The sequence below is a fragment of the Nyctibius grandis genome, chromosome 27 (genome assembly GCF_013368605.1).
Source record: "Nyctibius grandis isolate bNycGra1 chromosome 27, bNycGra1.pri, whole genome shotgun sequence".
Taxonomy (NCBI): Eukaryota; Metazoa; Chordata; class Aves; order Nyctibiiformes; family Nyctibiidae; genus Nyctibius; species Nyctibius grandis.
This window is the reverse complement of record NC_090684.1, coordinates 330,664-605,645: the sequence shown is the minus strand read 5'-3', so window position 1 is coordinate 605,645 and position 274,982 is coordinate 330,664. Positions and strand designations below refer to the sequence as shown.

Here is a 274,982-nt window from a genome sequence, read left to right as displayed (position 1 = left end):
AAGGGTATCATGGTGGGGGAGTGGGGCAAACCCCTCCCCAGGAGCCCCAGCCCGGCTCCGTGTCCCACACAGGGACGTGGCAGCTCAGGAGGGGCCGGGGCTGGAGCCGGCGCGGGGGCTGGAGCTCTGGCTGCCGCCAGCGGGACTCATTATTTAGGCGTTTTTGTAACGGGGTACGTAATACCTGCTCCAGGTGTGATGTAAATACCAGAGTGTGAAATAATAAATTCATTTTAATCTCTGCAAAGGGTCTTTTCATTCAGCGGTGAAGGGAGGGCTGGGAGCGCTCCTCTCACCGAGCTGCTCCCCTCCTGGCAGGGAGATGCTTGCCGGAGGAACATGCTGCAGCCCGCAGCACTGCTGGGTCTATCTCCTGTCCCTCGGGGGAGCCGGGGCAGGACGCTCCTGCTCTGTCTCCCAGTCCTCCTCCCTTGCACTCCCTTTCTGTATTTTCAACCCTTTCCCTTGGCAGGACCTTTCTAGCAGGAGCATTAAGCCAAGGAAGAGGGTGACGGAGATGGGGACATCCCTGCGCTGTGTCTGCCAGCCGCCTGCTCCCGTGGCCGGGGCTCTGTGCGATGCCCCGTGTCTTTGGTCCCTCGGCGGGACGGTGCCACCCCCGTGGCTGCCTCAGACACCCCATCCCCTTCTCTCCATGTGGGACCGCATGGGTGTGCCTGCGCAGCAGAGGTCTGCGAGGCGCCGAAGGGGCCATTAGTCAGAGGAAGCTGTCACAGTTAAGGTACTTTCAATATAATCTCCCTGGGTATTATAATTACACCCCATTCAATTAGTCTTCAGGAAAAAAAAGCCTTTTGTGTTAAGGTTTGGTAGAGGATTATTAGGGAGTGAATTAAAAGACAAGGATCCCATTTTACTTCACAATAGTAAAGGCATAATGTATAAAATACCCCAAAACTACAAGCTGACTAAATTTAGAGCTGTGCTAGGAGGTGAAATGAAAGGTAAAATGAAACCCTTTGAGCGGCTATGATGTGCAGTACAAGGGGGGTATTATCTGAGAAATAAGATAGAAACATAATTAACCACCCGGCATTATGCTGAAAGATGGCAAATTGAAATGGGAGACAAAAATTAGGTGAAATTGCAGAGCAGACTCATTTATTTCTGCTTTATAAATCGGTGCTACCTGTCAGCAGTAAGGCAAAGCCCTCCCGGAGCAGGAGCTTTCCGACTTAGTTGCCTCCCTTGCCCTGTAGCAGGGAGAGGCAGAGGTAACCTCTGCCACCTCCATCCCACTGCTGCCACCCAGCTCGCTCCTCTCTGGCCCTTTGGTTTATTGCTGCTTTTGCAAGGAATTGAAACAAGGACAAGAAAAAATCTTGTCTTTCCCAGAAGCAGCAGGATTTTTGCTAGAATCACCTCAGCTGCTGTCGAGTCCCGCTGCCAGGACGAGGGGCCGGGGGCTGCGGGCACCTTCCCCGTTGCCTCACGCGGTGGGGCTCCGTTAGAGTCACCAAGATGAAAACACGACTGCACAGTGTTTGCTCTGGTTAATAAGCTGTGATGGGGCTGTTTGAAGCATTAGACGCTCTTCCAAAAAACGCGTCCTCATGTTTTATTAAAGTGTGCGTTTGTGGAGATGTTCTTAAGGGAATGAATAAAATATTCATTCAATGTTGCTGTGCGATAAAAGCAGAGTCGGGCGCAAAGCAGGCTGCTGGGGTCCCCTGCAGCCCCGGCCCTGCTGCAGGCAGCCTGGCTCCTGCCGTGCCCCAGGAGGGTCCCTGGGGATGGTGGCCCTCGCTGCCACCTGCCCAGTGGCCCTGGCACAGCCCCCACTGCAGAAACCCCTCTCTCCATCCAGCCCGGAGCAGGCGGTGCTGGCCAGGGCTGCTGCCCCTTTCCCTGCGCCACCCCTGGGGCTGTAGCTGTGACCCGGTCACTCTCCCCCGGGAGCGACCGCCCGGTGCGGGGCTGCCGCAGCAACCAGAGGCGCACGGAAAAAGCAGCGAGGGAGATGTTGCCATTGGACGTGTGTGTTTCCCAGCTGCTTGTTAATCTCCCGATTTACTGCTGGTGTTTGATTTCTGTAGCATCACTTCATAGTAAAGGGATTAGCTGGGACTGTAGGTCTTCTCTTTGGTGCTCGTCTGCTGGGGATTACTGAGAAATTTTGTAGTTAGCTAATGGGTCAAAGATGTAATAATGAAAATATGTGTATGATTTTGTTGACGTTTGCAGGAACATTCAGTCTATGATCTGGCACTTGCTCTCCCGGCCCGTTCAGCATCCCCTGCCGCCCGTCTCACGGGGGTCCCAATCCTCTGCCCGCAGGGCACAGCCGTGGGCAGGCAGCAGCCTCGGGCCAGCAGCGTGCCGAGGTGGCCAGGAGACGCCTCGGGCAGCATGCCAAGTCACTGCGAAGTGTGGTTTGAGTTTTTCCTGCGCACATCAGTGGCGACAGAGGTTAAGATAATATTAGGAGGTTGACCTGAATATGAATAAGTCAGACATCCCTAATAAATGCCTGCTGGCTGAAAGCTTGGACAAATTAGCACATGCTCCATTGCCTTCTAATGATGCGCTGCTCTCTGGTCCCGGCTTCCCCACACGTGGTGGGACCCAGTTGTGCCGGGAGTCCCGGGCAGCAGGACTGGCCACCTCCCTCGCCGTCACCTCCACCTCCCCTCCCCGGCCCAGCCTGGTCCTCTGAGCCACCAAGAGAGAGATTCTGTGAGCAGAGAGATGTAGAATTGATTTATCGGGGGCCATGATCAAGTAACGATCTGATTAAATACTTGTGGATGCATTCCTATTAGTGAGCTCTAAGTCAATCAATGATTTAAATGCAGTGGGAATCATGTCCTGCGATTATTAAAGGGGCTGAAATCATGTTGCATTAATAACAATAATAAATATTGTGGATACTCAGTGCTTTAAGAAAATTAGTCGATGAGTTGTGAACTCTCTGCAGGAGCTGCGAGGCTGGGAGGATATGAATATGGATCAGCGGGATTATTACACACACCAGCACCAAGGGACGAAATTAAAGAGTGTTTAAAATTCTGTGCAAAGACAAAATGTAGAATACGAAAACTTTTGCAATCATTTATAATAATGAAATTTTGATTAGAAAGCCAGGATCATGCATAAGTTATTGCATCAGCCCTCCGGGCCAAACAGCGCGTGGGATCCGTGGGAACGTTTGTCCTGCTGAAGCACCCTCCGGCCGGCGCTCGCGGCGCTGGTGCCTCGGCCCCGGGGGTACCGTGCGGGGAATCTTCTGCGTTTTCTGCTCTTATGTAGTGGGGAAAACAGTATATAAATTATTTAAGCAGGTAGAAGATAATTAACTCTAATCAATCTGGATTCTGCCCAGGTTATAGCTCTGCAACAGCATTAATCTTACTAATTACTTAATATTACTAACACTGTTTTCAGTGAGTTCAACAATGCATTCAGTGAATCTGGCATTGAGTAATAGGTGTAAAGTGATTGATTCTGAGTTGAAAAACCCTTCGGTACTGCAAATCTGACCGTTTTGTTCATCAAATTATCACTCTGAGGGCATTCAGGAAGGAGCAGCTCAGTCTTGCAGGGAAATTTTTTCATTACACTGATGGGTTGTTCTTGGATTGCATTAGAGAGGGTGTTATTTCGAGAACATTGGGAAAGAAGAATTTAGACTAAATTAACAGTATCTCTGATAAACAGTTATTTAGATTACAGGGTGAGATTAAAAGCCTGGTGGAACTGGAATTAGAGCTCCATGGTGATCACACCACCGGGGGGTTTGGGCAGGATCTGTCCAGGCGTCCGCTCAGAGGCTTTGCACAGCTGAGCACGGGGGCACGAGCAGAGCAAACCTCCCACAAGGAAATGCTGTTAAAATCTTTTGGAAGAAATTGGAAGATTGCCCACCTGTGGATGCGGTGCCTGGCAGTCCTGCCTGCGGCGTCGGGCATCTCAGCTGCGTACCAGGCAGAACGAGCTCCAGCCATCAGTTTCCCTCGCCTCACTTCCAGAGGCAGCTCGGCTGCCAGGCTGCCGCGGAGCCGGGGCCTGGAGATGTGCCACCAGATGCTGGGAATGAAAGAGAACAAGCAAACCTGCCTCTTGAAAACTAAGCCACTGTTATTTGGGGTGGGGCCATGGGACTTGGCATCAAGTTCCCTCTTCTATTAATCAGTATTTGTGTTGGTTTTAATTAGTTTTGATTGCAGTTTACAAATGTAAATGTGTCTCCCATGACATCTCCCTCACCTCCTGGGAACAGGAGATGAGTGTTCAGTGTAACAGCCTCTGAGTTATGCGCAGGAAGGAAAGCAACCAGAAAAGCTCCGTACATCCACGGCGGCGGTGCGGGTCCTGGTGATCCCCATCTCAGCCTGTGGTAAGTGCTACCTAAACACACAGCGGAGAAGATCCTCGAAGGGAGAAGGGAAACCCATCCGGATGGTCCTTCAGAGGAGTGTCTGATGCTCTGAGGACAGGTCCAAGGACCATCCCTTTGCCAACGTGAAGTCTGCCGGAGTTACCTGTCCCGCCGAGCTCGGGAGGAGGAATCGTGGCCGCGCCACGCTGCGGGCTGGGGGGAAGGTGTCCCACTCCTGCCACCCACGGTGACACCAGGCTCAGCCCTTGCAGCCAGCTGGGAGATGCCTCGTCTCCGTCAGATGAAGGAAAGCTTCCTCCCTACGAGGTTAATGCTCTTGATTCACCACCCACAGGGATATCATCTTTCTTATTAGTGTTTGCCATTTTATAGTTTAATTAAGGTCACCCAGTGGGCCTGTAAATGACATCTTAATTAATAGCCTACAATATCTGTTAGTGCCAGGCAGGCTTGCTGGAGAGCCAGTACCCCAGGAAGAGGGAGTGAGGACAGAGGCGGGAGGCACGCGCGCCGTTAGTAACCTGCGAGGAGACTGGCTGTGCTTGCCCTGGACAATCAGCAGGGGCATTTCACACCTTCAAGGCTTGTCTCTGTCTCTGGCGGTTGTTTCCCCATTTGCCCTTCCCTGGCCAGCGCAGGGCTCCCAGCTCCCGCTGGCTCCTCGCCCCGACGGCAGCGTGGTCCCAGATTTACACCCCGGCCTTTAGTCACAAACCATGAGATAATGCAGACGCCACCTCACCGGCCCGTAAATCGGGGTGTGTGACCCACGACGCGCTTTCGACTCGCCGACGTACCCGGATCCATCTCTCGTGATTTATGACTCAGCCTTGTGACTTATTGCAGAGTCAGTCATAGTTCAGAGCCAGCCTATAACTCAGACCCATCACGCATTCATCAGCGGCACAGGACTTGGGTAGCTCGGGGATAACTTCAGAATTAATTGTGTTACTTATGAAGTTGCTGACATGACTTATAAATTGCCACATGGTCAATAAATCAGTGAGACACCTGAGAAATTCATCATATTTTTTTTCAGTCAGAAACCTCATATGCCTTATAAATCAGACAGCGGAACAGCTTGTTGTGCATCAAACCCACCCTTGGAAAACAGCTTTTTGGGGAGAAAATATATTTATGGAATAGCTGTCCCAAGCTGCTTAACAGAGTTAAAGAAAACGTAAGGGCAGATGAAAGTGAAATGTGTTATGGAAAAACACATGTCACCGTGCCACGCCGCAGCACCGAGCCGGCCGGGAGCCGCACACCGGGGCACGGTCCTGCGCGCCGTGCGGGGACCACCGCTAGCCCCAGCGTGCTGCCTGCTGCTGCTGTTTCCATCAGCCCCCTGCTCGGAACGTCTGACAAATACCCTCTTAATGATAACGATCAATACATTCGATGAAGAATCGGGTTTTATTTAATGTGCAATTCACTTAAAGCCTGACACATCTGTTCAGATTTATTAAAGCAATTCTTGTACATTGACTCGGTACTGATTGATTCCCTGAAATACATTTTAGTGGGGCTTTAAAATCCCAGCAAGATAGACATTTTCTGTATCCTGCATTTAAACTACTACAAATGCAGCATGTTCTTATCAGTAGGTGTCCCTTTGGAATACAGAATCACCCTATTTTTGTTCCATATAAAATGCATGGAAGAGATTATTCAGGACATATTTAAAAGATGGGGCTTTTAATGAATCTGTGGACAATTTACCATAAATTACACATGGAAATGTAAAATCTAATCAACTAGTTGCATAAGCATAGCCATATGTGCAGGAGTTTCACTCCTGCAAAAAAAAAAAAAAGCAAATTAAATTAATATATTGGAGATTGTTTGAATACATCAAGCAGATTTTTCAAGTATTTCCCCAAGAAACAAAGCCCTGTCACTAACAGAATGGGAATACCTGCTGGTAAATATTTACGTTAGCGGCTTTTGATGGAAAAACAAAACTCCAGGCAAAACATCTAAGGCTTCCCGTCAGATGCAGCTCTGAGACTCGCTTTTTCCTGGCTGCCCTCCCCAGCGGAGAGGGGTCCTGGGGCAGCTCTGCCTGGCTCCTCGCAGAGGGACCCACCAGCACCCCTTGGGACCCCTGTGTCCATGCCCCAGCCCGCGGCACCCGAGACAAGAGCTTTTCCAGAAGCATCTTCAAAACCGTTTGCTCCTAAGAGCTCCTGCCCATGACGTGCACCCAACCTGGGGGCCCCAAACTCCGTGTCCCTGCACACGGGGCTCGGCGGGGTGAGCTGCCTCCTCGCTCCAAGCCCTTTGAAACCTGCTGCTGCAGAGCACCGGGAGCTGCTGCGTCTGCTGCCGGTGACCGAGCCAGCCTGGCCCTCCTCGGGGTGCTCCCGGCAGCGGGGGGCGTGGGGGGGGTCACGGGCGGGCAGCAGAGACGCGGAGTCACCCCAAACTCTGCGCCGTGCCGGGAGCAGGAGCCCAGCCCGTGCCGTGGTGCTGGCACCCAGCCCGCACAGCGAGGGGACGTATGGGACAGGGCCGTGCACAGCGAGGGGACAGGGCCGTGCACAGCGAGGGGACATGGATGTGCACAGCAAGGGGACAGGGCCATGGACAGCGAGGGGACAGGGTCATGGACAGCGAGGGGACAGGGCCGTGCACAGCGAGGGGACAGGGCCACACACAGCGAGGGGACAAGGCCATGCCGCCGTGCACAGCCACAGCCCTTGTGCGATGCCCACAGCCACAGCTGGGCCTGGGGTTGCTCCGTGTTTCCACCGCCCCAGGGAGTTTCGGTGCCAGGAAAACTCCCCGTTTAGAAGCACACACCAACCAGAGGGAACGAGTGCTTGCGGGCAGCAGATGCAGAAGATGAAGCCGCAGCTGGAATAGATTAATGAGATGCAAATATTGACAGCAAACTCTGAGCAGCCACCCAGCTCTCCAGGTGCCGCGCGTGGGGCACTCACAGCTGAGCCTCATTTTCTCCGGCAGCCGAGGCGGAGCGGCCGTCCCCAGCTCCAGCGATCAGCGTGGGTTTCTTAGTGGTAGAATAAAGTCTGATGATAACTTAAAACACCCCAGAAGCCGTGACTCTGCAGTGATGTGCTGCTCGGTTTCTATGGGAACAGGCTGAGCTGGTTGATTAGAGAACCACGTGCAGCAGAGGCAGGAGCAGCAGCGAGTGGTGCTGCTGATGCAGAGATTAATTGGTGTGACTCAGGCTGGGCTTTTATGTAATTTGCAGCCATCCCGAAAGGTGCCTCAGCCCCCCGGGTTGGGATGTGATGAGGAGATGTTCACAAGAACAATCTCATCACTTGTTGAGCAATCGTAGCTCCTACTTAAAAACAAAAAAGTTGAGTGGGTGATTTATTTTTGTCGGTTGGTCTCTAAATCACCTGTAACATCACTTGCAAAGGTCACTGCTAAGGCACAGGGAGCATCAGCTGCTGGTGGGGAGGCGAGAGGCTGTTCTGATGAACTGTTTGCAGGTGAGGAGGCAGCCCCGTGATTTAAACGCCTCCGTTAGGCCGGGCTCAAGGGCAGGCTGAGTCTGTTGGTGTTGGTGCCTGCCTGCACGCCCGCACCCTTCGGTGGAGGCAAAGCTGCTGGGCTCTGTGTCGGTGCCTTTCCCGGCCTGTTCGGCACACAGGTACTGTGGGGCTGGGTGGGCTTTTCAGGGTGTGCGTGGGCTGGGAGGGCAGTGGGATATCTGTGTGTGGAATATGCTCCACTTGGGTCATTGAGAAATAATGAGTAGAGCTACAGCCTCATCTGAAAAGAAAACACATTTGGAAACCAAAATTAGACCCAAAGCTGAAAGATAAACTCTGTTGTAAGCACTTGTAAGAAACAGTTTAAGAAAAGGATTAAAAGGGATTTGTTGGGTCTCTGAGACAGAGGAGCTCCATCAGTAAATCTGATTACCAGCTCTGCGGAGTGCTCGGTGATTTAAGATGCCAAAAGGCTGATGCTGGAAATAAGGGGGATTTTGAGAGGCACGGCCCTTGTCCCCGCTGCACTGGTGGTCCCGGGGACTGGATGGGGTGATGGCCCCGGGCACCCTCCGTGGGCCCCTGGGGAGGGGGCACGTTCCCCCCCTCCTGCCCACGGGACATGTCGTGCCTCCAGGTCCTAGACAAGAAGCTGCAGCGATGGCTGTGTTTCCCTGTTAGCTGGTGGGCAGGTGAGGTGTTCATCCTTGGCCTAATGAGTGAAATGCAAATCAGGAGATATTCCTTATGTGTCAGTGGCTGTTGAATTATTCATCGGTGAAAAAAACACCAGGGACCAGCCGAAGGAATGCGCAACAAGCAATTAACGGCCGTCACTGGTGCTGCTCGCCTCTCATTAGTCTGTACTCAATTAGTCTGCAACCAATGCTCTTTCCAAGGGATGTACTTGGCTCAGAACGGGAGCTGGGTGCGTGAGCCTCGCAGGGCACGTGGCAGCTCCCGCTGGTGTTCCCTAGAGGTGGATGAAGGTTTCTGTATGTCTGTCTTTGACTGGTTTGGGGAGTTTTCTGGCTTTTTTTGTAGGTTTTGGTGGTTTTTTAGAATTTCGCTGTGGAAATCGGGTGTGGGGAGAGGATAAAAACGTTCTTGCAAAGAAAAGGACAGAAAATTCATAATCACACTTACAGAAATAATTTCCTTAAGTTTGTCACTTTGACTTCAATCCTGTACTTTTAATGTGTGCTTCACACCCCAAGGGTCTAGCTCCCTGGCTGAGTGATGCCACGTGTGCACACACTTGCAAGATAAAAGAGATCAGAGCTGCAGGAGCTGGTTTGAAGTCCCCTGTTCTGTCAGCTGTGTTTGCTCCCCTTTAACCCCCTGTTCCACCTCTCAGTGAGAAGTACCAGCGCTCACTGGAGCATCGAGACCTCTTGGAGAGCTGAAATACTCCTGGGCACTTAATTACAAGAAAATGGGGCGGTTCTTTTTATTTAAGATTAGGAAAGAAAAGGAAACAAAGTACTTGTGATTTTAACCTAAAGCACTTTTGTGTTCTTGGGGAGCACAACTTGTCCCAAACGAGGTCAGTTTTGACAGTGATGTTTTGCAGAGAAAGAAAACGAGCGTTGCTGGGCATCTCCAGGATCAGCACTGTCAGAGCACAGGCAGAGGGAGAAATGTTCAAAATTCTGTTTGATCTCTTTACAATTGGTCCTAATAAGGTGTGAAAGGAAGTAATCCAGGGCGGTGTAGTAAATGGGAAGAGAGGAGGTAGGAGAGCGTAAATCCCTGGATGTTTCCTGGTCTGTTGGCACAAGGGAGAGCCACGATCAGTTCCTTTACCAATTTATTAAAAACTGGCTTTGTCGTCTGCTATTAAGACTAGTAAAATTACACATTCTCTTCCATCTCTGCCTGTTCACACCCCCTGCTTCACCTTTCTGTATGAGACCTACAATTTGAGTTCATTTCCTACAGCGAGTGGCATTTCTTTGTAATTTGCTCAGTGGTCTTTGCTGGGGAGAGCTGCAGCTCAGCCTCGCTCAGCTGGGCTCAGCTCAGCCCCATGCCATCAGCAGTGGCTGCCCTGGGCAGAGCTGGGACCCTCGTGTCACCCCCTGTCCCTCGGCTGCGGCAGGAGCAGGCAGGTGCCTTTGCTCTCCCGCAGCATCCCCAGTCCCGGCTGCCTCACACGCTCCCCTCATCCAGCCTTGTTGAGCAGGAATATCACAGTCAATAGTAAATGAAGTGGATAACAATTACACTTATGCCTGTAACTTAATTTATTTGAAGTTATAAGCGCATCCACCCGGTGTCTGCCGCTGACACCAGCGAACACTCGCAGCCCCTCGCCAGCCCACGTCCCCCTGGGGTCTTCCCGCGGGAGGAGTGTGTAAAATCTGTGGGAAAAAGAGACCTGCCTGAAATTCCTCACGCGTTGGCTCCTGTGCCTGCTGCTGGCTGGGAGGCTGTGCCGTCTCCTGCTTTAGTTAGTAGAGGGAAGCTATTTACATAAAATCCAATAAAAATAACATTTAGGGAGGCAGTGCTGTCCGAGGGGCTGTGGGGGCACGGGGCTGCTCAGACCCTCCCCAGTTCAGCTGGGCTTGGTGGGCAGGGAGGGAGGGGGCTCACAGCTGAGGCTGGATCCGAGGGGTCCCCAGTATCTGCTGCCCTAATCCCCATCTCCGAGCAGCCCGGCTGCAGCTCGCAGCCTCCCGCACTCACCATGTGGCCTCAGTGCAGTGAAACTGTACTTAGAAGTTACATTTCATTCAGAACAACTGTAGCCTGAACAAAATTACTCTTAAAAAATGCAAATGAACTGCAGTTTCTTTTCATTTTTCCCCTTTAACTGCAGTTGTTCTGTCGCTGGTGGATTTATGTAGCTTGGCTGCAGGTTTTAATTGCTGTTTGCGTACGCAGCAGTGGCGTAGCCAAGCCCTAAAAGTGTATTTCCATTTACATCCAAATCCGAACCACTGCAGAAAAATTATCGGTATGTGTTTGATACCAGCTACATCCTAATCTGCCCTTAGAGCTGCTGAGCAGAAAGGACTGCGTATATTTCTTTTATCTTAAGCACTTTGTAAAATACCCCATGAAGCAGGAGGGAAACCAACACCAAGCTGGAGGCTGCGCAGGACACAGGGGCTCTGTTTGTCTTTGTGATTGGAAGAAAATGTAATAAACACTCGTGTGACGCTGTTGGGACGAGCTGACCGTCCCCAGCCCCTCCGCAGGGCACCGGGCTATGCTGTCTGTGGGCTCACCCCGTGCCCTGGGTTTGGGTGCTGGTGACACGGTGCCACCGAGCCCGGGGACCCCGGCGGGTGGCTCTGGGGCTCTCCTGTCCCCTGTCCGTGTGTCACTGACCCGGCCGGGGCTGCCCTGAATGTGAAACCCTGTGCTCCAGCTCCACACACACCCATGTGCCTTTCTTCCCTTCTTTCTGCCTTTTTTTTTTTCCCCTTTCTTACTCCCTGGTTGATCAATTATTTAATATATTCCCTCCCAGTTCAGAGCTCCCTGAAGTGAGTTGTTTTAAATTAAATACATTTCTCTTTGAATCAACTTGAGTCCTTGGGAAATTTTTAGCTCTGCAAATGAGCTCATTTGAATTTTTGAGGTGCACCTGAAGCTTGCCTGTGTGGTTTTTCTTTATTTTTGTTGTTTCAGATCTCATTCCACTTTGTTCCAGGTTCAGACTCTTCCCCGCAGCAGTGCCCTGAGCACTGACTTACCTGAATAATTTCAAAAAGAGCGTATTAAAGGGCCCAACGTGAAGTTTCCTTAGAGAATTGCTGTGGGTTAGCTGTCTGTGTCTTATTGTGCTCCCTGTTTGGAAGGCTTCTAGCAACCATCCATTACAGTTATAAGGCTGAATGATGGCTACAGTTACACTAGGAAAAAAAGCGGGGGGGGGGAAAAAAGAAAAACATTTTGTATGAGTAACTGCACTGGGGTATTTAAAGCACTCTTGGCTGCGCGCTTGTCAGGCAGCCTGTGCTGAAAAATACATTTCTCCCGTAATAACATTTATATCCCTTGTGTGCTGTGGGCTTTCTCTAATCCTCTAAATATGTTTAGAGGAGACAACAAAAATACGTAAATCACATGGCAGATTATGGCTCCCAGTATGGAAATTGCTGACGGGGGGGGCCGAGGGGTGCGCAGTGGCTGGGGACCCCGGGGCTGTGCTATGCTTCCCCCTGCCCACCCAGGTGCTGCTAGTGATGTCCTGCTGATGGTGACCCTGGGATGGTGACGGTGAGATTTCTTGGTCCCTCAAGCAGGCAAGGGCAGCGCAGGGCTCGGGCAGCCTGTGCAGGAAGGTGACAGCCGGGGAGGAGCGGAGTCTGAACCACGTCCCCAGTTCCTCCTGCTTTCTTTCTCCACTGCCAGAGCATCCATGGCAGAAAGAGCAGCTCGTGGGGTAGCAGTCCCGGAGGGAACCTCTCGCCGAGCTGAGCACGCACCAGAGCGGGCAGGATCAGAGCTGAAACCGCTCTGAAAACGCCGGGAGGTCTGGGGCGAGCTGCGAACCGACAGCACTGGGTTGGACCAGCAAGCCCGTGGGCCGAGCAGGAGCCCCTTTGTTTTAGCATCTGCATGTGTCTCACTTCAATGGGAATTTTTTCCAGGAATGGCTCCCGTCCCCGGTGTTTGCAGGACACTCAAACCCACGCCGTCCGCCCGCAGCTCTGCTGCTTCTCCCTTTCCCCCACAAAAAGCAAGAGAAGGGTTAACAAAAGCAAAGCCAGGCAGGTTTACACTGAAATCCCCCCTGCAGATCCTCAAACAAAAGCGGCAGAAATGCCATGAATAAATTCCTCCCTGTTTGGCTGCGTTTCCAGTGTTAAACGGGCTATTTATGTGCTTTTGTTATCCCAGCAGGGAGAGAGGTCTGGTGTGTTTGCTGAGTGAGGGGAGTTCAGGCTGCCTTCTGCTCTGGTGTTATTTCATTTTAATCATTACTAAGAGCCAACAATCACAGGTAAGCCTAAGCGGAGTCTTGTTAAAGCCACCGGGCAAATAACCAGCCCAGCCAGGGACCTGCCAGGGCTCGGGCATCGCTCCCTCCGTGCTGCTGCTCCCCACGCTCAAGGAAACGCATCTTTGGAGCCGCTGACAGTCAGACCTGAACTGTCCAATGGAAAATTTAGAACAGGCTCATTTCTTTCAAACAGAATAATTTGCAGTTCTTTCAGAGGTTTTAAGCCAAACTGTTTCCCTGCTTATTCTCTGAATTTGCTGTTTAGATCAAAGAAGTGCCTCCTTTGTTCACCAGCAGTTGTGGGCTTATGCTGCAGCGTATTCTGGACAGGAAGAAGGAGCAAAAACCAGAATATCCAGAGTAGGGTTCTGCCTCCGAAGGGCACGGCTCTGTCACGCCTGCACCCGTGGGTTTGGGTGGGTGTGCAACCTCCCCACGTGTACGAAGGAGAGGAGGAGTATGAAGCTATTGGGGTTAAAACAAAACACCCGGGGAAGTCTGGCCTCCACCCCACACGCTGTCAAAATTAGGAGGCGATGGGCAAGAGCCCCTCCTCAGCCACGCTGGTCACTTGGCTGATTTTGAGGCGTGACCAGGGTCTGCACGTTGGGAAGGACCATCCGCCGCCGGGGCTGCCCAGGCGGGCACAGCCCCGTGCTCCCACCCCACCTGGGGCTCCCGCGCCCTCGGGGACAGGGGATCAGTGTTTGGGAAGCAGCTGCGGGCCTGTGGTCCAGGATCAGCCCTTTGGGATAGGGATCGAAAGGGCTTTGCCATCGCTGTGGCGCATGCCAGGGTTTCTCGGCGCTCGCTGCCACATGGGTTTCTCCTGAATGGCAAAAACTCCATTTCCCAAAGGATGAAATCTGTGGCGCTTTCCCAAAATGCCTAGAAAACGGAGTGCAGCTCATGGATGGAAAAAAATTGCCTGATGTGTCATTATAAGAACATACTTTGGGAGAAAGAAAGAGGTTACTTTGATAACAGGGGCAGTTAATTAGCTCTGGGTGCCGCTGCTGGCAGATGTCAGCTGTAACAAGAGTGCGAAAACTCACACTTGTGGAAGGCTTTTAATAGCCCATTTAATATGACACCTGGGAGGAGGGTTTGTGCAAGGAGCCACAGGAGTCCCGGAGAGAATCGGCTCAAACCTGCAGCCTGAGGGAGGAGGGCGGCACGTGGGCTCCCGCAGCACAGAGCCACTGGCCCCCCCAGCCGGCGCGGGCAGCCCGGGGATGCTCTGGGCTGGGTTGTGCACCGAGAGCCGCTCCCCGGCACGGAGGCTCCTGGACTGTGCACGGGAGATGGATGTCGACTACAGCGAAGGCAGAACCTCGGGTGGTGTTTCCCACCGAGTGTTTACCCCTGCACCCGTTTTGGGATCACTGCGGTTCGTGGAGCAGCGATGGGAAGGCCGGGAGTGATCCCACGCGAGGAGACCCTCGAGCAGGGTTAGGAGCCAGCTCTCCTTCCCCCCTCCACATCCCCTCGCTGCCGAGCTCAGGACCAACTGCCTTATTTATTTACCAGTCAGTCAGGAGTGCAGAAGATGCCTTTGAAGCTCTCTTAGTTATCTCTGAGAGAGGCAAAGAAATACTGCACATCTTGGTGTTTTATTCCCTTTGATCTCCCCGCCGTGATTCTCCCTGCCCCGCCGAGCCACGTGCTCGGGCCCCCATCTTTGATGTAGGTTAACGACACCTTCCGCAGCCCTTTGATGCTCCCTGCAATATTGCTTTTACATTTTTCAGCAGCAGAGCGCAGCGGGGCTGAGCTACCCAGACCCCCCCTTGCAGATCCCCCATCGCTGGTGCCCGTGGGCAGACCCCAGTGCAGGAGTCCAGTCTGGGCCAGTTGATGCTGGGTGCACAGAGCAGGGGCACTGGTGAAGGGCACAAGAGGAGCTGCAGTACCTGCACGGGACTTGCTCCACCACCTTGGGTCCCGCATATTTTCGGGGCTCTGCTGCAGCTGATGCACTGAGAAAGACCAAAGCGGAGGAGTCTGGGGTACGATCCTGCACAGATAACTGCACAAAAATCCCTCCCTCCTGGTGGGGAAATAACACTGGAGGGGGAGAGCAGCTGAGGGGGCGGTGGGGGGAAGGTTATAAGTTATCAGAGAAAACTGCTTTGAAGCAGAGTGTGAGTTTCCCCTCCAGAGGACTAAGCAGCGTATTACAGTGTGACCTCATTAACATAGGCCTCGTCCTAATGCATCGGGAATGGCTTTGAACTTTGCGTGGAGCACGATCAGCATACGCTGCGCAGCGGCGAGGGATCACGGAGCTGGCTGGCGGGGGAGGACTCGGGCAGGGATTTAATTCCTCTGAAGGGAAGTTTAAGACATTTCTCTGAGACAAAGGTTTGTTATCCGGCCACTTTCCCGTGCTCTCCAGAGGTGGCTGGTGCTGCCGGGGCGTGGGAATGGTGTGCAGACCCTGGTACGAGTACCCACTAGGTACCCCTCTGTTCCCGGTAACCTGTGTTGTGACTCAAATGTGCCTCCAGAGCCCTCCCTCACCCGCTCTGCCCCGTTCCCTCCCTCACCAGCAGTGCAGTTCCCTTTGTTTTGAACATTTACCCCGTGAAAGCTGGAGGGAGAAACTCACATCATCACTCGACTGCAGGGGCTGGGACCTCGGAAAAAGGAAACAAAAAACCTGAGAACAGCACGTTAAGAGCTGTCAGCGCCGTGGTGAAGCCCCAAAAGGAGAACTCAGAGACTTTGCCTGTTCTCCCCTCGCCCTTCCCTGCTGCCGAGGAAGCCACGTGCAGATGCTGTGCAGGGGGAGCCCAGAAGCTGTTTGAGAAGGACGAGCTGGGCACCACGAAGCGTGCCGGGGGTGCCAGCCTGGGTGCAGGCAGGCGACACCAGCAGCTCCTCCGCCTCCTGCATCGCGTGGGCTTGGGCAGCCCCAGGGAAACAAACCCCTCGCAAGCGAGGTGCGAGGGGGCTGAGGGGTGAACCAGACCTTGCTTGTGCCTGACGGAACAGCTCAGGCAGAGCGGTGTCAGCACGGCACGGGCACTGCTGACCCTACGAGCAGGCAGTGAGCACGCTTGGGTTATTATTGCCTTTATTATTACTTTGCTTTCCTAGTGCTGCTCCTGTTTAAAACCCTGAATCAACATCAGACCGTTCATGGTATGCCAAGACACCCCGTGTGAGCCACGGGGCCCCTCCGGGCGCTCTGCTGGCTGCCCCGCACGCAGCCGTACCTGCGGCTGTGGCTTTCAAGCTCTCCCCTGTGAGCGACCCAGGCAGCCAGTAATTAGCTGCTGCTTAGAAAACTGTTGTGTTTGATTAGTGAAGTTAGGCTGGGACTTTGCATCGGTGCTGTTCTTGATCCAAAAAAGTCCTGGTTGCCTTCGGGCTGGAGGAGGCTGTCTGGGACTCAGTCGTGCAGGATGGAAAGTAAATGAGATGTGCGTTAGATAGAAACCTTTGATAAAGCCTGTGCTGCGCTGCTCAGGAAGGATGTGCAGCAGCACCGTCGCTTACATCTGCTGCCTCCTCCCACGCCTCCGAAGGTGAGAAGACGTTGGGGCTGTAGCTCATGTAAAATCAGTGGCGTGAGCCTCTGTCCGCCTGAACAGACAGAGTTAATCTGGCAGAAGTGACTGACTGTTGCCTTAACAACAGGTCAGATGGTGACTAAATCTCTGCAGGAGAGGGGCTCGCTCTGCTCTGTGCGGGGCCAGCGGCACCATCCGCCCCCCGAGCAGGAGGGAGAGCGATGGGAGCAGGAGCCCTGGGCCTCTCTGCTGCAAGGACAGGATCTTTGGGATGCTGATGGGGAGAAAACAGCCCTTGCTGCTTTTGTTTCAGCAGCTGTTTGTGAGCTGTGGGGCTCTGCAGCCCTGGCACGGGGCTGTTCTGCACAGCCAGGTTCCTCCAGGTATTTACGGTTTAACAAGGAAGCAGAAAGCAACCTGGAAGGGTTGGAAGCTGAAAGCGTCCGGAAAAGCCCACCTAGGCCAGGGCTGCTGTCCTGAGCAGCCGTCCCTGAGCTGCCCCACGGCCCCGCTGGTGTGGGGACAGGGTGTCTCACCCAGCCCTTTGACGGGCGCACATCGGGACGGGGTCTTGGCTCCCTGGAGAGGCACAGAGCTCCCATTTGTCATTTCAACCATTAAAAGTAGCGTTTTTCTTCAAATACAGTCTTACAAGTTATTCATTTTAATTTGCTACATTCTTGAAGGTGAATTTAATACCATTCATACATTTTCATTTATAAATTTGTCAGTAATAAGAGTGTTGGCACATGGGAGAAAGTAACTGCATAATTGCAACTTACACGCTTGTCTGACTGAAAAACTGCTGGCTCAGGCGCCAGCCGCGCCTGGGCGTCATGCATGAAATTGCAAATAGAATTTAATTTGCCCTTGTATCCTGTAGGATCAGCTTAAAATGACTAATGCAGGAGAGAATGTTGTCGCAATTTTATTCATTACAATCTCGGAGGGCTGCAGAGCAAAACTATCATGTATAACATGATAATGTGTAATACGCAGCTTTCTGAACTGCTTTCTCATGGCAAACAATCGTATTTCTGCTCTCTAATCCCAGTGCTGAGGCAAGCAGGATTCATCCCTCGTGTGTTGCCGTGATCTCCTGGACAGCTGGAGACGTCATTTGAATTTAGAAGGTTTAGGGCTGGTGGCTGGGGCAGCGCTGGAGCAGGTACCACCCCAGGGGCCGGCAGGGTGAGGGTGTAATTAGGGGGCTCGGTGGTACGTGGTGGGGGGAGCTGGTGGCACGGGGTGGGGAGACGGGACCAGACAAACCCCGTCTGTAATGCCACCAGGGCACCTCCGTCAGTGCATCTTCTGCTGCTCAGGGCTGATTTGTCCCAGCATGTTCATTATTTGAAAGACTGAACTTTTTTCGGAAAGGCCTCTGAAGAGGGATGTGTTCTTCTGCTGAAACTTCTCTTTCCACTGCTGACGAGTAGCCAGTAAGAAAAACACCTTTCTGCTTCGCTGCCACTGGGCTAATTGGCTTAACATGGTGAGAGTAATTATGGGATTGTTCTCTTTTAAAAATCATTTTAGTGATGGGTTTGTGAGAAGGTTATGGCTTAGAAACTGTTCTAATCAGAACAGTAATTGAGGAATGAAATATGGGTCATGATTATGTTATTGAAATGGATAGTCTGGTAATTATATTAATACAACAGAATGACTGTAGATCTCATGTAAACTGCAGTCGAGAGCATTCATGTCTCAGAGGAGTATTCCCTCCTGCCTCCAAGTTAATCACTGCATTATTAAAATGAGAAATGGCTCTCCCAGTCCTCTGAATGAGAGACAAATGTCCTTTCTCCTTGGCCAGAAATCCATTTTTACCTTTTGATTTCTCGTTGGCTGAGCCACCAGCAGACGTTGGAGCAAAAGCTCCAGCAAAGCGACCAGATGCTGGTTCCTTCCCTCTGCCCATGCCACCATGTGTGTGTCCCCAGGCCGGGCAGGTCTGTCCCGCTCCTGTGGGATGGACAATGTCCACCCCGATGCCACAGGTCAGGGGATGCTCCTGCAGCAGGTTTTGCCAGTGTGGTTACAGAAGCTGTTCAGCCAGGACGGAGAGTTGCCTCTAGACACACGTTTGTGGTGGCAGCACAGGCACCCGCAGCGTGTGCCTTGGGGAGCTCGAGTGGGGACAGCGAGGTGGCTGTGGTGGACACCAGTGTCCCCTCTCCTGGCGCCCCGGCCATGCCCCGGGGGCGAGGGCTCCACAAGCCTGCCCCGACCCAGCCGCGGTGGCCATGACAGCAGGCACAGCATGCCCGAGGCATCTGACCCGCGCCCAGCCCTCGGCCATCGACAGTGACGTCCCCACGCAGCCTCTGCCAGCAAGAGCACACATAAAATGCATCCCGGTTGGCAGGTTCTACTTTTGCATTGATTTAGAAAACTGCTGCAAGCGGTTGTTCTGCCTAATCCCCTTTGTGAGCCTTATGCCAGATTTTTGTAATTAATTATTAGCAAAGAGAAACACATTAGGCTTGAAGGAGCCGACCGGACCTCCCTGAAGGAGTGTGTGGACTAACACCTTATTGGTTTAGCTGCCAGTTAGAGTGAGATAAATCAATGTTAATTTCATTGTATTACAATAATATTGATTTCCTATTAAACAACAGACACAGCAGGTTATGGCTTTAGGAAAGCTATTAGGAGTTAAAGAATGTTTTTGAGTGAGAAATTAGTGTTTAATACTGCTGGGTCTGGAGAGCCCGAGGAGGAGGAAAGTATTGCATAAGGGGTTAAGGCGGGTAAGGGGGCAGAGTCAAGGCCAGCGGTGCCATGGACACAGTGAAGGACACCTGGACGGGGAAGAGGAAGGCAGGGGAGGACCCTGGCTGCGGGGGGACGGGGTGCCAGCACCCGGAGGGGGTTCAGGTGCTCAGGTCCCTCCCAGCCCTGCTGCCTCTGAGCAGGATCAGTGCTCACATCCTTCCCGCTCCCTTCCCAGAGAGGGGCTGCTTGCTCTGCCATTTATCTTGGCTTCCTATCGATCACCGGGCAGGGGAGCCTGGGCTGTCACAGCACAAAATCACTGAGGAATTTCATCAGAGAGAAAACCTCCCTGCAGCCTGGGAGCGGGCACCCGCCGGCCTCCATCACATGCCTTCTCCAAAGGGTTAACCTGGCAGCTGCCGGGGTCCGAGGGTTAAGATAAATAATTATTAACTGAATCAATACTGATAAAGCAACCAAAGTGAAGCTGTTTGCTTATTGACTGCAGGAGTCACTTCTAATAGCTCTTCCCAAAGTGAACGCCGTGTGCTCCCACCCCGTGGGCGTGCGGCACGGCCCAGCCGTGCCCTCACACCACAGAGATTGTTCTGCGCCAGAGGACAGTAAAACGAGGCATTAGGAGCAGTGATGTCTGCTGTTAATCACCAACGCCAAACTAGAAATCAACTCAAACTGCTAGAAAGGGGAATGGAAGGGAAAACGTGTTTCATTCCCCCAATCACATGTTTATGGCCTGTTTCCTATGGCGCACACCGGTGTTTAGGCACCGCGAGGCAGTGGCAGGCCGAGGCCTGGGCCCACCGCGCTCGGCCCCGCGACGGGCTTATCGTCAGCATGAGGAGGGGGTGCGAGCTGCTGCAGAACTGCAGGCAGACCCCGACCACGAACAACTCGAGTCAGGACGGGAGAATCCTGCTTAACCTGGTGGCATTTTCTTTGTAGGTAAGTTCAGAGTTTGGCTGAGCTCATGGCCTGGGCCCGGCCCAGCTTTGCGGCCCCGCAGGTGCTGAGGGGAGCTGCTGCCCTCGGCTTCCCTGCCACGTTGCTCTCGGGTAATTATTTGTCTGAGGATTGCATAATGCAGAGCTGTTACTCAGAGCTTAGCAAGGGATTTAAAAAGAAATACAAAAGAGGGATGAGGAGACACAGAAGCTGGAAAGAGAAAGACTATAAAAGTGCAGGGGATGAAATGGGAAGACAAAAGATCTAATTACAAACGACATTATTTGCATTCTCATCAACTTAATTCAATTTTATTTTGTTACTGCTTTAATCTTTGAGCTTAATTCAGTGGAACATAGTGCATGGAGGAGGCAATGAGATCCGCGCAGGGTTTGTTCAGGACATGCTGCGGTGGTGGGCGCAGGCAGCCCCAGCGTTGGTTTGCGGTGGGCTGGGAATGTCTGTTCTCAGGCCTGGAGGTTTCAATTCAAAAAAAGGTGATAAAAATTCAGCGTTCCTCCCCGTGCTTATGTGAAATGGGATCTGAAACGGCTCCAGCTTGGATCGGATACCCAGTGTGACCTGACATTTAATCGAGATGGGAAAGCACAGGTATCTTAAAGAACAGGAGGGAAATAATTCTGACATTGTGCTCGAGATGAGACGAGCATTTTTCACATTACATCGTGCGTTACATTACAAGTGCTGAGGGCTGCGCAAGTGATGCTCAGGGAGGAACACATCTGACTTCCAGAGGGAGCTTGTGGTGCTTTGGGGGTTCACGTAATTTTAGATTAAATTGTTAAGCAAAAATCTGTCCCAAAGCTCAAGGACTATGCTGCATATCAGATCTTTAAAATTCTTTGAAATTGTGCTCACAGTAGGCATGCTGCCATAATGAAGTAGTAATTAGTCTGAAACAAAAAAAAAGTGATCTAAATAGCTAAAGCAACAAAACATGGGTGATGTTGCTCACAGGAAATACTACACCTGACAACCAAACCAGCCCTTGTTCCTTCTCCGTGGAAGCAGGAACACTCACATTTTAAACTACAGATATTTCAGCCAAACAGCCTATTTGTGTCCAGCCTTTATTATCATCTTACACTGTTTTGCAATTGACTTAAAGCAGCCGCGTGTTTATTTGGGGATATGTATAATGCCAGGTACATGCAGGCAATGTATCTCCATGCATTGATTTCTGGGCCAGCTCTGAGAAAGGCAATTCAACAGACAATTAAATTAGCAGCTATATTTGTCATTTTTGGCCCAAATGAGATCCCAAGAAGAAATTGCCCCGCTATCAGCTCTGAGTTCATCATTCTACGAGGAACATTGCACATTAAAGCCTGAGCTGAACTGCGTCTTCATCAGGTTTGGAGTCTGCCTGTGAACTTTATTCTCTCTGCAGATGATCCTAGCAATGCCTTGGAACAGAGTTATTGACTATAACCAAAATAGGAACTTGGTCCAGTGTCTTTCAAGACAAAATTAGGCAAGACTTTTGATATGAACTTCAGTATTTTCCTCTTGGTTTGTGTTATGACTCTTTCTGCACCCAGTGTACGCCAGTGTTGGGGAGTTGAAGCAGAAATGGGGTCACATTTGCAGTTCTGTGTATGATAACAGCTGAGGGCTTTCTGCACGCCTCTGCTGACATGTTGTGCTGCACCAGGAAGGGCCAAATTTCAATCATAACATTAGCGTGTCAACAATATTCCTGAGTTTTATTGCCACATCCACTCTGTGGATGCAGTTTTTCACTGCCCCAAAGAGAATTTGCATGGTATCCCCTTGGATTTTTATCTGAACATACTCCATAAGCTTCTGAGATGGTAAGGCCTTTACAATACCACCAACATAGCCCAAATTCTCCAATAAACTGAAGTATTAGCATTACTAATGCCTCCGCAGCTTCAGCAAAGCCTTCTGAAGAGCCACCCACCCAGGCGGCCCTGCTCTGGGGGTAGCATTGGTCTGAAGGGGGTAAATGCAGCTGTGCTTGGCTAATTTGAGGCAGTGGCTGTGAGTTGCCTTAAGCAGCGCTAGGGAAGAGAGATGAATGGCCCTATTCAGGGTGTAACTGCCCACCTTAAGGGTGGGTGGAGCAGAGCCCTGCAATCAGGGGCAGGTGAAAGTGGGAACATCGTTACTGCAGGGTATAAATTCTGTGGGGAAAGGCTCTTTTGCCTCCTTGGCTGCGAGGTCTAGCATGGTGATGTTTCTCGAGATACCACTGGTCTTTATGTGCTGCTGGACTCAAATGGGGAATACTCCTAATCTACAGCACTAATGTAAGTGATTTATTTGTAAATGCTCGTGTGAGCTGTGAAGTTGCCTGTATTTCTTCTTGAGGATTCAAGGTCATGGTTTTGTTTCACAAAACCTTTATCTGATTAAGTTGTTTGCTCCTCTATTACAGTCTAGGGAAAAGAGGGATTCTTATTGTGCCTGCTGTCCAGATTAAATGCTTAATTGCCTGGTTAATACTGACCTGCTCACCTAAATTTGACATGAGCAACTTCTAGAGATGATCCAGATGCCAGGTATCTGTTTCTTTTTAAGGAAAGCCTTAAAAAATATTCATAGCTGTGCTAAAAGCTTGCTCTTTGGGTGTTCTTGTGAGTCCTGAACAAGAGAAGATTTCAGAGCAGCCCCTTTATTGCTCTGTTAGTGCTCAATCACTGAAAGAGAAATGCATGAGAGATAAATGAGATCTCATCGTCTTCTCATGCTTCTCAATTTATTTCTTGGGACATATTTCCTCACTCTTCTCTCCAGACAGCACTTTATCTCTGCTTTTCTTCCATTACATCTCTCCCATTTTTCTTTTTTTTTTTCTCTAGTCCTCTTTAGTTTTATCCAACAGCTTCTCAAGACCATCTGATTAGAAGCACAATAGACAAACTTCTTTTTCTGGAATACTTTCTGCTGAGATCTTAGGTTTTGGGCAACTGCTGCCGTGCCTAGGGACCCAACTCTAAATCATGAAACAATTACAAGTTTGACTGAAAGAATATTAGAACCAGAGATTAATTTTCCCAGCACCCCTGTACTGTGCAGTGCCTCCAGACTTGCTCACTCCGGCATTCTCCCCACGTGCCTTGGTGTGATACCCCCGGGACAGGGTGTCTCGGGAGAGCCCTGGGGTGTAGGATACCTGGTGGCTTCCTTGGCAGCTGGCTGGCTTCAGGTAGGGCCGGTTGAAAACTTGTTTTCTGGGAAAAGTGGTGTATGAAATGACTTAATGATACTTGAAACTTATGGTTAGATGATTTTGCAGTGGAGTCGGGCTAGTGCTGGTGCTGCAAAAGTGTATGTGGTTCTGGGAGAGCAATGGGTTTGGTTGTGGGACAGGATGGTGAAATGGGCAGTTAGTGCTAAGGACAGACTGGGGGTGTGTGCTGGAGGCTCGGTCTGTGGTTGCTGGTCTTGCTCCATCTCAATATTTCATCCCCTGCCGTGTCCCAATGAAGTGCCCTGGCCTGGCCATCCAGCTTTGTCCCAAACCCCCCCTGCCCAGGTGGGGGGCACGGCGGGCTCCCAGCGATCCCCTCTCGGCAGCACAGTGGTGCCAGCCCGAAGAGGACAAAGAAGCATTTTGCTGCTAAAGAAGAAAACAGAACCTCTGAAATTATCTCCCATTTCTCATCTTATTACAATGCAGTGGCACAAATAACTTCAGATTAAATAAACACATCTGCATACAAATAGCTCCAAATACCTTTTGATGATTCTCATGACCTGAAAAAGAGGTTCAGTTTGAAGCAAATTAATGGTTTCCAGTGAAGTTTATTTTGCTCAGGAGCTGGTGCTCAGATGGGCACTTCCCTGGGAACAGCAGGGTTGATTCGGAGGCGTCTGCTCTGAATGTTAAGCAGCCTCCTGTAAACACTCACTGGAGCAGCGGGAGCATGGAATCGATAGTAAATATTCCACACCACCTCGCTCCAGAGATAATTTCAATGCAAGCATTTGAAATAGCATGCTAGGAACTAGAATATTTCCAGACTTTTAATTCATTTTGGTTCTCTTTTCTTCCCTGCTATCACAGAACATATCACAGTGCAAGCTGTGAATATATTTTCCACTGAGACTCGGAATACTTGGTTTATAACTTTGCATTCTCAGGATATTGTTTACTCTTACTTCTTCCAGGTACTTGCTCCATGACCCTTTATTCCATATAGCATTCTTTTTGTCGCTAAATATCGGAGTTAGTTTCATGAGGACAGACTCATGGTGATATCATCTTGTACACGATCTATTTAAAATGGGGAAAAGTTTCAAAAATCACTGCAAAAGCACGTGATCCTGACTGTGGGGACACATGCTCGTGTGTGCCCACCTAGGAACGTGAAATGATGAGGAGTTTGAACTAGCAATGGGGTTGCAGGAGTCATATTCTAGTGATGTAGACAATAAACTCAAGAATAGGTTTTTAAATGTCATGAATTAACGAAGCTATATCAGAGCCCACTGCTAATGACTGTATTTATCTTCATGTGGAGCTGGTTTTGCCTTCACTTAATTTAAACCACCAAGAGGTGAGCCTGGGCTTGGGAGAAGCAGGGAGGGAGGAAAGCATCATTGCACAGATGGGTATTACCTGCTGGAAACTGTCCTGCATCTGTGAGAATGAGCTCTGTTTGTGTTCAGCCATGATTGTGGTCTTCCTAAATCCACCCTCTTTCCATAGAGATTAGTATTTTAACTATATGTGTTGTTGCAGAGTCATGGTTTATGACTTGGGGGTAGAGCTCAGCTGCTGTAAATTAAGCAGCTCCATTGACTTCAGTGCCCACTGCGTGCCAGTGCCTCTCTTTATTTGCTGTTTATCTCGTTATCTGTCAGCAAGAACCTCTTGCCATGAAATACTTGCATATCTTTAACACATATCCTCACCTGGGGAGGAAAAGCCCTACTGCTTTAGGACCAAAATTAACTGTGGTGGGGACGGTTCCCCTCACAGGAAAGGAAACGGCTCCAGGAGCAGCTGGCCCAGGTGGGGGCAATCCGCAGCCTTTGGGCTACCAGCCTTTGCAGGGTTCTTGTGATTGTTTGGGGCTTTTTTTGCTAAACAGAAAACTGTTTTGTAAATAAAGCCTTCTTTGACAGTAAATATTGTTGTTTTCCTAAGGAAAAGCAAACCCTTAGCTGGAGGAATAAGTAGCCAGGAAAGTTCAGCTCTCTGCTGGCCCTGGGACCCCAGGCTGGGCTGCCCATCACCTGGCATGGGACAGGAGTCCTGCCTAGGGAAAAGCTGCTTTGTTTTTTGAACCACGCTCCTCTGCTGTTTTAACACCTCGTGTTTATGTCCCATTTGTTTAATGTCTGCCTTTTATTTCCTCAGAAAGGCTGTGAATTGTGGCAGTTTTACAGCATTGATTACCCTGCCTGGCTGTGGGCAGTAATTGCAGCGTCTCTGCCCTTACAGCTGCCCAGCCTGGTGCCAGGCACATCGGGGCTGGCTTCACTTCTCTGCTTGTCTCCTGCAGCTGGTGCTGACCATGGCTGCACCCATCCCTGCACTGTGCTGGGGTCTCCTGGGGCCGTGCCCAAACCACCGGGCTCGAGGCTGGCACGTGCTTGGATCCAGCACAAAAATGTGGCTAATGAGTACCACATTTTGATGTTCCTGGAAAAAATAACTGCTCTCTCCCATGGTCCGAGGGTCTTTAATCACCTGGTTACGTGCTGGTCAGCAGACATGAGCAGGGTCCAACGGCATGCGAGGTGCAAAGGACGGGCTGAAGCTCGTGCTCTCTCCCATGGATGTGGGAGTGCAGCTCCAGCCACGCTTGATGCATCACTATTAATATAAGAAGAAATTCTGATCAGAGTAGATAATGATCTCTCACTAATCACAGGGAATGCTAGTCTGTGGATTCTTAAGATAATTATCTCTGTAATTAATGGCAGATCAGATACTGGTGTTACTCTCCTTGTCCAATCAATTAGAGGAGGGATGTTACTTTCATGTTGATAATGATGGGGACCCTTTATCCAAACTCCACGAAGAGGAGAAATAGGGGGGAAGCCTCTCCTAGAGAGAGCGAATGGATCTGCCAAGGGGCTCATGCAAAGCGCTAGACCCGGCCCTTGGCAAACCTCCTGCTGGGGCAAAGCATTTCTGGTTCCGTTTGCATCTTCTGTGATTTGTTACTGAATCCTTACACCCCCCCCAGCCTGCAGACAATCATTTTACATACGGTACATGGCCGTGTACGTGGGTACTGTAAATGAACACGGTGACATTCTGGTGTAGATTAAAGTGAAAAATGGAAGTTGCGTTCCTGGCTTCATTTCACTGCAGCACAATTCATTGGTGCCATCTGTCTTCGTCCTTTTTAAATGGCAGCTCTTCTGCATTGATTGGCAAGTGAATAGATTTCCTGCCACAAAGTTTTGAGGTCAATCAATCACTTTTGTGTATTAATTGCGAAGATCTTGAAGTTGCAGTGTGCAATTTTTTTACATCAATGAGCTACACGTACAGAGTTGCTCAGCCTTGTTTTAAACACCTTATTTTTCACTGTTGGTCAGAACTCTGGGCTGACAGACGCAGAAAGGGATCGGCATCTCCTGTGAGCAAAAGGTGGGATTTCAGCAGACTCAGGTTCAGTATAGGAGGGAGGGCACAGAAATATGGGTGCCTTTCTCCAGATGAGGAAAGGACCCAGGTACTTAGGCAATTAAAGGTTTTATAACCCTTTTTGCAAGAGGGGGGGTATACACTGTGGAAGCAATGAAGTCATTGTCAACCCCTGCCCCAATCCCACTGTTCACTGCAGAGCACCAGCCCTGCTGCAGGGTGCCCAGCTGGGTGCTGCCCAAAGTCCCCGGGAAATGGCAGTGTAATAAAGTTGCCTCATGTTCTATATGGATTTGTGGTGTTGCTATGCACAGTTAAACAGATAATGTTTTTCACCCAGAGAAACCTGAGTTTTTACAGTCAGAGCAATCATTCTTTATACACGCAATATTTTTCTATATAGAGCTGCTGACACGTGAAATAGAAAATACAGGATACAAGCTAGGCTGTGTGTACGTACACATACATAAATCTCAGTTTGTGTACCAGTTTAACTTTGTAAAGTGGTTTGAGCTTCTGTGCACCAAAAGGGGACAAGCAGGAATATGTTTGCAAGTACTTCCATGGATGTCAAATGCTTCCTGGATTTTGTACAGCAGAAGTTTGTCACAGTCACCTAAGCGTGTCCCGTGCAGTCTGTTCTTGCTCCCTGTAGTAGCAGCTGTTGGATCCATCCTGCCTTTTGCTGGGCTGTTTCTGGGTTTTCTGGGATCCTTCCCACTGAGGCTGTGACAAAAGATGCTTTCACAGTGTTTCTGACTAGTGCAAATCCAGGTGGCTGGAGGGAAGGAAGTTTTTTGTAAGAAGAGAGGTGAAAAGAAACTGTTTTTAAATTCTCTATTATATGAATTGAATCTAACTACAACCTGATGGTGAGAAAATGTCTGGCAACATCTTCAGTGCTATAACAAGCATCAGAAGAGAAAGGAGCTGGTTATTTTCGGAGATACAGCACTGGCTTAGCTAATTGCAACTGCTGCAAATGCTGGGCTGTGTGAAATTTTTAAGTGCATTTCAGGGACACTTAAAATGCTTTATATTCTCCAGGATGGGGTATTAATGCATTTGTAAATCCCCCCAGCTCCAGCTGCAGCAGGAAAGGCATCATAATGCCCACCTTGGCAATGAGCACAGTGTCATTAACACCTCTAGTCTCAGACGCAACAGAGCTTCCAAGATGAAGTGCCTGGTTAGGGTGGGTAGTGTGTTACTACCTGCTGAACCTCCCCAGCTCCTGCTCTGGTTCTCGCAGACCTAGAGGGAAAATCTCCCTCTCTGTAGGAGCTGTGAAACGCTGGGTGTGGCTTCCTACCACAAAGTATCTGTCTCAATCCACGTGCAAAGGGAAATCCTGCAGCTCGAGCCCCGCGCTGGCAGAGGGTGGGCAAGCTTTGCTGCACGAGAGGGTTTTGTAAATGATGCAATTGTAATAATTCGTATGTGAAACGGCTCTTCCTTCAGCTATAAATTTAGTCCGGCCAGTTGAAATTCCCAATGTCTTCTTAGGGGCATAGCTTGAAGGAAAACCCAAGGCTGCAGAGCTGCCTGTGCTTGTAGGTTTCTATTTATTGCAAAATAATTTCCCACTGCTGTTTTCTAAACTGCTTTGACAGAAACAAAGCGGCAGGTCGGAGTGCTGCTTTCGCTCGGCAGCAGCCGCGTGGAATTGCAGGTTTGACCTCATTTTATCCGCCGAGTATTTAGAGATTGCTTTCATGCCCAGGAACCATATGAGAAGAATATAGATTCCTTCCAGAGCACATTGAACTTGGAAACAATAAGTGACCTCTAAAGTTGAATTCTACAGCCACAAGAATAAAGAATTTCTTTCTTTGGGAATGAGAAAGACAGGTTTTATATCAACAGCAGAAGAACAGCTACTCAACTAAAAATAACCAATAAAGTGGAAATAGAAAAGCTGCTTCCAAATTAGATCCTTTTGAAGAAATCGTTATGCCATTTCTGTGATGCCCTTACGCTTTCCGTATCTACGTCGCTACATAACAGCAGAGGCTACGGAAGTTAAGGGATTTGATAGTCTGTCGTGTTCTTGCTTTGCAAATGCATGTGGGCAGAGGGAAGCTGTATCCGACCTGTTCCTAGATTCAGTACCAGAATCTGAGGAGGAACTGCTTTAAGATGAGCACATGTCGTTAAAGCTGTTCCTTTCTCTCAACTGCTTCTGCTTTTGACTTCAGGTTTTGCTCTCTGATGCTTTTTTCTTTCTTGGTGTTCCTCTTCCCCTTCCCCTTTGGCAGTAACACAAAATAAATGAGAGGAAGAAGGAGAGAAAGTCTAATACCAAAAAGAAAGAGAAAAACCATCAACTTTAAAAACTTTAAAGCTTTTTTTTTTTTTGGCTTTCTAAATAATACAGGCAAGAGACCCCAGAACAACCTGAGAGGCTCGCACCTGGGAAAAAATCTGTAGCTGCTTTGGGAACTTTGAAGGTAGAGTGGCTGGTGGCTTCCCGGGGCCTGTCCCGTGGGCAGCGGGGTCCTGGTCCTGCCCACGCTGGCTTCCCCCGCCCCGGCAGCTCGGCTCTGGTGACGGTGTGTGCTAAAGCATTCCCTGCACGGAGAGGGAATGGTGCTTTAGCTCCCTTACCCTGTCAGAAACTTTAATCAGGTGTCCCCAGACATCCTAATTAATTTGTTCTGAGTGGAAATAAATGTCTCCAGACTTCCTTTGTCATTTTCAATCTCTGTTTAACTCCCATCTGTTTCCTTCATGGTCTGTGAACTAAAAAAGAGAGGGTGGAAAAATGGGAAGGAGTTGATTTGAATTTTCCTTATCAAATGCAGTTGCCGTAGTCAGGCTCTGGGGATGGCAGGGAAAGGTTGCACGCGCCTCTGCTGAGCTGTGAACAGCTGTGGGAAATGCCCTTTACCTGTAGGTGTTGCGTGGGAGTCATTAATAATGAGGAGTTTCATCAGCTATTGCCAGATGTTAACTCCGGTGTTCTGGGAGAATTACCTGGAGGTCACCACGAGCTGTGTGACGGGCAGCGGCAGAGCCGGTGTTGGGGAGGGGAGCGCGTCGCTGTGCCCTGCTCCCCTTCCTCACGCAGAGAGGGGTCCGGGGGGACCGGGGCCCCCAACCCTGGCAAGCACAGCCCTTGCCCGGAGCGGTGCCCTGGCTGCTGCTCTGCCTTGGGCGAGGGCACGGCACAAACAGGGTGCCAGGAAAGGTCGGGGATGCTTTCCTCTTCCTCCTCCTCGCCCCGTGCTCTGGTGCCCAGCAGCTCTGGTGCCCCGTGTCGTGCAGGAGCAGACGCTGGCCCAAACCTCATCCCTGTGCATGGGAAGGGTCGGAGCAGGAGGAGGGGGGGTGGCAGAGAGACCCCCGCAATTTCTCGCTGCCAGTGGAATCTGCAGCAGGGTCCCCTCTGCTCTTGGGAAAGGCTGCGGGACAGTGATCGTTATTTGAAGACCTTGTTACAGAAAGATTAATTCCTGTTACCAGTCTCTGTTTAAAGCTGAGTGCTTAAATGCTCCGGCAGGAGCTGGGCAGTGATTAATTGTCTCGGAGCTTTGATTTGAAGAAAGCAAAAACTCACCAAAGCAAATTCTAAAGAGTGGAAATCCTTTTCTAGTGTGACAGGTGATTATTCAGCTACAACTGGGCACTTCAGACCCAGCCAGGAGGAGGTCTCAGGAGAAACCTTTCCTGGTGCCCAGAGCAAGGAGAGCTGCAAGGGAGGTCCTGGGTGTTGTGCCCAGCTCGTCCCCATCACAGTGCCACCCAGGACACCCCGCTTGGTGCTCCCTGTGCCCCTGCCAAGGAGAACTGTCCCCTGGCCAGGGGCTGTGTGAGAGAACTCACACCAGCGATGGTTTTTTATATGGTGCATTAGCAGAGTAACAAACCCTATTCTGGTTTAATAAACCTTACTTCAGACTGAACAGCCTTGTTTCAGGGCTGGCTCATGTTCAAACAAGTGGGACAGCCAGCTCAGCCGCCCGCTCAAGAAGCTGGGATGTGACCTGAAAGCAAAAAGAGAACCACAAATGGAGCAAAAGGCTCTTGCAAGGCAGGGCTGCCCGGGCTCGGGCTGTCACCACTCGGTGTTCGGGCGATACGGGCCGGCTGGGGGTGCGGGGGCGGCTCGGGACGGAGCTGCGGAGCGGGGCATCTCCCTCCTGCTCACAGTGACCTTCCGCGTCGCTTTTATTCCCGGCGAAATGAATTTACTCTCCATGTAATTATAGAAAGAATATAGTTTTGACCTCTGCTTCATACTTTTCAGCTTAATGTGTATAATTGCTTTGCCAGCCATTTATTACTGTCAGCATTTCCCGTCAGGGGCAGCGGGGAGCAGCAGAGGGGGCTGGAGGGGCTGGAGGTGTGCAATAATAAAAAGCTGTTTACAATTGCCTGGTAATAACAGATACGGACCTGGGCTGGAGACACCTCCCGCTGTCCTCAGGCACCAAGGGCTCACCGGGGGCGCAGGTCCAAGTGCTGTGGAGATAAACGCGGGCACGTGCAGGGCTTGGAGGGATTATTGTGGCCGAGCTCCCATAGCCCCTCGGTCCCTGGCTGCTGTCCCCAGAGCCCGGGGCTCCGAGAGGTGCTGACAGACTGGGCAAACCCGCGGGAAGGCCCCTGTGACTGGTGTGAAACCTCCCCAATTTAGCAACCAGCGCCCCTGCCCTGCCTCTGCCTGCTATATGTCCCCTCCGTACAGAGGGGCTGTGTCTGAGACTAATGAGTTATCGATCAGCAGATAATAGGAGTAGCTTTATTTCTAATGACTGGATTGCTTATTGATCACATTCACACGCGGGGGGTGGGAGCACTGAGCATGCACCGCTCGTTATTGTCAACGTACCCTTGTATAATTAGCACCATCCTGGGTATCGCCGTCTCCCACGTGTGCTGGAGGAGAGCGTGTGCCCAGGACAGAGACCTGGGAGTGCCTGTAAATCCGCCTGGGTTCCAGCATCATTAACAATGAAAGAAAACCCAACTGCTTGAGGTCATCCTGGTAGCTGGAGGGAAGGGGGAACTCTGCAGAGCCCCGGCAGCCCCAGTGCAGCGGCATGGGGCAGGGCTTGCCCACGGCCATGGGTGCCGGCAGGCTGTGCCCCACTCCCGGTCCGCGCTCTCCCACCCGAGCTGTCCCCGCACCTGGCAGCCCCCTCCGCCACTGGCACGCGGTTATTCTGGCACATGGCTCTGAGCCGCGCTCCTGCCACAAGCGCCGTGTGTGGGATGTGTCGTTTCCTTATCTGCGACACCCAAGAGGCTGCTGAGCCCTTCCTAACGGCAGCTGAATTCAGAAGAGGATATTCCCTGTTTGTCTGTGGATAAGCCTTGGAGCGTGGGGGGGAATGGCAAGTGGTGATTTGCTCAGGACTGTCGGGTCGGCTCTTCCTGCACCCTCGTGCTGCCTTATCGACAGCCCCTGGCTCTGGGCACAGCCCTTCCCATCCCTGTGCCTCGGGTGTGCACAGCTGCTCCTCCGGGGCCGTTTGTAGCCTCTTCCCCTTCTAAGCCTGGTCCTTGAAGCTGATGCCAGCCTGAGCACCCCAAAATGGTCCTGCCTGCTTGAGCCAGGAGGGCTCAGCAAGGGCTGCCGGTGTGCAACGGGCTGCAGCCCTCTGATACAGGGCAAGTGAAAACCACAGAGGGCAGTTTGCAGCCAAGTTACCCTTCACACGGGTGCCTTAGTGCGTGCCTCCACCTTGCCTTCTCCATCGCAGCAGTGCTGCGCATCAGTCTCTATCCATCCCTGCCTCCGATAAGGAGGGGCAGGAGCAGGGTCAGCTCCTGCGGGGAGGCATCGGGTCACCCCCACAGCCACCCTAAACCTCACTACAACCTTTTTTTTGTCCCTGTTAACAGTGCCATGCAGTGGCAGCATCATGCAATGGAGGTTTAGGGGAACAATGTCAAGGCAAACGAGCAGCACGACTTGTTATCAGGAAGATACCAACAAGACAAGAACATTCGGTTGTTTTACATTGTAAAACAGACAAAAAGACCTTTACCCTGTAAAGGCCCCTGAGCTGCTCCTGCCCTGCCTTTTCCAGCAGCGCCAGGGGAATAATGATATGGAAAAACTGCTGCTCCAGGTGATGTTCGATGTGTTTCCCAGGTCTCAGAAATGGTGGTATCAAACTTACACAAGCTTTGGGAAAATAACAGCTTGGGTGCAGAGTCACCAGCCCTTGGGTGCACCAGGAGGTGGGAATGTGCTGTCCCTGTCCTTAGGCTCTGCCCTGAGCAAGTGTCAGCGTGGCTGTGAACGCTCCCCGCGCCCTGCTGCCCTCCCCAGAGGCACAGGGCTGGGAAAGGGTAATTCTCTTCTGCGGGGTGGGCTGTGTGAGGATAAATGGGGACAAAACTGCTGCTTTGTCAGAATTCCCCCTGCCTCTACATCAAAAGCGTCTCACGTCCTCATTTTATGGATGAATACGGTCACATCAGTGCAAACCTTGAAATGTCAGTGATTTCTGACATCTTTGCCGTCCTCTGGTGAAAGAAAAGCACGAGCTATTGACCGGAAAGTACGCAGGAGAGGACCCAAGCTGCGTTTGGGCACAGAGGAAATTAATTGGCTTTAGGATGGGAAAATAAGTCTGCTAAAAGGGTATGGCACAAAGCGAGACTGTGGGGCACAAAGTGAGATTGTGGGGCACACAACCTTCGCTCAAGCAACAAGTCATTGTTCAGTAGGAAGAAGTTTCTTCCACCCATCAGATCTAATTAAAAGCAGGGTATTTTCTCCTTTCTGATTAGCACTAGCCAGCCGGCATGCAAATGCCACCAGCCCCACAGTTCATCATTTCCCAGTCTAATTACTGGTGAAGGAGGCTGGGGATGAGCAACACAATCGAGTGTGTTATTGACTGCTGCGCTCTTCGCCTGCTCCACGCACAGGACAAGGATCAGACATTAATCCTCCGGGCAGCGGAGGTCTCCTCCGCCTTGTCACCAAATCAAATGCCACTCATATAACTTATTTAACTTGGCATTTGGTTACAGCAGCAGCAGAAGAGCACCCAGCTAATGAAGGGGGTTTGTTTTGCTTGCAAACAGAGCTGGTCTCAGTGCAGTGAGCTTTCCCAAGGACAAATGAGTCGGGGAGCCAGGAGCCGGGGGAAGCAGGGCTCGGGAGGGTGGCAAAGAGGGAAGATACACGCCGAGCCACGGCACCTTGAGTCCCCACTGCTGGTGTGTCGGGGTGCAGCGGCAGCCCCTCCGGCACATGCAGCCGGGCTCGTGCCCCGCGCCCTGCCCTCGCCAGCCCTCGCTGGCTGCGGTGCTCGGCCTCGGCACTGCGGGTGCCTGAATCCCCTCTCCGAGGCGGGAGCTCTCGGTGCCCCGGTGCTCCCCGCGATGCCCCCCGCATCCCTCCCGCCTGCTCCTCCTGGGCTAAGCACGGATTAGCGGGGATCTTCCCTCCTGCTTGGCAGGATTAAGCGTGTTATCCCCCTGCGGTCGTTATGGATTCAGCTTACACTTTTCATTGTAAAAAGCAGCTTTCATTTTTGAAACGTCTCTTTTTCAGCTCTTCAGAGGGGGGTTTAGTGTGTGCCCTGGGGGAAGCCAAAACCTCTGGAAACCACCTTCTCTCTGCCCAATGCCAGCAAGGCTTTTGGGTCAGGATGGGCTGATCCTGCCGGTCAGGCGACCTTCTGCACAGCATCTCCCTGCTGCCATGCTGTGCCATGCCGTGCCGTGCTGTGCCGTGCTCTGGCCAGAGCCCCACATGTGGCTCGTGGGCACCAGCCAGGCTGAGGAGCAGCCGTAGCACCCCGTCCCCCCAGTACCACAAAAAGGAGCCTTTCCCTCCTTCGTGGAGCCGTTGTTAGGCGGCAGGGTGCAGAAGGCAGCCCCAAGGAGGTGGAACACTCTGTCTCCACGAGCTCCGTGTGCCGGGGGTACCCTGACAGCATCCCTGAGCACGTCCCAAAGGCGCTGATTTTCACTCCCCAGGAGCAGGCTGGGAGCAGCGCATGAGCTGCTGGTGAGCATCTATAAAGAGAGGGGAAGGGACGTTCCCTGTGGCTTCTGCTCTGCAGCCGTGGGGCCCAGCGGGGCTGTCCCTGCCTGCTCGGGGCAGGACGGGCTGTCGGGGCAGGAGCACCCCGGTGAGCAGGGGAGGAGGAGGGAGGCGGTGGTGGGGCTCGGCAGGCGTGTTCCTGACTGCACAATTGGCGATGAACAACTCCCTAATGATTGTTATAAAGTTTTAACCCAGCTAATGGGTCCTGGGAAGAAGTAGTTCATTGAAAGTGCGAAGCATAAAAGAGCAAACACGAGCTGTGACATTTTAAATGAGAAGGCAGGAACCAGTCTCTCTGCAAGCGATTATGGAGTTACAGCCCTGCCGCAGTTCCCCGTTAGCCGGGGATGTGCCGGGAATGCAAAGCCACAGCAGCGTGCGGGGCTTCCCAGCGCCGGGGCTGCCTCGTGCGGGGGCACAGCGCCCACGAGCAGGGCTGCCACGGGGCAGGATCCTGCCCGTCAGACCTGACTCCCCAAACCTCCCAGGGCTCAGCACGGTGCTGGCCCACGGGGACCCACGTGCTCCTGCGGTGTGGCCAGGACCAGAGCGGGGTCAGGACATCCCATGTGCGAGTGGCCATCCACCATCCCGGGCTCCAACAACAGGGAGAGGGGCTGGGCTGCAAGGGCAGGAGCAAATAAAGTCAGTTCGTGGCTTTGTGGATACAAAAAAGACGAAGCAGCGTTTTTCCACTTGGTTTTGATGCAGAGCATTTCTTCAATACAATTCAGAGGACAATATGGAATAACTCCGTTGGTATCTAATTATCTTTGCTATTGACCCAGCACTCCCAACAGCTGGGCACAGTATGGGATTTTTCCCTTAATAGGTTATTTCCAAGTAGCCATGAAATAGCACAGGATTGCAAACTTCCCTGCTTTGATGGAAACTCTTCCTGCTCAGAGGTTTCTGGGGAGAATAGAGACAAAATGCTTTAGAGTGTCAGTGAATTAGGAAGAATATTCCTTAGCCCAAAGGGTGAATTCATTTATTGCCTGCCTGGCAGGGTGTGGAAGAGGATGGTCTTTGCAAAGAGCACCAACAGCCCAGGAGTATGGCAGGAGATCAGGCTCTGAGGTGCCGGAAAAGAGATAAAGCAGCTCTATGGAGATAAAGCTAATTAAATGGAGATTCATGGCTACAGAGAAAGACTAAAGAAGGTGCCTTATCTGGTGATTAGGGCAGAGGAGAGGGGCTGAGGACACCTGCTTCTAATCTCAACCTCCCCTTAATGCGTTGTGTAGCCCAGGGCAAGTCTCTTAATTCCCATTTTTGCCATTTAACCCTGCAGAGATAAACCCGCCCAGCTATTTACATGCTGCAGCACTTCTGAAGCTTGGAAATGTTTGGAAATGTTTTGAGCTCCCAGGTCACTGTACAGGCACTGGGCAGCCACCACCACCAAGCCCAGCTGTAGGCATGTCCCGGCGGGTCCGAGCGCTCAGTCCCTCGTCCCCAGCACGGGCAGGGAACAGGAGCCCCCGGCTCCCGCCCCCCAGCTCCCTGCAGTGAGGAGGTTTGGCTGTGCCTGCTGAGACATCTCAGAACCATCACCAGCAGCTGCGACTGCATCGGGGATGGATGGGGAGGGAATGTCCTTTACAGCTGGGGCTGGGTGGTGAGGAGCAAACCCACCCATGCTCAGCGCAGGCTCATCAGCAGGATCTCAGGGAGAGATGCAATAATATTTATGACATTAAACACACCTGAGGCCCACAGCGAGCGGTAAAGGTAGCAAAAAGAAGATCAATATGATGGCTAATGGGTACAGAAGGGCAATTTAATTGGGTGTTGTGTTTGATAAATTGTTTGTAAAGTTAAACACACAATGCAAGTATTGCAGGCCTGCCTGCTCGGGAGGTAAACGAGGCAGCTGCACAAATTGAGCCCAGATTATTAATGGTTATAAGCACCATTGCTAAACTGACAAGTCACCAGGAGTAAAAACAAAGCTGGAATATTTTTAATTGGGTTTTATTTAGGCCTCCCTGTTTGGAACCGGTTTGGGAGCAGGTCTCTAATAGAGACGGGGAGTCAGCGCGCCGGGCTGCGACCACAGGCATCGTCCCTGCGGTGCCCGGTGCCCGCTCGCCCGGGGACGCGGCATCTCCCGCGGGGTGCGGCAGCGCGCGGGCAGCGTCCCACCAGCCCGCGGCATCCCCCCGCTCCGGCCTGGCCTCACAAGTCCTGCCCCAGCGCCACTGCAAGCTTTGTGCTCACACAGGTGGACTAGTGCAGAACGAACAACCATATGGATTTGCATTTCAAATTAACTTTGGAAAAAGAACAGTAGTCAGTTGATTGCCTAAAATTCGTAACAGTTCTTCGGTCTGACACTTAAGCCCATAAAAATGCTGCTGTTACTAAAAAACGGCTACTTTGGGATTTTGGGCCCTGCATAAGCCAATTAAATTTAAGTACTGACACCATTTCCTTACTACTTTTCCTATTATTTAAAAATTACTCCCATGCAATTCACCTGACTGGCACTCGAACAGTGGCCACAGACACGCCGGGGCTGGACCGTGAGCCCAGAGGCTCTAGAGCAAGCTGCGGTGCAGACAAGTACGGTTTCCAAGATGGAAACTGAAGATACAATCTATAAATCATTTCCTAAGGGTTATGATAATGGCTTATTGATTAATAGGAGAGGGTAGAGAAAACAGGGGAAGCACTGGAGGTCATAAATCCTGTGAATTAGGGAACCCTGCGCGTGCCGAGCGACGCGAGCTGTGCACTCAGGTCCTGGGGTGGCGGCGGCCGGATTTCCTGACTCGGTGGAGGTTTAATTCTCCCAGCACCAGGGCCAGGCTCCCGGCCATCCCCCTCCTGCGGCACGGGGCGCTCGCCCCAGGGCTCCGAGGAGAGGCTGTGGGGGCCCGTGGGTTTTCCCCTTGGCTCCACAGGTGAAGGTCACTTCATCGAAATGCTCAGAGGAGCCCTTGCTCTCAGCTCCGCTGCTTTCTATCCCAGTGAGGTTTAATTCCCCTCCCACGCTTTGCTTTCATTCCTCCTTTCTTGTCCCTCTTGAGTCACTGAAAGCAGCACTCCTTTATCTGGCCATGCTGTGCATTAATCCTACTTGTTCGACTCCCATGGAGACATGCTAAGAGTGCTGGTACTTATTTTTCCTGCTTTTTGTTGTGTTTTTTTTTAAATTTCATGGCTAAAGAAAAGCTGTCCATTACCTCTAACAACAACAAATTAGCCAGAGGACTGCCATGAGTAGTCTGCTCCAGCAGGCAAGTGTTTTACCTTAATAATAGAACAAACCCACCCTTTCCTAAGAGCTGGTGACTGTGACAGTACGTGACCAGGGACCACCCGGCACCGCTGGCCTCAGCCCTGGCTCTGGGGCTGTCCCAGCCCATCCCACACTCCCCCTCGCCAGGGACCCGCTGGGGCTGTCGCTCGGTGCCAGGCACTTGGTACCTGGGTCTGGGGCACCCGGGGCCGCCCGCCCCAGAGCCCCAGCCGGACCCTGCCTGCACCCACCTGAACAGAACTTTCCCTTTCCCCACCGAGCTCAACAGCAGGTGGCCAACACGGGGACTGTTCACTTTGCCATTGACGTGGCGATGTCACCAAGGAGCGGGAACTCCTGGGAGAAACGGTGCCCGGCCACGGGACAGCACGAGGGGCTGCAGCCGCCCGCGGCCACGGCCAGTGCCCTGTCCAGGAGACTGTAATGTGCATCCAGAAATCATTACAAATAATTAGTGAGCTGGTATTCCAGGGTGATATCCCATAATTAAACATAATGGCTTCACAGTGTTTGGCTGAGCAAGAACCAGACATTTCAAGATAATGGCTTGCTTCGCATTTCATTTGGCGTGTATTAGCTCCCCATATGGTCTCAAAAGCGGTTATTAGCACTAGTGTATTTTATAATTAGGTTTGTTCTGACCTGTATGCTGTTCGCGACACACTTAAAAGTCAAACCTGATAAGATCTCATTTTTAGGACAGGACTAAACTATAGCTTCAGCTAATGGGAGACCTCATTGGTTTTGACCCAAGACAACGTCACAGAGCCGTGACGGCTGCCCCGCTGCGAATGCGCCTGCACACCCCGGCTGGGTTCGGGGCTGGGGCTGCCCCAGCGCCTTCGCTGGGGACGGGGCTTTTCCCCCTCAGATTCACAGAGGGACAGAGGCAGCTCAGGAAGGCACATGGCACCAGGCTGGGGTTGGTGCCGGGACGCGGGGCCCTGGCAGCTTCTCAGCCATTTCCTAAGCTGGGGCTGACCCGATGTAGCAGCAGAACTTGTTCTGGGTGAGACCTGTTTTATTTTCAAACGTCACTAATGTATCAGTTCCTCACGGGTCCCGCAGGCGGGCAGAGCTGGGCCCCGCAGCTGGGATGGCTGCGATGCTCCCGCAGCACCCAGCTCTGCCCAGTAGCTTCCCCTCTCACCCCAGCGCGCTGGGGGGATCAAGGGATCACCCTCCGGGATGTCTCCGGGAAGGGGCCGATCACCAGCCCGTCCGCTGCAGTCCCGGCTGAAGGGCGGGTAAATCTGCTCCCTCCACGCAGATAAAAGCGATGAAGATCTCAGCGATGTGACACGTCGCAGTGTGGGACTTGACTCGTCATTACTGAGCCATCCGGCTGCAGAATCGATTCCATCTCCACACGGTTTAGTGCAGTTCAAAGCCCGCTCGGCTGTACGGGCTCATTGTCTGCGGGGTGTGGGCGCTCCCGAGACAGACATCAAAGGAAGGGCAGCGCAGGGGGGGGCAGCGGGGCTCGGGCTCAGCACCCGTGTGCGGGAGCAACTGGGGCTCAGCACCCACCGTGACACTGCTCTGGCCACCCCACGCCAGTGGCAGGGGCTGGGGTGGAGGGGAGGGGGGAGCCCAGCACCGCTGGAGGAGGGATGCGGCTCGCTGCCTGATGGGGAGGAGATGAAAAGGAGACGCTGATCTGTAATTGCAAACAATTAAATTCACAAAAACAGGCTCATTCTTATGCACAACATGAGGCCTCTAATTAAATTTTAAACATGTTTCATTTTCTGTCTTTTCCCCCCTAATTTTCCGTAGAAGGTAATTAGCTATCTTTATTTTCTGTGGGTACGTAATTAATTAATACTTTGTTAATCGTGGCCAGGCTCATACTGTTTTGATTTACTCGGTGTTCATCTTTTCCCAGTGCAATTTCTCCCAGCATTCACGCCGAGCCGCAGGTGGAGGCAGGCTGGGGTAACGCAGCACACCCTGGCCCGCAGCCCCTGGTCCCCCGGGTCCCATCCTGGCTCCTACCCGCACCCTCCCAACGCCCTGGCCTCCCCGTGCCCCCGCCGCTGGCACAAACCTCCCCGTCCGCCCGCTGTGGGAACAGGCTCCAGCTGGGACCTTCGAGCCACGGGCGCTGCCGGGGTGCAGCCCCCGGCCCCCCGGGATGCTCACGGCTGCGGGGTACGGTGGGGACGCGGGGCACGGTTGCCACGAGAGGGTGCTCACGCCGCTGGATCCGACACCGGACTGTCTGCGCAGGCTGCGCTTGGCGAGGCCAGGGCCAGCAGGCAGCCTCCTGCCTGCACCCGGATCCTGCCTGCACCCAGCTCCTGCCTGCACCCGCATCCTGCCCGCACGCCCCGCAGCAGCCTGCAGCCCCCAAAGGCCACCCCCCCCGCAGCGATCTGGGCGGCAGGTTTGCCCCTTCCTTGGGCTGGCTCCCACCTGCCCAGCAGCGCGGTGTGGGAGCCTGGCTGGCCCCTGCCCGCAGCACCGGCTGCCAGAGGGGCCCCCGGCACGGCCCTGCACCCCATCCCTCCGCTCCGATGGCCCCAGCACTGACACTGCTCCGGTTCTCACACACAAAGTGTTTCTCCCGGTCTCCAGGGCCGTGTCCCGAAATGGGCACATCTTGGCACCGTGCAACATCCATCACATGGGAAGCGAGGCTGGCGGCAGGCCTGGTGCAGAGCTCCCAGAGGAGCAGGGGTTCGTGCTGCACCGCGCTGGGACCAAGCCTTTGCCCTTCCCGTGGCAGACAGTGGTCCTGTGGCAGCCAAGCCCGGAGCCGTCCCCAGCGTGGGTCACCAATGCTCTGCCCCAGCCCTAATCTACCAGCAACCGGCTGCTCTGGCTGTAAATCTTGGTGTCTGGCTCTGCAAGCCATCAGCACAGCCCCTTCTCATGATTAATAGTAATAATTAAACTCATATCAAGCCACAGAGCAACATCACGGGGCAGCACGGCAATAAAAGCCACTGTCGAGATGCTGACAGCCCCAGAGGGACGAGCAGGCGATGCACCGTGGCCCCAGGAGGCTCTGCCGATTTGCACCGGGGTAAATCAGCTCGTTCCCGTGCGCCCGGGGAAGCCGGCCTCGCCGCTCCCTCCTGCTGGGTCCGGTGGCATCCAGGGTGGCCACGAGCATCTCCTCCTCCCCACGCCGCATGCCCGGGCACGGGATGGGCAGGGCAGCGGGCACGGCTCCGGGCATAGGTGGGCATTTGGCCGAGGCACCAGCCCCAGCAGCCACGGGCCCTCCTGGTTGCCAGCGCTGCCGTCAGCCTGGGGTGCTCAGGACGTGTCCAGGCCCATCGTGGGGCCGGTGCAGCCTCGTCCCACCACACACAGTCCCGGCGTGCAGCACAGGCAGGCCCAGCCTGCCCGCCCTGTGCCTCCAGCCAGCTTTTCTCACAAACACCCCCTTGCCCCGTTGGCCCGGAGGCCCCTTGAGCACCCCCCAGGCACCCGGCAGCACCGTGTGCCCCCGGACCTTGGGGCTGTTCTCCAAGGCTGCACCCCAGTAACACGAGGACGCCACAATTTGCATGGAGCAGAGCAAAGGTCCCGGGTCCACTGAGGGAAAAAGCCCGAGCAAAGTGCAGCAGGGCTCGTCCTTGGCCGTGTTTGCCGGGAACAGCCCCCGCGGGAGCCGCCCGGGGTGCGCCGAGCCCTGCAGGCACCTCGCGCTGCCAAGCATCGCTCACCTCCCGGTAACGGCTCCGTGACACCCGCAAAGGGCTCTCGTTAACAGAATATAATGTGCAGTGAAAATAATTGATGCTCATCCTGTAGCAATCGATTAGCTGTCTCCTGTAATGCTGCTTTGCTCGTACATTAAGGGGCTGTTGTGCTTCCCTGCGCAGCCCCGAGCAGGCAGCCAGGCTCAGCATCGCCCAGGCCAGCGCCTTCGCGGCGGCTGGGAACGGCAGCGGCTGTTTGCAGAGCAGCAGCCCCGAGCGCTCGGTCAGAGCTGCACACTCAGCAGAACCCAAATCTCACGAAAAACCTGAATAAACTCCCCGGGTGGAGCGGGAGCTGGGCAGGGACCCAGATCCCCTCCTCATGCTTGTCACATGAATGAGCTCCGGGGCTGGGCCCCCTTCTCACGGGCCAGGGGATTGTGCTGCATTGTGGGGAGGATTAGGTAGTTCAGGAGGCTGGGAGAGTCTGTGCGTGTGGGGGGCTGCCGTGGGGCTGCCCTGCCTGCCGTGGGCCCTCCCGGCACCGCGGGCACCATGGCAGGACATTCCTGCCCCAGAGAAAGGGGAAACGGGCCCCAGGCACCCGCGGGGCTGGGGTGCGCTTGGACAGCCCCCAGCGAGGCGGTGGGTACACCAGGGCAGAGGCGGCAGCAGCCCCCCAGCCCCTGCCACTGCACCCGCAGGGGTCACCCAGTGCCCCCCTGCCCACATCACCCAAATCCCCTAAAACAGGGAAGGAGGAAGGGCAGCCAGCAGCCGGGTCTGCCCAGCTCCCCCCCCACCAGCACCACCACACGGGCAGCCGCCCGCTCCCCCGGGAGCCCCCGAGCCCCCCCCGACCCACTGCCAGGCATTTCTGGCCGCCGACCTCAGATGTTTGGGAAAACAAACTGCACGGGAATTAGCTCCCAAGTATTTCCTCAATTCTGCCCGCTATGAAGAGAATTTTATTTTGCTACCCCAGGAGGAAGGAAGGGGCTGGCGGAGTGCGCGGAGGAAATCTGTGCAATAACTTATGGGGGCGGCCCTGCAGCACGGCACTCGGCAGGGACAGCTGGCAGTGCCAGCCCGTGCCAGCCCTGCTGCGGCACGCAGCGAGTGCCCCGTGCTCTGCCCTTACACGGCAGTCATACACCTTCCAGCCTGTGTCACTTTATAGCCCAATACAGCACAAGAGCAAGTTTCTCCTTCTGAACCCCCCCCACCCTGCACTTCCACGGCAGCGGATGCCCAGAGCCATCCCCCGGGAGATGCCTGAGGGCACGGGGCCAAGGGAGCGCGCTGTGGGGCCAGGCTGACACCCAGCACAGAGGCCACCCCTAGAAAACAACCGAGGATTTACTACTAAGTGTTCCCAGCCAGGCCAGTCCAAGCAGCAGGAAATTATTTAAACAGTTTTTCCTTAGAAGAAAGGGTTGGCGGCCTGCCCCGGCCCACGAGCCTGTCCCAGGCCGCGCTGGTTATGGCCGCTGCAGCGGCACCGCAGCCCCGGGCACCAGGCGATCCCGACCCGGGGGCCAGGGGAGGCCAGGCACAGACAGAGGATTTCTCGCTGCAGAGGACGGAGGCTCCTCACCGCAGGCACCTTCGGTGCTCAGGGGTCCCCACCACAGCCCCCTGCCCCGAGCAGGGCCCCACACGCGGAGGGGAGCGGAGCGGGGATGCAGCTTGTCCGTACCAACAAAACCAGGGGCGCTAGGGCAGCTCCTCGGGGCTGGTTTATGGCAACGTGAACCCATTATTGCAGCTACAACACACACGGCACCTACAAAAACAGTCACTTGGCTTTACAGTATCACAGCTCAGCACTGGACACCACAATCCTTCTGTAACAAAACACTCCGCTGGCTTTATAGAGTTACTCTGCAGGATGACAGCACCCAGGCTGCCTTCGGTGAGACAGGGACCAGCTCAGCAGGAGCCCTGGGGTGCTGGAGTGGCGGGCAGAGACCCAGGCTCTGCCCCAGCCCTAAGACTGACCCAAAATACATGTCATCTGGCACACAGAAGTGTGATTCTAAGAAAGAAGTTCAACGTTTGATGGGTAAATTGTAAAAAAAACAAGTTTATTTGAAAAAAAAAAAAAAGAAAATCTCAGCCTCTTACATTATTTCTGATCAACATTTACTAGAACTTGAGAGCCATTAACCTGCTCCACGTACGTTGATATATTTTCCAGCACTAAAAAATAAAAAATAAATACGTACAAATTCTTTCCTCCCCCCTTACATGTCCTAGATGTGAGTGGTTAGGCATCCACCGCCATAAGATCTCAGTTGAACAGAAGCAAGTAAAAGAGGTTTCTCTAAGAGACAAAAGAGCGAAAGCAGAAGGCCTGTCTCAGGGATGTACCACCTCCCCCTGCCCCACCGGCCCCTCTGCCCTGCCCAGGGCCAGGCACCCAAAACCCCCATCTGGGTGGAACTGATCGGCACAGGGATGCTCCGGTGGGACCCACCCTGTGCGGGGGGCTGAGGTCAGCACCGCCAGCCGAGCCCCCGCGGTTGCACCCACGTTCTCCCAGCGCTGGGCTGAGCGGAGGCACCGGCAGGGCAGAGCAGGGGGACCCCAGCCCTCCTCATGAGGGCTGGGCTGCAGGGGCTGGGCGCACAGGACGCTGGACGCTGCCCACCCTGAACCGCAGCCATCCTTCTCCAACCCGAATATCCCGTGAGAGCACAACTACAGAAGAGGGATTTAAAGAACTACAGTAGCTAAAAGTGTTTTCAAAACATACCTAAAGACCACCTACAGAGCCCAGAGGCACCCGGCACGGGAGCCAAAGCCCCCCCTGCCCTGCGCCCGGGCCTCCCCCTCCGCCGAGGGCCTGCGGTAAGAAGCATGTGAAGCAGGATTCATCCGGGGCCAGCCCTGCAGCCCATCGTGCTTCAACAAACCCAGTATCCTGCTTTTTATGGCTTTTTAACAACAAAACTCCACACAACACACGCGTACACACACACACCCCCCCGCCCCGAGCAGAATACAGAGCTAAAGCACAGTTTAGAGTTAAGGCTCCTCCAGATTCAGCTAGATATGAAGGCTGTAAGGCACATATTAGTACATTCGTGTTACTGTTAAAAAGCCCGACTATAAAAAGCCCCCCTGCCCCCCCGACACGCGAGGATACCGCGTGCGTAGCCCCGTTACCTTTGTTGAACACAGATGGACAGACAATTCAGAGCCTGGTTAAAAATGAACACCTGGTTTAAACACTTCTCACGGCCGCCCCGCCGCAGCGGAGCACTGTCCCTGCCGCCGCGCCAGGGCGGCGGCGCTTCCCGACACCCCGGGATTGACACCGGTCCCTCACATGTGGCTCTCCTCCTCTTTGACGCCCTCCTCCGCGCTCTTCTGAGGAGAGGGGGCCACGTCGTTGTTCGCCTCTTTCTGCTTCTCAGCCTCGTCGACGTTGGTCTCCTCCTCCTTCCCTTCGCTCTTCGCCTTCTCCTCCGCCTTCTTCTGCTCCTTGGCCACCAGGCGGTAGTTGATGCCCATCCCGATGAAGAGGTAGATCCCAGAGACGATGAGGATGATCCCGCAGGCCCAGTACGTGTACTTGTAGTCACCGTACATGTCGTTGAGCTTCCCTGAGGGACAGAGAGGGGACAGCTTAGTGAGACACCCCCAGAACCGCTCCAACTTGTGGAGACATTCCCAAGAGCAGCCCAAGCCCATCACCACCACCCTCAGGCCTTTATTCCTCCAGCCCCTGCTCCCCTGCCCAGTGCCAGGGGCTCAGCCCCCAACCTCCTCATCCACCCCCCAGCTGCTGGGGTAGCCCCAGGGCTGGTGCTCGCCCCCCTCTCCACCGCCCCAGTGCTGAGGGCTGCCCACGGCACGGGGGGACCCGCCACCGCTCAGGGAGGCTGGGCAGAGCACCCCGGGCACGGCACACCCTACCTAGCAGAGGGGGTCCCAGCAGCACGGGGCAGCACTCCACGATGGTCACGAGGCCGACGGCGCTGGAGAACCGCTGCGCTCCCACGAGGTCCATCAGGGTCTCAAACAGGACTGAGCTCAGCCAGCCGAAGGCGAAGCCAAAGAAGCCGGCATAAATGCAGAAGCCAGCATAGGTGGTGGACATGGGGGCCAAGAGGTGGCACACCCCGTTGTAAATCACAGAGATGGCAAAGAAATACTGGACTCTGGGTCTGATCCACTTGGTGTTTGCCACCAGCCCCATGGAAGGTCTGGCCACCATGTCTACGAAGGCCAGGATGGAGAGCAGGAAGGCTGCAGACTCGTTAGCGATTTTCTTGCTCTTCGCGTAATTGCTGAGGAAGACCAAGGGAGTGAAGAGCCCGAAGAACATGATCACGTTGCCCGACAGATAGAGCAGGAAGCCCCTGTGCGTGAACAGGGACAGGTCCAAGAACCTGTTGATCGTCTGGAAAAATGAGCTCTTCTCTTTCTTGGCCTTCCCGCCGATGAGGTCTGCGCCGGTGTCTCCGTCGTCCTTTTTCACCGCCTTCCCGGCCTCCTGCAGCACCTCCTTCGTGGGCTCTTTCTTCAGCTGATCTGGCTTGGGGCCTATGGGCCGCATCAGGGATCCGGCGACGCAGCAGTTGAGCAGGAGCCCGCCGAGGATGAGGAAGCTGCCGCGCCAGCCAAAGATGCCGAAGAAGAGCTGGTTGACGGGCGCCAGGGTGGAGAGGAACACGGGGCTGCCCGCCATCGCCAGCCCGTTGGCCAGCGGGCGCCGCTTGAAGAAGTACTTGCCAATCATGGTTAAGGCTGGGTTCAAGTTAAAGGCGAGTCCGAGGCCTGAAGGAGAGGAGAGACGAGGGGCTCAGAGCTGGACCCCTGCCCCAAGCCAGCAGCAGGGGCAGAAGGGCTGGTGGGACAAGCGGGCTGGTGCACACCAGCCACACCAGTGCAGTCACTGGTACGGGCTCCCCACGTTACGTCACCGGGGCCATCTCTTATCGCAGCATGGAACGGGAATCGGGATTTACGCAAATTCCTCACAGACATCCCCTAATAATTACTGGGGTTAAGTTGCTCCTTTTGCTGCCTCGGGAGAGGCCTTGCCCCGTCGCAGCCCCATAGGGCAGAGCCATCACTTACCCCCCACGACCCCGACGCAGAAGTAGAGCTCCTCCACAGTGTTGCAGAAGGAGGCGGCGATCAGCCCGCAGCCCGAGAGGCAGCCGCCCGCGATCATGATGGGCCGGCTGCCGTACTTGTTCACCAGGATGCTGCTGATGGGACCTGGAAGCCGAAGGAGAGATGCTCAGAGAGGAGTTATCTCTGCACGAGAGACAAGGCAGACGCATGCAGGAGGTTTATGGCTGCAGGCTCCCGCTTTCGCACAGTGACACTTCACCCAGCGAGGGAACTGGGGGAAGGGGGAAGGACAGGAGGGTCACAGGAGCTGGAGATAAGGGTGACGTTTGGTTAGAGCACACGCCAGCACGCCACAGCTTCTGTTTATGGAACCTGTGGCCCCTCCGAGCGAGCTGCCTTCTGCGGGCTGAGCCAGGAGCTGCCGTGGCACCGGCCACCCCCAGGGACGGGGCTCTGGGACAGGGGGAAGCCACCTGCCCCGCACAGCGCTCTGCTCGGGGCTGGGGGCTCTGCCCCATCCACAGCCACCTGCCTGCCCACCACAGGCGGGGGTCCCGGCAGCAAAGCAAGGGTATGGCAACTGCCCCTCTCCAGCGAGAGGTTTCTGATGGAAACCAGAGCTGTGAGGAACAGCTCCGACGGGCGCAGGCAGAGCTCCCCGCGGGCACGCAGGAGGAGGGGGGCTGCTGCTTTCACTGCTACCCCTACAGCAGGGAGGGCCCAACTGCGCTGCACACCCGCCTTAAGTGCTTCATTATCAGGAGCTCTAATCCAAAGCAAACAGTGATTAGATACTGCGAAGCGTGCTCTACAGATACTAAAATGTATTTAAATAAACTGAATGAACATCCATTGAATATTAACAGACCTCGTTTTGCCATTAACAGATAGCAAGGTTGTCAACATGTTATTCATGGGTCCTCAGACACTACTTGACCTTTCTGTCCAGTTTAAACAAAGCCTGGAGAAGGCCACAGAAGCCCTGCGGCTGCAGAGGCCACCCCAGCCCCGCAGCACCCCGCTCCATGCCCGTGTGCCACCCGGAGCCACCTGCGCCCGCAGCTCCCACCTGGTGCCACCAGCAGTGGGGAAGGGGCCGTGTCCCTGGCCCCATGGGAGGCAGCAGCAGGGCCCAGGGGCTCACATCACCCCAAGCCCCACAGAGCACTCGGCGCTTTGCAAAACCTGGACCTTGAACTCTGCAAACGTGATGCCCCTGGACAGAGTCTAAAGGCAGCCCCCTCCACGGGCAACCAGCAGGAGCTGGGCAGCACGTATACCCTGGGGGCAATTCCCCCCTCATTTTTTTTTAATTAAAAGAAAAAAAAAGAAGAATTCACACCCACTCCTATTTTATAGATTCCCATGAAGCATTTCTGACTAAGTGTTGGCTGATCTGTTTTCATTATTCATGCTGTGAAAAAAAGTGTAATTAATGGAACCAGAGTCCTCCCTAACCCCCCTGTGGAGCTGGGAACGGGGCATTCGAGACTGTAACACCCACAGACCCTGATGGTGACTGCACGGGGCAGCTGCAGGACGCTGCCCCACCGCCCTGGTCCTGCCCAGGGCTGGAGCTACCCCAGCTCTGCGCAACACCATCAGCCCAGGAGGTTTGTGCCTCCAAGCAAGCGCGCAGCTCCCGCAGGCAGGTGCCTGGGCACGGGGAGAACAGCCTGCACGCTGTGACCACTCCAGCACAACTGGGACCCTGCGCAGGGCCTGGGCTCGGGCACAGGTTGAGTGACCCCAGGCCTGGAGGAGGGGGCTCTCACCCCAGCTCCAGGCAGCTCTGCCCCAGGGCGGCCCGAGGAACCAGCTCAGAGCTGTGAGGAGAGGAGGAATGGCCCAGATTGAGGCTCATTAAGGCAGTTACATGGTTTATAAGCTTGTTATAACACCGGGGCAGGGAAATGTGCTGGTCGCTTCGCTGGCTGAGCGAGGACAAAGCGGAGCCTGTTCCCCCAAAGGAAAAGCCTTGTGCTCAGCCGGGCGCTGACGTCAGCTCCTTTCGACGCACACATGCGAGGAGGACGCAGGCGGCTCGCCAGCGGGGACGGCAGCGGGACGGGCTCCGATCACCTCTGAAGGGGACACAAGAGCGGGCTCCCAGGAAGAGCTGCTTTCAGCGCAAAGATGCGCTTGCAGGCGGGTACGAGACACGGGGGTCTGGAGCGCATCGCCCGCAGGGAGCACTCCGCTGCTCCTCGCCGGTTAAAGGCGAGCACAAAGCCCACAGCTTGGGGATCAAAGGACTCCAAGAAGCAGTTTCTGAAGGATGGGGGAGGGCAGCTGCTTCAGTTTAGTTTTGCTTTATTCCGTTCCCATCTCCACCTCACACAGCACATGCTGCTCGCAGCGCTGCTCGGCACCAGCGAGGAAGAATGGCAGCGCCAGGCTTCAGTGCTCTCCAGAGCACTGTGAGCCATCGGAGCTGACCCGAACTGGGGGCAGACCCCTACACACTGCTGCTGTTTGCTGCATTAGAAAAAAGTGTAAAAATCGGTATCTTATCTAAAAGAAAGGGACCCGTGAGCGGGGCTCCTACGCGTGGCACGGCGGCCCCCCGGCCTTCGGGCTGGCGCTGGAAGCGGACACGGCGTCCGCAGCACGCTGTAACAAGGACAAGGGCAGAATTACACAAGTCGTAATTCCCCAGAAAGATCTTACTTACAGCTTTGCAGAGGAGAACAGATTAACCCGGTTTTTTGCATTCTGGGCATTAAATAGAACTTTTCGAGCACCCTCCTTGAAGCAGGCTCGCTAAGGGAAGTTTTGCTCTCATGTAAGGAGAGAATTCCAACCTCTAGCAAAGTTCTGGCTCTCGTCACTACAGCAAGGTGCAAACCATCAGAGCCGGCAGGAGAGCCGTGTCCTGCACCGCGATGCACGAGCACACTAGTGCTGCCTCCAGCGCACTTACCTCCTCCGTACATAACCGCCAGCATGATGGAGGAGATCCAGGAGACTTTGCTGCTGGACGCGTTGAAGATGACCTCAATCTCTTTGAAGAACACAGTGATGGATTTGGGGAAGGCGTAGGAAAACCCAATGGAGATGAAGGCTCCGATGACCACGGCCCATCCCCACCCTCCTTCGGGAGGGGTGTATCCCACAGGGCCTCCGATGGCCGGTGGCATCTTGAACTGAGCTGGCGATGACTCAGTTGGGGTTCAAAGACCTGCAAAGGACAAAGTATTGTCTCAGCTGAAAGCAGGCAGCTGCATCCCCGCTCCCGGGCGTGTAACGGCACGGCTACGGCTCCGCTTGCAGGGCTGGCATGGTACCAGTGCCCCGGGCCACCTCTGGGAGAGAGGCGAGCGCTCGGGGCTCGCCAGCACGCTGGCATCAAGGCCGTCCCAAAACCCACGCTCGGCTCACGGCCGGCCCTTCAGAGCTCTGGCCAGCAGGTATGTGTAAACAACAAGTTTAAGACATGATACACCCTGTCCTAAGCTGAAAAGGGCAGGCAACGTCCTTGCCAGAGGCAGCCAGGACACAGCGGCGAGCGGGCAGGGGTACCGGCAGGGCACCCCTGACCCAGCTGCGGCCAACCCCTCCTTCCCCACCAAAAAGGCTACAGCGGGTTTCATGAAACCACCCAAGCGTAAAAACAATTCACCTTAAAAGCTCAAAACCAGAAGGGATTAGTGAACAAAATAAATGGGGAGATGTCACCCAGGCTGGCTGAAGTGTGGGATCCCCTCAGAGAGGCCAATTGGGAGCGACGGGGAGAGCGGCAGGGTCGGCTGCTCACGCCTTCCCTGCACTGCAGCTGCCACACAGCTGGATCCCACCCCAGCACTGAATCAGGCAGCTCCAGGCAGCAGAGAGCAGCACCAGCCGCCCCAGGGAGGAACCAAGAGGGCAGCTGCTCACAAACGTGGTTTACAACATGCAAAGCACCAGGAATCGCTGCAGTCCCCAGAACTCCCGTGTGCCCCCGCAGATTTCAGAAGACACTTTCTGATGCCCCGTAGCCCTCCCTGGCCTCGCAGCCCGAGACCCCCCTGCCCCATTAACTGCCATCAGCCAAGGGGGGGACACGGGGCTCCTTTGCCAGAGCCCACCCCTCACTCCGCAGTTCTCTGCTCTCAGGTTTCCCAGGCCGCCTTCGAGCGGGAGAGCTTTCTCCAGCGCTCTGGGGTCACCCCAGGCGCAGCACCAACTTCAAAGCCGCGCGCTGGCTCACAGAGGTGCAGTCTCCTATTTATAGCGCGCATCCGCTGGGGCTCGCAGCGATTACCATCTCACCGCGGCTGCCGACATGCCACCACCCACCTGGCACGTCCCCTCGCGCCCTCGCCACGCAGCTCCGCGGCGCCCGCCTTGTTTTCACACGCTCCGTGTCACTGCAGTGCCCGAGGCCAGATCTGGGGGTCCCAGCCGAGGCGCAGCCCGTGGCCCCGCGCCCACCCAGCACCGGAGGCACCGGCAGCAGGGTCACCCGATACAGCACCAGGTTCGCCGGATCCACCCAACACCTGGACACGCTCAGGTGACGCCTCGGAGCCACGAGGAAGCAGAGCCCGGGAGGCCGGTTCCCGTGAGCCGCTAAGGCCGGTTTAGCCCCACGCAGACGCCGATTTCCGCGCTGGCGGGGTGTTCTCCTGCGCCCCGGCCACGCGGCACGTGACCGTCACGAGCGGATCCGAGCCACCCTGCTCCAACAAAGGAATCATTTACAAGACGCTGCCCCGGGCACGTCCGCGGCTGAACTATGCCCAGAAGCCAGAGGAGCCCGTTTCCTCTCCCGGACCCCCGGGACCGCAGCCATGCCGCATGGCCCATTCGACACCGGCCGAGCCCGCACCGGTGGGTCCGGCTGCGGCAGCCCCCGCGGCACAGCCCAGGGCTGGCATGCACCCGCGGGCACCGGCCCGGCACCAGCAGTCAGGGAGGAACGTGCTGGGCTCCACAGAGGCTCGCTACGTACCTCTGGCCCCTCGATACGGGGAGCTCTTTCTGCAGAGCCGCTCTGAACACCGGGTTTGCTGAACATCCCCTCCCCATGCGCGCTGCACGCCGGAGTTTCCAGCCCCCTCTTGCTTTGAGTCATACTGAGCTTTCACAGTATTCAGTGAACTTTAAAGCATCATGTAACTACACTGATTTGTCTGAAACATTTTTAGAAGATGAAACTACCAGGTGTTGGCAATAAAAACCACCAGCAAGGAATACAATCTACGTGTTAGCACTAATTAAAACTACTGGCAATAAAAGCTACCCAAAGCAAAGCTGGGGGGGGCTGACGAGGTGTTGGGGATTTTTCCCTCGTGCTCCTGAGACACACACACAGCTTTAATTCTTCCACCACTCCCGAGGAGCTCGACTGCACCAAAATTACTGCGGCTTCGTTCGTCTATTTGTTCTCTCCCTGCGAGCAGCATTCCTCCTCCTGCGGGTGCTCAGGTGGCATCTCCCTATAAAACAAAAGACTTTTGGCGGGTTAGACATGACCTCTCTTGCCTTGCTGAGGCACAGTGAAAAAACCTTGAACTGCACAAGGTCTGAGACCATGAAGCAAGATTCCCAAAGCCTGACGCCAGAGGGTTTACATGAGGAGCTCTGCGTGCCACAGCATTTTTTCCCTGACTCATTGAAAATCCTTATTAAGAAAGACCAGTTTTAGAAAGCTCTTCCTTCAACTGCATCAAGGCTTCTTGCTGATTTCCTCCTTGCCCCCACACAGAAGTGGTTTCGAACAAGAGAGGAAAAAAAGGCGCACACGTAAGGCAGCAGTTCAACTGGAATGCTTCCCTCCCTTCGCAAAAAGGAGAAAAAAAAAACGACCCAGAACATAGTTATGACATTTACAGCTCTGTTTTGGAAGAGCTGCAACGTGTAAGACGTGTTTGGAAATCAAATTCACAGCTGCCAGGCAGCCAGCTACAGTTTGCCCTATTAGGAAATAAAATAACCATATTTGCAGTAATTAAGACTGATGAGACCAAGTAATGACTGCAAGTATCACATCTGCCCCCCGTGAGCATCCTGACTAACCCACAGGAATGGGCAGCCCACAGCAACCCTCTGCACAGTGAGGGCGGGCGCCGGGGCTGCTTCAGCACGAGGACGGCGTCGCCTCGGAACAGACCCCGCGCAGGGCCAAAACCCTTCCCACCTCCTAGGCCCTACGCACAAGCGCGGTTATCCCTGCTCCGGAGGGGCCCGGATCAGGAAGATTTCAAGACTTTTAGTTACATAATGCAGCAAATTGCTGCGTTTTTAAAAGCCCCGGATTGGCAGGACTCCAGAGCGGAAAGACAGAGGCTCACATTTATAAGGCGCTGCAAATGCCACCAAGTATTTCTGGGGCAAACCCTTTATGAAAGTGTCCTCACGCCGCTCTGTTCGGGGGTCAGAGGAAGGGGGCCGTGCCCGGGCACCACGCACGGGCTGCCCTCGCACATCCCGCCAGCTCGAGGCTTCCCTGCTTCGGACACACGCTCACCTCGCGTTTGCAAAGCCTCTCCCACGGAGTGAGGCACCAGGGGTGGCTGCAGAGCCGGGGCTGGAGGGGGGCAGGCAGCAGAGCCCCAGCATCCACTCCCCTGGGGCTCGCCGGCACCTTGGCACGCTCGATGTCCACGGCGGCTCGTCCCTGCACTGCTGCGGGCTGGCTGCCCTGCTCCTCCTGGCCATCCACAGCCAATGACGCTTCATAGCTTCAAATTTGGCCTTTTTCTGGCCAGAAGCAAGATGAAATCGGGATTGTTATGAGCTAACGAGACAGCACTTTCACCAGTTTTAAGCAGGTTTATAGCATTAAGCGTGGAGCCCACCGCAGGGTTTGGGTTTAACCAGCGGCACATGGCCTACGTGACTGCCCAGCGCTCGCAAGGGCTCTGCACCGGGACAATGGCCGATTGAGGCCCCGCTCAGCCGCAGCGGCCGCTCGCGGGGTGAGGCGAGGTCAGAGCAGGGTTTGCTCAAGGCCGGCAGCCTGCGTGGGTGAGCTCAAGGTTTTTGCCCGAAGCAGCCCTGCCCGCTCCGCACCTCTGCCCACGGGGACGGCCAGCGCACCCTCGGACGTGCCCCGGTCTGCAGCCCGGTGAGCTAACGCGGGCGCGCAGACAGGCAGACGCCACGGGGCACGGCAGAGCCAGCTGCCCTCCTCGGGCTCCGCCGGCGCAAGCCCCAGCCTGCAGAGGCGCGGGGCAGCACCGCTCCCCACGCGGAGCCACGGGCCCTCCCTGGGCGCCCACCACGGGTGTCTGCGGAGGACAGACCCCCCGGCCGCCCAAGGACGGCTCCCAGCGCAGCAGCCACGGTGCACAGGCTGCGAAAGGCTGCGAGCCACCCTGCGAAGCGGGACGTTGGGATGGTTTGTCAGGAGCTTTGCAGGAGAACAACCAACAAACAGGAGATAAGCAGCTATGTCTGCCTACCAGATACCAGACATACTCCCATCCTGGGCTGCCATGCCCAGTTCTTAGCTCCAGTGATGCTCAGCCTGTCTGAGCAAGGACCAAGCATCTTACTGGTACAAGAAAGTGTGAAGTCAAAGCTTAAGTAATCTATCAACAAGACCATGGCAGACAGACTGGCTTATTTCCATACCAGAGCCTGGCCATGGCTCTCCCAGAGCCCTCTGACCCAAAGCCCTAATGGCAGAGCCAGAGGGGTTTGCACACAGGTTAGAAGAACGTTACATGAAGCGGCTCTTATGGGCGTCCTCTGGGCTCACATTGGCTTCAACCCCAGGCGCAGCACCCGGTGCCCCCCCTCTAACCAGCCCCACAGGCTCATCCCCAGACCAAGGGTTGGCGGCAGCCACCTGCCCTGCGCCCAGGGCCCATCTCGCTGCCAACCCAGCACTGCCTGTGCCTCACCCCGGGGAGCTGCAGGGCTGCGGAGAGGCTCAGCCTCGCTGGGGAGCTCCACAGGCAGGTTTGAAGGGACTCACACAAAAGGCACAAGCTTAAAAAGCACAGCCCTCCCGGTCCAAGGTGCCATCCCTGAGCTCAGAGGTGCTGGGGCAGAGCAAGGGCTCTGCGGGTGACACAGCCCCAGACTCCGCTCGTGCCCCCATCCCTCAGGGAAGGGCTTCCCGCAGGGCTGGTCGTCACCCCCCCAGCCAGCCGAGCCCCCCAGTCTCCGGAGGGGACAGGGGGCTCTCAGCCCCTGCGCAGGGTTTCACAGTCCCACCCCGAGCACAAGCCGTGCTCTGCCAGGGAGCAGAACTGATCCTCCCCTCACCAGCCGTGCCCGGGAACGCTCCCGGGACACCCCGTGCCCGCCAGGAAATCCTCAGAATGAGAAAAATGTGGTACCAAATAGCATCGGCATTCTTTCATCAGACACCGCACCGCCAGCCAGGGCCGCGGCCACACCAGGTTTCACAGGGCAGCAGGAGGCTGCAAAGCCCCAGAAAGTCAAAACAGAACTGCCGCTCCCTGCCCCAAGAACAAGCGTCTGAGCTCTTCGCTCCCCGCCATGTCACCGCTTCGTTAAAGCCCTCAACCCAGGGCTGAGGCAGTCCAGGGAGGGAGGTGGGAGACTCTCACCCACAACCCAGCAGCGCTCGGGTCACTGCAGTTTCAGGAATTAACTACAGCCCCACAGGAGTTTTCTCTGGCTGCAGCACAACTACACTGCAGCAGCTTTAAGGGCACATTTAAAGTGAGTCATGCAGACACTGCGGGTGAGAGGCTCCCACTTTTACAGTCACTGTTATAGGCTGATTCCACAGAAGGAAATAGGAAAAGCCATAAAAGTGCAACAATGAGATTAGCACTGTAGTGCTTAACGGGATGCAACTCGCCTCCCTTAGCCTACGTGCAGCTTTTCAACTCGTCATAAAGGATATATAAAATAATAGCACTCAAGTCACTGGGTATTTTCCACCTTAGCTGCCAGATAAGCCAGGTCAATTGTGTGAGACAGGAGCCAACAGAGATCCCATGCAGCCATTCACACCTTCCTCAGGAACCACCTCCTGGAAGGGGACGATGCTTCACACCTTCCCCGGGGCCAGGACCGGGCACAGCGACTCCTGTGACTTTGGGGCAGGGAGGTTTGCGGTACACAATTACAAACAAGTGTTTTGCTCAAGAGATCCATCACCCCAGTGATTAATCTAAGACTGAGGAAGCCCTTTCTCACAAAGCCACCGGAACAGGAGCCCTGGGGGTTTCTCTATGCCTGGAGCCTGAGTCTGCCCCGCTCCCAGCACACACCAGCTATTCCTGCACTGGCCCATTTCTCAGCCCTCCTTTCCTTCCAGACACAGCCAAAAAGCCCTCAGAGCAAAGACATCCAGGAGAACAAGCCAGCACTAAATTACTTCACTTAGCATGAAAATAGGATGCTTGTGCACCACAAAAAGGCTTAAGGCTCACAGAAAAGCACAAAAACAGTATCATTAGATTCCACGTTTGTTGTGATGCAACTAAAAAATACCCATCCTTTTTTCCTCAGAAGAAACTAAAAGCCCAAGAACATGAGTAACCTGTGTGCAAAGTGCCCGACCCCACAGGGCAGGGCGGGACAGCAGAAGGGGCTGTGCAGCACTTTGCTGTTGCAGGGAAGGACACCGATCCCACCTCTCTGCTACATGTTATCCACCATTTCCTTCTGATCCTCCAGTTCGTGCTCAGCCCCTTTTCTCAGGTCAACTTCCACACGACAAGCATTGCTCAACCTTCTGTAACGCACACCCCTTGTCCGTGGGACCCCAGCCGAAGCCAGGACACCCATCCTGGGTGAAGCACCCTGGCAGCACGTCTGCTGGGGCCCACTCACCCTCCACAGGAGCCCAGCTGCCACCCGGCCCCGCTTGGCACCCCAAGCATCTCATCCTGGCGCTAGCAAACACCTGCCCCAGGCCACCAGGCTTCGCACAGAGTGGTCCCCAAGACCCCAGCACACACCTGAGGGCGGGTGGGCACCTCGGCACACCGCACCGCTGTCGGGGACCTCGGTGAGTGCCGCCTCCGCCCCAGCAATGCCAACCTGCCCGTTGAAAGGTGCCGCTCCTGGGGTTTGGGCCATGTCCGCGTGGTCCCGCGGGCTCCTCCAGGGCAGCCGCCCCCCTGCGAACCCCAGCAGCAGACCAGGTCGCTGGAAGGACGTCAGCAGCTCACCCACCCCAGGGACTTCGAGCAGCCGAGGGCCGGCTCCCGAGCACCTGCTGAGAGGAAACACCCGCGGGCCGGTGCGAGCGTCCCCTCGCTGCTGTCCCAGGCACTGGTGAGGGCTCCAGCAAGCTCCACACGAGCCCTACCGGGGGGAAGGCGAGAGCCCCCTCCCGCCCCCGGCACGGCGGGCCCACCGCGGTTCCCGGCCCACCCTCGCGGGACACGCGTCCCACGGGGCTCCCAGGGGCCTCGGCCGGAGCAGCCTCCCCGGGGCTCCCCTCCTCTTATCGGGCGGCAGAGGCTCGGGTTAATCGCCTCTTCCCCCTGCACCGCACCGCTATCGGGCACCCGCAGCGCGGCGGGGACGGGCCCTCCCGCGCGGTCCCGAACAACGAGCCGGCCGTGGCGAGCGGCCGAGGGCGCCGGGTCCCTCCAGCCGCGCCGGGGACAAGACTCGCCGGGCACCGGCCACGGCGGAGGGGCGAGGAGCCCAGCGGGCGTCTGCCTGCGGGACGGCCTGGGCACCCCCGGGGCAGGGCACCGCGCAGCCCCCCGGCCCTGAGGCCCCCCGGGGCCCCCGGCCGAGCGCCCCCCCCCCCCAGGGTAGGTCACCGGGACAAGGGCGCGGGGCGGGCGGCGGGACCGGCCCCGGGGCGCTGCTGCTGGCGGGGGGGACCCTGGGCGCAAACGGGGTCGCTCCGGGCAGGGCGCGTGTGGGACCCTCACCCACGCAGCCGCCTCAGAGCGGCAACAAAACACGGGCCCCCCCGCGCACCCCCGGGCTGGGGGCGCCGCAGGGCCCGGAGCGGCGGCCCCGGCACGGCCAGACCCGCCGCCCACCCCGCCAGCGGGGAGCCCCGCAACCCGCCGAGCCCCCGTGACCGGCCGCAGATGCGGACCCGCCACCCGCCGCCATCACGGCCCCGCCGCAGCCCCGCGAGCCCGGGACCCCCACGCCGGGCCGGGAGCGGCGGCCCCGGGCTGCGCGGAGCCGCGTGGCGCGGGGAGCCCCCCGAGCCGGGGGCCGCGGCCCGACCCCGCACCCCCGCATCGCATCCCGCCGCCCGCCACGTGGGCCGCCGCGGCGCCGGGCCCTACCTGCGCGTGCCGCCGCCGGCCGAGTGCCGCCGCCCCCGCCCCGCCGCTATAAGCGCGGAGGGGCCGCGCCGCGGGGGGCGGGCAGGGGGCGGGGGCTCCGCCGGGCACCGCCCCCCCCCCGCGCCACGTGCGCGCCGCCCCGCGCCGCCGCGGCGGCCCCCGCGGGCCCCGGGACCGGCCGAGCCGCGCCGTGCGCCCCGGCACGTATCGCCCCGGCACGTACCGCCCGGCGGTACGGGGGGAGCGCAGCCCGCCCCAGCCCCTCCGGGCCCCGCGGGTCCCGGTCCCCGGGGTGGCGGCGGCGGCGGGAGCGGGGCCGGGCCGGTGCCGCCGGGACCTCGCCCGGGGCAGCATCAGCTCGGGGACTGCGCGGATCGGGGACCAGGAGCGGGGCCGGGCGGGGGGCCGTGGGGGGCCGCGGGAAGGGAGCGGGGTGTCCCCCCGCGCTCTGCCCTCGGCCCGGCGGGTCGCCTCCGCACGGAGCCGGGCCCTGCCGGCCCTGCTCTCGCGGGCTCCTCGCCCAAGGTCTCTATGAGAACCCCCCGCTCCTCTGCTCCCTGACCGCGGTGTTTCACGTGCTCTCCACAGGCTCTGCCTGGAGCTGGCCTCAGCTGGCGCGCTGCTTTTCCACGAAGGCAGTGACGTGCGCTGCCCGTGGGGGATGTTTCTGCTGTACCTGCGACTGCTTCAGCCCAGCAAGCCCCATGCAGCCTCTGCTGCAGATGGCTGCTGCTCCGTGCCCCAAGCAGACGGGTGCCGAGGGCTGGGGACGAGCTGGATGTTGGCATCCCCATCACGGTTCACTCTTGCAGGAGAAAACAGGCCCGGGCTCGGCGTGCCCAGCACCTCGGTGTGCGGAAGAGGCCCTTCCTGGGAGCGCGTCCCCATCCCAAGCAGAGCTCCTCACCCTCCAGATGCAAAACTGCCCTGTGGCACCCATGCATGAGCGCTCTTCATTCCCTACTGTACCAAATCCTGCACAAAAGGACCATTACCTGTGAATGTTTTTCTTGAGCTGCTGCCTCCTGCAGCCTAATGACACTAATTGTCTTCTGGGTCGCATGTCTAATGCCCTAATTTGTTTTAGAGCCGAAAGAAGCGCGGTGTAGTTCAACCCGGAGCCAAGAGAGGGAAAGAAGGGAAAAAGCAGTGACACTCCGCAGATGGAGACGGGAGCAGCTGCAGAGGAGGCGCGAGCCCTTTCGTATCAAAGGGAACCACCGCTCCTCGCCGTCGCAGCGAGCGTGGTTACGGGTGTGCTCTGTGCATGTCAGGGCACTTAATGGACCAGGTGCGCTCGATAAAAGGAGACCAGGGACTACAACAAACTCATTCACCCACTTCTGAGGCGAGACACCATAAACCAAAGAGCGAGTGGGTGGGAGGTTTTCTTGGTAGGTCTGTTTCTGTGTGACTTAACAGGGAGAGGTCTGCACTCTATTTTGCTTAGACAACAAGATGAATAATAACTTAAAGGGGCAATTTTGGATCAAAGTGCCACTTAGCTTTGCCATTCTTTAGCATCCTAGCTGGGATGAAGGGCTCTGCACTGCCTGGGCCGAGTGCCGCCAGCCGTAGGTGGGAAGTGCTGCGGGGGGATCCCAGCGGGACACGGGCTTCCAGTTGCCTTTGAGGAGACCCAGTGCCGCTGGGATGAAGGAAGCCGTGTGAGAGCCGTCTGTCCTCTCTCTGGAGCTGCTGCACAATGTCCCAAGCACGGCTGTGTTCTAGGGAAATGCAGAAAACGAGAGGCCAGGGGTGGCAGAGCTCGGTTGAGCAGGGAGCTGCCGGAGCAGCGATGGGCTGGAGGGGCAGGCGAGGAGCCGTAGGACAGCTCTGCTGCTGCTGCTGCTGCTGCTGCTGCTGCGGCTGTTTCTCCATCTCGCAGAACGAGGAAAGGAGTCCTTCCTGTTCTGTGCCACTGCGTTTTTGTCTCCTTTAAAAGACGGATTTAATATTAATCCCATTAGGAATTTTTTTCTTATGAGGAAAACAGGATATTGTTTCAGGATATTGGGCAACAAAGCTGTCCTTGAAAAGCAACTCTAAGCAGCCTTGCAGTCCTGCTAGTGGCTGCATTTGCTGTGGGCACTAATCGAGTTCAAAGTCGGGTACAGCCAAACCATTTTACTTCCAGAGTGCAAGAGAGGCCACAGCAGAGCAATTCAAGTTCAGGCTTCTGTGTCCCGTTGTAAACACTAAGGACTTGTAGTAATCTTAAGATATAATCACTAGCTCTGGTTTCCCTTGGAACTAATGTCTCTAGCAGGTGTAAAGGGCTAGCCCCCTCATCTGTCATGAATACGCGTGTCCTGCTTGATAAGAGAGGTAACAACGTGAGTCCAAATCCAGGAATTACTGGGAATCTCTTGGGAAAGTCTGTTCTTTTGAGATATCCATCCTAGTTTCCTGACTAGGCTTTGGGAAAAGATTTTCTGAGCTTTTTGACTCACTTTTCACTTCAACGGAGCTTCCAGGCTTTGAGTTTACCCATCATAGCAACACCGTGACAATGGATGGGGAAGAGAAGGCGTCGGAGCGCCGTCCTCGGGGAACGTGCAGGTTCTGCCTCCGTCAGATGATTAAGGCACAACATTGTTCAGGCGTGTGTTGGTGTAACGGCCTCTGTCATTGTTTAGAAAATAATCTGTTTTAGGAAGAAAGTGTTTGCTGATAAGGTGTTCAAAACGGCCACTAATGAGCCATAGAAAACCTCTGCAGTTGTCATCATCTTTACGCTCATTCAGGTCAACGCTGCTTCTCCTTCGCTGCTCTGCCCTCCGCCTGCCGCCAGGCTTGCACACAGGTCCCCGCGGGGACGCAGACCACCCCTTAGCAAGGTCCTGTCTCCACAAAGTGGTCCCAAGTCCCCTGAATCCAGACACTAGTGATGGTGTCAGTCCTGCACCTGCCGGCGCGCCGGCACAAAGAGGGGTTGAGGTTTCTCTTACGCTCGCTCGGCGCACCCATTGCACCCAACACACGTTACCCAACGGCAGCGGAGATAATTCCTTATGAAAATCTGTTGTGGGGGCACAGTGTGACCGGTGAGTGGTGAGACAAACACAGTGATTTGCCAAGGAGCTTATCTGGCACAAGGAATAGTGTCTCTGCTCCTCCTCCCTTGCCGTCCCTGGAGCCAGAGGAAAGTGCTGCTGTTCCGTGTACTTTCCAATGCCGATCCGCCGCTCTGCAAGGACTCAGGAGGGTCTCCACTCCCTCTTCAGGGAGTGCGGGGGCTGCCGTCCTTCCCTGCAGATTGCCATCCCATATGTTCCCAGCGCAGTGACTCGTTCCTTCCCTGCTCTCCTCCCTCGTTTCCCGAGCGCTGGCCGCCTGACAAGCACATCCCGGCAGCGCCAGCCCTCCGCTCGAGCAGGCAGCCCCTCCTGGGGCGCCTACAGCTGGTGCCGTCAGTGCCCCCGCGCAGGCAGGGGAAGGGGCTGGCATCTCCCCTGGCACGAGGGGCTCAGTCCTCACCCCAGGGAGCGGCTGCGCCTTTGCGGGGTGCAGCCTGCCAGAATGGGCATCACCGTGTGCTGGAGGTGACACAGGGCCCCCGTCCTCAGGGGGATGCTGGTGGATGAACACCCAACAGCAGCCCAGCTGCACTGCTGTCCTCTCCAGGCTGGGGTCACCCAAACCAGTCTGACCAGCACGAGATCTTGTTCTGCTGCATACACCAGATGCTGGGATCACCTTCGTACCTGCGTTCACCGTCGGGGGTCAGGCCGTGGCGGTGGGCGTACTTCCCATCGTGTCCGGCTCTCCCGCGGGATCACCGCTGTCCCAGAACATGCTGTTTTCATGACTCTATTCCTGTTCTTGGGGTGGGGAGGAAAAGGTGGGGGCTCTGCAAATAATTTAACCATATCCTGCACCAAAAAACTTCATACATCGATAACACTGCCTCACCTGCGTTTTACCCTCCCTTGTACCCCTGCCCAGGGAGCCTGTTTCCACCCTGTTTCACAGCCTGCCTTGCGTGACCCCAGCTGTCAGAGGCTGGTGGCATCCGTGGCCGCGTCTCCTGGTCTTCAGACAGGCTGCAGTGACTCTCCCTCCCCGCATGACGCATCTCCAGGGTGGGTTTGCACTGCTGGCGGGTTTGGTGACCGGGCTGCTTTGGGGGGGACGGCACCTTCAGTGATCTCGGGGTAGCACCACCACGGGGACAAGCTGGTGCTTTGGCTCGTGAGTGTGCGGAGCCCGGGGAGCCGCAGGGCAGGGCGGCAGGGCCACCAGCCTCCAGGGCTCTGCTGGGCACCGCTGGCAGAGGAGGAGGCTGAAGGGGGGGGCGAGCGCGGGGCAGGGCGAGCACTGGACCTGGGCGTCAAACACCGCGCTCCCGAGCCCCGCGGACAGCCTCAGCCTCCGCCGGGGCACTCCTGGGGACCAGCGGGGCAAGCGGGGGGTGCCCTGCCTGGCGCGCTCCCCTCCGGGCCGCGGCGTGGCCGGGGCCTGTGCCAAGGCGTCACGGCTGCGCGAGTCCCCGGGGAGGCCGTGAGCGCTCATGAGCCAAGCGCCTGCCGAGAACAGACGAAACACAACCCCCAGTATTTGTTCTGAAACCTGCCCATAATTGCTTTGGCCTCCATGAGATGGGAGGATTATTTTCCTTAAGTATTTTTAAACCTGGAGCCTGGCGAGTACCAGAGGGCTGGGATTTCCTGGCTGGAGTGCGCAGGTCGTGGATGGCGAGGAGCCCTGGCTGCCAGCGCGCGACTCAACCAGGCACAGCCACGGCGCTGGGGCTGTGGGCCCGGGCCCGTGTGTCTGTCCCCTGGCAGCCCTGCCCAGGTCCCCCTGCCCAGCACCCCGCAGAGCCTCTCGCCCACAGCGGGGGCAGCAGCACGGGACCGTCCAGCCCTGCTCTCCCTCTCTGGGCTGGCTCAATAGCTGAAAGTTCCCCCAAAATAACCCCCCAGAGCCCGTTGGGTGGCGAAAAGGGAGAGGAAGGTGGCACCGGCAGCGGGCAGTGCCAGCGACGCCGCAGCTGGGGCAGCCGCCTGCAGTCCCTGCTTTCCTGGCACCGCCACCCCGAGGGGTGTCCCCGGGCGCGCTGGCACTGCTCTGCTCTGTGTCCCCGAGGTTACTGGGCACGGGGGACAGCAGAGCACAGCTCGGCGCAGCGGTGAGGCTGCTCTAATGCAGGTGCAGATTTTAAATCCCCTGCCTTCACCCACGGCCCCCCAGGCTGCACGAGGTGAGCGCGGGTGAAAGCAGAGCAAACGCAGAGCTCTGCGTGCTGGCAGTTTCTCCGTGGCTGAGGTTATCGGTGCTGCTGTCTCAGTCTTTCCCTGGCTGGCAGGACCGGCAGCAGGACGGCCGCGGTTCGCTCCCGTTCAGCACTGACGAGCACACGACCTATTGTGTGCGCGTGTAAATACACATTTGCGCTGCTTGTTCCAGACCCCACTTGTTCCTTTCCCAAAGAGCCAGCACTGACAATGTCAGGAAAGCCTCCGTCCCCCCGGCTTTGTTCGGCCGTGCTTGTTTGGAGGAAAGATCCCGGAGAGGAGCTCGCAGCCGCCGCGTGCCCCGACACAGGCTTGACGTCGACAAGGATCAGCCCCTGGTTGCAGGCAGAGGAGGGGAGCCCGCGGGCTCTGCTCCCTCCCAGGGCCCAGCTCAGCGTCGTTCCCAGCCCTGGGAAGGAGGGAGCAGGGAGCAGTGCCCGTGGCCAGGACACCTTCCCAGACCCCAGGCCTGGCCTTCCGAGTCCACGTTACCAGGGGTGAGGTTTGGGCAAGCACTGCAAAGCGTCTGTCCAAACCAGCTCTCGCCGGCAGGTTCAGTTCTGCTTTCTTGGTGTGCTTTTTGTGTTTGGTTTACGCAAAGGCTGGTGGCGGAGCTGTGCAGGCAGGAGAAGCTGCAAAAAGCAATTTTATGAGTCTGATGTGCAAGCCAGAACTGCTTCCTCACCCAGGCGGGTGCACCATGAAATGTCTTTTGACCTACCTACACGCCACGGCAGCCCAGGCACGGACGCCGGCGCGGGCACGGGCACGCTCTGCCTCCACAGAGCCGCAGAAGAAAACCCTCGCACCAGCCACAGTCACCATCTGAGCAAATCCCAGACCTTCCGTAAACAGACAACGGGGTTAAATGTGCCAAATGAGCTGCTCGTTCTGAATTATCATCCCTGCTCTAATAATAGCTGATAAGCCAGTCTTTTGTGGCACAACAAACATTTCTGTTATTCCTCAAGCCTGACTTCGGGATGAATAAAGCCAGCCCTTGTTTTTAAGCAGGAGGTCATGCTCCGTCTTAGGGAAAAGGGCTGCTACCCTTTCCCTGCTTTACAGGCTTAAAAGAAGTATCGAGTGATTCAAAAATGTATCAAGTGATTCAAAAATGTATCAAGTGATTCAAAAAGTCAGAGAAAATTAGAGTAGAAGCAGCTAAAGACGAGTCAAACCTGCTGGCACTGAGCTCCCCTCACGTGTGCGGAGCAGATAATTTGTTATCATCCCAGTCCAAAGTTAACCTGCTGGAAAGCTGCGGTGCAGAGTTGGCTGCGTCTGCCATGTTTCAGCTTTCAGCGTTTCAGCTGGCTGCAAACAAACAAAAAAACGCTGTAAAAGCTTGTTTTTGATTAAACCTGTTGCTGCCGGGTACAAATACTTATTTTCTGGGTGGAAGTTCATTGGGGCGCAAGCACCAAAGATCGTTAATCCCCGGTACAGCACAGGCTGTGTGTCCAGCGCCGCAGCTCGGCCGGCAGCAGCTCTCGATGGGCGCAGTTTCCACTTCCCCATCCCAAACAGAGGGATGAGGGAGGAGGAGGAGGAGGACGCCAGGGTTTCGTGCTGCCCTCCGTCAGCCCTGGGCTCGGCGGATCTGGGTCCTGGCACTCGCGGGCCGGGGTCTTGCACTGCCTGGCTGCCCCCCGCTCCGGCAGCACCCCGAGCCCCCCAGGTGCCCCCCGGGTGCCGCCGTCACCATCCCCGTGGGACCGCGGCAGGAAGCTGCGGTCACGGCTGTTTTTCTGCCCTCGCTCAGCTGCTATACTTACACCTCGGGGGGGTGAGCTGTGTTTTCACTGCCTCGGAGACAGGATTCGCCTCTGTCCCGCCTTGGAAAAGCAGCCGACGGTGTTGCAGAGAGCCACGGGAGCGGGGGGAGGCGCGTGGTCTGGGCTCATGGGGGACGTTTGCCACAGGGCCAGCAGCAACCGCAGACCCCGCTTCCAGGTGCCACCCAGCACCCTGGCCACCAGCCCCCGTGGCCTCTGCGGGGTGCCCTGACTGTTCCCCCGGGTACCTGGGGCTCGGCTCTCCCGGCCCCCGGGGGCTCTGCGCCCTGCTGCAAAGTCCGGGCACCGTGTCCCAGCCTCTTGTGCACCTCGGATAGCCCCAGGTCCCAAATGGCACCAGCCACCCTTGGCTAACCGACCCCTCCTCTGCCGTCGGGTCTCAGACCAGGCTTCAGCAAAGGGACGTCCCGGGCAGGTCCTCGTGTATCACCGGGGCTGCGCGTGCACGTGGCTGCCTAACGCCGTAACAAGATTACCCTGTGACATGATGGCTGTGAAATAATCCGCAGTATCATCCAGTAAATCCCGGGATCCAATTACCCTTCCACATGACACCCCTTCCCAGGCGCAGGGAGGCCGGGGGGCTGCAGCCCAGCGCTCTGCCCCTCCGGCAGCCGCCCGCTCACTCCCCTGCACCTCTCTGCCTCGGTGTCATTTAAGATTAGCAAAGTTTGCGTCACCCCGCGGGAGCCCCGACCCTCTGCCAGGCTCTGTTGTGTTTTCTCGCCCGACCGCACGCTCCCCAGCACCGCGCCGACCCCCCTGCCCAGCCGGCCTCGCGCCCCCTCGCCGCCCCTCGGGCAGCACCGACCCCGCTCGGGCCGGGGTTTGGCTGGCCCGGGTGGCTATGCCGGCCTCCCCGGGCTGGGGAGGGAGCCAGCCTGGCCGGCCAGAGGGTCTGCGGGACATGGGAGAGGTGTGCGGCACTGGGGAGCCCGGCATGCGCCCGGCCTCCCACGGCAGCACGGTTGTTTGCAAACTGTTTTCCAGGGCATTTTTCCTGTCCCAGCAGCTGCTCCCTGCAGCTGGCAGATCCCTTTCTATGGGAATAAAGCCGGGGGCGTGGGTACCCCGGCGCTGGCTGGCCCCGGCCGCGGTGCCAGGGCACGCAGGCTGCCCCGTGGCCGGTTCGGCGCGCTCGGCTGCCGGCGCTGCGGTCACTCCTGGCGCTGGCAGGTGCTCAGACACCGGCGCTGCTGCCAAACCGGGCAGGGAGCGTGGCCAGCTGCAAATTTCTGCTTCGTTTTTGGAGCCTTTGAATCGCTGGCCAGCTGCCAGGTTTGTTATTTGTTAGTCTAAGTATTTTTTTCCCAAGTGAATTTCAAGCTGGCGAGAGGAGACGGGCAGAGGGGCCTTGGCAGGGGGCCCTCGGCATCCTCAGCGCCGGGGGACCGGGGGCGAGGGCAGGAGGCTGCGGCGCGGTCCGCCCTGCCCGGGAGACCCCAGCGGCAGGGCAGCGGGCTGCGGCAGCGCCGGCAGAGCCCTCGTGCCAGGAAACCTTGAATTTCACCTCAGCTGTGGAGGGAACACAGCCAAAACTCCCGGAGTGCGTGGACCAGCCTGTCTGGAGCAGGGTCTGCACCTCTGCACACCCCTAACGCCGCACGGGCCTCGGTGGGTGTCAGAGGCTTGTGACCCAGGCGTGGAGCCCCAGGGTGAGCCCAACGGGACGCGTAACACCTGCTTCTGTCTCAAAAAGCCCAGGGTCCTGCCTGAGCCAGGGCTGAGGCCGTGCTGAGGCTGAGCTGTGTCCCAGCTGGGTCTGCTCAGCTGGATGCTGGAGCCCGGGAAGGCGCATCCCGGCCCTGCACACGCTGCCCGGCCGCCCTCTGGCACGGGGACGGCTCTGCGGCTGCAGCTTCGTGCTCGGCCCGTCTGTCCCTGTGAGCTCACGGTGCGAGCAGGGTCAGCGGGGACCAGGAAACAAAACAAACCGGGCAATTTGCAGGGGAAGAAATTGCTTTTCCACCTTGGAAACCTGAGCCTGTGATCGTTTCCCTCCAGAGAAGGGGAACAAAAGCTTCGGGAGGGCAGGGCCAGGCGGCTGCCTTGGTGGGCAGGGGAGGGGGCCAGGACAGAGGGTGGCAGGGAGCCGTGGGGCAGGGAGCCATGGGGCAGGGAGCCGTGGGGCAGGGACAGGACCGCGGCCAGGACACAGGTGCTGGCAGAAGGGAGCCTGCCGGGCACTGGCAGGACCTGGGGACTGGAGCGAGTCTCATCGTCCCCTCCGCGCTTCCCTGCTCCCCGCCGCCCGCCTTCCCTGCCATTGTTCGCAGCCCCGGGGGTGAGGCACGGCATGGGGCCTGGCTGCCTGTCCTCCCTGCTCCCGCCTGCCCCTCCGCCCCAGCTCGCTCCCTGCTGCCTGGCAGGCGATGCCCGTGCCCAGCTGCCACCGGCTGCCCAGGGGCGCAGGGCCGGGGCACCCCCTGTCCTGTCCCTACATCCCGCAGTGGAGAACAGCAGCTGGCTCACGCCAGGACTGGGTGGCAGTGACCGGCACCTTCCCAGGAGCCAGCCCACGGCCAGGAACGGGGCCAGGGTCCGGCCCCACACAGATGGGGATGCTCACGGCGGTCGGAGGCCAGGGGCTCTGCCGATCCCCCGGTGCCACGCTGGCCTCACTGTTTAGACGGACAAAGCCTCCATGATCCCCTCCGCAGGCAAAGCCATTTCTGTCACATTACTTCATTCCCCTGACATTAACATGGTGGATTTTGTGAGGAGGCCTTTCCACAAAGCTGTCTGAGTGTTGTTGCTGCGGCTCAGCAGCTGCCGCTCGCTGCCCACCGCAGCGTGCCAGCGGGTCTCTCAGAAAGGCAAAGCAGCCCCCTCTGATGACCTGCCCCGCCGGCTGCAGGGCTGCTCCTGCCCATGGAGCCGGACAGCCGTCGGTACCCCAGCGCACGGTGCAGTGGCCTGCAGGGCTCTTCTGGGGGGACACTCCACAGCCCAGGAGATTATTCCCTGTTCAGGGTCCCCACCAGCACTCCCAGCACAGAGCCTGCAGCGTGCGGGCTGGCCAGCCTCACACACAGCACGGGGACAGGGCAGAGGGGCACGCGGGAGCCCCCAGTGCCACGGCTCCAAGTGCCAGACAAGCCTGAAAGATTAATGACCTTTTTTCAGTGTTTGCTTTAGGCAGAGCCATCACTGCTCACGCTCCAGGGCTTCCTTCAGAGCACGGTCTGGTATGAGGACGAGCTCCCCTGGTGAGCGATTTGGAGAACTTGAATGGGGGGTCCAAAACTGGTTGCAAAGAAAGAGATTAAGATCAGTATTTGTCTTTTTTCTTCCTTTTTCCTTCCTACTGGAGCAAAAATATTCCTGTTTATTGCTCTAAACCCTCGGGGGCTGTATGGTAAACTCCCAGTGGGAATCACTGTCTCAAGAGATCAGAGATCCCGAGAGCATCCCCTTGCCAAATCTACACTTGCAGTTAGCTCTAATCAGCCGCCTTTATCTCTCCCTGCGGTGGTATTTGGGAAACTAGCACAGGTCAAACACGGGACAGTTCCCTCATTGTTACCAGACCTCTGAAATCTCCCTTCGGGCCACACCGAATCCCTCACGGCGTGGACACCTTCCCCTGGCGCCCGGCACGCCTGGGCCCAGCGAGCGAACGTGCTGCTCCTGCTCTGGAGCGCGGGGACGGCCGCAGCGCCTGCGCGCTCACACCCTCCCCACTGTATATTCTTCCTAAGAAAATAAAGCATCACTGTCCTATTAATTATGTGAGTTATGGAGCAATATTTTTCCCAGAGTCACCTACTGGTTCGCGTATTCGTTTTCCAGGCGGCTTAGCCAGTAGCCTGGCAACACGGTGACCTTGTGCTCTGCTCAGCTTTGAGCGTTTTATTAGCCACACTGGACTCTCTCCACCACTCCATATTGCTGAGCCCCTCATTAGTACAATTAATAAGCAGCTTCTGTCAATTCAATCAAATGCCGGGCTCGACAGCAGGAGAAAGCTTTGGCAGATCGAGCAGGGGAGATTCTGGGTAGTACTGGGAAATTGCAGGAAACCTTTCATCTCTCCCAAGGAGCCGAACAAGAATGGGATTGTGGGATTGGGATTCTCTCAGGTCATGTTTATTTATCGCCGGCTCGTTAGTATAATAAATCAGGTTCCCTGTCACTTTGAATGAAGTCATAGGTTTGCTGGAAGGAACTTGGCAGAACACCTTGATATTATTAGTGATGGTGCGGACAAAGCCTCATGAGAGGCGATGCCCTGGCCGGGGTGCGCAGGCACCCTCGCACGCACCCGCTCGTCCCTGCGCCCCACCGGCAGAAGGCCACGGCCAGCCCGGCCGGCGCGGTCACCCCAGGGCAGCGCCTGGGCACGGGGATGGGCTGGGGACACGCAGTGCAGCCGCGAGGCGCCGGCAGCACGGCTGCGGTGCCGTACAGCCCAGGTACCCGCGAGCCGTGGGAAGGGATGCTTCTCCCTGCTCCGCTGCCCGCTCCAGGAGACGTGGGAGACATCCCTGTCCTGGCCCCGCGCTCCTCCTGCCTGCGTGTGCTGCCGGGATGCGGCCGGGCCAGCGCAGGGCACCGGGCGGGCAGCGCAGGCGCTGGTCCTGCGCCGCAGTCACGTGTACTGGGCGCACGTGACGGCGCTTTGCCTTTCACACCTCTCTGCGTCCTGCCAGACTTTGCCCCGGCTCTGATGTCGGCGTGCTCTTTGGATCCCGCGCCGGTGCCGGGAGCGGCCGCGGTGCCCAGGGTGCTGGGCAGGGCATGGCTGCTGCGGCGGGGCAGCGGGCAGCAGGCGAAGGCCCGGTGCAGCCGTTGTTCCTGAACCTAATGGGTCTCTGCATCCCCTGAGCAGGACCTGCCAGCAGAGAGGGACCAGGAGGCGGCTTTGCAGAGCCTTCAGCGTGGCACCTCGCCCCGCACCGGGCGCCCCGGCCGGGGTGGTCTGCCGGAGATGCTGCGGAGGTCACAGTCTCCTTGCCTGGATCTGTCGCTTTTCCACACCGAGAGCAGATCTGCAGGGTGGTTCCTACCCCGTTGCTGGAAGCAACGCTGGGTTGAGACGAGGAAGAGCTGGGACTGGTCTGTCATAGCCTGAATGCCCCAAATAGAGCAACATCACAGGTGTATGTTGCAAAAACATTCCTAAAATAAACTTCTCCAGTAAATCACCTGCATCTTTCGCATCTTTTGCAAAGTCTGGCCTGAATAAACCGCCGCCTGAGCATCCTGTGGACCCCCAGTCGCTGCCCGCCATGTGCGTGGCAGCACGGCAGGCTGTTGGCGACACAAGGCTCTCGATCCCCTGCACCGCAGGGGACCCTGCTGCATCCGCCACCCCTGGAAAGCCAGTAAATGCCCCCTCCCTCCTTATCTTCCCTTTAGCAGCGGGGGTCTTGGCATCTCCTTAGCCCCCATTTCCTCTCCCAGCTCTTGTTGACACAGTGGCCTCGGGAGAACAATGGGGCCAAGGGCAGCAGAGTGACACCCTGCCCCTTCCTCTGGCCGCCCGCTCACCTTCCCGGGCACGGCGGGGGCACCCAGGCCCCGGGGACCCACAGCACGGCCGATGAGGTGGTGGCACCAAGGTGAAGCTGGGGCAGCTTGATGGCACAGGGGAGCCGCAGCCTGGGCGGTCTGGTGCTGCCCCATCCCAGCAGCGCGGCATCGGGCACCCCGCAGCACGGGGCCACCCCGCACCGCCCGGGCGCTGGTGGGAGCCGTCCCAGTGAGGGGGGGATGCAGAGGTACCTCTGTGCTGGCGAGGAGCCCCCGGAGCCGGGAGAACGGGGCTCAGAGGGGACGGGGCACATGTGGGAGAAGGGGCTGGTCAGGGAACCGGGGGAGAGAGGATTTATGGTGAGTTACCGGCCAGGCTGACCCCCGCCGCCTGCCGCCAGGGTCGTTGGCAAGAAGCACGGGGTTAACTCAAGAGCTCGTTCAGCCCGTGCTCGTCAAGGCTGGCGGGTTTAAAGACCTCACGATTTTCCAGCCTGCGAAGAACAGGGAGAGGAGCTCGCTCGTATCTGCAGGGAGCGCCGGTGGGGCAGAGCCTGGGCGCTGCCGGGGGCGGCGGGGAGAGCCCGGCCGGGGTGGGAGAGCGGACTGGGAGCCTGGCACCCCCCGGCACCCCCGGGCACCCCCGGGCACCCCCTGGCACCCTCGGCACCTCCCAGCACCCCCCGGCACCCCCCGGCAACCCCGGACACCCCGCAGCACCTCCCGGTACCCCCCGGCACCCCCGGGCACCCCCGGCACCCCCAGCCCGGGGCAGCCGGGGGCCTGCCCAGCACCCGGGCCCACCCGGGCCCCTCCGCCGGGGCTCGTGTGCCATCCAGCGGCGAAGGGCCGGCCGAGCGCCGCGAAGGAGGGAGCCGCGCTGGGCTGGAGCCTGCGGAGCATCTCCCCGGGGGGACCCTCCGCAGAGAGCAGCAGCGGAGCTGCGAGGAGCTCGGCGGGGAAGGCAGGGCCCCGGCAGCGGCAGTTGCAGCTCGGTAAAACGCAGCAGGCTCCTTTCTGCTCCGAGACATTAGGAGCAGCTCAACAATTAGGACTGGCTTCTATTAATATGCAAATTTCTGCTGCCATGGCAATACTCTTATAAATGCAAATTGCAGTGGGAGCCGTTGTTGGAGAGACCTGTGCTGGGCCCTGGACTTTGCCTGAGCAGATGCTCCCGACTGAGCTGCCCCGGAGCCTGCAGCCCTGGCCAGGACAGCAGTGCCAGCAGCCACCGTGCCACGGGCAGCAGTTCCCCCAGCTGGCAGCATCCCCGTGGTGCCCCTGCCCCTGCGCAGAGCTCGGGCCTGTTTGCACAGCTGCCGACGCGCCTGCCAGCGGCAACAGGCAGGGCGGCCCGGCCTCGCTCCTCCGTGGGAATCTCCTTCCACCCGCCACCGGCATCTGATCCAGCTTCCACAGCAGAAGCCGTGCCCTGAGCTGCTCTGAGAAGCAGGGATGTGTGCAGCTCCCTCGGCGGGGAGCTGGGGGGAGCACGCCTTCCCCACGCAGCCAGACTCGCCCGCAGCAGCACCTGGCTGCTGCCCAGCCTCGCTGCAGGCCGCCCGGGGAAGCTGGGGCTGGCCCAGGACCGCAGGCGCTGCGAGCGCCCGCACCGGCTTGCCCTGCTTGCGGGCACTGCTGAGCCGCAGATCCTGACCCGAGGGGAAGGGGGATGTTTTCTCCTGAGCCTGCTTGGGATGGAGCCTCTGGCAGCCCCACACCGACTGGGTGGGCTGGGTTTGCCACTGGCTACTAGCCCTGCCGCGGGCTGGGCCCCGCGCCGCAGCACCGAGGGCTGCGCGTGGCCGTGTGTGCAGGGCTGCGGCGGGGAGCGCGGTGCCCGCGCCGGGCCCACCCAAGGCCGGCCGTGGGAGCGCAGCGGTGGGCAGCCGGGGCTCCTCCCACGAGGGAACAGCTCCCCTCTCGCGGGGGCACTGCCCGGCACAGGCAGCGCGATGGGCCATGAACGCGGTGCCAGTAAGAGGTGAGGAGGCGCAGACACCCCACCGGGAACACTCGTGGGGGCACCACAGCCCTTCACGCGCCCTCCGTGAGCCCCGGGCCCCCCGAGCAGGCCCTGCCCCGAGCGATGCTCGCTGGGGCCGCCCAGGAGGCGGCTGACGGCCCTGCCCCGAGCGCAGCGCAGGCCCCGCGGCGGGGCGGGGGGCGGCGGGAGGCCCGAGGGGCCGAGGTGGGAACCGAACCCGCGGGCCGCGACCGGCCGGGGCCGGTCTGAGTCGGACACGGAGGGGGCGGGGCTCGTGTGCGCCCCGCCCTCGCCCCGCCCCTCTCCCCGGCCCCGCGCAGCCCCGCCCCGCGCAGCGCGGCCCCGCCCCTCTCCGCCTGCGCGCTGAGGTGGCGCGGCGGGGCGGGGCGGGGCGCGGCGGCCGGTCCGGGCGGGCGGCGCGGGGCCGGGCCAGGCCAGGCCGGGCCGGGGGATGCGGGGAGCGGGGCCGGGCGGGCGGGCCGCCCGCGGGGCGCTGCCGCGGACGCTGCTGGTGCTGCTGGCGGCGGCGGCGCTGCTGTGGGCGCGGGCGGCCGCCGCCGAGCCCTGCGCCGCGCCCTGCTCCTGCCGCCGCGGCCTGCTGGACTGCAGCCGGCACCGCCTGCCCGGCGGGCCGGGCCCGCGGAGGATCCCGCCGCTGCCCGCCGGCACCACGGGCCTGTGAGTGAGCGCGGCGGGCGGCGGCGGGGCGCGGCGAGGCCGCGGGGCCTAACGGGCGGCGGGCTGTGCGCAGGCCGCGGCCTGACGGGCGGCGGCGGGGGGTGTGTGCGGGGCCGGGGCCTAGCGGCGTCCCGGCGGGGGTGCGAGGCCCGGCGGCAGAGGGCTGTACGAGGCCCGGGCCCGAAGGGGCCTCCCGGCCGCCGCAGCGGCTCTCGGGCGGGCGCGGCCGCCGCGGGGGCCGGCGGTGCTGGTGCTCGGTGCCCGTGAGCTGCTCCCGCGGGGCCGGAGCGGTCGGGTGCGGCGGAGCCCGGGAGTGCCCGGGCGGGCTGCGGCGGCCGCCGGCTCTGGAGCCTGGCTCGCAGGAGCGGCGGCAGCGGCCGAGTCGGAGCCGCCGGCGCGGAGGCGTGGGGTGAGGGTCTGGCCCCGCCGCCGCCCCGAGGGAGGCTCCGTGCCCTGGGGTCGCCGGGACACACGTTTCGTGCTTGTCTGGTCCTGCCGTGTGACGGTGACACCCGAGAGGGGCGTGCAGCCGGAGCGGGTTGTGGCTACTCAGGCGTTAGGTCACGCCGGTCAAGCCAGGACTTAATGTTGTTTCAGGTCAGGCCGCAGGACACGGTCCCTTACGGTTGCGCTTAGAAATACTCCCTCCAGCCCCGACAGCTGTGTGCCGTCGCACTGCCGGCTGCTTCTGGTTTCCTCTGCACCCCTTTGCTGCTTGGCGACTCAGTGACTCCCTCCTTTTCCCTCAGGAAAACCATTGTGCGCTCCCCTTGACATTTGCTGCCATTGTTTTTCCAAAAAAACCCACAAAGCAATTAAGAGCCACTCTTAGTCTCTGCTCGCAAGAGTTTAATTAGACAATGTGCTGAAGGGTGTTCGCGCGGGGTCGAGTGCTGTAAGCCTTTATCCTTCCTTGGCCGTTACTGTCATAGTGACCTCGGCGTTTGTCACCTTTGGCTGCAGCGTACCGGGATGGAAGAGGTGCTGAAGTACGAGGGATATCAAAAACCACCTCTGTGTACAGAGGAGTTCTCAGGCCCTCTTGGAGTGATCATGTTTCCTGGTTGATAGAAATAACAGTATTCCAGACCAGGAAAAAAGCCTGTTTGGGAGATAGTGCAAACACCCAAACCAATGTTCAGTTAAGGCCAGGAATTCCGCCAGCAGGACTCAGGAGTCTGATCTGTATTAAAAACTGGGCATGTCTAAGGCAGCTTGTCACCTTCTTGCCCCTTCGTGATTCTGTAGTTCTTTTCTTTGCCTGCACAGTAAACAATTGGAAATTTTGAAGAGAAAATGTGTATTTCAGCATAGAAATACAACTAACCTGGCTGTGAAACCTTTCGTGTTTAGAAAGGTACGAGGATATCTTAACGTTGGCACTTGTCAGGGAGGCCGTCAGTGCCTGGAAAAGCGAGTTGGAAGTTCATCAGGTGGCTAATAAGCCGAACGATATCCATGCTGTTTGGAGAGCAAGTTTACAAGCTTCAACAAATACTTGTCTCTTTCTCCAAGCTGATGGAGGGTGTGTTTAAAACTGCTTGGCACCAAACGCGGTGGGAAGAAGCGGTGCTGGCGCTGTGCTACGTTATGCAATCTGACATATGCTGCAAACAATAATTAAGTGTATGTTCTCTGTTGTGGCTTTCAGGATTTTGGCACACGAAGTGTGTGTGGGGGTGACGTTGTTTCTTCACTAGGACTTCGCTAGCAGTTCTGACTCTAAATGAGCTATAATGTGCACAAGCTGTTTAAAATTAATCAAAACTTAATTTTTCTCGCATGAAAAAGTCCCTGACGTGCTTCTCCCTCTCAGTTCTGTGATATCATTTTGCCTGACTTTGAGGACTAAAAATTCTCCCCTCCAGCTTGTTTGGTAATTGTGTGTGTGTTGTTCTTTTAGAATAAGCCTGCCTTGACTAGTCAGCTCCTTTGAAAAGCTGGGCAGGCTGAGAAAGGGGATCACTGCTACAGAAAACAGTTCAATAACGGGCATTTTGTAAGAAATTATTTTCATGTCCCTGGAAAGTTTTTCTGATTGTAGATAGAGTTGTAATTTAAAGGAAAAATGCTCTGATGAGATAATGATCTTTCTTTCAAGAAGCCTTTTTAACAAAGTTATTCGATTCAGAGAAATAGAACTGTCTAGACTTTGATCGTGAGTGACCACTAGAACAAGCCAGAGCCTCCTCTTCCTTTGGTGAAGGAGGAATTGTATGTATCAAAAATAAGGTTTAAAACTTTTTAGGTTGCATAAAGTGTACGTGTTGGTTTTTATTCCAGGAGCTAGAATAACTTTTCTTTTTGTTCTCTAGGGATTTAAGTCATAATCATTTATTGTCATCCAACTGGAGCATTGATTTGTCTGTTCATACACTACAAGAAGTGTAAGTTGCTTTTCATGAGGGTAAACTCTAAAGATTTTGTACCTAATTCTAATGAGTACATTTCATTACACGTCTAGATATCTGGTCTGACACGTAGAAATATTCAGTGCCAGTTAATTAAAAACGGGCGCTCTGTGTTGGCAGCACATTTTATGTTTTGACTGTAGCTGATTCTAAGTTAAAGAGAAGTAATAGTATCCATGAGAATGGTAAACACTAGTGAGCTTCATTATGAAATTGTTCAAATTATCAGTATTTAAGCTTTTAGGGAATCTTTTTGTCAACTGCTAAGTATTACTGACATAACCAAGTAGTTAAGTGTGTTGTGTGATAGAGTTATTTCTGCTGCATGCAAAAGGGTTTCTCTTTGAAGTGACAGTAATTTTTTTTTTTTTTAATTTTAGGAAGATGAATTACAATGAGCTGAGCGAAATTCCATATTTTGGAGAAACAACTTCTAATATAACTCTTCTCTCATTGTAAGTAATAGCTTGTCTGCCTTTTTCTCATTTAACAAATGGGAGAATTGTATTAGAGTTCTGCTGTCAAGTTGTAGGAAAACTTAGCTGCTTTTGTCTTGGAATACTGCTCATCTAAAGTGCTTTAGGGAATATGTAAGCACTCTTTAAAGAAATACAAATCAGTTAGACAATCAAGTCACCCTAAATTACAAATAAAATGCAGTCAACCAAGGCAGGCAGCTTTGAAGGGGAGGGATTTAATCTGGGAATGACAGTTCCCACAGGAAACAGCCCAACTACAGGCCCCAGAATTTGAATCTATTCATATGTCGGGGTGGCAAATAGCTCTTGGATTTTCAGTGTTGCTTTAGGAAATAACACTGAAGTGTGTGCTATGTGTCCCATTTAAGAGGATTGCTGATAATGTTGATACGTGGAATCCTATAGCTGTTTGAGCTGCACAACTTGAAGGATGGCATGGTTTGATAATCATATTTGTTGCTGGTATTTTTCAGGGTGCACAATACCATTCCAGAAATAAATGCTGAGCAGCTCCAAGTTTACCTTTCACTGGAAAATCTAGATCTTAGTTCTAATCTTATCTCAGAAATTAAAGCTTCTTCTTTTCCACGGATGCAACTGAAGTACCTGTAAGTATGAGTGGTCTGTTACGTCTGGGATTCCTGGCTCTACAACAGTAATGTTGAAGGCCTCACCTACTCTAAGTTACTCTCTCAAAGTAGGCAGCCTTTTGTGACTTTGGACTGGTAACAGTGCTCAACGTAGCTACAAATGTGCTCAAAATAAAATACGTCTCATACCAATCTGTGTTGCATTTTCTCAAATAGTATGGAAAACAATAACTGCTGTTGTCACAGTGCAGCCAGCAGGGACCCGGAATGATTTCTGCCCGTTTTGAGTATATCACTGTTGACACTGTCTTGACCGTGTCTAACTGAAGCGTGGGCATGCAGTAAGAATCAGCTCCTAGCACTGTTTCCTTTGGGAAAAATTATTTCGTTTGGTGTACCAGAATTCACATTTCTGATGTGACTTCACAAAGAACTTGAGTTCTAATAAAAGTTGTTGCTCTGAAGTGCTTGTATAGTTGTGTTCATAAAATTCTCCATATTCTGAAAGGTTTCTTTTCCTCTTCCTTTCCTAGGAACCTGAGTAACAACAGAATAACTACTCTAGAAGCAGGCTGTCTTGATAACTTATCTAGCTCACTGATGGTGGTAAAGCTGAACAGAAATAGGATTAGTGTGATTCCGCCAAAGATCTTCAAATTGCCTCACGTGCAGTTTCTGTAAGTAACAGTCTTGGAAGCTTAAAAACGTAGCGTTTTCAGCTGTGTTGTTCATCTCAGTATGTGTTCTTGACTTTCACAAAGTGGTGCTTATCAAAAGATGTGTTAATATTTGAATCTTACCTTTATATAAGGGAACTGAAAAGAAACCGGATTAAAATAGTGGAAAGTCTTACCTTCCAAGGACTGGAATCCTTAAAATCCTTGAAAATGCAGCGCAATGGGATTAGCAGACTAATGGATGGAGCGTTCTTTGGCCTGGGTAATATAGAAGAATTGTGAGTATGCCTGGTCGTGGAATTTCTTTTGGGGACGCTAGCTGTGGCGGGTTGTGTCCTGTATGGCTTCCCTTACGTCAAGGCTGTGCTGGGATGTTGATGAGCATCGTAGGAAATGAGTTCACAGATCTGTATTTTCCCGTTATGTTGGTGTCGTGTCTGGTTACTTCAGAGGTGGAAACATATCGGCTCTCTCCCAGCTTTTTCCCACTCGGTGATCAAGCATGCTTTGACTCTGTAGGTTGCTTTTTGATGGTTTTCATTTGCACTCCCTGAATGCGGGATGGTTCCTTGTTGTGTGACTGTTTGACAGAGATAGCGCAGGGGTGTGCCATGCAGTGTTAGCAAAAGATTTTTGAAAAAAGAAATAATCTTTGAGAACAGAGATTACAATTTAGCGTTTGCCACTGGATCACTGCAGCCGTTGTTGAGTTACTCAGTTCTTCACACACTTTTTTCACTCTTTTGCTTTCAGTGGAATGAATATAATCGTGCGTTTTGGGTTGCCTAAGGCTTAGTGTTAGTAAATGATTTTGAGATCCACAAGGTGAAATTTTATAAATATGTGTTTCATTGATTATCTGTTTAGCAAATGTTTTTCCTTCTGATTCCTTAGAGAACTGGAACATAATAACTTAACAGAAGTAAACAAGGGCTGGCTGTATGGTCTGCGGACATTGCAACAACTCTATGTCAGCCAGAATGCCATTAACAGGATCAGTCCAGATGCATGGGAGTTCTGCCAAAGACTTGCTGAGCTGTAAGTCCTGGCCTGCTTTGCATTGGGGATTTTGTAATGTTGCAATAACAGATTGGATAGCACATCTGGAGCAAGAATGAATTACCAAAGGAAGTACTCAATTTCCTTGTTAGCCCCATGGTAATGATGTGTATATAAGTGTTCTGATGGAGAAATTAATCAAAACTCAATAGTTAATCAAGTTCAATAGTATCTTCATAATTAATCCCCCTCTACTTGCCTTTAAAACGCGTGTTCAATGTTCCTAGGGACTTGTCGTACAACCAGCTAACTCGCCTCAAGGAGTCTGCCTTTGTGGGACTTGGCTTATTGGAGAAACTAAACCTGGGTGACAATCGCATTAGTCACATTGCTGATGGCGTGTTCAGAGGTCTGACAAATCTTCGAACCTTGTAAGTACAGAAAACTTGTAGTTAAAATCTCAGTTTAATGCCGTGAAGCTTTTGGAAGTAAAGACAATGAATATTGCGCTGTGCAGTGTCATGTGCTGTCCTGCCTGGTGTGGTGGGACTTGATAGTCTTTTGGTCTCTGCAGAGATAACACGATTCTGGCCCAGCTAAAACAAACCAACCATTTAATTTTAGTGGTGATAAGAAACAGTGGCTTGTTGACCTTGAGAGGCCGGTGGCATGTCACACCGGTTCTGAGGTGTGGATAGTCAGCTTGGGGGTAAGTGCCAGTTGTGGAGCGAACGGTCAGCCTGGACTCCTCTTTGTTCCAGAGGGTTTTGTTAGGGTTGGAACCTCAGAAACCAGGCGGTGCATCCGTTTGGTTGTGAAGGTCCGGTTTAGCCCACCCTGCTTGTGTGCTGAAGCCACAGGCGAGCGTGTGGGAGGAGTGTAGGTTACTGCATGCTGTCTGAGGCACAGCTCTGCACTTGCCAGGACCTTTCGTAGCAGCTGCAGCTGTTTGATATTTCTGACAAGAAGAGACTCAGTCCTGGCTCTTAATGAAAAAAAAAGCAGCGTCCCAAGTAGATCTGAGGGGTTGTAATCATCCTAAACAATGGGAGTTGAGAAAGGAGTGAAAGTTTATAACCCATCTGTCAGTTCATTAAATAAACGCTTAAATAAGCAAACTCGCCAGAGAGATTTATGTAAGCAGTTGTATTCTGTTAACCTTAATGCAACCTTTTAATGAAATAATTAAAACTAATTTCTTAGATTTAGGGTAGCATGAAAAAGAACAAGAGCAGATTAATTAGTAGGTTTTCCTGGGCTCCTCAGGGGTGTCAACAGCTGAGGGGCTGGCCCTGTGCTTTGGGGCTGGAATGTGCAGCGGAGGGCAGTGGTGGTTAACAAGGCTCCGAGCGTTCGTGCCCAGCCAAGCGTGAGCAGCCACCTCCTCTGCTCACACAATGAGGGGCTTTTCTTTCGGGTTGCTCACTCATTTTCCTAAGTGGTCTGAGTAGTGGAGTGTAAAAATACTTCAAACAACAGGAGATACCGTGTTGCTGTCGGATTAGTTCCATTGTTGCTTGTATACTGGTTGTTTCAATGCAGTGGCTGACGTAGATATTTCTCTATGCTCAGCTCCTGACGCTGTTCTGCAATGTCACTTTAATTAACGATAATAAACTGTGAAACTGTATGTTAACTACAAGGTAGTAAGAGCAAGGTAGGTGTCTCTTCCTTTAAACACACTCCTGTGTGCAGGGACTTCTGGGCCCAGTGGTATCAAAACAGACAAAAACTGTGGCTTTGACAAACTCTTGGCTCAGTCTGTGCCGTTCAGGCTAAAAACGCAACTGAATTTATTTCACCTTCTTTCTGAAAAGCATTTAATCCTCTCTGAACCGTACTGCTATATTGCTTGTGCTGTTTAGGCTGCTCTTCTATGTGAGGGGCCGAAGGGCTGTGCAGAGGTCAAACAGAAATCCCATTAGCTGGTAACGAGATCTGTGAGCAGAACATCGACTTCATTCTGAAAATCTACTACTTTGTGCCTGGCAGCCTTAGACTGTAACCTGTGTGTAATCTCTTAATATGCTCATGCTATTATAAGCCTGTTACTCAGGAATATTAATGCTGCTGGTGTATTGGTTAATTCACTTACATGAACCAGCTTGCCCCAGGAGCCTCTCCCAGCTTCTGGTAATAGTCCATCACATGACAAGTGCTAGTCAGACTGGGTCTTTCCTTAGATGCCACATCAAGAAGTTGTGCTTCAGAATTTGTTTGTGGTTCTGTGTGCAGCGCTGATCTTGAACAAGTCTATTTTCCCTTGCTTCCCTGGAATGGAATATTAATCTTCTGACAAGCTTAGTTTTATAAAAGATTTGAGACCTTCCAGGTGACGCTGGGCCAGAACACCACATCAGGCCTGTATGACAGTAAGTTCTCTGCCCTAGCTCACCACTGGAGTGGTCATGATGATGTTACAAGGCTTCTGTATAAGAAAGCTCTTCTCCTGCAGGGACTTGCGGAACAATGAGATCTCCTGGGCCATAGAAGATGCAAATGAAGCATTTGTGGGACTCGGCAGGCTGGATAAGCTGTATGTATTACAAACCATTGAAATGACAGTACTTCCCAGGCATGCAGAGTAGAGGGAGAGTGCAAAATGTTAAGTAAATCAATGACACGAGACAGGAAGCCTTTCTAGCTGGCAGCTGTATTCAGTGTGGTTCCACTTGTGTGCTACAACCTCTTGATGCAGGCTTGGGTTCCATGTTCAGGAGCATTGTATCTGTGTAGCACTGGATCACCTTGCAGCACCAGTTTGAAGAAGTGAAGCATAAGTATTTGACTTCATTTATTATTGAATAGCCCAGTCCTGCTGTGTGATGAGTGACACTTTTTGTGCTGCTTTAGCTTGGGTAAAAGTTATCAATTATAAAAAGACACACATCGAAGTGTTTTTGAGCAAATATGAAACACTATTGAAATAACAGCTTTCAGTACTTAAGACTATGCACTTTTCATCCAGTGCCATGTGCTTTGTAGGAAGCCCCATCCTGTGGAGCTACAGACATTGCTTATACAAACAGCTTGGTATGAGGATGCAGTCTCAGGAACTAACGTGATTGTGGCAGATTGGTATTACGAAGTTACTGCTCCACTCCCAAGTTCTGCTTATCAGTGTTTCATTCTGCTGACTTAAATTGTCTTCTAACACATCTCTAATCCAAACCTCTAAGTTAAGAATGGAAAAGAAACGCTGTTCTTGGGAAAGTTAGTTGAGCCTTTAAGCTCAAAAAATAGTATTTGATCTTTTAGCTTAGCTAGAATTAGAAAAAACTTATTTAAGCATCATAGGGAGCTTCTTTTGGGTCTTATTTGTCAACTCATGCTGACATTCAGACTGGTTTCTGGGTTTGGGGGCTTTGTCTTTCAGAATCTTGCAAGGAAACCAGATTAAGTCAATTACCAAAAAAGCATTCTCTGGTCTTGAAGGACTTGAACATCTGTAAGTACTTTACTCTGTAGAACTTCTAATTATTTGTCCACTCCAGTCTTGTATTGTCTGTCAAATTTTCAAGAATTTAACTGAAGGTAGCATATGAAATCATACTTACCCATTATTGTTCTCTTTGCTTAACTTACAGAGATTTAAGCAACAATGCAGTAATGTCCATCCAAGAAAATGCATTTGCCCAGGCTCACCTGAAGGAGCTGTAAGTTCGTGACAATTATTTACAGATTCTTTACAAGTCCTACCTTGTAAAGAATACTTCAGCCATTGTAGGATTAAATGTATAATAAATACCCATAGGCATAAAAAAATACTGTAAATCTTGAAACTTCTGAAAGTATATGGTTTAAGTTGTTTTGCTGCATGAAATCACATGTAGGAATGTAAAATACATAAATTTGAATCACACTTCTGTTTTGCCTTGTTCCTGCAGAATTCTGAACACCAGCAGCTTGCTTTGTGACTGCCAGCTGAAGTGGCTGCCGCAGTGGCTCACGGACAGCCAGTTACAGCAGGCTGTAAACCTCAGCTGCGCTCACCCTGAATGGTTAGCAGGACAGAGCCTTCTCAGTGTGGACCCTGATGACTTTGTCTGTGGTTTGTATTTTTAATGACTTTTGATATAAAAACACGGTAACAGATCTGTGCGGGTACCTTTCTGAAATCAGGCTGTAGCACTGCTGGAGGTGCTTGGTCTTGGCCATGATGCACACGTGGGCCTGTGTACATCACTGGGTCTGCCTTGGAGTTCGAGATTTAATTCTGTTTCTCTTTGTTTTCTTGTATTTGAGCACTGAAGCTAACCCGAGGGAGTAATCCTGTGAGACTCCATTGTTTTTCATTTAGGTTACTGTTAAAAACTGATTATGCTTCCATTCTCCCTGCTTGTGAATGCCTTTAGCTTTGGAAGGGCTGTTGGTTCTTGTCCGTACCAGCAAGGCTAGAGTAGTTAATACTCTGGCACGTTTTCTGATGCTCCATATCTGTGATGTTTATCTGGTCTCTACCACCACAGTTTCAGACATAAGCCTGTTTATTTTTGTAACCGAACTGTGAGATGGAAAACTGAGAGACTCTTTGCCCAGGGTCATGCGTGAAGTGTGTGGCAGGCCTGGAAACAGTCTGGTGTTCTGTTTCCTGGGTGAGCGATCTGATAAGTGTTACCCGTGTGTACGCAGTTCTTTTATTCTTTGGGTGGTGAAGGCTACGATAATCGTCACGTAGGCGCAGGCGCCCACTGCTCCACTCTAATATCACCACCGTGGTGCCTGACAGTGAGCACTGTGTGTGCCTGTGAGAATGTCTTTGCTGAAATAATAGGTATTGAGGTAACTCTCATCGAGTGGGATGAGGTAGAGTGAACTGCCAGCTTGCTCTGCTTTGTGTTTGTAGAACTTAAAGGCTCTTCAAGGTATTTAAACTATCTGAAAGTAAGTCTCAGTCCTTTGTGAAATAGCCCAGCTCTTCAACTGAGCAGGACTTTTGCGTGTGATCTAAACATAGCAAGTCCCAGACAGCTGTACAAAATGCAGGGCGCTGCTCGAGACCACGCTTCTACGCTGATTGTTCTCAGTGCTCATTCTCTGTGCCTGCCTGTGGTTCTCATCCTCTTGCACAGCTTGATTTCCAACTGAAAACAGCTGAATATGTGCACCTCAAGCAGCACATCTGTTCCCAAAGTTTTCTTTCTGCTTACATTGTCTTTTGAGTCAGTTTTCTTGCAATATTAATTGCAAGTTGAAGAGGAAAGTAACTAATCTTGGTGCTTTTATTTTCAGATAATTTCCCTAAACCGCAGATAAGAGTGCACCCTGAGACCACAGACGCTCTGCGAGGCATGAACGTGACTCTGACTTGCACTGCTGTGAGCAGCAGTGATTCACCCATGTCCACTGCCTGGCGTAAAGACAGTGAAGTATTGTACGATGCAGAGGTTGAGAATTTTGCCAGATATCAGCAGCAAAGTGGTGAGGTGGTCGAGTACACCACTGTCCTGCACCTTTTCAATGTGAATTTCACTGATGAAGGAAAGTATCAGTGCATCGTGACCAATCACTTTGGCTCCAATTATTCCAACAAAGCCAAGCTGACTGTCAATGGTAAGCACTAATGGTGACAAAGGAGAAACACTTTTAACCTAAAGCTTTATTTAAGTAGCCACACGTCTATTTTTCACTAGAGCTGGCCCAAAATAGTCTTGAAAGACTGTCTCACTGCTATTCAGAAGTATCAAGTGTCTTTTTACAAAGCAGGAAAGAAGTGATTTTCTGTGGGTGAAAAGCCTTCTGTGCACTTTTCAAAGGGGGCAGGTATCTCCCGTGCTTTCATTATAACGCAATTAATTGTTCATCTAGTTAAATGGAAGTAGAAGTCTCTTAAGCTAAAAGCTCCCTCTGCTGTCTCTTCAGAACTAAGCACCTTGCCCATGTGTTTGTCAAGGTAGGGAAGATTCAACTAAAAACAACTGGTGGGACTGGAAACAGACTGAAACATCAATTATGAAGTCCTTTGGTGTTAGCCATCATGATTCTATTTATTTTGTTTTGAGGGAAGGGAGGTAAGAAGACAATGTTCACATCAGTCAGTAGACCACTGATCCCCGTTGTATCTGAGAGCAGAGGTGGCGTGTGTGGCTTTTGCTTGTCCAGAACAGATAATGCAGACCTGGACTGACGAGATGGATGTTCACCTTCCCTGTTACCAGGGAAGAGGTGGTGTGACAAAGGGCTTATGAAGAAAGCTAAACCTTTTCCCTGTCTTTTCCCCATGGGAAATGTTGTCCTTCAGGTCACCTCAAATGACCACTGTAGATACTGTGTTTAACTTTGGAGGATAGGCTCTTAGAAATGGCCACTGAAAACTTGTGCAGTTCTTCAGAAGAATCTGCACCTCTCTCCTAGGGAGAACTTACAGGTGTGTTTCAGATTTGTTTGTTTTCAGATGCTCTCTGTCTTGTGGAGCTTTTGCCACTTTTTCTGTGGTACTGAAACCTATGTCTCCTTTGATCCAGAGCTACCTTCCTTCCTGAAAACCCCCATGGATCTTACTATCCGCACTGGGGCCATGGCCCGGCTGGAGTGTGCTGCAGAGGGCCACCCTACTCCCCAGATCTCCTGGCAGAAAGATGGGGGCACAGACTTCCCTGCTGCCAGAGAGAGGAGGATGCACGTCATGCCTGAGGATGATGTGTTCTTTATTGCAAACGTAAAAATAGAAGACATGGGCATCTACAGCTGTATGGCACAGAACACTGCAGGGGGCTTGTCAGCAAATGCCACGCTGACTGTGTTGGGTAAGTGGCCTGCTGATCTGTGCGTGCGTGTGGATCCCTTCCCTTCTGCAGGGGTCATGTAGCTTATCTGTAAGCAGCGAGCTTAAGTCCTAAAGAATGAAGTGAAAATACAAAGAGCAGCGCTTGACATTGTTTTTGAACAGTGAAGCTTTAGAAGCTAAGCTACAGTGCTGACCAGTGAGGTTAGTGTGATCTTTGCAGGAGAGAGCTCGGGGGCGTATCAATCCAGCAGTGCAGACTGGATAGATTTGTCTTGGAACAAATTTAGTCACAGGTAACATGAACTATGCTGAGTAGTAATGGAAGGACAGTTCTTCTGGAGTGCACTGTTTTTTGAAGACGCTGACTTTTAACATTATGGTCATGTGCAAATTCAGAATTGGAATACATAAAGCAGACTGTGGCTGGCGTGATTTTGGGGGTGTTTGCTGTGCCTGCATTTGCTGCAGTGATCCACAGGAGAGCTGAACTCGCAGGATTTCCTGACTCCTGTGTTTCATTGCTCAAGTTTAGATTCAGGCTGTAAGATCAGATTTTTAACTATCGTGGAGTACACGCTGGTGTTGCACAATAAAGTTATCTTAGAATTTTTTTTTCCTCCACTGCCACAGAAACCCCATCCTTCGTGAGGCCCCTGGAAGACAGAACGGTAACGCGGGGTGAGACTGCTGTCTTGCAGTGCATAGCTGGTGGCAGTCCTGCCCCTCGCCTCAACTGGACTAAGGACGATGGCCCTCTGACCGTCACAGAACGGCACTTCTTTGCTGCGGCAAATCAGCTCCTGATCATTGTGGATGCTGGGCTAGAGGATGCTGGGAAGTACACGTGCATCATGTCCAACACGCTGGGCACCGAGCGTGGCCATATCTACCTCAATGTCCTGGCTTCCCCAAACTGTGATTCCTCCCAGAGCGGCATTGTCCACGAGGAGGATGGCTGGACCACAGTGGGCATTGTGATTATCGTGGTGGTGTGCTGTGTTGTGGGAACCTCCCTGGTATGGGTCATCGTGATCTACCACATGAGGAGGAAGAGTGAAGATTACAGCATCACTAACACAGGTAAAGGGCAAAAGCAACAGTCTTCAGCACTGTTTTTAGTCCAAAACACTTGTTAAGAGTGTGAAATTTCTGGATTCATCACAGATGGATAAGGTTTGAATATATATATTCAATATATATAGATAACAACTGAAGATTTCCTTCTAAAATATCTTCAGGGATTTGCTCAAATTCCTTCATTTAGAGGTTTTTTTTAAATATCAAAAGTGTGTGAATTTTATTCCTTATACACTAGATTTGTTCTGCACTGAGGGAAAACAGTGAAGTTTGGAAATAAATATTTGAACAAACTTTCAAATGTTTTCAGGATCTGGAATAATGTGTGTAAATTTCCGTTCTGGCCCTGTTAGTTTTGAACTATGGATTTTTAATCACTGAGGTAGAAGAAAGATAACTCTATGTGAGTTGAAATTCTGGATGACCTCTTTGTTCATGTGGATAATAGTGTTGGTCCTGCCTTGGAATCTTCACACGTAGCTGTTGGTGTAATCAATGTTCATTCTGCCTTGCAGAGGAGATGAACCTGCCTGCAGACATCCCCAGCTACCTGTCCTCCCAGGGGACTCTGTCAGAGCCTCAGGAAGGCTACAGTAACTCCGAGGCAGGAAGCCACCAGCAGCTCATGCCTCCAGCCAGTAGCTACGTGCATAAAGGCACAGATGGTAAGCGGAGCCCTCACGTGTGTTGCTTGTTTCAGCAGGGTGCCAGGGCACAGTCTAGCCCTCGTAGCTGGCAGCAGTGTTGCACGGTGCGGGGCAGTACGGCACGTTAACATCAAAGGTGACTTCCTAGAGGAGAATGCAGGTTGATCCAAACATTTCCATTGATAGTTCTGAGTTTGAGGCATCTCCTGTTTTTCTTCTAGTGTTTGTTTATATTTTAGTACCAAGGCTTCTGCATTCCCTGTGCATCGTTTGATCTTTGGTCCAGCAAGGTCTGGGCTCACATCTGCTGTGAGTGCCTGTGCATGTAGATGTTGTGACTGCTGTCCTTCAGGTGCCAGAGTAGTACGGTTCCCTCCAGAGGCTCTTTATGCCGCTGTAAAACGTGATCATCCTAAGACATGAAAGAGTCTGTGGGAATCAAGCATCCTTATCCTCTCTGAGAGTGTTTTGTTTTTCCATCGTGTCTGTCAGGTGGCGCAGCGCCGTTGGTGATCTGCTCAGACTGTTACGACAATGCAAACATCTACTCCAGGACACGAGAGTACTGTCCCTATGCCTACATCACAGAAGAGGACCCCCTGGATCAAACTCTCCCCAGTCTCATGGTGCAGATGCCTAAGGAAACGTACGCAGCACGCACCCAGCACGAAACCAGTGCTCTTGATAGTCTCTTAGCAGACAGAGACATGTCTGTCTTCCTTACCAACCACGACAAAATAAGTGAAAAGAAAATCTCCTCCCAGCAGATTAATGGTGAGTGTCCCCTTTTCCCACTTGCTGCTTTGTATTCCCTGGTAACTCTGGCCTGCCTTGTGCTGCCCTTCACTGCTGATACACAGATGATTCTTCAAGTGACCCTAGTTTGTGGAGTAGCTCATCTGTTTATTAACCACCTGTTCTCGGAACTAGCCCTCAGTTTGCATCCAGTACCCAAGAGCTGACGAGGGTGATCTCTTTTAAAAGATAGTATTTCTTAATCTGCAGTTCATCTCTTAAAGCTTGTGGAACGGGATCCCTTGCATGTTCTTCAAGGACATCTATTAGCCAAGAGTTAAAGCTTCACATAGGAAGTTCAAGTAGCCCTTCTGTTTGAGCTGGCCTGAGTTTCAGAGAACTCCAGTTTCTCCTAAATTGATTGTTGACTTTCTTCCTGGTAGCCTTTTTAAAATTCATACTGAAGCTGTGTGTGTTGTTTCTGGTTAGTGTAACAGATTGCTGAAATGGGAGAGCATCCAGTCAAGTGTGCTCTCAAAAACAGGGAAAATAACCTCAGAAGGACTGTTACTGCTGAGTCGCACAACTCGAATCTGTCTAAAATTTGAGTGTGTTTATCATGAACTCACTCCTGTTCATCTTCTAATTTTCTTCCTCAGAACCCTTTCCGATTCCTATATGGGGAGTAAACAAAGACCTGGCGTGCTCTCACTCACACTTTCTGCATCAGCAGTCGGCCCGTGAGACCCCACGACCCCTCCGGAGCGAGGGCGTTATCGACAGTGACCGGGAACAAGCTTGCCACAGGTTACGTGAACATAAATTTGATTTTAATAGGACACGGAACATTCATGACTATAGTGAAACCACATAAGACACTAAAATGAAGTCTTGAAAGCAAATCCCTATCAACTGACTTTTTGTATTTACTACCTCAGGAGTAACCCCAAGGCCAAAGATGCGTGTGTACGTGTGTCTACAATTACAGGCTGACTAAACAGAGTCGGACTCCCCAGGAGGAGGTGGCACATGCCCTTTTTCCTTGGATTTCTGTGCATGGGAAAATGGGAATGTGCAACAGAACACGTGGATGAATAGCACTATCCACAGGAATAGCATTAAAACATGGATTTTCTGATGTTGGAAGCAGCCTTTGTGCTGCTCCATGCTTTGAAAATCTCTCAAGAATGCAGAGCCATTTCAGACTGCATTGTCTGCTTGAAAACAAATGTTCAGGGCCTCCTCGTGGAATTCCCCAGTAATTGTAAGCATAAAACTCTTGGCCAGCTTTTTGTTCCTTAGACTTTTGGCAGGCGCCTGTTACCAGTCTAACTTTGGGGCTTGTTTTCTCCTATGAATAGTGGACTCCAGTTGTAAATAAATCTGCATTTATAAATATTTTGTATACACTAAGCATATAAATGTGTTGGCTGTAATGTAAATATATTTTTTATTATGCCAAAGTATGTATCATACGGTTAGTCTTGACAGCTGCATATCAAGCCATACGGGGTTTTTTTGGTGGGACTGAGAGCTTGTTTCTGAGGGGACAGAGCTGTCCTTTGGGGAAGAAGTGAATTTACTGTAGGTACGTGGTGAAACTGTGATTGATGAATGTCATTGTTACATACAACTCTGTGTGCGTTAAGCCTGGCTGGCCTGACTGCAAGCTGATCCGTTCCGTGATGTTCGCAGAATTCCACGTTTGACCCGTTTAAGTGTTGAGAGTCCTTAGAACTCTGTGTTAGGCACCCGTCTTGTCCAGTGGAGCGTGGAGCCCAGCAGAGCCCGTGTTATCCCCTAGTCCAGGCTGAAGTATCCAGCTTCCCAGATGTTCTTGTAAATAGGAAACTCAAAGAACAGTACACAAAATGTTTCCTTCTGGTCACCTGGTGAAATAGCTCTGAGATGGGAGGTTTGAGTGGTTTGTTTCAGAAGTTTATCTAAGCTTTTATCTTTAAAAAAAGCCTTTGTATTGTGTATGTTGCAGAGAAGGCTCCATGTATTTTTCCTGGCTGACAGATAAGTGAACTTTTAACAAGAATGTTGTGATGAAAAGCATGGAAGAAACTGGGAGAGCATTTGATAAATACTCAGTGAACTACACTGTGGATTTTTTCCTCTGTGCAGCCAAGAGGCATGTGTAGTTTAAAGCACTTGTGTCCTTTTCTGTCCTAAAATATCCGGCAAAATTATTGCCCTGTTGAACTCTCTAATAGTTCCCTAGAGCTCAGCAGGGCCAAAACGTTTACATATTTGACAGGTGAGAAATGAAACAATATGCAGGGAACAGCACAATATTGAAAATCCAGTACTTGTTGAGACAGAGAAAGCGCAAACTTCATTAGTGGAATGTGCTGACAAAATTAGGAGGAAGAACATTATAAAGACTTCCTGAAAAGTTCTTTCTTCTGGGAAAATGCATCTTTGTGTAGCAGGGGTTAAAGACTCGTCAGTGATGGGTTTCCAGCGAGCATGTTGTGCTCTGCGCTAGAGTGCTTCGACTTTATGCTGTATACTCCTGCCTAGAGCAGGGGGCTTTCTTCCTAGGCGTTGTTGCATTTTTTTGAGCTGTAGGATATGTGCTAAAACAAAAACAGCTGCGTGGTGTATTTTTATCAAGACAGAAAAACCTTTTTGGATGAGCCCAAGAGAGGTGTGTGAGGCTTCCCATTGATCCCTTCCTAGCAGAAGGGTGTGTGGCTGAGGTGTCAGATGCAGTCACGCAGGATCACAGCTGAAACTTTTGAGACTGTGGATTATTGGAGTAAATGAGTGAGGAAATGCTGGGAATGATGATGATTCTCCTGCAGCTCTTTGGGCATGAGTAACAGTCAGATCTATGGAAATGAGCAAATATTATCAAGGGCTCTTACCCTGCTCTCAAAGCAACTTGCTTTGATAGCCAGCAGCTTTAGTAGGAAGAGGATCCAATTGTCCTTGACCTTTGGATAAAGTAGAGAGAAACACAGGTGTGTTAAACTGTTTTGGGCTCTAACATCTGAAATGTTTGAATAACATACATGCTACAAGAAAATTCTTAAGTTCATTCCTTTCTGGTTTTATTTCCTCCAGGCTTTTCCTTTCCAGACAGCGTTTAAGACATGGTGCTTATTTTCAATCCAAAGTTGTCTCTTGCAGGAACCCAGTGCTGTTGGTTTAAATCCAGATGAGAAAGGTCAGGTCAGGAAACTACAGCAGCAGCAAAGCCTCGTCCTTTCGGGCTGCAGCAGCAAAGCCTCATCCTTCTGGGCTGCTCGCTGCTTTCTCCAGGCACACGCACAGGCTGCTGTGGCAGTGCTGCTTGGCACGTGCAGAGCCACGATTTCCCGCTAGCGCGAAGGCAGCACCCCTGCTCTGCTCTGTCTCCCGTCGCCATTTGGCAAATCCTTGTTACTTTTTCTCTCATCCCTCTCTGCTGTGGGGCTGAGCTCATACAGCTGTGTCACGGTACTGCTGTTGGTGTCCAGACCTTAGGCGCACTTGGGCACAACTCCGTAGGGTGGTTGAACTCCCTTTAGGTAGGTCAGATGTGCTTGGCCAAGACCAAGGCTTTAAAATCAGTGCTGTCTGCACCAGAACAAACTGAAGTGCTGGCTCTGGAAGCTGCGCTGATTTCTGTGAGATGTTGGCCTATAAAAGCTGCCGTTATGAATTAGGACATTTGCATCCTTCCACGAGCAGTGGTATCTCTTTGAAGTCTATAAGCTGGTTGTAAATAGCTGGAGCTTGTAAGTAGGTGAACACCTTGCTGTGCTTAGCATTGTGGAAAAACTTCCTAGGCAGAGTGGCAGAAAAAATCGTGTCTCTCTTCCTTCCCCTTTCCTCCCGGAGGAGCAGGTGGGACAGAGTGGCCGTGCTGTTTGCAGCAAACAGGAACAGCTTCTTCGATCAATGCCAAAGCACTAACAGAACAGGAGCTGGGGGTTCGTAAGACAGCATGAGCAAAGCTGCTCTTTTCCCTGTTGCTATTTCCTAGTGTCTATTTATATTTTTTTCACATAAGAATGTATATTTTGTATAGCATGTGTAATATATGTTTGTTTATTGTAATATACCTTCATTCAATAAAATGCTATATACATAGAGCATCCAGTGTGACTTTGTTAGTTTGCAGATTAAATAATTGATTTTTCTTCTGTGATATTTAATTTTCATAGGGAAAAAAATACAGTGAACTTTGCCATCGGGACGTGTTCCTGGGCAGCTGGCTCCCTGCTTGGTGGAGGGTCAGACAAGGTGCCCTCCAGAGCTCCATTCCAGCCTCACCCCTTCTCTCATTCTATGACTCTTATTTCAGTTTTCCAGTAGGAAACACCCCGTACCCGTTTCTGAAAACGCGTGGGTAATTCCCCAGCGGTGCTGCTGGCTCCGGGCCAGGAGACCCGCGATCACTGTGCTCCCAGCGCTGTCCTGCTGGTCACATCCTTTGAAGTACCAAAGAGATTTTCTTTCCAGCAACAGACTGTCAGCATGAATGAGTTGGTGAGAGCGTGGCCCTGCGTAGCTGCTGCAGGAGGGGAGAGGTGCCTCCTGCCCCACCAGCTGCCATCCATCCTAAAAGCCAGCGTAAGTTTCTTATCGCTTTGAGGAACTTACTCTGTTTCTGTCGCTGGGTTCTTGTGCTGGTTCATGCTCTGATAATCAATCACCTTTGCACTCCTGCGCTCCGTTTTGTGTGCTTCACTGTTTTACCTGTTCACAGCTCTCAGCACATGTAGCTTTTCCCAAGTCAACCCGAGCTCCTGTAGCTGCCTCATCCTCTGTTCTTGCTGGCACCCGAGGAAATCGTGGTTCACGAGAGCTGGGTGCACACGCAGCCTGGCCGTTGAGCACGCTGCTGCTGGAGCACAGCACACGCCAGCCCCCGGCGCAGGGCGTTCCTCTCCCGGCCGTAGCAGCCTGGGTTTGGCAGGGAGCGTCCCCGGCGCAGCTCCCGGGAGCACCCACCAGCCCAGGCAGGGCCCCGGGCAGCTGCAGGAGCCGGCTCTGCGGCAGAGGCCGGGCAGGCGCTGGCAGCCCCGCCGCGGGTCCCTGCCCGGTGCTCGGTGGCAGCGTGCGACGCGTTGGGCAGCGCTGCCGGATTCCCCGTGGCCTGTGTCAGCTCCCCCGCGCAGGGCAGCGTGTCGTGTCCGTAGGACCTACAACAGCCGAAACGCAAAGCCGGGCTGTAAGCGAAGGTCAGTGCTTCTGTTGTCTCCTTTTATAGCAAGAGTTAAAGGGCTGCCCTTTCTCTGTGCACAAGCTCTTGTATTTATCAGCTCACACGCCTGATAACCAGGATTGCTCCAGCGCCGACCCGGCCTCGGGCCGTGCCTGGCTTACAGCTGCCTTGGGGTTTCCTGAGGGACCGGAGCTGAAGCATTCACAGTGTCCGCAGCATCCCCACATCCCAGATGGCCTCAACGACACGAGCCTGCCCCACAAGCCTTGATCTGTCCAGGAGCACGAGTGTTGCAGAACCCCACCCCATCCTGTGATCGTTCCAACAAGATGCTCGGGAAAAACCAGCTCTTGCCTTCCCTGGTAAGTTCAGCTCTCCCTGGTTCATTATGTACATCTCAACCCTGGCACGGTGTCAGAGAGCCAGGAGCTATTGAAGATAAGATCATGAATAGTTAATGTTCTCAGTTACCCGAGCATATTTAAAAATTAACACTGAAGGCTGGTGCTGATGAGATTAAAAAAAACGGGTCATCAAAGAGAGGAAAAAACAGAAAACAATTGCATCTACCCTCGGGCTTCGCTAATGACTGAGTTTTTGTGGAAGATCCCATCCCTTCCTTGCTTTAATCCTTCGGTGGTTTAAAATACTGGATACCTCATTAAACCACCTTCCTTCCCACTTGCCAGATTCTCCTCTGCTCCTCCCCTCCCGCGGGAGCTTGTGGCCCCTTCAGGTGTGTTTCCAGGCCTGGGAGCGATGCTGCTGGTCGATGCCGTGAGCGCCTGCCCCATGCCCAGCCGGTGCGGTGCCGGAGCCGATGGGCACGTCGGTGTGACGGCTTCGGTGACCCGGCATGGGGAGAAGGGGTGCGTGTCCCGGGAGGTTGGCAGAGCCCTCCGAGCTGCTGCAGCCCTGGGGACGCGCTCCCCCTCCGGGAGCAGCCCCCGCTGTCCCTGGGTCCCTCCAGGCTCCCGCTTGGGAAGGTCCTGTCCTCTCCTCGTGGGGCAACAGCTTTGCCTTCTGCAAATGGAGCCCAGCCTTTCGAGTCCTTGGGGTTGGTGCTTAACAAGGGAACGAGCAAATAACCGAGATGGAAAGAGAAGCCAATCCTTTGGTGTGTGGGAACCCCGGCAGGGCTGTGGCAGGGCCGGCTCCGGTGCCAAGGCAGCCGCAGCTCTCGCCTGTGCCAGGAGCCCTCCCCGGGCTCGGGGCTGCTGCTCCCCACGCGTAGGAAGCTGGAAGAGACACAGGATCCTTTTTCAGGATGAAACCAGGCATTTGTAGGCAGGCAAGTACAGGGAAAAAATAAACTCTAAATGCTAATTTTTATGGCTTTTGCCCTGAAGCAGCTACCTGGGAGAACCAGCGGCAGGGAGCGGGGTTACCTCCCCCCGGGATGGGCGGCCGCCTGCAGCGTCGTGGGAGCACCAGGGCCCGGCAGCACGGACCGGGCGCGGGTGTCTGCGGGGCGGGCGGCACCGGGCGCGCGAACACGCCGTGACTGCTTGTGGATCCCGTCGTCAGGTGAGCGAGGGGCTGTCGGCTCCTGTCGTGTGTCCGCCTGCTGCTGGGGATGAGACTTCCAACAGGCTTCAGGAGGGCGGGTGGGCTCGGACCCGCCGGGTCGGGGATGGGGAGGGAGGAGGAGAGCTCTTGTGGAATGGGAAATGGGCTGAAGCGCGGCACAGCGGAGAGCGGGGCGACCTCGGAGCCGGGCCTCCAGCCACGGGCCTCTCCCTGCCCTGGGAGGCAGGCCCGGACTGGGCTCCTATTTGCAGGGAAATGGAGCGCTATTAAGGCTGCTGCTTATCTCATTTTCTCCCAATGAGATGCTATCGATCTGCGCTGGGGAGGGACCTACGCTGATTAAACCGTGAGCGTTTATCGACGGCCCTGACGGCTGCTGCGTTCGGCCGCGCGCCCGGGGGGAGCCGCCGCTGCCGCGGGGTCACTCCTGCTTGGCTGCCGCCTTCTGCTGGGGATGTTTCGTGTCGGGGTTTGTCTCACAGCTGCTGCGTCCTGCGGAGGGGAGCGCGCCGCAGCCCATCACGGGGAGCAGGGGTGGCAGAGCTGTCCCACCCCCTGGGCCGTGTGACAAGCCCAGGTGGCCGAGCCGTGCGGGTTCAGCAGCTCTTCGCAGCCGGCAGGACCCCGCTCCGTGCCCGGGCTGGGGGTCCGTGTGCGGCGGGCAGCAGCGGCACGAGGTGAGCTGGGCCAAGGGAAGGGTTAAAGCTCCGTCCCCAGTCTCGGAGGGCGCGGATCACAGATCACGGCTCCATTCCAGCCCATCTCTCCTGGCAGAGGCAGATTTCCTCTAAATGAGATCCTCTCGCACATAACTCGCCTGTAACACGGGGGATAACTGCTCCGCTCATCGCTGTGAAGGTTCAATTTCACATTAGGTTTAATGTCTCTTCCGAAGACTTATACGTGTAATTCATCCCAGCATTTAGAAAAATCTCCCGTGTCCTTGCTCAGATTTATCGTTGATGCCGTTCTGCCTGACGCGGATGTTGCAGGCGCATCTATCGAGCAGTGGGCTGTGATTTGTGGCTCGCCAAAGGGGATTTCAGGATGCAGAAATAAATGTGCCTGACTCGATTAATAGCTAATAGCCTGCTGAGAGCGTCCCTGGCAGCGTGCTTGGCCTAGGAAAGGACTGGCTGAAGAGAGTGAGGAGCTGTTCTGCAGAGCAGGACGGATCCCCTTCTGAAAAATTTTAATTAACTTAAAACAAATGCACAGGAAAGGGCCAGCCATTAGCTGCCTCTGCTTCCTGAGCCTCATCCCTGCTAATTAAGCAGTGTGTCAGTGCAAGTGACCTCCAGATAACACAGCACCCAATTTGCATTTAAATTAAAAAACATATTTTTAAAATAAAGGTTTCATTAAGCCCTGTTTGTTTGTCTTTCCAGGCACACACGTTACCAAACCCTTCACGGATTTTTATCGACTGGCTTTTGGACTGAGCTGGGCAGGTGCAGACCCTCCCTGCCCTCCGAGTAGGAGCCCCGAGAGCCAGGCAGGGAGATGAGGCGGGGGCTGCTGTGAGCCCTGGGGGCCGTGCTCCTGCCCCACGCCATCCCCTTGGGTCCCGGCAGGGTGTCTGGGGGAAAGAAATCCAGGTCAGCGCAAAAACTCTCTCTCTGAACATTAAATATTTATCCGTGTTTACAGCGTGTTCCAGCCCCGGCCGCAGAGGAGGGCAGCGATGCCAGGAGCCACGCGCACGCGTGTCCCTGAGCCAGGCTGTGGGTGTGACGGGGGGCCACGGGCCCCGCAGCCCCACGGCTGGCCCTGGCCCACGTGCCCGTGGCTCTGCTGCTGCCTTGGGAGGGCCCTGGCCGTGCTGAGGTTTGCAGCACTGGTTAATGCTGGTTAATGGCGAGGGGCAGCTGGTCCCTGGAGCTGGCGGCGGAGGAGCGGGTTGTGGGGCGCTGGCCGGGAAGGGAACACGCGGAGGGAGGACACCGCTCCTCCGAGAGCCGATATCCCAGTGCCAGGGAGGGGTTTGGTCTGCCCGAGAGCTCCGGTTACGCTCCGCTCTGGGAACAGTCGCACCTTTGCAAAGCGACTGACACTTCCCACGGCTCGCTAGAAATCCCTTGGCAGCGGCGCGGTTCCTCCGGCTTTGTCCAGCTGGAGGGAGCTGTTCCTACCCCAAAGCACCGTACACAGCGGCCGAGGGGTGCCGAGCCCGGGGGCTGTGGGGCCGGGGCTCTGCCGCCAGCGCCTGCGGTGATGGATCCCGCAGGATCCGCAGGTGCAGCATGAGCCCAGCGAAACGCTCGGCTGTGCTTGTTGGAAGCCACCAGGGCCAGCACTGCTTTTTTGCTGATAACTCTTGTTTTTAAATTAGCTGCATGTCATAGTGGTAACTAATGCACCTTGTAAATGAAGAGCGTTCAAAGCCCGGCTGGAGCGAACAGCCTGTGCTGCAGGTACAGCGAGTCCTGTGCCACAGGGAGAGCAGGCAGCAGCGGTGCCTGGGAGCAGGTTCCCTCCTGGACCGCTGCTCCATTTGCCTTTTAAGCTTTAGTTCCCACAACATATTCCACGAGCTTTTCCCATAAGCATAAATCCGGGAGTAGCTTTGATGGGAACATGAAGGTTTCGGCCCGTCCGCAGAGCTGCTGCCCAGCTCCGGGCTGGCTGCACCGAGGAGGGTTTGTCGCAATGAATTACGTGCCGTTATCGGAAGCGGTGACTGATCAGCACAGGGCCGTGCGGCAGCGCTGGGGAGCCTGCGGGATGGATGTGAAAATAGCAGGATCGATTCCTTGAACGCTGCTAAATGGGTAGGGAATAGTTAAGGGCTAATTAAAAACCTGGACGGTTTCCAGGGATAAACAAAATGGGGTAGTCAAGGTGCTCGGGAACTGCTGTTAGAAGGCAAGTTCTTCACGTCGGGGGTCGAGATGCTGCAGCTGCAGCTGCACAGCGTCCTCCCGCCTGGCAGAGTGGGTGGGATGTGGACCCCGGTGGGACGCGGGTGGGATGCGGACCCCGCTGTGGTACCCAGGGCCCTGCTGGGCCATGGTGGGGCTCGGGGCTGGCCCGGAGGCGCTGACCCTCGCGGTGCCCACCCAGCCACCGCCGCTGGTTCGGTGTAAACTCTGAAGCCGATTTCCCACAAAGGTAATTTTCTGCTTCTCTGACTCAAGTCTATTCATCTTTTAGAGGGTAATTAGTATCACTTCAGTGTTCTTTTATGCCCAACTAATTGCACCTTGTTTCAGGAGTGAAAGTTAATGCCTCTCCACTTGGGTTAGCACAGCAGTGTGTGTATAGGGATGAGGCCAGGCAGAAACGTGTGCCGGGGTACGGCCGCCTGCCTGGCCCGACACTGGCTGCCGGCACCGCGGGGAAGATTCCCCGAGTTACGTCTGAGCTGCTCCCGGGTGCAGTGAGCCCGCGGTGCCAGCGCAGCGCAGCGGGGTCCCCCCCTGGGACGGCTCACTGCGCGGCGACGTGTGCTGGTCCTGTCTCCTGCTCTGGCAGCGTTGATCCGACGTACGGCGAATGGTTCTTTACTGTTGGACAGCGTGACAGCCCGGCTCTGGCCGTGGGCAGGGCCGTCGTCGGCCGGGCCTCAGCCTGCCACGGCCCCGGCAGGTGCCACCCAGCCCACGTGCTCGGAGGCCTCGTTTGAGGGGCTGCTCATCAGGCACCAGCGACTGAGAGCGCCAAGGACTCGAAAGTAAGTGCTTCCACTATAAATCTTGTCTGCTTTAAAGTAGGTTATGTTTTCAAAGCACTTTAGTTCTTAGGAATTTAATATTGCGACGTCAATTGTAAGACAAGTAATTGGATGGGGAGAGGGTTGTTACTGGAACCTGAGATTAAAGGCAGGGTTTGAAGGGCTGTGTTGCGTGCGGGTGGGTGGTTTTGTTCACCGCAAACGTGACTCTGGAGGTTTCGTGGGCAGCGGTTGTGTTTGAAGCCGGCTCTGCGGCTCGGCGGGGTTCGCTGGGAGAGACCTGGGCTGCTCCCAGGGAAGCCTCTGCCCACCCCGCCACCCTCCATCTCCTGCTCCTGCCTGGGGATGGAGCTTCTGAGGGCCCGTGCGTGATGTTCTCCCGGTCTGTCCCGTTCCAAATCACGAGCTGCACAAGTGTGAGCCGGCACCAGGTTTTCAAGGTGAGCAGGAGCTGGCTGGACCCCAGCTCTCCCCGCCCAGCGCCCGCCAGACCGAGCTGGTGCCCCCCAGAGCCCCCGGCCATGGAGCGTGGCTGCGGCCCCCAGCCACGGGCGATCTCAAGGGGGTGAAGCAGCAGCAGTGCAAGTCCTGGGGCGTCGTTCTCCCCCCCCGAGGGTGCACAGGAGCGGCCGGATCCTGCAGCCCCGTAATCCCCCGGTGCCCCTTTGCCCAGCCCAGCTGAGCCAGGAGAAAATGTGCTTGGCTTAATGACCAGACTTTGATATTCCCAGTCCTAACCTTCCTGTGAAGCAGCAGCTCCCAGACAGGTGAGCTGGTCGGCCGTGCCTAATGTAGATTGATAGCGGATCAGCTTTTCTGTCTTAATTTGCTTATGACCTAGAGAATTAGCGGAGAGGAGCTGTTAGCCTGCCAGCGCGCTGACGACTCCTGCAAGAGAAGGGCTCCCCGGGGAAGGGGTGGTATTTGCTAACCTTTCCCTGGCTCGCTTTACATAATAGCACACTCCTCCAAATGTCCTCAGCGTGACGGGCTATTCCCCTTCTCCTGCGTTCTGCTTCATATTTTACTTTTTAAATTTCAAGACCATTGCACAGTAGAAAAGGTGCTGAATTCCTCCTGTCACTCGTCTTGCATCTCCCTTCAGAGGCTATTCTTAGACGCGCCATCGGTTTGCAATGCAAAGGGAGGCGCTTTTCTTCTTCAAGGTCTCCAAAGATTTCCTGTATCCATATGTCCAGATAGAACAGAAAAACACCCTGAAATCTATCTGCCAGTCTGCTCTTACAATACACGGCTTTTCTTCAAAGCCCTTCAAAGCCCTTTGCCGGGCCAGAGCTCCCTGCCCCGGCGTGCCCCCGTCCTGCCCCGCGTGCCCCCGTCCCGCTGCTCGGGGTGTGCAGAGCAGGCGGCTCCGCACGACCGGCCTTGCCACACTCCTCCTCTGCACCCAGAAGCTGCCCTTTTCCCCAGCGCTGCCTTTGGGAAGGTTTCTGCAGTGACTTTGTCCCGTGAAGGTCGGTGTCACCCCAGCAGCGGGTGTGCGGAGCCGCCTGCCCGGGTGGTGCCTGCGGCCGGGGCAGGGAGGGATGGCGTCACCCATGTCCCCGTGCCGGTTGCTGGGTACCGCGTGTCCGCTCCTGTTCACCTGACAGCGATGTGTAACACACCGCACGGACCCTCCAGGGCTCTCTGCAGCTAGCAGCCCTTCATTTCCCGGGTTTAAAAATAGTTACAGGCATTATAAACAACCTTGCACGGAACATGACTTAAAACTTGTTTTTCATCCTGTCTGTTCCTCGTGGGAATGAACGCTCCTCTCTCCTCTCTCTGTGCCTGGTTCACTGCTCTGTGCAGGAGAGGAACACGAGCAACGCGGCACATCCAGCACTCGGCCTCGCCTAAAGAAAAGGATCTATTTATTTATTTCTGCTTCTACGATGCTCCAAGTTCTTCAGCAACCACCAGAGAAGCGCTTGGAGCCTGTTACCTACCAGGCAGTAGCTTTCAAAAAAAGAAATCTGCTTACAGAGGACAGACTTTGGCTCTTTCTCAAGAGCTCCTTCCAAATCCACGGTCTGTCTGGCAGCCTCCACGTTAATAAACACTCGCACATGAGCAGTTGTGAAGTTTTTATCTTCTGCTAAAAAGGTATGAATTATGCAGCAGGGAGGTACGTGAGTTGGTGGTGTATAAATCGCTCAGCGGCACCAGCGCCAGCTCGCCCGTGGGTTGGCTGGGCAGAGCTGCTGCCTGCGGGTCGGCGCACGGGCTCCCACTCCAGTGTGGTGCCTTTCCCTGATGAGAGGTAAGTGATGAAATCCAGAGTCGCACCATTTTGCTGTAATAAGGCATTTTCTGCAATGCTCCAAGCACCTTCGCCCCATCACTGCACAGGATCGCTCGCCAGCGATGGCTTCCAGCCTGGAAGTAGGGTTTGTGTTTGGGGACTCGCCCGTGCGCTGCCGCTGGCTCCTGCCTGCGCTCACCCACGTGCTGCGGCAGCGCTGCTGCCCGACCTTAGCTCTTCAACCCGCTGCTGGTTAGGCTTCGGTTAAAGCTCTCTGCCATACCCTGAGTGTTGCAGCATAAAAGCTTGTTAGTTATGATTTGGCAGACAGTAGGAGTCTGTTAAAAGTCCAGTTCAAACACGGTGTGGGAAGATTAGGCCCTCGGCAGAACCCTTCCCGCTGGGCAGGGAGAGGAGCCCTGCGCCCCACGGCACAGCCCGGGGATGGGGGACGGACAATTAACCAAATTAACTCCAGTACATACAGGGCTGTGCCGCAGCTCCCAAGTCCTGTTACGCTGCTCACACCCACGCCACACTCCTGCTTTGTGCACCTACTCAATCCTGAATGATTTGCTTTCTTTTTTTTCTTTCCTCTTTTCACACGCAGCTCCCAAGCAGGCACCTGCCTGGCTGCTGCTCTGGGGAGGGTTCTCACTTGTGTGATGTATATTTTTGAGTTTTCCACTCTTATTATTGGAAGAAATCTTACCGTGAAATTGTTCACGAGTGGAAGAGATGGTGAGGAAACTGCTTCTCCAGCACAGCCCTGGCCGCTGTCTCGGGGCTCCTGGGAGCCGAAGGAGAGTTACAGAGGAGCGAACAGGGAACGATAAACAGCACCAGGAGCTGCCCGTTGCGGGCGGCCGCGCTGGGACGGCTCAGGCCCCTCGCTGTGGGCTCGTCCTTGTCCCGAGCGCTCTGTCCAGAGGAGGGCTCCATGACAGACTGGTTTGGGCTCTGCTGGGCGAACAGCAGGACGCGGGCTGCAGCCACAGCCCTGTGCCGGGCACGCTCTGCCGCCTGCCCCGGCTGCCAACAGCTGCCGGCTGCTGCCAAAGCGCTGCTGGTGCCCCAGCGGCACGGGGAGGGGGTTCCCTGGGCAGCCAGGGAACAGGGTACGAAACCAGAAATGAACCCAGAGAGGATTCGTGTGTAATCCCATTGACTTCAGTGAGAGTTACGAGCAGATGGTGCTGTTCTTTATTAATTGTGATGACTGAACAGGACCAGAACCCTACCTGTGCTCCTTGGAGGGGAAAGAAGCTTCAGCAACAGTTACCAAAATGATGCCCTGCTCCCATAATGGCTCTTTATGAAACACTACTTATTGTCATTATTTTTCATGTTTGCTACCAAAATGCAAGCTACAGCTCCCCTACAAAGCTCTGCATGTTCGTTAACCTCATTAAATCCTAAAGGATTAGTCAGCTGTTCCTGAACCACAGAACTGTTAGGAAACATCTAAAGCTCAGAGTTATGTGGCTTGGAAAGTGATTTTCTAATACATGAACTTCAAAGGAGTTTTGAAATCCTGCAGCGTAAGGAAGACAGACTAACGTTAATCCACTGGAGTGCTGCTTAATGGCCTGTTTAATTTTTGTCTTGATAGGTCTTTGTAAGCGGCTGCGCGTGAAGGCTGCCCTGCGACAAGGGTTCGGCTTCACCTCCCGGCGCCGCGTCCCCTCACACCACCGAGTGCTGCCGGTGCCGGTGAGTGCCCGGGGAGCACGGGGAGCCGTGCCGCGGCGTTCCCCACCCGACAGCGCTGGGGAGCCCTGGCCTTGTCCCCCAGCTGCAGCTGGACGCGCTGGGGAGCCGCCTGCACCCCCCGAGCCCACCCCGACCCCCTGCACCGGGGCTGCTGCTCCCACTACCCGTGCACCGTACGGCGTCGGGAACCCGCCGGTGGGCAGGCTTTGGGGGGACCGCCCTAACTCAAATAAATAATGCTATTAACTGTGAAGTAATGAAGGAATTGAACACACTGCATATTGAGAGCACAAAGCACCGAAACCCACAAATTAATTAAGCTTCACAGCCCCCCTGTGAGACGCAAAGGTAATTGCTATGTTCATGGTCCGTGTGGGAAAAGAGAGGAAGGGATTTGTTGTGGCGGCGGAGCCTCTGTACCGTACCAGCAGGAGCACAAGTGATGCTTCAGCCCCAAGAAGCCCCTCCTGCCTCACCTACATCTCCCGGGGCTGACAGGGAGCTGGAGGAGCGGGGCTTGCCATGCTCCCGTGCCATGCTGAGCCGGGACAGGGATCCCTGGCTCTGGCCCACGCTCTGCTGGGCCACTCGGACACGGCAGGGTGAATCCCGGGTTCCCGGCTCGTAAGCGTTGGAGGATGTCGATGTAACGGACACAGCCAGCGAGACAGACTGAATAATGTATTTGCTGGTGTGTATCAGTGGAGAAACCTGTTAGTAATGAAAATACACGAGATGAAGCAAGAGGACATGAATGTTTAACTGGATGAGGGCACTCTCTAGGATACCCACATTTTTTGCCAAGTTCTTCATCTATAGTAGCAAGACCTGGACGACCCCTCCCTTGAGGTGAAGTCTGTTCTGTCAGAGTGCATTATTCAATTTCTTGTACTAAAATTATCTTAAATTCACTGTAAGAGGCTTATTTCATATGAGCTGTAATTACTACTGGGGCTGTAAAAAAAGCTTTCTTTAAAACTTTTATCAAAGTTATTTTGTGCTATTACTGCTTTCTGTGATGTGTCTGTATTTTCCAAACAGCAAATAATTCAGCACTTATCTTGGTTCCTTTGATAATATTTTTTATGACAGATCTACTGGGACTCTAACTACATTATTAACATTAAAAAAGAAAGAACGGGGACAGTCTTTTCTAAATAAGTCTGTAAAAACCCTTGCATGCCATTGCTGCTGCTTAAATACTGATCATGGGAAGACAAGAAATGTATTAATCATACAGCTTTGTACAGAGTAATGTAACCAGGTGTGAATTATCATGCTGCTAGGAATAACCAGTGCAGCCATCCTTCTCAGCTAGGCAAGGTTTATTTGCTCCAGCGAGGCTTTCTGAAACGTTAGCACAGTTGGAAGAGATCCTCAAGGTGACAAAGCCAGCTCTGTGTGCGACAGCGGCAGAACAAAAGCCTGGTTGTGTCAGTCCGAAATCGCACCTCGGACAGCGGGGACCGAGCCCCAGAGAGGGCTGACGCGCACGCTGCAGCTCGCAGAGGCAGGCAACCCGTTCTTCCAAGTGCAGGAGGGGCAGCAGACGTGTCTCTCTGCTCCCAACACTCCATTGCTCCTCCTTCGTCCTGTTTTCTAGAAACAAAGCAAACTGTCGGTGCGTTGTTGCAGCTCAAAGCCCCTCTCCTCCCTGAGGGCTCCTTTTTCAACAGGATTGCTGTAACTGGAGAGGGCAGGATGGTGTCTCACCCCTCTGCCACTGCTTCGAACCCACCTTCGTTGCTGTGATAGAAATAGTTTGTCTCTGAAAGACAAGAGCAGACTGTAGTACGGCCTGCAAATAACTGTAGGGCTCTCGGGGTCCCAGAAGGCAACGACTCACAGGAGTGGGCATCTGCTCTCAAGAAACTGGATTTTCCTTCTGCATTCTCCAGGGCAGTCTGACTGTGTTCAGACACAGCACGCTTGTAGGGCTGCTCCACCGCCTGGGTCTGCTCCCCCTTGTTTTCCTGGGGGCACCCAGCGAGGAGAGGGAAAGCGACTGGTGCAAAGGAGCAGGAATCAGAGAGGAGCTGGGGATTACATTTATCAGGCAGAGATGGGGATAGGCTTTTGGACCATGTCAGCTACCCCAAATCCCTGTGAACAGGGCTATAAAACTTGACAAGGTTGCTACAGATATTTCAGATCCTATTAAAGATGTAAAACCACTGACAGAGCTGAACCGCTTAGAGATGGTAACTCGGCTGCTGGTGAAGTAGGCTGACACCAGGGAGAAGGTTCAAGCAAGGGATTTTAGTGGGTGATGATCAGAAGCACACCCAAACGGAGAGAAATGGCTGAACCGATGAACACGGTAAAACATCATCAAACCAACAGCTTTGGCTGGTTCTGATAAATGGTCTAAATAATGTACCAGAAGTAGTAGTTCAAACTGTGGTTGAATCTGATTTGTTTTAGGTAAGCTCTTAAGAGGAAACACGTGCAACAGGTAATTCTGTTCCTATGAATGGTTATGGATTCACAGATAAAAAGCCCTCCCTCCAGTACGCAAGCAGACAAACAAGCCTCGCTTGAAGGACCAAGAAACCGATTCTTTTTCTCAATTCCTGAGCTGTCTGGTTCAAGTCCTGAGCTGGCAGTAACCTAAACAACACAGCATAGAGAAGTGCTGTGAGGAGCAAAGGTTTGCCTCAATAAACCCAGCACGCAGCAGACTTTGAAGTGTTCGGATCTGAGGGCACACACTGCAAATCGCCTGGTCTTTGCCAGCAAGTCCCGTCTGCAGAGGGGAGCTGGCCTGTGACCCCCCCTGGCCGGGGCTGCGTCCCGTGGTGAGCACAGCGGCTGCCAGTTAACGGGCTCAGTAGCAGCAATCTGTGCTCTGCACTGACGCACAGGAAGGAGGAGAGGACTTCTGCTGCAGCAGAGTGAGGGCCTACGGTAAAAGCCTTGTGGCTACTTGTGAAACGGACCCAGTGCCTCAGCACGGCAAAGGGGGGACATCTTCTCTCGGTGACGCAGATGGGAGAGCACCAGACGATGGGACCAGCGGAGATCAGGCCTGTTCCCACCAAGAGCTGGGTGCGCATTAATTACCTGAATGTGCCCTGACCACAAGTACCCCGATGGCTTTATCAGCATCTACCACCACAGCCCCTGCAAACGCTCCCTCCTTCCTGCCCGAACCCCCAGCCCCGCTTGCCTCCCTGGGCCATGTCACAGCGTCCCACTGGTTTTCTCCAGCCTTGATCTTTCTGCAAAGCACTAAGCTCTAGACCTAGACTTAAACGCTCCACTGCTACTTTCAGGCTCTAAATCCGATATGTAGACTTCAACCCCGTGCTTAGCTGTGGATCTGTATGAGTGTGTGACTCTCTCAGTTCCCTCTTTGCCTGCGCCTTTATCCCCACTTTGCATCTGCAGTGCCTGATCACCTCGCATCGCAGGCCTTCCGTGTGCGTCCCAGAGCGAGCGGCTGAGGGGCATTTGCATAGGCTGCTTCTTCATTCACTTTGACAAGTCCTCTTAGTTCAGCTTATTATTTCTTATACCGAAAGCTACGGCAGCAACCAACCGCACTTGCGTCAGGCGTATGCGGAGCAATCTCTGTAGTTACTTTCATTTTATTCTGAGGATAACTAAACACCGCTGCCATTGTGCACAGCAAGGACAATGCAGGTCGGGAGCAGGCTCATCAGTTGTCCGAGCTTTTAACCTGTTGGCCGACGCTTGCATCAAGCAAACAAACCAACCTTTTGGTGTCAGTTTTTTCCTGTTCTCCATTGCAGGGATCTGCCTATACACAGCCTCCTTCCATGGAGGTTTCTTTCATTTTACGAGCATTAGTTTAAAGGAATTTGTGGTGTTTCAGGTATGAAATATTGTTGAATGTGCAGCTGGGAAGTTGAGGCACACAGAGGATCTGACTTGCATTAATTTACTGTAAAGTCTTGGTCAAAACATAGTAAATTCCCAGACCAACACTCCTGTTGTTTGAAAACTTTACATGATTATTTATGAGACATTCAATGCCTACAGTATGTAATGGTCACTAGTTAATATCTGCATTGCTTGAGGGTGTTTTTTCTTTGTGGAAGGGGGACAGAGAGAGGAGTGAAGGACACGATGCTGCATGAATGCTGTTCTTGCTGGTGTGGCTTCTCGATTGCATGCTGTGGCGATGTGTGTATTAAACACAGACAGATTTATGGAGTGGCTTTGTATCGGTGAAGCATTCATCGATACTGATCTACAGCCTGCTGGGGCTGATATATTTTCTGCTCCCAGGCGAGGAGTCCAGACGAGGGCTTAGCCAGCCCAGGCTGACACAGATCTCTATTAAGACTTGGGTTTATTCTCTCAGCTGTTTTTGGAGCTTGACAAAATTCCCTGGTAAGATCTGCTTGCATGGCAGCTTTTGCACCTGTACAAGTTAATTTATGACGTGTTTAAAAGTTTGCTTTCAGATAACTCTATCTTAGGGTCACATGATTTTCAAATAGACAGTCCTGGATATGTCTGTCCACAGAACAGCAAGTGCCTGGCTTTGAACCACTCTGATCCAGCCGTGATTTGTTTATGCTTCCTTAGAGGCACGTAGCTTACTGAATAATTTGTTACCCCGTGTTTGAGATGAGTGCTTCTGTCAGGGAGGAATGCTGTGCCTACTGCTCCTCCCGGGCAACTATTTTTGTTTTCAGTTAACGCAGTGCAGTCAGCCATCACCGCGGGTTCTCCCAAACGCTTTAACAGCATCGGGGTCAGGTAGCATCGGTGTGAGGCAGCCGGAGCTCCTGTGTGCCCGCTCCCTGGGCAGACAGAAAATAACACACTTCTGCACACACAAATGTCTGCACATTGCTCCGTGCTGGTGTAACTTGCTTTCATTTCGTCCTTGCTGAGGATGGAATTGTTCTTATTTTGTACGTGTACATGTTGCGTGAGTGTTTTGCCTCTGCCTGGGTCTCTGCCCGTTAAGCGCGGGGCTGATGAACTGCAGGTAGCGCACACAGCTGCATTGCAAGTGTTGGGCCGTAGGAGAAGGACTTCGGAGCAGTCCAAATGTAACGCCACAACCCCCTTTCTGTCCTCTCCGAGGAAGTGTGTCTTCACGCTCTAATTAAACAGCAGTCTGACATGGCTTTGCTGTTTTGATTGCCTTTGAACTTTGACAGTGTGATAAACAAACTTTGCTTCCCTGCCTACCAAGCAGTCGCACTGCCGGGAAGCAGTTTATTGCCCTAGTTCTGATGTGGCAGAGCCCAGCACCCCGTTTTCGTGGCATCTGTATGTGCTGATGCCAATAGCAGAGAGGGATGGCAGCTGCCATGGCGTGACAGGTGATGCTGAGAAAATAAAGACGTTCAACAACACTATTCACTCTCTCAGAACACAATGAGACTGGAAGGTAAACGTGCAGCTCCAGAAGAGGATTCTCGCTCATACGAGGTACAACCACCCTGCGCACCTTCCTGACACTGCGGAGGTGGGGAGCTTCATAAAATTTACAGAAGATTAGGCAGCTTTTTTGCTTTCAAGTTTATATTGAAGCATACTGTTAAAGACAACAGGACTTTCACCGAGGGAACAGCAGCTTCATGACTCGCTTTTGTTATGAGTGTTATTAGCGAGCACGTCAAGCTCAGCATTTCAGGTGTGTAAACACAGTGGGAATCTCACTCTGAGGTTTGAAAGTCTCAGTCAGTGAAAAGACTGAGTTGCATTTTCGTGAGATAAAGGGCAGATAAGACTTCTGTTGAGGGGGGTGGATAAACTGCTAACCCTGGAGCCAAAAGGACACTCATCTCCTTGAGATGTCCGTGCTGTCTGCGTATGATTGCGCGTATTCTCTGGAACATCTGGCACAGGCCACTGTTAGTGGCTCATAAATTACGGATCATGCCTGGTGTCACAATTCCTGTGTGAAATATTGAAGGTTGGTTTTAAATAATGTGACAGTGTCCCTTTTAATGTCCAGATCGCGAACGCCACAACGCTTTCAGCCTTCTTGCTTCCATCCTGCAAGTGTGAAGGAAAATTTATCTCTGGCGTTTTTTTCCGTGCCTGTTGGCAGGCAGCCCAACGTACCTCAAATAGCACCGAACACAATGAGCTAAACCTGCGCTTGTTGCAACTCCATTAATGCCGGAGGCATTGTACCTCAGATGTATTGGGAGCATTTGGTTAATGGCCCCAAAAAGTTTAGATTACATTGTTTTACCCCCGCAAGCAGGGCTTTATTATAAGATTGGCGTCCTTCTAACCTCTTTGGAAGCGTTCTTGCTTTTTTTTGTAATAGCTACTATATGTCACAGGCTAACAGGCCTTAAAGGTGGAGGAATCTGTAAGAACTGGAAAGTATCTACTAGCAGAAGTTACTGGTGTTTGTTACAAGCAGGTTTCTCAGTGGTTTCTGTACTATGCAGAGATTAACCACTTGCTGCTATTTACCATTGCAAAACATTTCGTGTTGAAATGTGATGCTTTTAACGCACTGTTGTGCAAACCGAGGTGAACACAGGGACAACGGGGCAAGGGAAACAAAAATCTGCTGTTTTACAACTCAGCAAACATTCTTTGGACTCTGCAGATACCGGCTTCTTCATTTCCTCCTCTGCAAAGGAAAGAGGTATTTGAGTTATGCAAAGTCACACCTCTTTATTTGCAAACAATGGCAATGCTACACCTTCTCCGGACTCAGGTTTTAATGCAGCCCCACTGCTCAGCAAGGACTTCAGCCCACAGGGCACAGCTGGAGCCTTCAAGACACACCTAAAACATTGCAGAAGTCAAAAAAGATTTGCAGTGGAAATTCAGCCTCCGATTAAGTGAAAAACAATTTAAGAGGACTGGGCAGAGAAATTTGCAATTTGAACCATAAGGCTTTCAAAGGATTAATTTTCAGCTTTTACAGTGGTGACATTGATTTTGAAGGAACTTCCCTGCAATTAGTAGTTTTTAGTGTGTCACTCGTTAAGCAGCTGCGCTATGCTCCCAAACGCCGTGACTTTCATAGCGTGTACCTGGCCCGTAATCTGTACTGGGCAGGAGCTAACTGCTACACTGAAATCTTTGATACATTTCTAAATAAAATGCTCATGTGGAGAGAAACAGACTGGGTTTGCATTTTCTAGTTGAAAAAATGTCTTCACAGGTATATCTAAATTGTAGCCGTCGTTTTGACCTCTGCTTTGTCCCAACGTGCTCGAGCCACCTTTGAGCCCACTGGCTCCAGGGACGGTGGCCATGCGGAGAAGGGCATTCTGCGCCCGTTTAGTTGTGCTGGCAGTAAACGTAAGCACGAAAGGTAGCTGGGAGAGGTGCACGAACAGCCCACCTCAGCACGGATGAAGCACCGGGGCTGACGCGGGGAGGTACGGGCAGAGCGGCAGAGGGAGGATGGCCCTCCCTGCAGCCGAGGGGCTCCAACTGCCGCCTCACAGGCCAGGCCGAGGGGCGCCCCGACTGAGGCGAGATCCTGCCCGAGGGGAGATCCTCGCTGAGGGGGCTCCTGGCTGAGGGGAGATCCCTACTCAAGGGGCTCCTGAATGAGGGGGCTCCTGGCCGAGGCGGGCCCTGACTGAGGTGAGATCCCAACTGAAGGGGCTCCTCGCTGAGGGGAGATCCTGGCCGAGGCTACTCCCGGCCGGGGGGGCCAAGCCCTGCCGCGGCGCGGCCCCAGCGGGGCACAGTCCCGGCGCCCCCCAGGCCCGAGGCCCGGGCGGGCCGCAGCGCGGGCCCTCGGGGGCGGCCGCCGCGCTGCCCGTCACGGCACAGGCCCCGCCCCGGGGGCCGGCGGCGCGGCAGGCGGGGGGGCGTGGCCAGCGCGGCCGTGGGCAGCGCGGCCGCCGGGGCGCGGCGGGGGCGCGCGGCGGGGGCGTGGCCGGGGGCGCGCGCGGCGGGGCGGGGCGGGGCGGGGCGGGGCCGGGCGGGCGGGGCGCCGCCGCGGCGGGGCGGCAGTCGGGCGGCAGCCGCGGCCGGAGCGGGAGCGGCGGCGGCGCGGGGCGGGCAGCGTCGCCCCGTGCAGCGGCATGTCCAAGACGCTGCGGAAGAAGCGGCACTGGCTGAGCAAGGTGCAGGAGTGCGTGGTGTCCTGGGGCGGCCCGGCGGGCCCCGACCCCGACCTCCTGCGCGGCGGCGCCGAGCGCGGCGAGTTCCCGTACCTGGCGGGCCGCCTGCCGCCGGGCGGCGAGGGCGCGCCGGGCCCCGCGCTGCTCTCGGGCAAGGCGCCGGCGCCGGGCGACGTGCTGCTGGAGGTGAACGGCACCCCCGTCAGCGGCCTCACGCACCGCGACACGCTGGCCGTCGTGCGGCACTTCAGGGAGCCCGTGCGCCTCAAGACCGTGCGCCCAGGTGAGCCGGCCGCCGCAGGCCGCGCCGCGCCCGCCGGACCCGCGGCCCGCCCCGCCGCTGCCCGCGCCGCCGCCGAGCCGGCCGCGGGTAGGCCCGGCCGCGCCGGCGCCCTGCGGGGCGGCGGGAGGGCCGCGGCGGGGTGCGGGAGCGCCTGCCCGGTGGCGGCGGCGGGGCCCGGGGGGCGGGTGCCGGGCTGGGAAAGTTTCCTCGGCTCCGGGAGGGCGCCTCTGCCGAACGGGACGGGCGGCCGCGTGGGGCGGCGGGCGGCGCGGGGCCCCGGGGCGGCGCTGGCGGGCGGCGCTCGCTCCCCCGGCCCGTCGGGGACCGCCGGCCTCGGCAGCGGGCTGGGCTCGGCAGCGGGCTGGGCGCCGCGGGCCGCCGGCTCGGCCCCGCCGCCGGTGCCACGGCCCGAGCCCGGGGGCGACGGCCCGCTCCGGTGGCCTGGCCCGGGGGCGTCGCTGGGCGCGCCTGTCCCGCGGGGCGGGGGCCCGTGCCCGGTCAGCCCGCGGTGAGGGGCTGCGGGTTTCGCGCCGCTGCGGTGCGGGTGTGACGCCCCGGCGGGCCCGGCGGGGCGGGCAGCGGTCGCCGGTCGGGGCTGAGCGGGGCTTCGGGTGACGCCGGCGCCGGGGTCTGTGTGCGGGGGCGGCTCGCCGGGCACCGGCTGCCCGAGTGCGGGGCCGCGACTTGCAGGAACGGTGTTTCATGGCTTTTCTTGGTATTTCCGTGAACGGCCGCTCAGAGCCGGGCGAGGGGCAGGCGTGAACCGGTCAGGGCGGAGGGGGGTGGGTTGCGGGAATGCCATCGCTGTGCCCGGTTGGTGCCTGGTTTGCCAAAGACAAACGGAGAACAAACCCTGGGTGTCTTTTTCTATAGATATGGATTAATTTTGAGCACACTTTAATTAACTAATGATACCGGATCATTGTGGTAAAATCTGCTTTATCAACATGCCTGTCAAACAGGGTGATGCTGATCAGTGGTACCTGCAGCCACGCGGGCTGATGAGTCAGTGTAAGGAGCTTCAGATGTGCCGCTGTCCTGGTCACACAGTCCGGGTGTGAGCGATGCGTTACAAAGAAACTGTCTTGGGTAAAACCACTTTTCTCTGAATCCCAAGGGATAATCAGGATTTCCGTGACTGAAGTCTATACTATTTCTTACACAGCTTCTTTATTTAATGCCTGTCTTCTACTTCTTTCATAACTGCTGGATGGCTATTTGACTTTAGGTAATACATATTTTAAATCAGATTTTCCTCATTTGACCACTAATGAAAAGTCATCTTCTGTACAGAGACTGAGCAGTTGGTCCTGATGCATATCACCTGTTAAACAAATCAAAAAAAGAAAACAACAAACCAAAACCAAACAACAAATCCACACCTTAAAAGCACCTACAGAAGCCTGTTAGGCTTTGAAAGATACATTTATTTACAAAACTGGAAATACTGTCTGAATGAAGAAAATGGGAAGAAACAAAGTGCTGCAAGTTAAATATAAAATAAGAGGATTAAAAAAAATTGAGGAACAAATTGTTTAAGATAGAAAACAACAATAAATCTCTCTTAAAAAGTGAAAGCTCAGGGAAGATGAAACTGTAGTTAGAAGATCAAAGGAATTTCTTGTGTTTACTATGGAGGGAAATAGGGGTATTCCTGTCCTGGGACTTTCCGTAACAGAGACACGTCTCAAACTGTCAAGTTAAAACTGGCAGAAAAGATTTTAGAAAAAGTTGATACAACGAACAGTAGGAAGTTGCCAGAGCAGGTGATGTCTGTTAGGAGTTGGAGATACGAAGTACTGAACCGCAGCGTGTCACTGGTGGTGTGGAAGGGGTGGGAGATGGGGAGGAGGGTCCAGGAGGGCAGCAGGACTGACTGCTGGCTGCAGCGAGTTGGTTAGAACTGTAGTGGAGAATGAAACTATTGGGCATGTGAGTGAATACCGTCTAATGAGGAGGGTGTGGTGCTCTTCAGAAGGGAAGTCTGTTAGTTTTTGAAGGTTCACCGGTGGGTTTAATCAAATCTGAGTAATTTGGGGTGGCGGGGTTTTCAAATAGGCTGTCAGCAAGGTATCGATAGGCTGTGAATAGGGCTCTCGCGGGTGCGCCCTGTGCGGCAGAGCCGAGAGGCAAGAGCAGAATTCTCCTGGGGGTTAGTAACTGCATAAACTACAGGAACGATTTCCCCAACAGCAGACTGCTGCTGCTGGAGTCTTGCAGAGGCCTGTGCCGTTTAGCATAGTCATCCAGAGCTTGCAAACTGAACAGTGGGTTGAGTTGAAAAAGAGAACTAGTATTTTTATGCTGATTTTATGTAACTTCTGGAACAAATCAAATTGAAGCTTTAGATCCAGCAATTTTTCCCGTACTGGAACACCGCAGGCTTATTTACCACATCAGATGATTTTTGCAGTGATTTTCTGTGTTAGACTTTGTGTCCTTAAAACAGTATTTTAAAGCATGCTGTTTTTCTTGGGGTTTTGTGTTGGTTGTTTTGTGCAAGATTGCCACAGCAGTGCTCAGTGGCAGTATTCCAGTTAGGGTATATGCAATTAGGAAAGCTGTTGACAAGGCATTCTCTCTGTGAAGACCTGCGACTTTGAATTTGGCTTCCCTTGTAGCCCTTGTGATCCAGAGCAGTCCTGGCTCGCTGACCTTTGGGAGGTGCGTGGGGTTGTGGTGGTGAAGGGGGCGAGGGCTGGGGAGCTGGCCGTCCGTTCTCAGAGACCCGTGGTTGCATTGCTGGTTTCAAGATCCCGTGTTTCATGTTTTTCTCCAGTCAAACCTGCTCTCTCTCAAACGAACCATCACATTGAAAGGCACGGGGTGCCTCTGCCAGCAGGCCTTCCTGTGCCCGGCGGCTCTTCAGATCTGAGTGCTCTTGGGACAGAAGTCCGAGGGGATCCAACTTCAGGGGTCTTCACCATGACAAAGAGGAATTTGTTGCCTTGTCTCTGAATTTTGGGGTGCGTATAAGGCCTTGATGCTCATGGTCTGCCTCTGCATTTTAGAAGGACAACTTTGGTGTTTAAGAGCTGGCTCCATCTTCCAGGTGAAGTCTGTGCAGTGTCCCAGTGGCCTCGAGCAGCGTGTCGGGGGACTGGACTGCTTTATTTCGAGTAGTGATGTAGTCCTTCATTAAAGGCAGCAACAGCTTTAGTTGGCAGCACTAAAATCTGTCTGTGATACTTCTAGCAAGCTCATAGAAAATTTAAAATGGAAATTTCAACATGCTGTTTAGTCTTGTTTGATAAGACACTTGAAAGATATGAATGTTAATTTGAACACCATCTGTTAACTGCACATCACAAATGGTGGACCATTTTGTGGATGAAGAAATCTGTCCTTCCCTTTCTTGCTCTGTCCTGACTTGCTGAGGAGGGAGAACAAGACCGGTGTGCCACGGCTGGGGATGAGTGTCGTCGGTGTCGCTGCCATGCCCCAGATGAGGGCTGGCTCCGGTGCGTGCGGGCTGGCTGGAAACGCTGCGGTTCTGGTATCGGTAGGGGCTGACAGAGAAGAGTCTGCAGGAGGCCAGTGTCAAGCTCTCTGCCAGATACCTGGACTGATGCTGGGATCTGAGCTGTCTCAATAAAAGTTAGCTATCCCTTCATTCTAGCTGATGTTTGAGATTATAACCATACCTCTATTTTAGTATAATTCATCATCATCTTTATCAGATGAGCAAATGGCAGTACAGAGAAGTCAGGCTCTTTGTGCAATGGGGTGTTTGTATGTATGTGCACGCGTCTAGGCTCATCGTAATGAGCGCTTTTGTATTTTAGCCACGCTTGATAAGTGCTGGTTTCAAGCTGATCGCCTGCTCACGTGCATCCAGACGGTGGCTGCCATGTGGACCTTCCCTGTCCGGTGTTGCTCGCGTTGGCACGTTAGCCTTGTAGCTAGCTGGCACTGCTGCAGGTTCTTTTATTTCCATTAAGGAAAAACCAAAGCATTTTGCTTTAGTCAAATGCATTGTCTTTAAATGCTAAGTTCATCCTCTAAAGGTACCTACTGGTTCCATGTGGCATTCAGGTTTAGCCAGAATGATAGTATGTGCAGGCGAGCCTGCTTGCTAAAATACTCATCAATATAACTTTGAATGCTGCCTTTATTCATAGCAGCATGGTAGCCAAAATACATCAAAACTAGGTTGCAGACTTAAAGTAACAAAAATTACTGATTGTCTGCAAGTTCCTCTTTCTGCAGCCTGAGTTGCCAGATACTACGTAGGAAGGAATGTGTTCTCCTTCCAAACTAAGGAGCTTTGATGAATACAGCTACTCTGTGGCAATTATTATGGTTTCATGGCCGCTATAACTAGCATCTGGGATGAAATGGCAGAGTCTTGTAGTTCTTCCACTTGAGAAACGCTTCCAGAGCACATAGTTTTGTCCCTTGGTTATTGAGAGAATGTGTGTTGGCTCCATTGCATTAAAACTGATCTTTAATAAAAAAACGCCTCAAGATTTAAAATGATTAAAAGTGCCCTTCCGACTAAATTTTTTTAATAGCCTTGGTGCTCCTGAAACTATTAAACCTTAGCTACAGCATGTCCCAGGCCAAAGCTGATGCGTGTTGCTGCTTTGTGTGCCCTCAACCGCAGTCTGCAGCCTTTGGACGTGACACCTCTACTGCAGATCTGTTGCTTTATTTGAATTGCGATGCGTTAGTACAGAGAATGAGGTGACTGGCAGGTGGAGGTAGTACTCGGAAGTTCTCAGTACCAAACTAGGTTTTTTCAAGTCACTGGCATTACATGGTTTAGTGAAAGATCTTGGGACTTGAGGATCCTGAAGCTAGCAAGGCCTTATCTTACCAAAATGCTCTCCTGATCAAGATCCAGTACAGGCTTGCAAAAAAACAACTTATTGCTGGATACATTTTCTCCTGTGACTGTAAAATTGCATGGTGATCGATCCCTAATGCCTCCGTTACCGACAGGAGTTAATGGAAATGTTTGGAAGGCGGCTTGTGCACGGGGGTCCCTTCTCTGGAGCAGAATGAATGAAAACGGTGGTGACAAACGCAGTGACTCAGATCAGGCTTCGGCACTTGAGACATAATACTCCAAGCTGAGTATATAAGATTCATTTACATTTTCTCTTGTGCTTGAAGTAGGTACAAAGCCTCCGTGTGGGGGTAAACATTTGCATGTTTGGCAATTAAGGCAGAGAGGGGGGCACGCCGCACTCGGAGGCTGTTTTCACAAAATGAGGTGAGTTCTAAACGTGCCGTGGTGAAGCAGAGATCAGAGCACGCACTAGGATAATTTTGCCTCTCGGAGGAAAGGCATTACCCTAATTCTGTGTTTCTCTGGCAGCTGGCAGTGGGCCAGCTCGGTGATTAAGCAGACTAATGTGTTACTCTGCCAGTCTGAGGAGCTGGGGCAGGCGGCTCAGGTCCTTCAGTCCTTGATGTGTGTTAGGTGGGGGCTGCTGGGGGCTGGCGTGGAAAGCTGCTCTCCTTGGCAGCACACGGGGAACTGATCCATTTTTATACAGAAGAAGGAAAGGCTGATTCGTTTCACCGCACCAAGAAAAGCCCAAAGCACACAGGCTGCTGTAATGAATGTGCAGGGTATCCCAGTTCCATGAAACAGGGCGGAAGACAGATGTGCAGGCTTGAAAAAGAAAACTGGATGAGAAATGCTTTCTGCTGGAGGCTGTCATTTCTCCAGAGCGCTGGCAGCAGCAGCGGTGTGTCCTGTAGCAGTGTGAGAGCCACCTTGCGCAGACAGCTGTTAGCCTGCCTCTCAGACGTGTGGTGCAGAGGACTATCGGGCACTTGCCAAGGGATGGGAATTAGTATGTACATGTAACTTACAATCTTGTTTCTCATGTTCATCTTTATAGAAACGTGTTATTCTTGGCATAGAACATACTGCCTTTCCCTTGCACATACTCCTTTGTTTAAATTCTACTGCGATGAGTACTGTGTTAATGATTTCACCATAAATGTGCTCTAATTATTCTATTCTTTCTTGGCGTGTTAGTTTCAAATGATAACGAGGCCTCATGTGGCTTTTGCTACTGTGCTGCTTAACACCGTGGGTTTAATTTGTAGTTTTTTGTTCCCTTCAGGAGAGCCATTCTCTCCCCTGTACTGTTCGTTGATGTCTCTCAGGAGAGACCAGTAGAATAGCGCAGAGCGAGGCCAGCGCTTACCTGGGGCTGGTGGCAGAGCGGGTGGTGCAGTCGGTGTTCTCCTCCAAACCCACCTCCTCTGTGGCCGTGGCCCCTGCTTTAGGGGAGGGAGATTTTCTCTAGGACTGAGCGATCAAGCACTTGTATTCCAGTTATTCCTGGAAGGAAATTTTCTCGTTCAGGTAGAGTTTTGATTGAAATTCTTGCATATGTTTATGTTGCTTTTCTGTTAAAAAAAAAAGCTTAGGTTTACGTGCCAGCATAGAACTTGTTTAAAATCCTTGAAACTGTGATTTTGCCACTATTCTGCAGTGGCAGGAGGCTTTCTCTTCTATATGAATGAAGCCAAGAATGAAATAATCATGAACCTTTATTAGAAGCCATGATTTCAACAGCAGCTTTCATCTTCGTAATTTTTTTGTGTAGGTATTGCTCTTTAATTTCTTGGCTGGCTTTAATGAAATGCTAGTCAGTTGTAGAAAATGGCTAGTTTTTATCACTCTAAGAAGATACCACTTCCTTAATTTTTTAAAATGAATTTTAATTTTGCTTTTATAAAACAAAGACACTTTAAAACTAAACTGTCTTCTTAGAAAATTCCTGAAGTAAACAAGCTGTGCTTGTATAACTTGCTGTGCACCGTGCTGCTTTGCTACTGAAACATCTGCTTCAAGATATTTTTCAGCTGATAATTCTTTAAAAAATCTTAAAGTGTAACAAGGATTGTGCGTTCAAATTGGCAGCTGAAAAATTACTTTGGTTTTGATGGTTGCTCTGTTTTTTAAGGTCTTTGAATTAATTCTTCTGGTTCTTGTTTTTAATTCATGATGCTTCCTTTTAAGAAATATCTTGTTGCATTCACGGGCTGTTAGTTAAATCACATCTTGTTCCCTGAATGGGAACAATTTTCTTCTTCAAAGCAATAGTATTCCTGAGAGTACTAGATTTGGATTAAGAAAAATATGAGCTCTTTGTATTTGAGAGTAAATTCTTTATTTAGTTGTGCTGAACAGAAGGTGAGGGGAGAATGCAGTAGGAAGATTGCAGACTTGTATTGATCTGTTGCACCATCATCGAAACTAGAATCCTAAGTAATTCGTCTTCTCAGTTGTTAATTGGCATTTGAATCTCTGTTAAATTAATCTTTTTCAGGCCCTCAGCGGGTCACAGTGGGAACGGGAGCTGCTCCCAGGTGACACACCAGCAGTAGCTGAATACGATGGGCTGGCTTCCAGGCTATTCTGATTTAAAAGCAAGAGCGTGTGCTTTTGGTGAGAAGGGAGTATCCCGGGAAGGGTGTTTGTCGGTGCGGTATCAGGGAGGCTGTACAGGCACTAATGGAGAAAAGGGGATTGCCACTACGGGTGCAGCAAGTCGAGGGACGCTGGGGTCTGTGTTAATTTTTCCACACTGGCTGTTAAAACCTGTGTGCACGCTGTCCCCCGGTGCTGCTGTTACAGGTGCAGACACGGGTGCTCGCACATAGCCGTGTTCTCCGATGAGTTTAGGTGTAGCTTTCAACACTAAATACAACCACAGCAATCTTTTGTTGGAGCTGATGTCGCTGTGCTTTTTTGGTCATATGCAAATACAAGGTATTAAAGTAATGATCTTATGTGGAAGTGTGATTTCACTTGCAAAGCCCACCAAGGCTGTTGGACGTAACTCTGGGCTTTCTCTGACAGTGAGCTTTTAAAGCGTGTTTTCATAGCTACCTTCAAAAATGCTTGCTTAAAGCTACTTGTCAATATCTATGTTTCTCAAGCCTGTAATTTTTCATGAATTGTTAGTTGCTCTCGGTTGAATGTAACTTCTTCAAATTGAAAATCACTGGTGTGTTTACTGTCCATCCTGTGTCACTCTTCACTTGCTGAATAGTAGTCCAGTTTGTATGGCTTGAGCCATTCTAAATTATGTTCCTGACATATGAGTAAAAAGTTAATTCCTGTAAGCTCTGGATTGCCATCTCTCTTCAGTTACTGTATAAAAAATGTAAAGCTTGAATTCCAGCTCTATCAGATCATGGTGCACTCGAATATTGATTCTTATTGTGTTCTACCTCAGTGCCGTTTCATTACTGACTTTTGGTAATAAATACAATCAGACTAACAGCTGGTGCCTTATGAATATGGATTGTGGGTGCTGTACAAACATCAGAAGTATTCTGTTTTTTGGTCTCTGAAATGCATTATTTCCATCTGCATGATAATGAAGTGTTGTTTCAAAAAGGTGGCAAAGGCAATCAACAAGGTTAATGCGATTGTGTGAATTATCTGTTACTAAAGTTGTCTCTTCTTAAATCCCCTGCATTTGGAAATAGAGAACATGCATTCTTACAAATCCAGACTAGTATTGCCCTAACGTGAGAACCTGACCCAAAATCTGAGTACAACAATAGTTGCGTTGCACTTGCATGAGCACAGGTTGGTTTGAGGCTGCGACCATCCCGGACCGTCTCTGGCACTGGGTGTTCGGAAGGAGCAGGTAGCATCGCCTTGTCCCCGCTGTGGCACGGGTGCCGGAGCCGACACGTGCGGGGCAGGTCGGGTCCGGGGGAACGTGGGAGCTGCAGGTCACGAGCTGGTGTTGGCAACTTCTGCAGATAATAGTAGGGAGCACTTTGAGGATGACTGCTTGTCTTACAAAGAGACAGGAGTAGAGGAGATGCAAAGAAAGAGATCACCAGCCTGGAAACACTCTTGTGCAACGAGACAGAGCGAGGTGGAATTACAGCACAAAGGAAATAAGGGCGAGGAATGGGAATATCGAAATTTCCGTCAAAGTTACCCAGAAACCCCGACAACCCAAGAGCTGCTGCAAACACTGTGACAGAGAGGGTGACTGCAGATGTGAGAGACAACCTGGGTGTTTCCAGGGGTGATTGATGAAGCTTATTAATAGGAAATGAGGAATTGGAAATTGGATTTTTTTTTTTTTTTTTAAAGAAACCACTTTTCTTGAAAACAATCATTCAGATTTCTGGGACATGTGAATCAGGGTGATCTTTACTCTGTCTTGGATTCTTGGCTTGCAGGTTTACAACATTCAGTAGCTGTCCACAGACCATTACAAATTTACATAAAAACACTTTCAGAAATTTTAAACTCAAGTTACATCATGAAGTAAACATTTTAGTCATTGAAAAGAAAAAAACCAAGCTCCGTTCCTCGCCCACCCTGCTAAAAACCCACACACATTTTTAGGCCTGGCCGTTAGACATTTCACTTCTTTGTAGTGCAAATATGAATAAAGATCTTGTGTCTTAGAAATAAAAATGAATGGTTGGTGTGTTCCCGTGTTGTTTACCTCCTGGTAATCAAATGCAGTTAGAGGTGTGCATCATGGCCCGGTTTCCCTGAGCTATGAAGAACACCGAAGGCCGTTCTGAATATTAGCAATACACGTCGGGAGATCTGCTCAGTCATCTGCCAGAAATCCCTCTGAAGAACAGCCCTTGGTACTCGGTGGTTTAGCCTGTGTGTCAGGCTTTGCGCATAGAGAATATAAAGGAATGTGTTTAGTGCTGAGTTTCTGCTGAAAGGCCCCTGCTGCCTTTGCCAGGGTTTTTTTGATAAAACATTTAGGGAGAGATTAATTTCCCTTGGACTAGGCTGGTTTCGCAGTTGTATTTTGAGAGCAATTCAATGTTCGCTATTATGTTTTGGGATTCAAATTGTGCCTCTCCGATTAAGGACTGGTTTAGCATGCAGGCGAGGACGGGGCATGCGATTCGGGACCCATTTTGCCAGGACTCGTCTCTTGGCCCTTTGAAAGGGTTCGTCAGCCCTTGCGTGCTCCGAGGGCAGAATGGGGCGTGCTGGCGTGGGGGACTGGCCTCAGGCTTTGCCTCTGGGAGCCCGTGGCTGCTGGTTTCTTCGGGGGTCCTCTCCAGCCGTGGCAGCAGGCCACCCTCTTGCCTCCTCCTTCCCCTCGGCGGGGAGCAGCTGCAGGTCTCCCACCGAGCTCTCCCGCAGCGTGCGGCTGGGCGGGCAGGAGAATCGCTGCGTTACCATCGCGGTGGGGTAGAATCGGCTCTGCGAGCCCCAGGGCGTCTGGGAGCCGGTGGGAGCCGTGCCAGCACGTGCCCCTGACCAGGGTGGGAGTGGTGCACAGCGGCGTATGCACCAGTTTTGTGCTTAGCTGGAAGAAACGTTTAAAAAAGAATCTCCTTTCATGTTGATGAAAGAACGGATGAGAGAAAAAATTCCATCTGAAGTGGCAGCTTAATTACTGTTTGATACAGTGATGTAGTTTATCAAATTAAGTTGTTAGTGGAAGTAATGTTAGGGTGGAAAGTGTTTTGTTGCTCTAGAACAGTAACTTCCAGCTTGCTTGTCTGAGTTTTCCAGTGTCATCAAGTCTCCCGTGGCAAAGTTAAGCCCATTTTCAATCCGTCTGTGTTTCTTAAATGTTTCATGAACACCGTGGGAGTCATTCAGGGCGTCTCAGTCTCCAGTGGCCGCAAGCTGAGCCCCGCCGCTGCGGGGGGTCTGTAACAGGGCGCTGCGGCATCTGGTGACTGAGCAAAGAGGTTCCCGGAAAGACATTTAAAATATGGCCTAAGGTATTGGATCTGCAATTGAGTAGGTCTTAGAGTATCTGCAAATATCTCTTAACTCATGAAATCAGGGGGCTGGGTGAATCCAAATAATTAAAGCAGTTTTAATTCTCGATATCCTAAGAAAAAAATTATCTGATTTGGTGTTAAGCATAAAGAAATAATTGTTGTAAGTCGTTGAAAATGAAATTCGTGTGGTGGTGAACACTGGTGGTGAAAGTTATAAAGAAATAGACAAAGCAACTGATAAGCAACTTTGTGCTTCTGTTTAGTGTGATGTTTTTAACAAAGTTAACTTAAAGGTAACGAAATGAAGTGTATATAATCTTAGATGACTGGGTGGTTCGCTGTCTAATTTAGTAAAGAAAGCCCCTTTAAAAAGTATTGTATCTCTTCAGTAGTTGCTGTAGTTGTAGCCAGTCTTTAGGAAGAAGCCATGCACCCAGTGCATTGGACGTGCATTTTGGATTCTGCAAAAAGCAGCACATGGCAGGGGAGCGGTGTCCAGCGTAACAGTGAGTCTGGGTCAGAAAAGCACTCTCTCTCAAAAAAAAAAATTGAAACAAAAAGCAGAAGTGCCTGTCTTGATGTAAGTTTTCCTTTTCCCTGCAAGACTCTCTGGAGGATCACAACAACAGTATAACTGAAGTAGAAATGAGGGCTGTTTTATTCTGTTTGGCACATTTCTTATGTTTGCACAGCTGGTGGCCTCCCAGCTTTGTCCTGCAGCTGAACACGGAGATGCATGTGTGTAAGTTATTTCTTCTTTTCCTGACGTTATTAAAAAAGAGAACATCAAACCATTGACAAATAATTTGAACTCAGTATAAGTCAACACGCCGATTAAGTATTTCCCTCCTGCGCTAGGTGATTTGTATGAAAAAGCTGAGGACATAGGTGGATTTTTAGATCATTTTGACACAGTTTTTGCTTAAATAGACAGCAGCAAGAACACCCAAACCCCGAATGGCTTAAGCCTTCCCCCCCTCTTTAAGGTTTCATTGCCAGTATGTGCAACTTTGCTTTGGTTGTACGCCAAGTTTACCGTGACCTTCTTGCAGATGGAAGCAGAGTTTGCTGGTACTACTCATTAAATGCAAGAGGATTAACATCCAGTTTATTTCCTCTAAAACCACAGAACTATCAGGAAATAACTAAGCCCTAAAGTTTTAGGTTTGTAGAAATCATTTCCTCCTAATGCATGTACTTGGGGGGAATTTCAGAATCCCGTTATGTAAGAGGGAGGCGGAGCCCTATATTAATCCTGGGAAATGATGTTTAATGGCTTGTTTTGTCCTTTATTGGTCTAAAGAATTCCTCAGAAATCAGCTGGCCAAAAGTGCCAGGGAAGTATTTTTACCTCTGTTGCTGAAACTGTCATCGCTCAGTAATTTCACTAATCTTCTTTGCAGTCAGATTAGATTGTAAATGCTTTGGTGCAGGGAGAACTTGTTTGTGAAAACTGCTTAGTGCTGTGGGTACCGTGGAGTGGGAGTGCCAATAAGGAATCAAATACGGTGTTCCATTGCTGAGCAATATTTTGAAATATTTATTGCCTTGGCTTTGCCTCAAGTTGATGGTGTTCCCTTGGAAGGTAGTGTTTGTAATGTGAACTTTAATGCATTGTGTTTGGTGTGTGACAAAACATGCTGATGACGTAAGCTCTGAAGACAAAATTCCTGTGGTTTTATTTGATAGAGAGTTGGTCCCTATTGTATAAAACAGTTTTGTATGAATAAATAAAAATCGTTGTCCATTATTCTAGATCTCTGACATCTCCAGATGCCACTCAAGCACATACTTTTAAAATGGCTTATTATAGAAGCATTAATATGCCATATTTATGAATAAAAATGTTTCTAAAATGTATTCACTGATAGCTAAGGCATGAAATGTCAATGGGTCTATGCAGCTGGTGGTTAAACTATACAGAATAGCTGAGGTAACAGCTAACTGGCGTATGCTGTGTCCTCGTAGGAATTTTGAAAAAGACAAATAGTTACCTCCCTGACAGACCTATGTACTATTTTTAAACCCTATTTTGTGGCTTATTTACAGGCAGCAGGGAAACAGTTTTACTCAATGCAAGGCCTGAAGTATCGCTCGTGTCATGGAATTATGAACTACAGCAACTTGCCTCTAAATTACCGACTTCCCTATCTGCCCTACTTATTCAATATAAAAAAAAACCCTAATCCTGTGGATTTTATTTCCCTCTCTGTAGGGCAGCAGTGAGTAATTACTTTTCTCTGGTGAAGGTAGAAATACTGGAAAAGTTTAAATAATGCCCATTAGGAGATACTGCTGGTACTTAAATGAGTTCATTAAGGCAGGGCACTTAATGTTCATCAAAATAGCAAATAGTTGCAGTGGACTGAATGTTGTTTACGCTCTACTGCGAATTACATCTTTTTGTTCTGTTCTGCAAAATCTTTCAGGTTATTGGGTCTTCCTTAGCCAGGGCCGTCTGTTCAAGCCCCTGTGTAAAGTGTACGGGTTCAAAATGAGGTTTGGGTTTGGAGCAAACACCTCAGTCTGCTGCCGCTGTGTCGCTGCGGGATCGAGTAACGTGAGGGAAAAGGCACCTCTGTCTGCTGGGCCGCGAGGCGCTGGCTGGAGGTGCTCCACTGCCGCTCGGTCTGCCAGCCCAATAGCCTTATCAATAGGGCTCTTCCGTATTAATCCTTCTACCGTGGTAAATAGCCCGCAGAAGGCAGTGAGAGCGCGCTGACCGCGGGTCTCCTGCCCCAGGGCCCTCCGTGTGCGAGCAGGAGCGCAGGCAGCCCGGGCACGTGGAGGGTGGCGTCGCACGCGGTGAGCTCCCGTGCGGGTGTCGTTCAGACTGACCTGTCTCAGGTGCAGAGAGAAGCTGAAGGGTATTTCTGAGGCAGATCCGAGAGCGGGTGAGATGCAGGGGTGGCCCCGAGGACGGGGATCCCGGGGTCTTCCTTAACCTTTTTATCAGCCTGTATCAGTACACAAGCGTGTAGTATTTCCACAGGGAAGTTTTAAAGTATTTGGAAACTACCAACTGTTCTCTGCTTTTTCTCTCCGTTAAAAGCCTACTAAAAATAGGATATTCTTCCATTCAGTCATCAAACCCTGATACGTAATGTGAAGTGTCATGCTGTAGGAATAGTGAAAGGGTTTTTACCTGACCAAGTTCTTTCTGTGGCCAGTTTTTTATTATACCGGCTGAAATGCAGCAAAGAGAAAAAGGACTTAAATCAGTTTCTGCTTTGTTGAACCACCTTCAGGGGGCATAAAATCTGTTGTTTGAAATCCTTATTTGTTGCCTCTTGGCAGTTACATCTGATTTTTTTTTTCTAATTGAACTGTGTTCTTAAGAGGTCCATTGCTCTTCCTGCTTTGTGTGGTTGCAGAGATGTTGAGTGTTAAGGAAATGGCAAAGAAAAACAATACCTCTCATGTTTGGTTTTTGCTTTTTTAAAACAAGTTCTTTGACAGAACTTTCTATGTTATCTGAGGAATTGGTAATCAGGACATGCGAACTGGGCCCTTTCTTCAGGCTGCTTGCAGTGATCTGGGAAGATTTAGTATTCTTTGTTACCTGGAAGTACAGGTTTTAAATGCAAAGTGTGAGGCTTGTCTTACATTTAACAGATTCGTGGAGATAAAAATAAAATCTGCTGTTCAAAGTAACAGCATGTATCTTATTCAAATGCAGGAAATTCGAGTGATGCCTGGAGACTTGGCTGGACCTCAGTGCTACTGCAAACGCTGCAAAATAAATTTAGAAGTACAGGATATTTGAAATTTTTATCTTCAGAATTTATTCTTAGCCTCCATGTTGGACATGCATTGTTTTTTTACGGTAACAAATCACGCAGCCGCCCCTTCCCCATAATGCTCCTCCCGCTGCACACAGCGCACGGGGGCTGAGCTTTCCGAGCAGATAGCGATGTGCTTCGTACCGAACACGCACAGCTTGGGTTTCACCTGATCGCCCTGACGGTGCCTTCAGGAAAGCCCCGTTAGTCTCTTAGTTTAAACCAACAGATAAAGACAAGCTGATCTCCGTTTCATCACATTATTTATTTGAACAGCAAGATGTCTGGTTTCTTTTCTTTGCTGTTTCTGTGTAGCTGCCAGTGAGACTGAACGGTGAATTTGGGGATTTAAATGGTTTTGTTTAGTAACAAGCAAGTGCTAACTGGGTAACTGCTGCCTGACTCTGACTCGATATAATGAGTGAAATTAGAAAGGGTCTTCACTGTGATCCAGTCAGTTTTGTGAGATGATCATGGTTAGGGCAGGTACCTGCTGTCGGAATTGCTTGATGTAATTCTTACGATCATCGGTGCGGGGTAGTTTCTAGTCATCTAGCTGTGTGTTTTATTATATTGGTAAGCTGAGATAGATAGATAGATATGTGTATAAAAATAAAATCAACTTAAATGGAAGTTCTGTTTGAACGAGTCACTGAGACTGGCTGTGTATATGATATTATATGTCACCTACTTGTATTCAAATGACAAAGGTAACCTTTCCAAAACTCTTACCTTCGGGTTCATGTGTGTGTCTTGGAAGCAAGGGGAAAGGAAGCGTGTTAATAAGAAGTATCTACTGTGGGTAGCAGAAATATCTGCTCTGGGAAATGCTGTGCTCTGGCGATGGTAAAGCACTTCAGAGAGATTACTGCAGAACCTACATGGTCAGACAAGGATGACAGGGAAGGGCATGATGCAATAAATACAGGGAAAAACTACCGGGCTGTCGGTTTGGGTTTTGCTGTTGGGGTGTACATCCATCGCTGCCTTCTGCTTGATTGCGAGTGGAGAACAGGAATTAGATTTGGCTTTGCCTTCAAAGCTGTCTCTTTATTTGAAGTGCTTTCTTATGAGAATTCCATTTCTGTGTCAGTCTCGAATTTAGTGAGCTCTTTAAGCAGATATAAATGAGTCCAGCCTTTGGAGACAGCTGCATGAAGATGATGACTGGCAGGCTTCCCGCGCCGAACGCACCGCATCCAACAGCTAAACGCTCTGAACGTGAAACTTTTATTATTGCAATTGGATGACCCTTTCTGTCTCATAGTCTATACAAACATTATTATTTTGCTTACGACATCTACCTTGTGCCGAACTTTCGGGGGCAAAAATTAAACTGAAAGCAGCTGGTGAGAGTTAATCACTGAATCTAATAGATTATCATCCACACAGTTGTTGTAGACATCTGCCAGAGAACAGTTATTTTCTGCTCTGTTCTCTAGCCTTTGGTTCTTGTTCACTGCCAATATGTCTGTTTTGTGGCCATTTATTGTACACGGAGAAGGGAGGGCAGGTGGCTTGGAAGCTGACCACGGGAGAAGTGATAAGTGCCATTTGTATCTGAGTGCAGCCATGGCCCATGAGGACCTTCTAAATCAGGTTGTTTAGGTTTTTAAGTGTGGTTGTACGTGACTGACTTAGACTCGTTTTTATGACGGAAAGCACAAAGTAAAAATGAAACCAGCAGTTATCTCACTGTGAAGTTACTGTCCTTGCTTTTCTTCTCTGCTTCAACTAATTCTAGTTTATAGCATGTTTTAAAGTACTGGAAGAAGTTTGTTCTGTTCATGTGCTCTAGGTGGGCTTTTCATTCTGTACGAGACATGGGTTCATTAGGAATCTGAAGGTTTATGTATTAATAGCTGGTAGTTAATGAACTCATGTACCAGCTTCCTTTTGCATGTGCTGCCGTACTCCGCTGAGACTGTTTTCTTACAAACTACTGATAGATGGAAATGCTGAGAAGCAGATGTTGCATGACCGAGTACCCAGCTGTGTACTAACAAAATGAATCTCATGGTGATTAGTTAACAATTCCTTGGCAGTCAGAGGCATATGTAAAACAGTAAACACAGCATGGGGAAATAATAATAATAACTTAAAAAAAAAAAAAGGCAGCGTTTTCTGAGCTTAAAACATTGGCAACATCAGTTCAACCATCTGTGTTGCTGAAGAGCTGACTGTGTTATGGGTAAGTCATACCAAGGTCAGTTGAACTGACTTAGAAGTCCTTAACCCTTTATTGGTAAAATATAACATTTCTGTTTTCTAAGCATGAGGTGCATCGTAATTTGAATGACATGAGAGCCACAGCAGGGATATCTGAGCTTAAACTGTCAATAAAGGAAAGCGATCATCAGTGCTGTGGACCTCTTACCTGCTGTGACGTGAAGGTGTTCAGGCAGCAGCAGCAAAGCACAGGAGCTGGCCAAAACCAGCCAGCCACTGAAAGTTAACTTTTAAAGTTTAAGGTTAACTCTGTTACTGGAATGGAGTTGCTATTGTTGTATCTATGGGTGAGTGCGTGTAAAGGAGGAGGATAAGGATCGCTATGACCTTCTGGCTATATAATTTAGAGCTGCGGCTGCAGTTACAACAGTCTGCCCTCTGCAATAATTATCTTCTGCAATGTCTTTTTTTTTTTCCCTCATGAGAGAAATAAATGAGAGGGCTAGTCTGTGAATGCCGTTATCTCTCCCTGTTTACCCCCTTCAATGCCCTTCTTGCCCCTGCTGTCCGACAAGACGGCACAACTGTGTTTTTCGGACCAGTTACTCATCACAGGTAATAACAGTTTGAAGAGTAAATTTGGAGAGAGCATGTAAGTTGTGAACGCTGCTTTTTAGCACGTGGATATAAGGAGACTTATTAAATCAAAGTTGTATTTACAAAATACAGAGCTAACATTTAGATTCCGCAGTACCTGCTCTGGCGATACACCTGGTTGTAGACGTGTTTTCCTGCAGCCAGGTGGTGGGAGGGGGCATGGGTTGTCAAGTTAAAGGCTGCAGGTGGTCCCTGTGTTCACGGGGTGGCTTCGTGAGCTGGGCATGGCTGCAGTGCTCTGCACGGCCCCGCGGGGAGTTCCCCTGGGTGCGGATCTAAACTGGAGCAGACTGGGCGCACAGGGATGTGAGGAATTCCTGAGAGGGGAGAGCTGTTGACTGGGGGTGGTGCGTTGGTTTGGTTTTGGTTTGCTCACTGGCTGCTGTTTCTGAAAAAAGCTTCTGCCATGGTTGAACTGGTTCAGTCCTTGTTTACACACGCTGGATACCATTAGGACAGTGCAGGAACTCTGACATAAAGAATAAAATCATTGTATTTTCCACATTTTTTGAGCTCGTGAATTGGCACCTTTGATGTGGTTGAGCCAGGTTAACTGCTCCGATCCACCCTGGTTTGGAGCTGGGTTCTGCAGGGAGGAGTCGTGAAGGGATGCGCTGGGACCGCCTGGGCAATGCCAGTTCTCGCTTCTACTTTGCTAGGAAGCGACTGAATCCCAAAGGCTGAGCAGTTCCTCTGTGCTGGCATCTAGTGCTCCTCAGAGAAAGCACTCTTTCAGATTGAATTGAATAACCTGGGTGTCATAACTGAAAATAAATCTTATTAAATGAATAGCGATGAAATAATAGGATGTGCTGTGCAAGGGAAGAGATAAATTCCTTTCATTTTTAATATTACACAATGATTAACTTAACACGTAGGGAAATATTCTTTCCTGATGTGATTGCTTCAACAACAACATGCTGTTAAGATCATAAACACAAGCTTCCCTGCAAAATTAAATTATAACAAAATTGTAGTTCATTGAGTGAAACCAGTGAGAGTCATGGGTGTGACAGACAAATATGTGCTCGGTCTGTGTGGACGAGGCAGGAGCGTGCTCGTGTCTCCTGACGTGCTTTGCTGGTAGCTGCCCCTGGTCTGTAGGTGGCTGGGACGGGTCTCCGGGCTCTTTTTTTTTGTCCTTTTCACATGTAGATGTAATGCCAAATAAATGATGGAAGAGAGGCTTGACTGACATCATCATACAGGTGAAAGAGAGAATTACCTTATTTTCTGAATTGGAAGATAAAAAATGTTTTGAACAATGTCAGTAGATCTTCAATTATTTTTTCTTACTTTCTGCTTTACTGTGTAGTAATGCTGTGAGTTGGGTACATTTACTGTAAAAGTGCACAGTGGATGTTCAGTATGTTCTCAGCAGCGTCCTGGGGAAAATTTTAAAACTTGGAAGATTCCTTAAGGGTGTAAGTTAACCACAACTGATACTAAATGCTGGTTTGTAGGTTGTGTTTTGAGAGAAAGTCTTTTTCCTATTTTATTTTTATGAAAATGGTGTGACTTGGTCGAGCTAAAAGTTGCAGTGCTGTTTATATCAGCACTTTGAAATGTCAGCACATTGATACTTTGCTGTAATGAGTTTGTTTTTGCTGAGAAACATGTTGAGAAATCTGAGGAACATAAACCTGTTTCCTTCCAGCCGTGCTCGTGCAAAGAGGGTGTCTGAGAGAGACGCTGCAGCCTGGGCACTCGCCGCAGCCCGTGCTGGCCCCTGCTCCCGCGGGCGCTGGCCGGGGCCCTCGGCAGGGACTTCTCTGGTGCACGCTGGCGTGCCCCGATCCTCAGCTGTTGCAGCGGGCTGGATAAAGCGTCTCTCGATGCAGAATTGCCGTGTGAACCCTGTGCGAGTCGGGCGTTAGCATTAGTCATGGCCAGCACACATCTGGAGTTACGGGGGTTTTGCTGACTGTCCACATTGCACAGAGAGCGGTGGGGGTGTGTGGTTTTCCAATTAAGCTTTGAGGTGGCTCTGATCAATACCACTGTGACACGGCACATCTGTTAGTTTGATCGCAGGGGTGCTGAGCGGGCACTTGGACGTCGGTGTGTTGCAGCTCCCGGGCGCGCGGCGAGGCACAGCTGTGTGCTCTGCAGCTGGCGCTCGCTGCGGGGCTGCCGCTGGCGGAGCACAGGCCGTCCGTCGGGAACGCCGCGGCCCGCCCTTGGGAGCGTTGGGATTTCCCGAGCTCCTTGAAAAGATGGTTTGAGAAGCTCTAATTCCTTCATAAAAACTGCAATGACTGCGTTCCTCGGAGCAGGAGTTGCTCCTTTACCTGTGTGTGGGGTGCTCAGCGGGGTCCCGTCCTGGCTGGAGCTCAGGGGGTCCCACAGTGGGGGCTGAGGAGCCCAACGGAGCTGGGTGCCCAGAAGCCCATCGAGGACGTTTCCGTGTGGACCAGCACGTGGGAATGAACCGCTCTGTTAGGAGAGCTGTGGTACCCAAAAGCGATGCGAAGCAGGGACGTTTGGGGTGGGTCCGGTGTTTGAGAGCCCAGTTCGCTGTTGTGTAAACTTGGCTTGTGGGTCTGGCTACAACAGAGCTTGCGCTGCCGCTCACGGGCGCAGCTGAAGGATGCCTTCGCTGTGAACACTTTCTGTTGCCTGTGTTGGTTGGTCACCCAAGAGGTTTGTTCTGTTCCAGGAGAACAGGCATACAGCATCCTTGGGAATATAGTATCTTTGTCAGGCTCCTGCTCTGCCAAACTCCAGACTGAAATAGGTTAGTGGGCCTAGAAATTATGCAGAGTGTAATTGCATGCCTTGCTTCCTATGGAAAGCAGGCTAAAAATAAACCTGTCTATGATTTGCATAAGTTCTATTCTAATGAGAACATGCAAAAAAAGAAAAAAAAGGGTCTTGGCATGTGCACATGTACCCTTATGCTGGGAAAGCAGTGCCAAGTCCCAAGCAGATTAAATCGCTTGTGTAACACAGAGCAGCTGCATGGACGTTTTTCTTAGGGAATGTGACTGAAATGTGTCATTCTGTAGAAGTGCACGGTGCTTAAGCGGTAGGATATGGTATGTTATACGTACGTCAGAGGCTGAAATGTGATGCTGTGTTAGGACGAACACAAGGGCAGACAATTTTTGCCAAGCACTGCAATAGGTTAACCTGCACAAGTACCCTGTGTGGAGTCCCTTGGGGTGGGATATTGAAAGAGTACTTTTCAAATGGCGGTAAGTTTGGATTTGCACATTAGCTGCAGATTATCGAAGGGATGCATTAGGACAGTTGTGGGACTCAAGTAACATTTTGTTCAGTTGTGTATGTTAATTGTGCTTTCTAGACCAAACTGGTTTGTTTGCTGTCTCAGTAAATCACTTTCTCTAGTGTGAATAAACATTGTAAATGTACGGGAATGAATGGAACATTGTTTATAAATCGGGGAAAAACAGGAAGATCACCTTTATTGTTTGAGCTACTTATCTTTGTTTTGGAGTGTTCCACTTCTGTCTCTTCTCAATTAAGAGCAGACTAAATGATTTATGTTTTATTACAACCTATGACAGCTACAGAGGACTCTGATTTCATGGCTCCAATGTCCGTGTTTGACTTGACGAGTGTTGCAGTGAGAGATACTACTCATGCCAGACAGCCTCTGTAGGTGTAGTGAGTTGCACAGTGATTAAAACTCAACAAGGGATTGAGTGCATAATTAGGAAGCCTTAATAAAGTGCTGTGGTAGAGAATTAAAATACCCGTTGAAAATATAGCAAATCTTTATAAATAGGCAAAAGACTGTTGATCAGTGCTTTTTTCACTTCTCGAGAAAATACCCAGTCAAAGAGAGGAGAGGAGAGTCTCCACATGTGATACAAAAGGTCAGACTGTTCTCTTGTGGAAAGTTCTTTTGCATTTTTCTTCCCCACTGTTAAGTTGAAGGAGATGGTCATGTTTGCATTTTATTTTAAACCCTTTCATTATTTTAAATCTTTTGAGTTCTACTCGTATCTCCTTCAGTGTCTGATCTTATATCAGAAACATCTGTACAGTTCTCTGTGCCTTGCCGTTCTCCTATTTAATAATGGTACATTAAAATACTTGGCATTATCAGAGAAAACCCTACCCGTTGGTAATTCTCCTGACTGTGCTCCCATGGTTAATGGATTTTTGTGTGCGTGCAGTGTATTACTGTAATCATATCTGATACTAGTATGCTCGAAGCTGGCATCTGAAAGTTTGAACTTCTCTACTCAAAGGATTTTAAGTTTAAAAATCCTTAAGGTTTTAGGCAGAAAATGTATTAGGCTGTGCAAGCTTTTTTGCTACCAATGCATCGTATAAAACCAACTTAAAATGACATCTGCTGTCATTCCACGGAAATCATGCATATGCTGAGAAGGTCTATAGATGTAACGAGATACAGGAAAGAAAAAGTAGCATTCAGTGGAAAATAACAAACTGTGTGGTCCACTGGTAATTGCCAACATTTGTCATCATCTCTCAGTGTACTAATCTTTTTGGTTTTTGATACGTATGTTTCATCTCATGTTAACTCCACTAAATGTATACACTTTATTTTCATGAAAAGGTACATACCTCTTCACAGAATTGTGCTAGGCTGTAATGGAGAGTCTTGTAAACGAAATAGTATTGCTGCAAAATGGTACTTGTTTTTGAGTCCATAGAGCCTTTATCCGTTGTTGTCCTACATACGGGTTTCCAGATGCAGCTGACCTTCCCTACAGCTCTTCCTGCCGTTCCGCAGCGGTCCGTGCCACCGTCCTGCCGCGTGTTGGCCGGCCGTGGGCACCCGGTGGAGATGGGGCAGTGTCCGGGGAGCCGGTCGGTGCAACGGGGCAGCCCGTCAGCTGGGAGCTCTGTGCTCGGGCTTCTCGAGCCCCGGCAGCCCAGGGCTTTGCACTTCAGCTTTGCTGACGCTCTCCTTGTTCAGGACGTGTTCTGGCACGTGAGCTAAAGGCTTTTGCTTTGTGGTCGTTTAAAGAAAAGCCGTGTTTGTAGTTGTTTGTGGTTAGATGGGAGCTGCCCTCCATGGGCGCAGGGGAGTGTTGGGGTAGGTGGTAGAAGGTGCTTCTTTCCTCTGTTAAAAACCTCTTGATTTTGCAGTGCTGGATCCTTATTCTTTGCTTCCAAGATTCAGCCAACTATGATGCATCTATTTGCAAACCGAGGCAATTGTTAGTTGGGTGACAAGTGTTATTTTCATATACCAACCAAACGGCACTGCAAGACTCCAGCTAAATGACATCTATGTTCTGCCAATATTTTCTTTCTTCTTCCTTCTGCACTAAACAATAGACTTTTTTTCGTGGTAGCTGAGGAACACAGCCATGGATATTCACAATCTAGAGGCTTCTGCTACAGTTGACTTTGCTGTTTCTATACTGCCAAAAATAAAAACCTGGGGGATTGCATACAGGCTGCCACTGTTTACATTTCATGTCTTGTCCTTCTCAGCTCCGAGTGTTTTTCAGAATAAACAACACGTTATTTGCCAATGCTTTTTGTGTTTCTTAAAGATTGTTTGGGGATATGCTTTCCAAAGCATATTTTGGTTATCTTCAGAACTTGAAGTGCTTTAATGAAGTTCATAAGCAAACACAAAGCCAAATTATTTTTGCATAGGTTTACCAACAGTGGGGTGGTTTGTTGGTAGAACGTTTCCAACCCTGTAAGATTTCAAGGGAACGGCACAACACTGTTCAAGAATGAGGACTGAGAAACTTTGTCTCCCTGAATCAGTCACCACCTTGACTGAAGACCTTAGGGCATTATCCTGTAAAGACTTGTGTTGGTCACCCCTTTGATCATTTTTAGTAATGAGCGATCTCCTAAATCTGTAGGCTTAAAAAGTCAAAACTCAGTTATTGGTGTTTTCTGAGTGTATTTTGTATTACTAACAAAAAAAGCAGCTGGTCATCGCCGGATGGTGAGTAGGTGCTTATCCGAGCCCTGTGGACTGAACATGGTGGTTTTCTTACTCCTTGTCTCTTGGAAAGTAATGCATCACCTGATGGTGAGCTTGATGGCTCTTTGCAAAAGCAGCAGTTACCTAGTGAATAAGCAGGAGTTACCTTGAGTGGAGATCAGCCCATAACAGGACCAGGATCGCTGTTCCCAGAGGGATCGGTGGCCCGGATGTGGTCATCATCTCAGCTTCCTTACTGGCCTGAGTTTTCCTGGGGAGCTCCTCTGTAACGGGCAGAGTCCAAACGTAGGTTCTTGCATCCACTACCTGGAAGAGGGACAGGGAGGTGTTGAGCGGGTCCACGGAGCCCTTGGTGGGCCGTGGCACCGGGGCACGAGCTGCCCAGCAGTGCTGTCAGTCTCAGCCTTCCTCCTCGGCAGTCCCAGCGCCACTGGCCCCTCTTCTTCCGTGAAGGAAAAGCAGACTTTTGCACCAAAATCCATTGATGTTTCTGCCCCACAAGCTGAGGAAAACTGCACCTGCTGAGTGGGTCAGACATCCTCAAAGTGCTGCTGTCTCTTTCTAATTTAGTTGAAATAGTTTGAACCTCCCACATGTTTCTTGTACAGGGAATGTAGGAGTGTGTTTGCTGGGTAGGCAGCATTGCAGGGCCAGCGCTGAAGGCTCTGCTGCTGCCTGGCTTTGCCATCTTTCCCGTATTCTGTGAATACGGTGATTCTCTCGCATGCTTTTAGAAATAATTTATCGTGTTCAGTGAATGCATGTGTTCAGATCTGTAACTTGTGTTAAATTACCGTGTGTGAGTAGTCGCTGAGGAGTATCATAAAGTTAATGTGTTGCACACTAATTATAACTTTGGCTTTCTAATGCAACAATCTACTTTTGTAGCCAAATGTTTCTTTAAATGGCTTTTGCTTAGTCACGTCAAAGATCCCTTAATCTTACTTTATGTATCGATAGCCTAGTTTTAATTAACCAGTAACTGTTTTCCACTTGATCAACCCTGATAATTCCTATTTTAGTTAGCCGCTTTTGAGCAAAGCCGTTTAGCTGTTTTATTAGCCCTTAATGCGTGTTTCACGTGGAATTCTCAAGTTCTGGGTTGCCTTTTGCAATCACAGCTTATGTAACGCATCGCGCAGCCAGCGTGACCTCTGAGGCTACGGAATTGCATTTGCGTTTATGAAATTCTGAATTTACGTTATGAAATTCTGTTTACATTTCTCCTCTGCTTTGTTCCCATTGAGAAAAGAACAAAATTGTGTAGCAGTATCTAATCTGCACTTTTTTCCTTCTTTAATGCTTGAAAAGCCCCCTGGGCGGTCGTGACTGGGCAGCCGGGGGAGGGAGGGCTGAGGGGAGCGGGGGTAGAAATTCCGAGTCCCCGAGCAGGCCTGCAGCGCTGCGGCCTGGCCCCGGCGCTCGCTCGGCCCCGGCCCGCGGCCGCCCCCGGCAGCCCCGCTCACGGCAGCCGCGCTCGGCTCGGCCCAGCGGGGCGGCCCGGCCCGGGCCCGCCGGGAGGGGGCGGCAGGCTGCCGCGGGAGCGGCTCCTCGCCGCGGCCCAGCCCCGCCGCTGACGGGCCTGGGGCCGGCGGGGCCCGTCCGCCCCGAGCCCCCCAGCCTTGCCCCGGGCGAAGGCCCAGCGGCCGCCCTCCTGCCGGGCGCTGCGGGGCCTTTGTACCCCGTAACTCGCCGGCGGGACGCAGCGCCAGGCTTCTTGTGTATATTCTTATCTGTTCGCTTAAATACATTTCTGTGCTAAAGGCTACAGCGAAAGTGTGAGCTCTAGTAATGATTTAGATAGTGTAATAGGAAAGGGGCATGCTTCTAATAAACCGCTACTTTGAAAAATTGCTTTTATAATTAACAGTATTTTTCAAAAAGTTTGAAACGAAGACACCACGTACTCATACCTCTGGGAAGCTGTCACCTGTGTGTCTGCATGACACGTGCATCAACACGAAAACAGAGAATTTCATGTGGTCTTCAGAGTGATTTGTGGGGATGTCACAGATATCCCATATACTAGCAGCGTTATAATGCCAGATGTACTTGTGACATTATTTTACTGTGACTTATTGGGCAACAGCATCAAATCTTTACAGATTGAATTCTTAGAATTTATTTGCATAGTTAAACTTTGAGCTTTGCTTTTTCACCAACGTAATTGGACATCTTTGTGTTGAGTTCTAGTAGCACCATGGCAATACTCACCTCTTGGCAATTGCAATATGTATACTTTAGCATTTCCGTGACAGGTTGGATGTATAAATAGCTATCTTTGTCCTGCTTAGGGACAGCAGCAAAGGCAACTTTACTGTTGTGGCTTGTGGTGTGACAAGAAATGAAAGCCACTACCCCCGTTTTTTGCAACGGCTCTGTCACTCGTACTTGCTTCTGTCCTTCACAGCGCTGTATTTTGCTGCAGTGGTACTCAGGCCTTTTTTTCTTCTGCAGTCACTTTGTTTTCCTTACCGAACTGCAGCGTGCATATCCTCATTTAAACAGTTCCTTTGTGATTAATTTAAATTAAAACTGAAAAGAAGAGGCTTGTGCCTGTTCATCTTGCAGAACCTGAATGGTATAAAGTACATTATTCCTCTTGACTGGTCCCTGTGTTGCGTGTGTCATCCTTCAGAGACAGCTCAGCAGCACAACCAACACCAACCCGACATTTATTAGGTCGTTTCGGAGAGTCTGATACATGAGATTCTCCTAAAAGCCTGTGTGAAACAATGTAAAGGAGCATGTTCAGCTCCTGAAGGGGAAATATCTGGCTTTTGCGTAAGAGCAAGCTCTGGAGGTTGCCTAAAGCACCCTTACTATTACTTTATTTTTCTGCTTTCTAATGCACTCCATTCTCTGGGTGATTTTCTGTCATTTCCTCTCTGCCTACTATTCTGTTTGACTTTCTTCTGTTTTCCCCAGGCAATCCTTTCAATCTTCAGTTTAGTCATCTTGGTCTCAGAGTATAATCAGTCCAACCTCTAAGGTTTTAATGTTAAGATTAACCCCTCCATGTCAGCGTATCCTTAGTAGCAGCTTTACTTTTACTTTTTTTTTGACTGAGTTGATATTTATTGAAAAGGGTTTATGAGCTTTTAAATTTTAAAACATGAAGAGGGTAAGATCAGTGAATAAATAAAGTCTCTGTAATTCTACATCCAGTACAGATTTTCACTTCTTGCCAAGTTTTTCTGACATGCAGTGCTCCGAACGTAGCTAACACCCAGATTCATCTGCCTGAGTGAAGTATGTGTGTATTGATCTGCCTAAGTGAAATATGTTTGTATTGTTGAAGTGCAGTGCTATAGGTCTGGCTTTGACAGCGAGACGGATGGACCATTTTAGTGGCAAAACATTTTTTAATGTTGAGAAACCATCTTGTCTACAAACAATAAAGTGATTTGTAGCAACAAATGGAAAATATTTTTCTTGCTGGAGATTACACCATTTGTTTTCATTTTCCATGACATGTTTTGCTCATTATGCTGCAGGAAGGGAATCCAAAGTTCTATAAAGAACAGCTCATGATGGCAAAGCAGGGAATTGAGCTGGGGGCTCGCTGTCCTGACAACGGAGAGCGTCGGCTCCGGGGAGCTCCGCAGAGCTGCTGCGAGTTTCGTGTTTGGGAAGGAGCCAGGCGGCCGCGGGATGCTGCTCACCCCACCCACCTTAGTGGGAATTACTGTACGGCTTGTGTAGCTCCTGGAGAGCCGCAGGGACTGCGCTGGGGTGTCCCCTCAGCGCTGTAGAATGCTTTTTGTGTTTCTGGACAGAGTTTTTAAACAAAGGACAGTGAGAAATGAGCTTCATTTGAAGCCCAGGGCTCGCGTTAAGCCGTGGGTGTGCTGCCTGTGTGGTGGACTCTTTCTTTGCTTGAGGGCTTAGGGTGGTTTTGGTTGGGTTTTTGTTGACTTACGGACAGCACAGACCTCTGCGAAGGGAGGGCTGATAGGTAATCTTGGTTTCACCTTTAAATACTTTCCAGCATGCCATTGTTTTGCTTGGAGGGAAAAGGGTGCAAACTGAAATACGGATTGCTGATAATGAATGGCGGTAGCCGAGGTAATGTTTGAGAGACCTGTATAAGGTGTGTCTCTGCCCTTAACTTGGCAAAAAGGGAAGCTATACATTTGCCAAAACCAAAATGTGCAACCGACTTTGCAGCAGTGACACGTGGTTGGGAAAACTTGGTTAGTGGTGGACGGGTTTTTGGGGTTTTGGTGGTTTTGGTTTCTTGGGCTTTTTCCAAATTTGCCATTTTTTGTAAGTACAGTAATCTCAGTTCAAGGTGCAGGTGAGCTTTGTATTAAGACCGATGTGGGTCTGTGCCCCATTTCATTCTTGGGCCTTCTCTCAGCAGCTGGTCTCAGCAGGCTTCAGCGGCTCCTGTCAGAATCACTCCTACAGCAGGTTTGTACACTCGTAACCTGTTGCTGACGTAACTTAAGAGCAGCAGTTGTCTGTTCCAGCTTTTGTTCCCGCTGCTGTGATCCACCGGCATACGCCTGCTACTGGCCATCTCCTTGGCTGGGTTTTGAAGACAAAGACTAAGAGGCTTTTTCCCTACAGCCCCGAGTGTTCTGCCGTAGTATGTAACTCAGATTTATCAAGGTCACTGAACCCTATTTAATGTGCTTTCTGGGAAGATGACAGGGTACAAAAGCTTGTTTTGTACCCTTCTGTCAGAAGGATGAAGCAGTAATATAAGAGCTCAGTTATTTGTGTGCGAAGGGGCCATGGTTCTCTAGTGATATGACAGATTAGCTAATGATACCTGACAGAAGTATTGCAAAGGAATAATGTAAAAAAACCCTCTTCTGTCATGCAGTGTTTTTTAAAAGAAAATATTTTCTTTTTATAGTATCAAGAATGCAGATTCCCATGTGACAAAATATTGAGTTCAGGTGCCTAGCCGGTAGGTGTAAATGGAATAGAAAGTATTGTCACTGTGCTTTGGACCAGCTTCCTGTCTGTAGAGACTTTTAATTTTGGTAATAGATTTTGTATTTTAATACTTTTTATTCATTTCCAAACAGTTGCAGAATATTGTCACTGTCTTGCTTGGGAGGTACTGAGGTTGGATGGTTGTTGCTCAGCTATGCTTAAAATCACTGTGCCGATTTACACCAGCAGAGAGTCAGGCTTTGGTAACATAGAGTGGCTTTTCTGTTCAGGTGGTTGCATTTAAAACAATCCAACTCTTTCTGCTGCTTGCTTTTTTTTGAAATGTTTATAGCAGTGAAATGCCGTTCTTGTTGTGAGATCCTGCTTAATTTTCCAAGTTATTCTTGTTTGTTGTTTTTTAAGGAAAAGTCATCAACAAAGACTTGCGCCACTACCTGAGCCTCCAGTTCCAGAAGGGCTCGATAGACCATAAACTCCAGCAAGTGATCAGAGACAATCTCTACTTGAGAACCATCCCTTGTAAGTATGTAAAGATCATCCTCATTTGATCTGTTCCTGCTAACCATCACATAATTCAAGAGCTTTAAATGCCTTCTCTCCTAATCTGGTTTATAGTTTTACCTTGCAGCAGGAACTTCTGTAAATGCCTTTGTTAGCGTAGTTTCAGATCTTAAGTTGCAATGAAAAGGTACAGCCAGTATGGACTGACAAAACAGCGAAAACTGCAGCATTCAAAGCTCAGAGTATTTCAGGAATATCTGTGTTTTACCCATCGGAAGTTTGTCAGTTGTTGGTGTTAGAATAACCACAGCCACCATGGGAACTAAACCTTCCTCAGCGCGATCAAACAGTGCAAACACATCCGGAGTTTTGTCGATGTATTGTTTTCTGCACAAAGAGGAAACTGAGGCCTCAGAGGGTCACGTGCGTGAGGCAGAGCAGCGCAGCTGGAAGGAGGGCTGCAGGAGGGGCTGTATGCGGAAAGGGTTGCAATGACAGAAGATACAGGGCAACTGTTCGCTCATCCTGAGAAGACTGTACAAGGAGGTGGCAGCAAGAGGGAGGGCGAATCCGTGGCCCAAGAAGAGGAAGAAACAGCACACGGACAAACTTCAGTGGTGCAGCAAGAATTAATTAGTCAGAGAATCTGGATGGACCTGTCTCATCAGTTATGCCAGCACTTCTGCTCGGAGCATCTGTGAGCATCTCTCAGTGCAGCCAACACAGGTGTTAGCTTGCCTTTAGCGAGGTACCTAGAGGTTACTGCTCCCACGAATGGAGGGTTATAGAAAGCACTGTTCAAGGAACAGGACACTGACAGCTGCCAAATATCCTGTCATTGCATCTCACTTCTCTGTACCATTTCATTTCTTAATTATCACAAGATCATCCTTTACCTTCTCTCAAAGGTTCACCGATTAAAAATGCTCATCACCAGTTGTATTTAAATATTCGTTGCACTAAAAGCTTAAATTTGTCAACTAACTTTTTTGTAACTGCAGGAATTCCATTCTCAATTTAGCATCATTATCATATTGAGCACGCCCAAGAGTTTGTGACTTTCTTAAAAGATCGTAATAGTGGCAGGCAGTTTGTTTAGTAGCAGCTCTTGTTCGTGCTGCTGCCCGAAAAAATTGACATCTGCCTTTAAAATGCTGTTAGGGTATAGGCAGTAATGAATCAGTGGAGTCCTTTCCAGGAGAGCTTTAATTAAGCTATTATAACTGAAAGGCCTGTATTTATAGACATAACACTTTGAGAACTTCTGCATTAACACAGCAATTTACTGATTACTTTGAAAAAGCTTACCTATAGCTAGGGTTTGGAGTAGAGATGAATTACACTCTGAATTGTACGGTTAAAAAATAGGTTTTGTACCCAGTTATGGATTTGGTGGCCCAAAAATCAAATGTGCTTAGTCACGCTGACCTCATCGCAAATTAGTGAGTTGGTACTGGTGGGAACAGTGGAGAGAAGCAGCACCCTTACAGCTGTGTTAAAATACCACAGCACTCAAACAGCTCCCCAGAATCCCAGACTGCCGTTGCCTGGCCCAGGCGGCGTCATCTTCCAGAGTAAGTTTTTGGTTCACTGAGCATAAGAAAGAATTCTCTCTAATTACCACCTCACCCAGCTTCTTTTCTGCTTCTTCAACACCAGAACTGTCATTCCTATGTAATTTATTGGCCTAGTTTTTACACATTATTGTTCACTTGCTCGCCACTGTTCTAACTCTTACCTTACTGGAGTAAGTCATCATTGTATACAGATTCAAGCATGTATCGTTTTTACTGAGCTGTACAGCAGGCAGCGCTTCAGTATCTTACAAGAGTGTTTTCTCTGTCTTTTCAGGCACTACAAGGGCTCCCAGAGATGGGGAGGTCCCTGGGGTAGACTATAATTTCATTCCTGTTGAGCAGTTTAAAGCACTGGAAGAAAGCGGAGCCTTGCTAGAAAGCGGAACGTATGATGGTACGTCGGTGACGTTTAACGGAGTGTCCGCAGTACAGAACGCTGTGAAGGGCTCCGAACCTCCTGGGGCTGCGTGTGTCATGCTGTGTGTTAGCCTTGTCCTGTCTGTGGAGATCGCCTTAGCAAATGTAGACTAAACTAGCGCTTTTTTTTTCCTTAGCTCCCCTGTATCTGGCTGTCACCACTTTGAGCCTCGCCCTCACTGATGTTTTCAGAAATGTTCCTTATTTATTTTTTTTACATGGTCAAAACCATATCCAGCTACCAAATGTTACCCAGCAGGAATTCTGGGAAGCTCTCTTGCTGTGTGCTCAATTCCCTAATAAAAATCATATGAGCAGTCAGGAGAGAGGTCAATTGCCAAAATTCTTTTCCAGAAAACAACAGATGATTCCTAGTCTTTGTGTTTTAGATTAAAATATTGAAGTAAAAATCTTCATTTTTCTCAAGTGCAAGTCATTTTTAGATGAAGCTATATTAACAGCTTTGTTTAGCCAAGTGTATTGTCAGTAGAAAATTAGTTTTTAAATCAATTATTTGTAACTGTTTTTATGTAAGTAGATACTTTATGATTCTGCGCAAAATTAATTTGCTTTTTGACTTCAGTGTGTTTCTCTTGCTGTGTATTACTCTGTTAATCAGTTAAACACTATATAGAGTAAGAACAATCGATTTTCACTCTTCTGCTTCTCTCTGACTGTTCCCCAAATCTCTTTATGGAGCATTAGCGAATTCCAGGCAAAGTAACAAATCATCTTTTTCTTTGAAAACATGTGGCAGGATAGAAATTTTGAATTAAACCTGCTGTTTTCTGATGTCCAATAGCATCATTGGCAAAAAACACAACGTGGGAATAAACAGGTTTTGACTGTTGGTTGGTTTTTGGTAGTGCTGATGTCTTCTTTAAGAAGTTAAGTTACAGTTCAGGTCTTTCACCAAAAACACATTATCTGGGCAATAAAATGTTCACTGCCAGTACTTTCAGCAGGTATCGGTGCTTTAGTGATCTGGATTTCTGTCTCATTGTCAGGTAATTTTTATGGTACTCCAAAGCCTCCAGCAGAGCCCAGCCCCTTTCAGCCTGATCCAGTGGATCAAGTTCTTTTTGACAATGATTTTGATACCGAATCACAGAGGAAAAGAACCACATCTGTCAGCAAAATGCAACGGATGGACAGTTCTCTCCCTGAAGAGGAGGAAGAGGAGGAAAAGGAAGCAGTGAATGGCAGCGGAGGGATAGGTTGGTTGACAAGGGGAGAAATTCCCTGAGTATTGTGTGAATGGATAAGTGTACAGATAACATTCATGCTTGCTTGAACCGCTTCCTTAGTTTTGGTGAAGTTTGAAGGTGGTTTTCTATTCAACTGGTGTTTTTACTCAAATTTGAAATTATCTTTTAAAAAGAAACAGCTGTTCTCCCAGCCAGATGTGCAGTTACATCATAAAATGCACTGCTCAGTAGAGAACATGTAGTGCTGGGTATCGGCCAGTTACATGAGGAGGAAGGAAAAATTTATCCACTCTTCAAATAATGGAATCCTTTGCAGAGTATAATTCATACCCTGTAAATGTTATTGTTTAATTTTGAGGAGATTACTGAATTTGTATGCAGGATATTTATCGAAGCAATTGGTTTAAGGGGTAACAGTAGCTCGTACTGCAAAATTTTCAGATTATTTTGGTTCAGGGAACTATCACACAACCTGAAACTGCCTAAAGGGGAGATTGTGGAGAGAAATCAAGCAGAGTGCGTTGAGACTGGACCAGTGTCCAGTCGGACGTTTCAGGGATTGGCAGGATGCCCTTTTCCTTTTGCTGTCATGGTTACTCATCTCGAGGGGGAAGAACTGATGGCGGAGAGAAACCGTCACATTGCATTTGCAGATGATCCTGTGTGTGAGTGTTTAAGACAGACTTACATTGACCAGACCTGATCTAATCTTGCAAGCTTCGGGGCTGGCAACACCACGGCGCAGAGCGGCCCGGTGGCGGGGCTGGTGGTTAGGTGAGGGTCACGGACAGCGTCGGGGGACGGAGCACACCGAGCGTAGCCTCAGCACTGGAGGGTGGAGGCTTGAATTTAAAGTTTTCTGCAGGGATTTTTCGGGATCTTTTTCTTGTGGCCTGCAGGAGGGTGGTGGTTGTTTTATTGGCAGTTTGGGTCTTCACTGCATTTCATTCTGGTGCTTTGAGGAATATTAGTAGGATTTTGTTTTTTTTTTTGTGGCATTACAAATGCTGTTCTCTCTGCAGGAACGGCAACAAAGTGTAGTCAGCTTGGATTTCTGCCAGCGTTGATTTTTCAGCGTAGGCTCAGACACATAATACAAGGTTAATTCTGTTTGGCAGGGGAAGAGCAGAGTTCAGTGTTTTCATGTCAGCTTTTCAAAGTTAACAGCTGAAAAAAAAAAAGTGGAAAAACGCACATCACATACGGGGACGTGTTTGACATCTAGTCGTAGCCAGATTGAGAGGGTGGTTCTTTGTGAGAAACAACATAAACATCTGACAAATAGTAACACTTTCCCTGAACAACTGCAGAAAACAAAGAAAAACATTCAGATTCTCCTGACTGGATGAAACCTGTTCCCAGCTACAACCAGACAAGCAGCTCCATGGACTTCAGAAACTACTTGTCGAGGGATGAAACCCTGGAACCGCTGCCCAAGAACTGGGAGATGGCCTACACCGACACTGGCATGATCTACTTCATCGAGTGAGTAGACCGACACCGTGGAGGGGTTGCTGTGCCCTTCAGAGGAGAGGAGTGCTGATGAGATGCAGCCTAGGAAGCTGCCTGCTTACACCTCTCTTCTTCTGCTCTTACTGCTTCTATTTCTGTATGAAATTTAATATATTTCTACTGTTTCATTCCTTACTGTTAGTCATCTACGCTGCATACTTGGTATCGTTGCCGCCACACAGAAAAACCTCATGGTTCCACATGCAAAGTCAGTTTGTTTGTAATGTGAGTTTTGTATGTCACGAAATACAAACCTGGGTGGGTATTGCTAGGTGAGGTGTAACATCATATAAACCTTCATTATGTCAAGTTTCTCTGAAATACGAGAGCTTGTTTATTCTTTCTTCGCTGCTTGTGTGTCTTGGCTGGGAATGCGCGCTTAAAAATACGGATAGCACAGATTAAAGCCCAGAACAGGAAAGCAGCTCATATGTGCACATGTGAAACAGCCTCATTTATTAATTTCTAAAGGAAACAAAAACCTCACTGAGAGTTAAGCATAAGAAGAGGCTAAAAATGTTTTCTCCTTTCGGATACAAACAGCCGATATTCTCACATGAGCTCTTTAGGGCAGGGGAGAGTGTTTGTGCCCTAACATTTCACATCTGCCCTGGAGAGTCTTCAGTGTGCTCGTACCTCTGAGCATCATTGTAGCCTTTTTTTTAGCATTTTATGATGTGACTGAGGCACAAATAAAGGTTACATTATCTAAAGGCTACAGTTTGCGCATGGTAGTAAGTATTTAAAAGTTAAAGCAAGTTTCTTCAATCTGAGGCAGTTCTCTTCTAACGGGGTGTATTCTGCTTCACAGTCATAACACCAAGACAACCACGTGGCTTGATCCACGGCTCTGTAAGAAAGCCAAAGCTCCTGAAGATTGTGAAGATGGAGGTGAGATGTTCAGAGTTCATTTGTCACCTGTGACACATAAATGTCCGAGTTTATCACAGCTGGATACGATCTATTACTGCTGTGGTAGAAGCTTCTTCCTGGTACCCGTCGCTGGAGCAGGCAGCGTAGTGCTGAGCGTCCCTAGTTTGGTGGCAATAGGAGTTTACATAAGACTGGGAAAGTTCATAGTGTATTTTCCCTGGAGTAGTAGAATCTGACCGAATTGTGGGTCTATCTGCATTCCTGAGGCTAGAATGAGGTATTTTGTTCCAGTAACGATCATTGCTCGGGAGAAAGCTGCATACATTAGTGACCATCTCACTCGAAAATGTTGTGCGGGTGGAATATGACAGGAGGAAAAGGTCCTTAAGTCTTAGAATATAGGATTAATGAAGAAGCATAATATGTGTTGCTAATGATACCTGTTGCATGTGACATGATACAATATTTGAATGCATAAGTAGAGGGAACAGTCTTAACTCCCTTCAACTCTTCACACTGTGGCTTCAAGACTTACAGGTCAGGTTCATGATTGGCCTACAGACAATTCCTGCAACCGCTTTCTACATAGTCATGCCTTTTAGTCAGCTAGAAAAGAGTACCAAATAGCTCTGTCTTCGGCAAATGCCCGACACGTTACAACAGCTGAGGCAGACTCACAATAGCCTGTCGTCTTCCTAAATTGCACAGCCTAACGATCATGAATTCATAATGAAGCCAGCTGGAGCAGTGGACACATACTGCTGTTTATTAAACATGTGTGCAGCTCACCACAGGATAAAAAGAGCACTTCAAACAGAGAGGTGCAGGATATCCAAATGAGCAACATTCAAATGAATAGACCCACTGGGTCTTTTGTCAAACCCTGTGGAGTGATGCTGGTATTAGTAATTGGTAACACGCTGTCACGTGCTAGGAAAATTCCTGTTGCCATCAAACTTAGGGCAACCTCAAGCAAGATTACATAGCAATTTTATCCTTCAAATGTGTAGCTACCTGACTGTAGCCATTACTCTAATATTTAAATTTCCGTGGTCAGGATAACTAGAACAGTAAAGATAGAATAATTGGACCTCTGTGCTAACTGCTCATCAGCATCAGTCAGTAATGATCTGCTGCTGGGCACCAGCTTACCGGATTCTGAGTTTGGCATAAAAAGGAGCTTTTCAAATGTAATTTCAGTACCTATATAAAACCGGTAATTTTTTATTTTAGACCCCTAATGTAGGGATATTTCTCAGTGCAACCTTATTCATATTATATAGCTTAAAAAGTCAACAACTATCAAATCACATTCTTAATATATAATTAGATTATTTTTAAATAATGTATTTTTCTTCCCCTTTATAGGTTCTTCCTCTCTAAATAGGTTAGTTTGTATCTTGTCTTGAAGTTTATTACGTGTTTAAAGTGGTGTGATTTTGTTGAATACAAGTCTTCTCATCTAGTGCAACAGAGAGTGAGAGTTAAGGGCTTCAGATTCCCTGGAACAGGCCCCTTTGTCAGAAGGACCAGCCCCAAATGAATGAAGGGAAGGAAAAAGGACCTGTATTTTTCACGAGTCTGTAATCTGTCCTCTCGTTCCTTCATAAGAACTCTGATATTTGGTGATAGTTTTCCACTGTAATGGAGAATTTTATTCTCTTTGATTGCAGAACTTCCTTATGGGTGGGAAAAAATAGAAGATCCTCAATACGGAACGTATTATGTTGAGTAAGTGCTAATTGTTAATTTGACATGGTTACAAATTGAGCGGAAAATGAAGCTCTTGATCTGCAGTATGTATAGGTTGTAATGCAATGTGAGTATTAAACATATCCAGTAGAAACAGTTCTAGAGGCAATGAACACATGGTGCACCCTTCTGAAGCACTGGCATGTGGGAAGATCCATGGTGTGACCTTACTGACTTACTGGAGTGTATTCCTTTTGGGGTGAGAAAGCAAACAGCAACCAAAGTCATTTATTAATGGGAATGAGCTGATGTCATTTTTCTTAGTTTTAACAAAGATGGGGTCACTTGATTTAAGAATGGCACCTGATAACTGTAAAAGAACAAGAGTAACTTTTATCTCATTGCTGTCTCCAAAGAGCCAAGTAAATAACTACTAAATTACTGCAAGAGCTCTTCTGAATCTCCTCAGGTCAGAGTAAACGAAATCTCTCTCTAACCATGGAGAAGAAAATTAGTAGAGTTGAAAATGTTAGCTTCAGAGAAGAACCTAACGTTTTTTGACTTTGCAAAGCCAACACAGGTATTTCAATTCTGTTCAAACGTGCTGGTTTTTTCCACTGTGCTGCTGTACTACTATAGCTGCTGCTAGTAAAAAGGTGATGTCCAAGTTCATAAACATTAGAGGTAGATGGAAGCAACACATAATGTCAAGAGAAAAAGCAGGTTTTCTCAGTTCTAATCTGTTACAACCTTTTGAAAATTTGCAGAGTGGAATGAAGGTATAGTCTCCCTATAATTAAAGGAAGTAAAATTGTATTGGCTCTTAAAGTAAATCAAGTTGTTGAAAGAACAAAAATGCTTTCATTGTTGATTATGGTGGTTTATCGTTCATTCCTCCAGAGCATTAATATGAGATAATAAAAAATAGTGTTTGTAGTTGTATCTTTTGTGGTTGTCTTTTCTGTGAAACAGGCAGAGTGCTTTCTGCTGAAATCCTGATCTACCTTTTGTATGTCTACAGTCATATTAACCAGAAAACTCAGTTTGAGAACCCCGTACTGGAAGCCAAAAGAAAAAAACAGCTAGGACAGACTGATGTTGGCCCTTCAAAATCAGGTATCACTGAATATTGTGTTCTTTGTCACTATCTTTATCTACAAGTATGCATCATAAGTAACCAATTCTGGCATTCACCAAGGCATTAGCCTTGTCTTTTTAATGGCCATTGTGGTGTTGCCTTCCCAAATCCATAGCAGTTTTTGAATTATTTTTTTAATGTCAAAATTTACCTGAGACCCTAAGACTACTTTAAAATAACTTTGATCGTTCTGAAGCTGGTTGTCATAAGCAGCTTTCGAATATATGGAGGGTTAGAAGTGCCAGCTGGAAGATGCAGGTAAAACCACACCTTGAATTTTTATGCTTTTGATCTACTCTAAGCTTGGTATTCAAGGGTTAGAGCGCAAAACTGGGAATTATAGGCGGGAGCTTTAGTTCCAGCTCTCTTGTAATCTGTACCACCGTCTTGAAAAAACTCTTAACTTCCCACTCACTCTACTCAGCTGTGAAACGAGTGTAACAGTATCTTGTTTGCTTTACTCCGTAACAGTGCTGCAGAGGTTAACCGATGTTAACCAAACAAATCATTAACCTTTGCAACACCTTAAAAAACAGACAAACAAACAAAAACCTTATCAAAACTGACCCTGGTTGCCTGCCTTCTTGTCTCTGATACATGATTCAAAAGGACCAGAGAAGTCTGTCTTCACTAGAGATCCATCCCAGCTGACAGGAGCGCTTATACGGACGTCACTGAAAAAAAGTACAATGGGATTTGGCTTCACAATCATTGGAGGGGACAGACCTGATGAGTTTCTCCAGGTGAAGAATGTGTTAAAAGATGGACCCGCTGCACAAGATGGGAGAATTGCACCAGGTAAAGTGTTATTTCTCTAAACTTCCATTTCCTGTGGTGCTTTTAGAGAATGCAGCTTCTGAGACACAGGAGGTTGGATGACTCCGTCCACTGGCTCTGAACGTGAACACCTCACTAAATGAAATAGTTTTCGGATTTGTGAAAGATCTGTGCAGAGCAGTAGCTCAAAGGAAAAGCAGCAATGTTCTCGGTACAAACCCGCTTTGAGGACACTTCTGAAGATTTTGGTAGTCCTGCTTTAGCCAAGGGTTTTGGCTTTATGCTTGTTACAGAAGGGTTTTTTGTTCCCTCTCTATACGTAAAGTGAAAATAGTGTGTTTGAGTCCTGGTCTGTGTTTTGCCATGTTGCTGCCAAAAACCGTGACATCGAATATTAAAATTGCAAAAGACCTGCAGCAGGAATAAGCAAGCAAAGCTATATGAACTGGGCAAGCGAGGAGACAAGAGGGATGAGAGCACCTGCAATCCACGAAGAATTGCACACTTTTTCATCGTTATTACACATTTAATTAAGTTACCTATAAGCTTACTGTAACATAGAGTTTACATACTAGAAAAGGCAAAATGCTTCTTCACATATCACAAACTCTCTTACTCTTCAGGGAAGACGAGTAAGAAGAGTCCATGCTTTCGAAGATTTAATACTATTTACCTATGAAATGAAACAATTTCCTGTGTTGTTGCTGACCTGTTGTTTGCACTCATTTGTGTGCGGTTCATTTTCCTCCTCTGTAAAAACGAAGGTGGTCCTGCAACATTGTATTGTGGTGCACACACGTGTTTGAATGAAAAGATGTTTATCTATTCCTGTTGTAGTTCCTGTAATAGGGGAGTTACTGTTTTACTGATGCCCAGGCATTTAAGTGATAAGACAGTTTGCTTGCTGGGATTACTGTATTGCATATGCAAAGTTTTGCGATCAAAATGATGCAAATTATGAAACAGGGTTTCAGGATCTGAAGCCTACTTCCACTTCATTTTGAAAATACATGCTTAGCCATGTGTGGCAACAGTGTAAGAGTACAGAACATGTGTGGGCGCAATCCTAGCTTAAGTTCAGCCAGTCCTAAAATAAACGTAGGACTCTCCCCCCCAAAAAAATCCGATTTATTCTGGATTGAGTTTAGGATGCTGTACAATATGAATTAAAGTAGAAGACATCTGCTTGCAGTAGTGTGCGTGCACTGCTTCATCTCCTGTGGCTGTACAGTATCATTTTTTAAATCTGCTGCAGATTAAACTTTATATATTTAGCACACTGTGTTCTGAGATGGAATAGAATAAATGCAGAGAGGAAATCCTTTGTGCTTCTTGGCAACAGATAGCCAAGAGGTAACAGCGCAGCCGCCACTCATTATTGATTTTGAAGACCACGTAGTGATTTCCTCCAGTTGGGCTTTTGTTCTGAGCCCCAGAACACAGGACGGGTGTGGGTGGTTTGGTTTCTGGTTTTGACGCTGATGAACTTTCTTTTGTAACAGGTGATGTCATTGTAGACATAAATGGAAGCTGTGTCCTTGGCCATACCCATGCAGATGTTGTCCAGATGTTTCAGCTAGTTCCTGTCAATCAGTATGTGAACATGACTTTGTGTCGTGGTTATCCTCTTCCTGATGACAATGAAGACCCTGTGGTAGACATAGTGACAGCTACACCTATTATCAACGGACCGCCTGTGACCAAAGGAGATGCTTGTGTGATCAGCCAAGATGTAATAGCAGGAGCAGTTGTGTTGGACCAGAATGGAAAAATGGGCCCTCTGTTGGTCAATGGTCGTCTGAATGGCCCTTCCATGGATACAGCTGAGCAGAGGATCTCTCTTGCATCTTCAGGAGGCTCTCAGCCAGAGCTGGTCACCATTCCTCTAGTCAAAGGTCCGAAAGGCTTTGGGTTTGCCATTGCAGACAGTCCTACAGGACAGAAGGTGAAAATGATTTTAGACAGCCAGTGGTGCCAAGGCCTTCAGAAAGGGGATGTAATCAAGGAGATTTGCCATCAGAACGTACAGAGCTTGACACATCTGCAGGTGGTGGAGGTACTGAAGCAGTTCCCAGTAGGAGCAGAGGTGCCGCTGCTTATCTTAAGAGGAGGTACATACGTGAATTTACGGCTGTCATATATGGTTATATGCTTTTTAGATATCACACTTAAAAGGGTCTTTTAAATCGTATCCAGTCTTGACAGTTAAGTAGCAGCTTATTATGTCTCTGAGCCGTTATGCTCTAAGTTTAATTTATGCCCCTGAGTATTTGGAGTGAGAGCATGTTGCTAGGGGTTTTTTTCAAAAATGTGATGATATGTTTATGCACTGTCTCTTCCAAGTGTCTGGGGAGTGCTAAAGCAAAAATGCGGTCTCTAGCATAATACAAAGTGTACGATGGGCAGAGTTTTCTGAGGCTCTCCAAGTGCATTTCAGTAACTGTAGCTGTACTGGACGGGTGATTTCAGGAGACGGGAAGAAGCATCAGCAGCGAGGTGGAGCTGATCACTGGAAATACCAGAAAAATCCTCATTTTCACGTTTGCATATTTATACCTCTTCACTGACTGTCAGTCACAGACCAGAACGGGTCTTCTCCCCAGACGCTGACTCGTAGTGTGCATTTGCCAGAAGGAGCTGAATGCCTTGTGAAGCAACACCTGGCTGCGTGGTGTCCCTTTAAGCTTTTCTTGTAGCCCTGAGAGCGTCACTTCAAAGTCATCGCCATTTTCAGAAATCTCCAGGTCTTTTTCTGTATAAATGCTACTATTCCTTAATCACCTAAGGAAATAGTTAGATTTCTTTGGTAGCAAGTGGAATTCCTCTAGACAAATTCCCAAAGTGTCCGTGTCCAATGAGCTGATGTGTGATTTGGTTGACTGGTGTCTAGCAAAAAGAGAAATAGATGGTTTTCGTTGTTGTACAGCGGGCAGTTCTGATTTGAGACTTCTCTGAAGTGATGTCTTTGGTCAACTGAACATTCTCATTGCATTTAAAAGAAGAGTGAATAAGCGGTTATTATTTTCAACCCAGGAGGAACTGATTATATTGCCTTAATGCTGTTTCAACTTTTGGTGACCTAGTACTGAAATTGCTTTCTACGTTGTATTTTCTTCAGGTCCACCCTCACCTACTAAAACTGCCAAAGGGGTGAGTATTAGTGATGTATTTAAATTTGTTTCTGATGGGGAATATTCGAGGGATTTTGGATGCAAAACAGACTCATAAACATGGTCTACTTAGCACAAAAGATTCCTTTGAGTTTTTTGAATTGTTTAATGGAGGTGATGGATGTCTCTCTTCTTACTACTGAAGAATCAAGAATGCAGCAAAGATCTTGTGTGACAATGGGTGTAGTGTTGTTGATTCGTCATGATTTTAAATATGACATTGCTACTTAAGTTCTATCATTATTTCCTTTTTTTGCACTATACTTGAAATTGCTGTCTGTGTGCACACTGTGACCTGCTTTTGTAATCTCATCTCCCCAGGGTTTTAGTCCCTGTGATAATCTGCAAGATGATTTAGCAAAACCACATCTACTTAGCTGGCACAAATTCATTGTCTTAAGTAACTGCTGTCAGAATACCCATTAAAAGGGAAACAAAATACAGTATCTGTTTTTTTTCATCGATGATTACATGTATTAAAGTGAAATGGGATTTCTAAAGGAAGTTTATGATACTTTGCTATTTCTCAATCCTTGCATAGAATTAATGGACTTGGTTAGTACTCACTTCTTGCTTGTCTTTGAATCCATATTTTCAGGAAGTCTCTATGTCGTGGTACATTTCTAGTTTGATACTCATTATTCTTGGAAGTTTGATCTGTTTGGGTATCTTTACATTAGCTCAGTAAAAAGTCCTTGGGCTTAGTAAAATACCCTCTGATTTGCTAATGCTGATAGTAATGCATATTTTTGTCATGAGCACTTTTATGAATTAGGCTAGCCAGTGAACAGAGCTGTTTCTTTAAAAGTGTTTTTGTACAGAACAAATTATTTCATTTAGGAAAACCCCATTACCAGGATGTGGATGTAGCTTCTTTTTCTGTCTTTGTCCTGCTGTTTGAGTATTGCAGTCGTGTCCCAGCAGTGGGGTAATGCGAGCACACAAGTTCAGTGCCCTTGAAGCAGATTGCACTCACTAAGATTTGCAGATTCGGTTCCTAGCAGTCGCACAGCTGCCCGCACTGCATAAATCAGTGCATAAATCTCTGCAGTGTGAGGACACACGCCTTGTCAGCGCGGCTCCCGTGTCAGCGCTAAAAATACCGCAGCCCCGGGGACTGGCGTTCTGGCACACGTGCAGTAGCAGCTTCCCACGGAGCACTCGATGCTCAGTGGCATTAAGCAGGGGCAAAATAATTCAGTTTAAAAGGGCAAGTTCTTGTGTTTAGAAACATGCAAGAAGTGTCAAACTGCTAAATCGCTTGGGGGGGGTTTCTTCCACTCTTGGTAAAAGGGCATATCTAAGTCTGTTGTGCTTGTGCTGCTGTTTAACATGCACAGACACATGCGGGCTGCCATGTTCCAGTTTTCCACGTTGGGTTTCAGCCCAGAATAAGTATTTAGAGTTACTTTAGTGCATAATCGATTGGAAATTAGGGTGGGAGACCACAAGGGTGTTTGGTGTCTTTTCTTCATGAAATACTAATAGGAGTGTTGCAGCTATCAGATCATAAAAGAAAATGCAGATACTGAATTACTAATGCCTCACGCTGCCCAGTGTATGCCTCCTGTTCCGTATTTATAATGTCGTTGGGACACTTGCAGCAAACAACCTGGTGTTGGGCACACCTCAGGTGCTCTGGTTCGGACAGGGTTTGGCCGTGGGCAGGAGGCAGTGCCCACGGAGCAGCTCGTGCCCGCAGCGAAGGACCATGGCCCGGAGCCCGGCAGGCGCCTGCCGAGGAATCCGTCTCTTCTCCAAACACAACCGGTCCTGTACGCCCTGCTCCATCCCAGGTGCAGGTAACCACAGGAGCTGGCTGCTTTACTTGTCTCTGAGCATCAGTCACTTCAAACCCCCTTTCGAAGCCCAGTTTTCAGCAGAAATCTGTGGCCTGTGAGGAAGACTTCAGTAGTCTGGCCAGACCCATAGATTGGAAAAGCTATGCTGAATTGTAATATTATTGCCCTATTCCCTTGTCTTGCCCTGCATTTCACCTCTGCGTGATGTTGATTGTCATTGTGCGCACACGGACACAAATTCAGTTATGCTTTTGACCTAATGTGGGGTTTGTGGGGTGGGGTCTGTTTCAGAAGGACAAGCAGGACAGTTCAGGTAGTTTGGAAGCTGTCGGCGATCCCATCCCGCAGCCGATGCCGTTTCCACCCACTGCTGTACGACCAGGCTCTCCTAAACTAGACCCTTCGGAAGTCTACCTGAAGTCTAAGTCTATATATGAGGACAAACGTGAGTATATCAACTTCAACTTGGAAATAAACAATTATGAAGAAATTTTTTCCTTGTCATATGGGTGGTAAAACTACTATGACTTTCGTATTGAGTTTGTTAACCTCCTGTACATAAAAAGTTTCAAGAAATGTGTAATTGATACAGAAATTAGGAAACTGGAACTTCTTTGTAAAAAAAAGAAGATACAATATGCTTCAACCATATTTACAATAAAACAGTTAATCATAGAAATGGTCTCAGGGATGATCTAGTTCTGAAGTAAACTGAAGTAGACGTGACCATTTCAGAGTTTATATAAGGTAGCTCTGAGTTGTGTTATAGACTGGATTTTATCCTGGCCCACCATACAAATGCAGCTGTGATTTCTCCTTTGGCATCCGTCAGTCTGTCCTTCCCATTATTTTTCCATTTTGGAAAGGGAACGTCACTGAAGATTTGACTGTTTGAATTCTTCTCTGTATTTCTGGTTACTGTGATCTGTTGGTAAGAATCTTGAGTCAGAATGCACCACAAAAGCATAATCTTTCAATAATCAAAGATAGCTCCTTACATGTTTTGAAATATTGCTTTGTCCTAGCTCCAAACATGTTTTGAAATATTGCTTTGTCCTAGCTCCAAACACAAGAGATTTGGATGTTTTCCTGCGAAAACAAGAGTCAGGCTTTGGTTTCCGGGTGCTTGGAGGGGATGGACCAGATCAGCCTGTAAGTGAAACGATTTACAGTTGCCTACGTGTTATCTTACAGTATTACTGTTAGAATGACTCCTGCTCTGTCATCCTCATTTCCCTCTCATTCTAAACAGTTCAGTGATGGCAAAATTGATCAATTCAGTAACTGCCTTTTAAAGATCAAGAATTGATTCAGGTTACCTTTCTTCTTCCCCTCTTTGTGGCTGACTTTAATCTGCAAGGCTCCCATGCCCTTTCCACTGTTTAGGGTCTGTCTGTGGCAGCAGTTTTCTCTGTCGGGCTGGTAACACTGATGGTGTTTCTGTAGTTGCTGCTGTGTCTGGGGTGCACTCGAAAGGGCAGCGCTGGTGCTCAGCCTTTGCCCGTTTCCACCTGATCCCAGTGATGGTCTTGGCACAGAACGTGCCCTGGTAATGCTCAGCGTGCCGTGCACGTCGGCGCGTCCGGGGAGCAGGTGAGTGGAAGGAAGCTGCTGCTTACCCTGCAAAACTGCGTCAGGCCGTTCTTTGGAGTGCAGCCCAGTGAAACGAGGCAAGATTGGGGATTGTGTCTCACCCCCTTTCCCCCACCTCTCCTGCCAAATTTTCGAAAATGCCTTTTGTCCTGTCAGTCAGTGTGGTTTCTGGTGGATTCAGGGAGACAAGCACAGCCTTTCCAGGGCACTCTTTCAAGCTTTTATTTGCCTTGTGATTTTCCCTCTCATCTCAGAAAATACCAAATGTGGTACTTCAGGATTTTCGTGAAAGCCTGGAAGCAGAACCTGTTAAGACTGGCTTCCTTCTGCAAATGGATGTTGGTGGTGTTTTGCATTGTAACTGGCATCAAAATGTAGCTCTGATGTTTGCACAGGAGGAAAAATACTAGTTAGAGCCTGGTTTGCTTTAACCTGGTCAGTGACTAGAGTTCAGTTATGTTTCTATGTCGTCAGCATAGTCGTGTTTCCTGGCCTTAGTGTGCAGAGCTGTTGCAGTTGGACTTGGATGACTCTCTGCTTGAGAGGTAATTGCCAAGGAATGGTGGAGGGGGAGGCAGAGGGGCAAATGCCAGCGTGGAATCGCCTGGGTAGTCTGTTCCTCTGATGGCAGTCTTTAGGAGACTCCCCTCTGTTTCCAAAAAGGCAAAAATTTTTCTCTGGGAAGTCTGCTAAGCCTTGTACCATGTGTCAGGGGCTATTCCTTCAGCTGCCAAATTAAGAGGAAAAGCTTTTGGAGTAGGTGCTCATAGATAGCTTTTTGATCACAGTTAAGGAATACATTTTTTTCCATTCACAGCTGTGATCCAGTGCTTGCCCTTTTTCCCCCCCCTGCCTAACATGCATTTAAAGAAAAGGAAGAGCAAACCAGAGCAGTCCTATTTCTGTTGCACTTCAGAGCATTTGTGGTGTTTTGTTTCCATAACAGCCAGAGCTGTTGGTAAGCATCAAGCTAATGTCATGAATGCTGTGTGCAGATGAACTGCCCCCCATTGCTTAACCTCCAACAGCTACTGGCCCTAATTATTCTTAATCTTTCGTTTAACCTGAATGTGATTCTAGCATATGAATAGCGTGTGGTGTTCTTATCTGTGTTATGTTTGGTAGCACTTATGAGGTGGGGGTAGACAAAACTGATAAGGGGAGTGCAGCTGTGTGAATTCATTATCTAATCACCAAACGCTGTGTGCTGAAAAACCTTCAAGCATGGAACTGTCTACTTGCCAGCAGTAAATCTGAGTTCTTTCGAAAGCTTTTACTTCTTCTCCAGTCACTCTGGCCCAGTCTTGGTAAAAAAAATAAGTGGAATAAATGACAGAGGCTTTTGTTTCAATAATGTCTGAGAAATCATATATATGTAATAAGAACACAGTGTATACTTATGTCAAAAGTTGGGCTTTTTAACAAACTGACAAATAAGCTCAGGAGAATAGTGCTGCTTCCAGAATTCATGGAAATAAGAATTAAAAATCCCTTCAAACTTTGTGTATTGACTAAATGCTTTGAGCCCCCAGATTGTATCCACTGAGTCAGCTTGTGCAAAGTACACTGGCTGGCTGTGTTTCTGCTAGACTTGGACAGTCAGATAATCTTTACAAATACCTTCCCAAAAGCCCTCATCTGTCTGGATTCACCTGGATTCCAACCGTTACGTGTTCTGATGAGTTCGTGTTCTGCCGTTCAAACCCCCTGACTCTGCTCTGCTGACAGATCTATATTGGAGCCATAATCCCCTTGGGAGCAGCAGAAAAAGACGGCAGGCTTCGAGCCGCGGATGAGCTGATGTGTATTGATGGAGTCCCTGTTAAAGGGAAGTCGCACAAGCAAGTTTTGGACTTAATGACTAGTGCTGCACGGAACGGTCAGGTGCTGCTCACGGTCCGGAGGAAGATCTTCTTTGGTGGTACGTGTCTGTCGGTCCGGAGCGGGTGCTGCAGGACACCGATCTGGCTAAGGGAACACTTCACGTTTTGTAATCAAATCGACTAAAGCTGCTCTGAAACTTACCAATTATTGTGCTAGAGCTGAGCAGCCTCAGATTCAGGAGGGTCAGCTATAATTCTGAGGGAGTGGAGAAAAGCAGAATTTAATAAGCTGATGCTTTGGTGCCTTCTAGTTCCCACTGCTCGTACAGGTAAGGCTCTGAAGGTTATGGTGGCAGTGGTGTTTTCTTCAAACCTTCTTGCAGATATTAGAACAGCCACTAATGCTATGCAAATTAAGTAATAACAATCTCTCTTCTGTACAACGTGCTGTATTCTCTAGTCTTTTGGCATCTATGTGTGGCAAAAATAAGTGCATTCAGAGACGTACAGTTTTGCTGTAGTTGCTTGTTAAAACAGCAGTATTGTTTTTTCCTTATTTGTTGTTTGTCTGTTACCTGCAAGGGGAAAAGCAACCAGAGGAGCAGGAGTCGCAGCCGCAAAACTGCTCTCCCCGACTGAATCGGGTGGAGTTTGCAAACCAGCAGTCCCCAGAGGTCTACGATGTCCGTCTGCAGCGGAAGGAGAATGAAGGATTTGGCTTTGTCATCCTCACCTCAAAGAACAAACCTCCTCCTGGTGGTAAGTGCTGTATTCTGGCGGCATCGTCACTGCCCGGCCTCCCTGCGTGGTGCCTGTACGAAGCTGCTGCTGGCCTTAGCGGGCGAGAGCAGAGCGGTGGCTTCTCTGGGGATTTCTCTTTCTTTGATGTGCTGGCGTTACCTGTGCAGCACTCTGCGTAGAGACAGTCATCATCTTTCACTGACGCTATTTCACAGCCCAACCCAAGACAGCTTGGTCTGTCTTGCTTCGTGTTTATGCCCTTTTTCACCCAACTGTGTCATAAGTGGGGAGCAGGGGGAAAGTATATCGCGTGCGACCAGCCCGTACCCAGGAGTGTGCACTTGTCACAGGACAGTCTTCAGGACGTGGATAGTTGTCAGGCTGTGGTGCTGATGTAGATTCTCACGCTGCATTAATTCATAGGCATTTTAATGGAAGTATAGTTTCAACCTTGGCTTTATATTACCTAATCAGGTAGACTTTCTTATTTTGGGGATCTGAGAAAGTAGAGACTGCGGTACTTGGAAGAAAGCAATGAAGCTGTTACTGTCAGACAGAGAGGGTGTTTGTCTGGAGAGATCATCAAAATGAAACAGTAGCATGCTCTGGTTTTGCAGTTCTGATATATGGACATGGCTTCAGGCATAGTTGTAAAGATAAACAGCAAAATCACCAAGGTTAAAAGCAAAAATAAAAAGAAACACTCTGAGCAGAAGTGAATGAGAGAAGCTGCTTGCAGGAAGCCTTGGAGTCCAGCTCAGTTAATGGAAAGATCCGTGACCCCTTGCACAGGGGTCTGCTCAGTGTAATAGAGTATTTGTATTCCTCGTGCTGATGGCTACTACTTGCCTAGCGGGGCCAGGTAGAGGCTATTGAATATTTTTTGCATGAGCTGGTGAGCAGGATCATCGTTCTGAGATTGATTCCCTTTGGCCATCAGATCTGGTTTATCTGTATCAGCCCCTGCGATACAAGCCAGCTCAGTGTGTTCACCCACAAACGAACCCAATTCACTGACATTAAGGTACAGATAACTCCTGAAATCTTCACTCGGTTCCTTTAGTTCCTTAGTGTAAATCACCCTCTGAAACTTTCTCAGCTGCTTCCAGACTGACATAAGGATGGCTTGAAAGTGTCTCTCTTTTATTGAGCCTCAGACACTTTCTTCCGTCTTTCCGCTTCATTTTACTGCACAATAAAAAACCAGCAGGAGCACAGAAAAAAACTGTTTCTAAATAACATTGTGCTGAATTCATGTGACATATATTTAGAGTGTGATGCACTCTTGGCTCTGACGATACCTTTCCAAGAACGCTGAAGCCAGCTGCTCTGGAGGCGCCCGGCGCGGTGGGTCGGCGCGGCGGCAGCGGTCGGGGCGCGGAGCTGCCCGGGGCTGTCGGGTTCCCGTGGCGTGGCCGGGCGAGCTGTCACCCTCCGGTGCGTGACGCCGTGCAGGTGATTGTGTCCCACGTCAGAGTGGCCGTGGGTTGACAGTGTGTTGTCTGGTCAGTTGGATACTAAGAAAAAATATTATAAACAGAATTATTCTATACTATATTGGTATTCTGTTCTAACTGTACAGCAGAGATTTTTGTCTGAGGATCTGCTGCAAATCCCTGTTTATTTGATATTAGAACTGAAAGTAGAAGACAACTGAAACCAATTCCAGTGCTGGAAACAAGCCCTGTGGTCTGGGCTGCTTCTAACATACAGGAAAAAGGAGATGCCGGTGCATCCCCAGACTGCTGTGCAGAACTTCCCTGTGCCACAGTTCAACACAAAGCTACCATGTTCTTCTAAAGCCAGGGTATTTTAAAACAAGTAATCAGCAATTGAGTCTGCAACCCTGCAGTGCTTTGCTCTTCACAGTTGGCTCTTAGGTTTATATAATACTTAAAAACCCAGTCTATTAAGGGAAGTGTAATTAAAATTTAAATTCATGGCAAATGCTAGAAGGCATCAATGTCTGTTCCTTTGCAGTAACTTCTGCGTGTGCTAGCTCATTAAAACAATCCTTCATGGCTTTTTGATCTGGGGTGGCTGATGACGCTGTGGAAGTGTTTCAGATTTGCTGTCAGGGTTTTGAAAAGCCAGCTGATAATCCCGACAGGCGCATAGTGTTCCTCACCTCTCCGATCCCTCGGGGAAAAGCATGTTTGGGAGAGCAGCAACTACAGAAAACAGGTATCCCTCAAACCTGCTTCAGGCTTTGGAGATGCAAACAGGGTTTTACGTGAAGTACCAGGAAGAGCATTTATGCAACGTGTGGAGGTCACTCTGGAGAGGTGTTTGGAAATGAGGTACAGCGGAGCGGTGCAGCGGTTCCTGTGCAGAAGAGCCCTGATGAGGGATTTGGGCAGGACAGGAGCCAATTTTGCCATGTTTTCAGGCATCCAGATGCATGAAAGGCTGTTTTAGGTGCATGGGAAAGCATGCTGACCGATGTGCTTTGGTGTGCTGTGAATCTGCTCTGTCAGGGCCGCGTCAGCACGCAGGCAGCTCAGCGAGCTGCGCTTTTGCCCCAGGTTTTGAGAGGCTTCTCCCGTCACAACGGCATCTCGCTGGCTGCCGAGTGCCATCTGCAGTGCTGACGTTCGGGTCAGAAATCCGTGAGCAGGATCTGTCCCCGAGCACAGCACGGCTCTCGGCGGGCAGCGCGCGGGAGCCATGGCACGGCTCTCCCGCGGGAGAGGTGCCGGAGGAGGTGCCCCTCCCTCCTCGTGCCTTTTTGGTTCTGCTCATTCCTACATCTGTGATCACCTCTGGGAAAGTAACTCAAAACTGTCTTTTTTCCTTCTGCTTCTTGTAAAATTCCCTCTTTTCCCTGTTCTGTCTTTTCTGGCCCCATTGCTTTGGCCTCTAGAGGAGTCTGTATACAGAGCAGAGTGTCCCTATGGGATGAATTGAGGAAACCGAGCCAGGAGAGCTAGCTAAAAATCAAGACGATTATTAGAGGTGCAAGTTCATCCCAGAGAGCAGGACTAGTGAGCAGGTCTGTGCAGAGCTGAGGTAGCACGCCCTGCTGCGCTGCCTGGGTGCGCTGGGGATCGCTGCGGAGCTGCTCACCAGGTTACTAAGTCAGTCTCTGGCAGGAGAAGTTTGATTTCCTTTTGAAGTGTATTTAAGGCTTAATTTTCGGTTGCAAGAAGAGTTAATGCATGCATCCAGATTTCTAATGACTCTGTTAAATGGGATGTCCATAACCATCTCTGAGTCCACACAGTGCCCCAGGGTCTATGCGTGCAATGGAAAACAATACACTGAGTGGCAAAACAAGCTGCTTCAGCGCGCTCCTGGGACGCACGGTCTTACTCATCCCTTTGCAGATGTGACCTATTTCCTTCCTGTGTTCTCCTGTAGGCACAACACCTGTACGTGGCCAGGCCGTGCTGTCAGGGGTTGGCGTATCCGTTCGCTCTACCGAGCGAAGCATCCTTCACTATTTGCAGGATTTCATTGTACTGGCAGTGCTGCCCTTTAGAGCAGGAGCGGTCTCGGGGGTGACTCTGGCAATTCTGCTCTGTGTGATGCTTATCTGACATCAGTGTTAATCGTGTTGCTGTGCCTGCTGTTAATTTCCTAGTGATTCCTCACAAGATCGGGCGAGTTATAGATGGGAGCCCAGCTGACCAGTGCGGGAAGCTGAAAGTGGGAGACCGCATCTCGGCGGTGAACGGTCAGTCCATCGTGGAGCTCTCGCATGACAGCATAGTGCAGCTGATCAAGGACGCGGGCAACGCCGTGACTCTGACCGTCGTGGCCGAGGAAGGTAAGGAGGGTGGATGGGTCCTACCACACCGCCGAAGTGATGTTTGTGACTTCTGAAGTTAATTCACTTAAAGTGCTCTTCAGCATCACAAAGCACAAACACTGATAGAGCTGCTGTTCCCCAGCACATCATCTTCAGTGCTGTCCTCCGAGCCTGGCAACGAAAATACTGCCTTGTGCCCTTCCCTCTCCCTCCTGGCTTTCACCGATGTGTGATCTTTGCATTTCATACGAATAAGTGAACTCCGCTTCATGCGCCAGAAGACATTCTCTAATGTTTTTCACAAAAGCAGGAGCCTGTCAGCTTTTGTCACGTATTAGCTGGGAACACAAGAGAGCAGGCTGGAAAGAGGACTGGAGAATTTGTACAAACAGATGGCATTTTTCTTGCCTGTGATTCTAAATTAAAACTCTGAGTGTAAACCAGGAGTAACAGTTGACATTTTGTCTCTAGAGAAAAACCTCTTTGAGGCATGTCGTAGTAATAGCACCGAGCAGCCCTGTGAAGAGCCTGGGAGGTCTCTCGTACCTGAGAAATTCAGTCTAATATTATGCATTATGTTTTCCTTCCCTTAAAACGCTTGAGCGCTTTGAATATTTTATTGGGGTTGGTTTGTTCTTAACTGAGAGATGCAGTAATGTGATGCACAGAGGACTGGAACATCTCTAGTTTGGGTGTTTGGGCTTTTTTTTTAACCTTTATAAGGAAAAGGAGTTTGTAAGTTTATAATTCAGGACATAAGTTCATCTTGGGCCACTACTTGCCATTTCAGGTTCTAGCCAAGAGGCAGCTTTTTGCACAGAATATGGTTCATTACTCTTAAGTGATGGAGACATTTTGTATCCTGAAACATGTTTTTTTTTTCATTAATGCACTGGATTTACTGTAAAGTGCGCATTCAGTGTATTTTGTGTGGAAGGGAAAATAATCTTGAGCTATTTTAAAATGTTTTTTAAATGTCACAGTAGTTTTTAATTAGCCTTTGGGAGAAAGTGAAACACTTTCAAATTCTCGTTGGTGACCTGGTCCCTCCAGTGTGGTTGTGGGACCAGTTCATAACCTTTCCTGTAGCTGGCCAGTAGCTAACTCTCCGGTGTGCCTTAGATGAGTTGACAGTTTCCCTCCGTCACTGGGGTCTTCGCCTCAGAATTCTCATGCCCCTGCAGATCCTCATTCTCCTCTTACCTTTGGAAAGGGATACGTTCTCAAACGGACATTGTTCTTCTAGCTCTGTATTTGGGGAGTTCTCTCTGACTGTTGACTTTGTTTGAATTTATCAGAACACCGCGGGCCTCCGTCAGGAACAAACTCGGCCAGGCAGAGCCCAGCTCCGCAGCACCGGCCGCTGGGATCAGCACAGACCAACCCTTCCGGCACAGACAGGTACAGAGCGCTTGGGTTTGGGAACAGGAATTGGGAACAGCTAGAAAAGACCAGAGGGATTGTTAATGCAAAGGTAACATCCGCGTCCTTTCACCTCTGTGTAGGGGAGCTACGGAAGGTGAAGCTGGAAAGGAAGTTTCAAATAGTTACAGGTTTTCCTGGCCCGAGCACAAGCACCTGACACAGTCCGATGCTGGCGTGGCTGCAGTCGCTGGTAGCCGTCATTCCCAGGTGACCATCCGGGGGGGTGGAGACGTGCCAAGTACTCGTTCGTCAGGGCACTGCAGTGGCATTGCCACGGAGTACTCAAAAGCAGAACAATAAAACATTTCGCTGTCAGACGTGGGCAGAAAAGTGGTGTATAAAAATGCACTAAAGTGTTTCACAGAATGTTTTTGCTAATGTTTTAAATTTTATTATCTCCTTAGTACAGTTGAGTACTCATTGTAATTATAAAAGAAACAGAAAATGCTTGCAACAGGGCTACTACAGACCCTTTGGCAAAGTTTCTTAAAGAAATTTCATGCCTATCTAAAACTTAGAAATAAAAATGTTCTGTGTGTTTACACTTGGAATGAAACCATTACACCTAGCGATACATGAGTTGTGATGGATTCAGTTTACATCGTGGATTGCACGTGTCTCAACAGAAATGTGTGAAGCATTTTTCCGGAAAAACAAACGTTCAAATCTGCCTACAGGGCCTCATTTTTTTCTCTGACTTCCCGCACAGAATCCTGGCTGTTTCCCAGTAGAGTTGGAAAGGGGCCCTCGAGGGTTTGGATTCAGCCTTCGAGGGGGAAAGGAATACAACATGGGCTTATTCATCCTTCGGCTTGCTGAAGATGGCCCAGCTGTCAAAGACGGGAGAGTACATGTGAGTTTGTCTTCTCTGATCAATTTGTTGGCCTTTTGACACATTAATTCACCCACAGTGGTGAATTAGGCCCCTACTCGCTGGGGCTACTGTGGGGCTTAGTTGGATGTGAAATTCTGAGTATTGTTAACTTCTGTTATCCTAACTCTTTACAGTAATTAGCGTTGTTGCGCTCATGCTTGAGAGACTACGTGAGTGTCGTGTTTAGTACTAATATTTTCTCTTGTATGGCAGCTCGGAGCACGGAGGGGCTGCAGCTTTCATCTCATCCAGTTTCTCCCTCCTCAGCTGGAAAATGGTGTCATTTTCTGTCTGTACTTTAAAACAGTGCAGAGGAATTTCTCACCCAGTTGGCGGTGACTGAGCATGACGGGAGGCACGTCGTGCAGTGTGGAGCATGGTCCTGTCCGCTGAGTAACCAGCCAGTGACCTCCTTGGGCAGAGGCACTTGACTTAACAAAGCCCTGTCAGTCTCTTTAAACTGCTAATTTTATGCACTAGTGACATCCATTGGCTGATCCATGTATTGTGAAATAGGTTCATGACCCTTTTCGCGGGGGTGCCATTCCAACCCCTCTCCAGCAGCCTGCAGAGTTAATGCGAACTGTAATTACCTGCCCGACACCTCTGTAAGTCGCTAATTGGCCTCAGAGACCTTAGTACTGATAACTGCATAGTGGTGATCTCTCCTACCTGGAACAAAAACCCCTTTCCTTACATAAAACCTGTTCTGCCGTGGTAGCATTCAGCTCTGCCTGCAGTGTAGAGCAGTTCTGTGTTACCTGCCTGGTTCGTGTGACTTCAAACACGGTGCCAGGTTTGGCGTGGTTCGTCCGTAAGCTCCCTCCATACAATGATCCAGAATGAAAATACATTCAAGCACGTGGCCTCATCACTTGTGAGTAAATGGAAGACGTGTTCAAGGAACCCGAGAAGTCTATTTTATTTCTTTCTAAATTAAAAATCAGTTTATGGTGTCAGAGATTCACCAAAGGCTAACCCAGTTGCTCTTTTCTCATCAGGTTGGTGACCAAATTGTTGAAATTAATGGAGAACCCACCCAAGGAATCACTCACACACGAGCCATTGAGCTGATTCAGGCTGGAGGGAATAAAGTTTTGCTGCTGCTGAGACCAGGGACTGGCTTGATACCAGATCACAGTACGTCATCTCGAGTGCTGTTTTGTTTTGAGGGTCCCAGTCTGAGAAGGAAAGGGAAACCGAAATAGTTGGCAGTTCCCTTTTTGACAGCTGTGCAGGTGTTCATATTTATTTTAAAATATAAGGAATATTTTTGGTAAAATTAACACATGACAAGTACCTAGGGATATCACACAGTGTGAAATTATTGCATATTTGTAATTGTAATAAGTTTCTCAGCTCTGTCCAAGCTAATCAAGCTTTCCTATACAAATGTGATAATCAACACTGATTGCCTTTTAATCTAATTAAAATTCTGTGCGATACAGTACTCAGTTCCAAATGCCTATATTGTTAAGAATATTATTTCTGTTCAGTTTTACTTCGTTGTGTTTAGACTTCTAAATTACAGGATGCTTTGTTTTTCAAAGCCAAAACTTTAGAAAGCAGGGAGAGAGACAGCTTTGCTCTCAGGTGGATCCTGTTTGTTGAAAGGTGACTTCTGCATCCACAACAGGAAAGCACACCTCTGTAGGCAAAAACAGAGGAAGGGCAGGAAAGCAGATGCTTGCAGGAGCTCTGAGTTCAGCTCCAGAGCACAGAACTGATGGTTTTGCGTCTGACTTGGGAAATGCTCTGAAACCACACATCAAAAAGCCTTGTGGCTGTGGCAGCGTTTTAGAGCAAAGAACACTTCATCTCCGAGTACACGCTTTAGTCTTGTAACCCCTGATGCCGACACCAAGACTCTGACAGTAACATTCTTAAATTGTAGGGTCACTTTTTCTGATGAAGAGCTTTTCAGTAATAGTGACCAGCCATGAGTTCATCCTTTGAAAATTTTAAAACACAAGTTTGAACTCCCAAAGAGTTTGTTGTGTTCAGTCAGTTACAGGCAGCAACTGACATCCACTCCAGGGATAAAATCTGCTCAGAACTTTCTCCATTTCTTTCCTCCAGAGAGCTAGAAGTCAGCCCTTAACTTCTTGTTGTTCCAACCTGCATGGCCCAGAGAAATCCGTGAATTAGCACGTGGCACGGCAGCAGCCCGTCTGTGAGCTGCGAGGTCTGTCCTGTGCCATCTCGCTAGATTCCTGCCTGGCTGGGTCTGGCTCTCACACTGAACTACCTTGTCATTAAGGGTGAAAGTCAAATGTAGTCCTCGTGTTCTGAGGAGCTTCTGTTGAGGTCTTCTTTAAATCAGCATTTACAAGCTAGAAGAGAGGGAGGCAGTGCGAGGGCCCCTCCAGCTCTCTCCTTACTCACAGCTGTTTAGGCTTGGTATAATTTCAGCAATGATAAACGGGGTTTATCTGCCCCACGAGGGCTGCACGGTAGGTCCCTGGAATCACTCCTGGCCCTCTTGTTCATGGAAATCTCCTGGGTCTGAGGTAGGAAACACAGAATCATAGAAAAGTCTGAAGGAACCTCTGGAAACCATCTGGTCTGTCCCTCTGTCCAAAGCGGGGCCTGAGATGAGGTCAAGGAACTTAGGTCAGCAATGGCGGAGAGGGGGAGGGTTTTGTTGCCTCTTGTCTTGCTGTTAGTCGTACATTTCTGATTGGAATCTTGCTTGCTGTACTCTGTGATTTTGGTATGTAGTTCTGGGCTTTTTCTCTTCCTCCTTCAGGTTTGGCTCCTTCCAGTCTGTGTCCCTACGTGAAACCTGAGCAACATTAAGGGCTTTCAGTGCTTTTCTTGGTTTTTCCTTAAAGACTTGGTAAATCTGCATGTCTTGTGTTTCATCTCTTCCTATTATTAAAGTGCAAAGCTACGGATAACCTCAGCTTTTCACTGTTTTCAGTTTTCTTTTAGCATAACGGTTTCAGTTCATTTGGTTTTCTTATATTAAACAATGTAGGTCAGGGACTTTCTATTTTGCAATTTTGCTGTGTAGGCTCTAAAGTTGTGCTGATACAAGACGGTGTCAGTCCCGCAGAGATCGTGCCCGCATTCTAAGCACAAGTTTTTTTCCAAAATCGCATCCTTATGGTTGTTGTAGGTTGTAGAACAATGCAGTATAGAAAACTGACCAAATAAGACTTTGAGAGTCCTCCACTACATAATCTTTTGTAAATTGAAGATTTTATGTAACATCCTGGAACCTCAGTAGTCTGCACGTTTCTAAAATATTTAGTGATTGGGGTTTTTTTTGTAGTCATTTAGTCAAATCTCTCTCTCTTCACTTCCAGGTGATTGGGATAGTTATAATCTATCTTCGTCAAATGTAATATATGAAGAACAGTCACCATTATCTTCATCTTCACATTCTGCTTCCCCATCTGAAGTGTGTTATTTACCAGTACCAGGAGAAGCTTTAACGAGAGTTCAGCTGTCTGAGAAACTGGAACGAGCAAAGAACACTGTGCCTGAAAAGATAAGCACTTTAACTGAAAACCAGTTTGAGATGAAGCCTCAGTCTTCTCCCCAGAGCACAAGGAACGGATGGGAATGTCCCTCCAGTCCTGGGCTTGAAATCACAAAAAGTAGTTTGGAAGTAGGGACCAGAAGAGACAGATCTGCAAGTCCAGAAAAGTTAGGGTCTGCTGAGGGACACCCTCACACAGGATCCCACAGCCCCAGAAAAGGGGATCCTGAAAAGTCCTACAGCAATCTCTCACATAAATCTGACAGTTCCAGAAAGAGCGAGAGTAAAACCACGGAAACAGGGATGAACAATAGTAACAAAAAAGAGTATTGCAGTGGACATCGAGGAAGGTCTGCCAGTCCCCAAAAGCATCTCAGTAAGCAAGGAGGTGTAGCAACGGCAGGCAGGTTACAGGAATACCAAGAGAGAACAACTGGTGGTGATAAGATGACTGTTGAGCAATTGAAAGGTGGAAATGGTAAAACAGGAGTGACCAGGAAAGACACGAAGCAGAAAACTTCTGGAAAGATGGAAGGGTGGTCTCCAGAGCAACAATATGCAGCATTTGATGAGAATAATCTTCTATTCAGTGACTCTAGGAGAAACACACCTGGAGACGAAAAAATAAAGAAGTTGAACTCTGGAGAGCCAAGTTCCAGCAGATTCAAAACTTCCAGCCTTTCCAACATTCCCCTGCTTTCCTTGGAGAGACACAGAAGGCTGGAACCACAGGAGGCTGCGACGCTGAACAGACAACACGGAGAGAGACACGTGGAGCTGCCCGATGAAACCAAAGATGATGGAATTTCCAAATCTGAGAACAGTTCTCCAGTCAAGAAAACAGCGATAACTCCTGGACCTTGGCGGGTACCAAGCGCATGTAAAGTCACCCAAACAGCAGGTGTGGCTGAAAAACGGGTCTGAGTGACACTTTTTTTAGAACATGTTTTAATCAAGTTTCTAATAATGGTCATTTAAAAGCATTGTTTCTTTTCACAAAGTTGTCATTTTTTTCAGAAACTGGTTAGAGGGTGGAAAGTATTTGATTCGTTCTTAAATTATCTAAGCTGCATGAAGGACCTTTTGGATTGCTTAAATGAAACTCTTCCGTAAGCTGCTGTCCCCCTGCCCTCTCGGAGGCGGTGTTCTGCTGCTCTCGACGTTGCACTGCTACGGCTTTCTCAGATAGTGTTGTGAGTTTCTGAACAAAATTATTTAATGCCTATTTGCCGATGTGATCATGACTCTCTTCTTGTTCTTGTGCCAAGTTATCTACTGTATCCAGTCAATCTAATCCTTCTCGTATGCGTTCCAGTCACTGAAAAGGCAAGGTTTTGTCTGAAATGGGTATTTTCTCAAGAGCATGTTGCATGTTTACATAAGGAAATACACACGTTCTTGCTGGTTCAGTAAGAAGATGGGTGAGTTGGTTCTATCAATTCTAGGGCAGCAAATGAGCCACTGATGCTGTTCAATTGATGTTTTTTTTCTTAAATTTTTATACCTGATGCAAAATCATGTAGATAAAAATTATATTTGACATAATCAATGTTTTGTAATTTTGCTTTTTATGAACACAGCAAAATTACATTATTTTCTTGACGCTTGTAACAACTGTTTGCAAACATCTGTCTGGAAAGAGACAAGTCTGGGTTCTGTTAAATAACATAATTCCTGTGGTTTCACTTGTGGCACTTTGTCATCCCGAGCACTCGTTGTACCCATCAGCAATGAGTGCACGTGTATTCTCAGCCTCGTTGTGCTGCTGTGTACTGAAGTCCCATCTTTAATTATTTAATGCTGGTAAGGAATCGGATTTTTTCCCTCTGTAGAGATGACAACTGACCCTTAGGACAGAACCAACTGCCGTAGTAGCTTCTTAAATGAAGTTCTTGCCTGTGTATATTAGAAGTCTCCCATGTGTTACTTTGAATGTGTGATCCGTTCGCAGAGCGCTAAACAGGGCGAGGTACAGGGTACATGAGACACAATATCTATGGTTTGGGCTAGAATGCACGTTTTAAAAGAGGAGCGTTACCACCAGAATCTACTGACACGTCAGTCCTACAGCTCTAAGAACAGCAGACTGCATAAATTGAAGAGTTTGATTTTATTCAGAGTTTTAGTGACTATTTCCTGAGGTATTAGGTTTTTAATGACTGCAAAAAAGTGGCAAAAGGAGCCATTGGTCCCGTTTGCAGAAGGAGAAAGAAGTGTGAAAGGTCAAGCTTTACTTATGTTAAAATTCAGCAACTCGTACTAGTTTATTTGAAACATTTAATGTTTTAAAAGCTTAATGAAGCACAGTGAATCAGTTCTGAGTTGAATTCTTTAGCAGTACAGATGACTACTCAAACAGCTTTTTAAACAAAGACTTTGACAATTAAATAGGCTTTAAAGCCGACCTGAACTGTGCTCTGCTGCTTGACATTGGATGATCCACTGAGATTTGCTGTGTAGCGTAACAAATACGTACAAATACTCCATGTTGTGGAGTATGACTGTGAAAATATTTAATACTTTGAAGTAGCCTATGTAGATATTAACCATGTGTTCTTAACGAGAGATGCATTTGATGTGGAGTTGTACGCACTTGCCCTGACCACTGAGTACAGTAACAAATTCAGATGAATACAAAGATGAATTAGCACCACTGAAATTGCCTCCCTGTCATCGACTACCCCTGTATTTTTTCTATATGTTGATGTGACCTGATTTAGTGTCTTACCTGTGTGTGATTTCTCCTTCCATAGAATTTGTATCTGTACGTACTGTAGCAGATGACTTAGCAATGTGGCCTTGGAATGCTAAGCAATGTATGGATGTACTGGGTGTAAATGTTTATATATTGTACAGCACCTTTATACATACTTCTGACGTTCTGACTAGAGAGAGACCTGTAAATCGCTCATTATTTTTTATATAGATATTAAAAAGAAACTCCAGTTCATGGCCTGTTGGTTCTGCACTGTATAAAATAGATTCTTTGTTGACTTTCAGTGGTGTGATACTTTAAACAGCTGAATCTATGACCCAGGTTTTACCCACAAACATAACAAATGCAATTTATTCTTGGAAGTTTCCTTGACTCCCTGTTCAAAGAACAGATGTTCAACAAAGGTATTATAAAAATCATCAAGTCATGTAGAACCAGTTGTTAGTGATGAAATACTTGTACTGTAGGTTTATTTGTACATTTTTAAATATAAAATCGTCATCTCCTTTTACAACTTACAACTTTTCCTTGTACAGAAAATAGCTGTAAACAATTTACTACCAAAACTTCTTCTGCCATCTTACCCCTCACGTGAAAGAGTGAAGTTAGGGAAAGTCCCTCAGTTTTTGCTTTTTCCGTTACTAATAAATAGAAGGTAGCAGAGTCAGGTAAGGAGGATGTGAGTTTAACAGAGGTGTTACAGGGAGCGAACACAGAACATCCTATAGTTGATAAACACGTTACTTGTAGTGTGTGGTGTCAGGTTGTTCTCATGTAACAGATTTTTTTCAAAAAGTGGTCATCGTTTATTTGCAGAAGACCCAAGCAGCATGAATGTTACACTGCTGAACTGCCACCATGGAGGCAGAGTTCATCTTGTGCAGACCGAATTTCACTGCATCCTGCAGCAGTCTGGGCTAAGGAGGCAAAGCCTCAGCACACCGAGCTTTTAAGAAAATAAATACTCTTCAGCACGGTCAGAGAAATGCACCTAAGGAGCATGAGCCTGAGCAGAGCTCTGAGGATGCACCAATGGAAAAAAAATCCCAGTGTAGCTCCAGAGCCCTCGGGGAAGGGACGATGCTGCCTGGAACGGGAGGGCTGACTCTTCACGTGCACAGCGTGCAGATGCCACAGAAACGGCTCCTGTGGCAACCACGGGTGTCCCTCGAGTGAGGGCTCCCGCATGGCTTTTAGTGTTGATGCCCCACACCGCGCTGTTCTTGCTATTTTCCATGCCAGCAACTACTATTTGGCCCCATTAATTCTCTTTTGCTGTGCGTGACCAGTTTATTCTGTATGCTGTAGAACAGTAAAGCAGAGGGAGAACTTTGGATACTTACACTGAGAAGCTGTTTTAAAAAAATCTTAATTACAGATTTCCGTGGTTTGAGAGCATCTCTGCTTTTTGCCCAAGCTATGGGTTATCTTCTCTGGTCTGTCTTCCTGGCGGAGAGGGCTGAGTGCTGAGGTTTGGTCAGGTCACGGTTTAATTTTCCATAACTGAAAAAAAAAGAGAGAGAGTGAGTCTGGGTCTGGCAGCTGTAGGTCTGAACGCTTTTCACCTGCCTGTTCTGCATTGAAGGCTGTGCCCAGCGAGCTCCAGTTTAAGTGTGAGCCACAGGAGAACCCTGTCTCCATTCCAAGGGGACAGAACCCAGAATTGTGACTAACAGCTTCAAGTGGGCATCAAAGACCTGGACAGGGCTGAAATCTAAGTCAGCCCCGTCCTTCCACCCCCGAAACTGGCTCAGGGAGATGGAGATTCACTCAGCGTGGTCCGTTCTCCAAATTACTGTGTAGCAGGAGCCTAATTCACACCCACAACCCTTCTGCTGGGGGTGGGAGGAATTTGGCAACGGTACAAAAGTGACCCCTACAAGATGTTCCCTGCTAGTTTGTGTGGGAGTTGTACTTACTCTGATATTGAATCCTAGAAGATCACTTATAACACCTGAGACAGCAGAGAGTATTACAACACGTGTTATATTGTAGATTAATGGATTCATGGTCAGTCCATACAGCCTAAATGGAGTATCTAATTCCTGCAGGGAAAGGGAAAAAGAAAGTCCATTAGCGTTTGTCTGTACCAGAAGCAATTACTCCTCTGATTTTAGCTTAATACAGGCTCTCTGGCAGACTTTGCATCTGTATCCGTTCTTAAGTCTACGTACAGAAATTCCCACTCTCTATTTCAGGCCTCCCAGCTCCAAGATGGTTTCTAACAGCCACGCTGAATCTGAAGTCTCCTTTGTAGCAACAAGAGCTTGACATGACAGGCTGTAGAGTTTCTCTAGACTAATTTATGTGACTCAGACTATGGTCTTTCTTTTTCCCAATATCTACTCTGCTACTGCCAACAAGCTTCAACATGGAAGCTGCTGAAGGAAAATGAGATCCAAGCAGTAAGGAGACATGCTGTGTTCCTGCTACCCTCTCCTCTCACTTACCTACATCATAGGAATCTGCTACTAATCAAATGCTGCAGCACTAATTAACCACACTGGTCTTGTATTGCTTGATCTTATGCCACAGCTACAGAAACACAGAAAAACCTCCCTCTGCAAGAACTGACTTACCTCATGAAGAGACAAGAGAAATGGGAAGAGCAAAACCCCACAGACATTGCTTCCATAAAATGCAGCAACTGTTCGTTTTCAGGGCGAGCAGCTTACCTTCAGTAGCTTTGTAGATAGTTTCAAAACATTGTTTACTAGAGACAGCTGTTCTTTCTTGTTTGGCTTCTTCTCCATCTTTAGGTATAAGTTTATCTGACAGACAGTACAGAGCAGATGTTAATATTCCAGCACTAGCCCCCAACTAATTTCTAATTAAGGGAAATTAAAGCTATTTTTTGTAGTCTCCTGTCACTCCTAAAGAAGTGATGCATCCACAGACAGCAATTTAGCAGTGATAATATCATTCTTTTTCCAGTTGACGTGGCTTAACACCCAGAGATAAAAATAATACAGAATTTGAGTCTGTCCAAGTATTTAAAAGCTTGTCCCTCCCGAGCTGTACAGTGTTTCATTGGCTTCTGTCCAGCACAAGGGTTGATTTCTAAATTTTAAAATTCGATTCCAGTATTTTTTAAGCTGGTTTGAAATGCAGTAATTCCATACAAACAAGCTACAAAGCCAAAGGGAGAATAAGCTAAATGGAGATACCTGCTCCGTGAGCAAGATTGAAATATTACTGTATTTCTTGTTGGTTTCAGAGCCCAAAGATGCCAGACGCAGTAAAAAGAGAAGTAGTGCTGCCTCCCAGATTAGGAACTCCCAGTTATAAGCTGCATTCAGAAATGTTTTGTGACCCTTAAGAACCTGTATTGAAAAAAAAAAAAACCACCAACGTCAGTAACGAGGAACACGCCCGTTCGTGGGAAAAGCGCAGAAGCGTTGCCCTTGCTCCTGTCTGAACTGACACCTTTGCTCTGTAGCTGCTGACAGGTTTTTCCCTCAAGTGTAATTAATTCATGTAACTAGGTTAAACTAAAAGGTCTTGTTTCTAACCTGCCTTTAGCTTGGAATTTGATTTTTTTCCTTGCTTTCTGCTTAGAAAAGGACACTTGTCCTTTCTCTTTCCTCCCCCTTTCCAATTAACGGGCAATAAAACACCTTTCCTTTCCTGGGTGTTTGTCCCACTGGCAGCCTCAGCCCGCCCCAGCCAGGCTAAGCTGAGTCTGCTACAACTGCATCTGCATGGTATCTAGAACTTGCCTAAACACTGTAATGAATCTCTTGCCAAAAACAAAGAAACCAGACGAACAGCTCCAGCATTAACACTGCTTACTATAACAGAAGGTTTAGTGAAGGATTAAAAGGTGTAAGAGTTAGTGACCTGCTTTTCAGCAACAGTGGGTAAAGAGGGTGCTGCAATCAGCCCTCTTAATAAAATGTCCTGTGAACACTTGATGCACGTGGGCGGGCAGTCCTTTCCTTTGTGCACAAAAGCCTATGTATGTCCTGAAATTGTCCTAATGATTATAAAAACCCAGACTGTCCTCTGCAAATGTAAGAGGATGAATATCTATTACCAACTAAACATTACAAAGGTTTTAAAAAAAATGCAAACCACTCTGTATTACTTTGGAGACAAACAGCTACAGTTCAAGCACTTCGTAGGCTGGCAAAAGACAAGCCTTCAGTAGGGTTTTCCCCCTGCTTTAAAAAAGTTTAAATCTCACCTGGGCGCAGCATATAAAAGCAATTGAAAGAGCCAGTAAGAAGATTGATGATACAACAACATCCACAGAGCGCTGGGGGCCTCGCCTCTGCAGACACAAAGACACGGGGTCGGGTGTAAGGTTGGATGAGAGCTCAGCACAGCTGTGCTCCTGTAACAAGTCCAGCTGTGCAGAGTGCCAGGCAGCAATGAGGTAAAGCACATGTACCTGGAGACTTGGGTACACCCTCTGCAATAATCAACTCTTGGACCAGAACTCACCTTTAGGTAGGAACGAAGGGATAACCAGATCTTAATGTTTTCTATCTTCTTGAGTCTAAAGTGAGGAATTTCATACTTCCTGGCTTTCCGAGCTGATGTAACGTGACTAAAAAGCTTGGCAAACAAGAACCTCTGCAAATTAAAAACACAAATTAGTCTAAAACAAAGCCAGTGGCTTGGGATGGCTTAGTGGTAACTGGCAGAAAAGGTGAGCCTTGTGGCACGCTGGGGAAGCCGAACGGGGGAACCTCAGTGCGTGACTTCTCAAGTAAGAGCAGTCACCCTGTGCATGGCAGAGGTGAACTGCTGCTGCTCTGCAAGATCAGCCACGGAGCTCTCGCTGGACCAGCAGATAAACCCAGCCTGCCCAGCACGCAGCATGTACAGCTGCTTGACAAAGCTACTGCCCACTGTTGTGAGGGAGCTGAACGTGATGCAGCTCCATCTTAGAACAGGCCAGCTAAGCAGGCTGCTGCTGCTTCCCAAACAGCTCCATGTTGACGCGCTCCCTTCCATGCAGAATGCCATTTCAGGCTGTTAAAAGGTTATTTTTCCCTTGGGGGCAGGGTGAGAGGGGGAACGCGGGGGTCAGGAAGGGTACTGACAGGTTTAAGTGTGTGACTGGTGAACAGGACCCTTACCAGCCTCCCCTACCTAAACTCCTTGGACATCTTACCAGCTGTGACACTTCAGCTTGGGTTTGGTAGAACACCTGCCCCAGGGTTCATGAAAGGCAACAGGATGTTGAAACCTACCTGTTTGTAAGTTCTCTCAGCAACACACATCATGAAGAAAAACATCCAGGTTAAGCAAAGTCTTTCCAGGAAGCTGATTGCAGACAACACAACGACAGGGGTGCTAGCAGGGGCTCCACAAAAGATGTACAGAAGCTCCTGTAGAGAAATGGAGCACAGCTGCTCCAGGTTATCTGTGCGGAAGAGTCTGTAGAGGAATGGCAGGAACGCTAATCCAACGGTGATGGCGTTTCCCAGCATTTGATACCCAACTCCTTGCTGGTAGGCATTAACCTGGCAAGCAGGAACAAAACCAGGAAGATTATCTGGGGTTTTGCACCAAGGAAAAGGCATGCTGTTGTGGCAGCCTTAGTTCAATCAAGCATTCAGTTCCCCTTCCCTTCAAAGGACACAGCCTAATATAATTCCACCCATTTCAGTCCAAAACCAACAACAATCCATCAGTCAGTAAAAATAAAACCACCACCTTCAGCACACTGCAGAGACGCAGACAGCAATAATCACACTCATTAGTCTTCAACAGGACCTCCTAAATTTTAGGTTATGCAATTTTTAAGTAAGAACATTCGGGACAACTGTATTTGCAGTTGAGGAGGGACCAGTTCTTACACTGCACTTCATACAGCACATGTAGCTATTTTCAGGTGGTGTGTTTTTTTTTTTGTTTGGGGTTTGTTTTTTTTTTTTTGGTGGTGTTTTTTTTAAAGTGTGAGGGAGAGTAGTTGCAATGCCTTACAGCCCTCTTACCCTGCTCATGATAATCCCACTGATCTCCAGCACAGACATGTCCACCTTCTTACAGTCATTCCCTTCCCAGATCAGTGCACTCACTTTTGCAGATGCTGGACTTGTGTTCTGCAGCCAAAACAAATGGTTCTGTAGAAGAGAAAAGAATGCAAAAGGCGTATCATCTATTTCTGTCCCACTATTCAATAATGCTTTTTCCTAGAAAGTATTTAGAGTGAGAGGAGGATTCCAAATTTGTCTTGGGGTGAAATGCTTTGTTTTGGGATTAGCAGAGGTCCAGATAATACAGGGGGAGGGGGGAGCTGATCGTTGATAACTGTTTAGCTCATTCCAGACTTGCATGTGATTAGCACAGTTAGAATGGGCTCACCCAGCCTTCGGTTGCTCACACTGTACCAAGGGCAGTCAGATGTGTCTGTCGTATTATTTGGGCAGATGGGGGGAAAAGGGGTGGAATCTTTCATGGTATTCTCAGCTCCTGGATACAAATCAACGAACCTGCTGGAAAACATCTTCCTTGGCGTCCTGCCTGGTGCCTCTCGTGGTCGTTTCCTCGCTGTCGCTGGTGCAGGACGAGCGGCACTCGGGCCCGTGCAGCAGATCGTCCCACAGCATGTCTTCTGTCTCGGAGTCGTGCCGAGTGCTTTCCGAGTCTCTCCGGGTCACGCTACAGCTCCGGGACCCCACGCTAATGCAGGACCTCGAGTCCTTTGAAGAGGAGCAGAACTTACCCAGCGCAGCCGCACACCCAGCTGGCAGCACCACCTCCTCCCCCAGCAATCGGCTACAGCAGCTCCCCGGGCAGCTGAGAACCCCCCGTCACACCCACCACACACACACCCTTACAGACAGGATTACAGGGACAGGTTTTGCAGCCACCATTCCTACACGGGAAGTCACACAGACAGTCTTAGTTCCTCACCTCTATTCCCAACTTTACAAAATCAAAATTGACTTATTTTAAGATTTCACTTAGATTTTTACATTTATTTATAGATTTTTTTAGTCTGTTCTGACAGAGAGGATGTCCCTGCACTGGCCAGGCTCGGTAAAGCTCTGTCCCTTGAATTTATGACCATACCTGACTATATAATGTGGATTCTAGTTCAGATTCCACGACACTGTCGGAGTCTCTGGCGCCTTTCAGGGCTTGCTTGACCTGCCAAAACCAAAGGAAAACCAGCTCATCATCCACAGCAAAAAATTGTGTGGAAAAAGGCATAAAGTCAACATGAGTACCTGTAAGACAGCCTGGTTCAGAGAAACAAGAGGCCTCTTCTCCTCATAGCTGTTGTCACTGGAAGCCCCTTCCACACTCTGGCGTAACAAGATCCTTTGTGCCATTGCTTCAGCATCCTCCTCACTCGAAAGCTCATCAGAAATGCCGCCTCTGTTGGTGCAGTCATCCTAGACACACAGCAGTCAAAATCAGACGAAGGCACCAACAAAGGACCAGCCTGAATTGCACCAAACTGAATGTTCAGAGCCCGTGCTGCTGCTACACCTCACGCACAGTCATCGCTAATTACCTGCAAAAGCCAGAAGGGGATCTCCACAGAACATGCGAAACAGAATCCAACTTGGCACCACAGAGACATCACAGATTTTAACTCGTTAACCCCCCCCTTGCCTTGCCACAGAGGTAATGAGAGAATCTTGGGTCGGTGGAGATGGATTCGGGGCAAGGGCGGGAAGAGGAAGAGGCAGCAGCAGCTCTTGTCTTACCAGCAACCTCAAGCCCAGGAGAACAGCAGGCTGGTGGCTAGCAGACCCAAAATCATGGCATGTGTCTCCCTACACCTAGCTCTGCTCCTCTCCAAATGCCTAGAAATAGAGGGTTGGGATGGCACAGTACTACAGTGCTCCGCACAGCTTCTGATCCAAGTTCTTCATGTGGGAGTTAACACCTCACCGACCCCGAGGAGCCTCAGACGTAACTCCACGAAGCTTTATGTTTTAGAGATTGCAACAGAGCTCACAACGCTTTAACTGTCTCTCTCTCTCCCCCAGGGATGTTTCAGTCTTTACTTTCCTGCCTCCCCCCTGAGAGGATATTGTGGGGAACTGTTGGCAAGGCAAATTATTTTACAGAACTGGTTTTGGAAATTGCTAATTTATTTAATCATTATCAGCAGTCTTCCTTAACTGAGCACCTTGTGACCAGACCTCTCTACAACTAAACGAGCACTTTAGTAAACAGACATTTTCCAGGATTGTCTGTGTTTGACATACTTGACTATTGGGACAGAGGAAAAGGTGCTGGCAGTAAAGTATCAGCACCATGTCAGCTGTTTATTCGAGAAGCAGAAAGGGTTTTTAGGTCTCCTATATGCAAGCAAAGATTAGTAAAAGGAGGGAGTATCTTGTATTAGATCAAACCACACAGTTAAGTATCAACAAACTTTCGGGCACATACATAGAGAATACACTGAAATGTGCAACTTCAAATGGATCTTTCCTGCCAGTACCTGATGGCTCTTTTCCCCGTCGGAAAGTTTATTTTTCTCTTTGAAGTGCAACAGCCTGTGTTCAGATCTGGCCTGTCTGTGTTTAACGCCATTATTCACAGCACTCACACCATTTTCTGTCTCGGTCCCTTTCTCAGCTACCAACTTTACTCTTCTAATCCTATGAGAGAAAATACAATTAAATGCTTTTACATCACAGAAAAACTCTTTGAGGAAAACATCATGGTCTCTTTCACTTGCCACACAGGTACAATATTAAACAACATAGCTAAGGGAATACATAATTGTCTTCTGCTGACAGGCTCTTTGTGTCCTGATTCTGTTGAAGAGACATATCTGCTTTGCTCTCACTGGACAGTTCTTTTGCAACTCTAACAGCATCCTAAAATTTCTAAACCAAGAGGTTTATATGTAATTATTATTATTATTTTTATTATTTTGAAAAAAATAAATAAGAGCAATTCAGAAGACAAAAAGTCCTCATCAAGAAAAAGGACCTGTCAGTTGAAAACTCATCAAGAAACTCACCTGAGAACACAGTAGAAGACAATGAAATATTATCCCAAACAATCTATCCTCCTTTTCCTCGAGTTACGTTTACAAAAAGTAAGGTGGTAAAGTGGGGTGACTATCCAAGCAACTTAAACTAGAAGGCACAATTGCTTCTGGAAATCAGGTAAAACAGTAATATAATTTGAGCATACACATTCAAAAAGGTCGATTATCTGATAAATAAAAATAAGCTCCACCACTTTCTGCAGCTCATCTAACAGTCAGTTCAGCTACACTGTGAGACATGGAACGATCTCCTAATAAGGCCACACTGAAAATTCAGGAGGAATCAGCCTCCTACAATACCAAGAGTGCTTTTAGTTCAACAGAATCTGACTGGCAGCCCTTACAGTACACATTGTCTTCTTTTTCCAGATATCAAATTGTCCACAGTGTCATTACAAACACAACAAACCCAGTGCAGACCACATACCTCCTTCGGAAAAGCATACTAAATAAATTGTTAATAATGGATGCAGATTCAGACTGCTCTTCTTTACTGTTTTTGTCAGGAGAAGACCAACTGTTCCCATCAACACCCACAGATCTGCGTAACTTCCTGTTTTTTAAAAAAAGGAGAATTAAATTTGCATAGCAAGTTAATTTTAGGTCTTTCTTAAAAGATGTGAATCAGATTTGAACAGCTTTTTAGATGCCATTTTTCTTAAGTCATGCAGACAGAAGGCTTATTTCCAAATAACATACCTTTTATTTGCATTAACAGATGTTATGCATATACCCACAGGACATCAGTATATCATTAGTAAAAGATGCAACAGACAAAATCTGGACAAAATGTTTGCTGCAGAAATCTAATGGAGGCAAAACTCTATCCACATCCATAATCCTGTGTTCAAATATATTATATCAGTGTTTAAACTGAGTCAAACACCTAACAGTTAAATTTTTAGTAGATGGACTGTAACATGTCCCACATGCACAAACAAATTGCCAGCAGTGAATCCACCACAGTCATCATCTCTGTCATCCTTTCCCTGCTCTCAGCCCACACCAGCCATTCCCTGCAGTTAATGCCGAAGCAGGACACCAGGCTGGCGTGCAAAACCTTGGCGATGCCTTTCTGTGCCGAATGCCCTCTCTGGCCACAAAGAGCAGCTGTACTAAAACGCTACGCCCGAAAGAGAAGGCCGAACTGACAACTAGACCAGGGCTATAGAAGCCTGGTAAATCTGCAGCATCTGTCGGGGTTATGCAAAGGTTACAAGCAAGACAAAAAACACTCATTTTCACATTTACGGTTAAATAATGTATTTGCATAAAAATAGAAGAGAAGATATTTACCCATTAACTTCTACCATGAGCAATCCATCATATGCTCTGATGCCAACAAATGAACCCGTTACCCCGCTCACCTCCTCCGCCTGCTGAGGCTGCTGTTTCCCGAATGTTTGTTGATCTGGGTGGACACTATCTGACAGTGAACAGTTCCCATCAGTAACATAAGGCACAGTGGTCCCATGACTTCACTTGCATTCACAACAGGCATCATGAAATACAACACAACTGCTATGACTGAAAAGGAGAAGATTGCATCAAATGCAAAAATTAAGAGCATGGCGCAGTTTTTCTGTCTTAACTATTTATTTTTACTCTGCTTTGTAATTTCTGCAAATGCTAGTGCCTCACACCTTGACATCTACATTAAGTAGGTTTCAGATAGGATCCTTATGCTTTAGATTATGGACTGAAAAATGATGCCACATTCCTTGCAGAAAAAGGACCGTGGCACAGTCTGCTACCACCCCTTACCTTGCATAACGTAGAGCACCAGGAGCCACATGAAAATGCGCTGGGAAGTAACCTGTATCCACCACTGGCTGAACAATGGAAAAAACACAACTCTCACAATTCCCTTCCGAGTTAGCGATGTCCAGGGGATGTCGGGCTTGGCTTTGGCAAATGTAGAGCCTTGGAATTAAAGGAAAAACAAACAAGTCATTAACTGTGAATTACAAGAATTTCCTCACTTATGACTTCCTCCCTGGCCAAGACCAAGCCCTGCCAGAGCTCTGCAGTTCAGACGGGTGACAGCAGCCCGACTTGTCCAATCTACACAGCTCAAACAGGAGCATCTAGAAGCAGCCCCTCGCCTTACCGCAACACTGGCTGCGACCCTTCCCTCCCTACCCTGCTCTCACCAACCACGCAGCACTGCTTTTGCCAAACCACCCCGGATTCCTCCTGTCTCTGCTTTCAATGCTCCTTTTGCACCCATGCTAGCAAGTGCGGGCACCCAGCCCCAGCGGTCAGGCCTGGGGCTTCAGTGACGCTCTGCTGCTGCTGCTGCCGAACGACTCGGGCTCCGGCAGCTGCTGCACGGCTCAAGAGAAAACACCTGCAGGGAGCAAGGGCGGCCTTTCCCCCGCCCTGCGCAAAGCAGCGGTGCGTTAACGGCTGCGCGGGGCCGCTGGACACCAGCATCTCGCTCACGGACCGCTCACCTCTGATCAAATCCACGTCGATCAGATCAGGCTGGATGTGAGCCGCCTTCTTAGGCTTGTTTTTGAAGCCCTGCGAAGCCGAAAACAAAGGCCTGTTAGCTGCCTACCAGGGGGCCGGGCCCGGGCTGCGCGGGCGGCGGGAGCGCCCGGCCGCCGCCGTTACCTTCATCTCGGTCTGCTCGATGGACTTCTCCCATATCTGCTGGTCGTAGGCCCCGATCTGGAAGGAGAGGAGGCTGAGGGCACGGCCGGGCCCGCGCCCGCCCGCGCCGCGCCGAACTCACCTTCTTCTGGTACCAGGAAATGGCATCCCTGTCGCGAGAGGCCATGGGGCGCCGCGGGGCGCAGGCGACTGGGGGCGGCCCGGCCCCGGTACCGACCCCGGGCCCCGGTACCGGCCCCGGGCCCCGGCCGGGCCGCTGTTACCCTGGAGACCGCCGCAAAGCCCGGTGCTCGACTGCCTCCGCCTGCCCCGCCCCGCCCCCGGCCAGGCAGCACTAGGAGAGCGCCGAGCGCGGCCCCGCCCCGGCGCAGGAAGAAGCAGCCAGGCGGGTAAAGGACAAAATCAGACTTTGTTTATTAAAAAAATACTTTACAGGAAAAAATTCTATGCATTCCGTTGGACTATTTTACAAAGAAATAGCTTAACAGTTTGACACTCGTGTACAGTCAGCTACTGACAGGAACGCGCCGCCGCACGCCCGCTCGGTCAATAAATACACTAAGGCCGCGCAGAGCCAACAGGCTGCCAGGCGGTCGGACGCGTCCTCTGCAGGCAGAGACCTCAGATAAATTAAAACCACAGAAAAAGTCGTAGCTGCCACTCAAAACCAAACCAAATCACAACAGCAGCAGTACAGAAGGCTCTTTACACGTTGTACAAAGAAACCAGGAGCATCGTGTGTGTGTGAGCGCCCGAGCGGCCCCTGCGCAGCCCCCGCGGGACTCCGCGCCGGGAGCACACGGACACACGGGGCGAGCTGTCGGGGGAGAGGGGCCGCTCTCCGGGGAGCAGACCCCAGCCCACCCCTCTCCTCGCACCCAGGCAAGCACAGAGCTGCCAAGGCTCCGCGCTCCTCAGGAACGACAGTTCCAGCGTTTGTACTGGGCTGGTTCAGACCTGAAGGACCAGACCAAGGACTTGAGCTCTTGTCCGCGGGGAAAGCTCTGACAATTCACCCTGACTGGGGAAACTGACTGGTAACGTGCAGGAAAACTGACCCAGCACAGCAGAGACCTGTTCCTGTATGGCAAGATCTATACCTGTGAAAAATGCTGACTATGAATCCCCTGAGAACACTCCACTGAGCGTCCCACCTTCCTGGAAGAGAACTGTCAAGTATCTGCACAAAATGACTTGCAGCCTGTCTGAAGGAGAGAGGAAGCCAAAGCTAACTGATATTTCATCTTTAAATTGCATTTTGCTAGTCTGCTTCTAGCACAACTGAGCCACTGACCTTTATCCCCAAGTGACATTTTTAATTGACAGCACTTTATTTAAAACAGAAGCCCGAGTTCCATACCCAAAGTTGATCACTCTTTACAGACCAAGCACTTGGTCTATCAGCAGGTGTCTCCAGCATAAAGCAGGAGTGTTTTTAGTTATCAGCTGACACACGTATCACAGGGCAGAGCCTCATAATGGAGAGCAGAGGATTTCCAGTAACTGACCAGTGCCTTCGTATTTATGAACTGTTCTCTATCTGTCTGGGTACTGCTGAGAACTATTAGAACAACCCATGAAATTTGCCAAGGTTTGATTATCTCATTATGTAGGCTGTTCTATGAAACCTTACAGAGAAATTCAAACAGCCAGCAACTTAACACAAGAGAGACTCAAAAATATTTACTTGGACCTACCCAAAGATTTGTTCTGCTCAGCAAACACTATGTCACTTGAACTCATTACTTCATTTCTAAACAGCTACAGCTTATAAAAATCAGTATTCTATATGTCTTGTTCTGGAAAATATTTGCATCTTTCACATCAAGGCATTGTTCTAATTCTGCTCTGTTGTTTTCAGTGCAATTGAAGATCTTGAGACAATAGCTAGACAGTTTAGCGATCAGCTTCATAAGCAATCCCTCTCATCCTTTACATACAGAACTGAGGTGGAGTTTGAAAGTAGTACGTCATTTGGGTTAAAGCATACCAAAGCTGATCACGTATTTAGCTAACAGATTTTTTATAAAGTTTGCTCCTCTCTTCCTCCGTCTTCCAAGTATGCCAGAATGGCATCAGCAACATTCAAGTCATTGGAAGATACATTTCTGTATTTAAATCTGACATTAGACATTAAGTTAGTAATTGAACAGAACATAAAGAGAGCATGATGCTATTGGTCATGTCCCTCCATCCAAAGAGATAAGTCAGAGTATTTTCCTGGTATTTCAGGCTGTAGTCACAGAGTTCACTAAAGCTACGGTTTGGAAAGCAACATGAGCCACTCCGGTCTTCTCCTATATCCATTTGAAAACATGCTATTAGAATTTACAGAGGGCTTCCAAACTGTAAATTTCCCTCTTCATTCTATTTCACCTTTCACTATAAAACAGATGAGTTGGTGTATGGGGGCTCTTAATCTGTTTATTCTGCCTTTAAAGGTATGTTTGCAGACTCACTGTAGCATCTGCAGATTTGTCAGTTCCTGAGTGATTGTACGCAGTGCTGGCTGTCAAAGGACGGCCACCGTATTGATGTACCTCTACTGACACGACCAAAGAATAGCACATGTGAGAAGTGAAATGGGCACTTGGAAGACTAGCAGACTTCGTAAAAAGGAAAGAACACCCTTGGGTAATACGATCTTTGACTGTGAAGGATGAACTGAAACCACTATTGCCTGTGAGGAATTTTACTTTGCACAACCCTTAAAGCTATGAAATTCCTCTCAACATAAAAAGTGGAAAAAACCCACCAGAGAACAGACGGCTCATTTACGAACCAGCCTGGGTCATCTAGAATTTCTGCTAAGATTAAATTACACCCCTGCATGAATCACATTACTTTTCATCATAAAAGCTTTCCATTCTAACACCTTATTTACACAGATTACTAAACAAGTCACTACCACTTCAATCTGTAAATTAGTTTTAAATTGAAATATTTCCTAGTCCTCATTTTTGTACCGAAGACAATACATACATACACATAAGGAGTAATACAGGTTCTAACTAATCACTGCAGTATCTTCTGATGATTATTTCTCTATCAGTTTAAAATAGTGACCTCTACACTGAGGTGCTAATATGTATATAAAAGCCTACACAAACAATATTGCACAAAGTAAGATTTATAATAGAGTAACATATTTCAGAGACCCTTATAAAGAGAAGAGTAATAATTGATATTAAAAAGATGCATCCAGAACTAACACAGCATCTTTGCTTTTGTCTAGTCTAACATAGTGTTTCAAATCTTTCCTACCCCAGTGAGGATTAGAACAAATAAAGTTATCTGGAGACAGCTTAAGTTGCACCAAAATCCAACTTGTACTCTAAACGTGGGGAAGGGGAAGGGAGAGGGAGAAAGGGACAGGACTGTTCCTCTTGGTGACTGGAAAGGGCAGTAATAAATAGGGTGTGTGAAAGTCAAATACAGATTACACATCAACATCCAGAAATATTGAAAGACTGCTTAAAAACTGTTGATAGCTGACACTCTACACATTTAGCATGTGCCACTGATTTTTCCACAGTACCTGGGCACCCAGAAGCTACACATGGAAACAGCAGTCCAATGCCATAATACTTTTTATTGTGAAATAGTAATACAGAACTTCCTAGAATAAGGACAGCCTTACTGTGCGAGTGAGTTACCAACTCAATGCTATTACATTAAGTGCATCAGTACAAGGGAAAGTGTGGTTCCGTTGGACACGCTGCGACCTGATCAAAACAAGCTGCCAAGTTGGTTAGTATTTTAAAGCCTTAAAGTGCTCAAAGATAGCAGTTTCCTCCACAAGACTACCAATAGGTTCTCTAATTTTGACACTAGTATTAATCGTGTTCAGGGAAGATGTATTTTGGAAGCAAAACCCTCACACCCAACAACATAAGCGGTGCTACGAAAAGTGTTAGGTCAGTAAGTCATTGCATTTCAACAGGATCAGACACTTTCTTCAGGTAATTTTACAGATCACCTTTGTAGGAACTGTAAGAAATAGAGATCAATTTCTATAGCTCGTATATAAACCCAGCTTGTATATAAACCAACATGTCAAGAACAGACATACCAAAAATTTCACAAATCATCAAAAGTGCTGTGCTTTTTTCTTTTTTTTTTTTTTTGTAAGCAATTAAAATGAGATGGGAAAGTCACCTTGCAAGTCTTCTACAAAAGCGTCACTTTCTGGTGAAGATTAGAGAGAAAGTAAAAGTAGGGAAATAACACTGACCAATATAGTTCAATCATTTTATGTTCCTGGAGGAATTTCATTCTGACTTTGAGGAGATATTCAATATCTCTTTACTTAAACAGAAAGAAGTGGTAGACCACTGTTACAGGTTGTACTAAGGGGTTAAAATACAACTTGAATTTTGCATAATCTGTGTAAAAAAGATATGCTTGACATTTTGGAATGTCACCTTTCTTTATAGAATTATAGGCAAGATTTCTCCAATAAAACATAAGCCAGTTATAAAACTATAACTTCACATCAAAATTTTAAAAAGTTGTTAAAAAAAGGTTTGATTATATACATATCACACAGAAGAGCCTGCATGATCCTGTGGATTGTGTTGCTGATCAGACTCTATTTTAAAACCTGGAAGGGGCTGGGCCACCTGATCTGGTTGCACAAGTCCTGATATTGAAGAACCAGAGGAGGAGAGCACCCCTGTTGTAAGCTGCATTTCTATACCTGGTTCTTCAGACTCTACTTTTACACTCACACACTGGGGTCCACCTTCTGGCTCTGTCTTTCCAGGATCACTACTGTTGAAGCTTGAATTGCTTTCTGCATTTTGAGAAGTCTCCCCCACAGGGTGATATTGTTTAAGTCTTATGTGCCAGGCTAAGCTGCAGACTGCTGACACCGTTTTGAACTGATGAATGACATTTCTAGGGATGAAGTAGATGTCATTGTCACACAACTGAATTCTAGCATAGCGAATGCCTTCCCGTCTCATTTGGTTTAGTTTGGCTTCATCCACCCACTGAACACACTGAGAGAAGGAAAGATGGCAAAGTTAGTGGTATACTCTGTTTAAGCAATTCAGCATCCACCTATTTTCAACGAACTTCGTGTCTAAATCAGAATGTTTCTGTTTAACAGGTAAAACGTCAAATTTAAATGAGAATTGGACTTTTAAAATATAATTTATCTAATATGCACATCTGAGGAGAGGACAATGAAGAGTTAAGAGCATTCTACAGTTATAGTTGAAAACAGTAGGTTCGACGTGAGGCTGCATTGTTCTGGCTGGCAGGACTGAGTTTAGATGCCTTCGCATCCTAAGACAACAGCAGTATAGTAGAAAAAGCAGAAACAGGCATACGTGACTTCTTAATCAACTTCTAATTGTTTCCACAGCACGTGTCGTGACTCACAGCCTAAATCCCAGCTTGGTGGAAAGCAAAAGCAGTTGGACTAGATGATCGCAGTAGGTCCCTTCCAACTGAACTATTCTATTCTGAGACATGAGAAGGGAAATTGCCCAAGAGAGCAGTGAACTGAGGGCCACCGAGGATACAAAAGGGCTGGCCATACAGAGAACCTGAAAACTGTCAGAAGCTACTTCCAAAATACTAAGAATGAGCTGTCACCAGGGAAGGTTCAATACCTGTGACACTGGAGGTTCATGCAGGTCCAGCTGAAGCCTCTGCACAACATCAGTGAAATCTTCAGCATGAAAACAAACCACATCTTTGGTTATACGAGGCTGGTCACTCCTAGGAAAAGATGAGAATTCCAGGAATTTTTAAAGAATTTGAGTTATAGAGAATTATAGCTCTTTCCAGCAGAAAGTTTCATTGAACCAACAACCTACTTCACTGCACACGAAGTCTCATCACTTCTCAATACACGTATTATTTTGAAAAGGAGGTATTATCCATAGATTTATCTTATTTTAATTTTACTTCTTTCTTGATGCATGCACAACAGAAGTGATGTTTTCGTGGACAAATACTACACTGCAAAGTCCGAGAACTACAAACTGCCACTATCAAAGTTCTCTGTATGTTCTAGAAACCACAAATTACCTCAATTCTTCCATTCTATAATTAGGAAGAATAATTCTGCATTAAAGGAAAAACAAAGTAACAAAGTAACTCTGAAGCCGAAGCAACGAGGAGCTGGATTTTATTCAAGGTCTGTGAATCAGAGTAAAGGAAGTTCTTTTAGCCATATGAAAATCTAATGATATTGCTAATGATGCTATCCAATTTCTACTGTAATTGCTAGAAATAACAATGATGCAAGTCTAGTTTTTGTGTGAGGTCAACAGCAACGTCCCAGGTACATGAAATGAGAAAGCACTGTAGCTGTGAAATTAATTACATTCGGTTCTTAGATTACTGTTACAGACGTTAGCGTTAATATAGCTATTCAGGAAAAGAACAATCACAGGTGATGGTCCAGGCATGGTATCCTAAGGCTTATTTTGTATGTCACTAAAATTTTCTGCAAACTGCTATTACAACTTCTCTACTGCCTCAGGAAGAGGGAAAAGCAACAGGGATATAGCTTGTGTTTTTCAAGCTCTAGACAGCATTTATCTCATTACAGGGCTTAAACTATTTCTTTGATTAGGCTTGTTTTCCAAGGAATTTTCCCTTTTTAAGAGAGGAAGCATTCAGAATTACCCCCTCCTAGCAGGACAGTTGCAGTTCAGCGGCACTTACCATTCCCCGAACTGCACAGCCTTCAGAACACCTACGGCAGCTGTGCTCTGCCAGTCAAACCCTTGACCCACATGATCAGCGTGAGCTCTTGTTCTGTCTTCAAACAGAACCTCACGGGGCTCACTGGTCCGAGGTAGGTACTGGAGATTCTTTATTTCGTTCATTGACCTACAACATGATAAGACAACATACTAAAAAATGTTTCAGACTACTCAAAAATAAATACTTGTATTAAAATAATCTTAAAGTCTTGTGTGCTGCAGGCTTCAAAATCGAAGACCAAAGCACTCTCCTCCAATTTCTTCTAGGTGTTTATTGACAGTAAAAGATCGAAACAAATGCAGCAAAGTACAATTCAGGTTATTCCACTAAAAAGGATATTAAATTCAATCTTAAGAAAGCATTGATCTAGGACATACCACTATGGAAAGTGGTGAAATAAAATAATCATCACAAATAACATACTTGTCTTATCCACTGAGTCAACTTGAAACAGAAATGAAAATTAAAAACTTATACCTGTGAATTAGCCTTCTGAAGAACTACTTACACAAAGTATTTACGTTTCGTTCTCAAATCTAATGCAGACATAACTGCAATGTTTTACCTTTAATACAGAAAGGAAAACAAAACATTACCGGCGCCGTTTGAATGGTGATTTTGGCATATCAGCTGTTGGGATCATCTGCTCTCCGGGTCTCACCCACATGATGGGACCATCATCACTTTGTGACCTGCACTGAAGTCTGAGACTAGAAAGAGTACCCCAGGGCAAAGTCATCTAAAAGAAAACAAAAACAAAACGACCCACAAAACACACACAATACAAAACACTGGGTGAGATGAAAAAATTAAAGGATGCCTTTGGTAAAACTGGTTCAAATTTGCTGTCAAATGAATTGCATGGAAACTAAAATAAGTTCAAGAGGTAAAATATATTCCAAGCTAACTTTATCAAGCTTAGTTTTTAGGGAAGTAGATGATTACGTAGTGTATATATATGATAAACTATATTTAATTTTGTAATTCTTTACACAATAGTAGCTACCTAATTCGGTACCTTTTGTTTGGACACAAGAAAGAATGTACTTTGTAGCCCAAATGATAAGCATATCAATACAGAAAATACGTTATGATTTCTAATTACTTGGAAATATATGCAACTTAGTAATTGTTTCAATATCTATAGCACTCTAAACAAAACACAAGTTACTGCTTACTCTGAGAAATGGAGATTCTTCTAACATATCTAGAAATTCTGGGAAGTAGTCCCCAACTTCTTCATCCACCGCTCCCACAAGACTGATCTGTCGCATCGGTCCTGCTCTGTAGGTGCCACAGCAGTACGTTCGATTGACCTGAGTGGCCAGAAGGGAAAAGACAATACCACCAGAGGTTTAGTTCTGTTACAAGAGATTAAAATTGATTAATATAATACACTAGGCCACAGCTGAGACGAATCTTGGACTCATCTACGTGACTCATCTACATTTATTTCATTAGAGATGCCTTTGGGAATATGCACGGAGACTGTTTAGAACAGATGCCCATAGGATCTCATCCCAAGAGAAAACTCCTGTCTGTATTACTGACAGGAAATACTTCTCAAGTTTGAATAACAGCAAGTTAGTATTTGACTAATTCAGGAACAGTTCAGCACTTCCAGGCTGACTTGAGAAATCCACCACGCAAAGTTTCATTGTGACTCAGCCTTTCACCAGCAAGCTTACGCTCTACTAAGTTGTGCAGCCGACTTGCTTCCAGATTTCGAACTGTATGCTATAGAAATATGTGCATTCTTCATGTCAGTCATGTCCTATAGGTCTTTTCCCTATGACTGTAGGTGCCCTTCATGCAGTGGTTCTGATAATATTGCTATACTGTGCACACTAAACTGGACAAAAATTGAGGAAATGAGAGGTCTAGCTAGAAATCCGGTGTTCATGCACAATTTTAGGATTACCATTTGCAATATAACCTGCTGTTACTGCTGTGGCCAGAAACACTTCCATCTCACAGCTTTTGGCCATCCTCTGGAGCACAGACTGTCCCACTTTCCCAGGTCATCTGGAAGCTTTTCTTGCCAATTTCCTGTTCCCGGAGGACAAGCACTGGCAAGGCTCCAGCGTTCCCTAATCTCATGCTATGGACTGCAGCTATAACATGCCATATGGCCACAGAGTAGGTTGTATGTAGATCCAGCAGCTATTCAATCTTAAAAGCTCAGAAATTCTGCCATAATTCGTCTGGTTTGTACACTCAGTTTCCATCACTCTTCAAAGCCTGTCGACATTCACCAAGTGCTTCCAGTGGTGAAAAACTACAGCCAGTCTCCATCGCTAAGCGGTGGGACAGGTACAAAGCACAGAGGGTTACTGGTAAATTCGCAATTTTATAGTCATGTTCAGAAAGTGTGATACATATATCTATAAATGGAGTTATAAAAGGTATGAAGCAGCTTGGGTTTACATTTTTTAGTTTTAAGTTTTGCAGTTCAGCTAACAAACCAGATGTAGTTAAACTACTCCATGAAGTTGTTAAAGGTAAATTAGGAGAGACTAATAAAGCAAGAGTTACAGTTACTGCTTCAATTTTATCCTCTAGCAGCAACCATAGATATTTAGCTTCTTAATTATAGGAGTTCAGCTCACTCCTATTTCCAGAGTCCTCCTTTCTTTAGCTTTGTATACATACAGTTAGCAGTTCTGCATTGATTGCACACACTTACATTTTAATTGAAAGCTACGTAGGAGCCAAAGATGACTTCACATATCGCCTTATTGCTCAGCCCTAAGCCAGTTGCTGCACGGCATCACCTCTACCTGCACGTGTGGAAGTTTACACCCTAAGTCACTCTCAGCAGTTCACTGCACAGCTCAAGCACTCTGCCTTCAAGCCCATCGAGACCAGCAGCAGCAGCTGAATGAGCACATACTAACTTTCTGCTTTTGGCCGTACAGATTTCATGAACCAGGCACTGTCTTCAGAGGCTGTTAATTCTTTTTGGCTCTTGCCCTAAGAGAAAGTTAAGTCTCCAAATCCTATTAGAACATTACTGGTAAAGGTTCGTATCGAACGTCAGTAAAGCGGAACGATTTCACCAGCTAGCCAGAATGCAATTCAGAGCTGTAGCAGGAAAACCACAGCATTAGTCTAGTTCTGTGCACCTACCGGAGAACTAAGGACTGAAATGCTCTGGTCCTTCAGCCAGTTCAGTTTAACTGCCTGGTACTATTAAAGGAAGTGGAGACAGACTAGTTCCAGATGAGATTTGTTCTATTGAAACCACCTGTTGAGATTCACTAGTGTTTCACAGGTGTTTGTCACGAGGTAAAATGAATTATAACACCATATGCAGTTTTTCTTTGCAATATTTTCAAAGGGAATGAAAAACTAGAAGCTCTAACTTTTTTTTTTTAATGCACTGGAATGCAATCAAAAAACACAAAAGAATTCAAGAGCTGTAAAGGAGACACTAGAAATACTTTAAGGAAATCTTGGATTTCAATGTTTTGCTAGTTTTTAATAGAACTTAAAGAAATATATACATTTGAGAATTAAAACCAGGACGTGTTTACACTGAAAATATGTACCAACTCACAGCAACGCCCAGCAGGCTGTAGTATTCATCTCAAGCACCTCAGTCACAGGGGAAGCAGTCTACTAGTTTAATATGCTGTAAAAGATTCCTTCACATACAGTTTGTCTCATCCTTAATTCCTCCAGAGCAGCACAAATACTTATATATCACTGGTTAGGTTTGTGGTCTCAAGAATATGGAGCGTGCCAAGACCTTGTGTGTAATAACAAGCATGTCCACGACCATCCTAAGAACAGGCATTTTACTCATGGGACACCAAACCACCCAACCATAAATGAAGGCCAAGTAACCTGCTTGCTGCACCTTCTTGCAGACTACTCTGGCCTTTCATTTGCCAAGCACTCTAGATGCACTCTTTTAACAGCTATATTCATTTCACAGCCATGTTCATGCATCCCTCTTTTCAGGGAAGAAAGATGAGACTATGAAATATCTGAAGTCACTTTGTCATATCCACTAGGACCTTTCTCAAAGTTTCTTATTTTTCTTTAAAGTTCAGTCCTTGTTTAGGAACTTAGCCTGGGCCACTCCAGTTTACACGGCTGTCAGAAGTTAGTAACTTATTACCACAGCACCTTCATTGCTATCATTTGTTCACTGTGCTGCTTTAAAACATTAGTGCATCACATGAGCACTAACTGCCACGATCTACAGATCAGATCACACACTATCTTTACTCTTGTAAAAGGACCATGGGGCTAGTAAGACCACTCAGCTGTCCTGTGCCCTTTCAAAATGCCAAACAGCTATCGCTGCCCTATGGATCCTCCTACTCCATACAGGATCACACGGAAAGTGAAGTTATAGGCATATTTAAAGTTAGATCTTTAGTGTTCATTGACACATTTTATAGCAGCTGAATGATGTGCCTATCAGTGTTTCCCACACTCGAGTGAGAACAGAAGTAGACAGCATCAGCGCGTCCTGTAGAAGTTACAGATCCGGTATTTGCACGTTCCTGAGGTAATTCAGCCCCCTGCCTCGTGAAGGGTTAAGCAAGCAGTATACCTGTCCAGGGCAAGAAGAGGACATACAGATGAGGCCTAAGCTTGAGATAAATTAGGTTAAGTCTCAGAAGTTTCTCTCTAGTTTCAAGAAAAGCATGAATCAGTTGACAGTGACAATATTTTAGTATGTCAAGTCAGCTACAAAACCAACCACGCAAACACTTTGCTACAAGGAAGAAAGCAAGAACATAAGGCGGCTTACTGTGTACAACAGAAGGAAGAAAGGAGGACGGTGTGACATGCCATTACAGCAAGGGTTATGTGTCTGACTAAAACCTGTCAGATAGTTCAGTAAGGCCAGCAGGCATTATTTATATGGCTTAAGTGATAAACCAAATTAAGCTTGCAGTACAGATGCACAATTTCTCTATTTCATACTCTGATAGCTTCTGTTAAAAAAAGAAATTGCCCTTCCAGAATTAGTGTCATTTTTCCAGAAGTAAGAAAAGTCCAGATGGGGCAGATAACCAAACTGTTATGTGGTTCATTAACCAAAGGTGTCAGGCATAGAGTAACCTTTTCTGATACTATGTTGCAGGAGTAGGAAAACTTATCCTATCATCAGCTGTTGGCTGCTTCTCCCACCTCCTTCCCAGAAGCAATAGCAGCTTATGCAAAACCTACTTCCCCCAACTCCTTCCTGGCCTGTTCCCAGAACCCCCACTCCTTTGTGGCAGTTTAACTGGTCTTTGGACCACACAGAGAACTGATCGGGCAGTTGATCAGCTTCTTCATGGAAAAAAAAAAAGCAGAAGTGTTTTTTCAAGCCTAGATATATTCCAATTCACTGAGTAGACTTAAAAGCAGTTGTACTGAAACAACTGGTGTGGAAAATAAGAGTTCATTCTAGCTGCACTGCTAAGAACTTCCAAATTGAAGTATGACCTTATGTGAAAGAAGCTTACAAATAACTGTTCAGTGATTTGAGTGCTGAAAGCTCTTAGTCCAAGTGAATACCTCCAAACTAAAGCTTAGCTTCAGCACTAAAGTATTAGAACAATTGAGCCAGAGCCAATACAAACAAAAATCCAGAGAACACTGAAGCTTAATTATTTTAATATACAGAAACCAAAGAGTTATACTACAAATACATATTGGAGTGCTTTTTATAAACATTCAGTTTACATTGTCCTCACTGCCCTGAGAACAAAGGCATTCATTTTGCAAGGGAGTTAATTATCACTAGATTTTTATGAAGTCTTACAGATTAAAGTCCTTATTTTGAATTGAAGACACTTCCTACTAAAATTCAGTTTGTCTGGAAAGGTACACAGAACAGCTGAGTGTTGTACAAGCCAAAGGTCACCTTAACTTTCAGTTAACTTGCAGTTTACAGATCAAAGTTTGATTTCTTGACACCAAGTCTCCAGGGCTCAAGACTACCTAATGCTCAAAATCCCCTTTCCACAGTATGGTTCAGTATTAGCAAACAACTTCATGCATACAGAAGGTTCAACCTAGAATGGAGGTGACTTTTAACTGAGTATCTGCAATTAAAAATGATATCAGTATGACAGCATACAATACTGTAACATGCTTAATCTGCAAACACATAACTATAAAGAGCTTTTGTGTTGTACAATTCCTCATACAGGAAGGTCCAAAAGTGAAACTTAGCCAGTCTGTTCATTCCTCAACAGTGCTGCCAAGGAATAACAGTAAAATAGCCAGACTTAATCCTCCCTGTGCTCTCTTAAGCCAGGCATTTTAGCCTTCTCTATTTAAAGATAAGCTAGCTTGCAAAACTTGAGTTTTAGCAGCATGCAGCCACCACAGCTGGATCCTGCATCAATTTTAAACTAGATACTTCAGCATCACCAATATTCTCCAAGTCCTGTTTCAGATGTCTTAAGAGTTGTGAAAACTATAGTTCTTTGTGTGCTCAGTGTGAACCACATTAACATACTTCCGCCAGAGAGGATTAACCAGGTCATGCTGAAGCTGGGTTTAGAGAGGTGTTTTAGTCCAACTGAACCTTATGTCATGACTCAATCAAGTTTAGACAGTACTTAAAATAGAATTAATTGAAATACCAGCACAGACTATAACCCAGTGAAGCCTCTTATTTATTGCCATACATTGCTCACGTGTATTTATAGTATGTTATTCATGTTCACAAGATTGAAACATTCACCAAGAAAAAGCGTTACTGTTAAATATGCAGTTGGCACTGTTTAGCCATTTCAGGGGGTCATCACAGGTACCCAAAGCAAGTTAGAATGTAACCATGATGTCAAAGAACAGAGTAACTGACCATGCAGTAACTTTTTGTAAAGTAGTAACTGTTCTCACAATGCAAATCTTTGCTTCTAAGCATTCGGTAAACTCTAGAGAGATCCGTTGCTAAAGAAGGTCTGTTCCAATAGCACTGAAGTGCACTCCACTACAGTGTTTCAGGTCTTTCCTTCCCACAGGTGAACCACCAGAAGTAGTTAAGGTCTAAAAGTGAGCAACAGTCTGAATCAGACTAGACTAAGCAGGAAGAGGTTTCATTCCATCTGAAACAAGCTTATCTAAACTGAAATGTTGCTGTAGGTTCATAGATACTTCTAAGCTTGATCACAAGAGTCAGATGCAAGGGTTTTTCATAAGGGAATCTTTAAATGAGCTTAGTTATTACTGTTGCAACCACTGAAGTTACATGGGAGATACAGTTTGAGAATTTAAGATACTTTAAGCCTGCTATGGAAATCAAGGTAGTATATAAAACGAAAACCTTTTTCAAAGGCAATTAAAAAGATAGTCTAACCACCTCTCTGAAGTGGGAATGTTTAAACACCCAGCATCAGCTACTGATAGAATTAAGACATTAAAAAAAAAAAACAAACACTTATTTGTTGTGAAGGATATAGTGAAACCTGAGAAGTAGTGTCATTGCAAAAAAAAAAACCCAAAACAAAACAACCTAGATCTATTGAATAGAAAAAGCCATGTTAGTATTTGCAACCTATACAATTCTTGATACAGACTTGCCTATTGTTTTGAACAGTGTCAGTGTTCTCCCAGGTTTAGAAGATCAGCTGAAAGTCTGCAAGGAGATCGGTGCAGATCTTTCTACAGGTCACAGTCAGCAGTGTCTGAAACACGATTCATCAACTACCAGTGGGCACAGAAGAGCTTTAAGCAGAAACAGGAATAAACAGCACAGTGGTAGTCCCAACATCATCTTTTTTCATCTGCTTAGGAAAAAAAAACGTGCCTCACCTATTTTAGTCCATCCCTGCTCTGGATTAATAAGATTAATCAAATCTAGGTGTTGTGCAACTTTTATGCCTTTAAACAGTTCTTACCTGAGAGTGAAAATTTGAAATTGTTGTTGTTTCAATGTCCTTCTTGCCCAAAATTTCCATTTTCACTGGAGTGTTTGGAAAGTTAAAAGCAAAGTAATCCAGAAAGTCTGGTAAATAAGCAGCTGCTCCATGTACTATGGCTAACGCATAGTAAGCTGCATTTTTATCATTTTCACTGAATGACAACGCAAGAAACTCTTCTGCAAACCTCTCCATCTCCACTGGAGACAAAAATGAGAGTTCATCCATGTAAGCATGAAGGACCAGAGCACCACCATTGGACTGATGTTCTTCATGAATGAAGTTACTAAATTTAGTGCCAGTTTTCAAGAAGCTGCTGCGAACAGAATGCTCCTGGTGTGTCACAAATGGTGTTTGTACTCCCTGGGGTATTCGATACTCCTGCATACCCAAATTCAGTCTGCAGAGCTGCTCATCCTTCAGATACCTGAAGGATTCCTTGTTCATTTCTAAGTTATCACACTGTCCTTGAGACAGAGTCTCTTTGTCAATGCGGGTGAGTCCAGCACACACTGTCTGCACTTCTTTGTTGTACATCTTCAGGCGTTTTCCCCTCATATCTTCCCGGTGTTTCTTTTTCTTTTTTTTCTTTATCTTCTTCAGAATAAGACTGTCAGCTCGCTGGGTTTTGCCATTTTCATCTGGAGTTTCTGGCGGCAACAATAAATAGAAGATTAGCGTTCTGCAGTTGCAGCATATTCACCCAAAAAGAATTAAGACCTCTCATTAGCTAAAGCTATCTATTCCCAGGAAGACTGACCAACAGTAATACCTTGAGTTTTGACTTACAAGACTTCATTACACAACAAAAAATGCAGTGCATCTAGTTATTACGCAAAGAAAGCCTTGAATTAAGGAAAACTTCCAAAACTCAAGCTTAATATTTTAGTAATATTTCAATTTTTAATAGATTTATTAGAATACCTTTAAAAGAAGTCCATATTTCAGAACATCTATAATTAAGTACATTAATAACTTATGACATTTAAGGCAGTGCCATGCAGGGGAAGAGGATAAACAAGTATGCGTAATATTTAGACGTTAAGACTTTCACTACAGAACACTTCCCTGATTGTGGGTGCAATACAGAAGCAAAACAGAGTACAACTGAAGAGGTACAAGCATTATTGACATTTAGAGGTAAAAATACTTAAAGCAGTTAGCTTTCTGGCCAAAAAAAAAAAAATAATCTTAAGACTGCTGATCTTTCATATTAAAGGACCCGAATCATCACATCCACACATTCAGCTATCTTTTCCTAGTCTTAGAGTTAACTATTCTGTTAATTCAGAACTAGAAATTAAGAGGTTGTTGTGGGGTTTTTTTAAAAGGTTAATCAACTTGTAAAAGGCTAAAGGCTGAGACAGTCTTAAGAAGTAGTTTTGTCAGGCAAAATGTAATAGTTTAATTGCTCTTAGGAATAAAAACTAATTCAAATAATATTTAGCAAGTGACGATGGTAGGTAGAAATCTTGATGGTACAGCTGTTAAAAAACTCAACTGCTAAGACAAGATTTTAATCTTCCTGAATGAAAGAACTATTTCATGCCAACAACGCACACAAACCTCTAAGAGCCATGTCAGCAGGACAGCTATGGGGATCAGAACAATCTGCTGCTGAAGGTAACATCTCACTAGAAGATGCAATAGCTGAGGTTTTCCAGTTTGCACTAACAAAATTTCCTTTCTTTGCCTGCAAAGCTATCAAATTTGTATTCCCTCTTTATTCTCTTGCAGTACTTAAAAGAATAAAACATGTCCTGGAACAACTGATCTGTGAGAAAAGGTGTAATGATAAATACATGCAACTTCAAGTTATTTAATCACAGTATTTAACTATTCCATTACTAGTTTGGTCCCGGAGCTCTTCAAGTAAAGGTGGTTGACCTTCACAACAGCCTGGTGTAATGAGCAGAATTACTCATGAAGCAAAGAAAGAGTTGATTGCTTAATACTAACTTCATACAATTGTCTTAGGACCTGAAATACAAGTTTCCACAGTACTGCTGCTAGCCTTTACAAACAGCAAGTGCCCTTGTTTTTATATTACAGCTAGGGAAACCAGGAAAAGAAAGGTGGTATCACTTGTTTTGGTAAGTCAACTGAAACAGTTCTTTGAATAAGCTTTTCTGGAAGTCTCAGAAGTTAAGCATGCATAAGCTTACTCAATCACTAAGCTCTCAAGTATAGATACTGCTTTACTAACTGCACTGAACATACTAATCACACAGAAGATCTTTGTTCCGGCAGGACCAGAGATTCCAAGCTGAAACTAAACAAGAATTTCATGCCACCACTGAGCTGCTGGGAATACTTCCTTGTAGATGTTTCTAAGTTATTTTTTTGTTGTTAAAGTTGTCTTATTTTAAGCATTTATAATTTTAGATATAGTTTTAAAACCTCACTAGTTTTAATTCAGAGTATCTTCCTGTTTGAAGACATTCCCTAGCAGCAGACATACACCTAGCACTCTTTGCATTTTGGAAGCTCCAGTGGACGCTGATCTATTTTCAGGACAAAAGCTCTCCTGACCCACTGAACACAGCAGAGTCCCGCTACTACAGTGAGAGTAACCTCTGTACTAAGTGAAGCTAGACAGTGACATTATGGCAATGCCTGATAATCTTGAAGGAAATACAGTTTTAATTATTCCTTTAAATAAATGGAAAGCTACTACAGTGAGAGTAACCTCTGTACTAAGTGAAGCTAGACAGTGACATTATGGCAATGCCTGATAATCTTGAAGGAAATACAGTTTTAATTATTCCTTTAAATAAATGGAAAGCCTCCAGTACCTCAAACACAAAGAAAGCTACAGCCAGTTCATCAAACTATGAGTTCCCAGGGTGAGGTAGAATAACAGCAGTCTAGAACTATTAGACATAACTGAACACACCACTATCACTATTAAACAGCAAAAACACTGGAGACATTCATTGTCACCTGTGGCCAAAGATAAGAATAGTACAGAGTCAAAGGAAGAGGCAGTTTAATTAGATTGTACATAGAAACTGCTAGTAAAAGATGGGGGAAAAAAAAAATCAAGCCCCATCCCAAACCTCACTACATACGCTGTCTAGGACAAGGAGTGAAAAGCTTCAGACTTCCAGTTAACAAACAGCTTTCCTTTGCAATCTGGAATTCAGATTAAACTTTAACAGTGTTTAAGCCTTCATTAAAAGAAAGCCTCATTTGATTACTGGGTTAGAACTGACATACAGTGACACTCCCAGCCTAAAGATGCACTACTTCTGGAGTTTATTCAACTTTTATCAACCTAAAGTTTGATATTTACAATCCAGTAGCTTTTACAGTCATCATTCAAACAACAGTGGTTTAGAAGCATTAAACAGTAGCAAAAAGTCTCTGCCCACGATAGTTTTGCCCATTCTTAAGACAGTACTATCTAGAGTTTACGCTATAGACCTAATTTTTGTAGGCACGTGCATCTTTGGCACAATACCTTCACATACACTCCTGAAGCATAATGCACAACGTAGCATCTTTATTACAGCAGCTTTTGCAATGGCTTTTTATCTATGTTGCTCTCACCAAGAGGCTTTTTACTATCACAGATTTGTGAGCAGAATCAAAACAGTCATTCTGTACTGTTAAAAGACACACACCCCCCTCCTGAAATCCAGAGACATTCTGGCCTTCCTGTTAGAGAAATCTCAGGGCATTTATTTAAAAAAAAAATAAACAACAACAACAAAACGACACAGCAGCTTCTGAGTTCTAGTACGTTAAGGCAGGCATGGGAGGAAGGAAGCTTCACCACCAAAGCCCCCGCGTTCCGAACAGCAGCGCCACAGCAGAGCAGCCCCGCACCGAGAGCCCGCAGCCCCGCTCCCGCACACACCCGGGCTCCGGCTCAGCCCCACGCTGGAAGAAGCGTCGTGCCCCGCGACGACAGCGGACATCGACAAGGGCTGCCGAGCCCGCGGCTGCTCGCCCTGCCCCGCGCACCTCCGTACGAGCACACACAGACGCGCTCGGGGCCCCGGGACCAGCGAGCATTCCCCGCCGCTCCCGCCTGCGCCCGGGCGAGGCCGGGCCCGCGGCCCCGACGCCCCGCTCCGCCGAGCCGGGCCGGCCGAGGGAGCGGCGTGCGAAGCCGCCGCCGAGAGACGCGGCGGGCGGGCTCCGCCGGGGACGATCCGCACCGGGCGGGCGGCCACCACGCGCCCAGGGCGGGCCCGGTGCCCCCCGCTCCTCACCTCGCTTGCTGGGCCGCCCGGCCGCCCCCTCCGCGGGGCTGCCCCGCCGCGCCTTCGGCGGCTGCCCGGCGGCCAGGCGGCCGGGCTCGGGGCCGGCGGCGGGGCGATGCCGGTGGTGGTGGTGGCGGCGCTCCTCCAGCGCGGCGGGCGGCGGCAGGCTGAGCGGCGAGAAGGTGAAGAGCCCGGCGGCGGCGGCGGCGGCGGGCAGGCCGGGCAGGGCGGCCGGGGGCAGCGGCTCCGCCGGGCCGGGCCCCGCCAGCAGCTGCTGGCTCAGCCGGGCCCGCTTGCCGCCCGCCGCCTCGCCGGGGGGGCCCCGCCGCCGCCGCCCGCTGCCGCGCGGCCGGCCGGGCCGGTCCCCCGAGGGGAGCGGGGGGCGGCTCCTCCGGGGCCCGGGACACGGCGCGCACCGCGGCGACCTGCGCAGGCCATTTCAGGGGCTCCCTCACACACATTTAAATGGCCCGAGCGCCAGGCGGCGCTGCGCAGGCGCCGCGCGCAGCCCCCTGGGAGCTGTAGTCCGCGGCGGCGCGCCGGGAAGTGTAGTCCGGCAGGGGCGCATGCGCGGGCCGCGGCGCGGGGTCGGTCACGTGATCGCGCGGTGCGCGGCGGGTCGCCGTGGTTACCGCGGGGCGGGCCCGGGGGGCGCAGGGCCGCGGCTGCCGGCTGTGGCGGCGGCGGTCGAGCAGAGCCCTTCGTACCGCCGGGCGCGCAGGCCCGTAAATAGACTTTATTTCCACGGCATTTGTCACGCGTCGTAAACCACCTCACCGGTTACACGCGCGGGCGTGAAGGCGGCTGCGGGTGGGCTGGCGTCGCCGCTCCGGTGGGGCGTGGGCGCCGCGACACGGCGGCCCCGGCCTGGCACGCGGGAGGGCCTCGGCCCTCGCGCCCCGCTCACCGTGCGAGGACAGCGCAGCGTCCCTCCAGCCTCGGCCCGCGCAGGCCCAGGCCGCCGCGCCAGCGGGCGGGGGTGGCTCGGCACGACCAAACATCTAGACAAATTATCTGATTGACTCAGATGAAAAAAATATTAAAGAAAAATTATTTCTAAAATCTGAGATGCTAATTCTGTTTTAGTCCAAGTAATGTAAACATTTAAGGAAGTGCAGGCCTTTGCTCATGGGAGACCTGCACACACGAGTGAAGTTACACAGACACTCAGATGCACGATCCACAGTCTTGTTCTGCTTTGCTCCGCTCCGTTGCCCTTCCATATCATTCCATAGTCTTCACTGGATCCTGGCAGCAGTTTACACTTGCTTTGCTTCAGAAAGCTCAAATCTATCCTTTCAAAGTGAATACATTTCAAAGCACAACAAAAATGTATCCCTCCTCAAGAAAAAATATCTATTCCTCTTTTTAGTTTCCATCCTGTTGTAAATTAACTGCAAGTGCTTAGCTGCTGGTACTTCTATATTCTTCTTTACTTTAAAACTTTAGTTGATGAAGAATGTGCAGGTAGTGCCTGAGCTGCAAATATCGTGCAACAGCTTTTGATGTATTTATTTGGATGGCAACCTTACTGGGATGAGCACTCAAGGCATATCAGAAGGACTTCACAAATCTGTAACAGATCTATAAAACATATCTAAATATTCCATGCTGGGGGTGGATTCCTTGGTCCTTTAGGTTTTGAAAATCGATTTGCAAAGCCTGGGAAGAAAGTAATTTTTTTAATGCAACAAATTCTGTATGTTATAGATGTTGATTATGTAATTGCTTAAGATAATACGGTATTTGAAAATACTTGTAATCTCAGTTCTTTCCCAAACTTTAAGATATGGTAGACTTAAAGCAACATCCTGTAGTTGTAAGTCAACTAGTGCAAAAAGAGTCTGTCAATGTGTCTATACGACAAATACTGTCATTATAGCATGGATATCAAGATAACTAGATTTTATGCCAGATTTAATCAATGACTCCTATGTAGTAGAAGAATTTAAAAAGGAAAACATGCTATTTCTCCTCTGTCCTATTACACAACATATGGCAGCAGCCTAGTGGCAGCGCTACAGCTTTGTCTCTGTCTTCCACTGTCTCTGTCGCCACATAAAGGCTTTCAGGAAAGCCAAATACACGCTTCAGACTCTTCACACACCGAGAAATATTTGTCAGAGTAGGTGTCAGGGTTTGTGTTTTCCACCCTTACCTGTTCTTTAAACAGTTTGTGAATAAAGTTGTAAATGTGTAAAAGATAATAAGCATTATTTGTAATGTTTGTAATTTGTTAGCATTCAACCTGCATTTAGACTTTCAAAAAACAGATACTTCCTACACCAAAACACAAAGAGAAAAACATACCAAAGTTAAGGAAAGCCCTCGAATGGTTTGACGGGGCAGATTCTGATGGTTTTGTCAGTGAAGACGGACTACAGAAGCCTAGAAATAAAAAATGAGACTGAAGCAGTTAGTCACTGTGGTAATTCCCTGAAGAGCTGGACGCGGACACACCTACGGGAAAGCACGTACTGCCACACGCCCGGTGACACTGGGCACGGGTGCTGCTTCGGCACAGGACAAAGTTAAGTACTTCCCACACCAGCAGAGCCTGAACGCCACACAGTTTTGACATTATTTGCTCACAGCAGGGAGAAAGCGTACTACTGCAGCGCAATCCACTGGGAAAATGTTTGATCTGAAGTGCTTTAAACAGCTTTTATCAGTCCTATTTTCAAGATAAGCATTTTAATTTTAAATCAAAGGGAACTTAATGAGAAACTCCTTAATTATGCTCCAAATAGACTTGGCAGAAGCCAGGATGGGGCTCACATTCCCCACAGCACCCCTATCCCCTGTTTTTAGAGTATTTGTCCCACAATACTGGTTTGAATGACCTGAAGGATTTGGCAATTTGGGTACGCTGGACTGTCCCCAAGGTACCCAAAAGGCATTACAAGGGCACCACAGCATCCTTGTGATACTCCTGAAACAACTATAACTATCCAGGTGAGACGGCACTGCGCTCGCCAGCGCAGCTCTGCACGTCCTGCTCCAACGCAGGCAGACATGCAGGGCGTTTCACGTTTGACAAGTTCAGGTTCTTGAAAATTCAGTCCCACATATTTCTTTATATACTTGCTTAAAGCCATCAGGAAGATGCACATTAGCCTGAAAGACTTACTCTTTCTCACATTTTTCAATATTTTCAAGCTCTGTAGAAAAAGAAAAGAGAGGAGGGCTTGTTGGAAAAAAGTGTAGCAAGCAGTAGATCAGCTACTATGGTAAAGGGAACTCACTGATAAATACACACGTGTCACATCTCATTAGAAATATCGTGCCCAGCAGCCGAGACTGAAATGTGGACTTCTGCCGTTCACTTTGTCTCTGTTTTTTTTCTAGCCAACCCAAACGCCTCCAGTTTCCATTATTATTTCTATTTTCCTCAAATGCTTCTCTGCTCAACCCTGAAGTACAATTGCTCATGAGGATTTTTAACTAGGGCCACAAGAAGAGGAGACTAGTGATGAGCAGAGCCTGTCCCACCCGGGAATTCAGAGTCCACTCGAGCAACTTTTCCCAAGAGGACCCGGCACTGCGGTTCAGCCTGTGCTACTCTGTTCCTAGTGCAGACAGTGGTTTTGGTTGCAGTTCTACAACAGAATATTTTTATTAGTCTTGTTCCCTTGCCCTAAGTATGAGCGGTCTCAAAGCAGGCAATTTTCACAAGGTTGGCTATGAGAAAGCAGCAATAGTTGTAGCTAGAACGATCTCTTCTTCTCACCCCCTCTGTTTTCAGTAGCTTCTGTTTTGTCTTGCTGCTTTTACCTTGCTTCTCCTGAAGCATTTCGTAGGCTCCTGTGACGATGTTTCGGCAGCATTGCTCTCCACGCCCAGAGGACTCATCGCAGGATTCCTTGCAGCAGGCTGCAGACCTGGGAACGTACATCAGAACATTTTCAGCAGCCATTCAAGAATCCTCACGCTCTTTTCTAACAAGTGCTTTGTTGTTGCTTTTCGTTTCCTCTAATGCAGCAGTTCTGGAAATTTCCAGCAGGTCCCCTGGTTGTGTTTATTTCCTTTATATCTGTTGAACTCTCCTGCAGTTGAGTCCTGAAGCACCACCATTGGTAATGCTTTGAACAAGCGGGCCGCGATCTCCTCAGCTATCTACAGGCTTAGGTGTAAGTATAAAATCTCAGTTACACGCTGAGAAAATAACTCATCGCTTACTTGCTGCATCAGCAAGAACAAATGACTCCGGGGTTCTTTCAGGAAGCGGGGGAGGAGAGTTAGAGCGATCCCGGGTTGTCTCTAAGAAAGCAAAGATAAAAGAGTCCGTTACCTAGCTTTAAATATACATATATATATATATATATATCTCAGCTCACTGAGAGGTCCACAGCACTCTAACGAGCATATGTCAACCGTCTCAAAGGAAACACACAACACGCAGCAAAAGATGCGACAACCCTTAGCCTGAGGAGGCTGCAAGGAACATCACCGTGTACAGGGTGAGGCAGGGGCTGATTAGGAAATATAAAACTACCTGTTCACTTGGTTGCAGAACCGTCTAGTTCTGTTTAGAACTATTTAGTTGCAGAACTATTTAGCAGCACAAAATTTCCATTGGACTGAGCACAGATTCTAAAGACATTTACTAAGTATGGTAAAGCAGGTTCAGTGAAAAACAGACCTTATTTCCAAAGATAGTTTATCTAGCATTAAACTTATACCTGTTTGTGGGCTCCGAAGCTTTACACTCTGAAAACCAAAAAAAAAAAAAAGGAAGGTATTTTAAATTCCCACAACCAAATGTCGTTCTCTCGCACACAAGCAAGCCAGAGAAGAGGAGGAAATGGTGTTACATGTAAACACCCTCCCTCACACGCCTCCACGCTCATGTAATGGAAGGTAGACTTACGCCTTATTGTTTCACTTTACAAAGCTATAATTTAACAATGGGACGATCAAGAGATGCCTAAATTCTGTTCAGCCCCTGCCTGTCCTGCAGGGCGGTGTGAACCTCAACGGTTTGTTATCCTTCTCTAAAAGAGGGACAATATTTTACTACCTGATATGGTATTCAGGACCCCAAAAAATAATGTTTGGAGTAAAGCAATGATAAGTAGGAGCCTGACTGAGACCACATCTTCCTCCCGGTCCTGAACCCTGCAATAACTTATGGCAAGTACACAGTGCCAAAACTAGGGTCTTTCTCACGGAAGGAAACATGACAAGGACACTGGCGTAGTGATGGTGATGAAGAAGAGACAAAAAGCCACTTTCTTACCTTACACGGTCTCAGTCTCACTGAGTCATTAAACGCCTCTGAGTGGGACTCACCACACCACTCCAAAGAGGTTCCAATATTTGTATTTCTGGCTGGAAGCTGAAAATCAGAAGTGGCCAGAGGAAATTGTCCTAGAAACAATTGAACACAAGAGAGGTCACTTCCCATCCCGGGCAGCCGGAGCAGAGGCACTGCCGGATGCCGCGACACCGCACAGACGTGGGAAGAGCCCTCAGAGCACTTCTCGGCCCCTGCTTCGCTAAATGCACTTACCAGGTTCACTGGCCACGATGAAGGACTCGGGGGTTCGCTCGGGCAGGGGCGGAGGGTCGTCATCATCTGGCTGCGGCAGGGCGGCTAATTGGGGAGACACGGGCAGATTACCTGCGCGGCACGGCACAGCAGAACGACCGTCCGGGCACCAGGGATGGTGGCTAAACACCTCTAAACTGTAGTTAAAAATCCAAATAGCGCCCAGCACCAATTCACCGGCCCCTGGCTACGTGGCCCCACGGGCAGGCTGCCAGCCGTGTCGGCAGCGTCGTTCCCATTGCACGGGGGAAATGGCGAGCGCACCCCAGCACAGAGCCGGGCTCACGGCTGTGCCACTGCTGCGTGGCTTGTGCTGCAGCTCCCAGAACCTTCCGAGGGTCTCTAGCATCTAGATAACGAGCACTTTTGTGACACTAAATGCTGAAGGGCCTGAGCAGGACAAAGCTTAGCAAACGCCAAAGCTGCGGGCAACGGGAAATGTCCGACCGGGCCAGGACTGACCAGACCAAGGAATAATTCTACCTGCTTCATATGGCGGGTGCTGGTTTTAAGGCTACAGATCTGGGCAAAACACTAATGCTGAAGTCCTGGTTCTCTCGGTCCCAGTGGGATGCCAGCAGAAAGGAGTGGTTTTTGACATGGAAACTAGATCCTCAGAGAAAACCATTTCTGGGAGCTTTCTGAATGCTTCTTGGAGCACCCTGTTTTCAGAACTGGTCAGCACCTATCCCTGCCCTCCCGTGAGCGCCGTGCCGAGGCGACACAGCAGGGCAGAGCAGCTGTGTAATGCGAAACCCCAAATCGTGCTGTTCTAAAAATTCTTGTTTATTTTTATGGGAAAAATTGAAGGCAGGATGAAACGAGTGTGAGGATGGAACCAGTTGCTCTCTCAGCTCCCCTGGGAACAGCCCTGCCCGGACGCCGAAAGGCAGCACTCGCTGCTCCAGCGTGACCAAGCCCAGCTCGTCGCAGCGCGGCACCACTTACCTGGGGAGGGTCTCCGCTCGTTCAGCAGGGCAGCGTGGTGGGACCCAGGCCGCGGTGGTGGGGAGCTGGCCGCGGCAGGCTGCCGGGATGGGAGAAGGGCATCCTGCCCCTCCACAGAGCACTCAGGGTCATCTGGAGAGAGTGGAGAGAAGTAGGGGTCTTCTGCTGAGCAGAAGTCAGGGTCAGGGCACTGCCCGCGGTTCCTGCAGCTTGAGGGGCCATCCACATCTCGGCTCGAGTGGTTCAGCTCGGCAGGGGAAAATCCGTCCTGCTCCTCCACCTGAAAGCTCGAGTAACAGGCATTTGGCAACTGTGAACGCAGAACAGGCTTTGCATCCCCTCCGTGCCATTCCCAGCCTTCTCCCCGCTGCGCCAGCACGAAGGGGGTCGATGCGGTCCGTGTCAGAGGCGCCCTGCCCCGGGGCCCTCTCCTGCCGGCTCCCTGCGGTCCCAGGTCCAGCAGCAGCTGCTCGGGAGAGCTGCCGTGGAACTCCAAGCTGCGGCGCTTCTGAAGGGCGTCCCCAGCTCCCCGCTGCTCCGCGGCTGCCTTCCTGCAGCTGATGAAGTTCAAAGTGCCGAAGGAGACGGCCTGTCTGATGGGAGGGACCCCACGTCCAGAGCTGCCGCGTTCTCCCGTGGCACACGGCGATGTCGGGGGTGCTTGGCTTTGTACCACCAGAGAAAGACCTCGATGCGCATCCCGTTCCTCTGGCTCTGAGCTGCAATAAAGCACCGTGACGTGAAGCCAAAGCCACCTGTACTCAGAAATCTCCGTCAGCCTCCCAACAAGGCCCCACAGCATCGCTCCTAAGAGCAGATCCAGGAACGTGGAGCCCGGTTCAGCCTCAAGCAAGGAGCACGAGGAAGGACTGTGCACCCTGGTGCCCCATTTGCCTTTTTTTTATACTGCCCTGGGATGGGTTTCCGTTCGTATGCGAAACGCTGTGTAAGCGCAATGTGAAACAGACCCGAGGGCAGAAGAGGGGGACCCGTAATGGCATACAGGGCACCCAGTCTCAGGGACACATCCGTGAGAAGAGCAGGCATCAAGTTAGGAACAAACGTGAGAGTCAAAGCGGGACTCAAGGGAGGCTGCAGGTCCTGCTCACAAATGAAATGCAACGTTCAAACAGAACACAAAGCACACGTTAAAAAATGCATCCTCCTGAAATCGTATGGGTGCCTGCAAATACTAACCCAGGGGATACTTGTGCTATGGCCTTACCAGGTTAGTAATCTCAGAGAATAAATATCTTCCACTGGAGTCACAAGTGGCTTGGCTACAGGATGCCTTGTTTGTACCTAGTGAAAGAAGAGGTTAGAAAACAAGAGTGAGGAGGAAGAATGCAAAGAACACAAACATGCTATTTCAGGAGTTAGAATTGAGCATTTAATTTGGAATTAAATGCAATTAAATAATTACTAATGCAGTTTGGAAATGACAAACACCAACTTGAAAACACCAAGCTGGAGCTGAAAACTGAGGACAGAACCTCCTGAGCAGCCACCCCTATCAGCACCTTTTTGACATGAGAGCAGAGCGAGCCCACAGCATCCAGCTGCTCCAAACATCTGCAACCAGCCCGCGCAGCACCTCTGCCTTCAGGACCCCCGCGGGCGTTCAGCCTGGCAGGTCGGGCGCTGGTGCCATTTGTGACACGTCAGCACGTGACATCCCCCGTGCTCTGGGATGGGCTTTCAGAGGGCAGGGAGGTTTCCGTGGGTGAGAGCAAAGAAAAGCTTAACCATGGACGTGTTGGATGTTCCTGTTTATATGCAACTTCATACCAAGACCACATTGGTTTTCCTCAGATATTTGAAAGACTTTGACATGTTTTTTCACAAGTTTTTTTAGCCTGCCCTCTCCCACAGACAGGCTGCAGTGCTAATTACTTCTCTGGAATACCACCATGCTGCAGACTAACACTTTTAGCTGTACCGCCTGCTGCACCCAAGCTTCCCAACTAGACCGAAACTCACTCTGTTCCTTGCAAGCACTCCATGAAGACAAGTTTCACTGGCACATCCACATGGAAATCAGCCACTACTGTAGAAAGTTGATGCTTTTCTATTCACTCATTACATTAAATTATTATAAAAGTATTTGGAAAATGGTTTTGAGAGCAAAAAGAAAATTTAGCTCTCGCTTGGGGCCAAATCCTGCAACAAGAATTGCACGTTCAGGGAAACAGCTGGATTCTCATGAGTTAACTTGAAAAGAGGCTCAGTTTGGGCATCAAGGCTAGCAGAAAACATGGGGATTCATTCCAGGTCTGCAGAGGAGACCTCAGCAGCAGGAATCCAGATTAGAGCTGGCATGCCCAAGGCTGCAAGAGGCAGCGTGTTTATCCTGGGGATTCTTACCTGGGAAGCAGCAGAATCTGCCTGGGCATCGAGGGCTTTAATCTGCCTTTTGAAGAGCTCAATCACCGCATCATAAACCAGCTCATACTGCTCCTGCGTTCCAGACAGGTAAAACAGACATGAGAGCCAGCACCTGCAGCGCTTGTAAATGGTCACTTGTCACCCAAACCAAGCGTCAGCTCCAGAGAGAAGCTGCCACTTTCCCATCCATTGCAGGGTAAATTCTCAGAAGAGGTAGAAGCCACAGCTTTCAAAGGGTTCAGCCTGAAGCATGTGGGTTTTATTTGGGTGCACAAACAACGCTGTTCTGCCGTGAGCTTCCTCTTCGGTCTGTCTCAGCTGAGAAGGGTTCCCACTTTATTTCCCGGACAGTCCCTTGTTTCACAGCGTAAGTGCGCTAAGCTATTCCAGCTGTCCACAAGGAAATGGTCAGCTACCAAATTCATTTCTGCAAAATCGTTCTTCTGTTCAGAACAGGGCCCTTACAGAACATCTACACGCCCCAGCTCCCAGCAGCACAGCCGCTGTGTTTCCTTACTGGGCAAAAGCTGGGGTCCCGGCGTGGAGAGGACACCAGCTGGCGAAGCCTCCCGAACGTACCTTGGTCTGCACTATGGAAGGCCTTTGCGTGCGCATTTCCTGGATCAGACTGAAAATACTGAAGTTCACTGGAACAATCTTGCAAGAAAGAGAAAAGACGAAAAATTACAGACAGGTCTAATTCCAAGCAGCTTCCAAGTCGTGATGCAGTTTAGAGCAGTGTCTGAAATTCAGGGCTGCTATTGCAAGAATTTTTAACGAAGAACCTGCTTAAAGTGCTATTTTTTATTATGAACCAGCTTGCCTCCTGTCTTGCACTCCACAGAAAATACCCTTTTCATAACAGCATTGGTAACAGCGGTGAATAGCACGAAGGACAGGACACTGATTCCCCAGGTCCATGATCTGGAGGTGCTGCAGAGGGAGCCGTGGGAGGGAGGACTCTGCCCCATCGGTGCAAGCATGGGGGGATGTCCGCATCGGGGTGGGGAGGGGAGCAATGGCACCGGACAGCGCATGGGTGGTGCAGAGCCTGGAGAGGGAGAAGCAGGGTATGGGGCATGGGGCATCAGCGGCTTGGCCACCGCCGTTCTCCAGCTGGGCTGCGGGGAGTTCCCACTCATGGCTGTCGTCTGAAATACATCTGCGAGCAGTCAGAGCGGGGTGAAGGGAAGGTACGGGGAGAGAGAAGGCGAGGGAGAGACGGAGAGATGTGGCTCTGCTGCACGCAGGCGCCGTTGGAGGCTGACACTCACCCCGTCCTTCAGCAGCTTCTGGGTGTAGTCGATGGCACAGATGACTCCTGTCCTCCCGCAGCCGGCACTGCAATGACAGTCACAGCAGGGTCGGTAGCAGAGGTCAGAGGATGGGCGCGCTGCATTTGCTGACAAGGATATGTGAAAGATCCTTGTGACCCTCTGTTCCCCCTGCCCACAGCTCTGCTGCCGGCTGGGAGGCTCGTCCCTGCTCCCGTGAGCAGCTCTCAGTCCTCCTGCGGTGACCAGCCCGCACGTGGCCGTGCCCAGAGCTGGGGGTCCCTTAACTGCACGTGCTGTTGCTGGCCTGCTGCTGCCTGTGTCCCCTCCTGCCCCCCCGCCATGCCAGCTGCCCTCCAAGGGCACCTTTGCCTGAGGACCCCCCCACAAGAGGAGCCTGGCTGCAGGCTTGCGCCGGCTGCCACCCCCTGCGGGTACGCAGCGGGCCGGGGGCCAGGACCCCTTCCCCACTGGCCACCCCCTCGCCCACCTGCAGTGGATGCAGACGGGGACGCTGTCGTCTGGCTGGTAGCAGCGAATCTCGCCAACGAGCTCCAGGATGGGGTCGATGGACGAGGGGATGTCGTGATCCGGCCAGTTTTTATAGTGGAACTGGTGGACGGCGCGGGTTTCCTGCAAGAGAGGAGCGCTGGTGGGGTCTGGGCCGGCATGGTGGGCACAGACAGGGACGCTGGCGCGGCGAGGGGACGCCGGCGTGCGCAGACACCTCCGGCTCCCGTCCGCATCGGTAGGCCAAGGCTGGAGGCGCAGCTGGGAGCTGCTCCTGCTACAAAAGCAGCGTTGCCATTTTATGACCTTCTTGATGGTACCTCTTGGCCTCACTTACCCAAGGTCTGATTTGCCACAACTGACAAACAGCTTCAGAAATTGAGGTTTGAGTTAATTAATTTTTTAGTTACTTTGTTCCTTCAGCTACTGTCAAACTTAAAATAGCAGGTGAGCAGCATAGAATTTTCTGCACAAACTCTGCCATATTTTCATGTGTCATTTATGATAAAGCTAGCCAAGGTGCACGTCCTGCCTTGGCCTTTCCTACTTACCTCATTCAGGGTCACCTTTAAAGTCCTGATCACATACTCATTTTTCTTCTCCTCAGCTTCCTGCAGAACAAGAAGTCAGAGTCACGTTTCCTGCGGGTGACAGGAGTTTCCAGCGCGCGTGGGGTGACGCGGTGCTCGCGGCTGTACTCACGCAGGCGACGGCGAAAGGGCCGCAGAGCAGGGGAGAGCCGTCCGCCTCCGCCCAGTACCGCTCGCACTTCTTCTGTTGTGGAAGGACACGTCGGGTTATTCACCACGGGCCCCCCCACGCTGTCGCCTGTCTCCTGTCTCGCTTTGCCAACCAGGCTCGTGCTGGGAGGAGGCTCGGCTCTTGCTGTCGCCAGCTCCAGCCTCCCCTTCCCCGAGCCATCATTGCTGGTTTTCCCCCCCGATGAGGCTGGCTACACTACTGGGAACCATTCAAGAATCTGCAGCTGGAGACTCAGGGAACAGCTCGTATCCAACAGAAACTCGCTGTCGCTAATGAGATCTAATAAAAATCCGCATCTCTCCGCCCTGCCCTGGCACCATCACGGCAGAGGCCATCTCCGACACGTTACTCACCTTTCCCATTTCAAACTCCATACAAGCCATGACCACAATCTGCAGAAAGAAGGTTCATTAGAAAAGCCTGAACACCAGTTTCTCACCCAGGCAGCAAACTCAAACTCATCACTTCAGGTACTTGTCAGCACTGAGGAGGATCTGCGGGCTGCCTTCCCCAGAGCCCCGGGCTGCTCGGCTGATCAAAGTCGGGACGTCACCCACAGCCCGGGCGCGAGGACCTTTCCCACTCGGAGCCCGAATGCAGAGACAGCCACGAGCAGACTCGTGTCTCAGCACGAGTGTGGAGGAGGCTCACGGGAAGGATGTGGGGCACACACAACATCTGGAGTAAAACCCTGATGCTCCCCCTGTCTGCTTAGTCAAAAAGGACTTCTGTCTGGCTGCACGGCCAACTTTTCTTTTCTTAAAAAAAGAAAGGAATATAAATCTGCACCTTACCAGGACTTCATACTCCCAAATCATCCTCCAAAAGTCAACAACAGTTGTGGGGAGAGGACCCTGCGTTGCAATGTATGCTCTTGGCCCATAGACGCCCTACAACAGCATTCAAATCAGACATGGAGACATCTTTGCATAGTTCACCAGCAGAAATAAAGTCATTCCTCTTTCTGAATCTTACTTCTCTTCAACAAGCTCGCTAAGGGTTTGGAAGGACCTTTATATAGTTAAATTTTAGGCACCTACATTAAATTAAGCTACCAGAAACCAACAGAGTGCAAACCTCCCAAAGGCAGACCCAGGGAGCTGGGCTTGAGGTGAGATCTGCTCCCAGAGACCACCAGTTCTTGCAGCACCTTTGGGAGCTTGGAGGGGATGTTTCAGTGGCTGATCCAGCTCTGCAGTGTGCAGCTGGGCACATCTGCGGCTGTTGGCCAAAGAATGAACCGTCATCCCCTTGTGAAGGTCTGTTCTTCTGCAGACAGGTTACACAGAGCCCTTGGTCACTATGGTGGAGAACGAAGGAAACCTACCTACCTACCTATCTATCTACCTATCTATCTGTCTATCTATCAGAGAAGGGTCATGAGCACAGGAGAGTCCCAAAACACACGGAGCTCCTGATGGAGAACCGGCCAGCGCTGACCTGCCCTGTTGCTCACCACTGCAGCAGGTCTCAGCTGCGCTGTGGTGCAAGGCTTCCTGCCTCTGCACCGGTTTCAGGCGAGGCGATTCTGGCCACAGGCAGTTTTGCACCACCATCACCCACCAAAGGCAGTAACACCGACGAGGAAGTCAGGGCTGTGAGCCACAAACTGTTCCACCACCTGCCCCAGCACATGTCCCTTGCCCTGTAGCCTGGTGCCTCTGTGCTGCAAGGGGGGGTTTGAAGGCTCACTGACTGTACACGTCTTTACACCAGTTACCCTTGACCACAGCTCAGAAACTACTGCATAGTCCTTTCGCTCACCAGAGCCACAGGACCTGCTCCTCCTGGCACAGCTCAACCAGGCAGCACTAACAGCTGCCCCAAACACCTTTGCACAGCAAAACACCATGAAAGCAGCAATACCTTGATGAAGTTGGCATTGATGTAGTGAGAATCTGCATCTGATGTAATCAGGGACAACTCCACTCTGCTGTGGTCAACTGCAGGCACAAAAGCAGAAGCAGCAGCAGTTACTGTTTGTCTGTCGTGGTAGCTGAGCTCCTCAGACTGCAGCCCAAGGTGCTTCGGAGGAGCACATGCATCAGAGAGCTCATCCCAGAGCAGAGGAGTGGCTGTGCAATGCCTCCTCCCGCACCTACCGACTGACAGCCAGAGACAGGCTCTCATGCAAGCAACTATGCAGGCAGATGCTGGAGGATGAGAACAGACTTGAGATGGAAAAAAAAAAGGCTGAATAGGAACATTTGCCATTTCCAACCTACAGGGTAAGATGTCCTTGTATCTGTTCTTCTTGATGTTCTCTGGCTGCTCAGATGCTGCTGTAGGGTAGATTTTATCCGATCTGTACTTTGTTGACTGCCTTTTCAGCTTCTGTGATAAAAGAATGGAACAAATTACAGCAGATGTGCTACATACAACACACGACTAGAGAGTACAAGTGAAGGTCTCTAGAGGTCAGGCTCGCTGCCACAAACCAAGCTCTGCACCATTAATTCTTTCCTGAGTGGCTTTTCTCAAGGTACTCAGAGCAAGAATAGAGACAGAAGCCACCTGAGAGCCCCAGCGCTGGCTTCTGAAGAATGGAAAGCGTGTGCTGCGGCAGTGCCCACAAGAGGCTCGGGCACGCCGGCTTCTGAAGTGAAATGATGCATCTACACAGCACATAAAGCATCGCCCTCACGAATGAATGAGACACGGGGGAATCACTCTCCGTATAAATGGCACCCAGATAAGAGGAGTAACAATGTTAAACCACCTTTAACAAATGATATCAGAAAAGACAGGTAAATCGATTTATTTTTCTCATTTTTTCTTTGGTAAGGACGCTCCCATCTGCAGCTGCAAACAGCGATGCTCGAGCCACTAAAGGAGCACAAGCAATCGGGGCAAAGTAGCTACATGCTCTGATGAAAGAGAAAGGAGAAGGAGCCCTAGGCTAGACCCTTAGGGGTACGAATCTCTCGCCTCTTTCATTTCCAGGATAAAGCTGCAGCACTCCTGGAGAGTTCCTGCCAAAGCACAGAATTTTATTTCACTGACATCAGCTTCTAAATAACACACACTCTTCATTACCATCAACTTTGAAGGCACCACTCTTGCTGTATTCTTTCTTTCATATTTTTTTGCCTACCTAACCACTTTTCTTGACACCAAGGCGTGCTTTTGATTTAAAACAAAAGGCCGTTTCTCTGATCAGTGGCTCTATGGTTTGACACTCCAAAGGGCAAGTCTCCTTTTCCACCGCCCTGGAGCCGTACTTTCACAGCCCTTCTCCTGGACATCACTGCTGGGGACCAGAGAATCGGGCTGACCCAGGAGAACCCTCGGGGTCGTGCGCCTTTGTGAAAGACAATACCACAGGAGTCACATCTCACTGACCGGGGTGGAATGAGTCGGGAAGAAGGTACAGGACGCCCAGGACAGTCCGCGTGTCCAGTCTCTATTAATCAGGAGCACGGGGGCAGGCACAGTGCGATAGAGCAGGATGGTTTTTGTAGGCTACACATCCCTGCAACCTCCTGAGCTCTCTGCGTTGGGCTCATCCTCCCCCACCTCCTTCCAGCCGCCAGGGCGAGCTTCCACGGAAGGGGCATCGCTTAGTACCGCAGCCAGCCTTCACAGAGCTGAGGCTCTGCATTGCCTTGCTTCTCTGTCCCTGCATAAACTGACATAAAACCGCTTGGGAAATGCTACACAGGAGAAAGCAAGCGAGAGCAGCAAGGATCAAACTCCATCTGTGAGACTGCGCAAACAGAAACGGGGGACTTAAAAACCCCTTGTCGTTGACAGTAGCAACACCACAATTTGCGTGTACACACAAAGAGAGGGGAGGCGTTAGGATGGAGAAATAGCAGCGAACATTTCTGCCAGGTTTGGAAGCGCGAGCCATCCCGAGGGCCTGCTGGGGCTTCTGCGCTTGCAGAAGTACCCAGCAGCTCTGGCCGTCCTGAGAAGGTCTCTTCCCAGAGCAAGAGGAAACGCAGGCTTGACCACTTCTACCTGCCCTTTTGGTCAGCAAATTCACTGTACGTTTGGCTGCCAGAACCAGCCTGTGCTCGAGGGCCGCTGCCTCGTGCAACACAGTCCAGCCCAGCCCAGCAGCGAGGGGAAATTCAGCAGCCTGTGACAGCACTTTGTTCCATGGAACAACAGACTGTCGCTGCAGACTCAGATTAATCACTTCCCTCCAACCCAGACACCTGGAAACCAAGCACTAAGCTTTTCCCAAGTGTTTGAAGTGCCAGCCTTCACTGGCACGACGAAGCAGGGCTGGGTCTCGTGGGGGCTCCTACGTAGCCCCTGCACCTTCCCCAGAGGCCACTGCCTGATGCCAGCCTTGTCCAGGGGGGTGGCTCGGGGCCAGTGGTTATTCTGGTGTTCGAGACATCTCAGATCTTACAGATGAACCGGTTTTACCCTTCCCTGTGTCTGCTAAAGCTGTGCAGCGCCTTTGCCTCCCATAGCAGCCCAGACAGCCTGCCAGAGCAGCCCTCCTCCAGCTGACAGAGCAGCCGCTGTCACCAGCCGTCAGCTTTAATTGCAGTCCCAGGCTCACCCCGGCCACTCAGACAGATATGAAGATGTCAGAGAGCTGACATCTCTGGGCACTGCACAGACCTCAACCAGCTGGACATGGCAGAAGAAGGCATCTCTCCGAGCACCCGCTCCCTGCTCTGCAGGTGGTACCAGGGCAGGTGGGGGGTTTCTATTGAAATGAGAGAAGGAAAAGCATCTCAAGTAGCAGCTGGAGATCCCTGACAGGAGCACGTGCCCCACAGATATCACAGACTGCAGTGGGGAGAAGGAGCAGCGGCTCCAGGTTCCTCACTACAGCCCCTGTATCACCAGGCAAAATGAAACTGCGTCCTGACAAGCACATTCGCAAAGCAGAAAACAGGAAGCACTCGGGTAATTATTTAAAAAGCACAGAGTTTTACTTTGAATATAAACTATTAAATTACTCTTCTGTCTTTACATTCCTTTTACCCCAGTTAACTCCTGCATCTCTTTCTGCTGTAAAATTCATAGAAAATCTTATTGTCACATGCAAATCACATCCCCATTGAAGGAGAAGTGACTGAGCGGTTCCCTTAAAATCAACTGAAACACAGAGACGTGTCGTAAGCGAACTTACCAAAAACTCATCCACAAACTCTTCCCGGTTGAGCTTCTTGCCTTGGGCTCTCTCCAGGTTTTGCAGCAGAATTTCCCTTTGGTCCATGTTGCTGGAGACGGAGCGTGGCTGGCCCGCCGAGCCCGGGCACCGACATCTCAAGTGGTGCCGCCGCGGGAAGCACCAGCCCGGAGAGCGCCCGCGGCGGGCTGTGGTTTACTGACTTCATCACAAGCCTTAAAGGAAATTAGTACGTAACAGATATCGTGGCCAAATAACAAAACAAAACGCACACCCCGGGCCCCAGCACCTCCCTGCAAACCACGCGGGCTTCGCGCGCGCCCCGCAGCCGGGCAGGAGCCCCGGCAGGAGCACCCGGCTGCTCCCCCGAGGGTGCTGGGGTGTTGGAGACCAGAGCCAGGGACCTCAACCTCCGAGCGCTCTATGCGCTGTGTCCAGTGTCCCCAGCAGCGCGGCCGTGCTGGGCCAGGATCCGGCGGGGCGGGCGCGGGGGCAGTAGCTGGGGCTGCGCTTCGCTGCCAGGCACCCGGGGGAAGGCTTCAGAGCTGGAACGTGCTGCGATGAGGAGAGTCCCCCAAAGGGCATGCAAAGTCCACAGTTCCCCTTCGCACTTACAACTCACCCTGTTTCCCACATTACTTGCGAAATATTTTGAAAGAATACTTGAGGCAGACGCTGAGCACCCGAACCCGGCTGGTGCGTGTTACTCCCCTGAACTGCACGACTGCTTCTGAACAGAGAAAACCTACAACGTGCTTCAGGTCAACTCTTCCAGCCACAATTCCCCACGTCTGGTAGCTTGTGCTGGAAGAGAGGGCCAAATCTGACTCCAGTAGCCTATAGAAATCCAATTAATTATGCCAGCCTAATTCACCTCACTAACCCTCAGTAACACTTACAGGCACTCAAAAAATCCCACAAGACAAAGTGAAGGTCATTCCCGAGTGGGAAGGAGATGCGGGGAGCCAAGTTCTCGAAGGCCATCCATTTTCTCTACTTGCAGAAGTGGGGAAAACTGAACAAACCTAAACTAAAAACCACCACCCTGCAAAACCCAAAAGGAGGTATGGGAATCACAGCCTTGATCTTTCCAATGTCTCACATCTTGCACAAAGACTGCAGACTGGCTCTTCCAAGTCTGTTTCTCTTTCTGGTTGTAACTAGAGTCATTAAATGTATTCCCCTTCTGTGTTTTCTCGCAGATCAGGTACAAAATAGCTGCAAGATTTCTGTATCCAGCTGCTAAAAGGCAAATGGCTGCTGACCACACTGAAAGAGCCATCACTCTTAGTTTAAAATAAAGTCAAATGTTAATTTTACAAAAAAAAGCCTTTGAATCACCTGAGAAGAACAGTGAGATCTTTAGAATAACTAATGGAAACGTGTTTTAAAACATATATTCATCTGATGAGTCCATGGCACTAAGCACTAACCTAGAAACCTTGAATAAGAGTGAAGCCCACTTTTATGGCTAAATTTAAGAGAAACACAAGAAGAAAAATTAATAACAACAAACATTTATTAATTTTTGCTTGTAGTGATCCAGAATCTCATTTACACGTTGCTTATGTGTAGAGTTCTGCTTGCAGTCTCCTGAAGAAATACAACAGCATTTCTCCCAGTTAAACCAACGAAAAGCCCAGCTTCTCCTCTGGAAAGTAGTGTAGCCCTTTCTCTCAATTGTCCAGGTTCTCCTGAAAACAAACAAAACCCCCACGTGTATGTGTTTTAGAGGAAGAATTCAAAGCAGGTTTAAAGGAACCGGCAGGAAGAGAAGGATGTGGGATGGAGGGACGAGCGACCCACCTGCCCCTGCGACCCTCTCCCAGACCGACCCCATCCCTTCCCCAAGCCGGGGCTGTAAAGCTGCGTGGGCAGGACGGCGCTTTTTGTACGGCCCGTCCTGCGGTATTTTGACTCCCATCCAGGGGAGCATGTTGAGCTCCCAAGATACTGAGATAAGGAATTAAACCCTGAGCCAGAGAAGCAGATGGGAAGGTTGATGGTGACTCTGGTAAGACTTGGCCGAGGTGCGTAGCAAAGCCGCGCTCCCACGGCTGGGCACTGAGTGGCTGGTGCCCATGTCCTGGGGGACACGCTGGGCATCGGTGACGAGCCGAGCGAGGCGGGTGGGAGAGGCAAGAGAAGCAAAGGAAGAGCCATAAACGTCCAGGCAAACATCACCACCACCCTCACGTCCTTACCCATCCGCCGTGGGTCTCAATGTAGTTTCTCACTCGAGAATTTCCATTGATCGCGTTTATGAGGTGGATGGGACGCACCATCGCTGTGACTCTCTTAGCAACGTGCATTAGCAATTTCACAGAAACACAGAGGAAAGCTCTCTCGTAGAACAGCTCGGGCTGCTGGTCACTCCAGCTCCTGACGATGGAGTCCACAGCAGCCCCAAACTCCTCCATCTGCAAGCATCGAGAGGGCAGTTTGAGCTGCTTTTTAAATGACTGTGGGATAAGTAAGTCTTGGCTCAAAATCCAACATTCAGTTAAACAACTGCCTTTGCTTCTTCCACCCCTGCCTAGAGCGGGCGACCCCCCAGCGACACGAGGCTGTCCTGCAGACGAGGAGCACTTTACCTTTCCCTTGAGCACTTCAGCAAGAGCCTCTGAGGAAACCCTTTCAAAGTCCACGTTGCACTGGTCCCCCATCCGCCGCAGGCGACTGGCCACCACGACCGGGTCAAACGTGGTTGGGGTCTCTCCTGCAGCCTGCACGGGCCCTGGAGCGGGGAGAGCAGGGTGAGGGGTTTCAGCATCACACGTCAAAGGCAGCGGAAGGGACCGCACGCCGCCAGCCCAGCCCCTTGAGCTGCCCACTGCGTCCAAAATGCCGCCGTCCACGGGCACTACGGTAGTCGCTGCCCCAAGCACTCGGGAGGCTAACGCAGGGCAGACCTCTGACAAGACACATCAGGAAATGTAAAACCAAAGTCCCTAAGAAATACCCTACAGCCATCCAAGTGTTCATTGATTTACAGGGACCAAGGGGCTCCGTACCACGGTTTGGTCCAGGTCTCTCTCCTCCCACCTCGGTTGCTTCACGCTCAAGTCTCGGTTCATCCCCACTCCTGTTTCTCCAAGGGCACCCCTAAGGCCTCTTCTACCCCTCCGGGTTTCCAGCAGCTCCTTCTCCCAGGCTGCCAGAAGCAAGCAAGGAAGGCCAGAGGAGCTGGAAAACCTCTCATCGCTCTTCTGTGACACAGCAGCATTGATGGGACGGCAAAGTCCTGCCTGCGCTCCCCAGCACCTCGAGGCTGCAGACCGTGGTGTGCAACCTTTGGACAATTTAGGTGTTGTACGCAAGCTGTCTCTGAGCCAGTGCAAACTGCAATGTTTCAAAGCCTCCTAGTGACCCAAATCTGGGAAGGGTTTCACAGAGGAACAAAAGGCACACTTTACAAATTTCAGGTATATAAAACCATTAGAACTTCTCAGCTAAACTACGTAAAGGGTGTAGGGGCGTGGAGCACCTCGGTTAAAGCATTTCTCCATTAAAGCATCCTGGGGAGAAAAAAACAACAACAGAGTATTATTTATTTTTTCTGAACCTTGCCAAACCCAGGTTCAGCCAGAAGCAGCTACCCGACACTGAAACTTTCAGCAAAACCATTTCCACGTTTGACAAAGCCATAAGGAACTGAAAGCAGGATCTTTCGACACAGAGCGGTGGGCAACTTTATCTGGAGGCATCGCTTCCCGATCCCCCCCGCCTCGTCCAGCCGCTGATCCCAGCCGAGCTCCTCTCCCTCGGGTCCCAGCTCTGGCGCCTGCAGCCCCGGGCAGAGCCGGCGGCTCCCGGGGCTCCGGGGCAGTTTCACGGTGCTCGGGACAGCGGGGGCAGAGGAGAGGGAAACGCGCAACGCGCTAACCGAGGCTTTTTCTTTACGACAAACTTCCGTGAAGCTTTTGAGAAAAAGTGTCTCTGGTGTCAGCACGATCCCAGTGTCTCTTGGGACATTTTAACTAGTTTGTTGCCAAGAAAATAAAGGGAAAAGCGATATGAATACAGGCAAAAGTCTGGGCTTCTTGCAGCACTGCCCAGCAAGCCAAAGTAGCCCAAATGATATCAGGAGCTTTGTGAAGCAAAGACCACATTCTGTCTTACCCGTTAACGCAACTGTTTTTATCCAATGAGCAATATGAGCTTTCTTTTTGATAATGACAGTTCACGTCCTGCCCTGTTGGTCCGGAGCGAGTTACTCAGGACCTGCAGCCCCGTGCGGGGCACGGCAGCCGGTGGCACCTTCCCCACTGCCCGCACCAGCACCCGCAGCCCCGGGGACGGGGTGGCCGTCCTTCACAGCCCCATCGCCCGACCCCGCCAAGGCAGGCTGCAGCCGCAGGCTGCCCAGCTTCAAACTTTACCTTGCTCTTAACTTTTCCCCCAAAAGAGAGCGAGCTTAGAAGTCATCACAAGCCTGCATTAGGAAACCCAACAACCCCAAGCTCCAGCCTCCTTCCTTCGTGTTCAGCCAAACGCTCCCCCGTCACCTGCAGCAAACACTTTCTCCTCCAACACAGGCCGTACCTCCCGAGTCTGTCTCCAGGCTCCGGCACGCACTCTCATCTTCACCGAGGAGGTCAGAGAACAAGGCTTCCACCACGCACTCCGTCTGCTCCTCGAAGGTTGCCATTGCAGCCCGTCTCCCCAGGGCCGTGGGCAGGGACACCACCGCAGCCGCTCTGCAGGTGAGCTTTGCCTCTGGATTTCGGTTTCCCTTACCCAGAGTTGCACAGGTTCTTCCTTCCGGGAAGAGTAGGACCTCAGACTCCTCCCCAGGACGGCCATGACATGCCAACATTTGCCCTCTTAACTGTCATCATTCAAGCTATGGGTGTGGTTTAGTTTCAAAAGTCATTTCTGTTAAGATCAACTGAAATATTTACAAGTTATCGAAGGCTGTTGACCTGTTCATTCATCGAGAAAGGTGTCTGGATAAAAGGCTAGGTGGTCCCAGCCCCATCCCAGACAGACTAGACTCGGCCTAGCCACAGTGGAGTAAACGATAGCTCGCCAACAAGCTATCAAATATTTTTTTCTGAAAACTGCATGATGCCAGTGCTCCAGCGCAGCTCTCCGTAAGGACAGGAATGCAACATATGCATAAAGACACTGCAAGCTGGTAACAGGAGTCCTGCTGCAGCTAACTTCTTATCTACCGTTGAATTCACCCGTAGGTAGCTCACCCGTTACAGTAATTTGGCATATGAGACTGAAATAAATTGTTGCACAATTGCTCCTTAAAGCCTTGCTTCAAGGAAGCTGAGAGCAAAGCCCTGTCTGACACAGAGGCAGGAGCTGGACTGCAGTTCTCTCTGGATCCACGGCGGTGATCGGATGACTCCATCCCGCAGACGTCAGAGTTGAACAAACAAGTACTCCAGAAAACAGCCAGAAATGATTCACGTTTTTATTAGGAAAAATCAGAAATAAAATCTAAAGCCTGTTGTTTAACAGCGACAGCAGTGTTCCAGTGAAGTGCACGGAAGGCATATTGCCATTTAAAGGTACATCATGGTCAGTTACAGAAGAGGGTTAACAAAGGCACTCCCTGCAGAGCACCGTAACGCCCTGTTACAGTAACTGTGTACCTCAGCCTTAAGCCAAGGAGCCTTCTTCAGGGTTTTGCCACTGTGTAAAACACAGCTGTGACAAGGGCACTTTTAGTGACACTGTACAAAGTCCGACTCTCCGTAACTTTCAATAGAGCAGACAGTGCTGCCAACACGCTCCTCAAAAAACAAGCCCAAGGCTGGCCAGGGTACAACCTTAAAAACTGTGCTAATTTAGTCACCCAGCGAGCACTGCACCATCTCACGTGTCGTGAGGACAGCACGACAGCTCTGCACAGAAAAAAGTACTACACAGAAAACAAACCTTTAAATACCCATTCTAGTTACAAAGTAACAAATGGTAAAAATCAGTATCAGCAAATATTTAATACTCCATAGAGGTTAATTATCTAAACAGCAATTCTGCCATTATCGGTGCGAGTACCAAGGACCGACAGCTCACTGACACGGCCAAAGTGATGCAGGATACAAAGCTCACGCAAACACGTCCTACACAACCTGCACACTCCTGCGTCGTCTTACGGGAGCCCTGAGGGGGTAATTTCAGAGGGACATTCATGATCACAGTAACCCATTTCAACTAGAAAATACACTTCTCTTGAGCACGATGTACCCTGTCCACCATCTCTGACACAGCTCCGCTCACCAGTAAGTGAAGCTACTATCGAAATCTATCAGGCAGAAAACTTACATCACATGTAAAGGGAGCCAAGAGCTAAATACTTCTCCCTTCACTGCACTGTTCCTCTTAATGTGAGACAAGCAGCAGAGTCCTGGAGTCTCTGAACTGTTTTTTGAATTGTTTACAATTCTCATGAATCAAACTCTCCCAAACACACCCCTGAATTTTGCTCATTTCTGGTTCCATCAGTCACAGCAGTGTCTTGTGACCATCACCACAGATGCCACCACTCCTGTGACTCACACATGCATTACCTTGTCCTTCCCCAGCCCAGAGGGAGGACTGGCTGCTCACCCTGCCCTGCTCACCAGCTGCAGCTCCCCCACACCACGTGCTTGCGAGGCCCAGGAAAGCGCTGCTAACACTCCTGCAGTTTAAAAGTACAAAACCAGCATCAGGTATGGCAAGCGAAGCCAGAGAAATAAACTTTTCCTGTGCCCTGAGCAAGCATCCTGCTGGGAGCAGGGAACAGTCAGGACCCCAGTCCAGCAGCTGCCCCCATGACCGTCCTTAACACGGAAATAAAGGTCTGCAGTGCCTCTGGCTTCGCCTCGCTCTGCTTCACCGAAACCTGCATCTCCGAGTCTGCTGCCTCAAGCAAGAGCTCCGTTAGGAAGAGGCAGCCTGTGTCGTCCTGAGCACTGAGATAAGCTTTCCACGGCTGGACGCCAGCTTTACTCATAGCAATAGTCTGGATGTGGACAACGTGGAGAGCCGTCTGTATGGTGTCAGGATGAACAGTCCCACACCAGGGCAGAGAGAGGTGGCAGCTCATGTCCAAGCTCAACCAGGTCTTCTCAAACTGTTCCGCCGTCAGGTAAACATCAGGAATTAAGGTCATGCTGCCTGTATCAGGATGAACCTTGAGGACTTCTTTATTCCCTTCAGAAATCAGTGACTCTGAAATGAAACCACAAACGTGTGAGATGCAGCATATAAGGTGCAGCTCCCAGTTTCACAAATAACATCTTATGGAGCCATCAGATGAAGAGGGCTGGAATCACAGTGCCTTCAGTGGTGATCAGCCATGCATTGCACAAGACAGTCAGAAACCCACGTGAGAACATCTACTGACAAGGGGAAAACAGATCCCAGACGAAGGGGAGGCAGGTTACCTGTGTCTCTATTCCTGGAGTCAGTACAGGGAGAACAAGCATAAGAGGGCTCCGCTGGCTGGTGAGCAGTGACGAGTGCCCAGCGTTCTCTGCCATAAACTGGTGCAAGAGTATTAAACTCTGAAGCCCATGTATTCACGGGTCGCTCCGTTTGGTCTTCCAGGAGCCCCAGAGAGGGGTCAGACTTGGGGCTACACAGCACCCGTTTCGCTTCTTCCACACCAGACTGCAAAAGGCGATAGTAGAACAACCCACGGTCTCGTACTGCCATATCCATCTCCTCCTCTGGGAATTAGAGGGACATCATTTATGGACAATTCTATCATCCAGATCTCCCCGAAGTACTTACCCTTAATTACTAAAAACAGATTCCCAGGGACACAGCATTACACTCACCAAGCAGCAGCCTAAGGCATAAAGCCACCTCATCTTGCCATCCTGGATGGTCTCCTCACAGCTAGGATACTGACACACAGCATCCATGCGCTGGGGACACAGCCAAACCAGCCCCAAAAGGCCTGTACTACAGCTCCAGTGAAACAGAAGGAAGGGAACCCACCTATGCAGTAATAGAGCAGTCTCCCCAGCATGTCCTGACACTCAGCAGGACGAGACAGGAAAAGTCGCACCAGTGCTGTCAGAAGCTCCATCTTCACTGCTGGGAACATCTCCGATTTCACGTTCTCCACAAAGTCCTCTAAAACATAGGGGGCATTCGGTACCTTCTCACCATGCGTGCCCAGGAGCCAGATCAGCGCTTGCTTGCCCTGAAGGAACCACAGAAAAAACAGCAAATAGGCACCGTTTACCAGAAAGACAGTGCTGGGGTGAAATAAACACAAGAGAACGAGTCTTCTGAAGATTTCTGATCTTTGTCCTGCCAATCACTACCCAAAGGAAAGCCAAGCAGTCACTGTCCACCCATCCTCAACAGCTGCCAGCCCACGGCACAAAGCCACCTTACCTCGCTGTCCTGGATGGCATCCTCACAGCCAGGCAGCGCCCGACACACGGCGTCCGTGCACTGGGGACACAGCCAAACCAGGTCCCGAAAAGCCTGTACTACCGCTGCAACGAAACACAATGCTCAGCATTCCCCGAGAGCTGTAAAACCACTAGGGGAAAAAAAAATAATCCAAAAAGCCCCACCCAAGAGACTCTGCAAATCTTAGCTAGGGTGGTCAGTGCCTTGCTTATGACTATGGTTTGAGACACGCGTCTTCAAAGGCCCACGACACTGCCTTTGTCAGAGCAATGTTGCACCAAGGCTAAGATAAAGCACTGAAACTTCAGGTTGTTCCTCTGGCTGCTGGAAAGCAACCTCTCTTCTGGACATTCCCAGCCTTTAAAAAGACACTGACTCATGATGCTTCAGACACACGAGGTTAGAATGACAAATTAAAACTAACACCAATTCAAAACGAGTCTCATGAACTTTCAGTCAAAATTTAAAGGCTCTGCTGCCCACTCACAGAAACACCAGCAGCTTCTAAGACCTAATCAACAGCTGAGTTCAAGCATGTGATTTTCATAACTGAAAGCAAGACACCTAAAAGAGAGGCAGAAACAGCAATGATATGAAGTTAGATCTGAGGGCAGCTGAAGAAAAAGAGAAGCCTGGGTACGACGGAATCAGACTACTATATGAGGAACAGAAATCACAAAGATTTAAAAGATCTGTTAATCAGCTTGGCCCTCAAACAGTCACTAAAAAGTCTCTGCTGAGTCCCTCACTCCCCAAGGCAGCAGGCAACAGTCAGAAAGGAGCCTCCATGTCACATCATGAAGGCAGCTATGACCATCTACCCCTTCACCACAAAGAGTAGTACCATGTCCAGTCACACTATATACCCCCAGTCCACCTGAAGATGCCGATTACATTAAAAGCCAAGTGCCTTTCAGAGCCTCGAGTTTGGGATCACAAGCCCCAGCAAAGCCCCTTCCTGAAAGCATACGCCAGGCAAGCAACCTGCAGATGATTACCTGAAGTGATATGTTCCTGCTGAAGCCCCAGGAGCTCTGTTAGGATCCCCACACACTGCTCTGTGTATGTCCTAGCAATATTGCCTGCAGAGACACCAAAGGACATAAAAGTCAACCTTTCATCAGAGTGAAATAGGAACCACGAGCCAAACCATCACAACTCCAATGACAAGCAGGTATTAGAGCAGCTCCTCTACCCACTACAGTTTCATTCAACACTATTAAGGCTCATTTAGAAGATGAAGTGACACAATTTCTTTAGAGCATCTCATTGGAGCACAGACATCTGAATGAGATTCAAGGACATTATGTGCAACCTGAAACAGTTCCATACCAGGACTTCTGAAAGAATCAGCACCATCTTGTTTAGAAACACACCCACACAAGACATTCCTGGGGAGGCTGGTCTACAGAGGGCTGTGCTGCTTCTGCACAGATCAGTTATTTGGCATTTGCCCAGATACACTTCAGCAAAGGCCCACCTGAAAGGTCTGGGGCTGCAGCTGCTCCTGAGGCAAGACACAGCTCTTACCTATGGCGAAGATCGCCCCTTGGGCAAGCTCCACCGATACATCAGTGCAATAGCCCTTCAGCTCCTCCAGCACTTGCTGTACGTTTTCATCATTCACCAGCTCACACAACACCTCCATCTTCTGGCATTTGATGTAGTGGGGCTCTGAATACGAGCAGAAGAACTTTTTGTAGTGGCTGCTAAAAAGGCCAGGAAGGCTACCAAGGATCTGACGCACGTGGCACAGCGCAGTGAAGCAGAGCTCCCTGCTCTCAGAAGTGCAGGCAGCCAGCAGCGGTCCCTTCACTCTCACCAAAACATCTGCCTGCACATGTGGGTACTCTCTGGCCAGCACCAGGAAAAGCTTGGTGGCTGCCATCACAACGCTGGGGCTGCTGCTTTTGAGATAGCCATCCAGTAGATTGAGTATGTCGAAGAGTTCCTCCTCGCTGCGGGGTCTGTAACGCAGAAGGAAGGTAAGCACCTCACTTTGCCCCCACTGATCCAGATCTGCCATCCTGCCAAGAGAATAAACACAGTTTGCAGGAGTCAAGAGGCGCATGAAGGTCTGCACTGTGCATAGCAGAGGCCTTAGCATCCGAGTTTCTTACGCGTTCTGTTCCAAACCAAATGCTATGCTCCAGGAGTAGATACCACAATTTTATATCAAGAGAATTGACCAGTTTATGCACAGAGGCTTAACTGAGTATCAGTCACATGCACTTTTGCTGGTGCTCTAAGCCACACAGCAACATTGGAAAGAACCCGGGGCAGAGCAATACCCCTCTTTTGCCAGATCATGTAGAATTATCTACAGAAAAGTTAATTTATTCAAGCAATGGATAAGTTATGTATCTTTCAACAGACTGGGAGAGACATACTAAAACATTCCTGTCCCACAAACATATCGTGTATACTATCACCAAAAAAACCCTAACTCATCACATTAACTTAGAATTCCAAAACAAACCAGGAGCTGAAGCAAAGACTCCCCGGAAAAGTAGATCATCTCAGATTTCTCTTAAGATCTTAGCATAAAAGTAATTTGGTTCCTTCTAGGATGGGCATCTCTATCTTATCTCTATCTTGCCTGACTCTTCCCTTCAAGTTCTGACAGCTCTGCTAGCATACGAAACCAAGAACAAGAACGAAGCTTCCAGCACCATCAAACACAACAAACCTGTTGAGGAGATGATGGGCAATGGGTTTGTTGATGACAACTCCTCCCTCCTTCTTCAAGATCTCTTCTAAGGCTCTCAGACAATTCACGACTACAATAGGATCCTGGTCACGAAGCAAACTGTATAGCTCGTTCACCAGTGCACCATCTGCAAAGCAGCAGAGGTCCCTGTATCAAGTTCTGCTGACACACTGCAATTAAATCACTGTCTATGAGCATTTATCATGAACAAAAGACACCGCGGAGGGCGGCCCCGCGCGGGGCGAAGCCCCTTACCCACTTCGGAGTCCCCCTGCAGCTGCAGCATCTTGGCGCAGCCCAGCACGGCCGCTCTTCGCACGTAGGAGGCCTTGTCCCGCAGGCCGTTGAGCAGGGGCTGCTGCAGGTACTCCTGGACGCCGGGCACCCTGCGGGTGGGCGGGCGTCAGCGGGCCGCCGCCCCGGGGCTCCCCCCCGCCGCCCCGACCCCCCCGCCGCCGCCGCCGCCCCACCTGAGGCCGCAGATGGTGCGCAGGGCGAGCCCGCGCACGGCGGGGCTGGGGTGCGCGCAGTCCTTGCGCAGCGTGTTGACGGCCAGCAGCGCCAGCTGCGGCTGCCGCGGGGCCTGCGCCCGCACGTACAGCGACACCAGCTTCTTCTGCACCACGTCGGCCGCCGCGCTGGCCTTCACCATCTCCGCGAACAGCCCCGACACGTCCGCGCCCTGCGCCATGTGCCTGCGGGGAGACACCGCTCAGCGCGGCCCGGCCCGGCCCGACCCGGCCCCTGCCGCCCCGCGCCCCCGCCCGCCGTACCGGATGACGCGCAGGACGGCGGCGCGGTACCGCAGCCGATCCGCCTGCACGTGCGGGTTGGCCAGGGCCCGGCGGAGCTCCCGCAGCGCCTCCTCGCCGCCCAGGTACGGCATGGCCGGCCCCGCACCGAACACCCCGGTGCCGGTGCCGCCGCCGCCGCCGCGCCACACCCTGCGCGCGCGGCCCCGCCCCCGACGTGCCCCGCGCTGCGCGCGCGTTCCCGCACCGCCCCGCGCCTGCGCGGCGCCGCCCGCCAGTTTCGGCGGGAAGCGCCGGGCCGGGCCGGGCCGGGCCGGTGCCGGTGCCCGCCATGAACGGGACGGTGATCCCCGGGACGCCCATCGCCGTGGACTTCTGGAGCGTGCGGCGGGCGGGCGGCGCCCGGCTCTTCTTCCTGTCGCACCTGCACTCGGACCACACGGTGGGGCTCTCCAGCACCTGGAGCCGCCCGCTCTACTGCTCGCCGCTCACCGCCCGCCTCCTGCGCCGCCGCCTCCAGGTACGTGCGGCCGCCAAGCCCTCACCACCCGCCCGTCCCCGCCACCCCCTCACCGCCCGCCCGTCCCCTCCACCCCGTCCCCGCCGCCCCCTCACCGCCCGCCCGTCCCCGCCACCCCCTCACCGCCCCCTCCGTCCCCGCCGCCCCGTCCCCGCCGCCCCCTCACCGCCCGCCCGTCCCCGCCGCCCCCTCACCGCTCGGCCCTGCAGGTGCCGCCGTGCTGGATCCGGCCGCTGGAGGTGGGGCAGAGCCACGTGCTGGGCGAAGAGGTGACGGTGACACTGCTCGACTCCAACCACTGCCCCGGCTCCGTCATGTTCCTCTTCGAGGGCGTGTTCGGCACCATCCTCTACACAGGTACGGGGCAGGCCCCGGGTCCCCCGGCCCCGCCGCGGCCCCGGCCCGCCCTGACAGCCCTGTCCTCGCAGGGGACTTCCGCTACTCGAGCAGCATGCAGGGCGAGCCGGCGCTGAGGGGCCGCCACATCGACTGCCTCTACCTGGACAACACCCACTGCCACCCGCACCGGCCCCTGCCCTCGCGGCAGCGCGCCACGCGCCAGGCCGCCCACGTCATCCGCGCGCACCCGCAACACCAGGTCGTCGTCGGTGAGTGCCGCCTCCCGCCGCGCTGCCCTCACCTTCCCCTCCCGCCAGCGTGGCCCCTCGGCAGGGGCTCGTGCTCCCCCGCCCCTGGCGCGCTGCTCACGGCTCTCCTCGCAGGTGTGTACAGCCTGGGGAAGGAGGCGCTGCTGGTGGACCTGGCCGTGGAGTTCAGCACCTGGGTGGTGGTGAGCCCCTGGCGCCTGGAGCAGATGCGGCTGCTGGAGCTGCCCGATGTGTTCACCACGGAGGAGGGGGCCGGCTGGATCCGTGCTGTGGATGTCACGGAGATCCGCTGCGATACCCTTGTCAGCTGGAACATGCTGCACCCTACCATTGCCATCCTCCCTACCGGCAGGCCCGTGAAGGTCACCCACCCCAACATCCACCCCATTCCGTACTCGGATCACTCATCCTTTTCAGAACTGTGCGAGTTTGTGAAGTGGCTGAAGCCTTGCTCGGTCATTCCCATTGTGAAGGGCAGCACGTGCCAAGCTTACTTTCAGAAATACTTAAGTTCTGCCCCCCAGGCACTTCCTGACCTCAGAATCCCAAAGCCTGTGCAAGAGCCTGTGCAGCAGCAAAGCAAAAGGAAGGGGCGGGACCCCACGTTTCTCTTGAAAAGAGCTGCACGGCATTCTGTGCCCCGAGGAGTGGTTTATGAGTCCCCAGAGGAATACACTGAGAAATCTGAAGAGTTCACAGGTGTTAAGGTTCCTCAGCAGAACTACTGCCAGTCAGCTTTGTGCTCGAAAGAAGGTTGCACTTGCTGTCACACAGGCAAGGAGAAAGAGAAGGGAGAGCTGAGTGGAGAACAGCCAGGAGCAGCAAGAGCAGCTAGCGCTGTTAGCCAGGCAGCTGTTTCTGATGAGCACTTTCCTGCTGGATTTGCAGAGCAGTATTTACTTACTCCCTTAAATGTCGTAAAGCAGAATTCCTCACAGAAATTTGACAAGCTAGTAGAAGATTTCTTTAGGAGGGGAGAAGCGTCCTGAAAAATTGTGTGACGCTTGCCAGTGCCAACGCAGTTGATAGCAGTGATTCTAGAGGTCTTACTACTGCATCTCATTCTCTGTGCTGGAGTTTCCCATCAGGAGAGAGGAGCTCAGCTATGGGGCTCTACTTTCTTTACCTCTTATTAGAGGACAAGGAGGAAACCAGTTTGTAAGTGTTAAGACTTTTTAAATTTATTTATTTTTATATCTCTGTCTACATCTGTCGGGCCTCCACACTACACCCAGGCAGTGCGGTCCCACTGCGTACGTGCCTTGTATCCACTTTTTGCAGCTACTTACTTGTCTTGTGACAAAAGGTACTGCCAGGTCAATTCAAGTTGAGCTGCAGAGGGCGTGAGCTGCCTGCTGCTGAAGTAATTAATGGCATTGGAATGTGATGAAAGCAGCAAGAAGGGGGAATCTGAGAGCCCCAGAGATTCTTCTTTCTATGTGTCTTTAATGCCTCATTGACGTTCATTCCAAGATGCGTTACAAATATTATGTATTAAGGTACATTTAAAAAACGGTGCTTAAAGAAATCTAGAAAATGAAGTGCCTCTAAGCCTACTAATCTATTTTTTATCTATTAATCTACTGATACCTGCAGACAGCACTGCTTTTGTATCGAGCCAGCTGCAGCCGGATGCAGTTCTGCTCTCCTGAAAGCACCATCTTAATGTTAACTGTCAATCCTTTTTCAGGTTACTGGCTGGAAAAAATAGGACTTGTCTGGGTTCTTGAGTTCTGGACTTTCCAGAATGGGTTACTAGATCCTCTGCAGTCTCGGCACTCAAGTCTGCAAGTCTGAATTCTGCTTGACTGCAAAGTGCTTCTGGAAACTGCCAGCATTCTGCCAGGCCCACTGCCTTCCCATCCACTGCCTGTTCTTTTCACACAACAGCAAGTGGGATGGAAGATAATGAAACATCTGCTTAGTGGTGTAAAGTGCTAAGCCTTAGCAGCAGAGTTTGGAAGGAATACTGTGGCTGAAGAGCAAAACTGGCTGTTGGTTGGAGGTCAGGTGCTTTCCTGCTCCAGATCAACTGTGGAGAGCCACAGCCCGGCACAGTCAGGAAGCGTTAGCAGTGTCACTGGCCAGCGGGTACCCACCGTGGAGCCTGGAAGCACTGCAGTTGTCTGTGCCAAACTGCACTAGCGACATTACAAATTGGCTTCCTGTGGGGTCACGGCAGCAACGCTAGAGTTGGAAATGGTCACTAGGCTCTTTCTGGAGCAACAAACCAGCTGCTTGTTCAGCTTTTTCTGGCCTCCTTCTGGTTACTTTCAACACAAAATGTTTCATGTGATCTTGATCAGGATCAGAGTCTCTTCTGAACATAGCGTCCTGCAAGGTCTCTCCAAGACCAGTCAGCTAGATGGAATTCCTTGAATTAAGCCAGAAAAGGAAGCGTTTGCTCTTTGAGTAAAGCTAGGGCTTGTGGAAAGCAAAAATGCCTGTAGATGCAGCAGCCACACCTGTTAAAAACAAGGCTGTCCTGAACGGTAATCATGATGACAGCCAGAGTGGGTATGTTTGGAAAGCTGTTTGGCAAACATGAGTCTTAACTCCCAACCCTGTGCTTTCCCAGGCACTGCGACATCACTATAATTTAAGCAGTGCCTCTCACTGGGACTGCCTATTGATCCTGCCTGCCAGCTGCTAAGGGGACCTTGGAGGTGATGGAGCAGTTTTCTGCGAAATACACTTCCAAAGGGGTAGCAAGGTCAGCTCGAGCTTCTTGCTGTGGTCTGTATGGTCCTGTTTCTGGGAGGTTTCTGTACGGATTATTTGCTAATCAGAACTAAACAGCGGAGCCCCATCAGGTCAGTGTGAGTGGCACCGGCATCTTTTGTAACATCTGAGGCTGCCAGGGGGATAATTGTGCTGTGCCTGTAGTGTTTTGTCTGCTGCTGGCTGCCTTGGACATGCAGGCTGTTATTTTAATATTGTTGAAATGTAAGTGACTCATTTGACGGGCGGGTGAGTGAAGCGCTGCCTGAACTCCCGGATTCCACGTCCTGCTCTCGCGTGCAGCCTCCCCATTGCTCAGAAGGAATGCTTGCCCTCTGAGTCACTGCTCCATTTAGGTATGTTGCAAATGACCTAGGAGATCTGATGCATTTTACTGCTGATGTTTTGTGGCATCCAGCCTTTCCTCTTTTATTCTTATCAACTGTTCTTGTCAATCATTTATTCAAGTCAATGAAGTAGAGAACCTCCTGGTGAACCTCTGGGCAAAATGGAGTTGTAAATGTTAATTCTTTACAGAGGCAACTCTGATCTTTAGATCACATAAAAAGAAGTGAAAATTTTAGAGACTTCAGGAGCTGAGGACCTGCACCCCATTTCTGAATGCTTAGTTAAAACTGCAGAAGAAATGCTGGCTTTGTTACTAGAGCTTAAAAGGTAATTCCTGCCACTTCAGGAAAAAAAATTATCCAAATCATATAGAGCCAAGGAAACCTAAAATCTCTCCATGGCTTATAAAAGGCAATACAAGCAGGAGGGACGTGACCAACAGTCAGCGTGTTGGAGATCCTTGCCTCAGCACAGCAGGTGCATGAGGCATTTTAGAGTGCCACACACTTCCTCCCTCTCCTGGGTGTTAAAATACTACTGTGTGTCATCCTAAAATCCTGGAAAACAAAACATGGCCTTGTGGGGAATACCGGCAGTATAGTATTGCTGAGCTCCAAGGTTTCTGAGAATCCTTCAGCTTCCCCTGAAGTCTCCTGGCAGTAAATAGCTGGCCTCTTACAGGCCTTGTTCTCCCTCGTGCTTGCCTCCAAAGTTTCCCTCTTTTCCCAGCACCAGCCCAGCTCACAGGGGAGTGTTAGTGCAGCCAAGAGCTGGAGCGTCACGTACGCAGGGTCTGAACGTGCTGCTTCCAGTTCAGCTGCACAGGGCTCTGTCAACACTGCTACCTCAGGTGTGTTTTGCTCACAACAGCGACAATGAGAAGCTGTTGCCAAGTATTAGCTTGACTGTGCGGTATCTAAGGGCCACATGCTCGGAAACATAACAGTTATCCTGGCAGAAAAAAAAAATGGTGCTCAGGCCAAAGACCTCCCAAATCTATACGTGCAGAGCGTGCTTGAGCTGCTTATCTCTGTTCCACAGTTGGGAACCGAGCCCCAGTGGCATGAAACAACACACCCAAGGCCTTACAGAGCCTACAGAGGAGCTAGGAACAGACCCGAGTTCCTTTTGGCAAGTTTTCAGCGCTGTTTTAACAGGCTGTGATCAAATGCTGGTGTGTCATGAGGGCAGGGCAGGCTTATGGCTCTGGGAGCAGGGCTGCCTGCTGAGCTCCTTCCACACCGTTGCCTGTGAGAGTCCAGTCACTATGAAAGAGTTTAGTTGGCTCTAGCCAACAAAACCAGGAAGGGGTGCCCTGCCTATGCTATGGAGAGGAGGAAAGGTGCTCTAGGTTGCTGCCAAGAGACAGAGGTAAAACATAACCAGCTTCTGCGCTCCACAGCGAAGTGTATAATGTCACTTTGTAGGGAACACCCTAGAGCACGCTGCTCGGTGGTGTTTCTAACTCTGCTGCCTGTACTATGAGGCTAAAGCACTTAGGACAACTTCTCTCTTCTCTGCTGCAGAGCCGCTGTCCATTTCTGCAGCGCAGGTTCTTCTTATTGCTATTTTCTAGATGAAGTGTGTAATGGGGAAATCTTTTTCACCAAGAAAACTAATTCAGAGAGTTTACACAATTTCCTATATGGTGTGTTGTAGCTTTAGGCTTATTCCAGATTAACCTCAAGCCTAAAATCTCTGGCTTTGTGCTCTTTTATAGACCCCTCTGAAAAAGTAGTAGAATGTGTAGAAAAGGCGAGAAGGTAGAATCACCTTGATAGTCATGTGAGGAGCCACCTCAAATGCGCTGCTGTCTGGCTATGGTATCCTTCTGCATGTCAGAAGGGTCAGTAGCATAATACTTCTGTCCTGATGTTTTTATGTGTAGCGGATAAAAAAGTACTTTTAAAAGTACTTGGTACTTCTTAAAGATGCACGTACGACCGTCCCTGACCAATGCACTCTGTGCTTAGTGCTAGAACTCGCGCTTTTTGCCTGAGGACCAAGACCCATCACACCCTCGGGGAAGTTGTGTTATTAAATGTGCTGTGGCATTCAGGGATGTGTAGGCACGTCTTTGCCACCTCCATCCCTGCTGCAGCCGTGGGTGGCGGTGGCCTGTTGAGGCGTGCTGCGGCGTTACAGGGCCGGATTTCCAACAGCCTCACAAAGCCCGAGATGACGACGTGTGGTGGCTTCTGCTGGGCTGGTGTAGTCTCCATCTTTCACCTTATTCACATCTCTGCATATAACGATCTAACTAGCAAACAGTGGATTGTGAGATCAAGGTATTTTGATTTTGTTTTATTGCATGTTCTTTTTTTCCACTGATCATCTCCATCTGGATGCAAACTACTAGCCTTGATTCTTTATGCTCATTAGAAGATGCAAGTTCACGCTGTTGCACTGCTGTTGGAGTAAACATAAAGTTGTGAAAGTCTCTGAGATTCTGGTAAGAGTGTTTGTAAACACTGTAAAACACCGACAGCCAGGACAGGTCCCTGTGATACTGACTCTGGCTGAATTAAAACCCGCAGCGATGGAGCCCCTGCGGGGCCGACACTGCTCTGACTCGCCTCAGCCCTTTCGGAAGTGTCTGACCTGCGGGCGGCCCGGCCCGGCCTCTCCCGGCGCACACGGGGGCTCCGGCGGCCGCCGTCCCTTCCGTGCCGCTTTAACCGACACCGGCTGGCGGGAAGCGGGCGGCGAGGCCCGGCGGCAGTATTCAGGCCGCTCCAGCGGGGCTCCTGGGCGGCGGCGCTGCGGTCCCGGGTACCGGGACGGAGACGACCCGTGGCCCTTGCGCAGCCGCTTCACGGCCGCCCTCGCCCGGCCCCGGAGAGCCGCCGGGCAGAGGCTCCCCCGGCCCCGACCCCGGCCCCGGCCCCGGCCTCGGCCTCGGCGCTTCCGCCCCGGCGGCGCCGGCTCCCGACCACTTCCGCCTCGCGCGCGTCACAGCGGCGGCGCGCGCGGTCACGTGGGCGGGCTCGGCGCTCGGCCCGCCTGGCCGGCTCGGGGCTCGGCTGGCTCAGTCTGGCGCGAGCGGCCGAGCGGCCCGGAGCGGCGCGGCGGGAGCGCGCGGGCCCGGGCGGCGGCAGCGGCGGCGGCGGTGGCGCGGGGGGGGCCTGGCCGGGCCGTGAGGGCGCGGCGGAGCCTGGCGGCGGCGGAGCGGCCTGGGGGCTCCCCCCGGCGTGCGCGGGCCGAGCGGGCCGGGCCGGCGGCCGCGGCGGGGCTATGATGCGCCCGCTGCGGGGCCCCGCACCCCCGTGTGTCCCCCAGGCAGGTCCGGCCCGTGGCTGAGAACCCCCCACCGGCGGTGAGTGCGGGCGGGCGGGCCGGCGGGTCCCGCCGGCGGCGGGGCGCGGGGAGGGCCGGCGCGGCCCGGCGGGCTCGGGCAGCCTCAGCGCCCGCGCGGCGGAGGCCCGGCCCCCCGCTCCGGGCGGGACGCGGCCCGGCGGCGCTGCGGAGCTTCCTCCGCGCCGGGGCCGGGGAGGCCTGTGCCGGCGGTGGCTGTCGGCCCGCGGCGGGGCCTGGCCCTCGGGCCGGCGGGCAGGCTGGCGGCGCGGTCCCGGCCGCCGTCCTCCGGTGGTGCGTTCCAGGCCGCGCGTCAGGCGCTGCCGCGGGTCGCGCTCCGCCGGAGCGGTGCCGAGCTTGGCTTGTCTCGTGTGGGTTTCCCGTTGGCTCTGTACAGTTAAGGGGGAGCAGGCCCGGGGGCGGGGCGGAGGGAAGGCGATCTCAGTTCTCGTAGCGTCTTCCCGCTTCCGTGCTGTGTTCCGTTCTTCAGTGCTGTTTTCCCATCTCGTGCTGGGATTTCGGTAGCCTTTGGAAAGCTGGACAAAGAGCCGTGTGCTGCTTGTGCTGTAGGCAGTGGGGTAAATGCAGTAGTTCCACCAGGGAGCCCCACTCTGAGGGTGCCCTTAGGACCCGCAGTTCAGCAGGCTGCTTTCCTAGGTGGTGGGCAGCATATGGTGCTTAGGAAGATACTCGTCTCTGTTTCCTGTGCAGATGGAGGATCTTGTTCTAGCACAACCTGCTGCCACTAAGCAGTCCTGATGAATTCTCCTCTCCCTTTCCAGGTATGGCCTCACAGCTGCAGGTGTTCTCCCCTCCGTCAGTATCCTCGAGTGCCTTCTGCAGTGCCAAGAAACTGAAAGTGGAGCCCTCTGTCTGGGATGTTTCAGGACAGAGCAGTAGTGACAAGTATTATACCCACAGCAAAAACCTCCCAGCAGCTCAAGGGCAAGCAAGCTCCTCTCATCAGGTAGCCAATTTCAGCATCCCTGCTTACGATCAGAACCTCCTTCTCCCTGCTCCTTCAGTTGAGCACATTGTGGTTACAGCAGCCGACAGCACAGGCAGCAGTGCAACAGCATCCTTCCAGAACAGCCAAACCCTAACACACAGGAGCAACGTTTCTTTACTGGAACCATACCAAAAATGTGGATTAAAAAGGAAAAGTGAAGAGGTTGACAGCAACGGTAGTGTGCAGATAATTGAGGAACATCCACCTCTCATGCTGCAAAACAGACCTGCGGTGGGTGCTGCGGCCACAACCACCACGGTAACCACTAAAAGCAGCAGCTCCAGCGGTGAAGGGGATTATCAGCTGGTCCAGCATGAGATCCTGTGCTCTATGACAAACAGCTACGAGGTCTTGGAATTCCTGGGCCGAGGGACGTTTGGGCAGGTGGCGAAATGCTGGAAACGTAGCACAAAGGAGATAGTAGCCATCAAAATCCTGAAGAACCATCCTTCTTATGCTAGGCAGGGCCAGATAGAGGTGAGCATCCTCTCTCGCTTGAGCAGTGAGAATGCTGACGAATATAACTTTGTCCGCTCCTACGAGTGCTTTCAACACAAGAATCATACATGCCTTGTATTTGAGATGCTAGAACAGAACTTATATGATTTCTTAAAGCAAAATAAGTTCAGTCCATTGCCCCTGAAGTACATCCGGCCAATTCTGCAGCAAGTGGCTACTGCCTTGATGAAGTTAAAGAGCCTTGGTCTGATACATGCTGATTTGAAACCAGAAAACATCATGTTGGTGGATCCTGCACGCCAGCCCTACAGAGTGAAGGTGATAGACTTTGGTTCAGCCAGCCACGTGTCTAAAGCAGTGTGCTCCACTTACTTGCAGTCGCGCTACTACAGGTAAGTACTGACACAGTGCTCACTTTCACATGCTGCAGGAGAAGAGAAAAGCTGATCCCGAGGGGGTGCTCGGGGTTTGCTTCTGCAAATGCTTAACTCTTCTGCCGTTAGGTCTGATCCCAGTTGAGGGGGAAGGAGGAAATTATCAGCCTCTCCACTGCTCTGAATGTTTCCTGGAGATTTCTTCTGAAAATTGTATGTAAATAAATAGAACTTCTGCTTTGCAAGTGTGACATAACATGCAGTCCAATACCTTCCTTTTACCGCAGATTAGTGCAGTAATTTGGTTTTACCCTGTCGCTAGTTTGTGACAATGTGTGAAGTAGCAAACGGGGGAAGCGGTATGCTACTGATAAGTGGTGCATTTTGGATTCTTTGCCATGATCTGAAACTAGTCTGTTAACCGTGGTCATTTAGAAGGGAGGGAAGTCAAAAGGATGCCAATTTCTTCTTATCCTGTTTCTTCTGGTTCCATCTGTGTCTGAACCCCCTTCGTGAGCACATGACTTCCTGTATCAGACCTTGGTAAGTCACGCTTTCATGAGACCTGTAGCTCTTTTAAAACAGCGATGAGCTAGATCTCTGCTTCCCTTAGCAAAATGTAGAAATGGCTTCTACCCTACTCCTGTGTAAGAATTAAAAATAAACGATGGGCAAAAATGTTAAAATTCAGAAACTGTGTAGCTAAAGCAAGCTGTGCTTTTTCTTTGAATTATTCCTCCAGCTTGGTTCTGTTAATAGTGTGTATTTCAATATAAGTAGCAGTAGACTTCAATAAATGCATGCAGAAAGAACTTCTGGCATCAAAGGGACATGAAAAAGTCTGTGCTGTGTGTCAGGGTTGCTGTCAGTGGAATGTGAGCTCGCTTGACGCAAAACTTAACTAGTATCTAGTCCTTCCAGCTGGGACGAGACAGAGGACTCGAGACACTCCACCCCACCCTGTGTCTCTGCCCTGTTTGATGTCTTTCCTGTCCTCCTAGCTTCAGTTTAAAGCCCTGGCTTGTGTAGCCTTGTTCTGTTCATTCCTCATACTCCCTGTGTCCTGGTCCCCTTTCTTTTGGTTTGGGTTTTTTTGCTCCCTCTAACACCCAGTACCAGCTTTCTGTGCTGTTTCTTTCATGTGATACAGACTCTTCTTAATCCATTCCTCATGATCTTCACTCAGCTTGTTGGCACCAACCTCTCCAATCCTAAACTATTGATTGTTATTTTTTGTAACGCAGTTGTCTTCTATGTGCCATAGCTCTGTTAAAGTGCTCGCTGCCTAAAATGCATTATTAATTTTGTTGTTGTTGCATTGAAAGAGATGACTGCTGATCAAGAATCTGCTCTGTCTGACTCGCAACACATGTTAGCAGAGCAGTTTGGGGAGGCGTATAGTGCTTTCCAGTTTCTGATATTGCAAAAACCATATTTGGCTGAGGCAAATGCAGCAAGGGATGATAAGTATCTTAAAGGGGCTGCTGGGAAGGGAGCTGTCTGCTACGTCTTTGGCGCTGAACTCCAGGCCACTTCCTCCTCCCTGACGCGGGGTGGCTGACACTGCCAGAAGGGCAAATAACCTGGGACAGATGGTGTTTAAGACTGTCTGCTTGGCTGAAGTTAAGAATGCTGTGAGGTTGAAATCTGCTGTTTAGTGGTATGTAATTAGTTTAATAGTGATGATTACTAAAATCCATAATCTAGGAATTTATGGAGATGGTGTAGAAACCAGCTTATTGTGGGAGACCTGGATTGCTTTAACCATATTCACATTAAATTAGTGTTCAGATGAGTTCTAAGTTGGAATTTTTTTCAATGCTGTGTTTAATAAAACAGTATTGACCAATTATTCGTTTGGTTCTTTGTCAGCTATTAAAAATAAATTTCTCATTCTGTGTTCACTTTTTTTTGTTTTTAATACCTGTTACTAGCACTTATGTAACCTGTCTCCTGTAGAGACATCTAAACCAGCCAGGCCCTGGTCCTGTAAGGTGAATTTTCTGATATATATACCCTGAAGGAAAAAACCTTCCTTTATTAATTATGCTCAGTGCTGCTGGAGGTCATCTTGTCCAGCAGCCTGCTCACTCCGGGTTCTGGTTGTACTTCTGGCAGTTGGACAGCTTGCATCGGTCTCCATGACGCTGCTGGAGCCGTACTTCAGCTGGGGGGTAGTACGGGGTTTGCCAGGGCAAGCGTGGTAAGGCTGAGGCAGGTCCCTCTCTCCGCAGGCATTACTGCTGCCTCTGCAGCGTAGCCAGTCAAGAAGGGCGGTTTTACTGCCATGACATGGCTGACTTAAAGTGTGAGTAGAAGTGCCCATGAAGAATTCTTTGGCTCTGAAGCCAGGCATGGGCTAGGAGTAGACTAACTCGGGCAGTCCTGCTCCTATGCAGTGGCTAGTTTCTGTGGCGGTCCTGAGATCTATTAGCAGTAATTCCTGACCTGAAAACCAGAGTATATGCTTGTTACATCAGGTGCGGAAGGGTATGGATGCTTTTGTCCCCCCTGGGGAGAACAAACAATAAAAGGAAGCAGACAGCTTGCAGAAATGAAAAATCCCTGGGAAGACTGATCTCCCTGCTGTTCCAAGAGTGAGGTTTGCTCGTGTCCTGTGTTACCTGTAGATACAGCCATCGTGTGAGTCTTGCTCAGATCCCTACCTCCTGATGTTCCCTGTGGGTCAGTGTAGAGGCACCTAGCAAACTGAAGACACTAAGCTGAAGGACTGAACAGTTTTGGGCCGTGAGAAGGTGGCACTGAGTGTTGAGGGAGCTTGTGGAGTGCAGCAGTGTCTGTTTCTTACCTCTGCTTTGGGCTACGTGACCTACTTCTGTCCCAGTCGTGTTGGCCTGGGAAGCAGCAGTGCATGCCGCCAAATCTAACCCTCTGCTTGCTAATCCAGCTCTGAGTGGTGGTCACATATTCACTGCATTGCTAGTTGCAATTGTACGTGCTTCATATTAACATTGTTCTTCACAAGGGGGAGGGCTGAAGACCCGCATGTAAACATGGTGTGTTTTGAAATGCTAAAAGTAAGTCTTGGATTTTTCCGCTACTGCTGTCAATCCTCTCTCTTCTGAGAGTGCCTGAGCTTGTTTGCCAACTTTGGAAGTCAGAGTTTGGCAAGCGTGTATGCAAAGAAAGAATGTTGTTGATTTCTATTTCAAAGAGCTTAAGATCGTAAAATCGCTGTAATCTCTGACAGACCAGCTATGAAAATAACTCGTATCTCATAAGGCCGCTAATTATAGTGGTGTAAAAGGAGATGAGAGAGATTCTGATTTACCACCTCTGTCCTGCAATCGAAATGAAATCAGGTGGCTTGTGAGGAGGTGATTTATTTAGTTTCAGGGAATAAAATACGTAGAGTTCAACTTGCTATCATTTTGGTATTGAGGTTTTGGAATGCCTAAGTCTATTCCAGGTGTTAAAGACTGACAAACTATCACATCCAGCCTTTGTTGTCACTAATCTCTCTTTCCATTGGAATTGGTGGGATTTTTTCATGCACTTGTGAAGGATTAGCATACTCTGCTTATTCCACAAGCCACTTATATTTTAGTTCGTTTGCCAGCCCAAACCAAGGATACTTACACATACAGTGTTCCTTATATGACAGGTTTGGGTCCTATCTGAATTGGAAATTACTGCATGAGCAGGATAATCGAGAGGATCAATACAGTTTGTTGATGATGACTAGTAGACTCATGGCACAGGGAGTTCTGAAAACCCTGTGTGAATGACCACGTCATATTTGCTCTGCTCGTGAAGACCAAAGTATTACACTGAAATGGATTCCTCGTTTGTACTTGTTAGCCTATAGAAAGCTGGATCTATCCTAGCATATTTCTTTAAAATATAAATGTTTAGCAGGACATTCAGCATTCAAATATCAGATACTTACCATATTTGCATAATCATTTTATATTTTCACATACACGAAACCATTCCAAAGTCGACTACTGCCAGGGGTAGACAAACAAGGAGGGACAAACAGATCAGCGTCAAGTAGAGTGAGTGTCAGAATGTCTTAGCTGAAATAGTCTATTATTCTGATTACTAAAGGTAATGGCTCTGGTTTTGGGGGGACTCAGACATACTAGAAGAAACTCTTTGCTTTAAAGCTGAAGGACAGAGAATAGGTGTGACCTCGCTGCAGCAAACAGCTGGTTCAGCTGTCTGTCTCTTTTGGTAGATCTTGTCCTTTCTCAGGGGTACTGTGCCACTGTGCCTGGGCAACTGGGATGAGTGCATTTGTTTTGGAGACTGGCTAATGGTAATTGTGTAGTCACCTAAAACAAAAGCTGTTTCTGTGTCACCACGACACAAAGGGTGATTAATTGGAGAGTCACTTCTTGCCGTGTACAAACAGTTGGGAGGTACACTCAGGCTGAACAGTTGGGGAAGGTGAGTGTCAGATCTATTGACACCTGTACATTATGCAAGCCCTGTTTTTTAGAATTCTGTAGACAGATCAGAACTGGTTTCAGAGCCTTTTTTAAAAACAAAAGTATCCACACTGTAACACAAGAAATGTCACGCAAGCCCTGGGGCATGCTGCCCGAGTCACGACCAGAAAATAGATAGCCTGGAGTTTAGGACTTTCCTGTCTTCCTTTGCACTTGTGTTAGTTATGCATGACGAAGATCAAGGTTTTCGTGGCTCCTGTACTTTCCAGAGTAAATTCCCAGACCGAATCACTTGGGTTTTGCAGCACTTGGGTTTTATGCTGTATGCAAATGTATGACCAGAATTTAGCCTGACAGAACGGCATCAGTTTGTTTCAGAACTGTGTCTAGATGAAGAGGTGTACTAAAGCATCCTTTTGTGTTATGAGTCAGTTCCAGACAGAAATTTCCCTGAAATTCTGACCTGTTGCAGAAGCAAACCCTACTTGGAGTTTGAGTTTTTTTCATCACCTTCTTGTAAAGGCTAGGCCAGACAGGTAAGTTTTGCATTAGGTGTGGTTCAGCGCACAGAAACCTGTAACACAACCTTGCAAAGCAGTTCACAATCTCCAGCTGTGTTCTCCTTCCATTTTAAACTCGAAACTCTCCAAGCAAACCCTGTGTGAAAACCGCTGATAGAAGCTGAGCAGCTCTCTGAAGAGCGCCTTTTTCGGGCTCTGCAGCTGCTGTTCTTTTCCGCATGAAAACAGGCAGCCTTCTGCAGCTGGTTACCTGGGATCTGGAGACCTTCTTCCGAGAAAACTCTGAGGACCATTTGCCAGAACTTTTCTTCCCAATTCTGTTAGGGTAGGTTGTGCGCTGTCTCAGGGATGCCTCACACCATACGTACTGTCAGGAGTAATATCACAGTTGCATAAAGGCCACCTAGGAGTTGGAGGGCACCACGGCGATAAGATGAATCCAGCTGTGCCATGAAGTGATAAAAAGGTTTAAAGCATCTTCTGCTTTAGTTTCACACAGATTTACCTGTTCTTGGAGGAGAGGAGGGGCGTTATCCAGAGCGATTCATAGGAAAGAGCTGCTTTCAGAGTCAAAGATTTTACCCTTTTTTTTTTTTTTTTCTTTCCAACAGAGCTCCTGAAATCATACTGGGTTTACCGTTCTGTGAAGCTATTGACATGTGGTCACTGGGCTGTGTGATAGCTGAGCTGTTTCTAGGCTGGCCTCTGTATCCAGGAGCATCTGAGTATGATCAGGTGAGAGTGCGTGGCGGATGTGGGGATGTTCAAATGAAACCACAGTGATCTGTGTCTGGACCCTCCAAACCCAATGTCAAATTTCATCTAGTACAAATCGCTGTTGTCTGTCATCTTAAGTTCATTTTCTCTCTGTCTTATTCCAACTGCCTGTCTGACTCTGTTGTTGTACAGGAGAGCACTGAATTCTGTGTGTTTTTAACTTGAGTTGAATGTAGTTATCCAATATATAGAGTCAGTTTACATTTAACCCCCTGGCTTCCAAAGCCAAAAGCTGTTGAAATACCTTCCTGTCAAAACAGAAGTGAGGTGTGCATCCTGACTTGAAACGCCCTCTGTAATTTCACCATGAGGGCAGTTTTTCCATGTGGAGACAGAGCAAGCCTATCATTCCTGTCCTGTTAATACCTACAGCAGCCCTCATTTTTAATGCAAAGTGTGAGCCCCAAGCTGTCTCTGAAATACAAGGGCAAGAGTCTGAAAAGGCGTCTTGAACTAATTAGCTCTTTCTGTGAATACTTAGCATTATTACCTGGACTAGTCAGTTGCCTATAAAAGGACAAAAAGTCTGTATGAGAGGTTTTTTGAGAGTAACTTTTCCAGTGTGGTTTTTATGGTGGTATATTGTTACAGGGCTTGCTATAGTTTTCCTTATGCGATAAAATACATGAAAACTTACTCAGTTTGAAAACTTACTTGTGTTATATCTTCCTAGCCCTGTGAATTTCCACTGGAAACACAGTGGTACCTTAACGAGCAGAATGAGTTTGAAAATAACTGAGGTACGGCATGGTGGTTTCCTTGCACAATGAGTTTTGTGTCATTCTGAGAACCTTATCTAGTCGTGTAGGTGGGTGGGGAGGAGGTGCTTTTTCCATTGCTTAATAGACAGGATTTTGCAGTCCTTTGCGAGGCAGCATGAGGTGTGACTTCATGTGGTTGATTTTGATATCTGGATTGCCCTTGAAAGCTAGAGATGATTTGCTTTCATGTTTTCTGAGACTCTGCAGCAGCAAGTAAAAGCTCAGGCAGAGCTTCTGAGAGGACCTCTCCCGGAATGAGTTCATGGGTAGGGATGGGATTTACAATTATTTTTTAAAGGCCCTTTGGCTGTTAAGAAGAGTTATGTCTCATAAAAGTAGCAGAACTCTTAGCTGAACTATTGTGCAGATACAAAAAATACTCACCTGCAGACACTTCAGATCCACACTGGCATAAATGCAAAGCGAGTCCATCAATTCACGTGGATCACAAGCTGTAACAGTGAGTTGAGTGTCCCGCAATGTTCAGCTGTTTTGGCATCGTGGAATAGCAGGAGTTTTGCCACTAAGAAATGAGACATGCTAAAGGACCTGTAATTGATAATTCAAACAAAGCCTAGTTACCTTAACACTGTGTTTCCAGTCCTCATTTTATAAATCAGACTTATCAGGGTTTTTTTCTTAAACTTTTAAATAGACTCCTTTGAGGGGAGAGTCATGACAAAGGCGATGTCACATTTCTCACCATACATCTTGAGAGCAAATAGCATTAGCAATCGGGCAACATTTGGAATATTTAAAAAAACTTACTGTGTTTTTTCATAACTTGCTATTTTATTTCCTCTTGAGCATACCTTTTTATTTGTTAGCTCTTTACCAGTGTCTTATCGATACCGTCACAAGTATTCAGGTGCATTTTCCAAAATTCTGAGCCATTTTTTTGTTAGAGGTAAGGTAAAGCATATTAAATGTTTTTGAGGATGTAAGAATCCAATTGTACTAGAGGACGGGTCTTGCTTTCTTGGTCAGTGAGAGCTTTGCCGTGACATTATTCTCAAATAGTGTGCCTAGAGTATACGTAGCCAGTCACAGCAATGTTGCTTAGATACTTACGCCTTTAATTATATATACATACATCATGACTTCTATGGTATTTTTCCCTCAAAATGTGTACTTCCTGCATTGCTGATATTAAAGACTATGGGTGTTACTTTATCCGTGTCTCAAAAGCTTACAGTCTGCTCACATACACTTGGGCAAAAAATATTGCCATAAAATAAGAAAGATGTATTTAAAGCCTACAATTTCTGCAGATAATATGATTGAAAAAGTTAAGTGTCCTTATAAATGCTTGAGATAGTCCCTTTAATTTTGCAGTTTCAGTTACCTGGGCATCCTTTATTTATAGGTTATTGCCTGTTTGCTGTGAACAAACCTGGCTGATAATTACTCCATTAGCTATGAGTTCTTTATATTGGGAGTCCTCATTCTTTTAATTTTCTTTCCTAGATTCGTTATATTTCACAAACTCAAGGCCTTCCAGCGGAGTATCTTCTCAGTGCAGGAACGAAAACAAGCAGGTTTTTTAACAGAGATCCAAATCTGGGATACCCACTGTGGAGGCTAAAGGTTTGTCTGTCTTTTTAATTCCTAATTCTGTTTTGTTCATTGAGGACTAGATATAAGTTCACACCTAGTTTTAGTGTGCTGTGAAAACATTTTGAGTGAAGGTTGGATTTGAAATGCCATTCAAATATAGCTGATTTGTGTATTTCATTCCAGAAACTGTACAGACCTCCTGGTACTCATCTAACAATAGCAGCAGTGCATGATAGTACCAGCAAAGAGTGGGTGTTAAAGTAATTGAGATAATGGTTACTTATTATGGCCTGCTCAGTCTTGGTGAAGTATGTCATCTTGTTGTCATATCCTGACAATACAGAGAGTAAAATAGGGAGTATTTCATGATGGTCTTTGTTAGTTTAACAGAAATCCATTTATGTATTGGCAGAGGACAGGGAAGAATCAGATGTACACTTGATTTGCCTTTAAAGCTGAGCAGCAAAAGCAATGGGATTTTGCCTGTGTTCTTCTTTGCAAAAGAGGAATTTAAAATATTTATAGCCTCTTCTCTTCCTAAATCAGAAATCTTCAGTTCTTCTGGCTAATGCACTACCTAACAAAGCCTTGAAATGAGGTCATCGTGTTGTTAATTCAGCTTTCCAATGAATGATCTTTCCAGTTGAGGAAATGAGAGTCCATGTCTTTTTGGTTTGGCCTACTGGCATGTGATTTGTCTTAAAGCAGGCAGAAGATCACCTGGCTTGGCTCTTTTCTTGCTGCTTTTTCTTTATCAATATGTGGTATCTCAGTTTATATTAAATGCTTTCTTTTATAGACCCCAGAAGAACATGAGTTGGAGACAGGAATAAAATCAAAAGAAGCTCGGAAATATATATTCAACTGTTTGGATGATATGGCGCAGGTGTGTGGAGATCTTGTAACACACAGATAATTATGATATTAATTACATACATTATTGGGATCTCTAAAAATGAGGCTCCTGTGCTGGAGCAGTCCTCTTCCACATGCTGTTGAGAATACTCATGTAGGTTTTCCATGGTGCCAGTTTGCATCAGAAATCACTGTGTTAAAGACTATCAAAATGTTAATTATGAAGCTGTTAGAAATTTCTTGGTTTTTCTTAGGCCTTGATCCGGTAGATGCAACAAGTGTTCTTAGCCTGTTGTCAGTAGAAGCAATTGAGCAGTAGGAAAGCTAAGCCCCTCCAGATGTGTTTATAGGATTAGGCCTCTCATTGGGCTTTGGAAATGTTGACAGGAAATACAGATCGTTCTATTTTTTCATTGTTTTCAGAGGTAAAATGAAGGAATATCCGAGTGGTTTTAGTATCATGAGGCCTTGAATCTTAAACATGTTGGGCTCAGTTTTCTGTTGCTTTTGTAGCTGTTATCATCACTTTACATCTGTGCAGAGGATGTAGAATCTTGCCATTCTGATTTGCTAGCCCCTTATAGCCCCACACAAAAAATGAGGGCATGTTGCCAGGCAGTGAAGAACGAAGCCTGGTTGATAGCAGTTGAACAGACCAACGTCATGTTGAGATGAGAATTCCATGTGTGAGTTTCACTTCCTTTTGTAGAATGAGTAAGGGAAAGGTGGTGTGTTAGCGCTGTAGTACCTGAAATTAAGCTGGCTAAGAGACAGAAATGCTTAATAAATATTTCTGTGTGGAATTACTGAATTGTTAGGTAGCAATTAATTTGATGTTTGTGTGAACTCTCATTTTATTTTCAAGGTGAATATGTCTACAGACTTAGAAGGGACTGACATGTTGGCAGAGAAGGCTGACCGAAGGGAATATATTGATTTGTTGAAGAAAATGTTGACAATTGATGCAGATAAGAGAATTACTCCACTGAAGACTTTGAACCATCCATTTGTTACAATGACACATCTACTGGATTTCCCACACAGTAATCAGTAGGCTTCCTTAGCTTTCTTGGTTTTTTTCAGGACTTACTGGAAACACAGAATAGTACTTTCCTGCTTTCTGTCAGTGCCGTTTTCTGCAGTTTCTGGCTGATCTGAAAATAGCAATGGCATGTGTAAGGAATGGAATGTTCATAAGCTTCCTTTTCATGTTTTAGGACATTCTTTGTTGGTTAAAAAAACCCCAAAAACTAAACCTAAAGACATGTGCATAATGTTGTGAATCTGTCATGTCTCTGTTGTACTGCTTTTACATATCTGATGTTTTCCTTCTGTCATTCTGTTTCAGTGTGAAATCTTGCTTTCAGAATATGGAGATCTGCAAGCGAAGAGTTAATATGTATGATACAGTGAATCAGATTAAGAGCCCATTCACGACTCATGTTGCTCCTAATACAAGCACAAATCTGACGATGAGCTTTAACAACCAGCTCAATACAGTACACAATCAGGTATAGCATCTTTTAGCTGTTTTATACTAATCAAAGAAATGGAGTAGTCTAATTTTGTGCCTTCAGGCCAAATCCTGTCTGCAAAATGCTATGTTGAGATTGCTCTCCAGAATTTTGTAGCCTTGTCTTGAAATTTAATTTTCCAAAACTCAGGCCAAGGTAGTCTCTTTACTTCACCTAATCATATTTGCCTGTCAGTTCAGCAACATAAGTAAAGTTGTTTTTTCCTCCTTTGTTGTCCTGTGCCTTTTACCTGAAACCTTTTCCAGGTGCTTGCTTTCTAGTGTTAATACTGATGGTTCCTGTTGTTTATTTTATAACAAGTACAAGTGATAAATCTGATTTTTTTTTTTTTTTTTTTTCCTAGGCCAGTGTATTGGCTTCCAATTCTACTGCTGCTGCTACTCTTTCCCTGGCAAACTCGGATGTCTCACTGCTAAACTATCAGTCTGCTCTGTACCCATCATCTGCAGCACCAGTTGCAGGAGTGGCACAACAGAGTGTTTCCTTGCAACCTGGAACCACCCAGATCTGCACGCAGACTGACCCATTCCAGCAAACGTTCATTGTTTGTCCCCCTGCTTTTCAAAGTAAGTGGAAAAACCCTTTGTGTGATGCTGTGGTTTCAGTTAGGTAGAAATGAGAAGTTGCAGTTTGCACTAAATTGAGAAAGTAGAGAAGACCACTCTGTGCATGTCACACAGTGCTCTTGCATCAGATGCAAGTGCAGAATCAGGTCAGACGTGTGTAGACAATTTGGTTCTCTTCCAGTTCATGCTTGAGCAGGTGACAGCACCTTGCCTGCCTAGGTTTCAGTCTTCATCTTGCGGCTCAACCAGTTTTTCCCCCCAAACTGAACACAACAGCATTCCGCAGAACGCAGTGAACAGAGGAGCCAGACCTACCTGAAAATAAGAAAGTGTCGTACTGTGTTTTGTATGTCAGGAGTGAATATTTGGTCTTTGAGTCTCAGTTCACAAGCACTGATGCAGCTGGGTAGTTTGCTAGCAACAAATTGTCACAGGTTGCAAATAAATGAGGTTAGCAGAAGCATAGCTCTATGGGAACTGATAGTGTAAGGTTTGAACTTTGAACTTAGTCTCAAGCAACATAGAATTAGATGTCTGTGTTACCTGTGTTTCTGAAAACAAGACTATGGACTTCAACAGAGCCAAGCTTCTGAGGACGGGTTGTCCATTATTGCCCTTTGGCATACCGGGGCTGCAGAAGTGTTTACTTCAGCTGGTGTTTTATTAGTATGCTTTTGTCAAAGGGAACAGCTTTTTTTTCTCTTCGTCTGACCCTGTCTTCTGCTCTTACCTGGTAGGAATTTGATTTTGGAAAAAAAACATTAAAAAAAACCTAAAAAAAAAAGAATAACAAAGCAGCTTAGTGGTGGTGTATTCTTGTCCTCCACAGCCGGACTTCAGGCAGCTACAAAGCATTCTGGGTTCCCGGTACGGATGGAGAATGCTGTCCCAATTGTACCCCAAGCACCTGCAGCACAGCCGCTGCAGATCCAGTCTGGAGTTCTCACACAGGTAAAATAAACCCAAAAAACCCTGTAAAGTTAACTGCAATTCCTGCCAGCATCCAGGAGAACCTGACTGCCCCTCTGGTGTTGGGGTGAATGCGGGGGGTTCTCAGAACACTCTGAAAGGTTAAATGCAGATCACTTCTAAGACTGTTTTCTTGTTTTGTTTTTCTGGAATATTTAAAGTCCAAACTATTTTGTCTCATGTGCCTCCCTGGTTTTAGGAGTTTGATTTAATAATAGGAATAAATGTGTAGGTTTCAGCTGCTAAAATCAGTTTGTATGTTTTCACAGGTGTATGCTGCCTTATAGGTAGCGGTGTATGTTTTCACCTACACTTTAAAAATGTGGCAGCAAATTTTAGAATAAATGTCTGTGAGAAGAGAGATCCCAGTAAACAGGAGTGGCAACACAGATTACTCATGTTAAAATTTCATCTTTAAATCAACAAAATTATTTCTGAATCCTTCTCAATTAGGTACATTGTTAGTGTGAGCTGATGTGTAGCGATGACATCCCTGTTTGTTGTTGGCAGTTCAAACAATATGCGATAGCAAAATTCACAAATAATTCTAAAAATGATAATTTAAACATCAGTAATGTGTCATAAATTAAAACACTTTTTATTTCAAAAAAAAAATGCTTCAATATATAGCGAGTGCCCAGTGATTCAGAGGTTTTATTCCCTGAAAAATTGTAATTGCCTTTATAATTAAGTGCACTTTTTTTATTTGCATAGTTTTAGTTTCTGCTGACGTTAACACATACTTTACTAGTTTTACTCTTCAGGCAGTATGTTGTACTTACTGACCTACTTGTAGAGGGGTAATTTTTAGATTGTTCAGTCCAAATAATTTTGGTGGCATTCTGTGATCTCTGGTTTGTTTAGCATAATTATACAGGTAACAGTATCCAAAAAGCAGAATACGCTTGAAGGAGGCCCACCTGAATCTAAACCCTGCTTTTCCTGAGAGTGCAAGTTGTACACTACAAATCTGGTTTTAATTAGACATTTGATGGACTAACATGTGTCTTGGTAGTGTCATCACAGATGACTTTGCTCTTTCATGATATAAAAGACCTACCGTGCCTTCTGTTAAATCCCTTAGTTTATCTCTTTCCAAGAGCACTGTATGTGGATGCGGAGGTACGATAGCAAATGCTGTGTCCTGCTGGGGGTGCAGTTTGTGTATAGTGCAGTGTGTATAGTGTAACTTGCTCTCTGGGACCCAGTGAAGTATCAATAGCTGAACACTATCTTATTTTCACTTTAACTATGTCATCGGAGAGATCCTGTTCCCAAATTCCCTGTTCCCTGTGTTCCCCTCAGGGACATGTAACTGCCTAGAGGAACATGCCCGGAGGGTCTGGGTGTTGGTTTCACTGCATCCGTTACAATGCTGGAGTCTGCTCGAGCACCATAGCATGCCAGTGAGGTGAAACCTTTTCTGGCCCTATTGCTGAACCCACTTATCCTGCCTCAGTACGTGTGTTTCACTCACTGCCTGATCTACATTTCAGGGAAGCTGTACACCACTAATGGTAGCAACTCTTCATCCTCAAGTAGCCACCATCACGCCGCAGTATGCGGTCCCCTTTACCCTGAACTGCGCAGCCGGCCGGCCAGCGCTAGTAGAACAGACGGCTGCAGTACTGGTAATTGCCTCCCTTGTTCACTAACTGAGTTTTTGTTTTAACTTAGACTTGCAGAGGGCATGGAAGCATGTGCCATCTTGTGGCTGTGTTCTTGCTACATCTTAATGTCTTGTTGTTTTCCTCCCCAACATTGCTGAAGCACTGTCTGACTCTGACGTTTAGTGTGGCTCTGTAAAGAATCCAGATCCATTGACTATTACTTTTTACCAGCCTAGTGTTATAAAGCTCTTCTAAGCTATACTATAGAAGAGTTACAGTTGTTCATGTTCTTCGCTTACTATCCTATCTTTGCCTTTTGATTGTTGAATACAAAGGAATCAGTCTTTAGCTTGACTCTGCTACAGGTACCTGGATGGCCAGAATTTGAACTACTTGGCAAGTTAGCTACATATTTTGTTTTCAACACGTGTAAAGCTGCTTTGCATGTAGAAATGTTTCAGGTCATGAAGCACAGGCTAAAATCTGTGATGACAGCAAATTCTTTAATGCATTGCTTTAGCAGTCGATTTCTCTTAACCTCTGTTGAACATTGACAATAGTTTTTCTGGCCTTTTGTTATTTATAGCCAGTCGCAGGTAGCTTGCTTCATCCAGATAAAGATACCGTTCTTCACAGATACTTTCAGTTCATATGTATTTCTTGGTTGAAATTAAAGGTGAGCTCTAGTATCCAAAACAGCAATAGCTAGCTTTTAGGGTATTTGGAACAATTTTTAAAAAGCATGGGGGAAGGGAATAAACACGCCTTTAAGAAGCGTATGTTTTCAAAATTGTCCTCTTCTGTATTCATTTGGCACCTGCATCAGAACAAGTTTGGAAGTGCCACAAAGAAGTCATTGTAAAACTCCAGAATCAGATCAGTGAAGCTTATGAAAACATTGCAGTGCACTTAAGTGCTGGTATCCTCACATGTCTTTCAAAGCCCATTCCATTATGTGAACCATGTTGTTTCTTGTGGCTTTAAAGTGGTAGTTTGAGTGTCATTTTCTTCCAAGAGGGAGACTCTGCTGAAGTGGGATTTGCTCGAGTCATACCTGTACTGAAATTAAACCCCCCTCACTTGAGTTCTTCTGAACCAAGTGAACTGCTCCCTGTTTCTGAGGATGGGAAGGCAGAGGGGGGTTCTCCTGGGTCACAGCTCTGAGCTAAACAGACCCAGGGATGTATCTCCTTTCCTCCTCTTGAATTTTGATTGCTGAAAGGCTGCAGTCTAGGCTCTGAAAACGGCAAGGGGTGACTGTAGCAGAGCTGGGGACACAAGCGAGTTGTTAGTGATGTTTTCAAAAGTGTATTTGGGCTTTTGATTGAACAGGCAAATTCTGTTCTCCTGTGTGTGTGCAGTGGACTTGACGTTCAACTCCCCTGTACCGCAGCGGAGACCAGAGCCAGCTGGCTCCAGAGTGTGAGCCTGGATTCTGAGCTTCTCTGGAGGACTTACTATTTCTGTTTGGATTCTGGGAGCCTTTGGTGTGAATTTGCTCACCTCTAGTGCTTCCGACACTTCTCCCTTGCTGCTTCCCCTGAGTTTGCATTAGCCATTTGCTAAGCTTTGCATATTTTTGTCCTTCCTCTGTCAAAACAGTTCGTCGCTTGGAAGGCCCGATTTCTGCCTCTCATTGGGAATTTATATCTTGCTGTATTAAACTCTCTGCTTTGTCTTGTGCAGGTGTTGGCTTTTGGAAAGACGCATGGTGTGACTTTTAACATATTTCTCTTTTTTTTTTTTTTTAATATTATCCGCTTATGTTGGCAGAGGTTTTAGCAGCTCTCTGCTTTGAAGGCTTCTTGTTTGGAACCAGTGTTTGTAATAAGTGGATCTGTTACTTGCAGAAGTATTTCATTTAAAACAGCAGGTGTTTATGGTTTTGCAGTTTAAACTGCAAGAAAGAGACCCATATATTTTCAAAATCATAGAAATATTGTACTAACAAATTTATTTTGGTTTTTGTTTGGGTTTTTTCCAAAAAAACCCCTGCATTTTGTCAATTTGGATCAGAGCATTAATAATATTAATGAATTGAAAATATCTTCACATATCTCCCTTGTAACTAAATGTTTCTCTCTAGTGTGGCTTTTCTTAAGTACTTTAGTTGAGGTGGGTGAGTTTCCACAATACCAACACTGTCTGAGCTCTCTCACTGTGAGCCCTGTAAGGTGGAAAAACAGAAGGGACCAAATTGGCTTCGTATTTTGGAATCTTTCAGCAGAGCAGTGCGCATAAACTGACATGCAGAAGCAGTCCTGAGCACTCACGCTGCATCTGGCAGTACAATATCTGGCTGCATTCTGCAGTACAATATTAACACTCTTTTCCTCAGGTGACATGTGTGGCACAAAAGGTTAGCAAAGTGTCAGGGCGAGCTTGTTTCTCTGGTTTTCTTGTTCTCGTACTGTGCTGAGACCTTTTGAGAAAGTGCAATGACGTGCCGTTATCTCTGCAAGCTAACAATCTACACGAGTGCATTTATTGCTTGGAACAAATCTCTCTCTCCTCACCTGTAAGAACTGAGATCTAGTGAGCCTGTGTGTCTGTTTGGTGTTTTGCAGCAGGCCTGGCCTGGGGGAACCCAGCAGATACTGCTTCCTTCCACCTGGCAGCAGCTCCCAGGGGTTGCTTTGCACAACTCTGTTCAGCCAGCGGCTGTGATTCCGGAGACGATCGGCAGCAGCCAGCAATTGGCTGACTGGAGGTAGGGATTGCACCGGGTCCAGCTCCGTGCCAAACGGAAATAAGTGCCGTGGCAGTGCTGCCTGCAGCGCACGGAATTTCTCCCTTCCCTTCAGAATCGCGTAGGGGCTCGCTGCAGCGTGTGGTTCCTGCACTGTAGTCATGGGATTTGGGTCTTTTTTTTTTTTTCTGCTCCAGGAATGCACATTCCCATGGAAATCAGTATAGCACCCTCATGCAACAGCCATCGCTACTGACCAACCACGTGACGTTGGCTACGGCGCAGCCTCTGAACGTTGGAGTTGCTCACGTTGTTAGGCAGCAGCAAAGCAGCAATGTCCCAGCAAAGAAGAACAAGCAGCCAGCACCAAGCGCAGCCAAGTAAGGCTTCCTTTGCCAGTCCTAGAAAGACTGTGGATGTGTTTGTGGAGGTTGCCTTTATGGTGTGAAAAACTGGTCTTCTGGTCACAGAGGCATTGTCTGTAACTTCTTAATGGGCTACAGTTGCTTTTAAAGGTGTCTCGGAAAAAGTCTTTGTACTGTAGTCTATAAGTGATGAATTTCAGTGAGAGTGCAAGGAAGGTGGGTGACCAAGTGCTTTACTGTACTGGTCAAAGGCGGGTTTTACACATTCGGGGTGTGTTGGTGCCATAGTAATACAAGTGACAGAACTGACGTCTGTCAAACAAGGGGTGGCAGGTTTCTGGCAGAGTTCAGATGAATCAGTCCTGTTCAGAGCATCGCTGAGTGCGTTGGTCCCTTCTGGGGTGTGTTCTGTGGTGCTCTCCTGTATGAGTGTCAGCACTGAGGTTCTCTTTGTGTATTTCAAGATGTTTCTTCTTGTACGTGTGCTCCAGCCTGCTGGAGCCTGGCTGTTCTTAATGCTGGTGCTGGTTTGTCCCAGCCTGCTGACACATAGCTGAATACTGCTTTGGTTTTCCTTCAGGCCCAGCTCAACTCTAGAGACTGTGCCCTCCCAGGTTTACTCACTCATTGGGAGCAGTCCTCTGCGCTCCACCTCCTCCTCTTCCAACGTGCTCATCCCAGTGCAGGAGCAGCACCAGCCCATTGTGATCCCGGACACTCCAAGCCCACCTGTCAGTGTCATCACCATTCGCAGCGATACTGATGAGGAAGAGGACAGCAAATACAAACCTGCCAGGTAGGACGTTCATTTAGGCAGCCAGTACTGGTTTGTCCTGAGCTCAGCCCAAGCGTCAAGGAGAGTGGAGAACACTACATGCAAAGCCCTGGCTAGGCTAAGCAGCACTGCCTAAGACAGAAAATTCTGCATCATGTCTGCTGTGCTGTTTGTGTCTCTAGTTAATCAGAATTTCATCTGACAAGGAGGGAGGGTACGAGATGCCAGAGGGAGATCTGCTGTATCTTGTGGGAAAAGCTAGAATGTTTCCCATTTGTTCTGTTTTTTTTTTTTCCCCTGCAGTTTGGGTATGAAGCAGAGATCCAATGTCATCAGCTACGTTACTGTTAATGACTCCCCTGATTCCGACTCCTCCCTGAACAGCCCCTATGCCACAGACCCACTTTCCTCTCTCAGGAGTACGGGCGGTGCCCTGGAGCTGCCGAGTAGAGGAGCGGCTGACAGCTCCAGCTCTCGGACTATCATTGTGCCACCATTGAAAACACAGCTCAATGACTGCATCGTAGCTACCCAAGCTTCAGGTAGGTATCCTCTCACAGGTTGCTGTGCTCAGTAGTTGTTGCCAAGGCTCAGGTGCTGTCTTATACCTGACAGCTTTGTCCTGACAGTTTTGGACTATCTGCATTGGGTCTCCAGCAGCTTTAGGTTTCACAGCTGCTGTTTCTGAGAGTGCAAGCCTTGGTCTGTATTCAGTGGCATTGATAGATTTACCTTTCATCTATGTTGGCTGCATTTAGAAAGATCTGTAAAAATTCCTGATGATTTCCTGTACAATCAGATTTTAAATCGTAATTGCAGAAAAGGCTCTGTTAAGGAAATAGTCCCTGTGCGTTCTTTGGTTGCCTAAGCTGGTTATCAGAGTGCATGGTGTGTGAGAGGGAAGAATGGACTAAGCTTCTGAAATGTTTCAGGCATCCTGAGCAGCACCAGTAAGACCAAGCCAGTGGCCTCTGTGAGTGGGCAGTCGTCAGGATGCTGTATAACACCCACCGGGTACCGCGCCCATCGCGTGGTAACAAATGGTGTGCAGCCTCTCAACCTCAGCCAGGTAAGCACTGCGTGGCTTTTGCTGACCTGTGAGCGTGGTGCTCTACAAAGGCTGTGTGGCGGCAGAATGGCTTGGTTGCAAGAGGATCGATAGCTGCTACCTCAGTAGCGCTTTGAAGCGGATTCTGTCCTGTGGCTGCGCAGGGTAGGGTAGGCTCTGTAGGGAGTATAGGTGAAGTTTCTCAAGGCAGAGAATTTGTTCCTATATAGAGGGTGGGAGAAGGAAGCACGGTTATGTCCGTATTCTTTCTTTGTGCTCCTAGTCACACCTGTCTTGTAGTGAGTCGCTCTTGCCACTCGGGTGGGAGAGCGACACCAGGATCCGGCTGTAGAGTTAGAGTAGTGTTGAAGGCACTCAACAGTATGAGGAGGTTCTTTTGTTCTTTACCTTCCTTCTCCAGATCTCTCAAAGGCCTGACCAAGACAGTAAGGCTGGACCTTGTCTCTCAAACTAACAATTAGCACGTGACTTCCCGTGAAACTGTCAAAGATTGGTTTCACTTCGATTTGTGTCAGCTGCTCTTGATCTTCGAGTCAAGCTGCAATAGCCTTTCAGAAGAGGGGAAGTGTTAAACCTCCAGTTCATTTCTGGCACGGGGACAAGACAGGCTTTGTTGTGCTAAAATGGGGCAGCCCTGCTCCTGCTCTCGCTGAGGTGCAGAAGAGTAGATGTGTGAGGAGTTCAAGGGCTGAGTCAGTCTTAGGACCTGCCTGCACTTGCACAGCTGTGTACTGTGGTACCCCAGGTGTGGCAGTTCGATCCCGTTGTAGAGGAAAAATGTAACCTTTGTCTCATTAGAACTGCAGTAACCCTTCTCAAATTTATGTGAGGGTTTCACAGAGCTGGGAAGGGACAATCTGCAGAAGTGTCAGTCCTGCAGCTAGAACGGAGGCGTTGATCGGGAGGCCCTGGCTTGACCCTTCCTTGCTCACCTCCTGTCCACTGCACTTTTCCCTGAGGATAGCCACTAACCTTACTTACTTCTCCCTGCAGAACCAGCAAACAACAGTGCTGGCCTCACAGGAGAGAAGTGGAAATGCTGTCCCACGTAGGCAGCAAGCGTACGTGGCACCCCTCACGTCAACTATTTCTCAGGCTCCCTACACGTTCCAGCACAGCAGCCCAGTGCATCCCCACCTGGCAGCGGCAACGGCCAACGCGCACCTCTCCAGCCAGCCACACATGTACACTTACGCTCCCACCACCGCTGCGACGCTGGGCTCCACCACCTCCATCGCCCACCTCTTCTCCCCTCAGGGCTCTTCGCGGCACACCACGTACGCTGCCCACCCCAGCACGCTTGTCCACCAGGTCCCCGTGAGCGTTGGGCCGAGCCTGCTGACGTCTGCAAATGTTCCGCCTGCCCAGTACCAACACCAGTTTGCTCCCCAGTCCTATATTGGTGCTTCCAGAGGTTCTGCTATTTACACTGGATATCCGCTGAGCCCTACAAAGATCAACCAGTACTCATACTTGTAGTTCCTAGTAAAGCACTGTCCTGCAGTAGGCCTGGGAGGTTGGAGAAGGATTTCAGGCGAACCTTTACCTGGTAATGACTGCCTGGTTTTTGTTTCTCCCTGATCTGGTTGTATGTTGAGTTCAGTCACTAACTGAGCAGCACGCTTTGTTACCAGTACGAGGGTCACTAATTAAGTTTTTAAAATTTTACTTACTTTTTATAGATGCTTTTAAAAAGTTCACGGTCACATTTATTTAAAATTGTTCTGTTGTGCTAATCAAAAGGGGAAAGAAAATCAGTGTCTTGGAAGACCGATCCTGATGAATTTTTTAACTTGTGTAACTTAAACAAAAAGACTAGCAGATTATATTTTAGCAGCTCGCACAAATCCATGTTGCCACTAAAAATGTAATGCACGTTTATCTCATTATGTTGCTGGGGCAGTTTTAAAATCAAGTTTAATATTTTAACATTTGTTCTCTAATTCACCTTGTCTCTAACAAATTGCTGGTTCTGCAAAAGCCATTACATCTCCATATATGTTACTGTCAAAAGATTTCTGTTTACTTCTCTGCTTTGTTTAAGGACTGGTAGAGGCACCTGTCTCATACTAGCAACATTATGTATTCAGGAGTCCATGCAAACCATGAAGTCTGTTTAGTTTTCTTGAAAATTCTGTGTCTCTAACAAAGCTGAATTTTTATTGCATTCAATGCAGAATTCTCCTAAGTTTTTCAAACTGTCTTCAAGATCTCACTGTGTAACAGAACTCAGCAGCTTTGCCAGGATGCTTTAGTCTTCAGTTGAGAACGAATAGTGCAGCATTGCTCTAAAATTTGGTTTCTGCAACTTATTAGATGCTGGCCCTATAATGGAGCTGGATTCCTTTGCAGAAGCACAGGGCTTTTCTTTGTTCTGTTTTTCTTAATAATTTTCCTCACATGATTCATTTAGGAGGGAGTTGAATTTGAAATACAATGAAACATCACTGTATTGATGTGTACAGCTTTTTATACTCCTGTGAGCGTATCCTCCTGGATATGTCAACAGCTACTTTAAAGCGATCTTAATAAGACTTGTATACAGTACATGCATGTAGGAATCGCAAAAAAAAAAAAAGAAAAAGAAAAAAAGGAAAAAAAAAAATCCAGATTTTAAAGTTTATTACTGAATTTAAAACTATTTTAGAAGTTTTGTATTGGTGGTGTTTTAATATTTTACATAAAATGAAATATGTACATATTGATTAGAAAAATATAACAAGCAAAACTTCCTGCTAACCCCAAATGTTCTGTCTTTGTAATCAAAATGTGTAGTGGTTATACTTGAACTCTGTACTTAGTGTTTGTCTAATTCTTAAACGTTCCTGGGGATGGAGTTGCTGTATCCTTTGTATTTAAACCAAAATGATTTGATTCATGTTGGAATGTATGTGATATAATGCAATGGTTAGAGCTCATCACTGTAGCACTGAGAGGAGTAGAGCTTCATGAGAGGAAAGGATACCTTCTGATTTGTTTTGCACAGGTATGTGTGATGAAGAGTTGTTTGGTGTGTCCCCTTATTGTAGTGCCTTAAATGATGATGTAGTGTGACTAGAGTTTACAGTGAGCTTGCCTTATGAGGGACCAGCAAGCCCCCGTCGAATTGAAGCAATTCACTAAGCTTATCACGGCACGAGCAGCGGTGTGTTGCGTTAGGCGTGTTGTTCTCAGTTTTAATGCTACCATAAAAAGCTACAGTTTTGTTCGGAGTGAAGCGATGTTTCCTTAAAGCTTTTCCTTGAAATGGCACATGTACTGTTAGATGTCTGTCAGTGCATTTCGAATAAGGTAGTGCTGGGAATGCATTGGAATGTTTAGTCTAATATTGCAGAAGTGATTAAATATGTGCAATCACTTTTTATTAGATTTAGTGTGGCGTTACCTTCCCCCACGTTAATAGCAGACATTTCTTGTAAAATATTGCTAGCTTGGTGATAGAATATTTATACCAAAGAGAGCCTGCTGTAAAGCACATAATACCATTAAAAAGTTTTATAATGCTACTGCTAATGTGGAGTTGTAGGAAGGTTTGTCAGCTGTAGCCCTAGGTAGTGTTCAGAGGAAATACTCGTTCTGGATAATCAGTGCAGTGTTTAAACTACACTTTGTGCTCTTGGGTCCCTTGTACTAGGACTTACTTCTCATCTTCAGCACGTCGATAAGTATCTTGTCCAAATGGATGATAAACTGGCTTGAGCGGTCGTATTACTGCAGCAATAAGAGGTTTTGGTAACCTTGAATCCCAGTTTATCTTCCGTCCCAGGGGAAAAGTGGCCAGTTCTCTGACCAGTATGTGACAAGAAGTGCAAAAGTAATTTCTGAAATTCCACATTATTGATAGAAGAAAGTCTGGACTGACCTGAAATTGGTGAACTCTTGAAGGTTTGGCATCTCTTTCGATAGAGGGATCAAGGACTTTGGAACTGGACGGTAGCATTAGTGACGTTGTTCAGTGTGTTTTTAGTCAGAGCACTTCTGTAAGCGTGCGGATAACCAGCCGATCTCGCTGTTCCATGTCATTGGTGTAACGATGCTGTTTGTTGCTGTAGGCGCTTTTCTTTTTTCCTTATTACATTGCTTGTGTTCAGTACTAGCCTTGAGATACCTCTTGGGTACAGAGTTGTGCCTTTCCATCGAAAGGCAAAACGAGCTCCAGTTCCTGTGTTTCAGGAAAACGTTATGCCCTGTTTCACAAAGAGTGAAGTGTTCTCCATGAAGTCCTAACAGGAAAAAAAGACCTTTAGCAAAATCTGCTAATAATTTTGAGAAGAGCTTGCCCACTTCCCCCCTCAAAGCAGATTAAAATGACCGTTTCTCTCCAGAGTCCATATTACGTAATTAACCCCAATCAAATGTACTCACAAAGCCTGGTGTCTCTTCCACTGTCCAAGTTTCCAAAGGTATTGGAACAAGGAGGATGAGATGGAAAGGACACAGGTAAAATGAAACGTACACCATTTAAAACAAGTTGTGGATTACCCTGAAATTCCTCTGTGATACACAGCACAAACCGAGCGAACAAAAACCCCACCCCAGCAGGGCCAGGTCTCCATCTCGGCGCTGGCTTCCCAGGCTGGCCCCGGTATGTGTTGCCCAATTCCAGCGGATTGTCTGCTCTAAGGAGATCCATCCCTTCTCCCTTCCACCGCCGGCCTTCCGATCGGGTAGAGGATTGACTCTCCTCATTGTCAGAGCCGCTACACGTATTTTGTAAAGAAACGTGCTATCTCTGGATAGAAATTGGAGTCCTCTCTGATTTTTTTAAAACTAGTTTGGGACTCACCTTTTGAATATTTGGTAACTGTGGTCCCATCTAGACTACTACCTGACCTGTATTCGCAGCTGTGATGGCCACTGCAGAGGCAACTCCTGAGGCTTTCCTGCTTAGCTCCTAGCTGATGGGATGCAGTAATTTACCTCTGACTCAGCAATTTCTTTTAGTACATGAAACAAAATTGCTTCTAAATGACAGGATTGGCACAGCCCTGCTTTCTTTTTTATTTAAACTTCTGAATGGTGCCGCATGTCCACATGGTTGTTTGTTGCTAAACTTTATATAATGTGTGATTTCAGATTCAGCTTGAAATATATCTATCTCACTACATGTAGCAGTACATTATATGTAATGTTAGTGTTTCTGCTTGAATCCTTGATATTGCAATGGAATTCCTACTTTATTAAATGTATTTGATATGCTAGTTACTGTGTAAAATTTAACTTTCTTTTATGGTTGTGCTCTTCCTTTTTACAAGCCGCTAGATACAGGTAGTTTCTGACAATTACTGATCTATGTTTGTATTGCTGATGTACTTAGGGGGTCTGTAAAAATCATTTTAACAAAAGAAATAGATATTTAAAAATTTAATACTAACTATATGGGAAAAGGGTCCATTGTGAAAACATAGTTTATCTTTGGATTCAATGTTTGTCTTTGGTTTTACAAAGTAGCTTGTATTTTAAGTATTTTCTACATAATATGGTAAAAATGTAGAACAATTGCAATGCATCAATAAAAAGGGTTAATTTTCTGTACTCTATTCATTTGGTCACTTGATCTATTAAAGGGGGTGGAAAAGGGGTTTGGCATATCCCGGCGGGAGGTGCAGAGGAAGGCTCAGGGCTCCTTTGGGCTTCCCCGGGGAGCACTCTGCGAGCCCCTGGGCAGGGTGGCGGGCCGTGGGAGCGGGAGCACCAGGTGGCACTAGATGGCTCTAGATGGCACGAGGTGGCACTAGATGGCTCTAGATGGCACCAGGTGGCACGAGGTGGCACCCTCGCCCCGCCACAGCACCGCAGCCAGTGCCGACTCGCAGGCAGCGCCCGGGGAGCCCAGGAGCCACCAGGGCAGCCCCCGGCCCAGCACCGCCAGTGAGCCGAGCTGCTGGGCCGGAGCGGCTCCGCTCAGGGGGACCCCGCAGGGCCCAGCATGAGGCAGGGGCAGGCGGGAGCTCCCGGCTCAGCAGCCGGGACAGGGGGTGCCTCAGGCTCAGGGTGCTGGTGGCCGCAGCACTGGCCCGCTTTGATCCCACCAGCCCTGGCCGTGGCCGAGGCAAGCTCAGGCTGACCATCTGCCTCGGGTGCCTGCAGATGGGTGCGCTGGGAGCTGGGGCTGCGGCTTTGTGCCAGGCCCAGCTTGGCCACACGCTGCCCCACGGGCTGGCCCCACACTGCGGCTCGCGCTGTCCCCAGCACCAGAGGACGTGTCCCTCCCTTGCTGCGTGGGGCTGCTGCAGCGCGTCCCCAGGCCCCTGCCCCGGCCCCACAGCTCGCTGGCACCGTGCAGGGCCCGTGTGGGCACTCGCCAGGGCGCGAAGGGGTTAAGGAGCCTGGGGCTGCTCTGTGGGGATGGAGCAGCCTCTCCTCCCCTCTCCACATCTGGATTCAATAAGGGCTGCGAGAGGCCTGAGCATTCCTGAGCACTGAGGTGGAGGCTGCACTCTGCGGCGGCCATGGGGCCCTGGCGCTGCCTGCTCCTCCTGCCGCTCCTCGCCGCGGCCCTCCGCGCCCAGCAGCAGCACTTCATGGAGTACGTGGAGCGGCGCCTCACCCTCCTGGAGGTAGGACCCCCTGCGCCCCACTGCACCCCGCTTCACCCCGCCGCGGGGCTCCCAGGCCCTTCCCTGGCGGCCGGTGGGGCTGGGAGCGGGCCTGGGGCGAGGAGGAGACGGGATGGGGCAGAGCAGGGGTGGCGTGGGGTGCCCCGGCCCCCGCCTCGCCAGGGCCCCGCACAGCCCAGCACGGGCATCGCAGGCACGGCAGCACGGTGGGCATGGGAGCACTGTGAGACAGGCGGGTTGTGGGAGCGAGGGCACCGCGGGTCTGGGAGCATCATGGGTGCAGAAGCATCGCGGGTGCAGGAGCATGGCAGGATGGGACCCAGAGACACGAGCACCAGGGTGGCAGTGCCGTGTGACCCCAGGGGCTCCCACAGCCACGCGCCGGCAGTGAGATGGCTGCCGCGGTCAGGCTGTGGAGTGCAGAGACCTCAGTGTCCCCTTGGCCACCCCAGGAGAGGATCTCACAGTGGCATGACCAGAGCAGCCGCTACTCCACGGAGCTGCGGGACTTCAAGAACCAGGTGCTGGGGATGCTTGAGACAGCGGAGAAGGAGCGGGAGGCGATGCGGTCGGAGGCAGAGAGCGCAGCGGTGCGCGTGGACCGCCTGGAGCGCGAGGTGGACTACCTGGAGACACAGAACCCCGCACCACCGTGCGTGGAGGTGGACGAGACACTGATGGAGAAGCAGGTGGCCACGGCCAAGCAGAGGAAGAACGAGAAGTACACCAAGCAGACAGGTGAGGGGCTGCTGTGCTCCCTGGGGAGATGGTCCTGGGTGCGGGGTTGCCCCAGGCCTTCCCAGGCCACCCAGGTCCAAGTCTCCCCCAGCCACACGCTGTGGCATTATGTCCCAGCAGCGCATCTCCCAGGCATCTCTGGCACAAAACCCCGCGTCCCTGCAGCTGCCTGGGAGCTGCATCCCAGCCCCAGGCCAGAGCTTTGGGCTTCTCCCAAGCCCTTGGAGCAGGGCTGGGGTGAGGGCGGCCTCCCCTGCCCGCGGCACGGGTGCACAAGGGGACTTCCCGACGCCACCAGGGACAGCACTGCCACCTCTACAGCCAGTGTGCAGGGCAGTTGCCTGAGGGCTGGGGTGGGACACAGCGGGACCTGTGTGACTCCGGCACGGGGCAGGAGCAGTCCCCGCTGCGGGGCTGGGTGGCTTTCAGGCTTTCACAGCTGCCCCACTCTTGCAGACTGCAGTGACACCATCGCGAGCGTCAGAGCCATGAAGATCCTGAAGCGTTTTGGCAGCACCTCGGGGCTCTGGACCAAGGATGCCGCAGGGAACTCCGAGAAGATCTACGTCTTCGACGGCACTGCCAACGACACGGTGTACGTCTTCCCTCGCATGCGGGAGTTCACCCTCTTCTCTGCCACCCGCAAGGCCGCCCGCATCAAGCTGCCCTACCCCTGGGTGGGCACCGGCCACCTCGTCTACGATGGGCACCTTTACTACATCCGCCAGCAGGGCCCCTTCCAGGTGATCAAGTTCAACCTGGCCAACAAGACGGTGGTGGACAGCTCCGTGTTCCCAGCTGAGGAGCAGATCCCTGTCTTCGGGCTCTCCCCCTTCACCTACATCGAGGTGGCGGCGGACGAGGAGGGGCTCTGGGCCATCTACGCCACCAAGGAGGACGAGAAGAACATATGCCTGGCCAAGCTGGACCCCACCTCGCTGGACATCGAGCAGATGTGGGACACGCCATGCCCACGGGAGAACGCCGAGGGCGCCTTCGTGGTGTGCGGGGCGCTGCACGTGGTCTACAACACCCGCCTGCCCAGCCGCTCCCGCGTGCAGTGCGTGTTCGATGTCAGCGGCACGCTGGCCCCCGAGGACGCCTCCCTCGTCTACTTCCCCAAGCGCTACGGCTCCCACTCCAGCATGAAGTACAGCCCCCGCGAGAGGCAGATCTACGCCTGGGACGACGGCTACCAGATCATCTACCGCATGGAGATGAAGAAGAAGCTGGAGGTGTGAGGGGCCACGGCCGGGCGTCCCCGCGTGTCCGGCCACCCCACCTGGGCAAGCGTGGCTCTGCCCATCCCGCCCCACGGGGCGCAGCTGGCCCTGGCATGGGGTGGCATCTCTCCCCGTCTCCCACCACTGTGAAATGATGAAATGCTGGATCCCCCACCCCTGGCCACCCTCCACCCACCAGCACCAGGCGTCCCTGCCCGGGACCACCCTGCAGAAACCCGGACTAATTTAATGGGATTTTCTTCTCTGTGATGTAATGAATAAATACTATGCAGCGAGCTGCAGCCACCTGCTTGGGGGGATCGTGGGGTGCTGGGGCCAGGCTGCCGGAGCTGCAAGCTCCACCTTGCCCCAGAGTCACCCCGAAAGAGACTTCCCAAGGGTGGGCTGTCCATGCAGGGCTCGCCAGAGCTGCGAGCACAGGCAGCTCCTCGGGCTGGGGTCTGGGCAGGGGGGCAGGGGCTTGGGGCAGGGATTTCAGCTGGGGCTTCAGGCAGGCTTCTGCTGCAACGAGGGGACCTCTGGGCCTGGACAGGGCCAACCTGTTTTGTATGTACAAAACTGTGCACAAACAGCAAAATCCCTTAATCTGAGAGGACAACTGGAGATTTTCCTCTCATGCTGGCGAGGCGTCCTAGCCAGCAGGCACCAGATGTTGCTGATTTTCCGAGTTCACGTCTAATGAAGCACAATCGCCTTCCCCCTGCAACTGCAGGATTGCCACTAACCCTTTACGTAAGGTCCTGGGTCCCCTGAGCCCGTCCCCGTCCCCATTTCACCGGCGCCATCCCCACACAGCCCCGCGGTGGCAGTGCCCCAGAGGAGACGGGGTGGGACAGGGCAGGTGCTGGGAGCCCCTCGGGACGGCGGCTCCAGCACTGCCAGGGGTCAGGACCCCTGTCCCCGAGGCCAGGGTCGCAGCAGGCACCTGCTGGGCATGGGCATGGCTCTGCGTGGCCACCACGCTACGTCCCTCCTGTCCCTGCCACGTCACCCAGCGGCAACCGTCCCACACGCTGCCGCTTGCACCGCGCCCCTGGAGGGTGCAGTATTTGGCCCATTTCTGGCCAGAGATGCCGTGGGCCCCCAGAAACCCGGATTTGCTGTGATTTGTTCCTGTCACCGAGTCCTGAGAGCGCAGGGGGTGAATTACAAGGTGTTCATGTGTCATTAAATATCTCTCTGAACATGAGCCCGTGTGGCGAGGCAACGGTCGCATCCTGCCCACGCCGGCACAGGGTCCCCTCCAGGACAAGAGGCCACGGAGCTGCCTGGGTGCCCCAGGGAGGTGCCGGCCCCATGGGGATCAGCACCGCCAAGCCCCCAGGGTCCCCCCGGGCCCCCCCCCGGGCCACCGTCCCTCCAGGAGCCGCCGCGCCGCCCTCACGCTGCCATAACGCCAGGCCTTTGGCATCCCCCCGCACCCACCCCGAGGGAAGCTGTCGGGCCGTGTGGAGGTGACTTGGTATTTGCTTCAAGTTCTTCTGTATTATAATTAAAATATCTTTTGGTTGCGTAAGAAAAATGTTTAAATACACACTTTGAATGACTGTAATTGGATGGTGCTGAAAGTTCAACACGTAGTGCAAGTCAAGCAGAGAAACCATCCAAGTGTGAAGGACTATGTGAACTGTCAAGTTAATTTATAGCCCTTTTCAAGATCAATAACTGCGGTAACAGAAATATAATTTTCAGAAATTGCACAGTTGTAAATAATTATGCCAGTGATTTCTCTAGCTTGAATTAAAATTGATGGGGCAGTGATGATTCTGCACCAGAAACCACCCTCTAACCTGAAACAAGCCCTGCAGAATCTGACACTCACCTCCCCAGACACCGGTGCTCGCCATGGTGCGAGCGGGACGGGGTGCAGCCGCTGCCAGCCCTGCTTGTGCCGGGCATCACGTGTTCATCAAGTGTTTTAGTCTCTTTAGAAAATCCTGCTCATTAGGCTTGGCCTTGCTGTGGCAAGAGGGGCACCAAGCGCACGTAGCTGGGTAGCCGCCCTGCGTGGCTCAGGGACCCCTCGGACCCCGGCTGCTGGGAACGGCAGGTCAGAGCCGAGGCTCTGCGTGTCCCTCGCTGCCAGAAAACTGCTCATGGAACGGGAGGAGAGCAGATTTCTCTCTGCGTGGGCTCCCCAGGAGGGGCAGCCCCGGCTCAGCGCCCGCCCTGGCTCACGTCCCTGCAGGCAGAGATGGGGGGTCTCTCGCAACGCCCCAAACACTGCTGCTGGCTCTGGTGACCGCAGCCGCCTGTGCCGGCAGAGACGTGTCCCACGGACCAGGGTGCTCCGGGATGGGGCAGCGGGGGCGTGGCGGGCCCCCCCGAGCACCAGGAGGGTCCGGCTGCTCTCCTTTGGGGCGTGTTTACTAACCCGGGGGATCGCAGGTGTGAGGGCGGCGGGGACAAATCCCCGGCGTGACAAGTGCTGCCGCCATCACCTGCAGTAACCACATGCTCACGTGGGATTTGTTTTGTACAAACACTTTGGGAATGAGAAGCAAAATGGAAAAATCACTGCAGTGCCTGATGGGCTTGTGAAGCGCAGCACTTATCTAGCACTCCACGTCTTCAAAGTACTTCAAGAAACATCAACTAATTAATCCTCGGAATAGCCCCCACAAAGCAGAACAGCATTATCCTCATTTGCTGACAGACACTTAGACAAAAATCACGTTTGATCATCAAAAGTGGTTCAACTCTGAGCTGGCGGAAGGTGGCTGGGGTGAGGAGTGGCAGCTCCCTCGCCGTGGTCCGGCGTGGCTGGGGGTGCCTGTGGGGACCCAGCAGACCCCGCGACCCCCAGCCCCCGCTGTAACCCCTGAGCAGTAACGGGGTGCGGGTGGCAGGACCGTGGGCGCCCGTCATGCTCGTGGCTCATCCTGGGACAGGGTCATCCCCACTCGGCCCCTTCTCGTCCCGTGGCCCGTGCCGTGGCCAGCACCTCGGCCCCATGGTAGCCACCCGGGGGGAGCAGCACCTCCAGGCCCGGGGTCCCACCAGGGGCTGCCCCAAGCCCCTCTGCCCCCATGGAACTGGGCTTTGTTGCTCTGTGGGTGCTCCCGTTTGCCCCCCGCAGCCGCACATCGCTCCTGTAACGAGGGGTTGGTGGGAAATACGCTAATGTGACCGCTCCAGCCAAGCCACTGCTTTCCTGGCGAGTCTGCAGCTCCTTGGGCTTTAATTGCCAAATATTTTATCTCTTAAAAGAAGAGTCTTTGTGAGTAATAATCCCTTTCATCTCTACTCCCCTTGAAAAATACTCCTCTTTGGAAGGCAATCTGATAAAGCAAATTCAGAAGTTATGCTAATGGTAGGAAGAGGAGAGCAAGATCTTCTGGCTAATTTTTTCCCCTTTGTCTAACTCTCAAGGATATTGACTTTTTTTTTCCTTCCTGACTCTTCCAGCTCACAGGAGCTATTGATAAAGTGAAATGGTTCTGCATGTAGTATTGGAAACAAGGGAACTAAAATTAGAAGTAGGAAACTTAAACAAGTGTATTATAAAGATGCTATTGTATTGAAACAAGAAGCGGGGGATAATTTTTCCGTTTAATACTTTCTTAATGGCTGGCTGGCAAGTATAATCACAGGCTTTTAACTTCAAATAGGTATTTCTGCCCACGCAACATCTGATTGAGGTCTAACTCGTCACACACGAATCGGGAGGTAACAAAAGACTCCGTCCAGGACTTCGCAGCAGAAGTGGGAGGACACTGGAGCTTGAGCTGGTCTCAGACGTGCTGAGAGGGACACACAACGGCAGCAGCTTGCTTACGGTCCTCTGCACTTTCTAAAGAAAATAGAGAATAAGCAAAACCAAATTCACCAGAAATGTCTGCTTGGAGCTTTGCTGCAGAGAGGGAGAGCTCAGGCCTGTGGCTTCGTGTCAGCGCGGGCTGGGCTGGAGCTCAACCCAGCTCTTCCCAGCGCTGCCGGCGCCTGCCCAGACGTGCTGAGACCGGGGTCAGCCAGCCGTTGCCTTCTGAAACAGAGACAATCTCCTTCCTCTGGAAGTGGGACCTTCTGATTAAAAACAGGGATTTAAAATGTGTGCTTAATCACAGCTCTGAGCTATTTCTGACCTTCCCACCATCAGCGAGCTCCGGGATCTGCAGGGCAGCTGTACGGCGCTGGGGACAGGAGGGCGCGGGGGCGTGGGCGCGGGGTTTGTGACACACACACGCAGTTTTGTTACTTTCTGGACAGTTTCGTTATTTTTTTCTGGACGGTTTCGTTTACTATCAGAGTTTGCCGTTATCTCAGTGCTTTGATCAGGACAGATTACTCTGCGTGCAGAGCTCCCGTCCACGGTGACGTGTCTGTCCCCAGCCAGCACGGATATCGCTGACACGAGGAGGGCCCACGCAGGCAGCTCACACCGTCCCAGGGATTTCACGCGTCCTGTACTCTACATGATTTCACGAGGATTTTCTTTGGGGTGTTATTATTACTAATGCTATTATTATGAAAGATGTTTCCTGAGGACAGAAAAATACTAGCTCAGCTATTCAGCTAAGCAGTTCTTTAATTTCTTTCCTCTCTGAAAATCAGCTCCCCGGAGCCTTTCCAGAACAGATCCAAATGTTCTGCTTAATGCCTCCTCCCGAGGCAAAACCGCCGAGGGACGCGGCGATTCTCCCTGTGCAAGGGAGGCCTCGAGTTTCCCTCCCCGGCGCTTTGCCCCGGCACCGCCTGCAGCCTGGGGGTCATGGGCCAGCCCCAAGAAACACGAGATAAAGGGGTTTTTGCCTGTTTGCCCCCGACTCCCTCAGCCCCGGCTGAGGCTCAGTGAAATCCCCGAGTCTGGAGTCCCGGCCCCCCTCGCCTTCGCACGGGCGGTGCAGGCAGGGCCGGGTGCCCTGCTCTGCCCAGGACTCCTGGCACGGCCAGCACCAGCTGCCCCAGCACCGGCTGCCCCAGCGCTGGGCGCGGGTCCCCGTGCGGTCCGGAGCAGCTGCCCCCCACCAGCGTGGCACCCGGCGGGGCTCACGCAGAGGCCGTGGCTGTCTGCTGCGGGTGTCTGACAGCGCGGAGGGAGATATAACCATGGTAACTGTCATTGTTATAGAAAATTGCTGCCATTACTACAGAGGTCAGGTCAAAACAAACAGAAATTACTGATTTTTCTCTTTCTAATAAAATACAGAAGTGTATTACTGACTCACTGATTGCTCAGTTAAATGGATTTCTCCAAAATTACCTACTAACCCTTGTAAATGAAAATGATGCAAAGATTGTCACTTCCATGGAATTGCTCAGGCAAGGAAAAATGAAAGCTCTGATTAAACCCACGAGGCAAAGCCATGTCGGAGCGTCTGTCCGGGGAGAGCCGATGTCCGGTGCGGAGGTGCGGCGAGCCGAGGGAAGCCGCCCGCCGTGCCCCGGGAGGGATGTTGGGCTGTGGGGGTGCATGGCGCAGCCCTGCCCGGCCGTGCCAGCGGTGCCGGTGCTGCACAGGACCCTGCCCGGACCCGCCTGCGAGAGCCCCTGCGTCCCTGGTGCAGACCCCTCAGTCCCCCAGGGCAGCGCGCTTTGCTCTCCGTCCCTTGCCAAGGAGCAGCGCTCAGAGGCTTCACAGCTCTTAATTCCAGCCATAAACTTTGTGAGGCCGCAGAGACCTTTTAGCATTGATTCAGAGTGATGGCGCTTTCCAGATCGCCCGGCCCCGGGCTGGCCGAGGGGGCCGGGGCAGTGAGCGAGCTGTGGTGAAGGGCTGTGGCTGGGGAGAGCCCTGGGCCGGGTTCGGGGAGGCTCCGAGCAGGGGCAGGGCAGGGGCTCCTCCTCGGCCATAGTGGGACACATCCCCCCTGGGCAGCGTGGCCACGGGCAGCAGGAGCCCACTAGCCAGTGGTGGACCGGGCAGGGGTCCCACAGCGATGGGGCAGTAGCCGTGGGGCAGACAGGCGAACTCTAAGGGGGAAAGCAAGATTTTTAACACGTAATTAGACGTGCCACTGAGAGGAGAATGAGAACAAAAAAATAACTGTTAATCCATCGATTAATTTGCAATGGAAATCCAGCCCCTGACCTCCAGGTAGCTGCTCCTTGCGGAGTGTTGGGGTCCAGCCCATGACTTTTACAGTCCTTCTTGTCTTTTATTTTTCATTTCCTTTTAATCTAAAATTGCTTCAAGCCTTGCAGCCTGGAGGGCTCTTAACAGCCAAGCACACAGGACCAGTGCTGGGCTTTGTAACTGGCTCCTGCAGAAGGCTGCTCCTCACAGCGTCCTCCTACACTGTCAGTTCTTCCTTGACTGCAGTTTTTCAGGAAAGCAGGATTTTAAATTGTCCTGGTTTCATGGGGATAAAATTTATAGAGTCAAGTTTCTGTTAGATTTTGTTTCAGTGTGTGGCCAGCTGTGGGATGGTGATCAAGGCAATTAGCAGTTAAACCCAGGGCAGCTGCCCCAGGCTGGCCCACAGGTGTGTTCTATAACGTTAATGTCAGGTTCACTATAAATGGGAAAGCTTGTAGGATGGGTGGCTCTTTGCTCTGCTCTCTTCTCCCCTCACTATTTCTCCTTCTCAATGATTGCTGTCCCTGGAGTGACTTGCCACCACTCTATGAGCTAAGTATAATTTTGTGTCTTTTGTATTACCATTCATATTGGTTTCCTTATTTTATTAAATCTGTTTAAATTTTAACCCATGAGTATCCCTCGGTGGGTCGGGGTGTGCGGGGCTGGCGGTGCCAGCCTGGTCTCCTCGCAGCCAGGGACAAGGTTGCTGTGGGGCAGGAGATGTTGCTGTGGAGGCTTTTGAACACCCAATGTGGCAGAATGATGCCAGACACTCCCTTAGTGCCCCGAGAACCCCAGGGGTAGCACGGCCCTTACTGGTGGCATCGCCTTGGCGGGGTAGCTTGGATGGACGCTGTCCCACACCAGCACCAGCCCGTTTACCTGGGACACAAACAGCCTCTGCTCCTGCTGGCACGATGCCCCTGAGGGCCGTGGTGATTTTTCCTGCTGAGGCTGCAGGGGGGAGATGTGCTGCCCCCCCCCGGGGCCAGGCAGGGCACGGCGTGAACCCCTGATCCGTTCCACGTGCGAGTCCGTAGGGACGTGCCGTCTCTGCTGGCTCGTCCCCGGTGGGCTGGCGGAGCAGCTGCGTGTGCGCACAGGAGCCGAGCGCAGCTGGGCCCCGCTCCCGGGACAGCGCTGGGCCGGTCCCAGGGCACCGAGGGTGCTCCAGCCCGGCACCAGGGTGCCCGAGGGGGAGAGTCCTCTGCCTCCGCTGCCCCGTTCCCTCCCGCTCAGCCCTGGTGCGGGATGGCGCTGGCATGAGGGAGGAGGGGAGAACTCCCCCCGCACCCACGGCACAAGGGCCGGGGTGACGCGTCCCCACGGAGCGGCCAGCCCCGTCGGAGGGGCACGGCAGAGCGGCTCAGCAGAACGTGCGCAGCCAGCAGCAATTAGAGCTTCATTAGATAAAGCCGAGGTTATGCAACGGGCAGAAAGGTCCTCCTGGTTTCTGTAACTGTGATGGCCTGGAAAAGCTGCAGTAATTCATCCCCAGCAGGCAGGGGCCGTGCCCAGCAGCGAGCACGGGGTCGCTCTGCCCGGTACCGCAGCCCTCGGAGGCGGCGTGCTCCAGGGCTTTGCGCGGCGCCGAGCCGGCCGGGGGTCCCGTGGGACCAAAGCCCCCGTGGGCCAGCACAGAGAGCGAGGCTGCGGAGCTGGGAGCGGGGCACCTGGAGGGGCAGGCGGGGTGGTCATGGGTGTTGGGAGGAAATCGGCAGCGCAGCGAGCAAAATCCTCCTTTGTTTATGTGAGCCATCCAAGAGTAACCCCAGCGAACGGACTTAATTAAAAAAATCTCTGCTCTTCAACTCTGTCCCTCACGGCAGAGAAGAAACCCCCATCTTCTAAGGCAGTTTGAAATGGAGAGGGATGTGCAGTTGCTAATGGCAGATTAGAAGAAAATTTTCCACTTTGGAAGCAATTAACAATCCAGAAAGTATCTACATGTGTGAATTTGATGACGTTTCTGGTCACCAATTTGCTATGGGACATTTCTCTGCCTGCCCTGGGGTCTGGCACAGCCTCTGGCGCTGCTGCCCTGGCAAACAGTGTTCCAGGCCCGCAGCTCCTGGGGCTGCCGTGCCCCCCGGTCCCCACGGGACACCTCTGTGTCTCTGGCACCACAGCCCCCACCCTGCCCCGAGCCCATGACGGGGCCCTGATGGATCCTCCAGCCCCGGGAAGGGCTGTGGGGACCCCAGCATGGCTGGCACCACAGATGGGGAGGAGGTGGGAAACGGTTTGGGGGGCTTTCTCTTCTAATCACACTTTTGCCTGTTATTTCTGATGCTGCAGGTTACTACAGCTGCACTTGGCTTTGGTGCCAGCTGTTCCCACGGCAACTGAACATGCTCTGGATTTGCCTTGGCCCATTCTAAGGTACTTTATTAGCTTTAGTGAACTGCATTTTTAATAGAAGCCTACACTGGATTTTTGAAATATATGTGCTTTACATTCCATGCTTTTAATTACAAATGACATGGGAACATAAGATACATGGTTATATTTGCATGACTAACACACTGTCTTAAAATATATATATAACAAGTTGTAAAATATAATTACAAATTATCTTTGAGAAAAGTCCAGGGGAAAAAAAAAAACCTTTCTTGAGCATTCAAGTAGCATTGCCACTGAAGCTGACTGCAGAGGTCTAAGCCAAGCAGCTACCGGGATGCCTCTGGCACTTGGACAAAGATCCAGATTTTCTAAGCTCATGCATCTGCAAAGAGGACCCTCACTCCTCTGCTCCCAGGCTCACCTGCAGCACTGGCCTCTTGACAGCCCTGATTCTGGGATGATGCTCACCCCAAAAAGCAGCAGACTACGTGCACCCAGCCCCGAACGCCCGGCAGCAGCCGTGTGAGCAGAGATCAGGGACTGAAGCGATCGGGTTTGTGCATCCAGGAGCTGTTACTCCATATAAATGACAAACGGAGTTTCTAGTCCCAAGGAGGTCATCCTTGCATGATGCATTATAACTAGAAATAGGCTGCCTGACCCAGCATTTAAGTAAGTGCACAACTCTACTGATATATATAATCTTTCACTTCTCCCTGTGTCCCCATCATTAAACTAACAGTCACTTCAGTGTCTCTTACTCTTCCTGCAGTTAGACATTGTTCTATGAAATTGGAGACTGTGAGACTAAAACTAAGAAGAAAGTGGCGGGGAGGGGGGGGCAGGAAGGAAGGTCTGGGAATGCTTGTGTGTGTTTATTTTGCTTGCAGTACTCAAAATAAAACAGACTATTCATTTGTGGCTGCTTGCAGCCTCTGCAAAGTGACCAGCGGGGCCGACAGCAGCAGGCATCCTCCCCCCGCGAGCGAAACCCGCCTCTGCAGCGAGGTTCAGAGGAGCACAAGTCCCACGATGACAAACCCCCCCATGGGACGTGGCCCTTTGGTGGCCCTCCTTATTTCACTTTTTAAACTTCTCTGGGAGTCACTGTTGTATGCTTAAGAGTAGCATGGAAATGAGGAGCAAGAAAGCAACTTGACTAATCCTGAGGTGGCACTTGTGCCAGGCTCAGCTCCTTTTCAGAGTTATAATCCCTCTCTAGATGAAAGGGAAATAGCTGCACTTGTACGGTGTATCTCGTTTCCATTAGCGTGACCAATCTTCTCGAGTGGCTGCGCCGAGGTGATGACAAACACACAATGGTTTGATTATCCCCTCACCGAGGGATGTGGCAAAATCTCAGCATTTGAAATGTAAGTGTAGGGGGTTTGAGCCATCGAGGCGTGGGTGTCGCTCACTAGCGTGAGATCCAGTTTCCCAGTAATGCAAGTGACAGTCAGTATTGAGTGGAAATTGATTATCTATGTGAAGCAAGGATTAAAAATAGAAGCTTTGTGTCAAACCCCACGTATGTTTTGACTAAATCCTAGATAACAAGAATAATGGATAAAAGACAGAGATTATGCAGAGAACACCAAAAACCAAGAAGCCAGGATTAAAGAAGAAAAGGATTCGAGTGGGTTGGGGCAACTAATGATTGTCAAGTGCCATCCTTGCATCCAGCTGGGGCTGCTGCGGCTGCTTCTGGGCATGCCTTGCGCTACAGGGGCTGTGATCTGCAAACCTGCAAGAGGCACTTCCAGCTCATGGCACTGAACACCCGAGGCTCAGCACAGCTCAGGGGGTTCAAGGTTCAGGGGGCTGGTGGTCAGTTTTTGAACCATCCACTGTTGTAAGTCAATTATTGTGAATGGGAAGAAACTCCTTCCTAGAATAAAACCTGGAACATTCCCAGAAAGGATGGGTTGTCTTGAAAAGAGGTGTCCTCAGCCGTGTCCCTCGGTAGAAGTCTACAGTTCTCTCTATGCTGGAAAGCTAATGCAGTTTTGCTGCCTTTTTGTTTCAATGAACTGTAAACGCTTGAAATATGTATTTTTTTTTCTGTGACTAGTGCTTAGCAGTTCCCCAAGGGATGTGCGTTGACTGTCCCAGGACAACCAAGAGCTGCAGAATTTATGGCCTAAGGAGTGTCTGCACCCTTGCAGTGCCTCACACCATGCCAGGGTCTGTCACTATCACGTTTTACAGCATCCGCTGTGATTACTGTAACTCTCTAAAATCACATACACACAATTACAGCTTTCACAAGAGGAAATATTTCACCAGACAAGGCAAGACTTACAAATAAAATAATT

The 274,982-nt window shown here is 50.0% G+C and overlaps 10 protein-coding genes across 15 annotated transcripts; 5 read left to right on the top strand and 5 right to left on the bottom strand.

Moving 5' to 3' along the window:
• Positions 1–43,627: 43,627 nt before the first annotated feature.
• Positions 43,628–57,868, bottom strand: SLC16A1 (solute carrier family 16 member 1). Its single transcript, XM_068419234.1, has 5 exons — positions 57,803–57,868; positions 49,546–49,803; positions 46,623–46,766; positions 45,456–46,319; positions 43,628–45,142 (listed from the first exon to the last, which is right to left on the bottom strand). The coding sequence occupies exons 2-5, from the start codon at positions 49,760–49,762 to the stop codon at positions 44,862–44,864; spliced, it is 1,506 nt and encodes a 501-aa protein (XP_068275335.1). The 5' UTR covers positions 49,763–49,803; positions 57,803–57,868; the 3' UTR covers positions 43,628–44,861.
• Positions 57,869–72,886: 15,018 nt separating this feature from the next.
• Positions 72,887–91,415, top strand: LRIG2 (leucine rich repeats and immunoglobulin like domains 2). The gene is made up of 18 exons (XM_068419309.1): positions 72,887–72,984; positions 75,300–75,371; positions 75,776–75,850; positions 76,348–76,482; positions 76,998–77,141; positions 77,276–77,419; positions 78,036–78,179; positions 78,428–78,571; positions 80,596–80,676; positions 81,517–81,588; positions 81,728–81,796; positions 82,028–82,191; positions 83,373–83,693; positions 84,605–84,886; positions 85,498–85,947; positions 86,460–86,609; positions 87,084–87,365; positions 87,986–91,415. The coding sequence occupies exons 3-18, from the start codon at positions 75,780–75,782 to the stop codon at positions 88,198–88,200; spliced, it is 2,868 nt and encodes a 955-aa protein (XP_068275410.1). The 5' UTR covers positions 72,887–72,984; positions 75,300–75,371; positions 75,776–75,779; the 3' UTR covers positions 88,201–91,415.
• An 18,236-nt stretch (positions 91,416–109,651) lies between these two features.
• Positions 109,652–169,476, top strand: MAGI3 (membrane associated guanylate kinase, WW and PDZ domain containing 3). Of its 2 annotated transcripts, XM_068419205.1 has the most exons (22): positions 109,652–109,973; positions 138,519–138,635; positions 140,469–140,588; positions 141,619–141,828; positions 143,130–143,304; positions 144,143–144,222; positions 145,878–145,935; positions 146,918–147,012; positions 147,644–147,832; positions 149,314–149,922; positions 150,930–150,961; positions 153,075–153,228; positions 153,844–153,935; positions 156,105–156,297; positions 156,782–156,958; positions 160,524–160,709; positions 161,990–162,092; positions 162,197–162,323; positions 162,826–162,969; positions 163,992–164,130; positions 165,740–165,829; positions 166,302–166,390. In XM_068419205.1, the coding sequence occupies exons 1-21, from the start codon at positions 109,652–109,654 to the stop codon at positions 165,787–165,789; spliced, it is 3,372 nt and encodes a 1,123-aa protein (XP_068275306.1). In that variant the 3' UTR covers positions 165,790–165,829; positions 166,302–166,390. The 2 variants fall into 2 exon arrangements, with proteins under 2 accessions (XP_068275306.1, XP_068275305.1); XM_068419204.1 differs by lacking the exon at positions 165,740–165,829 and having other exon boundaries at positions 166,302–169,476.
• Positions 167,556–199,662, bottom strand: PHTF1 (putative homeodomain transcription factor 1). Of its 4 annotated transcripts, none has more exons than XR_011049793.1 (23): positions 195,369–196,023; positions 188,691–188,828; positions 188,109–188,251; positions 187,471–187,638; positions 186,408–186,516; positions 180,787–180,843; positions 180,624–180,693; positions 179,932–180,090; positions 179,535–179,694; positions 178,595–178,720; positions 177,610–177,769; positions 176,381–176,548; positions 176,223–176,300; positions 175,640–175,849; positions 175,142–175,270; positions 174,395–174,667; positions 173,640–173,771; positions 173,380–173,466; positions 172,361–172,516; positions 171,869–171,964; positions 171,113–171,238; positions 170,537–170,696; positions 167,556–167,795 (listed from the first exon to the last, which is right to left on the bottom strand). XR_011049793.1 is itself a non-coding variant. In XM_068419207.1 (23 exons), exons 2-23 carry the CDS (start codon positions 195,945–195,947, stop codon positions 170,676–170,678), a joined length of 3,345 nt encoding a protein of 1,114 aa, XP_068275308.1. In that variant the 5' UTR covers positions 195,948–196,039; positions 199,610–199,662; the 3' UTR covers positions 170,459–170,675. The 4 variants fall into 4 exon arrangements, 3 of the variants coding, with proteins under 3 accessions (XP_068275308.1, XP_068275307.1, XP_068275309.1); XM_068419207.1 differs by lacking the exon at positions 167,556–167,795 and adding an exon at positions 199,610–199,662 and having other exon boundaries at positions 170,459–170,696; positions 195,369–196,039; XM_068419206.1 differs by lacking the exon at positions 167,556–167,795 and having other exon boundaries at positions 170,459–170,696; positions 179,464–179,593.
• A 1,535-nt stretch (positions 199,663–201,197) lies between these two features.
• On the bottom strand, positions 201,198–216,215 carry PTPN22 (protein tyrosine phosphatase non-receptor type 22). The gene is made up of 21 exons (XM_068419430.1): positions 216,129–216,215; positions 213,256–213,364; positions 212,897–212,973; positions 211,825–211,920; positions 211,384–211,422; positions 210,971–211,042; positions 210,820–210,879; positions 210,249–210,391; positions 209,759–209,825; positions 209,064–209,141; positions 208,464–208,556; positions 207,325–207,401; positions 206,100–206,818; positions 205,113–205,196; positions 204,840–204,970; positions 204,283–204,310; positions 203,780–203,860; positions 203,375–203,481; positions 202,731–202,761; positions 201,911–201,988; positions 201,198–201,262 (listed from the first exon to the last, which is right to left on the bottom strand). The coding sequence occupies exons 1-21, from the start codon at positions 216,213–216,215 to the stop codon at positions 201,198–201,200; spliced, it is 2,322 nt and encodes a 773-aa protein (XP_068275531.1).
• Positions 216,216–217,804: 1,589 nt separating this feature from the next.
• Positions 217,805–220,779, bottom strand: BCL2L15 (BCL2 like 15). Its single transcript, XM_068419511.1, has 4 exons — positions 220,674–220,779; positions 218,723–218,865; positions 218,333–218,548; positions 217,805–217,822 (listed from the first exon to the last, which is right to left on the bottom strand). The coding sequence occupies exons 1-4, from the start codon at positions 220,777–220,779 to the stop codon at positions 217,805–217,807; spliced, it is 483 nt and encodes a 160-aa protein (XP_068275612.1).
• A 763-nt stretch (positions 220,780–221,542) lies between these two features.
• On the bottom strand, positions 221,543–228,141 carry AP4B1 (adaptor related protein complex 4 subunit beta 1). The gene is made up of 10 exons (XM_068419154.1): positions 227,985–228,141; positions 227,682–227,906; positions 227,467–227,597; positions 227,191–227,338; positions 226,032–226,528; positions 225,500–225,583; positions 224,481–224,584; positions 224,076–224,283; positions 223,517–223,801; positions 221,543–223,301 (listed from the first exon to the last, which is right to left on the bottom strand). Exons 1-10 carry the CDS (start codon positions 228,095–228,097, stop codon positions 222,874–222,876), a joined length of 2,223 nt encoding a protein of 740 aa, XP_068275255.1. The 5' UTR covers positions 228,098–228,141; the 3' UTR covers positions 221,543–222,873.
• A 153-nt stretch (positions 228,142–228,294) lies between these two features.
• DCLRE1B (DNA cross-link repair 1B) lies at positions 228,295–230,080 on the top strand. The gene is made up of 4 exons (XM_068419510.1): positions 228,295–228,483; positions 228,693–228,840; positions 228,912–229,091; positions 229,206–230,080. Exons 1-4 carry the CDS (start codon positions 228,295–228,297, stop codon positions 230,078–230,080), a joined length of 1,392 nt encoding a protein of 463 aa, XP_068275611.1.
• Positions 230,081–235,361: 5,281 nt separating this feature from the next.
• HIPK1 (homeodomain interacting protein kinase 1) lies at positions 235,362–261,300 on the top strand. 2 transcript variants are annotated; one of them, XM_068419133.1, is made up of 16 exons: positions 235,362–235,476; positions 236,237–237,314; positions 242,844–242,967; positions 245,238–245,357; positions 246,127–246,213; positions 247,048–247,232; positions 247,531–247,693; positions 248,061–248,283; positions 249,113–249,234; positions 250,749–250,883; positions 253,433–253,572; positions 253,749–253,931; positions 254,497–254,712; positions 254,995–255,233; positions 255,624–255,760; positions 256,754–261,300. In XM_068419133.1, exons 2-16 carry the CDS (start codon positions 236,239–236,241, stop codon positions 257,237–257,239), a joined length of 3,636 nt encoding a protein of 1,211 aa, XP_068275234.1. In that variant the 5' UTR covers positions 235,362–235,476; positions 236,237–236,238; the 3' UTR covers positions 257,240–261,300. The 2 variants fall into 2 exon arrangements, with proteins under 2 accessions (XP_068275234.1, XP_068275233.1); XM_068419132.1 differs by having other exon boundaries at positions 253,430–253,572.
• Positions 261,301–262,194: 894 nt separating this feature from the next.
• OLFML3 (olfactomedin like 3) lies at positions 262,195–264,655 on the top strand. The gene is made up of 3 exons (XM_068419424.1): positions 262,195–262,320; positions 262,773–263,058; positions 263,515–264,655. The coding sequence occupies exons 1-3, from the start codon at positions 262,213–262,215 to the stop codon at positions 264,297–264,299; spliced, it is 1,179 nt and encodes a 392-aa protein (XP_068275525.1). The 5' UTR covers positions 262,195–262,212; the 3' UTR covers positions 264,300–264,655.
• Positions 264,656–274,982: the final 10,327 nt, after the last annotated feature.

Excerpts from the sequence above, each read along its gene's own strand:
- MAGI3 (XM_068419204.1), top strand. The coding sequence starts at position 109,652 with ATGTCCAAGACGCTGCGGAAGAAGCGGCACTGGCTGAGCAAGGTGCAG. Across the intron at positions 150,962-153,074 it reads CTACTAAAACTGCCAAAGGG|AAGGACAAGCAGGACAGTTC; the intron begins GTGAGTATTAGT and ends GGTCTGTTTCAG. Across the intron at positions 162,324-162,825 it reads CTGGTAGCCGTCATTCCCAG|AATCCTGGCTGTTTCCCAGT; the intron begins GTGACCATCCGG and ends CTTCCCGCACAG.
- AP4B1 (XM_068419154.1), bottom strand. The coding sequence starts at position 228,097 with ATGCCGTACCTGGGCGGCGAGGAGGCGCTGCGGGAGCTCCGCCGGGCC. Across the intron at positions 224,284-224,480 it reads ATGCCATCCAGGACAGCGAG|GGCAAGCAAGCGCTGATCTG; the intron begins GTAAGGTGGCTT and ends TGGTTCCTTCAG. Across the intron at positions 223,302-223,516 it reads CTCCAGGAATAGAGACACAG|AGTCACTGATTTCTGAAGGG; the intron begins GTAACCTGCCTC and ends GTTTCATTTCAG.
- DCLRE1B (XM_068419510.1), top strand. The coding sequence starts at position 228,295 with ATGAACGGGACGGTGATCCCCGGGACGCCCATCGCCGTGGACTTCTGG. Across the intron at positions 228,484-228,692 it reads TCCTGCGCCGCCGCCTCCAG|GTGCCGCCGTGCTGGATCCG; the intron begins GTACGTGCGGCC and ends TCGGCCCTGCAG. Across the intron at positions 229,092-229,205 it reads GCAACACCAGGTCGTCGTCG|GTGTGTACAGCCTGGGGAAG; the intron begins GTGAGTGCCGCC and ends CTCTCCTCGCAG.
- OLFML3 (XM_068419424.1), top strand. The coding sequence starts at position 262,213 with ATGGGGCCCTGGCGCTGCCTGCTCCTCCTGCCGCTCCTCGCCGCGGCC. Across the intron at positions 262,321-262,772 it reads GGCGCCTCACCCTCCTGGAG|GAGAGGATCTCACAGTGGCA; the intron begins GTAGGACCCCCT and ends TGGCCACCCCAG. Across the intron at positions 263,059-263,514 it reads GAAGTACACCAAGCAGACAG|ACTGCAGTGACACCATCGCG; the intron begins GTGAGGGGCTGC and ends CCACTCTTGCAG.
- PHTF1 (XM_068419207.1), bottom strand. The coding sequence starts at position 195,947 with ATGAGGGGAAAACGCCTGAAGATGTACAACAAAGAAGTGCAGACAGTG. Across the intron at positions 180,694-180,786 it reads TCGAGCAGACCGAGATGAAG|GGCTTCAAAAACAAGCCTAA; the intron begins GTAACGGCGGCG and ends TCGGCTTCGCAG. Across the intron at positions 170,697-171,112 it reads TTCTAGGATTCAATATCAGA|TTATGGAAAATTAAACCGTG; the intron begins GTAAGTACAACT and ends TTTTTTTTTCAG.
- SLC16A1 (XM_068419234.1), bottom strand. The coding sequence starts at position 49,762 with ATGCCACCGGCCATCGGAGGCCCTGTGGGATACACCCCTCCCGAAGGA. Across the intron at positions 46,767-49,545 it reads GGCGGTTATGTACGGAGGAG|GTCCCATCAGCAGCATCCTG; the intron begins GTAAGTGCGCTG and ends TTCGGCTTCCAG. Across the intron at positions 46,320-46,622 it reads CTGCGTCGGGGTCGTGGGGG|GCCTCGGACTCGCCTTTAAC; the intron begins GTAAGTGATGGC and ends CCTCTCCTTCAG.
- PTPN22 (XM_068419430.1), bottom strand. The coding sequence starts at position 216,215 with ATGGACCAAAGGGAAATTCTGCTGCAAAACCTGGAGAGAGCCCAAGGC. Across the intron at positions 204,311-204,839 it reads TGAGACTGAGACCGTGTAAG|AGTGTAAAGCTTCGGAGCCC; the intron begins GTAAGAAAGTGG and ends TTTGGTTTTCAG. Across the intron at positions 202,762-203,374 it reads AATGCTTCAGGAGAAGCAAG|AGCTTGAAAATATTGAAAAA; the intron begins GTAAAAGCAGCA and ends CTTTTTCTACAG.
- BCL2L15 (XM_068419511.1), bottom strand. The coding sequence starts at position 220,779 with ATGGCAACCTTCGAGGAGCAGACGGAGTGCGTGGTGGAAGCCTTGTTC. Across the intron at positions 218,866-220,673 it reads CCTGGAGACAGACTCGGGAG|GGCCCGTGCAGGCTGCAGGA; the intron begins GTACGGCCTGTG and ends TCCCCGCTCCAG. Across the intron at positions 218,549-218,722 it reads CTGAAGTGCTCAAGGGAAAG|ATGGAGGAGTTTGGGGCTGC; the intron begins GTAAAGTGCTCC and ends CGATGCTTGCAG.
- LRIG2 (XM_068419309.1), top strand. The coding sequence starts at position 75,780 with ATGAATTACAATGAGCTGAGCGAAATTCCATATTTTGGAGAAACAACT. Across the intron at positions 75,851-76,347 it reads AATATAACTCTTCTCTCATT|GGTGCACAATACCATTCCAG; the intron begins GTAAGTAATAGC and ends GGTATTTTTCAG. Across the intron at positions 77,420-78,035 it reads CTGGGTAATATAGAAGAATT|AGAACTGGAACATAATAACT; the intron begins GTGAGTATGCCT and ends CTGATTCCTTAG.
- HIPK1 (XM_068419132.1), top strand. The coding sequence starts at position 236,239 with ATGGCCTCACAGCTGCAGGTGTTCTCCCCTCCGTCAGTATCCTCGAGT. Across the intron at positions 247,233-247,530 it reads GATTTCCCACACAGTAATCA|TGTGAAATCTTGCTTTCAGA; the intron begins GTAGGCTTCCTT and ends ATTCTGTTTCAG. Across the intron at positions 247,694-248,060 it reads TCAATACAGTACACAATCAG|GCCAGTGTATTGGCTTCCAA; the intron begins GTATAGCATCTT and ends TTTTTTTCCTAG.